General features: G+C 36.2%; 4 protein-coding genes, 1 long non-coding RNA gene and 1 pseudogene across 8 annotated transcripts; 3 read left to right on the top strand and 3 right to left on the bottom strand.

Annotated features, from left to right (window-relative positions):
• Positions 1-26,630: 26,630 nt before the first annotated feature.
• LOC115417704 (uncharacterized) lies at positions 26,631-28,436 on the top strand. The gene is made up of 3 exons (XR_003935190.1): positions 26,631-26,757; positions 26,795-26,799; positions 28,424-28,436. It is a non-coding gene; the product is annotated as an uncharacterized LOC115417704 (long non-coding RNA).
• Positions 28,437-125,306: 96,870 nt separating this feature from the next.
• On the top strand, positions 125,307-188,695 carry atp11b (ATPase phospholipid transporting 11B). Of its 2 annotated transcripts, XR_003935201.1 has the most exons (32): positions 125,307-125,601; positions 137,547-137,663; positions 138,612-138,701; positions 139,764-139,844; positions 140,136-140,243; positions 142,057-142,185; positions 144,662-144,765; positions 145,513-145,560; positions 145,995-146,059; positions 146,433-146,514; positions 146,997-147,147; positions 149,350-149,547; positions 149,763-149,921; positions 150,934-151,121; positions 152,730-152,798; positions 152,895-152,968; positions 153,138-153,241; positions 154,240-154,421; positions 156,019-156,222; positions 157,486-157,639; positions 157,949-158,051; positions 158,935-159,080; positions 159,375-159,434; positions 159,706-159,833; positions 159,993-160,131; positions 160,639-160,662; positions 162,712-162,777; positions 163,291-163,394; positions 166,315-166,480; positions 167,804-167,889; positions 177,789-177,952; positions 186,548-188,695. XR_003935201.1 is itself a non-coding variant. In XM_030131803.1 (31 exons), the coding sequence occupies exons 1-31, from the start codon at positions 125,575-125,577 to the stop codon at positions 186,624-186,626; spliced, it is 3,513 nt and encodes a 1,170-aa protein (XP_029987663.1). In that variant the 5' UTR covers positions 125,307-125,574; the 3' UTR covers positions 186,627-188,695. The 2 variants fall into 2 exon arrangements, 1 of the variants encoding a protein (XP_029987663.1); XM_030131803.1 differs by lacking the exon at positions 167,804-167,889.
• On the bottom strand, positions 186,558-224,624 carry mccc1 (methylcrotonyl-CoA carboxylase subunit). Of its 3 annotated transcripts, XR_003935202.1 has the most exons (20): positions 224,340-224,624; positions 223,801-223,844; positions 222,236-222,375; positions 222,023-222,118; positions 221,565-221,686; positions 221,008-221,155; positions 220,809-220,930; positions 220,595-220,706; positions 219,481-219,562; positions 218,785-218,912; positions 218,498-218,681; positions 217,008-217,117; positions 216,024-216,240; positions 215,827-215,913; positions 215,108-215,157; positions 214,405-214,542; positions 211,619-211,726; positions 208,904-208,975; positions 203,926-204,542; positions 186,558-186,568 (listed from the first exon to the last, which is right to left on the bottom strand). XR_003935202.1 is itself a non-coding variant. In XM_030131804.1 (19 exons), exons 1-19 carry the CDS (start codon positions 224,393-224,395, stop codon positions 204,426-204,428), a joined length of 2,133 nt encoding a protein of 710 aa, XP_029987664.1. In that variant the 5' UTR covers positions 224,396-224,624; the 3' UTR covers positions 203,663-204,425. The 3 variants fall into 3 exon arrangements, 1 of the variants encoding a protein (XP_029987664.1); XM_030131804.1 differs by lacking the exon at positions 186,558-186,568 and having other exon boundaries at positions 203,663-204,542; XR_003935203.1 differs by lacking the exons at positions 186,558-186,568; positions 203,926-204,542; positions 208,904-208,975 and having other exon boundaries at positions 215,823-215,913.
• A 1,628-nt stretch (positions 224,625-226,252) lies between these two features.
• Positions 226,253-238,247, bottom strand: lamp3 (lysosomal associated membrane protein 3). Its single transcript, XM_030132678.1, has 7 exons — positions 238,123-238,247; positions 235,621-235,725; positions 233,429-233,511; positions 231,147-231,269; positions 229,472-229,544; positions 229,195-229,365; positions 226,253-227,605 (listed from the first exon to the last, which is right to left on the bottom strand). The coding sequence occupies exons 1-7, from the start codon at positions 238,181-238,183 to the stop codon at positions 227,466-227,468; spliced, it is 756 nt and encodes a 251-aa protein (XP_029988538.1). The 5' UTR covers positions 238,184-238,247; the 3' UTR covers positions 226,253-227,465.
• Positions 238,248-241,589: 3,342 nt separating this feature from the next.
• Positions 241,590-257,336, top strand: LOC115418054 (kininogen-1-like). Its single transcript, XM_030132363.1, has 8 exons — positions 241,590-241,673; positions 243,902-244,048; positions 245,875-245,988; positions 247,351-247,426; positions 248,218-248,387; positions 249,650-249,760; positions 249,854-249,949; positions 256,659-257,336. Exons 1-8 carry the CDS (start codon positions 241,608-241,610, stop codon positions 256,998-257,000), a joined length of 1,122 nt encoding a protein of 373 aa, XP_029988223.1. The 5' UTR covers positions 241,590-241,607; the 3' UTR covers positions 257,001-257,336.
• Positions 257,337-257,718: 382 nt separating this feature from the next.
• LOC115418055 (phosphatidylinositol 4,5-bisphosphate 3-kinase catalytic subunit alpha isoform-like) lies at positions 257,719-285,933 on the bottom strand (annotated as a pseudogene).
• Positions 285,934-288,358: the final 2,425 nt, after the last annotated feature.

Genomic DNA, 288,358 nt, shown 5'->3' with positions numbered 1-288,358 from the left:
TTATTCGAAAAGCACTTTAAAATAACAGCAAGGTTGGCTAATAAATAATAAATAAATATACATATTACTAAGAAACCGAACAATGATATTAAAAAACATAATAATAATACAATAAAAACCGAGGATAAGACAACAATACAATCCACATCTCATATTTGGTTAAAAAATGGGTTTTTAATCTGAATTTGAACACATTTAGGGATTCGTCCTGTTTTTTATAATGAACCTACACCTGAAAATTCAAATATAGGTGGTATAGATGTATTGATTAGGGTATAGATTGGACTGGACATGTATCAATGTTATGGTAAAGTCAACATCATACACTGTTACCCATAAAACTTATTTTAAAATTTATTCTTGATTGGTAAAGTATAACTGGGACTCTGTGTGATCATTGCACCAGGTCAAAGGTGATTACTGATGTGTATAAATCGTAATAAAAAGAGGAGTGTGTCTGAAAACTGAATGAATCCACTGAAACTGATCCATGAACATCAGTGATCACAGGTAACCAGGTAACATGTACAGTCAGAAAGAGTGTTGAGCAGCACCTCATCACAAAAACAGCAGAATATTGATGCAAATTCACAAGGGGTTAACCTCATGTCATCACCTGCACATCATAATATGAGGAGTTATTGTCGAACAACAGGGTCCAGATTAGGGATGTAATGATTACCGGTATTATGATAAACCGTGGTAAAATTACAGACGGTTAGTATTACCGTTTAAATCCGAATTATCATGATAACCGTGTTTGATTACCATACGTTTAGGGGAAAAAAACCCTATGTAACGATCTGCTTTTATATCAAATATTTGAGTATAGTTTTAATTTATTACAATTTTAATTTTATATACCGAATTTTTGGAACTAATATTCACTTTTAAAGTATTTGAAAAGGTTTGTTAAGCATCTGTGTGTTATTTATGCAATAAATTACATACATTTTTCAAATAGGATTTTTTTGTGTGTGTGTGTTTTCTGGTCTTTTATGCTTTTATAGTAGGTTAAAGTGAAAAAAAATAATAGACAGATGATACAGATGAAGTTGTGCTGAAAAAAAAGATACCAAACATGGGTATAGTAAACATTTGTTTATATAGTATATAAAGGCAAAATCAAAAGTACTGAAAAACGGACAAAATAGGCTCAGACCACTAAGGGTTAATATTTGAATGTTTCTGCAACAGAAGGTACATTGTGCCATCTATCTATCTATCTATCTATCTATCTATCTATCTATCTATCTATCTATCTATCTATCTATCTATCTATCTATCTATCTATCTATCTATCTATCTATCTATCTATCTATCTATCTATCTATCTATCAAAATACAACTTGGTTAAATTATTTCAGTGTGTGTATAAGTACTTTTTGAACATTTTGAGCACAATTTCAACAATACCGTGATAATAATGATAACCGTGATAATTTTGGTCACAATAACCGTGATATGAAATGTTCATATTGTTACATCCCTAGTCCAGTTATACAGTGTTTGGTGGAACTCAGCTGATCTGTGTTTTCAACAGGAGGACAGCTGCAATTTGGAACCAACTGTGAATGATAAATTAAACTGGAAATAATGGTTTACACCTTGACGCTAAGACGAAACAGAATAATCAAACTGTGGAAGCATAGTGTCGCCGCCACCTCCTCCTCCTCCTCCTCCTCCTCCTCTTCCTCCTCCTCCTCCGCCTCCTCCTCCAGTTGTAGTTGCAGTTTCTTCCTGTGACAGGAGAAACTTGTGTTTGTTAGAGATGGAGGGATGAAGGAAGGAGAGTAGGAGGGAGAGTTCTTGGCTCCTTTGTTTCCAGGCCTTGATGTGTGACCAGTGGTTCTCCTTCCTTTGCTTTTCCTCCTTTCTCCCCTTCATGCAACATACGCTGTGACAGGCCAGCTCCTCTCCTCTCCTCTCCTCTCCTCTCCTCTCCTCTCCTCTCCTCTCCTCTCCTTTCCTTTTTTTTTCTTTTTCCAACTCCTTCTCTTCATTCACTCTTTTATTCGTCCCGCCTTCCTTAACCTAGTGCTTCCTCTCCTCTCCTCTCCTCTCCTCTCCTCTCCTCTCCTCTCCTCTCCTCTCCTCTCCTCTCCTCTCCTCTCCTCTCCTCTCCTCTCCTCTCCTCTCCTCTCCTCTCCTCTCCTCTCCTCACCTCACCTCCTCCTCCTCTCTGCCCACCCATACTGTCACCACAGGGAGCTGCTTCACACTGAGAATGAATCAAAAGGCAAAGGAGTGAAATATCCTTTCAACATTGGAGCGCACACACACTAACACACATGGACCGGAGGACTGTGTGGGAATGAACCAAGGGGCCTCGCTCAAATCCCTGTCTCTAGGCAACCGGCGAGGATATGCTGGGGGAACAGCATTAAAGTTGGAGGAAAACTAAGAAACACACACTGCACACACACACTCATGCACACTCCCAGGCTTTTTCTCTGTGTGTATTTGTAAAACCTATCAGAAACGTTAAGCGATTAAAAAGGAAAGGTGAGCGAGCGATGCGTGTTGTGATAGTGTGTGTGTGTGTGTGTGTGTGTGTGTGTGTGTGTGTAGAGTGGTGATTAAGTGTCACGCATTGCAATGACCCTCTGAGGTTTGACTCAAAACCAACAGTGATGCAGAGGTGAGCAAGAATGTGTGTGAATCGCAACAAATAGTCACTTGTGCTTGTTTTGGACTTGTGTGTGTGTGTGTGTGTGTGTGTGTGTGTGTGCGCATGTGGATGGACATGTGTGCACAAATGTGTGAACGGTGTGTGTGTGTGTGTGTGTGTATCTGCCACCTCTGCAGCTGGCCCTCCATCAGCAGATTAATAAGCTTTGTTGCCACGCCGACCGGAACCTAGTGACAACCATCCAGACCCGAGGCATTGTGGGTAACGGACTGACTGGCCGCAAGCTGGCCCTGTTTTTACAGCTCTGTTTTGTCCCACACCGTGCTCTCACCGTGTGTGTGTGTGTGTGTGTGTGTGTGTGTGTGTGTGTGTGTGTGTGTGTGTGATGGTTAATTGCTCCTCTCTTGCCACCCTTCTCAATGACATCACTGCGGTCACAGATGTTTTTTTCCCACTTCTTAGACCCCTGGACACACACACATTAACAGAAGCTCAGGAAACACTTCCAGGCTTTTGACTCGCTCTCTCACTCCTTCTCTGTTCCCCTTTGTGTCTCTTTCTCCGTTCCTTCCTCTTCAAAGTTCTACTTTTTTCTCCTTGTTTGCTCTATAGCTTTCTGGAAGAAGAAGAAAAAGACCTGTTCGCTCTGAGTGTATTGTTGTTGTGTTGCAGGATGGTTTATTCAGGTTATCTATGAGGCCAAGAAAAACTACTCTCTCCATAATTATTTACAAAGTTTTCATAATTAAAGAAAAAGAAAGTTGAAGACAGGTGTTCTGAAAGGTGCGCTACACATATTTCAGATTTCTGTTCAGTGTGAGTAAATATTTCGCCTTAGTTTTACTTTTATAACACCATCAACTCAAGGCATTTAACTCTTACAGACCTACAGTGATGGAAAAAAATATTAGACCATCCCTTGTTTTCTTCAGTTTCTTGTTCATTTGAATGCCTGGTACAACTAAAGGTACATTTGTTTGGACAAATATTATGATAACAACAAAAATAGCTCATAAGAGTTTAATTTCAGAGCTGATATCTACCAATTTTCCATGGTTTTCTTGATAATAACCAAAATCACTTCAGTTCTTATATCAGTATCTATGGCATTGTACCGACAAAAACAGTGCTTTTAGGCATTCCATGTTTTCTTTTCTGTCTGTTTTAGTCACATGATACACACAGGAGTTAGTACTTGGTTACGTAACCATTGTTTTTAATGACTTTTGATGGTCTAATATTTTTTTCCGCAACTGTGTAAGTATTTTTGTGGAGATTTCCAAATGAATTTTTCTCTATATGCAACTTTTTGGATGTGATTTATCATAATTTATTGTTTTATCATCTTTATTTTTCAGTGTAAATCAGGTATTTTCTTATTGTCAGTTTACTTACTACAAAGATGGACATGACATTTCAGAGTGAATTCAGAGGTTATTATATGAAAATTGAGAAAACTGTTGAAAAAAGTGGCTTTTTCAGCAAAACAAATCATCAACTGAACTGAAAATAAGCATCTACAACCATTATCATTTGTTAAACTACATGGGTTTTATTGTTGAATCAATGTCGTAGAAGATGATGGTGTTTTCACGTTCACTACAGAACCTATGAACGTCCAAATGGGTCCTATCTGATACCAATGAAAAGGTAAGAAAGTGTATTTTACCTGAATTTCTTCTATGTATTGACAGGATTAATGGTTCAAAAATTCTTAAACTTCTTAGATCAGTAGATGCCTTGGGTCATCGTTGGATTTTTAGGTTTTTGAGGGTTAATCTACACTAAATGGACAGAAACGTCTTGTATCTTGTAGAATTTCCCATTCATGTTGATTTGAAAGACTATCACAATAAAATGTAATGTAATAATAAAAAGTTGTCAATTATTATTATGATAAATGTCAAATCATTTGCACATAAAGATGGTTATTTGTGGTTTAAAGTGATTATTTATGGTCAGAATGTGATAGATGTTTCAGAAATCTAGAAGTAGACCGTTTAAAACAATTATAATAATAATGAACAAGTAAGAGTAAACAAGTAATTTGGAAGTGTTTTAGATGGTAAGGTAAGCAAATTTAACCCTAAAGATAAAGATGAAATGAAGATGTTCATTTCAATAATATTTATCCTAATACACAATTACCCAGCCCCTGTTAGCAATGAAACACCTAAATTCAACACGTTGCAATGTCCATATAGTGTGTTATTGTCGAGACCTAAAAACCCAAGAAATCCTTCATGAGCCAGAAGGTGATAAATGCATATACTCGGTTAAAAATTTCCTTTAGCCCGGGCCGAAAAAATTATATTAATATTCATCTACTATAAAAATATAATAAATCAGGACAATGGATGTTTTTTTCAACTTTTGCTCAAAGTTTAGACCCTAATGTTAATAAAAGTACATCAAAAGTGTATTTTAGTGCAAATTTTAATGTTCAAACGTGATTTTTAATCTTTATGGGGTGAAATATATGCTATTAAAAATCTCCGACACAAACAATTATTTTATGCATATCGTCAATCCAGCCGAAAAAAAAACAGGCGAGGATAAAAAATTCTAATTTCTCTTTTAGTTTGTTACAGTTTACTCAGGCGTAGTAATGGGAATAGATTCTGTGGTGTCTCTAAATGTCCATAGACACCAAGAACATCCATATGAACCTTATTATTATAAGTATTGTAAGTAATTCTTCATTTACTTTGGGTATGTCTTTTTAGGCGTTTTTCCCCTGAAAATATGGTCAGGGTTAAACAGGTTAAATGTGTCTTTTTCAGCGTTATTCAACATTACAAACTTAAACCCCTTTTTCATATTTCGTCTCACATGAGGGTCAGTCTCAGCAGACGGTGGATTCTTTTCATTAGATTCCAACGTAGGCTTTTAGTCCAGATCTTTCAGACCAGGAAGTTATGTGATGACTCCTGTCTGTCTGTCTGTCTGTCTGTCAGCAGGATTACGCAAAAACGACTATGTGCATTTTCATCTGACCTCCAAGGTATGCAGACACTAAACCACGGGTGTCAAACTCATTTTAGTTTGGCCAGACCAGCAAAATAATAACTGAATAACCTATAAATAATGTCAACTTCAAACTTTCTGTGATGTTTTAGAGTGAAAAAAGTCAAATCACTGTATGAAAATGTTTACATGTACAAACTATCCTTTGAAAAATGCAACTAATATGAACATCCATAAACGACCTGAAATTTTTTATGAAAAATAAGCGCAATTTTAGTAATATTATGCCTCAGCTTATTACACTGGGTTACAAAAAAATGTTTTTTGCAAGTTGTCTAGGTTTTTTCAACTGAATTAGGACCATTTTGCACCGCTAAATCCAAAAATGACATCTGTTTTTCTCAATCAGGTCAGGTTTTTTTGCTCATTTGATTTTGAAAAATTTGATCTTCTCACAAAATATAATAATTAATACCAAAATAACATTGGTAAGCACACTTTATGAAACTTGTGACTTGATTCCTTTTAGGTACAATGGTGTATTCACCGCAGATGTAGCAGAATACGTCAGGCTTATTTTTGCAAGATCTTCTAGTCGAAGCCATTTCATTCACCTGTAATATTAAAAAAACCATTAATCATAAATTGGCAAAAGTAAAATCTTCAGAACTCGTTTATTGCAAGAAATATGAAAGAATTCTGTATCATATGATGTGAAAATGCCCATAAATGTAAGCAAAAATGTTAAAAAAGCCAATATGTAGCATAGTTCAGAAAGTTGACCTGATTGAGCAAAATTAATGTGATTTTTGGATTTTTTTCAGCACACCAAAATTATCCTAAATCAGCCCAAAAAACTTAAACAATAAATTTGTTGTTGACCAGTGTTATTTACATGTGTGCATTACAACTTACAGATCACAGTGGATGTACAAAGGCACACAACATTTCATAACAGGCCTGATATTCAGTGTAATTTTTGCATTTTACAACTTCATAGGACCATCTGGTGGGCCATATATTTGACACCCTGGTACTAATATATAAAATTTGGTGTGGAATGGTGTTTTTGTGTGTGTAATTCTGCTGAAATTAACCCATAAAGACCCAAACCTCCACCGTCGACCAAAATAATCTCCTGATCTAAACTGTTTAATACCTGTTGATCTATTTCTATCAATACATGTAAATAATTGGTGTAAAATACAGTTTCATAGTCATCAGATATGATCCATTTGGACATTCAGAGGCTCACCGTCATCTTCTACAACATTGATTCACCAGTAAAACCCATGGAGTTGGATCAATGACAGTACATGGACAGACTTGTTTTTGTGTTCAGTTATTGATATCTTTACTGAAAAAGTCACTTTTTCTGGAGTTTTTTCTGTTTCTAATATAATAACCTTCAACTTTAATTTGAGCTTTTATGAACATCTACATGATCAGTGAATTAAATATGGGAAAATGCCTGATTTCGACTGAAAAACCACAACATTTTATTAAGAATTCATTAGTATTTTTTATCCTTTTCAATTTTTTTCTTGCATATTTTATATTGTTTTTTTATTCTACCCTATTTACAGTTTTTTATATTCTATTTTAGATTTTATTCTTTATCTTCTTCTGCTAAACTACATTTTGTTCTATCATGTAGCCTACAAGTGATCGAATGACAATAAAACTGAGTCTGATAATACAGAGGATAATATAACAAATGAGGATAAAACACTTAAGAAAAGGTTCAATATAGAGAAAAAAAATATTTTGGAAGTGCCACAAAAGTAGCACTGGGTCTTTTTGGGTTAAGCAACAAAACATTGCAGGACTGTGAGGTGGATTTCAATCTGGATTAAACTGAATTTCATGTATAAATAAACGTAGTATTCCTTTAATATGAGACTCACCCGATTTTAGTGTGAACATCAAACAAAATTTTTCAAATCTAAAAAAATTCCCTCCCCTCCTAAACTTTAGAAACATCTGCATTTCCTCTTCCGTCCTTTCTTCCATCTAACCCTCACCATTATTACCCTTCAAACTTTTTAGTCATACATTCTTGTCCCTAAAGAAAAGCGTTGACAGCTTTTGTCTGGGACTGTGCAGCTCTGACCTTTGACCTCCCGCGGTGTTAGTTGTAACGTTGCTATTCTAGCTTCTGGTCTTTGTGCCGTTTCATTTGTCACTCGTGCTTTCTCCTGTAAGAGCTTGAACAGGTTTAGGTGAAAGTCACGTTTTGGAGTCGAGGGGTCAAGTCTGAGTCAAGACCGGGACACTCTGGATCCCCTTTGTGACTAAAGAATGTGTTTTGTATTGTTTAGGAAGTAACATGTAAGGTTTTTTTTTTCTTCTCTCTGACAGATCTGTTTGGGGCAGAAGCGCTTCCTCTACTTGAAACGAGTTCATTTGAGGTTCTCCAGTTGGTACATGTGGATAAATAATACCACAGCGCTCTCTTTAAATGACCTTTATTATTATGGGAAAGTCATTTTACACCTAATAGACAAACACTGACTCTGACAAAGGCTTCAAGCTGAAACACAACGGCCGCGAACATATGATAATTAAGGCGATTAGTCATTGGCGTTATCTGTTATCCACTCTTTTTAACCCTTTGTAGGACACTCATAGAAATACTCAGTAATTCAACATTTCAACCTTGGTGTGTTATTGTAGGACATCACAAGACTTTATTACTTTTGTGAAATTTTTGTCTGTTTGTTTGTCTGTTAGCAAGATAACTCAAAAAGTTATAGACGGATTTTGATGGAATTTTTCAGGAAATGTTGATACTGGCACAAGGAACAAATGATTAAATTTTGGTGGTGATTGAGGGGGGTGAGAGAGAGACTAATCTGCCTTGGTGGAGGTCTGCGCTTTCCGAGTGCTTTTCTGGTTCAACATTTTTTTATTGTTATGTAGAAAATCATGGTCAGTGAAGTTACCATATTTAGTTCCTTACTTGTAAGTGGCAAAAGAACATAAAAATCAAAGAAGTATGTATAAAAAAATACAAGAAAAACACATGTAAGGTGAAAAGAACATCACTTTTAGACAACATTAATGCTGATCCAGACACCTATCAACATGTTGAACATCATTCCTTACATTAGTACCGTTATTTCATGGTACCTAACAAAGCAGGTACACTCGCTGTTCATGCAGAGGTGGACCTTACAGACCCTGTAGACCACATTGGACCTCAGATTGTAGACTCGCTGTCCTCACTGGAGCTGTTGCTGTCACTTTTAATGTATGCTGAAAATAAAAAAAAACAGTCACTTGCCCGATAAAGGGTTAATATATAAGAATCAGCAAAGATGTGATTAAAAAAAATATCGCAATGACCTAAATAATATATAAATCTTTTCCTAATCTTAACTAAATCAGAAGTCTCCTCTGCACTGACTATCCAAGTAATTAAACGTAATACTTTGCAAATTAGTCTTTTGAGAGTCAAATGCTCATCTCAGTAAATGTGTTTTTAAAAACAAAAACCGTCAGAACATGTCCAGGTTTTTCTACTCCTTCAGTATCCTCCAATTCTCGAGTCAGATAGATTTGTTTGCCAATAAATTAAAAATTTAACCTGAGTTTGTTGCCTCACTTTCCTCACTGTAACTGTTGCTGTCTCTTGTAATGTATGCAGAAGTGACCAAAAATAGTCACTTGCTCGACAAAGTCTTAAGCACAAACACAAGTCAATAAATATATATATACATTTAACAGCAGAATGATGTTAAGTGGATCAGATGTGAAGCCGAATAGAGCTGAAACAAAGAACAACAGACAAGTTTTCCTCAGTTTTCCCAGGAGAGAAGTGTCGTCTTTGTCCTTAAATCCCCTGAACTAACTCCATCTCTCACTCGTTTTATCGCTGTCTGTCTTCATTTGTATCACTCTATCCATCTTTTCCATCTGCCACTTCTTCTCGCCGTTTTCTGCCACACTTTTCCTCTTTGTCACAAACTCTCACTACACTCCTAGTCTGCACAGGTCCTTCCTCTTTTGCTCTGGTGTAGGGCCATGAAGTTGCAGTGCCCCCTGGTGGCAGAGAGCTGTCACAGCAGTCGGTTTTTGGGTGAACCAGCCCTGGAGCATTAGCACCATCCCAATTTTTCTTCCTTTATTTTCTTAGTGGCTGAATAGGCAGTTGACAGATCTGTTATTGGATAAGGGAGCAACATAAACAGCTGCTTGAGTGGCAATCAAATATATAGAAAACAAGGATCAGAGTTGAGAAAGAAAGTTTGATAAATCTCAACAGGAAACGTTTCATAAATATTTGAATATAAAGTGTTTAACCCGTAAAGACCCAAACATCCACCGCCAACCAAAAGCATCTACTGATGCTACTGAAACTGTTTAATACCTGTTGATCCATTAATCCTTTTAATACATGTAAATAATTGATGTAAAATGCAGTTTCTCAGCTTTAAATCATCATCAGATATGACCCATTTGGATATTCAGAGGCTCCGTAGTGAACATGGAAACACCGTCATCTTCTACAATATTAATTCACCAATAAAAACCCATGGACTTTAATAAATGACAGTGGATGGAGACGCTTGGATTTACATTCAGTTATTGATGTCTTTGCTGGAAAAAGTCACTTTTTCTTCAGTTTTCTCTGTTTCTGATATCATAACCTTCAACTTCAGTCTGAGCTTTTATGAACATCTACATGATCAGTGAATTAAATATGATAAAATACCTTATTTTCACTGACAAAATGCAAAATACAGAAGATAATGTTATAATAAATGGTTAAATATCACATTCATTTGGGAATTGTCATAAAAGTAGAGCTGGGTCTTCATGGGTTAAGGAAGAACAGTGACAAAAGTCAAAGAATAGGGTAAATTTCCTTAGAAAGTTACAGTTTAATTAGGAGAGAAATGACACAATAGAAAGAAATAGACAGGAGGATTTTGACATTTTTTAGGAAACTTCACTTTCAGGAAAGAATGTCAGAAAATGTAACGTAATAATAATATTAATGATACTAATAGCAAAAAAGAATAACACTATGGAGCCTATGGAAATGTTCCCGCTTGGAGAAAAAAAAAAGTGGGAAATTTCATCCAGCGATTATGAAATTCACAGTTTAAGACGAGCCCTTTCATCTCTGCTCTGCTTGTGAAACCACATTAAAGCAACCGCACCAACAGAAAATACCAACTTCTGTCTTGTCACGAGGAGTACTCCCTGTCAGATCATTTCCCTCACTTTTAATTTCTGACGCTTTACGAGAAAACTCTGAAGTGAACGCAGACTCTCGTCCTCAGGCGTAGTGGAGGCATTTGAAACCACTTGCAGAGCGGTTTTTGGCTCAGGTGTGATTTCCACAAACAGGCGTGATGATTGACATTGGCTGCGAGACAAGGGAACATTTCTCAGTCAGCAGATTTGTATTATGACTGCACAATAGAATAGAATAGAATAGAATAGAATAGAATAGAACAGGTATTAGAGAAGGAAGAAGGACAAGAATCAAAGTAAAAGTTGAAAATCACTTGACATTTGGTCTGTGTTAAATTATCCATGACTGAATGCCGCAGACTGTGGGCCCCAGTGAAAGCTACTTTGTCTGACTGAGCTCTGTCTGTCTTAATGAAGCTAAAAGAGTCTTAAACAGCTTAACACAGTGTTCAGGTTTCTACCTGTGTAAGGCAATACAGTGAGTGTAATGATGCACAGAGCAACGCAGTGTGTGTGCGCGTATGCACGCAACAGAAACAAAATGAGAGTGTAGGTACTGTACTGTATTGTGTGTGTGTGTGTGTGTGTGTGTGTGTGCAGGACAGTGTAAAGGAAAGACGAGACAACATCAGAGTTCATATTAAAGGATAATTACAACTAAACAACAGGAGTCTGTTCCCATGAAGAATCCTGGGGGATTATCACTGCTTATTGCTCCTTTACATTGTACAGCTTTAATGCCGTCATGTTGTGTGTCTGTGTGTGTGTGTGTTTGTGTGTGTGTCCTAGCCTTAGTTGTCCTTTAACTGTTCAGCTAACAATAGGGATAGAATTAACAAATTACAATTACTCTTGTTACTTATACCCAGCTTTCTCAACTGGTGGATCGTGACCCTAAAGTGAGTCGCAGACACATTCTGAGTCAATCGTGAAATAAACGATTAAAAAAAAAAAAAAGTCAACTTCTTTAAGTGCTTAGCTATTTGATATCTGACTTTTATTTTGACAGACGTGCACCAATGACGTGCGGTAGCCTCGTTGTTGCCACGGTGATGCGCATGTTTGATTAAAAGATGACAGGCTAAGTTTCCGTTGTTGTTCACAGGCAGCATGTAGCGCAAATATGATCTATACGTTAAATACGGATTAAAAAAAATAAACAGACAAGAAAAAGGGGGGGTGTGAGGTACGTCACAGTTGTAACGTCATTTAAAACCAAATGTTTCATTAACCCTTTCATGTATACTGGTCACTACAGTGGACAGCTAGTCTACACCTGTTCTCTTGTATATTCAGGGATTTTTTTGTTTATTTTTTTTTTTTACACATATCTTTATTAAAGTTTTAAGACACTACATATCTTTTCTGACACGAATTGGTAACATTGAGTAGATCTCCCCTGAACTACCAGCCCCCCCCCCCCCCCCCCGAGTTTTCACACAATTTATCAGTAAATACATATTTTTTTTGCTTCAAAAATCAAACGCATGGCATCCAAGTAGACATTTTTGCAACTTCATGAAAAAAAGTTCATAAGAACATTTTCTTTTTTATTCTTCTTCTTCTTCTTCTTCTTATTATTATTATTATTATGTTTTATTATTTTTTCAACTTTATTATTTTTTTATATATATTATTTTTTATTTATTTATTTTATTTATTAATCTTTTTTTCATTTGAAAATTTTCAATCGCCTTGTTTTTTTCATGCCTAAAGAGGAATAAAAACACTTAGGGAAAAAAATCTTGATTAAGGTTCTCATAATTCGTGCATGAAAGGGTTAAATGTGTTTATTATCCGTATATTTAAAACAATATTCATGTTTTCAGATTATGTAGAAGTGGGTTGTGACTTAATGACCTGGGAACTTTTGACTTTTTTAATTTTTTTACTTACATATTTTGAGATATTTTACTTGAGTATAATTTGAAGCTGTCTTCAAAAACTACATGCCAGGAAATAATGTAATCTATGCCACAAAATTCACGCCCCATTTTAATTCTATAGTTGAGGTGAAATACCTCATTAGTGAACAAGAGTAAAAGACATACAGTCACGGAAAAAAAATATTAGACCATCAAAAGTCATCAGAAACAATGGTTATACAATCAAGTACTAACTCCTGTGTGTATCATTAGATTAGATTAGATTAGATTAGACTTTATTGATTATTTATTATTATTTATCATGTGACTAAAACAGACAGAAAAGAAAATATGGAATGCCTAAAAGCACTGTTTTTGGTAGTATAATGCCATAGTGAAACACTGTCATCTTCTACAACAGTGATTCAAAAATAAAAACCCATAATAAATAAAACACACAATAAAACCCATGTAGTTTAACAAATGACAGTGGTTGTAGATGCTTATTTTCAGTTCAGTTAAGGATTTGTTTTGCTGAAAAAGCCACTTTTTTCCACAGTTTTCTCTGTTTTTATATAATAACCTCTGAATTTACTCTGAAATGTTATATCCATCTTTGTAGTAAGTAAATTGACTACAAGAGAATACCTGATTTACACTGAAAAATAAAAAGGATAAAATAATAAATTGTGATAAATTACGTCGGAAAAGTTGCATATAGAGAAAAATTTATTTAGAAATCTCCACAGAAATACTTTAAAAAGTCGCAGAAAAAATCCTTTGACCTTCAAAAGTCATCAGAAACAATGGTTATGCAATCCAGTACTAACTCCTGTGTGTATCATGTGACTAAAACAGATAGAAAAGAAAACATGGAATGCCTAAAAGCACTGTTTTTGGCAGTACAATGCCATAGATATTGATGTTGAAGAAAACAAGGGTGGTCTAATAATTTTTTCCGAGACTGTATCATACAAGCAGTACACTACCTACAGTCAACTCAGACCTAAATGCATCTGAATATTGATCACAATCAACAACTAAAGGGAAACATTCTGTTTGAAATCCATAAATGTGGAGCTCTGAAACTCTGCATTCAACCTGTGCAAGTGAATATCACATGAATAAGATACAGAATACCATTATGAAATCATTATTTATAGGTGTAACAAACATATGCTCTTCTAACCATGGTCTTTTACAGTAATATGTTTGCTCTTACTTTTTATCTTGTTACAGTCTGCTTATACTATAATACAAATTCAATACAATTTAGTCAGTCAAAGCAACTTTTTAGAGTGTATTTATCAGAGCTGTCATATAAAACCAAACGTGATTAATGATGTTAAATAAATCAGGGAGTTTAGGGCATGATAGGGATGATTGTTATGACAAGATTAGATGACCTAAATAAGATTTTTCTCCAGAATTGTGTCTCAGTAAATCACATAGTTCCATGCATTCTGAACTATACATCAACATCCTAGTTGTACCAGGATTACACTGATTTGACCACTTTTTGGGAAATTCTACCAGACAAATGTGTGTCTGGATTTATAATATCAGGTGGATGTTTTGACAGGTTTAAAGTTTTTTATGGCTAGCTTTAGGCACTGGCAGTTTTGGTTTAGTGTTAGGGAAAGATGCCAGAAAAAATTCTACAGAGATGTGACAGAGCAAATACACGCAATGTTTTTATTAACTTGGCCTTCTCCTAACCCCACCAAACTGCTTTTATTGCTTAAACTTCCAAGACCAAGGAAAACTCAGCAAAGTACCAGCTTTTTTTGTTTTTTATTGAATAAGTGCCTATATTGGAAACATCATGATGCAACAGTTTTTTCAGATGCAGTTTTTACATTTTTTATGGAATGTCCTTTGTGGTGGACAGTATTCTTTTTTTTTTTTTTTTTTTGTATAAAGTTGTGAAACTCTTGTCCGCAAATGTAGACAGAAAACCCATAGCTGGGTCTTAGGAGGTTAAACCAGGGGTGCCTGTGGGTAAAACCGACCTGCCAAAGGGTCTAATCTGGCCTACAAGATGAATTTACCAAAGATATTAACAGTCAAAGATGTCAAAATCATTTTAGTTCAGGGGCCACATACAGTCCAATTTGATTTCAAGTGGGTCAAATCAGTAAAAGACGATCATAATAACCTATAAATAATGACAACTCCATTTTTTTGTCTTTGTTTTAGTGTAAAAAAATAAACTTAAAAGAAAATATTTACATTTACATACTATTTTTACCCACAAAATAAGAGTAACCTGAATAAATATGAACAACCTGAAATGTCTTCAGAAAGCAAATGCAATTTTAACAATGTTCTGTCTGTTACTAAATGTTTTGTATATTTGTAGTTCCTCAGTGATGTGTAGATGATAAGATGGAGCATAATATTGTTAAAATTGCACTTATTTTTCTTTAAAAAAATTCAGGTGGTTTGTGTTATTTATTTATTTTTTAAAGGATAGTTTGTAGATGTAAATATTTTATCATTTTCAACATGTAATTTCACTTTTTCATGGCAAAAACTTCAATAAAAGTTTGGCGTTGACATTATAGGTTATTATGTTATTATTTTACTGGAGATAAACTTATGTAGCCCCTGAACTGAAATACAGTCACAGAAAAAAATATTAGACCACCCCTTGTTTTCTTCAATTTCTTGTTCATTTTAATGCCTGGTACAACTAAAGGTAGATTTGTTTGGACAAATATAACGATAGCAACAAAAATTGCTCATAACAGTTTAATTTCAGAGCTGATATCTATCCAGTTTCCATGTTTTCTTGATGATAACCAAAATCATTTAAGTTCTTACATCAATAGCTATGGCATTGTGCTGACAAAAACAGTGCTTTAGGAATTCCATGTTTTCTTTTCTGTCTGTTTTAGTCACATGATACACACAGGAGTTAGTACTTAATTGCATAATCATTGTTTCTGATGACTTTTGATGGTCTAATAATTTTTTTTGCGACTGTAAGTTTAAACCTACAGAAGTCTGGATGTGAACTTGAACTTGATTTTGTTCTGGATATCCAACGTCCTTGTCTTTTATTTTTATTTATTTTTCATTGTTTCTTTTTTTTTAATTTTTATCCAACATCCTCTTCAACCACATCTTACATTTCATGAAAGTACAACATGTAGTGGATCCCTCGATAAGCACTTGTAGTAAAATACTGAAACTCGAATTTGTAGATATTAATATTTTTTTTCTCATTTTAACAATGCAACAGTCACAAAATCAGACCAACAGCTGGTTCACAGCGATCTTAAAAAAAGAAAAAAAAAAAGTTAATCTATCCCTCAATATCACAGCTCAGTGCCGGAGCCCTCCCTGTGAGACAAAGTCCGAGTCCCAGTAGAAAATTAGCGCATTTAGCTGTCATCGCTCAGCTCGCTTTACAATCCCAACCAGCATTCACACAGAGGGCCCTGGCCTCTTTTCTCTGCCTCCATCCGTCCACCCCGTCCACCCCCAATCCTCGCTTGCTTGCTTGCTTTCTTTCTTTGAGTTGGAAAGGTGATCCCCTGTATAGCCCAGAGATCAAGACATGAAGGTGTAAACTGCAGATAAATGTGATCAAGTGTCTCTGCTATCACAAGCCCTCACATCGGACTGGCTGGCTGGCTCTTACCCCCCCCCCCACCACCACCCACCTACCCACCCCCCTCTACACCAACATGGATTAAGCTGCCCCTTCTTTGTGCCTCACAGTGGATGCAGACAGGTAGAGGAGATGTTCAATCATTTCTGGACCTGCAGACCTTTCAGACCTGCTCTCACTTCTAAAATAACACTGATGAGCTGTCGTTAACTCAAAGGTCATCTTATGGCCCGACGGACAATTTAGGAAACAAACTGGGAACAACTTATTGAGATGAATACGACTAGATAACATTATATTCATAGGCAAAAGAAACTTAACCCATAAAGACCCAGTGCTACATTTGTGTCACTTCCCAAATTAGTTTTTCTCTCTATTTAACCTCTCTTACATAATTTATCACCATTTATCTATAATATCATCCTCTGTATTTTGCTTTTTTTTCCAGTGTAAATCATGACTTTTCTAATATTTAATTCACTCGCCATGTAGATGTTCATTAAAGCTCAAACCAAAGTTGAGAGTTGTTATATCAGAAACAGCAAAAACAGAAGAAAAAGTGACTGTTTCAGCAAATATATCAATAAGTGAACATATACATCAAGTATGTCTATCCACTATCATTGATCCAAGTCTGTTGGTTTTACTGGTGAATCAATGTTGTAGAAGATGACTGTGTTTCTACGTTCACTACGGAGCCTCTGAACGTTTAAAAGGGTCATATCTGATGACCATGAAAGGATGACAAACTGTATTTTACACTAATTATTTTCATGTTTTTATAGGATTACTGGTTTAACAGTTATTAAACATTATAGATGAGTAGATGCTTTTGGTCGCCAGCAGTTGTTTGGGTCTTTATGGGTTGATGCAACACTGAAGGAAAACACTAAACTTTACAGAACTGCGTCCTATTAAGATGAAAACAAATGCTTTTATTCCTACATAATGATTTGCTTTAAAGGGCCATATATCACATGTTATAAAATATGTAGATAAAATTAGATAAAACTCAGTGCACGAGTAATACAAGCACAATGAAATGAATGAAAAGTTGCAATAATAACATATTGGGCAGTTTTACATTGATTAGAAAAAACAAGGAAACACACCTGTAAAATTGAAACACTGTAGAAAATAAGAACAATGGAGCTTTCAGACTTTTAAACATTATCACAGAAACCTGTTTGACATTAACAAAGACAACTGATGTAACTTTAAAAAAATGGGGAAAAAAACCCATTACATTGGTTGAGAAACATATGGTATGTAACAATTTCCAATTAAATGATCTGCTTCATGATAGATGATGACCCCACCATGATCTAAACACAGGGTGCAAAGTTCAGTCAAAGCCTCTGAAAATAAGGTTTTCACCTTGTAAAACTTATCAATGCTTTAGAAAAACTCTAAAGCACTTCATTCATTCATTCATTCATCAGCTAAAGACATCTGTTTTTGTCCCCTTTTGAGGTACCAACACCAACTCAGTTCAGGTTCATTTATATAATGCCTTTCATACAAACCCACAATGCGTCTAGCAAGATTAACCACACACAAAATAAAAACTGGAGGGAAAAATAATTAGATGATTAAAAACTGTCAAAAGTGGATTGGTAAAATTCAATAAAGTACTGAAAACAAACCCCAGGGGTTAAAACAAATTCCATATCAATGATTGAAATATCAGAACTCTACATTAAAAGGTTAAAATGTTAGTTTAATTTATAATTAATTAATTAAAGCTATTGAATTATTTTTTTTAATATATTTTTTTTTAATATCAAAACGTAGTGTTTTCCACAGTATATGGTCTAAAAAATAAGTCAGAAAAAAAGAAAAAAACATGTAAAGAAAACAAGAGTGTACAATATATGGTTGAAACATGATGGTGACAGAAAATGACAAAGTCTCAAAGCTCAAGGTTTTATTTGAGTCTAAGGATGGAGTATTATATTAGTAGCTATAGTTGTCTCATAAACTTACATACTTACATAAATGTATTTTAGGTAATACAGTAAAAGGAAATGTTATTAAGTGTGGTCAATGCATCAGTTATGTATTTTATGATTTTAAGATGGTTTTACTTTGTGCATAGAAATCATGTTATAATGGCCTTGTTAGTGTAATATTAAAATGAATAATATTAGCAGTGCGAGCAGTTATTTGGTGGCACAGAAAGTCATCCTTCTGTATAGCATCAGATATTTACAAGGGGGAGCAAAATTAATGAAAACAATAATGGGCTGAGGACGCTTCCTTGAGGGATGCCATTTTTGGTTCAGCGAGTGTCTGCTGCATACATATTTAATTATCAGTAAGGGTGTGATAATAGTTTTAAACATCCGGTTGAGTCTCACGTTGAAGTGACTCACTGTTGGTACTACTGATGTTTTGCTCTGAAGTTCTTTTGTCCTATTTGATCAAATTCTTCTAAAGGTATACATGGAAAAGTCTGTTTAAACTGGCCCTTGAAAATGAAACTGTTTGGGTGTTTTAAGGTGATATACCACTGTTGGTCACTGGATTCTGGTTGATGTGAACTTCCCTTGAAATAAGTATGTATTTTTTTATTTTCCAGAAGTTATTCTGTTCTCATTTGTTTTATTCGGTCTGTCTAATATGTGTTCTAGTCTTCCAGCTTTACACTATCACACTCACCTGCCAAACCAGTTTTTTTTTTTTTTGGAGAAATTCTATTGTGATTTATGACCATCAAATCTTTGTCATTTGTGATATGTTTAAGTGTGTTGTTTTATCAGAAAACTACCCCGCTGCCTTTCGATCTTCTGTGGGTAACATTGTGGTGGTTCCATCTACTTTGTAAACACAGTCTATGCAGTTTAACATTATCTAATGCACAGGTGTCAAACATAAGGCCCGTGGGTCAAAACCAGCCCGCTGAACGGTCCAATCTAACCCGTGGGATGAATTTTTAGAATGCAAAATTTACACTGAAGATATGAACAGTCAGTGGTGTTAAAATCTTTTTAGGTCAGGTTCCACATACAGACCAATATGTTCTAAAGTGGATCAGACCAATAAAATACTATCATAATAACCAATAAATAATGACAACTCCAAATTTTTCTCTTTGTTTTAGTGTAAAAAGTTAAATTCCAACTTAATGTTGACATTTACAAACTATTTTTTCACACAAAATGTGAATAACCTGAACAAAAATGAACAACCTGAAATATCTTAGACAAGTATGTGTCATTTTAACAATATTGTGCCTGTTTCGTAAAGTTTTGTTTATTTGTGGATCCACTGTGATCTGTACGTTGTAATATACATGATAAACTAAGGCATAATATTGTTCAAATTGCACTTTTTTTTTTTTTTTAGGAAATGTCAGGTTAGTCGTGTTATTCACATCGTTAAGGAGGCTTTGTAGATGTAAATACTGTTATAATGTTATTTAATTTTTTTCACTGTTACGTTACTGGTCCGGCCCACTTCAGATCTGTATGTGGCCCCTGAACAAAAATGAGTTTGACACCCCTGGTCTAATGTATTTGGAGAATATGGCAAAGCAAGGCAGATTTATTTATATAGCACAGTGCGTTACAAAAATGGAAAAGAGACAGGTTAAAAACACAGAATTACAATTAAAACATAATCAGTAAAACATAAATAATAATCAGTTAAAACAAAGTAAAAGAGGAGAGTGCAGATAGAACCCTTTCAGTTGTTATATGCACAGTTGAACAGAGCTGTTTTCATATGCAAAGTCAGAATTTCACTCAGTTGGCCAAGAAAAAATCTAGAACAGTCACAACACAGTGTTAATATGAATATACACAGTAAAGCAGAAGTGAATTCATGCAACAAGTGAGTGTTTCAGGTTTTGTTTTATTATCTGTCATTATCATAGAGCCATGAAATAACAGATAACGTACAGATTTTTTTCTCCATAACTGTTTTATTCCTTCAGAGTTTTGGAAATTCATGTGAGGAGAAACTGCTCTGTTGACACCTCCTTCTTCTTCCTCTTTTCCACCATCTCTCTCTCCTCCTCCTTCTTGACAGTTCACATGTCTGATAAACCATTTATCCCTCCAAGGACGTCTTTCCCATCTGAGCGTCCATCCACTGAAATTACACACTCAACACATAATGAAGTCTATTCCTATCGTCTCAGCACAGAGAGACCCAGAACCCACATCTGCTCCCGAATCCCCCAGACAATAAACAATTCACTCCTCATGTTCAAATCTCATTTTTCGGACAAAGTCTCAACAATAAAAAGAAATAAATTACGCCGCAGCTAAAGGGGCCTCAGCCATTCCGGAGACATAGGGAAAAGTTTTTCTCAGAGTTTTTTCGTGGCAAGCAGATTCCTCTGAGCTAGCCATTATCTCAGGCAGGAAGTTAATTAAAGTGGCCCAGTCTGAATCAATGGGGGAATTTGCTGCCGCGCGACAGACAGACCGACGGACTGACGGGAAGAGCGGAGTGATGGCCATGACACCACTTCAGAAGAGAAGATTAGCCCAGAGACAAAACTCTCAGCTCTGATCAGCCCTACAGTGTGGCTCTCCTCCTGGATTACCCCTCTCCCACCCCTCCCTTCTACTCTTTTCTTTTTCTATCTCCCCCTTTCTATCCATCCATCCACGCCAACCTCATCCTCCATCCCCAAAAGAACCAGGAGGAGGGGGGGAGGGGGGGGACGTTTGTCTTCAAAGCTTGTCCCCTCCTTCCATCCCTGTAATTCCTCACATCATTACCAAGTTTCCAAAACTTAATTTTAGCAATTACACATGCAATTAATTAATAAATGTGCTGTCATTACAGCCCCTTGTGTGATCTGAGCCCCATGAATGGGAGGTTGGAATAAAGTGGTCAAATGAACTGGGAGGGCTTCAGAGAGAAACAGAGGGAGGGAGCGAGTGTTAGAGGGAATGAGATTGTTATTAAGGGATTGCAGAGTTAATCGGTTGAGGGGCTGCTGCTCTATCAGAGGCAGAAGTCTGCAGGGAGCCCCAACCAGAGACAGACTGAGAAGAAGATAGGGGACAGGCAGAGAGCAAGAGACGGAGAGTTAATGTACAGAGGACTGAAAAGAAGACGGCAACCAGGCTGCTGAGGACACCGCAAGACGGCGCAGAAATAGGTCGACAAAGGGAAAACATATGAGGAAAAGATACATAAGACAATACACAGAAAGGAATGAGAATGGGAGTGGAGGGCTCTTATGAAAGACGGATTATTAATGAGATCACGGAGTTCTCAGGTCACCAAAGCACGAGCAGGAATATGTAGTTAAATGATACTCACAAAACAGGATCCTGATGGTTTATAGATATTGGTCAAATCCAGTGTTGTGCAAGTTACTTCCAAACTGTAACAGATTACTTGTTACTGTTATTTCAAAGTAATTCCTAACCTTACAATGTTACTGTCTCAGAATTGTAATGCGCTACATGACTCCGGCATATAACACCTCGAGATGCATAAATTTGTGCCCAGAGGTACATGTGGACATATAGCTCAGTAAGTAGCGCTACGGTCTACGATGTTCGAATCCCAGCAGGAACACTTGCATTTTTTTCAACATTTTACATGTTCAAACAAAGTCGCTACACAATACTGCCACTTTATTCCACTGATGCTACATGCACCATCACTTTAAGTGTACTGCTGCTGCATACTATGTAATTTTGTACAAATTAAGAATCTACTTTATTCATCTTTTGTTTATTTATTTGTGTATTTTTACGGTAGTTTTATTCTTCCCTACTTCATATATTTTATTTTATATTTTATTCTTTTATCTTTCTTTCCTGTACTACAAAACTAGTGATGTACAGGGGTTGGACAAAATAATGGAAACACCTTAAAAAATCAACAAAATATAATTTAATATGGTGTAGGTCCGCCTTTTGCGGCAATTACAGCCTCAATTCTCCGAGGTATTGATTCATACAACTTGTGAATTGTTTCCAAAGGAATTTTAAGCCATTCTTCAGTTAGAATACCCTCCAACTCTTTTAGAGACGATGGCGGTGGAAATCGACGTCTTACTTGAATCTCTAAAACTGACCATAAATGCTCAATAATGTTGAGGTCTGGGGACTGTGCCGGCCATACGAGATGCTCAACTTCATTAGAATGTTCCTCATGCCATTCTTTAACAATTCTAGCTGTATGGATTGGGGCATTATCATCTTGAGGTGAAGGTGTTTCCATTATTTTGTCCAACCCCTGTAGTTCTTGACACCAGTCTTGGTCTCGAGACCAGTTTTTTGTTGTCTCGGACTCAACTCATTTGGTCTTGGTCTTGTCTAGGTGTCGACTCTCTTTGGTCTTGTCTTGGTCTCGGACATAGGGGTCTTGAAGGGATTTGCACAAAAAATGCATCATCATAGAATAATATCATTATTTATTATGCGCCCTCTTCAAGACATAAGGACAATATAATAGAAAACATAATATAAATTTGATTGAACTAGTCATGACACTTTACAGCAGTGCCTTTTGTTCTACAAATGATATGAGTAATCATGTCATGCCGATTCTAACTGTAGTCTGTTTTCGGTCTTGGTCTTGGACTTGGTCTCGACAAGGCTTGGTCTTGGTCTTGCCTTAGTGTGTCATGGTCCTGGTCTTGTCTTGGTCTCAATACCCTCTGGTCTCTGCAGTGTCTTGGTCTTGGTCTAGCGGGTCTTGACTCCAACACTATACAAATCCAAGACCTGGGTAATGATTTCGTTCTGATGGTCCATTGATTAAATGACACTAAAGCTGAGTCTGATATGTGACTTCTGCCACTAGGATTGTCTTAGTCAAAACTATGATAAAATGTGGAGTAATGTCAGATCATGGGTGTTGTTTTCACATGACTCAAGCAGAAAACAGGTTTGGAACAGATCTTTATTGTCACAGTGAAATCAGTTCAGCTGCTCTGTTCTGTTTAGCAGCAGATTTTTAAAGTACAAAGAGAACGATTATGTAGAAAGGATCACACAAAATTGCAAAATACTGAAAATATACAAAAAAGAAAAATACTGAAACTATAGAAAAGGCCAAATCTATACCACTATGTAGAAGAAATATATACAGAAATATACAAGGTGGGGAAGCAAAATTTACAATATTTTGAGGCAGGGATTGAAAGACAGTGTATAACCAATTAGTTTATTGAAAGTCATGAGAATTTATTTGCCACAAGAAAATTTACATAATAGAAAATGTTTTTATTCTATGTGTCCTCCTTCTTTCTCAATAACTGCCTTCACACGCTTCCTGAAACTTGCGCAAGTGTTCCTCAAATATTGGGGTGACGACTTCTCCCATTCTTCTTTAATAGTATCTTCCAGACTTTCTCGTAATAGTTTTGCTCATAGTCATTCTCTTCTTTCCATTATAAACAGTCTTTATGGACACTCCAACTATTTTTGAAATCTCCTTTGGTGTGACGAGTGCATTCAGCAAATCACACACTCTTTGACGTTTGCTTTCCTGATTACTCATATGGGCAAAAGTTTCTGAAAAGGTATGGATAATAGTGTTAGGTATGATTATGACATCAATATATGTTTGGTTTCAAAACAATTGACGTAGTGCCTGCTGAGAAAAAACAACTAAATGTTCATTGTAAATTTTACTTCCCCACCCTGTATATTCATGGTACATAATTTCATTCTTAAGAAATAGCCACAAGCAACATTAATAACAATGTGACTCCAATGGAAATGGACTTTTTGAGCTCATTGTACATGTAAAAAAAATAATTAAATAAAAAAAAAAAAAAAAAAAAAAAAAAAAAAAAATATATATATATATATATATATATATATATATATATGTATAAATAAAGTTGTTCTAGATAATTTAATTCAGAGATGTTAACATATTTTTCAGGACAAGAAGATATGACAAGTAAACTTAGACTTACACAAACTTTATTGATCCTCGAGGGAAATTACTTGGTCACAATAGCTCAGTTGCATGCAAAAACACTCTTACAAAAACACTAGAAAAAAAAGAAAAGTGTGAAGAGATAAAAGCAATAAGTAACATAAATAGAATACACTAATAAAGCAGAAAAAAAATATAAGATTTGCATATGTGCAAACAGGAAAATGGAAGTAAATATACACTATATACATACAGGTGTAAAAGTGACTAAGGTGCAGTAATGTGAAAAATATTGATAAGATTGTAACAAAGCTCCACTAGGTTGATATAAAATGCACATTTCAGTAAAATATATAACAAAGTCTCAGTCATTCTTGGATGTTTCAAAGGTGGAAATGTATTAGAAGTGTAGTTTCAGGACAAGATGACAAAGTAGGAGGTGCAGTGGTGAAAACTTTCATTTTTTGCAGTAAAATGATAAATAACATGGACAGATGCATGATGGTACTAATTTCTGTTCCACCGAAGCACAGCAGGAAATAGATAATAACTCTGATGTGTGTTAAAACTCAAATACACCACAGCTTTATTGACATTACATGGACATTTCACAATCATAATCAGTTGTGAGAAGAGTTTACTCTGCTACTGTATCTGATCTGAACGTACAATATGGAAACTCGGGCAGAGGAAAGGAGCACCGCTGACTCATTTATCACTTCAGTGTGTTGACGGGAATCTCACCTGATATGGAACAGGATCACATTTCAGACCTGTGTTTGTGTGCGTGTGTTTGTTTTAGTTGGATATCAGATGTAAGGTATGAGAGCAAAGTCCATTAACTATATTCTGGCTTCATTAGACTCTGGAAAAGCCAAAGCAGTGATGGGATTCTTTCATGGACCAGTGTTCCCTTTAACCTCAGACCGAGGATCATGACAGTCCTCGGTTCTCCACGGTCTGAGGAGGACCAGTTTTTGTAAAGGTAATCAATATGGACCGTAGAAATGTTATACAACATCATGGCATATTAATTTCACTACATTCTGTTTTAATGCAGCAGCACATTACATTTAATTAGAAATGACCCATCTGTGTGTTCAGTGTTGGATAATATTAGAATAATTTCTGTGAATTGCAGGTCATTGCAAAGAAGATGGCTTTAAATAAATATAACATTTCCTATATTTCTTTGAGGTTAGAGGTTATTGTTAACCCTTTATAGGGCACTCATAGAAATACTCTGAAATTGAAACTTTCAACCTTATAGTGTGTTATTGGAGGACATAACAAGACTTAATTTTGTGAAATTTTTCAAAATTTTTCCTTGTTATATAGAAAATCAAGGTCAATGAAGTTACCATATGTGGTTCCTTACCCATAAGTGGTAAAAAAAAATAAAAAATAAATGAAACAAATAGTAGAGAAAAACATGTTAAGGTGAAAGGAACATGTATTTTCGAACATTAGAACATAAGTGCTGATCCAGACACCTGTCCACATCCACATTATCCCTTTGAATGTGTGGGGATAAGTGAGGTTAATTACTTACAAAAGATCTAAGGGACTTGATTTTTCATATATTATGCTGAAAGCAAGCTAAAGGATATGTTATTGCTGCGTGGAGAGGGGAAAGTTATACTTCCTCCCATTCCTTTTCAAATGTGCAAATGAAGTCATGTATATGTATAGGTTTTGTTTTTTTTTTGTCCAAGACTTCTTACAACTTGTTTTATTTCTAAAGACTAAGTAAGATTACTTTGGCTTGTTGCATATTCAAAATAAACTAAAATACAAGATAAACACATGTAAGGTGAAAAGAACAGTACTTTTAGACCAACACCAGTGCTGATCCAGACACCTGTCCACATCCACATTATCCCTTTGAACATCATTCCTTACATTAGTACCATTACTTCATGGTACCTAACAAAGCAGGTACACTCACTTTTCATGCAGAGGTGGACCTTACAGACCCTGTAGACCACATTGGACCTGAGATTGTTGCCTCACAGTCCTCACTGTAACTGTTGCTGTCATTGTCTTGTAATGTGTGCGGAAATTACCGAAAATAGGGAAAATTAACTAAATTAAAACGTGGACATAAACCTAACTTGGCTTAGTTTTGAGATGTAATCAGCAGTCACTTTACCTCTGATATTTTTTTTTATTTTTTTTTGTACCATAGCAATAGTACTCCCAATATTTCCTGAAAACCTTTGCCTTTTGTCAAAATCCAATTTTCTTACACACAACCTGTGTCCATTCAGTCACCTCAAAATAATTTGATCTGTTTTCATAGTTAATGTTTTCAGATCATTCAAAGCTTTTCTGAAACACAAATGCATTAGTGTAGAAAATGCATTTTAATAAATAAAAATGTGCTTTGAGTCACTGATCATTAAACATAGAGCTGAGAGAAATGCAGAGCCTGGACTCTTTTAAAACTAGACTGAAAACGTACCTATTTAAAATGGCTTATAATTGTTGATGTTTATGGGGTTTTTTTTGGGGGGGGGGATCTGTCCTTTTCTACTGTAGCATTCTGAGATTCACTGAATGAAATGTGCATTATAAATAAAATGTATTATTATTAATATTATGTTGAGGCCTGGGGTTTAATGTGGTTCAGTTTGAGAGTATTGGTTCTGATTAATCTGAATGAAAAAGTCAACATCAACAACATCATTTTTTTTTTCTATTTTTTTTTTTTTATTCCAAAGGTGAAATTTGTCTTGGAAACAGATGGAATATAAGACACACACAAACCTGAACATTATAAATATATAATAAAATAATTCAGGTAAATATCAGGACAGTTCAATCCATCAATGACTGGAGTAAATCCAAGCATCATCACTAAGTTCATTTCAGCTCAAACACCGTCACTGCAGCAAACCGCTCCGTCTTAAATGCATCATCAGGTGACTCATTATGACCTTTTAGTTTCCCGGCATGAGTGATTAAAGACTCTTTTCATCCTGTTGGATTCGGTCATTGTTTTTCCATTTAGAGGAGAGAAGCCCAGAACGCTCTCAGCTGATTTAACCCCGTAAAATAACTTCCACACCATCTATCTAAACAGTGTTTTTTTAGTATAGTTTACCAAAAATGATGGATAAAAAGCAACGTAAAATGTGAAAAAACAGAGAGGAAAAGTATCCAGAGCTTTAGTGTAACCTCTCATGTTGAATGACGACAGAGGAAAAACAAGATTATAAACAGAAGAGAAACCAAATGACTCTACGTGTCTCCTCTCAGCTTCTCTAATCTGCTCTGAGTGCAGGCTGCTTGGTCGGGATGAATTAAAGATGAGGGTTAAAACAACACAGCGTTCAGGGTTAAGAGGAGGAGGAGGAGGAGGACTGTAAGCTGAAATTTTTGTATTAGTCCATTCCTTTTCTTTTTTGCCACTGATGGAATGTAAAAGTACTTTTATGCACTTTGTAATCATATAGATTCAGATCACACACATGGTTTGGAAATGCACAAATATTCATCGCTTCTGGGAAAAGGTTCACTCAGCTCTCTGTGATGTGTTGGGATATGTGATCCCAAATTCTTGTCTTGTTCTTCACCTCGGATATTTGAAAGAAATGGTGCATGAAGGAGACAGAGGCTGTTTCTCAATACCAAGAACGCAGAGTACTGTCTTGCGAACTTGTCAAGTACGATCTTGGTAAGAACGATCCCAGAGAACGGACTTCCTAAGAACATAAGTCTATCTGTAATTGAACGGCTGCAAAACTAAACCCCGTCCATTTCATAGCTGTATTACGCATATAGATCGACTTCACTTCAAAAATAAGTAGGCAAAAGAAATTCCAGCTCCAAAAGGACGTTCCAATATATAGAAATAAATCAACCAAAAAAGAAAACAAATATCACACAAATGTACAACAATTTCAATTACATTTATTTTGTCTTTTCCAAGGGATTTATCCCCATTTATTAGGATATTGCCCTCTGTATTTAGCATTTTTCAGTTAAAAATCAGGTATTTTTCTTCCTACTTTTCATAGCTTAGTAGAACAAATTATTAAAAAATAACAAAAAACTTTTTCAACACAATCTGTTATGAACTGAACATAAAAACAGGTGACTCCAAGCACTGTCATTTATCAAACTCCATGCACTGTAAGCCCGGAATTTGTATTTACTAGAATGCTTTAATTACAATGCACTTAAATGATTTAAGTTTTATGATGTTACTATAAAATGTTAAGTATTTTCTACTAATTTGTAGACATAGCTGAAAGTACGAAAAAGTTTAAGTTGAATGGATTTAAATCACTAAGTTTTAGTCATGACCACACCTTTTATCTTCGCATTGCATTGTGGGTATTGGGCATGTTGTTGAAAATGTGTTATTTTTCTGTGCAGGGGTTCAGCAGGGTTGTGGTGTTAGGATTAATTTGGATTTAATGTGTGTATGGCAGTGTTTATTGGCCTTTTTGTGTTCGTTTTTGTATTTTTGTAGAGCTGCACCATGAGTCAGAGCCATAGGAAGAACAATGGCTTTACTGTTCATCTACGACTGTTATTGTACAATGGAAATCTTACTGTCTTGTCAAGTTGAAAGCACTTCCTGTACTGATAAATGACATGGAGCTAATTTCCATTCATGCTACAATATAGTAAATTGAATAATTTCATAACTATTCTGCTCAGGAAGAGGATGTTTACTTTGATTATCTTAAAAAAAGTTGTTTAATTAATGATAAATTAATCTGGCTGCAGTTGAGAAAATTAGTCAGTGTAACATAAAAAGGTGAGTTGAATGGTTGGATAGTGGGGTTGATTTTACAACAGATAAAGTGGAAATAACTTGTCTTTTAGTGTTTTCTACTTAATAGTTTAAGTTCAATACTTTTAGCATTAAAGTTGAACCTACTTAAACCAATTGATTAGTCGATCATTACTCAAATCATTTAAGTGCAATCACTTGCCTCAAATTTTTTGAGTAAACTCTACTTATCTGGGCTTACAGTGTGGGTTTTTACTGATGAATCATTGTTGTAGAAGATGACGGTGTTTCCATGGTCACTATGAAGTCTGTAAACATCCAAATGGATCATATTTGATAACAACCATAAAGACTCTGCTACTTTTCTGGCTGTTCTAAAATGAGTTTTTGTCGCTATTTAACTTTTCCTAAGGTATTTATCACCATTCATTATAATATTAACTTCTGTAATTTGCGTTTTTCACTATAAATCATGTATTTCCCTATATTTAATTTAGATGTTCATGAAAACTCACAGTAAATTTCAAGGTTATTATATCAAAACACAGAAAAGTGCAGAAGAAGTGACTTTTTCAGTAAAATCTATCATTAACTGAACATAAACCCGGTGTGTCCATCCACTGTCACTGATCCAACTCCATCGGTTTTACTGGTGAATCAAAGTTGTAGAAGATGATGGTGTTTCCACAGTAACTACGGAGCCTCTGAACGTCCAAATGGGTCATATCTGATGACCATGAAAAGATGACAAACTGTATTTTACACCAATTATTTCCATGTATTGATAGGATTAGTGGATCAACAGGTATTAAACAGTTTAGATCAGTAGACGTTTGGGTCTTTATGGGTTAAACCAAAAACGTCAAATATACGTTTTTGCTTCTAGTGGAGAGTTTCCACAGTGTGTCACTAGTTCTTTTGTTGGTGTAAAGTACATCATCTTCATCTCCTTGTTTTGAATCGATCATAAATTAGGCCTCGGACTGCTACGCATCCACTCCGTGTTTACCAGTTGAAGATATTCATGTTAACTCACTGTAACACAGAACATCTTTTTGTTTTGCTCAAACAAAGTGTGTTTACCTCTGTCAAAACTGCTCTGTCAAAAAACTATGTGTGGGTATGGTCCTCGCTCTGCCAATTCCATCCCAACGTACCCGCCTGTCAAAACAACAACTCTCCCTCGTTTTTAAAGAGAAAAAAGGGTAATTCCATGAATTAAAATGCTTAAATGACAGTCAATCAGGCTTGTAATTCCGTCTGGTATAATTAGAGGCTGGGAAAACTAATTACAGCGGAGAAACCTAACTCTCCTCTCGCTCCCGCTTCTCCCGCTACTACAGCAACCCTCATCACCGAGATCAGGTGACAGCTATCAAACTCGTTAGGCCGCCATGCACCGCCACACACACCAACACACACACACACACACACACATATACACACACATACACACACACACGGCGTGGTTGAGCGAGCAGCTAGGGCAAAAAAGAGATGGAGATTAGGAGGAGGAAGATGAAGGGATGAAAAAAATAGCATCAGGTAATCAAGAAAGAGTGGCGACAACAACAGGTTGTGTTCTTAATCAGCAGCACAGAGAGAGAGGGAAAAAGAGAGCGAGAGAGAGAGAGGCTTTAGAGACGAACACCTGTACATGGATGAAGTACAACAAGTGAAAAACAGGAGAGAAGAAGGAGAAAAGAGGAGGGAGGGAGGGAGGGAGGGGATGAGACAGAGAGACACAGAGCATATAGACCCAAATGTAAACTACTTTAAATGCATCAGGTTGCTCTCGGCTTGATTACCGCTGGAAAAAAAAAAAAAAAAAAAAAGCTGTTTGCAATAAAAAATTGTTTCTGATTATGCCCACGACTGCTTACAGTTTTTACCCATCAAAATGACACAGCCAGCTTCTAATTAGTTAGATCTATAATTAACTGCTTAAACTTCACAAGAACTTCATTTTACCTAAAAATACTCGAGGACGAAGTCTCAAAGCACTAAGCAGAGGAGTACACAGCACTTTATCAGCCGCTGTGGAGGGATGTATGAGCACAAAAACGATAAAGTGGGGTTGAAACTGGCAACGTGGTTACATTATATTAAACTAAATACACTCACCTTTAAGTAGTTGATCATTAGTGCTCATATTATTAACATGTTGAGTCTTTAGTAGTCATTATAAAGCACGACTAGACCAGCGGATGATAACTTTTACAACCTTAACCCTTCATCAGGCAAGTGACTATTTTTGGTCATTTCCACAAACATCAAAAGTGAGGTCAAAAAGCTTGTTGGTTTTTATAACATTAATATAGCGATTCAGAGAGATTTTATAGACATTTTGAAGTTGTAAATAGTGAATATGGGTGATTTTTGTCTGTTTATGTCCTTATAATAGTGGTTTTATTGCATGTATTTACTTTTAAGCAAGTGCTGCTCAGATGTTTTATTTCAAGAAGAGGGAGATGACGATGTCCAATAACATACAAACGTTAACATTTTGAATTTCAGTGCCCTATAAATAGTTAACGGACATTTTTGACCCAAAAGAGGAGCCTTATATTTAACTTAACCACTGGTGTTTTACCATAAGACACTGCTGTAGTTTTTTAGGATTATTTCCCATAATGTAATGTGTGGTATAGTGATGAATTTATAACATAAAAATAGAGAAAACTGTGGAGATGTGTACAGGGTGGGGAAGCAAAATTTACAATGAACATTTAGTGTTTTTTTCTCAGCAGGCACTACGTCAATTGTTTTGAAACCAAACATATATTGATGTCATAATCATACCTAACACTATTATCCATACCTTTTCAGAAACTTTTGCCCATATGAGTAATCAGGAAAGCAAACGTCAAAGAGTGTGTGATTTGCTGAATGCACTCGTCACACCAAAGGAGATTTCAAAAATAGTTGGAGTGTCCATAAAGACTGTTTATAATGTAAAGAAGAGAATGACTATGAGCAAAACTATTACGGGAAAGTCTGGAAGATACTATTAAAGAAGAATGGGAGAAGTTGTCACCCCAATATTTGAGGAACACTTGCACAAGTTTCAGGAAGCGTGTGAAGGCAGTTATTGAGAAAGAAGGAGGACACATAGAATAAAAACATTTTCTATTATGTACATTTTCTTGTGGCAAATAAGTTCTCATGACTTTCAATAAACTAATTGGTCATACACTGTCTTTCAATCCCTGCCTCAAAATATTGTAAATTTTGCTTCCCCACCCTGTAGGTGTACTTTTGTTGATGAAATGATAAAAAGATGCTTTTATTCTTTGTATTGGCTACACAGTTTTACAAATGGTACAACAAAATATTGGTCAAAGATAATCATTCATTTCTGTACTTATTTATATTTATTGTTTAATTTGATGGGGATAGTGTTCATTAATCAACTCAATCATATGAAATTGTTAATGAATTGCCAAATAATTTGAAATATTATTAAAACAGTGGGAAAAAATACATAACAATTTTACTGCTAAATAATGAATGAATACTAATGAATATATTCTGTATATTTTTTTAAAAGGTTCACAACTACAGACCCTCGAACTAGACACTTCCTTTAATAACCTCCTGCTTTTTGGTCATCATTTAACCATTAAAAACCAAAAAATATTTTTGCGGCGACTGTCAAAAGAACTTTTTTTTCTCTATTGTGGTTTTTTTCAGTGAAAATCTGGTAATTTCTTATATGTAATTTACTAATCATATATATGTCTATAAAAGCTTGAAGGTTAATATATATTAAAACAAAAAAAAAGTAATTCTTTGAGCAAAAATATCATTGTCTGAACAAGTTTCTACAACCACTGCTATTGGGTAAACTCCATGGGTTTCACTAGTGAAGATAACAGTGTTTTTACGTTCACTGTGGAGCTTCTGAACGTCCAAATGACCAGATCTGAAGCTGCAGAAAAGCTGAGGAACTGCATTTTACCTTCATTATTTCAATGTATTGATAGAATGAGTGGTTGAAAAGGTGTTAAACATTTTAAATCAGTAGCTGCTCTTGATCACCAGTGACTGTTGAGGTTTTTGAGGGTTTAAACCTCATGATAAAGTCCACAGTGAACAAAAATCCTGATTCATTTACGACAACTTCCTTCCTTACTATACATGATCATTCATTTCATTTATTTGTTTATTTCGAGCATTTACAGAATACATGTAAGTTCAGAAATTTCAGAATCATTTATTTACACTTGAAAAGGAGTGGGAAGAAGAAAAACTTATTTAATCCCACCCCCATTCTCATCATCAAATAACTTAACATAATAACGTTTCTCACTCCTGTCCTTAGACTTAAAGCCAGAACAATGAACAAAATAGGCCTATACCAAATTAGAATAAACACATTCAACAGTATTTACATTATGTAACCAAAATGTGTGTGAAAATAGAAACAAAGTAATCAGGGACTGGTAGAGTTTAAGGAAAAACTGTTCATATTTATCATGATCTATTTGTAGATTATGGTCATGAGGAACATTAGACAATAGCATTAATGAGCTCTTTATAATGATAAATAAAGGGTTAATATCCTTCTAATATGTAGATGCTAAAAGGCAAGTAATACACAGCAAGATGTGAACAAGTATTGACGATCAAGATATAAGAAAATCACTCAATTAATAGAAAAGCCAATGATGCTTCTGATTATAGACATAAAACATTATCTTAAATTTACAGAATCTTCATTTAAAACACAGATTTTAACTCACGTTTTGTATTGACAATTATATTATAACCAGATTTGCATCAATTTAAGCATAGATATACCCTGTAAAATATATTTTTTCCAAACTAAAAGTCATAAATTCCATGTATTGATAGAAAGTCTGTCTCTATTCAGCAGAAGTGACCTCTTTCTCAACCAGATACTTTACACTTACTTTAGAAAATCATCTTTATAAATGGATGCAGTATTTACAGTAAACTGCTTTGTTTACTAAAAAGCATATTGACTCCACTTCCAGGGATGCTGAGACGCCTTGAAGCTCCCAGCTGCAGTAAACTGATACCTGCTGCTGCTGCTGGTCAGTTAGCAGAGGGTCAACACGTGGTAACATTTAACCCCTTTTACCTTCTTACCATAACACGGTAATGAGGTGAACTCTTTACACCCAAACCAATTGTCTAAAATCAGGTTTCTGAAACTGCAAGTCAGGACTTAAAATGGGCCCGGGGCCTTGTGCTGGTCTGGGTTATGTGTGATGAAGGTAACTGAATTATTAGATCAGCTTACAGCTGTCAGTCATCCTCAGCCTTTAAAAAAAACAAACAAACAGATAAATAATCATCATTGACCTAAAAGGTGTGAGGCGATACTTTGGCTTATTAATGTGTATGATCAAATATCACAAATAAAAAGTCATTTAGAATAGAATAGAATAGAATAGAATAGAATAGAATAGAATAGAATAGAATTGAATTGAATTGAATTTATTTGCCATTTGCACAGATACATTGCAGTACACATACATCTTAACATCTAAGGGTTAATTATCTATTTTTTTTATTTTGTATGCTGCATATCTTTTTTTTTTTATTTTACTATTTACTACTGTATTGGCTGCAACAAAAATACATTTCACAGTGCATTGTACTATGTATAACTATGAAGTCCAAACATCAGCTAATTTAAAAACAGCTTTAAAGAGATGGTTTATACATGGTATAAAACTGTAGAAGGTGTTTGAGTATTACCAGATGGTTGGTTTTTTGTTTGTTATGTTTTGTTTGATTGCTGTTGTTGTTGAATTTATTGTTTACTTTATTGTGTATTCATTTTGTGTTGCCTTCAAGGATGTATGTATGTACATATTTATTTCCCTGCCCCCCAAAGGGGAGGCAAGGGGTATTGTTTTTGGTTTGGTTTGTTCGTTTCTTTGTTTGTTAACACTTTAGTAGCATACCAAATTAGGTTTATAGATTGCCAGTGACCCAGAAGAGATCTCGTTACATTTTGGGAAAGGTAGGTCAAAGACAAAATTTTTTATGATTTAAAAAAAAAAAAAATCTTTCCATTTACTTATAATGGGCAAAATATGTGCGAGGGGCGGGGTTTGTTGTACCTGGTACCGCTTGTTTATTTCTTTTTCTGGTATGCCAATATAGTTGTGTATGTGTATGTGAAGATAAGTGAGGTTAACTATTTATAAAAAGATCCAAGAGAATTGATTTTTCATGTATTAAGCTGATAGGAAACTACAAGATAGACAATAGATAAATGAGTTATACTTGTGCAAATGAAGTCATGTTTTGTTTTCATGTATATGTATACGTTTTTCTTGTTTTCTTGCAATTTGTTTTTTCCCAAGGAGTAAAGTGGGATTACTTTTGGTTTGTTGCATATTCAAAATAAACAAAACTGAAGTGAACAAACTGCATGTGACAAATAAACCTATTTTATCATATCTCATCTTATTATGATAAGATAAGATAAGATAAGATAAGATATATTTTATTGATCCCCCAAGGCAGAAATTCTAACGTGTACAGCAGCACAAGATAGTATGCATCAATGCAATAAAGAGATAAAAATCTAAACAAGTTTGTTAAAGTGGCAAAGGTGATAAAAAAAATAGCAATAATAATAATAATGATAAAGTAGCATTATCTTTAGCATTATTATTGAATTTTTTTTTTTTTTAATTCAATACCCTCCATTTGATGACTTTTTCTTTCCAACTTTGATTAAATCATGCACTTCGCATTATTTTGCCAGCATTAACTGAATTTTACTGTAATATTCCTGGCGTTTGTGGCCTGGATGTTCACCCACAGCCTCATTCATCATATCTCACCTGTGGACTATTGTTTACCCAGTGGTTACCTGTTAACCCTTTATGTGGTATTCTCTCTGTGGTGAGAAAAAGGCTAAATGTCACTGTACTCTCCCTCCAAACCACGTAATGGAGGTGGGTGGGGAACTTGTTTCCAAGGCGACCGGGGTCTCATTTTTCGCCAGCGGCCCATTCCCAACCTGTTACCAAATGAGCTGGAGCAGCACCGGCGAAGCTTCAAAGGGCAGCAGCCTCGGAGCCGCCACGGGGGCCGCAAATGTCAGGAAACCCAATACTCGAGCTGGAGCTGTAAGATTTCAACTAAAGCTATAGACAGACAGACAGACATGTTGTTTAGAGCCTGATTTACTACGAGGAAATATACCTGAGCTTATTTTGTCTTTTTTAAAAAATATGTTCTATCTTCTATCTGACCAGTTTCTTCTCATCAACTTCGACTTCAGCTGATGAAAGCGCGGCTAATTCACATTTTACTTTCTGGGACTTTTCAGAAGTTTGCGTAAAATTTACTTGATAGTTGGATGGAAACATTCAGTAACAAGTCTGTGCCTCTTTCTCACTTCCTCTTCATCCACCTCCACTTCTTGCTGTCTTTTCCTCTTTCTGTCATTTTCCTTCGTGCCTCGAGGTTGCAAAGCTTCAAAGTTTATTTCCCCCATGTTAAGTTCAGGATGGACGCTTGAAATGAAAAGAGGAGAGAGAGGAGAGGAGAAAAGAGGAGAGGAGAAACGAGGAGAGGAGAGAAAAAAGAGGAGAGGAGAAAAGAGAAGAGGAGAGAAGAGGAGGAGAGAAACAAATGGAGATGAGAAAGGAGGAGAGGAGAAGAGGAGGGGAGAAGCAAGAAAAGGAAAGGAAAAAGGGGAGGAGAAAGGAGGAGAGGAGAGAAAAGAGGAGAGGAGTAACGACGAGAGGAGAAGCAAGGAGAGGAGTGAAAAGAGAGAGTAGAGGAGAAAGGAGAAGAGGAGGGGAGAAGCAAGAAAAGGAAAGGAAAAAGGAGAGGAGAAAGAAGGAGTGGAGAGGAGAAATGACGAGAGGAGAAGCAAGGAGAGGAGTGAAAAGAGAGTAGAGGAGAAGAGGAGGGGAGAAGCAAGAAAAAGAAAGGAAAAAGGAGAGGAGAAAGGAGGAGAGGAGAGAAAAGAGAGAGGAGAAGAGGAGGAGAGGTGAGAAGAGAAAGGAGGAGAGGAGAGGAAAAAGGAGAAGAGGAGAGAAAAGAGAGAGAAGAGGAGGAGAGGAGAGAAGAGAAAGGAGGAGAGAAGAGGAGAGGAAAAAGGAGAAGAGAAGGAGGAGAGGAGAAAGGAGGAGAGGAGAAGAGGAAGAGAGAAACAAATGGAGGGGAGAAAGGAGGAGAGGAGAAGAGGAGGGGAGAAGCAAGAAAAGGAAAGGAAAAAGCAGAGGAGAAAGGAGGAGAGGAGAGAAAAGGAGGAGAAGAGAAGAGGTGGGGAGAAACAAGAAAATGAAGGGAAAAGGAGAGGAGAAAGGAGGAGAAGCAATGAAAGGAGAGGAGAAACGAATGGAGATGAGAAAGAAAGAAAGAAGAAAGGAGAAGAGGAGAGGAGAAGCAAGTAAAGGAAAGGAGAAAGGAGGAGAGGAGAAAAGAGGAAAGGAGAGGAGAAACAAGGAGAGGAGAAAGGAGGAGAGGAAAGGAATGGAGAAATGAGTAAAGGAGAGGAGAGGAGTGAGAGTTCACCTCCCCCAGATGAGACAGTGTTCATCTAAATCTCACGTTTAAAGATAAAAAAAAAAAATACAATGTGCTCGTAACAGTTTATTTGACACATTCTATATATTTTTTGTCTATGTTGCCGTGGTGACAGAATGCCTGCAGACAGATCCATTCTTCTTCTTCACTCAACCACAGGTACTTGTGTAAAATGACTCTGGTAAAAGTAAAGTATTGGACTCAACTTCTGTAGTCACTCAGAAGTGAAAAGTACAGGTTCTGTATTCAACTCACAGTCTAAGAGTAAAAACCAGGCCTTTGAAGGAGCTGTTTCACATCATATTATTAAAGCTCGATTAAACTGTTCTGATGAAATCTGCTCCATCAGCAGAGTCATGGGATTCATTTCCACCTCCACTCTTCTGTAAATCAGTTAGTAGATGTCAGTCTACCCTTCCTGCCTGTTTCATCTTCTTATGTCTTTCTTGTTACGTTTGTTGTATGTGCAACAAATTATTCAGTCTTTTCTATGTATTATCATCCTGTCCATTTAGGTTGAAATCTTCCTCAAGTTGCAGAGACAGTAGTTGCTTTTCCATTGGACATCTGCGCAAAACTTTACCGATATTAACTAAATGTTGAAAAAACAGAAGTGCGTAATGTTGGGTTTTCCATTAAATCACAAATGCGATGATTTGTTTATTTATTATCGCGAGATGACACGAGAAGTCATTCCATAAACATAGCTACGAACGTAAATATGGTGTTGATTTACAGATATATTCATTATTATTATATATTACCCCTCTATGTCGTACTAAATTAAAAAATAATTGGGTTTCCTGGTGTGTCCACATGTACCTTCTTTTGCTTGTTGTAACATCCGTCAACATCCGTTTTTTTTTAATTCACCTGATTCTAGTTGCGAAAAAGGTCTTTCCATTGCAGTTTTGCGTGATATACCATTTGTGCTACGCATGAAAAACCACCTCTTGCCAGCACAAAAACTTTTAATCAAAAAATGAGTCTTTTGGCGAAATTGTTTTTCCATAAGGTAAATTTTTATGTGCAAGTCATATTTGCGCAACTGGAGGGTCAGTTTTTCTTCAGTTTTCTCTATTTTGATATAATATCCTTTGAATTTACTGTGAATTTTCATGAATATCTAAATTTAATATAGGGACATACATGATTTACAGTGAAAAATGCAAAATACAGAGGATAATATTATAATAAATGGTGATAAATAACTTAGGAACAGTTAAATCAGTGGTTCCCAACCTTTTTTGGCTCCTGACCCCATTTTAACATCACAAATTTCTGGCGACCCCAGACATTCAACACAGAGACATTTTTTTTGCTAAAATAAATTTGTTTTTGATCATGTAATAGTTCACTATACTATGTTGTAAATAAACATTTATTTTAGATGACATTTAGTCTATATAATGTACGTATATTATTATGGATGGAGGCAGAAAAGCCAGGTGTAGATTACTGCACAAAATGAGAATTTTATTTTCCTTGGTCAGGATATGTACAGTCAGTCCAGCTTATATTTACAAGGCTGACAATTAATACTGAACAAACAATAACTCAAACTATGAATTATGAAAGAGTTGCAGCATCTGAAACTGACCACAATGAACATTTGACAGATAAACAGTACCACAGTGCTTCAGTTTCAGCTTCAGAGTTTGTCATGTCTTTTATGTATTGGGATTGTCTCTCTCAACTCACCATACATTTTTTTTAGTAATTTTTTTTTTTTTTTATCAATTACTAGAAATTTCAGGCGACCCCATTTGAATTCCAGGCGACCCCACGTGGGGTCCCGACCCCAAGGTTGAAAAACACTGAGTTAAATAGAGACAAAAACTCATTTGGGAATGGCCAGAAAAGTAGTCTTTATGGGTTAAAAATATATTCACTCATAATGGTATGTATCTGCATTTTAATATTGCTTTAGTTATTGATGATGTTACATAGACAACTGTACTCATCCCTAGTTGACTCAGGTGTTTATTCTGCAGGATTTTAATGCAAGTCAATGTTATGACCCTCAAACGTATGGAAAAACACATACTGTACATACTATCTGTGTGTGTGTGTGTGTGTGTGTGTGTGTGTGTGTACAGTATACAGTATGTGTGTGCTATTGTATTATGATCACTGTTAAAACCAGTGTGAAATTTTAGCCATTAAACAGAAGACCTCCAGATGGAGTTTCAACAGGACAGAGCATATAGATGGATAGGAATTAGGTTAAAGTTAGGGTTAGGGGCTAGAGAAGGCATTATGTCAACCACTGTCCTCACAATGCTATACAGAGCAAACCAGCAAGTGTGTGTATCACTCAAATCTAGGACAGAAGATGATATTACAGCGTGTTCACATAACACTGACCGCATTCCCTCAGTCAAACACATGTAGCATGGATTAAATACTGTCGCGCTGGGAGAAGTTTACAAATCCTTTACACGAAGAAAAGACCTGATACGAGACTGTGGAAATATACCCTGTTATGAGTAGACATTCTCCATTCACAATGTCACTGAAGTAACAGTAAAAGCAAAATATACGCAAAGAATGAAAAGTACATGTAGTCATTGTGTAGTAAAATGGTCCCTGTCCCTGTTTCTTGATTCTTACACTGTGTTTTTAATATGTGTGCTGCCTTTTATTACTGTAAATGTTGAGATTTAGCTCATTTTAACTATTTTATATAGTGTTGTGTTGTTTTATTATAAAACGATCATATGTTTGTAGTGTCACTGTACTGTGAAAACCACCTGAGCTCAGACAAACAAGTATATTTATTTGTCACTATGCATTTTTCACATAATCCAAGAAGTTTCAAGAAGGTAATCCAAGTGTTGCGGGGTTCTTTTCCAAACTGCCCAAAAAGTAATAATACCACAGACATAGTCGAAGGTGCAAAAAAAGGGTGGTAGTTTATTTGCTTTACAAGACAGAAAAAACAAAAAACACATCAGAGCAGAGTTCTACACTAACTCGTTTAGCAGAAGTTGACTCAGTTTAACCCTGTGAAGCCTGAGCTCTTAAAACATTGACAGAAAATTCCAGTTCTTTGAAACTAGAGCCTTTATTGGTCCTTCTGAACAACCCCCAAAACTTTTTTCAAATATCAGTTTCCATGTATGAGTTTCAATTTTGTATCATATTTAATACATCAGGTCTCAATGCTCAAATATTATTTTTGAACAAACAAAAACACAATATAACACAAACATGTTAAACAAATTGATAATTCCATTTCAAAACTGGCACAGTTCGGCCTCCTTCCTCATTAATGACCATCTTGTAGTGTCACTGGAAAGGCCTCTGGTGAATGAATTCCTCCCACCTGGTGGATTATCTGTGTATTGCATGTATCTAATTGTGTACATCAGGTTTTTCGAGAAAAAAAATCACACTGATCTTGTAGTTTACAGCCTTCTATATTACTTTATCCATTCACTCTTTTTATCGTACAATATTTATTTTCTCATGTCATTTGCACTATTTCCAATACCATTTGCACTACTGTCATACTATTTGTACGACTAAATTATATATATATATATATATATATATATATATATATATATATATATTTACACACACACACACACACACACACACACACAGGGTGGGGAAGCAAAATTTACAATATTTTGAGGCAGGGATTGAAAGACAGTGTATGACCAATTAGTTTATTGAAAGTCATGAGAATTTATTTGCCACAAGAAAATGTACATAATAGAAAATGTTTTTATTCTATGTGTCCTCCTTCTTTCTCAATAACTGCCTTCACACGCTTCCTGAAACTTGCGCAAGTGTTCCTCAAATATTCAGGTGACAACTTCTCCCATTCTTCTTTAATAGTATCTTTAAGAAAGTCGACATTGCTGTGTGATGTTCTGTTGGTAGCATGTTCTAAAACGCCCCAAATAGCAGAATCCAGAGGGTTTAGATCTGGGCTAGAAGGCGGCCATAAACATGATTCCCAAAAATTGCTAAAGTTGGATTTGTTGCTGTTGTCAACAAGTGTTGTGGTGTTCTTGTGTAAGATTTGAACTTCAAATCATATTTTACTGCATTTCTAACGGTCTTGTTGTCTACCTCAAGTTCAATTGCCATTTTTCTCATGGACTTGGTTGGATCCTTTAGGATTTGGGATTTGAGAGCTTTAATAAAAGCTTTGGTACGTTTTTTGTTGCTTCCTCCACTTCCAGACTTTCTCGTAATAGTTTTGCTCATAGTCATTCTCTTCTTTCCATTATAAACAGTCTTTATGGACACTCCAACTATTTTTGAAATCTCCTTTGGTGTGACGAGTGCATTCAGCAAATCACACACTCTTTGACGTTTGCTTTCCTGATTACTCATATGGGCAAAAGTTTCTGAAAAGGTATGGATAATAGTGTTAGGTATGATTATGACATCAATATATGTTTGGTTTCAAAACAATTGACGTAGTGCCTGCTGAGAAAAAACAACTAAATGTTCATTGTAAATTTTCCTTCCCCACCCTGTGTGTGTGTATATATATATATATATATATATATATATATATATATATATATATATATATATATATATATATATATATATATATACATATGTGTGTATATATATATATGTGTGTGTGTGTGTATATATATATATATATAAATATATATATATATATATATATATATATATATATATATATATATATACATATGTGTGTATATATATATGTGTGTGTGTGTGTATATATATATATATATATATATATTTTTTTTTTTTTTACAAACATTCCTAGTTGTACTTCTTTTATTTTTTCTAATGCAAATAAGTGTGCCTTCTTAAGGTCTTTTGTTGTGCCTTGTAATTTATTTGACTAAACTGGAGAGCTCTATCTCATTTTCGTTGTACTTGATTCTGATTCTGATTCTGATTCTGATAGAGGGCTTCAAAATTCACATATCAAATACGATACATTTGTCGTTATAGGGTTAAGGGGGAGAATTAGAAGGTAACTAGTGCACTGACCCATGGAGATCCATGGGTTCTAGATGTGGTAGTTTTTATGCTGTTGTGTATTTGTGCATGCTGTACCACATTTGTCCAGCAGTCACTGCCAAAGTATTCTGGGTATAGCAACGTGATTGTAAGGATATCGTACTCCAAAATTACTAATATCTCTCAAAATATTGGTCCTATCAACTTGCAGTTTTTGCTAGTCTGTTCCTTGACCAAAAATACATAAGTATAACAAACTGCAGTAGTCAGCTCTCTCCAGATTTTGTGTGAGTACCCAGACACACATACACTCACACGGAGGCCACTTGGCTTTTATAATATAGATAATTAATTAAAGCTTTCACACAAATGTGGAGTAAAAAGTGCAAGATTCACTGTTGAGATGTAGTGAAGTAAAAGTGTAAAGCTATACAAAATAGAAGTATTCAAAAAATGTACAAATGTCTTAAATTTTACTTGTTCAGTGCGTAATATTTTGTATTATCTAGTGGTGAAATTACAGTTTGCGACCAAATGAATACTTTTCTCTCCCTCCACTAAAAACACAAAAGGCCACTGTTTAGTTTGTCCATTCTATGTTTTTTACTGAAAGGTATAACCTTCTGATTCATACTCAAACATTGTAGTAATGCACCTTACACTGGATTCCACCTCCTATAAAGATGAGGGGAAAAACAAAACAGAAACACAATGATGCTCATTTTCAGGTGTTTCTACACTAATGAATGGTAAATTCCACTTCAGCAAATACTCAGCAAATACTCTAGATCCCCCAAATCTTACACCTCTTACTTTATCCAAACACTGACTTCTATATGAATAAGGAATGTAAAAGGCCAGTTTGTAAGTGTGTGTTTGTTTTTATGGGCTCAGATGTGTGTTGTGATCACTGCTTCTCCATCTCCCATATGTGCTGTTCTGGAGAAGTTTACAGTAGGCTTGTTTTTCCATGGAATTGGTCCGTGATGTGTGTGCGTATGTGTGTGTGTGTGTGTGTGTCATAGAAACAACAGCTGGTAAGTAGAAGCGGCTCCTGTTCCACTCTGTCTCCTTCCCACAGCTCTGTTTCATAACTGATTTCAGGGTTTTTGGTCAAAAACCAGATAGCAGCATCAGGTTCAAACCAGCTCAGAAAAACTGCAAAATAAACTTTCCACCTCCCCAGCGAAATGACACACTTCCAGCCTCTATTCATGTGCACTTGTCTCTGCGGGCTTCTTCTTGTTACCTCAGCCTGGCCTGGTTCTATCCGTTCATCTGCTCCCCAAGTATCCACCTCTGTTTGTCTGTCCGTCTGTCGATCCATCTATCTGTCTGTCCGTCTCGGCCTGTGTTCTCTCACCAGGGTTTGATTTCAGGCTGAATCGACGCCTGTAAGATGAGTCGAAGCCAGCGGCTCTGTGGAGGCTCCAGGGAGGGGAGAGGGGGTGCGCGGCCAGGTTTCATCCCAGGGAGGGTGCAGTGTTCTGGGGTTAGGAGTGGCCCGGGGGGCCCCTAGGCACGATCGAGGGACGGATGGGTGGATCCACTGACTGATGATTGTGTTTCCCCTGAGGCAGAGCGACATAGATCACAGTACAGAAGGAGGGAAACAGATAGCTGAGGAGAGTTAACTATTTCATGTTTAACAAAGTTTTCAGATGGACTCTGACCTGAAATCTACTGCCATACTCTACGTTTAGTCTTCGTCCAGTTCAGGGAATTCTTATTGCTACAGCGTATAATGATACAAAAATATTTTTTCTCTATATTTAACTTTTCTTAAATGATTTATCACCATTTATTATAATATTTTCCTCTGTGTTTTGTGTTTTTACTATAAAATTCTGGTATTTTCCTATATTTAATTCAGTGATCATGTAGATGTTCATAACAGCTAAGATTATAGTTGAGGGTTATTATATCAAAAATAGAGAAAACTGAAGAAAAAGTGACTTTTTCAGCAAATTATATCACTTAACATAAAACAAGTGTCTCCATCCACGTTCACTGATCAAACTCCATGGGTTTTTCTGGTGAATTAAAGTTGTCGAAGATGACAGTGAGCTTAATTCACTACGCCACTTCACAAGCACAGATGCTAGCAGGTCTAACCCATAATATCTCTTTCCTGTCCGTCTATGAATAATGTAATGAGAAAATTACAAAAATTAATAAAGACTTTCCACTAGTATATCAACGTGGTACTACTTGGTCAAGTTAATTGTATTTAGTATGCTTTTGACTTTTTATCTATCTATCTATCTATCTGTCTGTCTGTCTGTCTGTCTGTCTGTCTGCTTTCTTTGTGTTCTGTCGTAGGGGTATCTAGTCTCATTCAGCGCTTCAGTAGACTCAACGATTCATGAAGCGAGTCATATATTTGTGAACAATTCAGTGATTTGTGAACGATTCAGAATTGATTCAGCGACTCGGCTCTACTTGGCCGCTCTCGGCCAGCGGTTCACTACCTCGGCTCGGTGCGTCCGTCGCCGTCAACTAGTCTAGTGATACAAACAGAGATGTTGCTGTGGAGACTACCTGCTGCTGCACGGTGCGTCACACAGCACTTCAGCTTCTGACTTAATGAGTGATTGTGACTAGTTTATGTGATGCTGAACAAAAGATTAGCAAAGTGCTGCTGAATTGATTCAGTTGGTTCACGAATCGATTCAACTTGTTCACTTAAATGAATCCATTCTTTGCAATGAGTTGTCCGTGAATTGCCTATCACTATATGAAATGCTGAGTTTTATACACTACTAGGTTTTTTTTTTTTTATCTCAATTTCATAAATAACCAATTCCACCTAAATGTCAGCAGTCAGATGCTTTGTGTCCTTATGCTTTTGGATAGTGTATATGAGTGATTTTATAGAGTAATCCTTTTCAGGTTCCTATAGGACTGTGTTGCTATGGATACCAGGGATCAATTAGGCTCGCCATGTCTTTTAATCCAGGCTAAATCATAACAGCCGCTTTAGCTCCAGTTGGATTAACTCAATTACAACTAACTATTATTAAAGGAAACTGTAACCACTTATTCTCTGTCTCTCTCTCCTCCCTTCTGACAGTCGCTCATTCTATATAATAACATACCGCTCACACCCCTTTACACACCAAATATAGAATCAGTTTCCTCTTTGAGAAGGCTGTTTCATTAAGATGAGCAGTGGGACGTACACTTCAGTATAATCCTACTTGTCAAATTAACATCAAAGAACTGGCAGGGACAGGCCGACAGGAAGAACAACTCAGACCCACAGAAATATTTCCTGTAACTGACAGACCATCGAACAAAGGAGCAATAAATCATGTTCAACTATGACTTCCCTACTGTTTTTGATGTTGTTTTTATTAGTGTCTACCGCACTTCCGTGAGAGAATTTGTCTATCAGACACTTAGTTCAGGGTTATGACCTTCTGTCTCTGAGTTTCTGTTGATGGTGCTACAGTATCTCTGCTTGTACTTCTACATTAACCAGCATAATTTTCTCTTCAATGTAAAGAAAGAAGAAATTACATGATTTCATTTAGGCTGAGGATATTTTCCAAAGATCTAAAGAATTTTTACCCTGCCCCCCACAGTGGAGGCAAGGGATGTTATTTTTGGTTTGGTTTGTTTCACTGATTGTTTGTTAACATTTTAGCAGCAAAACTATTGGTTGAATTCATACCAAATTGGGTTTATAGATTGCCAGTGACCCAGAATAGCTGTGATTATATTTTGGGAAAAGTGGCTCAAAGTTCAAATTTTTTATGAATTTTTAAAATCCTTTTTTTTCCCATTTACTTATAATGGCTGAAATTTGTCTATACTGTTTATGTCTATGCTGACATCAGCACAAGCATAGACATGATGACATCAGCTGGATCCATGCCAAAATAAGCTACAATATGTGTGAGGGGCGGGGTTTGCTGTTCCTGGCACCACTTGTAAAAAACATTTAAATGTTTCATAGGTGATCATAATATTTGTGTATTTGGTTTTTCACTGCAAATAAGAGAGTTAAGATTTGCACAAGGGTTTGGACATTTAAAATAGTAAAAAATGAAGTAGAATAACACAAGCAAATCAACAATATCATTCATATCTACATTATTTACATAAAATATGGACAAATTAAGTAAATGATAATATTAGAGATAAACAGTAAATGAAACTGGGGCATAATTATTTGCTGTATGATTGATATGAAATAATATAAGATAAGATATGCCTTTATTCGTCCCGCAAGGGGAAATTCCAGATAATGAAAAATAAAAAGGTAATCCTACTTGATAGTAAATATACAGTCACATGCTTCTTTGTGTTTATGTACATATACTTATACACACATTCATGTATAGATACCCATGTATATTTAGCAGTTTATTATTTAGAGCTTTAACCTTCAAAGACAAAGACCAACATCTGTGGCTAAAATGGCTATTTTTAACAAATATTCAGTTACTTTTGAAGCAGTAATCCTACTCATATGTTTTAAAGCTCTCAACAGTAGGAGGGAGTCATGTATGAGAACACACTGAAGACTAATAAAACCACCAATGAGCCAATGCTATGTATCCACAGACTGTATCACACACTGAATAAAGTGTAAAGCTCATTGTTTATGCACATCTGTATTATGGTATGGGCAGGTTTTTTTCTTTGAACAAAAACTGATTATTTTAACAGTCAGTCAGATTAACACTGTTTTCTAATCTCCACATGCTGCATCAGTGGATAGTTTACATTATAGCTCTGTTAGCTTAGCTCTGTTTTTAGACTGAAAACAGCCACAGTTAAACCACAACTTTCCAGTTATCGTCCCATCTGGTCACTTTCTGATGCTTTGGTCAAAGGTCCCTGTAGTGTTAGTTTTCCTCTCCTTGTTAGACCAGCAGAGTGACTCACTACTCCCTCTAGTGGTCACATAAACCTACCAGACTGTTGGTGTTAATAAATTCAACTCATATCGACAGTCTGATACACTAATGTCTTTGGCAGAGGTAGAAATAATATGTATAGCCCCTTTAAAAAGCCACTTAAGTCGGAGTTTCTCTTCTTTTTTTGCTGCTACAATTCTAACTCGGACATTTAGAAGCTCCATTGTGAATATTTTTAGGCCCTATAACATTATGCAGCTGTGATTTCTCATAATTTCTTAATTTACATCAACAAATGGCAGTAACTTGCTTAGGAACGATTAGATGTTAACTATAATTAATTTATAGTTGACTTTTTTTTTCATTGTTTTTAATTGTACAGCTTTTTGATGTCTTTTAATCTATTTTTGTTGTATTTATTCTTTTATTTTGGTTTTATTTATTCTCCTGTACACACTTTGGTCCACTGTGGTTGTTTTAAAGTGCTATATAAATGGAGTTGGATTGGATAATTCATCTGGGAGTCTAAAGCACATATATTCAACTATCTAAATAAGTATAAATAAGCTTTCTATAGTTTGTACATTACATATTTATATAGTTTTGCAATATTTTTTCTTGGAAGTTCCGTCATTCACAAAAGGAATGTAAAATAGTAACTGTAAATGAATGAGATGAAATTGATGAAAAAACTAAATAAATCAGTACAGGTCAGGTACCACTGAAACCATTGTAAGTGTCTCATAGTTAAGGTTAAAAGCATAAACTTTCCTCTTTAATAGTACAATTTAGTTGGTGAAAACTTTTACCCATGTTTCTTCTTCTTCTCTCTCTCTTTCTCTCTTTTTTTTTTAATTTCTCTGACACTGAGTGACAATAGCACTTTGTCACCGAGCGAACAACGGCACAAGCCTGAGGCCATTGTACGTTGGGATATATATGTGTATATGTGAGTGCAGGTAGAGAGGAGGTGGAGGGGGGGGTGAGCTTTACCTCAGCTTTGAAGCAGTCTCAGGTATCTGTGTGCCAGGCAGGTAGACAGGCAGCCCACAGCTTATAGCCCATGGTACCCTGGCTCTGTATATGTGTGTGTGTGTGCAGTCCCAGGTCTCAAGGGAGGTCTCTGGTGGTCACAGAGCTCTGTCTCATACATGAAGGATGGTCTCTCTCCATTTTCTTTGCCCTTCTCTACTTTCTTTCGCTCCATTTTCTGTCTTTCTGGTTCTTTAGTCTCGCTCCACCCTTCTCTTCTCCTCTCCTTGCACTCTTTGCATCTATAGTCTTTACTTCGTCGACACCAGATACCAGATCAGTAGAAAAATAAACAAACAGTAACTATTTAGCGTCCGCAGAGGGTGAACGTTTGCAGTGAAGAAAAAACACAGGAGGGTCTTTGAAGATGTATATGTTTACAATATGACATAAGAAATCAGGAAAAACTTAATACATTTTAACCCTCTATAAGGCACTCATAGAAATAATCTGAAATTCAAAATTTCAACCATAGTGTGTTATTGGAGGACAACAAAACCTTTTTACTAATGTGAAATTTTTGAGGTTTTGTAGAAAATCAAGGTCATTGAAGTTACTTTATTTGTTTCCTTACCCATAAGTGGCAAAAAATGAATAAATCCATGAAGTAAATATAAAAAAAATACATGAAAAACATGTGTAAGGTGAAAGGAACATGTATTTTAGAACATTAGAACATCACTTTTAGAATGTTAGAACAACTCAAGTGCTGATCCAGACCCCTGTCCACATCCACATTATCCCTTTGAACATCATTCCTTACATTAGTACCATTACTTCATGGTACCTAACAAAGCAGGTACATTCACTGTTCATGCAGAGGTGGACCTTACAGACCCTGGAGACCACATTGGGCCTGAGATTGTTGCCTCCCGGTCCTCACTGTAACTGTTGCTGTGTGATGAAAGAAACACACAAATGCACTTATTTTCTGTGTAGATAACTTTATCATTTGATAATCCATTTAATGCTGTTTCAATGTGTCATAGACCACACTTATGCGGTTTACGGTTGATAGCTGCAAAAAGATGCCCAAAGCCCATGCAACAGAGACGGTTACAGCTGCTGACAGCAAACAAAGTTGTCGCATCTGTTTATAGCGGCATCAGTGACTGCTGATGACATAACAGGTTTCAAAGGGTTGTTTCAACCCCTACCTCTTGCAACTCTGTTTCAAGAGGCAGTGCCAAGTGCAAGGGCCAAGGAGTAGGGGAAGGGGTAGGGGTGAAAATGAGAATCAGGACTGGGCCTTGGTGTCTTCAGTTCCTGAATGTCTGTTTAGAGTTTTGAAACAAAATAGCAACATTGCAAAGTGATGAATGCTTTGCTAACTTTGCTAACTTTTTTGGAATTTGTTGGAGTCTGTATGTCAGAAATACACATAATACAAATAAAAGTAAAGTGAACACAAAACATAAAGTATATGCTCATACATTCTACAAAAATGGTGAAAAGTAAATTTCAATATTACTTGTCTTTTGTGATTTAGATTAGATTTAGATACCACTCAGTCTTCGTTTGTTTCTGCAAAACATCAACATCAACATGAAGCTGCGAAAGTGAAAACCAGTGAAGGATGAAATCAACACCAACCAAGTTCAACTATCAGTTCCACAGTAGAACATTTTGTTTTTGGAAGCACATTTTGTTGCAAACAATTGTGTTGAAATAATAGTAATAACAGCAGAAAACTTGTTTGTAACCTTCTGTGTTTCCATACAGCATGCACTGGTTAACAACAATGTAAATTTAATGTCCATCTTAAAATATGACTCGATGGTCCACCTCAACTTCCTGTCATGTCATGTGTGGACTGGTGTGATGTACTCAAGCAGGAGTCTATGAGAAACTAATGATGCCTTCTATATTTCAGAGCCAATTAAGTAGAATTTAAATAATGTATTATGAGAATACACTAACTGTTCACTTTTTCTCCTATTTATTTGTGACTAATTGCAGAAACACCTATTTTTTTATTCTGAATATGTTTTCCATGACTTACCGACACCAGTCATGTGTTCATGATCCCAGAGTGGTGGTATATTTCACATAATTATAGTAAACTAATGCCAGGACAGCTGACTGTTGATGTTCCTGGTGGCAGCACAGACCGTTACAGCTAAATTATGCAGAAGGCAGTTTTCTGGTTCTGGCCTAACAACTGTCCTAATTAGTTAGAACTGGCCTAACAGCTGTCTGTCTGTCTATCTGTCTGTGCGTTCATCTGTCTGTCTGCACCTTCATTACCTCTGATCATACAGATAAACATAGTCATGCATGACAGTAAACAGGAGCCATCTTCCAATAGAACTATGAGTTCACAATAAGGTATAAATAGCATCATATCATCTCATATTAAAGTGTTAAAATCAACCATAGACTTTGAACTCAAATAATACAGGCAAACAAGAAGTTTACATATAGATTTACATTTTTAATCAATAAATAGATCAAAATCAGAGGGAAAAGTGCTTCCTTTTGTCCTCAAGCTATATCACACTCTCAAGCTGTGAGCAGGTAAATGAGACAGGTAACAAGTCGTCCACACCCACTCACGTACACAGTGGCAGACGCCCAGAGGCATGATGGTGAGCGGTGGAGGAAAGCTGTGGGGGTGGAGGGTTGTCATTACTGCGCCAGATGGAGAATGATGGTTTGAAGCTGGAGTTAGACTTATCTCCAAATCTTTTCATCTCTGCTGCTGTTCCTGTTTTTCATTTTTTTGGGGGGGGGGTTTTTGGATGTCATCGCTTTTTGGCCAGTGGTTGTGACTTTAGATCAATTCTTAAAATACTTTGCATTTATTTGTGTGTTGTGTGTCTGAAATAAGTGTTACAAAAAAGTTAATATTATCAGAATTAAGAATATCACATTTTAGAGGTTCCAAATTGAACAGATGAGACCAGAATGAAAAAAAAATATTGACAGTATTCTTTGAAATACAGTGTATGTCAATGGGAAACAGGGGGATTTATAATCAGCATTGAACAGTCAGACATCAGCACTATAACAGCTTTAAAGGAATGATATTTAGCTTTTTTTAAAAATGGAATTATGCATTTTAAAATATTTCCCTGAGGTCTACATAAACTGTAAATGCTATGCTTGGGTCTGAATTCTTCATTAATTCAACTCCACAGGTCCATCTTCAACCCTATTTCTGAGTAATGACACCAGAAAGGTCGTTTTGAGCACTGGCCCTTTAAATGCAAATGAGCCACTTCATGCCCCCCCCCCCCCCCCAGGTTGTTGGCTGTGCTGCTCTGTCCCATTCAACCAACAACTGAACATTTTAGATAATCAGCTTGAAGTCTGGACATATTTTCAGTTTTTACTACAACCGCTGCTGCTGATAAACAATTATGTCGTACTCGGAGAAATGTTCATTGGAAGTCTTGACCTTATATGTTCAAATTTCGCGACGTAACTAGTTATAGATGTAACAAATTAAGCAGGTTGTAGAATTCCACCTGATTTTTGCTGAAATGAAGATAATGATAGCTTTGCAGCACCTGGAGGGTTCAAATTCAAACTTTTTGAACTATTAGGGTCCAAATACACAAATAAATGAACCTAAGACTAATGAAAGTGGGTTTAGCCAAATATGACCCTTTAAGACACATCTGCATTGACTTTCTTTTGCCTGTTGATTCGAGCCAACAATATTACGAACTATAGTGAGTCACTAAAGTACAATGTGTGATATTTAGCAACATCTTGCCGTGAATTTGCACATTGAATTTGAATTGAAATGCAATAAATTTGTGAAATGCAAAAGTTACACTGAATTTTATGTACTGTTTTGTGCTTTTGTAGATCTATTGTGATCAGTAAGTTGTAATGCACGTGTAAATAATAAACTGAGGCATAATATGCCTAAAATTGCACTTATTTTTCATGAGAATTTTCAGTTTGTTAATGTTAGTCACATTTTTTAAAGGGTAGTTTGTAGATGTTAACATTTTCATAATGCAATTTTGTTTCATTCACTCTAAAACAAAGAGAAAAGTTTGGGGTTGTCATTATTTATAGGCTATTACGTTATTATCTGGGGAACATATTCAGCAAGATTACACACAGAAAAAAAAACCCTCCACATCAAAACGAGTCCTCCAGATGATCCAATGAGTTTGTGAAATGCAAAAATTACACTGAATATCATGTTTATTATAAAATGTTTTGTGCTTTTGTAGATCTATTGTGATCAGTAAGTTGTAATGCACATGTGTAAATAATAAACTGAGGCATAATATGCCTAAAATTGCACTTATTTTTCATGAGAATTTTCAGTTTGTTAATGTTAGTCACATTTTTTAAAGGGTAGTTTGTAGATGTAAACATTTTCATTATGTAATTTGACTTCATTCACTCTAAAACAAAGAGAAAAGTTTGGAGATGACATTATTTATATGTTATTACACTATTATTTGGGGAACATATTCAGCAGGATTACACAAAAAAACCCAAAAAACTTCCACATCAAAATGAGTCCTCCAGATGATCCAATGAGTTTGTGAAATGCAAATATTACACTGAATATCATGTTTATCATCAAATGTTTTGTGCAGTTGTAAATCCACTGTGATCAATAAGTTGTAATGCACGTGTGTAAATGATAAACTGAGGCATAATATTATTAAAATTGCACTTTTTTTTCATAAGAATTTTCAGGTTTTTCATGTTAGTCACATTTTTTAAAGGGTACTTTGCAGATGTAAACATTTCCATCATGTAATTTTACTTCATTCACTCTAAAACAAAGAGAAAAGTTTGGAGTTGACATTATTTATAGATTATTATGTTATTATTTGGGGAACATATTCAGCAGGATAACACAAAAAAAAAACTTCCACATCAAAACGAGTCCTCCAGATGATCCAATGAGTTTGTGAATTGCAAAAATTACACTGAATATCGGCCTGTTATTAAATGTTTCATGCAGTTGTAAATCCACTGTGATCAGTAAGTTGTAATGCAGGGGTGTCCAAACTTTTTTTAAAGAGGGCCAGATCTGATAATGTGGAGATTGACAGGGGCCAGTGGTCCCTTCGGACGTTTTTTAAACAGTAAAAATTACATATAAAAGCGATAATTTTAAAAACAACTTTATTTTCATTGTCAATATATCATTTTTTTTAAATGGCAATGTAACCAAATCTAAGCCACTCAGGTGTGAACAAATTAAAAAAAAAACATTTCTGCCTTCCTTTCACATCTGGAGTCAGATAACATAGAACAAACCGTGTGGAGTATCTTAAACGTCCAAGAAGTTGATAAAAATCTTAACCCCACATTCATTTTAAACATGACTTAAATCAGTAATCATTACTCATATATTACTCAGTAATGTAAAGTCTGTAAACGTTTAAGATGAAAACATATGACTTTTACTCTTGTCTTTCACAAAATCATTCAGAAAGTAATATTTGTGTCACATCTACAAGTACATAACACCAGCAATTATAGGCAACTAACCTGGCAACTTGGTAGCCTGCCTTGGTGGTGAATTCACTGAACTCACAGGTTCACATGAAGAGTCACTGTTGTGAGTTTAAAGCAGCTTGAATTTGCTTCACTTTTTCAGAACGCTCACTCCCTGCTAGCTTGTCGTATGCGTTAGCATGTTTTGTCTGCTAGTGTGTCTTTACATTGAATTCCTTAAACAAGACAACAGTCTCTTGACAAATTAGGCAAACACAATCACCTCGATTTTCAGTGAAAAAAGTTTGTAATTCCCATCTCTCCTGGAAGCGGCGGCCCTCACTGTCAACTTCCGTTTTTTTTTTTTATTTACAGGCGCCATGGTTAGAAATCAGCGAAAATGGTTCACGGCAAAGTCACAGAGCCAGATAGAGTTAGAGTGGTGCTGCCACCATGAGGTGAAAGGAGAAACTGCATTTTGAACCTTTTATGATTCATGTACTCAGATCAACAGTCCAAGCGGGCCATAAATAATACATTATAAAACCGAAGCTGTGGGCCGTATAAAATCTGACCGCGGGCCGTGATTGGCCCCCGGGCCGGACTTTGGACATGCCTGTTGTAATGCATATGTATAAATGATAAGCCGAGGCATAATATTACTAAAATTGCACTTATTATCCATAAGAATTTTCAGTTTTTTCATGTTAATCACATTTTTTAAATGGTAGTTTGTAGATTATCATGTAATTTTACTTCATTCACTCTAAAACAAAGAGAAAAGTTTGGAGGTGACATTATTTATAGATTATTACGTTATTATTTGGGGAACATATTCAGCAGGATTACACAAAAAAACCAAAAAACTTTCACATCAAAACAAGTCCTCCAGATGATCCGATGAGTTTGTGAAATGCAAAAATTACACTGAATGTCATGCCTGTAATTAAATGTTTCGTGCAGTTGTAAATCCACTGTGATCTGTAAGTTGTAATGCACATGTGTAAATGATAAACTGAGACATAATATTATTAAAATTGCACTTATTTTTCATGGTGGTTCATGCTAGTCACATTTTTTAAAGGGTAGTTTGTAAATTTACACATTTTCATCATGAAATTTTACTTCATTCACTCGGAGTTGACATTATTTGTAGGTTATTGCATTGTTATTTTGGGATCATATTAGGCTGTAAAATGAGTTTAACCCCCCTGCTTTTAGTCAATGCTAATATACTAAAACATATCCATAAAATAATAAGGTGTGTAATCCTTTTAATGACCGATTTTACAGCATATTGACATTCCATTCGGAGGCGTTACTCTCTGGGTATCGTTTTCTTCAGGCCGTCTTCATCCTCTTCCTCTTTAGAAGACGATAGCCGACAGTGTGTCACGTCTCCTCCCTTCTCCTTCTCCTTCTCCTCCTCCTCGATGTCACGTCGGTCTGTAATAAACCTCCTCTGTGCATCTCCATCTCACTCCTGCCGCTCTGTCGGTGTGTTTGTTAGCATGAATGGGATTTAGTGTCACACATAGAGAGCCAAGGCGTCTTAAAGCATGTTCTCACACACCCCTGTCCCTCCCTATAGAAGCTGTGTGTGTGTGTGTGTGTGTGTGTGTGTCAGGTAGGTTAATGCAGCCCTGTCATCAAACGCCTTATCGCTGTTGGACAGGATTCAGAGCTCCACCTCAGTGTCAACTCAACACACAAGCACCCGCACAAACGCTGTTAAAATACCAGGACTTATTTCTTGGCACCTCATTAACGTTTCCCTGGAAGTTAAAAGTCCTGACAAACACCAACAAACTTTATTTGGTTATGTGTCAGACATGTCTGTGTGGGTCTATGTGTAGGATTGTAGATGATATTGGTATAAGCTTTGGAAAATTAATGCCCCAGAATACTTCCTGAACCATGACTGAGGTATGATCTGTCTTCCTCTATAGCTGAGTTTATTTTTAACACAATAATAAATAACGTTTGGGATCGCACTTCTGTGAAACAAGAGGGAAAACTGAGAAATTACTAGTAATATTTATTTTATCCCTTTATAGGGCACTCATACAAATACCCTGAAATTCAAAATGTCAACCTTAGTGTGTTATTAGAGGACATAACAAGACTTTATTACTTTTGCATATTTTTTACCCAAATTTTTATTATGTTGAAAATTAAGGTAAATGAAGTTACCATGTTTGGTTCCTTACCCATTAGTGGCACAAAAAAAGAAACAAGTGGTGGCAGGCACAACAGACACTGCCCCTCGCACGTTTTTGCCCATTATAAGTAAATGGCAAGATTTTTTTTTTTTAAATCATAAAAAATGTGTTACTTTGACCTACCTTTCCCAAAATGCAATGACATCTGTTCCGGGTCACTGGCAATCTATAAACCCAATTTAGTATGAATTCAACCAATAGTTTTGCTGCTAAAGTGTTAACAAACAAACAACAAACCAAAAACTAGAAAAGCACTGGGAGAGCACAGACCTCCGCCAAGGCAGATCAGCCCACCCCCCCACCCCCCCGATCACCACCAAAATTTAATCATTTGTTCCTTGTGCTAGTATCAACATTTCCTGAAATTTTCATCCAAATCCGTCCATAACTTTTTGAGTTATCTTGCACACGGACAGACAAACAGACAAACAGACAAACCAACGCCAGCAAAAACATAACCTCCTTGGTGGAGGTAAAAAACACATATAAGGTGAAAGGAACATGTATTTTAGAACATTAGACCAACATAAGTGCCGATCCAGACACTCGTCCACATCCACATTATCCTTTTGAACGTCATTCCTTACTTTAGTACCATCACTTCATGGTACCTAACAAAGCAGGTACACTCATTGTTGACTCACTGTCCTCACTGGAACTGTTGCTGTCACTGTCTTGTAATGTATATGCAAATCACCAAAAATAGTCACTTGTCCAATAAAGGGTTCAAATGAAAACTGCTTCATGACCTTAATTACCTAATTATGTATAAAGTCTAAAATAATACAAAAATGGATAGTATATAGTAAAATAACATAAAAAGCCTTCCATAAACCCTCTATAGCTGTGGCCTGATAAAACTGGCTGTGGAAACAACAGATCAACATTAATAACTCATCCAACACATCTATACTTACTAATACATACTTATATATGTATAATAAAAATATATACGTAGTATACTTTTCGAGCGCAGAAAAGTGTATTTATTTATTTTTGGGACCATGTTGTATGATTCTTTGTTATCTGATGATTCTATGTGCTCAAAATAAAAAATAAAACTTAACTAAACTAAACTAATGCCTTAAAGCAGGTGTGTCAAACTCATATTAGTTCAGAGGCCAAATTAAGCCAAATTTGATCTGAAGTGGGCCACACCAGTGAAATAATAACATAATAATATGTAAATAATGTCAACTCCAAACTTTCTTCTATGTTTGAGCAAAAAAAATCAAATTATGCAATGAAAATGTTTCCATCTACCAACGATCCTTTAAAACAATGTGAATAACATGAAAAAACAGAAATTTCTTAAGAAAACTAAGTTCAATTTTAACAATATTCTGTCTCAGTTTAGCATTTACACATGTAAATTACAATTTACAGATCAAAGTGGATCAACAAATACACAAAACATTTAATAGCAGGCAGAATATTGGTAAACTTGCACTTCAGACATTTCAAAATGTTCATATTTGTTTGGGATATTTGTGTTTTTTTGTGAAATAATAGTTTGTTTTAGAGTAAATACAGTAAAATGACATGAAAATGCTTACATTTACAAAGACAAAATGTGGAGTTGTGAGTACAGGTTATTATTAGGGATGGGAATCGAGAACTGGTTCTTTTTGAGAACCGGTTCCCAGTAGCTCGATTCCTATGAATCGTTTGCCTACCTGCTTAATGATTCTGCTTATCGATTCCGCCTTCGGTGTGCATGCGCGATGACGTCAGATGTACGCTACATTGTTTTGGTCAGAGCATAGCTAGCATGGCACTGATGCAGAAACGGTCTAAAAAGACGACACCAGGTCCACTTACTTGGAACACTTGCAAAGCTTCCTTGTCTTCTAAAGGGTGGAATCCCTCCAGTATCCTCAAACATTTGTCCACAGCATGTGAATCATTTACAGGAATGTCACGTATTTGACACGCTACCTAGCGGCGCTTGTGAATGTAGCGGCAGAGTGAACGCTGGGCCGGTTCCGGTGTGGGCAACAAACGTCGTAACTCCTCAAATATAAGTTTCTGAAGGTAACAAGGGAAAGGAAATGAGGTGCACAACGGGAGACAAGCCAAGCCGAGCTGAGCCGAACCGGTTCCACATAGTAGAAATGCGGCAATGGAGGAATTAGTAAAGCGTCTTTAGTTTCACTTTCACTGTAGGCCCCCCACCCCCACCCCCAGACCGGGCCCGGCGTCATCTGTTCTTATTATTTGTACATACTGTATATGTTATATTTTCTGTGCAGAAATGGAAATATAAAAGACAGTTAATGCAAACACACCCGTTTGTACTCTTATATTCCCTCACCCAATGAGAATCGATAAGGAATCGGATCGATAAGCAATATCGATAATGGAATGGGAATCGTTAAATTCTTAACGATTCCCATTCCTAGTTATTATGATAGTATTTTACTGATCCGACTCACTTAAGATTAAATTGGTCTGTATGTGGAACCTGAACTAAAATGTTTAATATCTTCAGTGTAATTTTTGCGTTTCACAAATCCATCCCATTGGCCGTATTGGACCCTTTGGCGGACTAGTTTTGGCCCATGGGTTTGACATCCATGCCTTAAAGGATCCTTGCATTGATTTTTATTGTTACTGTCATTACTTTCAGTCACATTTTTCCCTCTGCAATGACAGACCCATGCGTCTTCAACACAGCACCTATCTGTTAACCACTATCTGGAACATGAGGATTATTGTAGGCATTTATTTGATGAACAGGAAGCTCTATCTGTTTTACTTTGCGCTTACAGGGGCACCCACTTAACAATATCCAAGCTTAATGATAATATTAATGTGTACCAAGACGAGTCAAGCAGAACAATTAGAGTCAAACAGCCACATAGTGTTTGGCGTCTTATCTTAGCGCCGTTACAGTCAAAGACAATTGGTATTATCTACAAAACAACTTATTATACAGACTATCGACTTAAAGAGGAGGGAAGGCGGCACATAGACGTACTGTACACAAACACACACACACACACACACACACAGGTTTATCTGTGAGGTCAAACCTATTATTAACCTCTTGGGTCTGGGTATTAAACTCTTCCTCCTGACGGACAAAAGATCCTCCTGACGCGAATAACAATCACACAACGACTGAAGAGGGAGCCTGATAGCTTCTTAAAAAAGAAAAAAGCCACATGAAAAGATGAATATGCCATGATTGCCTCCGCCTCCTCCTCCCTCTTCTTTCTCCCTCCTCCCACTCCCTGCGTACACACCCTGAGGCTCATGGGTAAAGCCTCGGTATCAGGTGTAGCCTGATTCGGAGTTAGCACCATTCCTATTGTCAGCATCCTTTTATGTGTCATATTAGTTACACTGAGACAAAGCCAAGATCGAAGCAGCGGAAACCAGGTACAGCGAGAAAGATGGAGGGAAGGATAGACTGCGAGAAGGAGAGCAAGGGACAGAAATCGGAAGCAACCATGTTAATATCAAGTTATTTTCCCATTGAGGTCAGTGGGACAGGAACCCCTTGTGGCATGCTCACACCTACAACGACAAAACGAAAAGAACGAGATACACCGACACAAAGCATTAACTGATACTTTAGGAGCATTCTGGGTTATAACAGTTTAGGGATAATCGGTTTATTTTTTGGGCCATTGTTTCAAGCTGACATGTTATTTGTGAACCACAGCAAAATGTTTCTGCTTGTGCAAATCACATGTGTATATTGTCTTAACCCATAAAGACCCAGTGTTACTTCTGTGTCAGTTCCCAAATCAATTTTTCTCTCTATTTAACCTCTCTTATGTGATTTATGACCATTTATTATATTATCCTCTGTATTTTGCATTTTTTTTTTCGGTCAAAATCAGGTATTTTCCATAATTTCATTCACTGATCATGTAAATATTCATAAAAGCTCAGATTAAACTTGATGTTTATATCAAAAACAGAGAAAACTGAGAAAAGGTGACTTTTTCAACTAAGATATCAGTAACTGAACATAAAAACAAGCATTTCCATCCACTGTCATTGATCCAACTCCATGGGTTTTACTGGTGAAACAATGTTGTAGAAGATGACAGTGTTTCCACGTTCAGTACGGAGCCTCTGAACGTCCAAATGGCACGCACTGTTTACAGAAGGAAATATATTTTTCCCACCGCTCCTCCTCCTGGGACGCAGAATTGTGATGTTTGTCGCATTTCAGTGATGTAAAGGTCTGATAACTGCAACATGGCTGTTCAGTTTTGCACTCAAATATGCATTAACTTCTGTCAAAGATTAATAAAATTAGACCAGGGAGCTTCAGATGCATGAGAGAATTGACTCTGGCTACGTTCAGACAGCACGTCTTAATGCACAATTCAGATTTTTTTGTGAAATCAGATTTTTTTGTGTGCTCATTCATATTCCACATTAAATGTGACTTCTATTAGTTTTGAGTATGAACTGAATGTGATCCTGAAGTGACCTGCATGCGCAAAAACGGTCCCGATATAATACGTGACCACACAGGTACACACTGTGTTTACAGAAGTTAATATGTTTTTCCCACTTCTTCTCCTCCTGGGACGCAGAATTGTGAGATTTGTCACATTTCAATGACATAAAGGTCGGATAAATGCTCTCCTATTGCGTTGCTTCTGTTTTAGTGTTTTTACTTACATCTTGTATCCTGCTGTTGTGCCCTTTACTTGTCTGTCAAAGGCACTTTGTAAACTTTGTTTTTAAAAGGTGCTATATAAATAAAGCTATTAATTTTAAATGTGACCTGGCCGGTCAGACTGAAGTTGCATTGTAAAATATCAGATACATATCAGATTTTGGACCACATATGAAAGTGGCCGGGGTTGAATTTGAAAAAATTGGATTCGTGCTGTTCAAACTGTCTTAAACAGATCAGATACAGGTCACATATGGGCAAAAAAATCGGATTTGGGCCACATTGGCCTGCAGTCTGAATGTAGCCTTAGTTCTGATGTCAGGCTGCAGTCGTGCTGTTCCGCTGTCTGCACACTTTACCTTGTTCTCTGTCCTCCGTCTGCAACCACAGACATGACGTCTACAGCCCAAGGTTCATAGACATATTTTACCTTAGCTATCTTCTTCCTTCTTCTTTAGTCATTTGAGTGTTCCTCGGTCTTCAGTGTCTTTCTACACCAGCTCACACAAAAAAATCCACAAACAATCCAATTTCTGAGGTCCTGGTTCAACTGAAAGTATTTCTGCTTTTTTCTTATTTTAACTCCTTCACAATATTCCCCTGATCTTAACCAACTTGATTTTGTCCTTAAACCAGACCAAACCTACATCCTAAATGCCACAATTAATGATATTAGTAATATTGGTTAACATTGTCTTTTGCATTTTGCACCTACAAATTTCATGCATTTATGTCGTTTTATGTCATTATAATTGACATTTTCTGTAGTAAAGCTATAAAGATCATTCAAGTATCTCATATTAACATTATTTTGGAGGTTTGAATGGAACTACATAGTGGTTTTGAAGTCTAGGTTTAGGATCTGTAGGATGTAGAGTAGTGTCTAGGGTTTATTTACTGCAGATTTATGATTTTAAAAAATAACAATAATAAATAACTCAGAATGTTAAAGCAAATTTTTTTCATCATGCTAACCAAAGCATATTCACTGTGTAAATCTAAAAATAGGATGTGAACTTTTGTCTCATTTGGCAAATTCCAGTCAACTACCATTGTAACTTCCTGTACATAAGGGAAAAGGCCAGACTTTCAATAATAAATGACATTATGATACTGCATTCAGACATTCAGGAATATAATGAAAAGCCATTTTACTTCCTGTTGAATTTCTAGTGGAGGTGAGCTGAGGAGTACAGCTCCTCCACCCATCCCCAGGGGAGTGAAATGGGAACAGGGCTGACCAGTGGAAGGACACGGCATTAAACAATAACAGATCATTCTCCTCCTGCACTTCCTCTCTGCCAGGTGAATTAAATAATGTTAATAAAAGCTCTGTAGATATCAGTAATAGTCTGGTCTGGTTCCTGTCCCACTTTAGGACCCTAATGGGACCAAACCAGAGTGGAAATGGTGCATCCGTGGGTGTGTATTTTTTGCCCTTCTTCAATAGACATGACGTGGTTTGGGTAGACGCCAGATACACAAAACCCAGAGAGTGGACTTCACATGTCTATTACCGTAAGGCAGTGGTTCCCAACCTTTTGTGGCACATGACCCCATTTTAAAATCACAAATTTATGGTGACATGGAGACATTTTTTTTACTAAAATTAATTTGTTTTTGATCATGTAATGGTTTGATATACTATGTTGCAAATAATCGTTAATTTTAGATGACATTTAGTCTGTACAATGTATATTATTATTATGGACAGAGACAGAAAAGCCAGGTGTAGATTACTGCACAAAGCGAGAATTTTATTTTCCTTGGTCAGGATATGTACAGTTAGTCCAGCTTGGATTTATAAGGCTGACAATTAATACTGAACAAACAAGAACTCAAACTATGAATTATGAAAGAGCTGCAGCATCTGAAACTGACCACAATGAACATTTGAAAGATAAACAGTACCACAGTGCTTCAGTTTCAGCTTCACAGTTTGTCATGTCTTTTATGTATTCTGATTGTCTCTGTCAACTCACCGGACATTTTTTATTAGTATGTTTTTTTTTTAATCATTCATTCATTCATTCATTATCTGAACCCGCTTTATCCTCACTAGGGTCACGGGGGTCGCTTGGAGCCTGTCCCAGCTACATAGGGGCGAAGGCGGGGTACACCCTGGACATTTCGCCAGTTCATCACAGGGCTGAACATATGGAGACAAACAATCACTCTCACATTCACACCTATGGACAATTTAGATTAATTGATTAACCTATCAGTACATGTCTTTGGATGGTGGGAGGAAGCCGGAGTACCCGGAGAGAACCCACGCAGACACGGGGAGAACATGCAAACTCCACACAGAAAGGTCCCACCCCCCGTCGACTGGTGTTGGAATCGAACCCAGGACCTTCTTGCTGTGAGGCACGAGTGCTAACCACTGCACCACCGTGTTGCCGTTTTTTTTATCAATTGCTAGAAATTTCAGGCGACCTCATTTGAATTCCAGGCAACCCATTGTGGGGTCCCGACCCCAAGGTTGAAAAACACTGCCATAAGGGTTTTGGTATAGACATACGAAAAACACTCTTTCATAGAGTGATGCAAAGATCTACCTTTACTACATATGTGAGTATTTTACCCTCGCCCCCCAAAAGAAGAGGCAAGGGGTTTTGTTTTTGGTTCTGTTTGTTTGTTAACACTCTAGCAGTACCCACATTGGGTTTATAGATTTGCCAATGACTCAGAATAGATCTGATTAAATATTTGGGCCTCTCATCCATATGTAAACAGCATTTTAAGTTTGTATGTATACATGCAGACAGGGAAAATGGAGGTTTTCTGTCTGTTATTGCTTTGTGTAATGAATCTGCACCTGAAACCTCAAATCCAAGTGTATGAATCAGTGTATGACCTGCAATAGATGGAGGTCAGGACAGATACCTTTGGACCAGTGTTATTGGACAAATCCACATCACGTAAAGAAGACACTTCAACAACTACAACCAACACTAAAGGTACCTAAAGTTTGTCGTTGCTTCTCAACCTCATGACAGATTAAAGCAGGAGTGTCAAACTCATTTTAGTTCAGGTTCAACATCCTGAAGTGGGCTGGACCAGTAAAATAATTACATAATAACCTATAAATAATGACAACTCCAAAATTTTCTCTATGTTTTAGAGTGAAAAAATAAAAATTACATAATGAAATTGTGTATGTCTACAAACTACTCTTTAAAAAATGCGAAATACCTCAATAACCATGAACAACCTGGAATTTGTTAAGAAAAATACATGTAATTTTAACAATATTATACCTCAACTGATCATTTATATATGTGTACTACAACTTACAGATCACAGTGGGTCTACAAATGCACAAAACATTTAGTAACTGGCAGAATATTGCAACAATAAATTTCACTTATTTTTCTCAACACATTTCAGATGTTCATGTTTGCTCAGGAACACCCATGAATGTTAATCTTCAGTGTAATTTTTACATATCATGGACAGATTGGACCCTTTGGCGGAAGGTTTTATCCCACGGGCTGGATGTTTGATGACCCTAAATGACCCACAGTGTCCACAGCTTCAAGTCCAACAGACACAATAGTTTGTCTGAGTGTTTGTACCAGTTTATAGATATTTTTGCATGATCGTGTGGGCAGAAAAAAAAATGGAGGAAGAAAATATCTGTTACAGGAAGAAAATATCTGTGTTACAGGTGTGAACAGAGCATGAATCTGATCAGTGATCAGTAATTACAGCTGCTAAAGGAGATTTTCAGACATGAGAGAACTGGGTTTAATTTTTTTCTTCTCTCTCTCTCCAACCACTTGAATTACAATTATCTGGACAGTAAGTACAGCATTTTCAACACTACAAATTTAAATATAAATGTAATTCTGAGAGATGTGGTTGAGAAGCATGATGAGTGGTTAAAACACAATGAAGATGATCAGAATCAGAAATACTTTATTTATGCACGAGGGGAAATTTGTGCCTTACAGTTGCTCCAGCATAGTTAAAGTACAGAAAGAAAGCAACTCATAAGCAAGGAAAAATGAAAATAAATAAGTAAACACTAAACAATGCTATGCAGTTATGTACAAGAAATATACAGAAATATACAAGAGAATTACAAGGGAGTTACAATATTCCTGTTATTGAAATTACAAATGTACAAAATTACACTTGTTATAGATATTTATAGATCTGAAAAGTATAGTCCAGAGTGAAAAATATAATCCTGCATGGAAAAATATAATCCCATACGACTGTTATAATTGCAAAAATATCTCCAATATGTCAATAGGTTGTCTGACTTTCAGAGGGAGGAGTCATAGAGTTTAATGACCACAGGCAGGAATGACCTCCTTTGGCGTTCTGCGGTGGATCTGGGTGGAATGAGTACGATATATTAAAAGTGTGATATTTTGCTTTTTTAAATGGAATTATGCATTTTAAAACATTTCCCTGTGGTCTACATAAACTATAAATACTATGCTTGGGTCTGAATTCTTCATTAATTCAACTCCACAGGTCCATCTTCAACCCTATTTCTGGGTTATGACACCGGAAAGGTCGTTTTGAGCGCTGGCCCTTTAAATACAAATGAGCCACTTCATGCCCCACCCCCTCCAGGTTGTTGACTGTGCTGCTCGGTCCCGTTCAACCAACAACTGAACATTTTAGGTAATTGGCTCGAAGTTTGGACATATTTTCAGTTTTTACTACAACCGCTGCCGCTGATAAACAATTATGTCGTACTCAGAGAACTGTTTGTTGGAAGTCTTGACTTTATATGTGCAAATGTTGTGACGTAACAAGTTATAGACGTAACAAATTAAGCAGGTTGTAGAATTCCACCCGATTTTTGCTGAAATGAATATAAAGGTATCTTGCAGCACCTGGAGGGTTCAAATTCAAACTTTTTGAACTATTAGGGTCCAAATACACAAATAAATGAACCAAAGACTAATAAAAGTGAGTTTAGCAAAATATGACCCTTTAAGACACTTCTGCACAGACTTTCTTTTGCTCGTTGACTCTAGCCAACAACATTATAAACTACAGTGAGTCACTAAGGTTTAGTATGTAACATTTAGCGACATCTAGCAGTGAATTTGCACATTGAATTTGAACTGAAATGCAATGAATTTGTGGCATGCAAAAATTACACTGAATATTAAATGTTTTGTGCTTTTATGGATCCACTGTGATCAGTAAGTTGTAATGCACATGTGTAAATAATAAACTGAGGCATAATATTACTAAAATTGCACTTATTTTTCAGAAGAATTTTCAGTTTGTTAATGTTAGTCACATTTTTTAAAGGGTACTTTGTACTGTAGATGTAAACATTTTCATAATGTAATTTTGCTTCATTCACTCGACTGTGCTGCTCTGTCCCGTTCAACCAACAAATGAAAATTTGAGGTAAATGGCTTGAAGTCTGGACATATTTTCAGTTTTTACTACAACCGCTGCTGTTGATAAACAGTTATGGCGTATTCGGAGAAATGTTCGTCGGAAGTCTTGACCTTATATGTGCAAATGTCATGACGTAGTTAGTTATAATACTTAAAAAATTAAGCAGGAATTAAAACGGACTGTAGAAATTTACTTGATTTTTGCCGGAATGAATACAAAGGTAGCTTTGCAGCACCTGGAGGTGAACTATTAGGGTCCCCAAATACACAAATAAATGTACCAAAGACTAATAAAAGTGGGTTTAGCAAAATATGACCCATTTAAAGGGAATTGTATGCACAAAAATGTAGACTGATTTGCAGTTTGCAGAAATATATAATGGCAATATTTCATTGTGTTGAATAGGTTGTATGTAAAATAAGGCAGGCAAGGTTAGAGTATGGTTTAGTTATATAATAATGACAAGAGTCCAGAATTAATAAAGTAATACAATATCCGAACAATTGACTAGAATCTGTGCATGCTTGTACAAACCTTTATTACTGAAGTATTTTGGTTCTCTGTCAGCTTTAATTAAAATTGCAGGGACACTTCCTAACAAGAATCTGAGTGGCGTACATGCAGACAAGGACAGATTTGACAGCTCTAACAGCGGACCTTGGGCCCCCAGTACTCAGGCGATGCAGATCTTCCATCTCGCTCTGCACTTTCAGTGAGCATCAAGGTGACACAAACATTCAGTGCCATCCAACCGCTGCGACAAACACGGGGGGTTGATGACCTTGATCGCCTGGCGTGTCGCTCTATCTCAGGGACTGAAGCTAACACAGAGGTTGTGTGTGTAGCCAATTTAGTCAAGTGTTCTGACTTATAAGCAAAAGGAAAATTACTACCATTGTGCATCTGTTTGTCCTCAGCTTTTCTTGGCTCATGACCATGATGCAGCTGAAGCGATGCTGGAGGTAGAGGCGAACGCAAACACACATCTGTCACTTTGGCAAAACAGACTCTCTGTCCTGATTGGTCAGTTTCAGGGTATTGTAATGTAGCAGCAGTTGTGTGTTTTCAGAGGATCGATGGATAATACTGTCGCCCCATGATTCAAGGCTGAATGTCTGAAACCTTCATTCTTCACCAATTTGTATGGAGTTTGGATTCTGCCTGTTTTTGTTTGTTTGTTTTTTTACTTTTTGATACAAAGCCATGCGAAGTATCAGTGTTTATATGGGAAATATTGTGCCAATCTACTAATTACAAGTACAAACACTGCAACATGATGAAAATATGTTGATATGAAGTCATCATCATGAATTTCATATAAAGGGCTGAAATGTGCTATTGATATTCTAAACCAGGGGTGTCAAACTCATTTTGGTTCAGGGGCCATATTTAGCCTAATTTGATCTCAAGTGGGCCAGAACAGTAAAATAATGACTTAATAACCTATAAATAATGACAAATCCAAGTTTTTCTTTTTGTTTTAGTACAAAAAAACCCCAATTAAATTATGAAAATATTTACATTTTCCAAAAAAGATGTGAGTAATGTGTAAAAACAGAAATTTCTTTTGAAAAATTAGTGCAATTTTTAATAATATTATGCATCGACTTATTATTTATACATGTACATTTACACACAATGTTACATAAACATTTGGTAACAGGAATATTGTTAAAATTTTGGAGTTTGGAACTAAAATTTGAACAGTTTCTACAATATTACATCTCTTATTATTAACACAACTTCAGATCACAGTGGATCCATAAATGCACAAAACATTTAGTAACAGGCAGAATATTGTTAAAATTGCACATTTCGGGTTGTTCATCTTTGTTTTTATTTATGTATTTATTTGCATTTTATTGTGAAAGAATAGTTTTGTAAATGTAAATATTTTCACAGTGTAATGTTATTTTTTTCCACTTACATTTTTTCCACATTATTTTTCACAAAGAATATTTATAGTTGCCATTCTTTATGAGTTATTGTGTTGTTATTTTTGCTGTAGATCACATTAGTCTATATGTGGAACCTTTTTGACAAACTTGACTGTTCAGGTTAATTTTTGCACTTTCATCCCGTGGGCCGGAATGGAACCTTTGGCGGGCCAGATTTGGCCCCCGGGCCGCATGTTTGACACCTGTGTTCTAAACTCTCAAAAAGAGGGAAAGTCATGCACCAGAACACACTTCGGACTAACAAAACCACCAATAAATCAACACTATGTATCCACAGACTGTATCACTCACTGAAAAAAGCATAAAGCTCATTGTTTACACACATCTGTATTATGGTATTGTCAAGTTTTATTCTACAAACTAAAACTCACCATCAAAATACATCTTTTATTTTTGCTTTTGAGACCCCTGTTGGCAGAAAGTATCTACGTCAAGAAAAACATCAATGTTAAGGTATAAATATGTAAGAGTGTGTGGCATCACTTGTTTTTAATGCACTGCATGTTTTATTGTCATCTCTTCTATAATGACCGTGAACAGTGTAAATCTGTCTAAAACTCCAAACCCTTACCAGTAACATTTACCCTGTTACATTCACACTGCCTACTCTGATACACATATGTTACATTGTTTACACTTTTGTAATTGCACTGTTTACAACACTTACATTGATACATGTCTGCTTACATGCTACATTGTTATATTTGCACTGTTTAAATTGTAACACTGTTACAAAATGTTTACATAGTTTACACTACTACTACTACATTTACGCATTTGAATCTTACACAGTAAAAATTGTTGTGTCAATATTTCAGAGTCAAGCTATTTTAACCTAGATAGAGTATTTATAGCTCTATGGAGAGTAAACCAGCTCTAACAGTAGAGTTAAAAGTCAGTTCTGCACAGATGCAGTGTAAAATTCAACTCTACAGAATCATAATTAGTGCCAGTCTGCTGCACTGCATTGTGGGTACTAGACATTTTACTCATTGTGTTCTATTTTATGTGCTGGGGTTGGGGGGGGTCATGTTTATTTAGGTTAATGTGTCTGTTTTACAACATTTATTGACCTTTTTATGTTTATTTTTTATTAATGTAACACCATTAGTCAAACCTGAAGGAAGAACAATGCCAAACCTGATAGTTGGTGTGAAACTATAATTGTATTGCAAGTGGGGGGGACTTAACTCTTTCAAAGGAAAAGCTTGTCCTAGGGTGATTGAACCCATAGAGCAAACTTTCGCTCTTCATGACCCCCACCTTGAGGATCCCTGAAATTCTACATTGTTTCAAACTGATGAAGAAAATAACACTGCAGAGAAATGAATATAAAAACATTATAGGGTCATTTTTAAACTAAATTTGGAGTAAAAATATCTTTATAAAGTGTATCATATGACTCTAACAATGTGAAAACACTACAATGATAAATATTTTTACACATTTCATAGTTAATTTTGACACTGAATTGTGTAGGATTAACTCTTAAAATTTGACACTCGCCATAGAGTAAATTTTACTCTAATTTTGAGTGGGACCAAATATTATCTGAAACATTGACTTAAATTCATCTCTCTAAGAGTTAAATTGACACTGTTTTTTACTGTGTAGCCTTTCATACAGTATATCTCCATTTCGTACGTATTTTTTGATTGTACACTTTTATATTTTATACTTTCTCTTCTTTTTTTTTTAAAGATGAATGTCTGTATGTTATGTTGCTACTTAGATGTAAGTGCACTGTCACCGGAAGAGACCACATGCAATTTTTTCGCCTAACTGGTGTGATAACAATAAAGCTTATTCTATTCTATTCTATTCTATTCTATTCTATTCTATTCTATTCTATTCTATTCTTCTAATAAGGTAAAAAGCATAATAATAATAATAATAATAATAATAATAATAATAATAATAATGAATTAGATTCTTAACGATTAATGTTTTTGTTTACATTTGGACTTTGATCATCCACGTTTTATTTAACAGAAAAATACATCTCAGCCATGAAATGCATGAATTTTAGTGCCTGTTATCCCGTTATTTGTGTTGTTGCCGCCGCATTTCCAATCAGATACCAAAGAAAAGACAAGTTGAAGATTACTTGGATTTGAATCGTTTGATGCCGGTGCTCTTCCTGTCTCCCAGGGTGCTCTCTGGTTTCAGGACAGGTCAGGGTGGCATGAGAATGACCTGGCAGGTAGGGTCAGAGGTCACAGGGTCAGGGCTAGGCTCAGGTACAGGGGTCACGTTACACATTAGGAGACAGGAGAGGGGTCTTGTCACTCACTGTCAACAGATCACAGCACTGAACCATAAACTTCACCTGTCCGACAAATCTCTCAGCACGGCAGCCTGCAGACCGCGAAACGTGTACGTCTATATTAAGTTACTAAGACAGACCTAGGAGACATATTAAAAAGGACTGTCAAATGATGTTGGATTAGCTGATTTTGGTATTAATTTAGCAGTATTTTTGTTTTACAAATAAATAATAAAAGTAAAATAAATAAATAAATAAAAGGAATATTAAGTCAGAACAGAGTCATTTATATATACAGTGAGACATTATAAGTATCTACAAACCACTGACACTTACAAACTCATGTTTTCTCAATGAAAACTACAGTTCATCATTTCTAGATATGAATATATCAGCATTGTAGCATTCAAGGCCTTTTTGATATTTGGAAGAGATAGAATGAGGCTAAAATAACAACTGTGGTTCTCATATTACTTTTCACCAGTAGCACTAGTTGTGGGAATAATTTTAGGGAATGATGCCAGGGCTTAGTTTAACCCAGTGGTTCCCAACCTTTTTTGGCTCGTGACCCCATTTTAACATCACAAAGTTCTGGCAACCCCAGACATTCAAAATGGAGACTTTTTTTTGTTTTTGATCATGTAATAGTTTGCCATACCATGTTGAAACTAATGTTAATTTTAGATGACATTTAGTCTATATAATGTATATTATTATGGATGGAGGCAGAAAAGCCAGGTGTAGATTACTGCACAAAGTGAGAATTTTATTTTCCTTGGTCAGGATATGTACAGTCAGGCCAGCTTAGATTTACAAGGCTGACAATTAATACTGAACAAAGAATAACTCAAACTATGAATTATGAAAGAGCTGCAGCATCTGAAACCGACCACAATGAACATTTGAAAGATAAACAGAACCACGGTGCTTCAGTTTCAGCTTCACAGTTTGTCATGTCTTTTATGTATGTGATTGTCTCTCTCAACTCATCATATATTTTTTATTAGTAAGTGTTTTTTCTCAATTACTAGAAATTTCAGGCGACCCCATTTGAATTGGAAATTGAAATTGAAGGTTGAAAAAACACCCTTTATTGGGCAAGTTACTATTTTTGGTAATTTCCGCATACATTACAACACAGTAGCATCAACAGTTCTAGTGAGGACAGTGAGTCTACAATCTCAGGTCCAATGTGGTCTGCAGGGTCTGTAAGGTCCACGAACAGTGAGTGTACCTGCTTTGTTAGGTACCATGAAGTAATGGTACTAATGTAAGGAATGATGTTCAAAGGGATAATGTGGATGTGGACAGGGGTCTGGATTAGCAGACACTGGTAATCAGCAGTCATCAGCAGTCACTGATGCCGCTATAAACAGATGCGACAACTTTGTTTGCTGTCAGCAGCTGTAACCGTCTCTGTTGCATGGGCTTTGAGCATCTTTTTGCAGCTACCAACCGTAAACCGCATAAGTGTGGTCTATGACACATTGAAACAGCATTAAATGGATTATCAAATGATTAAGTTATTTACAAAGAAAATAAGTGCATTTGTGTGTTTCTTTCATCACACAGCAACAGGTACAGTGAGGACCGGGAGGCAACAATCTCAGGCCCAATGTGGTCTACAGGGTCTGTAAGGTCCACCTCTGCATGAACAGTGAGTGTACCTGCTTTGTTAGGTACCATGAAGTAATGGTACTAATGTAAGGAATGATGTTCAAAGGGATCATGTGGATGTGGACAGGGGTCTGGATCAGCACTTCTGTTGGTCTAATGTTCTAAAACTGATATTCTAATGTTCTAAAATACATGTTCCTTTCACTTTACAAGTGTTTTTCTTGTATTTTTTTTTATGTACTTCTTGGATTTTTTTTTCTGCCACATATGGGCAAGGAACCAAATATGGTAACTTCGTTGACATTGATTTTTTTCCATAACATTAAAAAAAAAATCTTGAAAATTCACAAAAGTACTAAAGTCTTGTTATGTCCTCCAATAACACACTAAGGTTAATATTTTGAATATCAGAGTCTTTCTATGAGTACCCTGTAAAGGGTTAACACAGTGAAAGTTCACAAAGATGTGATAATAATGACAGATGTTATATTCATTAATATTTAAACCAATCATGAGCTTTTACTAACCCTAACCATAGCACTTTTGTCACTTATAACTTACAATTTTGTCACAAACGTGGATTTTGTATATTAACTAGCTTTATTTTATATTGAGAAAAAGCCAGGGAGACGTTATATTGAGTTGGAGAAACATAAAGTGACATTTTCTTCCATCGACGTGGCTGTATGCAGGTTTAATCAAAGATCTTTCATAACTAATCATATCCCATCATGCAGCTGCTTACATTATGGTACACCATGTCATGTAATTTTCCATCACATTATCTCTTATGTAGTCTGTCATTATGTGATATTATGGTACAGCACATCTTGTCACATTACTTTAATGTATGAATTTAGTACATTTTGAAAAATATATCGTCATGTTCAGCCATATTTGTCACATCACCCTCAAAGACCTAACTAACTGCTGCACAAGTATCTACTGATCTAAAATGTTAAATGACTTTTTATCCATTAATCCTGTCAATACAGTAAATAATGAATGTCAAATGTACTTTAGCAGCTTTTCAGTGGTGTCACATTTGACCCATTTGGACGTTCAGAACCTTCATAGTGAACGCAGAAACACCATCATCTTCTGTAAACTAGATTCACAATGAAGTTTGATAAATGGCAATGGTTATAGATGCTTGTTTTTATATTCACTAATGGTATTTTCCTGAAAAAAGTGACTTTTGTTTCAGTTTTCTCATTTTTTTTATAAAAGCCTTTGAATTTACTCTGAGCTTTTATGAAATGCTACATGATCAGTAAGTTAAATATTATGAAAACTACTGATTTTTTCTGAAAAATGCAAAACACAGATAAGTATATTATACTAAATGGTGATAAATCACTTAGGAAAGTTTAGTTGGAGAGGAAACTCATTTTGGTCTGCTGAAAAACAGTTGTAGGTCTTTAGTGGTTATCAGAATTCAAGTGGTCGCTTTCCATTTTTATGTCCACACTCTCTAAACCATCATATAATATCAAGTGAATGTGTGCAGATTGTTCAGAAGGTTTAAAGTATCTTTAGTCCTAATCCCATTCTCTGTCTCCCTCTAGTGCTAACTGGCCTTTGACAGTAAAAACCATCAACGTTCTCATATCAGCTTGACAAAATAACCACACTTTTAATGGCCACTTTTACATTTTGACAGACATTGCTGTATTTTTTAACTTGTAGTGGATTCATCTGCACAATTAATAAGCTGTTAATCCATATAGTAGTTAATACAGCAGTGAAAGCAATAGAAAGCACATTAAATACTGATCTAGAGGCCAACAGGGTTAGGAACTAAATGTACAAACTGACAGATGAGGTGCATTTTAAGATACTAGTGGCCAAGAAACCTTATTATGTTACGCTGTTTGAAGATTTTATTCACACACTTTTATAAAGACTTTCCTAAGATGACACTTTTACGCATCGTCATGTTTACACCTCATGAATCATTTCATTTCATTTGTTGTGAATATTATTGAACGAACAATACAAAATTGCTGTAAATACAGTTGCGGAAAAAATTATTAGACCACCCTTGTTTTCTTCAATTTCTTGTTCATTTTAATGCCTGGTACAACTAAAGGTGCATTTGTTTGGACAAATGTAATGTTAACAACAAAAACAGCTCATGTGAGTTTTATTTCAGAGCTGATATCTAGTCATTTTCCATGGTTTTCTTGATAATAACCAAAATCACTTCAGTTCTTACATCAATGGCTATGGCATTGTACTGACAAAAACAGTGCTTTTAGGCATTCCATGTTTTCTTTTCTGTTTTAGTCATATGATACACACAGGAGTTAGTACTTGATTGCATAACTATTGTTTTTGATGACTTTTGATGGTCTAATAATTTTTTCCGCGACTGTACACCAGATTTAGCACCATTGCTAATTTCCATCTGTTGTTCCCGGACATAAAAGCACAGATAAAACAAGCACTGTAAATGTAAAAACAATGCATCACATACCGTACCAACAGTTAAAATAAGATACAGCGCTAACAAGGCCATTCTACTCCAAAATGCTAAAAATTTAAAGTGCTAATCAGGCAATGCCGTTCATAAAGTTGATTGTTTTAGTTAAAGTGCATAATTATAACAATATTTCTTGTGCATACAGTTCAGATTCATGCTTTAAGTTTTGTTTGTTTGTTTGTTTTTTTAATAAACTTTCTCTAATAGCCATACACAAGGGATTCCATGTTGTGCAGGCACTAATAGATAATATATTCTGTTGAAAAGTAAAAAAAAAAAAAAAAAAAAAAAAATGTTTTTCAGATATTTTCATTACAGTCCCCACTTGAGACTGACCTAGTATTAAAAACAGATGATTTAAATCCCACAATGCCTAAGGAAATGTTATATTTAAATCATTATGATTCTAATAGAAGTGTACAATTACAATGTCTGACATGTACAGGAGGCAAAATTACCCCAGACAAACATATATAAAATCAAACATGAGTTGTTCAGGAAAAACGGTACAAACTCCCGTTGCTGTTCCTACATGTCAAAGTGTTTAACCTGAGAACAGCAAACACACACACACGCACACACACGCACACACACACACACACACACACACACACAAACACAAACACACACAGATTCATCAGGCTTTGGGATCCAACAGCTTAGCATGAAAGCAAAGGTGAAACTGAATCTGTAAATTGCAGAGCAGGGAAAAGGAAAGAGAGGGCGAGAGGGATAGACAGAGAGCTGTTATCAGAGCAGGGTTATGCGTAACCTCATCCCCCTGCTTGAGTTTCCTGATCGGGTCACCTGACCGCAGCCTCGGGGTGTGATTGGCTGATTGGCTCTTCCAGCCAGGTAATGATGTAAGGTGAGTGTGTGGGAACGGGAGAGGGTGATAAACCTGTGTGTGCCTCAGTGTGTGTGTGTGTGTGTGTGTGTGTGTGTGTGTGTGTGTGTGTGTGGGAACAGTGTAGGTTGATAACAGCTTTTCCCACTGCTGCCATATCACCCTCTCACCTGCCTACCTAACACTAGTTGTCACTAAATCCTACACAGCAGGAGGTCTGTGTGTATATGTAGGTGTGTGGCTGTCTGCAAATGTGTGTACTCAGTGTGTGTGTTGTATGTGTGTGTGCCCATTGGTACATCTTAATATTTGAGTAACCTAAGTGAACAGATAAGACGGCTAGTTTTGCAACTAAGATAAGTCGTAGAAAAATATGAAATCAAGCAAATATGCAGTGATACAGACCTGACACTATGTTTAACCATTACAGCACAAGTATTTTAGCTGCTGTACCATGTCCTACGTCTGTCTAATATTATAGATTCATATACAATGTCTAATGAGTCAAGAAAAATGTATGTTTATTTTTGCTGTCTTTGTGATTGCAAACATTCACAATTTTTGTGTATAGTTTATATCCATCATGAAAAGTACTTTCATGAGTTTTTTTTTCTCTTTTTTTCTACTTTTATACTCCTATTCCAGTACATCTGAGAGGCAAATATGGTACTTTATAGTCCACCACATTTGTCCACATTTGACGTTTGTCGCATTTGTCTTTAGTGATTTTTCAGAATTACCCTTTTTTTTTATCCTATTCCTGTCAAGTCAAAACTAAATAACTTCAAATGTGTTGATTTGGAGTGATTGGAGTAAACTGAAGCATTAAATATCCATTCACAGGTTGAAAGATGACTCATTATTCTTTAAAAAAAAAACTCTTGGATAAGCTAGAATATCCATATATATGTAGTTTATGTAGCTTATATAGAACATGATGCATTACTGTGGATTAAACTACCAAAAATATATAATGTACTTCATCTAAAACAGTAAAATGGAACACAGATACTAATGGAGTAGTAATAATAGAATATAAAAACATTATATGTAATAATTTACATTGAGCATTGCTACTTTTTACCCACATACTGTTTTACTTCTGTTAGAGCTTTGCATTTTCACAGAAATCTACAACTGGTCTTCATGAGCCCTGCATATGTTTAATTGTAAAAACTGTTTATTTTCTTGCTGAATTAAAGAAAACTAGCGCGTTGTCCCATGGGAATCTCACAGGTTCTAGATGTGGTAGTTTTTATGCTGTCGTGTATTCGTGCATGCTGTACTGCATTTGTCCAGCAGTCACCGCTAAAGCGTTCTGGCCATAGCAACGTGATTGTAAGGCTATTGTATTCCAGAATTACTAATATCTCCCAAAATATTAGTCCTATCAACTTGCTGTTTTCAGTGGTCTCGTCCTTGACCAAAAATACATAAGTATGCCAAACAGCAGCAGTCAGCTCTTTGTGGATTTTGTGTGAATCCCCAGACACACACGCACACTAAGGCCACTTGGCTTTTTAATATAGATGTCTCCACACAAATTGATATTCTCATTGGTTGCATTGTAAACACAGTTTCAAAGCTAAAACTCTGGGATGTGAAAATTTCTTTCTAAAACTCAAGAAAAATCAGCAGTGACACGATGGTCTCTTCTCAGACTTTTACGACCATATTTTTTAGTTTTGAGATCAATGTAATTCCATGCAAGACTTGAAGGACAAGATATCGAGATAGTTTTTAATACTTATATCTAAATTTTTTTTTTGTCACGTTCCTGATCCATATTTCAGGTTTTTCTGTTTTTTAGCTTGCTGGCTGATGGGCTATGAGCTGTTGTGAAGACGCCGTGTTCGATGTTGTCTTCCTCATCTTCATTAGCAGTTTCTCCAAACATCTTCACTGATGAAACTACTGGTTGTATTTATTTCAAATTTTTTGTATAGCTTCCTTGGGACAATGTCTACAAACTTCGTTCACTATTTTCAGAATTTTTTTTTGAAAGATTTTGAAATATAAAAAATTTGCCTTTACATATAATGGGACAAATTTTTATCGTTTGTCACATGGAAATGTTTAGGGATATCAATATAGTTAGTACCGAGCACTGATAGGAAGTCATATATAGACTTTCATTTGGGTCCATGACCTTTGACCTTGAGTGACCTTGAAGGGTCAAACTCAAGGTGACCAATGTCTAGATTTCAACAGTCTTCTTCTCCAAAACTACTGGTCGGATTCATTTCTAAACTTTTTATGTAGCTTTTTTGGGATAGTGTCTACAAATTTTGGTCACAGTTTGAAGAATTTTTGATTTTTGACAAATTTTTGAGGTATTAGAAATTTGGTTTTACTTATAATGAGCCATATTTCGATGGTTTATAACATGTAAATAGTTACAGATATCAATATAGTTCCTATTGAGCACTGATTGGATGTCATATATGGACTTTGACTGAATTACTTGAGTTCTCCTCCAGTGAAAGTACCGCCCACCTTCCTGCATCAACACCCCAGGACTCTAACATAGAACAGAACCTGACAACCTCACACATTCAAGTTGTTATTTATTCTTGAGAGAACATCCCGGTGAGATCCAGGGGCACTGGAACTATTTTATTTCTAAGCTTTGAGTTCACAGTTTCACTTTTGTTGAAATAGTAAATACTCTGTTTTCCCACCACCTCTTTCTTCCTTGTATGGTTTTCCAATTTGTTTTTTTTTTTCACCCCAACACCCTCACATATGCATCCCCAACACCAACAACACAACAGCTTCCAGTCACTGCACCCCCCCACCCCACCATCACCACCACCGTCCAACACTGTTCCCATCCTAGTTGCCCAAAACCTTAATTGATCTTGGCCTTTGGTTCTGCATGAGTGTGTGTGTGTGTGTGTGTGTTTCTGGACGGAGTGAGAGTGAGACAGAGAGAGAGAGGGAGTGACAGTCAGTGGGAATAGATTTTCTGGGAACCGGGAGCCCCCACGAACACCACATTTAACCCACACACACACACACACACACACACACACACACACACACACACACACACGATGATATACACTCCCCCCTCGTCTGCTCACACTGGAAGAAGTTGGCTGGTTCTCAGACACCTGGTCATTACCATTGCTAATTAGGTACCATTAATCAGGCCTGTGTGTGTGTGTGTGTGTGTGTGTGTGTGTGTGTGTGTGTGTGTGTGTGTGTGTGTGTGTGTGTTTACGCATGTGGGCATGTGTGTGAACTACAGAAAAGAAAAAAGAGAGTATTTAAAAGACAAAAAGTAAATTCTTCAATAAGGACAGAACATCCTTTTCCTCTTTGTTTGCTGTATATTTGTCGACATAGTTTGCTATTTCTCCAAGTTTCTGCATCTATTCTTGCAAAACAGAGTCATGAAAGCACGTTTTTTTGTTGTTTTCTTCACTTTTTGCACCTACAGATGTTATCCCTGATTGACTGAATAACTTTGTTGACTGTCAGATAATAGAATCTTCACTTACATATTTAAGTACATTATGTGAAAAGAAATACTGCGACATATCACACCTACAGCTGGTAGGATTTCCCATGTATATAATATTATTATGATATGTGAAAAAAAATAATCACAATTATTTTAGCAATAATTGAAATCACGATTATTAAAAACAATTATTTGTTAACCTTAAAGTTGTTTATTTTTTTCTTGCAAAACAATGTAAAATATACTCTTTAAACATAAATAAAGCTTTTAACCACTAAAACAAAGTATGTTCACTTTTGTACGAAACAAAAAAATCTTTGAATGCAAATAAGCGTACTGTAAATTCAAGTATGTTTCCTTTTGTAAACAAATAGTGCACTGTAATTAAACTGCTATAGACTTGCCATAGAACTGTAGCAATAAAAAAAAAAAAACTCACGTAAAGTGCAAATTATAAATTCAAGTATGTTCAATGTAGTATGAAACAGTAAATTCAGTGGCGTGCCGTGAGGTTTCAGTTAAGGCCTTCTGTATACATCAGCCATCTAGAATACGTATGTTAGGGTTATACAGGTTAGGGTTAGGTTAATACGGGAGTTGCAGCGTAAAGAGATTCGGAGACTGAAGATTGCATTGCGGACGAAGTAGTAGACAGAGTTGTTTTTATGTGTTTTAGTTTTTCATAAGATTATGATAAAGGTGGCGGTGGTTAAACTTTAGATGGTTACAAAGGTTTGTTGTGTTACCGGTCGGTGCGGACACAACTACGAAACACTTTTTGCACGTGATGTGTTTTTGCTCTTCGTCTTCTTCATCAAACCCAAAGTGATTCCATACAATTGAATTTGACTTGCCTTTTTTGTTTACCAAGCACTTCTGCTGTGATTCTCCTGCCATTTTTCCAGACCGCTAGGTACAACTGTCCTCTTGGGGTGGACCTGCCGGCTAGCTGGCAGCTGTAGCTTAGAGGGGGGCGGGGCAGAGCAGCTCATGGTAGCTTGCGTGCGTGTGAATTAAAACAACTCAAAATTAATAATCGTTTTTTCTCGATTACATAATTTTTGTAATCGTTGCATGTAATAATCGAAATCGTAATTGAATTTCGATTAATTGCACAGCCCTACCCTCAGGTGCTTTTACACCTTTATCACTAACTTAATACATGAATCAAACAATACATTTTTCCTAATTTTAGCATTCAACCACAACAAATACATAATGCAGTAATTGAATTATACACCAGACATTCTAACCATTCTGCAACAATAAGAGTTAAAACTGCCAGACAGATTAACACACTGCAGTTGTACATGTTTGTGTATATGTGGAAGTGTATCCATGATTATAATGAGTGAAATGCAGTGACCTGTTTCCTCCGTGGGTTTTTTGAGGAGGGGGATCACCTCCTACTGTAACCAGCACATTCCTCCAGTGTCAGCGAAGGGAGTCGACCCCCAGCGACAACAAAAAGCTTCCCATGTTCTGGATCAGCTCACAGGAATAGGAGAAATAATTACTGGAGTCACCCGTTTCTTTACACACACAGAACAAACCAGCTTTGTTTGTTGGTTATAATAACAATATAGATCCAGAATTATTACTTTCAGAATGAAATATAGTTTGTTGTCTGATTTGTCGAATGTTGCGAGCATCTTCATCCTTAGCATCATCATCATCATCATCATCTTATCAAATGATGTTTTCAGCAGCAAGTAGGTGATTCTAAACAAAGAAACTCCATCTAGTTTCACATTCTCATCTATGGCCTTGAAATAAAAATAAAAAAAAACATACGTTGGTGCAAACAAACACAAACAGACATAGAGGTAATTGGGTTTGTCTCCTTAAGAAAAGGAGGCGTAGCAGCAACAACAACAATGCACTAATTGAGACTAATTCCAATGAACCATCATGTGTCCTTGGAACAAATGGCACAAACATTTAGTCCCATTTTCATTTTCAGTTTTATCCGGCTCTTTAATAACCTTTACTGTTTTTTCTGTTTGTTTGTTTGTTTGTTTTTCCAGTTTTGATAAAGTAGAAATACAGGCAGCAGAAGAGCAGGTGTGGTTCTGAGCTGCTATGAATCAAATGTTCTTTAAAGAGACAGGAATCCTCCAACAGTACCACCACTTGCACTCACTACACTGCAAAAATCTAAATCTTACCAAGTGTATTTTTCCTCATTTCTAGTCAAAATATCTCATCACACTTAAAATAAGACATAATCACCTGAAGAGTAACTTTTCAGTGAGATATAAGAACTTATTTTGAAACAATAGATCTTGAAAATCTTATTTCAAGAAATCTTAACGCGATAATTTTCACTTGCTCCATTGACAGATTTTGTTTTGGTTTTTTTTTGCTTAATTCAAGATTTTTTTTTGTTGTTTTTTTTTTTTTTTGCTTTATTGAAGTAAAAAAAATCTGGTAATGGGACAAGTGAAAATTATCTTGGTAAGATTTCTTGAAATAAGATTGTTAAATCTAGAAATAAATATGTCTACAGATGTATGAACAGTTAAAATAAGAAATTAACTCTTAACACTTTATCAGGCAAGTGACTGTTTTTGTCATTTCCACATACATTACAAGACAGTAACAGCAACAGTTCCAGTGAGGACAGTGAGTCAACAATCTCAGGTCCAATGTGGTCTACAGGGTCTGTAAGGTCCACCTCTGCATAAACAGTGAGTGTACCTGCTTTGTTAGATACCATGAAGTAATGGTACTAATGTAAGGAATGATGTTCAAAGGGAGAATGTGGGTGTGGACAGGTGTCTGGTTCAGCACTTATGTTGGTCTAATGTTCTAAAAGTGATGTTCTTTTCACCTTACACATGTTTTTCTTGTATTTTTTTAAATATATTCTTCTTTGATTTTTTTTTTTTGTACCACATACAGGTAAGGAATCAAATATGGTAACTTCATTAACCTTGGTTTTCTACATAATACATTTCAGCAGCATTTATGTTGTTGTGATGTTCTAAAAATGATCTTCTTATCCTACTGTAATGCACGTTCTGTGTCAAAATCTGTGTCCCATCGATGTTGCAGCACGGGAGGGCATTTGCACACAATGCTGCTGTTGCACCACAGGAGGGCATTCTAGCCATGGGTACACTGCTGCTAGTGTTCTAAAATGAACATGAGTTTTTCTTGTATTTTTTTCTAAATACTTCTTGTTTTTTTTGTTTGTTTGTTTGTTTTGCCACTTACATAACAATAAATGTTTTGGAAAAATTTCACAGAAGTAATAAGGTCTTGTTATCTCCTCAAATAACATACTAAGATTGAAATGTTGAGTTTAACCCTTTATAGGGCACTCATACAAATACTCTGAAATTCAGAATTTCAACCTTGGTGTGTTATTGGAAGACATAACAAGAATGTATTACTTTCGTGAAATTAAAAAAAATTAATAAAATTCAAAAATCAAGGTCAGTTAAGTTACCATATTTGGTTCCTTACCTGTAAGTGGCACAAAAAAAAATCCAAGAAGAATATATATATATATATATATATATATATATATATATATATATATATATATATATATATAAATACAAGAAAAACACATGTAAGGTGAAAAGAACATCACTTTTAAAACATTAGACCAACATAAGTGCTGATCCAGACACCTGTCAACACCCACTTTATCCCTTTGAACATCATTCCTTACATTAGAACTGATAGAAAATTCTGTGATACACACTGAGACAAAAGATGGAGTCACTAGATTCTGGAATCAGAAGATTTTACTTGCAAGGAGTCAAGTACATACAGCGAGATGCAGCAGTTGACTGACTAACACCAGGAAGTTTAAGATTTTATAAAAGAACATGAATATTACAACCATTGGTCCAAATGTACAAACATAATGACGTTAATCAAGTTCACCATTGGCTTAGGTAGTCAAAACACAGTGATGCATGGGTTCAGATACTGCGTTTGTATTCTTCTCCCACCGACACCATGGCCGGATCTCCTCAAGGGCAGCAGGCTGCTCTGGTCCTAAACTGGATGGAAAACAAGCAGATAGCAAAGAAATGGTAGACATATCCTGAGTGGATATGTCTGGGCATTCTTATAGAATATGTCATCATAACCCATCCATGACTCATGCTCTGGACACCTGGGGCCTCATGTATAAAGACTTGCGTGGATTTCATACTGAAACCTGGCGTACACCCAAATCCAGAAAAGTCCGAACGCACAAAAAAATCCAGATGTATAAAACTGTGCGTACGCCCGAATCCAAGTACACTTCCTTTATACATCCCAATCAGCGAGGAATTGAGCACATATGTTGGAGTACCTGACTCCTCCCTCTCCACGCCCACATTTAAATATGTAAATTAGTATAAACAGGGTCCGCAGGTGGGATTCTCTCTGGGATTCCCCTGTCTGCGTGATCAGACGATGACGTCAAGGTGGACGAGAAGCGGAGGCCAAAACAGGCGGAAGAAGAAAAGAGACGAACTCAGACCGTTTGAGGAAAGAGTCGCCGATATTGTGACACTTTTCTTACACGGCTGACGCGGATCACCCCCAAGATAAATATATATTTAGTATTTGTGTAACCCACACATTAGTTCATTCTACGGGTCATACACAGTCTGATCACAGCCAAACAGGATAAAGGTTCATGCGTAGTCATGTCAGGATATCAAAGAGGACATCAATGACTTTGACTCATGTTTAATTACTCAAATTATTATTTTCCAACAATGAGACAGAAGACGCAGTATCATCCTCCTGTCACAAAGGCTTCTGTTGACTCCTCGGTGTTAGCCGGTCCTCCGGTCCGCCACAGCCCACTGCTGATGCCTGTCCGACCAGCATGGGTCCGTGCTGACCCGAGTCACAAGAGGACATCATGAGGACAATCGGCGGAGTCAATGAGCGACTGGACCGACGAATAAATGTTCTCACAGACATTAACACTATATTCATCAACCAATGAATTCTGTGTCCTTAGTACCATTACTTCATGGTACCTAACAAAGCAGGTACACTCACTGTTCATGCAGAGGTGGACCTTACAGACCCTGGAGACCACATTGGACCTGAGATTGTTGACTCACTGTCCTCACTGGAACTGTTGCTGTCACTGTCTTACTGTGTAATGCATGCAGAAATTACCAAAAATAGTCATTTACCCAATAAAGGGTTTAGAGTATTTCAATGAGTACCCTATAAAGGGTTAAAACAAGATAAATTATCTAACATTTCTAAATCTAACTTTTTATCTCAGTAAGAACCAAATAATTTGCAGTGTACATTACTATGACCTGCATTTTGTCGAAATAAATATGGAAATAGATTTACATCCACACACAACCAGGGTGTGATGACCCCTGACCAACCCTCTGTTGTTAAGGACAGGAAATTCCCGACGGGTGTAAACGGTTGTTTCTAAGACAGACACACACACTAAAATTAACAAAAAGTACGCATAAACAACACTGAGACACAAACACTGACACTCTACAGGAGGTTTTACAGGAGGCTCTGCACAGTGTGTGTGTGTGTTTACTGTCACCTTGTTAACAGCATCAGTTATTACTTCACACCTCGACTCTGCTCAGCTAATGTAGCTCCACACTTTAACACAATTTGACATGGTGTGAGTGTGTGTGTGTGTGTCTGTGTAGGTGTGTGTGTGTGTGTGTGTGTGTGTGTGTGTGTGTGTGTGTGTGTGTGTGTGTGTAATTTTTCTCAGTATTTCTCTAAGCTTTAAAATTCACAATGTTTTTTTTTTTGTTTTTTTTTTATCTATGCATTCTGTAACATTATTTTATTAGTATTATTAAATAACTAGCATGTTCTCAGTTTGTAATCATTGGTATATAATCAGCCTTGGTCAGAGGTGATTACTGATGTGTATAAATAGGAATAAAAAGAAGAATGTGTCTAAAAACAACATTATTCCAACTTTATGGGCAGCAGTGTATATTTAAATTTAGTCTTAGTTTATCATAAATGAGATACTTTAGCCTACTTACATAAACCATTCAAACACATCAACACGTCTAACAATTTGCTAAAAGAAAGCTTGTTTTATTTTTAGATTTTTATGTGCACAAAATAAACCACAAAAAATAAACCAACTCTATATGTTTCTCACAGAGCAGATCTTTGTTGAAAATAGAGCAGCAAAAGCCTTCAGTCACACTTAACAAGTCATTAATTTTAATTCAATGAGTGGTTGTATAAAGTCAAACCAAGTGATGGTATGAGATTATCTGTGTTTTCCAGGAAATGAGGAGATTTGCCTAATTTTCTAATTTATGCACGTTTATATTTTAACCCATAAAGACCCAAATAATCACGGGTGACCAAAATACCTGTTGATCCACTAATCCTATCAATACATGTAAATAATTGGTATAAAATGCAGTTTGTTATCTTTTCATGGTCATCAGATATGACCCATTTGGATGTTTAGAAGCTCCGTAGTTACCGTGGAAACACCATCATCCTCTACAACATTGATTCACCAGTAAAACCCATGGAGTTGGGTCAGTGACAGTGGATGGAGACACTTGTTTTATGTTCAATTAATGATATATTTTGTGGAAAAAGTCACTTTTTCTTTAGTTTTCTCTGTTTCTGATATGATAAAACACAACTTTAATCTAAGTTTGTATGGACATCTGCATGATCAGGAAAATGATTAAAAATATAAAAAAAAAATAAGTAAGTAAGCAAATAAGTAAGTCCATTTTATTTATAGAGCGCTTTTCACAGACAGGGAGTAACAAAGTGTTTCACAGTACAGAATATGATTAAAATACAATACAATACAATTTGAAATACAATAGAATTTAGAATACAATACAATAAATACATTAAATGCAATCAGTTGTAGCGGCCCTGAGTCGGTTTGGATTTAAAATGCCTGCTTGAATAGGAATGTCTTAAGATGTTTTTTTAAAAGACTCAACAGAGTCCAAATACATCATTTACACTGATAAAATACAAAATATAGAGGATAATATTATAATAAATGGTGATAGATCCCTTAAGAATGTTTAAATCGATAGAAAAATCATTTGGGAACTGCCACAGAAGAAGCACTGGGTCTTTATGGGTTAATGATGTTGTTATTGTTTGGGTAATTAAACATTTACTTAATCAACAGTTTTTAAACAAGAGTCAATGGTCCAGTGTTGACGGGAGAAACAGATGTCACTTAAGTCTAATTAAGGTTTTGTTTCAAACTTTTGTCATTCTTTTTAAAAATTTTGTCCAAAGGATGTTAATTTTTATCATTGCAATAATGACCAAAACAACAAAGTATCCTAAAGAAAACCTACATTTCTGTTATACACCATCAGAAAGGCAATGACTTATACTGACTATATTAGGTGTAAATGAATCATTTCACATCCAAATGTCTAATCACACATAATAGAGCTGTCGTAAACCACTAAGAGGAGAATTAAGACAGATGTTTGAAGCCAGTGGGGAAAGAGGTTTATGAACAGAACAACAGTGAGAGGAACAGATCAGAGCTAAACAAAGACACAAACCACCTCAGACAAAAGATTACATTTACACTAGGGAATGAGACACAGGGTTATTCATTTGTTCTGGTTTATTAATAGTATGTTTCAATGGTAGCTTCACAAATGGAAATATTCATTATGACTAACAGTGTTTGAATGAACGGGATATATGAGAGATTTTGTGTGAGGCTGAAGAAAAGGTCAGGTGGAGCTCACAGAAAGTGCAGCCCATTAAGTCATTTATGTGAAACTGTAACCTTGTTAGCAATGCATATGTTGGTGACAAGAAAAAAGGTTATTCATTTTTCTCATTCAAAAGCCGGTCACTTCATTTGGGATAAAAGAAATCACAGGTAATGAAATCTGCATATTCTTCCATCCTATTACTCTCTCTCTTCCATTTCTGATGCAAAATAAGTCACAAGGACATAAAGTGAACAAAATACAACCCGGCTGCAGCAGTGAAATACACCATTTGCACTCTAAAATAACATTTTAATAATATATTCTAACTTTAATATCCTATAATGCTCCTCTCATTCCGTATGGTGCACTTAAAGAAAAACAGAAATGCTGCAGAAACAATCCCTATTTCCAATACTTGCACATAAACTCAATTCTACACTTTTTTTTTTTTCCTTCTAACTGGCTTCAGCTCAGTGTTTGAACGCTATTACAGCAGATAAAAACCCATTCGGCAGATCCGAGGCATGTGGGAGCCAGATTACCAAATGTTCCACACCACATTAGTCCCATATTACATTAAAAAAATCACAGCACTTTGGGTTTCATTTCAAAATATAGCCAGAAATTAAAGCATTAATTACTGTAATGATGGTAATCTGGAGGAATGTGACACCACGTTAGAGCATGACAGATTTAGAGTATTTCTGAACGGGGCTAATTTAAAAATGGTTTAATTCTTGCAGAGGTTTGATGCTGCTAGGAACCCTGGGGGATTGTTTGACACTCTGCCATGTTGACTTAATGATGCACCGCCGACTGCTTTAACTTAGTTCCAGTCAGGTTCAGGCTTGTAAAAAGTTTATTTCAGTCAATTTCAGGTGATACAAAGTGATATTTCTCTCTGCATTAAGTCTGCAAGAGCGGAAATACAGATGTTTGTTACGTGACACAGTAAAACACTGTAACTTGGATATACAAGGGTATGGAAATATACCGATTAAAGCTTCAAAGATTTTTTGTTTTTTATTGTCAATTCACTAGATGCACAGGACATATAGAGAAATACGATGTTATTAACCCGTAAAGACCCAGTGTTACTTTTATGTCAGTTCCCAAATGAATAATGTATATCTAACCTTTTTTAAGTGATTTATCATGATTTATTTATAATATTATCCTCTGTATTTTGTGTTTTATCAGTATAAATCAGGTATTTTCCTATATTTAATTCACTGATAATGAAGATGTTCATAAAAACTCAGATTAAAGATGAGGGTTATCATACCAAAAGTAGAGAAAACTGAGGAAAAAATGACTTTTTCTGTCAAATATATCATTAACTGAACACAAATCAAGCATTTTCATCCACTGTCATTGATCCAGCTCCATGGGTTTTACTGGTGAATTAATGTTGTAGAAGACGACGGTGTTTCCATGGTAACTACAGAGCCTCTGAATGTCCAAATGACTATGAAAAGATGACAAACTGCATTTTACACTAATTATTTACATGTATTGATAGGATTAGTGGATCAACAGATATTAAACAGTTTAGATCAATAGATGGTTTTGGTCGGTGATGGATGTTTGGGTCTTTATGGGTTAACCTTTCCTACATGATTTATCACCATTTGTTGTAATATTATCCTCTGCATTTTGCATTTTTTTCCACTGAAAATCATCTATTTTTCTACATTTAATTCCCTGATCATGTAAAGGTTCATCAAAGCTCAGAGTAAATTCAAAGCTTATTTATATCATAACAGAAAAAAACTGAAGAAAAAATTACTTGTTCAGTAAAATATATCATCAATTGAACGTAAAAACAAGTGTCTCCAACCATTGTTATTCATCCAACTCCATGGGTTTTACTGGTGAATTAATGTTGTAGAAGACGACGGTGTTTCCATGGTAACTACGGAGCCTCTGAACGTCCAAATGGGTCATATCTGATGACCATGAAAAGATGACAAACTGAATTTTACACCAATTATTTACATGGATTGATAGGATTAGTGGATGAACAGTTATTAAACAATTTATATCAGTAGATGCTTTTGGTCGACAGTGGATGACATTGGGTCTTTATGGGTTAAATAAAGAGGTATAAATAAAACAAGAATAAATATAAAGCATAAAATATGATAGAGTATAAAGTGTGTATATCAATCTATTTACAATGGCAGTAGTAGTGTAATACAGTGATGGTTATGAAGTGAATATGGAGCAGATAAAACAGTAACAGCAGCAGAATGAAGTTAGAATTAAGTGCAGGTTTTGTTTCTGAATAATGCGAAAGGTGACTAAGCTGCAAAGTCGACGTTTGTGCTTTCTCTGCTGTCACTTAAAAACCAGTAAGAGAAGACTGAATAAAAGAATGACTGAAAGTATGAGGTCAACAACAAGCAGCTACTGAAGAGAATGATATCAAACCAAAAAAAGACAGTGTCGCCACAGTAATAAGAGATAGTCAACATGGAAGTAGCAGCATGACAAAGTAAAGCACAATGACACTGATATTGCACATATACAGCATGCAATTACAGGGTTTCTGCGGGTCATTACAAGTCATTAAATAGATTTTGTGAAAATGAAGGCCTTAAATGGCATTAAAAAGCATTACATTTGATGTCCAGAGGCAGTAAAAAAATAAATAAACTTGATGGAAAAAAAAGCATTGTTATTCACGATTTATTTTGATTATATAAACATTTAATAATTTTGATTGGAAGTATAGTGTGATGATTGACAGGTTGAACCCTTTAATTGGCTGTTGTTTATGGCCAATGCACAAAGTCACAACACTGGATGCTTGGAATGAAATGTGCTGTGAGCGTGCTCATGCTGTGGCGAAAGAGCAGAGGGAATATTATATTCTAATAAATGTTGTGAAAATGGGAAAATGCAAGTTTCAGCAGAAGTGATTGGAGGAGGAACTATTCAGAACCTGGTTAAAGCCTGTTGATGGTAAACTGTCATAAAACTATATATAAAACTGTATCTGCAGTTGGACATGGGCATTAACAAGGGCATTAAAAAACATTAAATTAGATTTGCTGATACCTGCAGAAACCCTGAATTTTAAAGGTTTTAAAGGTTCAAAATGCAAGATTCCCATGTATGTTTGTAGTTAAATGGACTTTTTAGTTGCATCTCTATTGTACAGGGAGCTTTTCATTTATTGACATTAACCCTTTCATGCATAATGGTGACTACAGTGGACAGTTATTCTACAGCTGTTCTCTTGTATATTCATGGATTTTGTTGTTTTAGTTTAATATCAGCTGACACAATACACTGCAATTGATAATATTACTGTAACTTTGTTGTTCTTGATAAACCAAATCAACATGTTTGAGTGTAAATCAATTCCTTGTTATTGTTATTAACAACAAAAGTTGTTGTTTTTTTTTTTTTTTGGCATATTATCTCCATGAAGTGACTAGTATTAGAGTTCACAACAAACAAAAAGTTAAGGATATGTGTTGGGGTTTTTTTTGTCTTTTTTTTTTTTTTTTTTTCATTTTTGCCATTTGTAAACAAAACTATGTCTGATCGTTAAAAAATGTGTTTCAATTCAATTCACACACAAAAAAGTGAAAAGCGTGCAAAAATCCCAACTGAAAAAAAATAGCCCCCCAAATTTTAAATACCCATAACTTTTTGTTTGTAGTGTATATTAGAATGTGAGAAAACATCAAATAAAAAGCATTTAATGTCTTTATTTCATAGTTTTCACACAGTAAATACACATTTCGTTGCTTTAAAAATTAAACGCACATTTTTGCAACTCCATGAAAAATAGCTTCATTAAAAAAAAAAAAAAATCCTTTTGTTTTTTAAATGCCTAAAAAGGAATAAAGAAAAAAATCTTGATAAACATTCTCATAATTCATGCATGAAAGGGTTAAGCAGCATGTGACTCATCACAATTTTTTTTTCAAGTTTGTAAAACCCCAGTGATATCCTAATTATCACTAATCCATCAGTCTTTCCGTGCTTACTCACCTTAATCACTTCCCTCACGTTGAACAACTTCGAAATTGACTCCATCATAAACACTGTCCACTTGTTTACATAACAAACCAAAACATCACTCTTGCCTTTTCGGAAATTTTGTCGCAAAGTGCATTGTGGGAATGGAAAATTCCATGCAGCAGTAATTTCGCTGTCTCTTGGTGAGTGCTGAACCCAAATATCACCTTTACCTCCATCCACCGACTAGACTCATTCTTTTAAACAACCCTGCTGGACTCTATAATTTTACGTTGTAACGTTCTGGCTCATTTTTTTGCCGAATCTGTGAGAAACCAATTTCGCTTGGTCACATTCCCACATTGCACTTTGTGACAAAATTTCCGAAAAGACCCGAGTGACTTTTTGGTTTATTATGTAAACAAGTGGACTGTGTTTATGATGGAGTCATCTTTGAAGTTGTTCACCGTGAAGGAAGTGATTCAGGTACATAAGCATGGAAATAATAATGCATGAGTGATAGTTAGGATATCACTGGGGTTTTACAAATCTGAAAAAAACTGTGATGAAAGTCATACGCTGCTTTAAATGACTCAACTCATATGTACTGTAACAGGCCGGACACTGTATTTGGGTTAATGTACTGTTTTTAGCTCTGTTTTCTTTTTATTCACATCCAAGCACCAAGAATCAGTGAGAAACCCTCTTTGCTGTTTTTATTCTTGTGACGTGATCCCATCATTTCTCTCTTTTTTTTTCTGCTGATATTGTCTTTGGTTTTATTTATTTTAGTGTTTTTTTTTCCTGTTTCTAGTTGATATCTAATTTAATTATTGCTGCTGTTATTTTACATGTTGCTTGCTATCACTCCTCTTTTGTCAGCTTTTCTTTATTTCTATCGAAGCCTTTTATTTATCATTTTCTTTAATGGTGGCACATTTCTGAATATTAAATTATCTCTAAGCTGCCTGTTCTGTTTTGTGTATCAGAGTACATAGTAAACTGCTGTTTCTAAAAATGCTGTATAAATAAATTTCTTATGCTATTTTACTTTTCTGTAACATCAACAAATGACCCGTTCTCGGCACAACAGACTCATGCATGATGTATATATGCATGTATCTTGTTTATTGAACATGAATCATGTTTTGTTGTGAGCTCAATAAGACAGAGAAAAATAAATTAAATTGGTGAATTTGGCCATATTCCACCATAGCTGATATGAATGGAAAAAAAGCAACTATTTCCTCTCTTTATTAAATCAGCAACCGACACACTTTAACAAGAAATAACACTCTAAAAATACTTGCATCCTTACAAAAAAGAGGACAAATCCACTGTTTTTCAACATTTCTGTTTTTATATACAACTACTCATTAGTAAAGTGGGTTCAATGCTAAAGAAAACCAGAGCTGGAGCTGCCAGCCCTCACAACTGATCCAGTGTGGATGATCAGGAAAGGTCCTGGAGGCTATGAAGGGACTTGACTTGGCCTGGACCCGGGTAGTTTGAAGGCCACGTCCATGCGAGCCAGGGATCACACATGTTGGCTAAAAGGATTAATTGGAAAAGGTTCTTCATTTCATTGAGGCCATGTGAACAGTAACAGACTGTAAAGCAGCGGAGTCAAGTCTTGGCTCACTTGTGTGTGTCTGCGTGGGTGTGTAAAGCGTCCGAGTGTGTGTGCATGTGTGTGTAGTTCAGAACCAGAAGTAGCACCAATTCACTAAGTAGTCCAGTTGGAGTGACAGAATGACAAAATGGTCCAAAACGGACAAACAAAGATCCATATGCCCATGCTGTGCACATGCCAGCCTTCTCTCCCTGTATCTCTCTCTCTCTCTCTCTCTCTCTCTCTCTCTCTCTCTCTCTCTCTCTCTCTCTCTCTCTCCCTCTCTCTCTCTCAGCAGGCCAAGTCAAATCTCGTTGCTAGGTTTTACATACTGGCAAAGCTCCAAGCCACTCATGCACTGGAGTGGACTGTTGGACTCTGTCAGACACACACTCACATATACACACATACATACACACACACACACACACACACACACACACAAAACCATCATATTTATCATGCAAAGCAAAGTGAAAGCTCCTATTGATAGTAGAGCCAGAGCAAGAAGGAGGTGAGACAGGCACACAGAAAGAGAGAGAGAGACAGGGAGAGAGAGAAGGAGGGAGACACTTCTCTCTCCATAACGACCATCATCTTTAATCAGTACTTCTAATTTCTTCTCCTGCTGGCTGTCAAACGCTCCAGCTCCAACTCCTCATCCCCATTATTAGCATTTTGGAAAGTGTAAAAATAAAGTTTTGAGGAAGTAGGGCTGATAATGGAAAAGGGCTTTACAGGAAACGGTTCTGTGTCCAGTCGTTCAGTCAGTCCACATCAGCTGAGTTACATTAACCCATAAAGACCCAAAGCATCTACTGATCTAAACTGTTTAAGACCTGTTGATCCACTAATCCTATCGAAACATGTGAATAATTGTTGTAAAACACAGCTTTTCATCTTTTCATGGTCATCAGATATGACCCATTTTAACGTTCAGAGGCTCTGTAGTGAATGTGGAAACACTGTCATCTTCTACAACATTGATTCACCAGTAAAACCCATGGAGTTGGATCTATGGCAGTGGATGGAGACACTTTGTTTATGTTCAGTTAATGATATATTTGTTGAAAAAGTCACTTTTTATTCAGTTTTGATAGAATAACCTTTGAATTTACAGTGAGTTTTCATGAACATCTAAATCAAATATGGGAAAATACATGATTTACAGTGAAAAATGCCAAATACAGAGGATAGTATTAAAATAAATGGTAATAAATCACTTAAAGATTAAATATAGAAAACTACAACAAAAGTAGCACTGGGTCTTTATGGGTTGAAGCTGCTCTAATCAATGTTTGTATATTTCCAATAAATTTGTACAAAAAATAATGAATGAATGACTTATTCAGTCAGTTATGATCTGACTTATACAGCTTTACAGACTATTCATTTACTTTTTAAAAATGTTTTGGTTCATTCTAACACTCTTATACCATTCGATGATGTCTCAGATTTCCAAATATGTACATTTCACTCATTTATGTGTCTGACATCATGATAGAAAGGTGTTGCAATATAGAGTCTTTACGTATAAGTATAGGAGGTAAAAGCACTGATAAAATATGGAATGGGAATCTGTCAGTACAATATTAAACCAAACCGGCTCATGGTTCAAATTGCAAAGACCACATTAAAAATAATAAGGAACCAAGAACATCAACCCCCTCGAATTATCAATGAGAAGTCGGTCAGAGAATTGTAGATGAGCCATCCCATGTGTTTCACTCACTGACATGAAGACTTGTAAACCGAGACAGATTAGTACTAGTTTAACCCATAAAGACCCAAATTTGCATCTATAATCAAAATTATCTACTGATGTTAACTGTTTAATACCTGCTGATCCATTAATCCTATCAATACATGTCAATAATTGGTGTAAAATACAGTTTGTCATCTTTTCATGGTCATCAGATATGATCCATTTGGACGTTCAGAGGCGCCGTGGTGAACGTGGAAACACTGTCATCTTCTAAAACATTGATTCATCAGTAAAATCCATGGAGTTGGATCAATGACATTGGATGGAGACACTTAATTTATGTTCAATTAATGATAGATTTGCTGAAAAAGTTTTTTTTTTTCTCCGTTTGCTCTGTTTTTGATATAATAATCCTCAACTTTAATCTGAGCTTTTGTGAACATCTACATGATCAGCAAATTATATTTAGTTTAGTTTATTAGTTTATTATATCATGGACAATCCCAATTAATTAACTGTATCAATAACAGTAAAAAGGGGCAGCTTTAGCCATCATGGTTAGTATCCTGCTGTCGTCCCTGACCTGATGATGATAGGCACCCTAAAAGAAAATATGTTACAGCACATTAATTAAAAAGAGGGTCAAGACAGCTAAGAGACACGATAAATCAATAAAGATAAAAAAGAATCATACAGAGACAGCACATATAATCCAAACATACAAAAGCAGCACATACAATATCACACACACAATACATCAGCACATAATCACAAACAGAGATGGAAACAGACATCCCATATGGACAGACAGCCATATAGGGAAATACATGATTTACACTGCAAAAAAACAGAATACAGAAGATAATATTACAGTAAATGGTGATAAATCATTTAAAGAAGGTTAAATATAGAGAAAAATTCATTTTGGAACTGCCACAAAAGTAGTACGGGTTAAAGAACTCATTTGTGCTACTTTTCAGGTTTCTTAATATGATTATAGTGATTAAATCCTGTCCAATATCATCAGAATACATGATATACAGTATGTGCATTAAGAATCTGAATTAGTCCTATTTATTCATGAATTGTTTTTATTTTTATCTAGTCATTGTTAGTTTCCATGTATTGATTGTTTCTTTTAGTTAATACTGTTCATGGTAGTGAATGCATGTACTGATTATAAAGTGCATCGTATTGAATCATATCGTATCATACAAAGGGCAGAGTTACAGTAATACACAGCTGTATGGGAACCATTCACTTCTCTGTTCTCTGCTAAATATATACATTTGTTGTTTTGTTTGTTTTCATTGTTGAAGCAGAAGGGGAGTGATTACTGGATTTATCACATAGCCACAACACCAGGGCTGTAAATGGGCAACTGTTGACTCACACATTAGCTACATAAACATTATATGGTCATAAAGGTTTGAGTTAATAATATACATTTATACGCGTGGTGAAAAACAGGTCATATTTTACGTGGACTGCTGTGTTTCAGCTGTGGGTTAGCTTCCCTGGTGTGAATACAAACAAATTAATCTGAACAATTTTGCAGCCTTGTAGCACCCCATTATGTAATTATTACCCCAATGTGTAAGAATGTAATATTTTTTACCTCATTTTCTAATAACATGCCGTGTTTTGTGATAAAATACTTGAACGCATTTTGTAATAAACTTTGCTGCATTTTGTGATAACCTATTATGTATGGCAACAGTTATTGCAAAATGCAGGTGTAGCACTTTTTTTTTTTTTTAAGAAATGTAATTATTTGATGCATCATGTAATAAACCATCAAAAAAACCACTGAAATTGATGCCTTAATTGGAAAACCATCATACCATCAGAACAACATTAAGCATTCCAGCCTAATTAGAATGAATTTTAAAAAACTAGTAGGATGTTTCATTAGTCAAACCTAAATCAAATGTAACTATTCATTATAATGGAGAATGTGTCTGCAAAGCTGCACTAATCACGTATTATTACCAAAATGCGTTCAAGAATTTTATTATAAAATGCGGCGTTATAACATAATGAGGTAAAAAATTATTACATTATTAGATATCGTATCATTATTATTACATAATGTGGCACTACAAGCCTTACGTGTGCTTTAAGTTCACATCGGAAAATTGAATATAAATATTGTCTCTATTTGAAGAGGCATCAGGTTTTATCAAGAAAAATTAGTCAAAGGAAGGTTCTAATTCTGCTGTGTTTAATTTCATTTATTGCAAAAGAAAATGAAATAGTTTAACTGTAGCACTTTATTAGTAACTTCAGGTAAAGACAATGTAAAGTTCAACTACATAATCGAAGTCAAAGGTCAGGCTATTTTAGATGATTTAGTTTTAAAACTGTTTACAGAGATAGGTTTTCCACATCCTCCCAGTGCTAATAAAAGAAAGTGATGAGACAAATAGTTGTCATTGAAATCCAACTACCGTATTGTCAGTCTTTTAATGTCTATAAACTCAGCTGACTGTGAAGGAATACTTTATGTGGATGTTTTTTTAATGTCTCCCAATCAAAAACAGCCCAAGCTTCTACTTCCACCGACACAAAATTCTCTTAATTCCTTTAAACTTTAAGCAAATCGAACAAAGAAACACAAATAGACACACCTATCTGCCTGGATTGTAGGAAGAGTGTAAAACTAAAGCCATGCATTCATGTAAATGTCTAAAACAGGACACTGAGCAGACTTTTACCAGTTCCCGCTCTCTTTTTCCTCTCTTTTTTTGTGTGTGTGTCTCTGAAGCTGAGTAAACCTGTTTTCTGTTCAAGTGGTTTTAAGCAACAATAGATGAAACAAAAATGCACCCAACATCTTTGAAGCACACATAAGCTAATATTGACTCAATATGAAAAGGCGAGGCAGGAAGGTCTCATACACTCAGGTGCTGTGTGTGTGCATATGTGTGTGTGTGTGTGTGTGTTTCCAGTTTGGGTTTGGATTAACGTCATTACAAAGAGACAGCAGCTGCTTTAGACAAACAGCAGGTAAACATGGACGGAGAATTTCCAGTGTGTTTGCGTGTGTGTGTTTATGTCTGGCTAATGTAAAGAGAGCGCTGACCTACAGGTGTACAGTAACAAATGGCAGATTGAGGACTGATGTAACTTCTTGGGAAACACACACTTATAAAAAAAAACAACATCCATGTGGGGCTGTGAACCGAAACATGAAGCCTTAGGTGCTATTATGAGGACGAACTATAAGAAAATGTGAGTCTCAGGAAGCAGCTTTTGTCATTTTTATCTTTTTCTGTATCGGTAAGATGTTCCTTAAAAGCCTAGTTTCCAACATGCAATTATTTTTGATAAAGTTCAATACTCCACTGTTACAATCCATTAATGTTGACCTTTGGTTTAGGATCAGTGATGGTTAGTAAACACTAATTTGGCTCTGGTCATTAATCCAGCTTGATCAGTGCTTATTGCTGAGTATATATCACCATCTAGTGGTTATAAGGAGAACTACAATGCCTGAAGAGTCAAACTTATCATTCGACCAGTAGTTCCCAACCTTTTTTGGCTTGTGACCTCATTTTAACATCTCAAATTTTTGGCAACCCCAGACATTCAAAACGGAGACATTTTTCTCTTGGAGATGTTGTAGCGAGGCCAGGAGGGTGAAAAAAATCTTTCCATTCTGTGTTCAGTCTGGTTTTCTGACTGCAGCTGTGTCCGGGCAGGTTGAAGCGTAGTAACACATGCAGTCACATGATCAGGTCAATCAAGATATACCCTCTCAGATATTATTTCGTGCATTTTATTTCAACTTAATTTTTGTTAGGAAAAGTAGTGAAATATTTATTGAATCATTACCAATTTTTTTTTTTTGTATCAATTACTAGAAATTCCAGGCAACCCCATTTGAATTCCAGGTGACCCCATGTGGTGTCACAACCCCAAGGTTGGAAAACACTACATTAGACAAAGAGTAAGTGAATACAGAAGGTCTATTTTACTTAAGCAGAAGATTCAGATAAATTAACCCTTTCATGCATGAGTTATGAGAACCTTAATCAAGATTTTTTTCCTGAGTGTTTTAATTCCTCTTTAGGCATGAAAAAAAACAATGCCATTGAATTTTTTTTTTTTTTTTCTGAACCTTTTTTTCATGGAGTTGCAAAAATATCCACTCAGCCAGACACTATGCGTTTGATTTTTGAATCAAAGAAACATGTATTTACTGACATACTGTGTGAAAACTATGGAATTATGTATTTATTTATTTATTTTTAACCTGTCTTGTCCAGCACCCTAACAGCAGAATGGTAATCTGGCTACCTTTTTGTGCTGAACAAATTTGCTTTGCCAAGGGAAACTTCAATGAGGCTCTCCTTGATATTCTACTGTCTTTATTATGAGTTTTGTTGAATTACATTTTGATGTCGGACCTGACAACGAAACATGTATTTACTGACAGAAAGTACAGATATTTTGCGTTAAAATATTTTTCAGGGAAAAAATAGATACCAGTTAAGAAACAAACTACAGTATGAGAAAACTCTTATTAAGTATTTCTACTTTCCACCACTGAATGAATTTAAATCCTGCATGAATGTTCTTGTAAGAGTAACAGTAAAATAAACCACTTGTCTTTGTGCTCAAACATGGAAACAGTGTCATCTTCTATAACATTGATTCACCAGTAAAACCCAAGGAGTTTCATCAATGACAGTGGATGGAGACACTTGTTTTATGTTCAGTTGATGATATATTTCAATGAAAAAGTCACTTTTTCTTGAGATTTTCTGTTTTGATTTAATAACCTTTGACTTTACTCTGAGCTGTAATGAACATCTACATGATCAGTCAATTAAACATTGGAAAATAGATGATTTTCACTGGAAAAAATGCAAAATTCAGAGGATAATATTATAATAAATGTTGATAAATCACTTAAGAAAGGTTAAATAGAGAGAAAAGTGTATTTGGGAACTGACACAAAAGTCACGCTGGGTCCTTATTGGCTGAAGATGATGGTATAACTCTTAGTGAGTCTAAATCTTAAGATAAAAAGAAAAAAAAAAGGTGTGGAAAAAAAGCTCCAAATGACAGTATTTTGATTAAGAAAAACAAAAAACGTGATGATTAAATAAGTTAAAATCAAAAAAGCCTCAAGAACGATTTAACACCAACTCTAAATGTTTGTCTTTGACTTTTTCTAATAATTACCAACACATCCTCATGACTGCTCACAAACTGGACACTAAAACCCACCAGTGTAAGACCAGGGCCTCTACAAGACCCACGTGCATGTCCAGGTACTTGTCACCCTCCTCCACCTCCACCCCCCATTCTTCTGGTTTTCCTGCTTTGTCTTTGATAGCTGAGGGTGTTGCTGCCGCTCGAGAAGAAAAGATATGGGGGTAAAAAGAGGTGCAGAGAGGAGAAGAGAGAAAGAAGGAAACGCAGGTAAAGCAAATGTTTGGTCTGGGCTCGATAGTGGCTTCAGATAAACATGCAGGTCTGTCTGCGTCCAAACACACACCTGACTCCGCATGTATCCAAGAGAAAAGAGCGGACAGACGACAACCCTCCACCCCCATGAACGACAAAACGAATCAACAGCTGTATCAGAAATTCACTCATGTACGTGGACACATTTATATATAAAGACGAAACAAGTCACTTTAAAAGAGTTCTGTATTTTGTTAGTCATGAAAGTACATTTGTTTATTTATTTGTGTATTTCCTGTTCCTCCAAATGACTATATACCCTGTACTGAACCTGGTGAAATCCTCATAAGACAAAACCACTTCCATACATTATAAATAAATGAATTCAACATCTGATTATACACAATAAAAGAAAATCCAACATTAATAAGGAAAAGGTCAACAAAGGTTTCAGTGCAAACTTAGAAACAATCATAATCACTAACCACATTGTTTTGCCAGTCCTTTAATCCTTTAAACTCTAAGCCTAAAATTGTCCTACAATTGACTTTTTTTCTTATTTTGTCTGACTAAAAGGTTAGAAAATTTGCTTTGAGTGAGTCCATTTGCCCATTTTTCCAGAGAAGTTTTTTTTTTTCCCAAAATCTTTCAAAACCTTTTGCAATTTGCTGCATGTTATAATACGGCTAAAACATCTTATTCTTCAGCTTCTAGTACAGGCGTGAGTGAAATTACCATAATGACCCATTCATACCTATAAAGTGCTACATCTCAGGTTTCAGAAACCATTGGAATTTTTCCAGTGGCACAAACAGTGAAGGAGTTACAGCCATCCAAACTGCATATGCACAGGGTGTGTCAGCGGTGACACATCAGGTTTTAAAGAGCTAAAACAGACTTAAATTCCCCTGAATTTGTTGATTTTGCGATAAAATGAAGACTCTGTACTGAATACTGAATAGTACTGAATAGATTTATTGTCATTGTACAATGGCTATACAATGAAACTGGTTAGATCTTGCCCTCTTTAGTGCCACAAAATAAAAGGATGAATAGCAATACATAGGACATCTGATAAAATCAAAAACATCCAATAAGATCAAAACATCCAATAAAATTAAAACACCCATGGCAGTTCTCAGATATATTTTTCTCTATATAATCCTTTATATTCCTACATATATTGTAATATAATCCTCTGTATTTTGCATTTTTCAGTGTAAATCATGTACTTTCCCTATATTTAATTCACTCGTCATGTAAATGTTCATTAAAGCTTAGAGTACATTCAAACAATATTATATCAGAAAGAGAGAAAACTGAAGAAATAGTGACTTTTTCAGTAAAATATATAATTAACTGAACATAAAACTACTGCCTCCATCTACTGTCATTGATCCAACTCCATGGGTTTTACTGGTGAATCAATGTTGTAGAAGATGACGGTGTTTCCGCGTTCACTACGGAGCCTCTGAACGTCCAAATGGGTCATATCTGATGAACATGAAAAGATGACAAACTGTATTTTGCACCAATTATTTCAACATGTTGATAGATTTAGTGGTTCAGAAGTTATTAAACATTTTAGATCAGTAGATGGTTTGGTTACCAGTGGCTGTTTTGGGTCTTTATGGGTTAAACTAGTACTAATCTGTCTGTTTTAGCTCTGTATTACCATATAAGTCATATATATTTTCTCTCTAGATGTATACACTCACTGATACTTACCCATTTTGTGCATGCTCGTACACACACACACACACACACACACACACCTACACACCTACACACACACACACACACACACACACACACACACACACAGTAGCAGTAGTAGTCGTATCAGGCATTACTTCAGTCAGTGCAGATAAGAAAAGTTGTGAAACGAACTGTGCAAATCTTTCCACTTCAACTCAAACTCAGTCTCATATCAAAGCTGTGGAGTGATAACGGCTGTCTCTGTCACACACACAGTTTTAGATAGACTCTGAGACTCTGTTGGTGGTCTCTCCCCCTCCGTCTGCATCTCTCGTAGATTAGCCTACTGACTGACTGGTATGTACGTCTCAATTCTCAGACACAGGACTCAGACTTTAATAAAAGTTAAAAAATAAAGGCACGTTTTATACTCTTTGAATAATAATCACTCTCACTTTTTATGCCTCAGAATCGTTTCTTGGACGTTTAGTGTTTTTATGTATTTTCTGAGATAAAGATTTCATTATGGCACATGATAAAGAAATACACTGTTGCTCATGAAGTTGGAGTAACGTCATTTTTACACACATTCTTCTTTTTATTCCTATTTATACACATCATTATAATCACCTTTGACCAGGAACAATGACTACATACATACTTATCATCCTGGAAAACACAACTCCCATCACGTTTTTCCTTAAATTTGTCATCTTTCTGTGTATTATATGAAATACTTAGAACATGATTTTCACAAGGTACAGGGTTGGGGTGTTTACAAGGGCTACTGTCATTTATTTGCTGGTTTATTAAATATTATGTATGTGAATTATGTGAAGTATCTTTGTATTTGTATGTAAGTAAGTATACACTGTTGCTTCTAAAATAGGAATAATGTTTAAAAATGTTTTCAGACCCATTCCTCTTTTTCTTCCTATATAAATACCTCAGTAATCACCTTTAACCAGGTTTAATAATTACATATTGAGTCGCAATTACACTTTATTTATCAAAAATAAATCACATTGTCACAGTTATTTCATGAGAATATGTAAAAATATTTTTCTCCAACTTTATGCACCCTCCAAATTATTTGGTTCTTACCGAGAAAAAAAAAATTAACTTAGATTTAGAAGTGTGCAATAATTCATCTTGTTTTTAAGAGTTAATTTCTTATTTTAAGTGTTCATACATCTGCTTTTTTCTAGATTCAATCTTAATTCAAGAATCTTGTCAAGTGAAATTATGTTGCTGCACGGACAGATAATTTCACTTGTTTAGAGTACCTTTTTCCTCACATTTAGTGTATTTATCTTGTTTTCAGACACCCTTTTTTTGCGGTGCAATAGTGTATACACTGCAAAAACCCAGATCTTACCAAGTGTATTTTTGTCATTTCTAGTCAAAATATCTCATCACACTTAAAATAAGACATAATCACCTAAAGAGTAACTTTTCAGTGAGATATAAGAACTTATTTTTAGACAAAAGATCTTGAAAATCTTTTTTCAAGAAATCTTACCAAGATAATTTTCACTTGTTCCATTGGCAGATTTTTTTTTTTTTTTTTTTTGCTTAATTCAAGATTTTTTTTTTTTTTTTTTTTTTTTTGCTTAATTCAAGCAAAAAATTCTACCAATGGAACAAATGAAAATTTTCTTGGTAAGATTTTCAAGATTTATTGTCTAAAAAAAAGTCCTTATATCTCACTGAAAAGTTACTGTTTAGTTGATTATGTCTTATTTTAAGTGTGATGAGATACTATGACTAGAAATGAGAAAAATTCACTTGGTAAGATTTAGATTTTTGCAGTGTAATGAAAACCTATGGTAATATTAGTTTACAGATGTAGCATTACATAAAATCTGTGACATAATAAGATCATACGACTTAATTTTAGAGAAAAAAGTGTGTATATTTGATGTTTTTACAGTTGTTCTTTCAAGATTATAATACCTGGTTGCTATGAAAAGCAGGTCATTTGGAAAGAATAAATGAACATGTACTTTTTCACCATGTAAAAGCCCATGTGTGTGAGTGTGTGTGTGTTTTAGTGTTTGGTTAGTGTGTGTGGCTGCAGGTGTGCCTTATGTGTGCGTGTAGTACATTCTCTTCTGGTGCTGGAGGAGAACAAACATGGATTAGAGCCACACCACCATGCAGGTACCAACAACTCCTTGTTCAAGCACACACATACACACACTCTCGAAAACATCCAGCTGCTACGGCTTACATGATGTCAGGGCCATTAAAGTCATGTAGCAGGAGAGGGCAGACAGACAGATGAAAGGCCTGTCATTTAAACAGAGTGAACTATTAAAAGGCTTATAGTCACTGATGGACAGGTTTACCGCCGCGGGCTTGGACGCTGTAAAGACCTGTAATGTAGACATGGTATGGCGATGCAGGGATACACTATAGCGCAGGGTTTACGCTGTATTGTGATCGATCAAAGGAAGAACAGCCAGGTTAAAGATGTAAGCAGAAAAAGCCGTGCTCTCAAGGTATGGATCTGGGGACGAACGTTACACTTCAAATCGCTGCAGTCCACTGAGGGTTCACCCAGAGGTTTACCTGATAACATTCACACACGTCCTGTACATCAGGTTGAACATACATGACTGTTACCTGCCTGGTTATTGCACCATGTACACACAGAGGTATGGTACAGGGATCACAGTGTTCTTCACATGATCACAGAGAGATGAGGAGATGTGGGATACAGTTAAAAAGAAAAGAGGTGAACGGAAAAAGTCCTTCTGTCACAGTCTGGATGCCCTTCTATGTGGGTTCACTACAGTTAAACAAACTTTTACCCAACGATGGTCACAGTATATGGATCTGAGTGATGAGAATATACACTGTTGGAATAATATGGTTCTCACACATTCCTCTTTTATTATTATTATTTCTTTGTTTGTTTCTTTGTTTGTCAACACTTTAGCAGCAAAACTCTTGGTTGAATTTATACTAAATTGGGTTTATAGATTGCCAGTGACCCAGAATAGATCTCATTACAATTTGGGAACAGTAGGTCAAAGTTCACATTTTTTATGAATTTTTAAAATCTTTTTTTTTCCTCATTTACTTATAATGGGCGAAATTTCAGATGTCTGTAACAGCAAAACTGGTGGTTGATTTCATACCAAATTTGGTTTATAGATTGCCAGTGACCCAAAATAGATGTCATTACATTTTGGGAAAAATAGGTCAAAGTTTAAATCTTTTATGAATTTTTTTTTTTATCTTTTTTTATTCCCATTTTCTTATAATGGGAGAAATTTCAGTTGTCTATAAAAACATCAATTTTTTTTTCAATTTACTTCAAACATGGCACATATATAGAGGCAACTGATATACAAGCATAGACATGATGACATCAGCTGGATCAATGCCAAAATAAGCTACAATAGGTGCGAGGGGTGGGGTTTGTTGTGCCTGGCACCACTTGTTCATATAAATACATGTATATACGTGATGCATATATTATTACACACATATTTGACATAAACCCACTCATATACATATGTATGTATATATATATATATATATATATATATATATATATATATATATATATATATATGTATATACACACACACACACACACTGTTGCTCGTAAAGTTGGAATAATTTTGCTTTCAGACACATTCTTTTTTTATTCCTATTTATACATATCAGTAATCACCTTTAACCACATGCAATGATTACATTTAGTTAAAGGTAGTCACAGTTACACTTTATCTATCAAAAATAATTACAGTTTCACAATCACTTCTTTGAGAAGAGTGTATTAAACAGGAAACGCATTACTGTACCATTATTCCACATTCATCTGACACCTGTCATAACCATTTACTTGGAAAATACTTTATTCAATACGTTTAGATATACCTTACAAATTACATAATTTATAAATGCAACTAATATTGAGTTTCAAATACGATTTGTCACATTTCTTTGTTTGGTCTTGGCTTGTTACTGTCTATTTTCTGGAGTGTTTTGATGAAATCTGTGTTTTTTCTTTCCATTCATTTACCTTTTATGATTTGGTTCTTTCTTGTGTTCAAAATGAAGTTTATCATTACAGTTGATAGTCAAGCAATTAACCTTCACCTTGTTCACTACTATAGTGTTTTATTTTTTATTTAATATTAGAATAATGCATGGAGGCAATCCCTATTTGAGTTCACCTTGCTGATTTTGCATTTATATTTCTAGAGTAAATTCCTGAAACTCAGAATAACCCTCACTTGTAGAGAAGTGCATCTACACGGAGGCATTCCTTCTTCGATAAGTGATCCAAAGACTTCTTCCATTACTGACTCAGTAGAAGCAATTTAGTGTTAAGCTGGCCATTTGCTAAAACAAACCAGATGCAAGTCCAAACGCATAGAGACAGCCACACCAGTCCAAAGCAGCTGTCGTTCACTCAGCCAACAGCCGAGAGAGAGGATAGGGGCCCAAAAGGCCAAGGTCAAATGAGGCCAGCGTTTCCATGACGACGTCAAACCCACACGCACATGCATTCACATGGGCAGATGCATGTTGTGAGTAAGAGTTACCACAGTAACTCCACTCAAAACACACACCTCATCTAGACAGGCTGGATGTGTGGTTGACTGACGGAGGATTTATCACAGTGATTAATATACAGCATATGTGCATGTTCTACGAAAAGACTATGTTTGACTAGAAAGGAAGAATTTGGGTTTTTCCTCACAAAGAAAGCAATGTGGCATTATGAGTTCATTACATGGTGGAAGAAATAAAGTAGTAAGAGTAGTATTATTCAATCAGAAACAAAGTTATTATGGTTAAAAGAAAATGAAGGTTCACAAATTTTGTAAGAAATGCCTTAATGTTGTCAATGTTGTTATGAAAAAATTATAAAGTTGTTTGAAAAAAAAGGTCAAAAGGTTGAAATTATAGTGAAAACTAATGATAATTGTGGTAACCGAAGTAAAAACCTAGTTTTTCAAAGTAAGTCAAATAATAAGTACAATAAACAATATAAAATGACTTAAAATGAAATAGAACAGTAGGTAAAATCAAGAGCCTTTAATTAAAAATACAAAAAAATAAAACTATGATAACTGGTCATCCTTAGTGGTTCTCAATAGAAAAGGGTAATGACTTCAAAATAACTGCATTGAAATTTTATTAACAAGTAAAAGCATTAAGGTAAAGGATTGTAACCCTATTTGTTTCTTAAATTAAATGTCATGTTGTGAGATTTTTAACATCATCCAGAAACATGACGATAATTTCAATTCTTTCATCTTCTCAAATGCCACTTCTGCTCAGATTGACAGGTTTGTGTTATCGCTGCCTTATCTCAGTCCTCAACATGAAGTCAGAGACAGGGTTTCGTCCATACCCTCCTTAACCAAACCTCCCTGACACCGTGTGTGTTTGTGTGTGTCAGGATGATGGAGGGCCGAGGGTTTGCGTTTTCAAGCAGCTGCTTGTCCCAGTAGAAATGAAGCAAATCGAAAAGCAGAGCGGCTCAGACAGCTCCTTCCTACACACACCTCCAGGAGGATCCAGGTGACCTTAGCAACACACAGACCGCTCTAGGTTCTCTGTGGGTGGCGGTTCCTCTGCAGCGATTTCACAGCACGGTATGTGAAGTCTGCAACTGTGATGAGTCACCACTGAGATTCACTATTATAGTATTACAGCAATTAGACCTCAGGTAAATGTGGCCCAAATCTGACACTTATGGTCATGTGTGGGTTTAGTTTAGTTTAGTTTAGTTTAGTTTAGTTTAGTTTAGTTTAGTTTAGTTTAGTTTAGTTTAGTTTAGTTTAGTTTAGTTTAGTTTAGTGAAACCCTTACATCACCCCAGATACTTTAGTTTAGTTTAGTTTAGTTTAGTTTAGTTTAATCAGTGAAACCCTTACATTAACCCAGATCATTATTTAATTTAATTTAATTTTATTTTATTCTATTTTATTTTATTTTATTTTAGTTTAGTTTAGTTTAGTTTAGTTTAGTTTAGTTTAGTTTAGTGAAACCCTTACATCACCCCAGATACTTTAGTTTAGTTTAGTTTAGTTTAGTTTAGTTTAGTTTAGTTTAGTTTAATCAGTGAAACCCTTACATTAACCCAGATCATTATTTTATTTTATTTTATTCTATTTTATTTTAGTTTAGTTTAGTTTAGTGAAACCCTTACATCACCCCAGATACTTTAGTTTAGTTTAGTTTAGTTTAGTTTAGTTTAGTTTAGTTTAGTTTAGTTTAATCAGTGAAACCCTTACATTAACCCAGATCATTATTTTATTTTATTATATTTTATTCTATTTTATTTTATTTTAGTTTAGTTTAGTTTAGTTTAGTTTAATTTAGTGAAACCCTTACATCACCCCAGATACTTATTTGTCTTAGTTTAGTTTAGTTTAGTTTAGTTTAGTTTAGTTTAGTTTAGTTTAGTTTAGTTTAGTGAAACCCTTACATCACCCCAGATACTTTAGTTTAGTTTAGTTTAGTTTAGTTTAGTTTAGTTTAGTTTACTTTAATCAGTGAAACCCTTACATTAACCCAGATCATTATTTTATTTTATTTTATTTTATTTTAGTTTAGTTTAGTTTAGTTTAGTTTAGTTTAGTGAAACCCTTACATTACCCCAGGCACTTATTTGTCTTAGTTTAATTTAGTTTAGTTTAGTTTAGTTTTGTCAGTGAAACTCTTACATCACCCCAGATACATATTTGTCTCTAGTTTATTTTATTTTATTTTAGTTTAGTTTAGTTTAGTTTAGTGAAACCCTTACATCACCCCAAATACTTATTTGTCTCAGTTTAGTTTAGTTTAGTTTAGTTTAGTTTAGTTTAGTGAAACTCTTACATCACCCCAAATACATATTTGTCTCTAGTCTAGTTTAGTTTAGTTTAGTTTAGTGAAACTCTTACATCACCCCAGATCATTATTTGTCTCTTTAGCTTACTTTAGTTTCTCCAAATCATTATTTATTTAATTTAATTTTAGTTTAGTTTAGTTACATTATGCCTATGACCAACAACTGCTACATGTGACTGCGGTGTCTTTGTTATTAGTGATATTGTTCATCTGTACATGTGAGTCAGTTTAGGATTGTGACCACGCTGACACCTGATATTGGTCCCATTTTAAAAATAATATGAACGACCAAACAAAAAAAGACCTCAATGTGAACACAGTCTTAGATGTAAGTAACTGTCCCACTGAGAACCGTGGGATAAACGTGAGTGTTAGAGCTGAGACTGAAGACAATATACCATTCTACACTCTGTCCCAGATAACGTCACTTAAACCCTTTGTTTCGAACCGGAGTCTCTGAGAACAGAAATGGAACCTAGACATTTGACTGAAGGTCTGATAAATAGATATGAGGTACAACCAGAGAAAGCCATTTGCAATGATGATGAAAACAGCAATAATTGTATGAATTAATGACCAGATGTGATATCACCTTCATTCAAAAGCCCAGAACAGACAAAACACCACTGGTTCTAACATGACATGGGCCTTTTTTGCTTTTCTGCAGCCTCCATAGGGGAAACTGAGGGGGTGTTTAGTTGGTTTTAATCTGTAACTTCACCCCCAGATCCCCTTGAAATTGCACACACTGACAGTGGTGGCTTTTACTTTAAAAATAAATAAATAAATAAATAAATAAGATAAGGGGTGCCAGGCACAACAAACCCCACCCCCCACATGTATTGTAGCTTATTTTGGCAATGATCCGGCTGATGTCATCATGTGTGGTGATGTCAGCATATCAATTGCCTCTATATATGTGACAAGTTTGAAGTACATTGAAACAAAATTGATGTTTTTATAGACATTTGAAATTTGCCCCATTATAGGTAAATGGGAGAAAAAAAAGATTTTAAAAATTCATAAAAAATTTTAAGTTTGACTTACTTTTCCCAAACAAGTAATGACATCTATTCTGGGTTACTGGCAATTTTTAAACCCAATTTGGTATGAATTCAACCAATTCTTAAACTGTTAGTGTTAACAAACAAACAAACCGAACCAAAAACAATACAAGGTAAGAAAATCTAAATCATATGGAGAAGAGGAACTATTTAAACACATTAGCTTTATTAAAATGGATGGCTCTAAAGTACAAATATGTTTAATTTATTATGATATCATACTGGTCCTGTGTCTTGCAGTTTATGTTACATTTATTAAAGCTCTTTTAAACCGTATTTGGTAAATATGATCACTTCCTAGTCCTGGGGCGCAGGTGAAATAACTTTCTTTTGCCTTTTCTTTTCAAGAGTCACCCTGGATGGCTAATTTTTGGCCCCTGTGGCCAATTAGAACTGTTTTATTTTCTTGTTTTAACGTGAGATACAAATTCAGGACTCCAGAATGAACATAAAGTGGATGATTAACCTGCTCCCAGTGGCACAAGTAATCAAGTTTAGTTATGTTCAGCCTGTTACTCACTTCAGTTTAACAGAGTATGAGGCAAAATAGCATTTGACTCTTCGGCTACACTACCAGTCAAAAGTTTGGACTCACTTTCTCATTTAAATGGCATGAGATGGACTGCAGATGGCCAACAAGTGCTCAGCGTCACTGGGAACTCCTTCAAGACTTTTGGAAAACATGTCAGGTGACTACCTCATGTAGCCTATTGAGAGAATGCCAAGAATGTGCAAAGCAAAAAAAAAAGAAGGAAATTGTGGCTATTTTGAAGAATCTAAAATATAAAACATGCTTTGAGTTATGTTACACTTTTTTAACTACATAATTCCATATGTGTTCATTCATAGTGTCGATACCTTCAGTGAGAATCTACAATGTAAATAGTCATGAAAATAAAGAAGAACCAGGTGAGTCCAAACTTATGACTGTTAGTGTACATGGAAAAGTAGGGTTTATATAAGGTGATTTGGGGTCCGTTTATGGGGACACACATTAATTAATTAATTAATTTAAAATACTAAACTGCAGGGGGACGTCAGTCAAACATAACAAATAAAAGCCTACGATGAGAATTATCAGCTGACTGAAACACTGCACAGAATTTGTGCACAAATATATTCATTTCTCTTTCACCACTGCCCACCGAACCTTTGATTTTTTTTTTTTTTTTGTCCCGCATCAAAAACAGAAGGAACATAACAAACATTGCAGGAGAAGCTATATTTTATACCACCTCATGGAGAGACTGTTCCCAAGTTTATCTGTAGTACATCACAGTGAAAGGAAAAACCCTCTGCACTTCATATGGATTATTCATAAAGACCAGGGTTCATTCAGTGGTGATCTATTGAAACACACACACCAGAACACACACATTTCATCATCCATGACCAGGTCCAGTGAAGTGGAGGAAGAGTTGCCTTCCTTCTGCTTCTCTGGGTCACAAACTAAGGAGGTCAGGGTGTTAGGTGAAGAATTAGTAGCTCCTGAGGTAACCCAATATCACCCACCTGGCCACACACACACACACACATGCACACACACTTACCTAGACAGCGCAAATAAGAAAGCTGCGGTGATTCACAGTTGTTGAAATCTGCAGTAGTTTCATACACAGATACACTCATACACACAGTACAACAACATATCCATCCAATCCAATCCATTTTTATGTATAAAGCACAAATTTTAAGTAAGTTTTATTTACAGAGCACTTTTCACAGACAGGGGGTCACAAAGTGCTTTACAGTGCAAGATACAGTTAAAAGCAATTAAAAATACAGAATAAAATACAGTTTTAACATGCAATTAAAATACAATTAAAATGCAATAAATACATAATGTGCAGTCAGTTTGTAGCTGCCCTGAGTCAGTTGGATTTAAAATGCCTGCATGAACAATAGTGTCTTTAGGTGTTTTTTAAAGTCTCAACAGAGTCCATGGACCATAGGCGTAAGGGGAGATCATTCCAGAGACACGGCACCGTTTTAAAAGATTTGTCACCCCATGTGCTAAAACAAGAGCGGGGGACCATCAGCAGGTGCTGCCCTGAGGACCTCAGGCTGCGAAACAAACACAAAGGTTTCCAAAGTGCTGTACAGTAAAATAAATGCAATAAAAACAGAATAAAAAGATAAAATACTAAGATAAAAACTCAATGAAACATAATAAATAAATAGACTGTCCACCCCAGATAAAATATCCGTGCACATAAAATCTAAATCCTACACGGTGTGAGAAGCCAAAGAGAAGAAGTGGGTTTTAAGAAGAATTTTAAAATTAGACAGTGAGGAGACCTGTCTAATGTGCAGTGCATATATATCAGTAAAGCAGTGGTTCCCAATCTTTTTTGGCTCATGTCCCCATTTTAACATCACAAATATCTGCTGACCCCAGACATTCGAAATGGAGAAATTTTTTTTTGCTAAAATTAATTTGCTTTTGATCATGTAATAGTGTGCTATACTATGTTGCAAATAAATGTTTTTTTTTTTTTAGATGACATTTATTCTATATAATGTATATTATTATGGATGGAGGCAGAAAAGCCAGGTGTAGATTACTGCGCAAAGTGAGAATTTTATTTTCCTTGGTCAGGATATGTACAGTCAGTCCAGCTTGGATTTACAAGGCTGACAATTAATACTGAACAAACAATAACTCAAACTAAGAATTATGAAAGAGCTGCAGCATCTGAAACTGACCACAATGAACATTTGACAGATAAACAGTACCACGGTGCTTCAGTTTCAGCTTCACAGTTTGTCATGTCTTTTATATATTATGATTGTCTCTCTCAACTCACCATATATTTATTATTATTATTATTATTATTTTATTTTTTATTTATTTTTTTTTATTAATTGCTAGAACTGTCAGGCGACCCCATTTGAATTCCAGGCTACCCCATGTGGGGTCCCAACCCCAAGGCTGAAAAACACTGCACTAAAGAATAACAAATATAGTAGAAGGATTTTGATGTTTTTTGTGTTGCGCTGTGGTAATTGCAGCTTCTAGTTGTAACACCATGGTTTGTCCACAAGAGGGGGACTCTCACCCCACAGATCAACAACACAGCTTTTAATTGGATTTTTTTTAACAATGAAAAATGGTTGCTTTCAGCTGCTGAAGGCCCATTCTAGCCATTTTCAGTGACTCTATATATGTATGCAACTACAAATACATTGCACCTTTCACTTCCACATACCTTTTATGCTTGTCTCTTTTTTATTTATTTTTCCTCTGAGGCTAATAGTCAATTGGTATTGATTCAGCCATCCAGTTTAAGAGCCAATCCATTTACTTTCTATTTCCAAATGAGTGCATCCATTTCAGTTTGCTCCGCCGAGTGCTGGACTTTGCAGAGAGACAGATATTCATGCTAATGGAACAAGACAGATACTAATATACACACATGCAGCGTGGGAGCCGGAGCCTGAGCAGGCAACCATTATGCGGAGAGGGGCTTTGAGAAGTTGTCCTAAGCCTATTAATACTATTAGGGATACTTGGTGGTAATGATTGAAAGCCACTTAGCACTGGTGTATTTACCAAGAGGATCAGCCACAGCATGGTTAAACAGGCCTGATGGATTAACTCAGTCCATTACTGAGCCATACACACTGACCAGAAAACCAAGAGAGGAATATAATGCTTTAGATTTTACTTCCTAAAAAACTTAATTGCATGCCAGTTTTTTTTTTTATCAAGGAAGCACATTATTGGGCATCACTTGGTTGAGAAGTTACATTTGCCTCGTATTTAGCATTTGATAGCTTTATTATTATAAGAGCTGAAAAAAACTGACAGCAAGTTCTTGTAATTTTTTGCTTTTTTAAAACTTTTGGTTAATTTGGAAAGTAAATAGGAATAATTTCAGGGCTGCCTAGAGGTCAATATAGCTGATGCAGAACAATTAGTGCATTAGTGCTCGGAAACATTAAGATGAAGACATTTTAAGAGGAGCCTGATTTATATTTCGCTGCTCTACAATTTCATAGAAAATCTGCTTCAGACAGTAAATGTGTTCAGTCTTATATACTTCAATAAGATGAATCAGAAAACAAATGACAAAAATGCTGGTTAGCTCATGTTTTGTATACAGGGTGGGGAAGCAAAATTTACAATGAACATTTAGTTGTTTTTTCTCAGCAGGCACTACGTCAATTGTTTTGAAACCAAACATATATTGATGTCATAATCATACCTAACACAATTATCCATACCTTTTCAGAAACTTTTGCCCATATGAGTAATCAGGAAAGCAAACGTCAAAGAGTGTGTGATTTGCTGAATGCACTCGTCACACCAAAGGAGATTTCAAAAATAGTTGGAGTGTCCATAAAGACTGTTTATAATGTAAAGAAGAGAATGACTATGAGCAAAACTATTACGAGAAAGTCTGGAAAATGCTGTTAAAGAAGAATGGGAGAAGTTGTCACCCGAATATTTGAGGAACACTTGCGCAAGTTTCAGGAAGCGTGTGAAGGCAGTTATTGAGAAAGAAGGAGGACACATAGAATAAAAACATTTTCTATTATGTAAATTTTCTTGTGGCAAATAAATTCTCATGACTTTCAATAAACTAATTGGTCATACACTGTCTTTCAATCCCTGCCTCAAAATATTGTAAATTTTGCTTCCCCACCCTGTACATATATGATGGTGTGTTATTGCACATATATGTTAGTTTATGTGCATCTATACAATGGATTTATTTGGAAAGAACCTGAAAAGTGAATGTATTGTAATGTGCAGACACTGTTTTGAGGTAGATCTGGAGGCTCTGAGACAAACAGTCCTTTTAAATAAAACCCATCCTTTCATTAATTCTCAGAATTTCACATTTTGGCCTGAGACTGTATCTTAGAAACTACAACCAACTAGCACGTTTGACTTAATTTTTCTTTGTTAGTGACTCAAATTTGGTAAAGTTTTACTACTTTTATTCTGGAAGCATTTTACTTATAGACCAGTGTTTTCTGGTCCTAAATGTTGCTTTGCTGTTATTAACACATATTTGTGGTCCTATTGACATTGACAGTGAGGGGTACTTTTAAAATGTATTGTACTGCAAATTGTGCTCTCTACTGTATAACATGTTTCTTTACTCACAGTAAATATCATATATTTATACCTCCACCTAAAGTAGATTGAATTCAAGAGTCAGTGTACTTGGGCTCTATAAACACAAATGGAGTGTAATCTTGAGGTGGAAAAATGATAAAGATGTAGTTTGTCCATGACCTTTTTTTTCTCACACATTCAAGTTAAAGTAGTAAATAAATAAATAAATAAAGTTAAAAAAAAAAAAAAAAAACTATGTAAATTCACAGTTCCATAGTAGTAAACTTTGTGTGATTGCATTTTGCTGTAACTATTCAAATAAAATTGCAAAAAATTATGCAACTTTCGTGTGTGTGTGTGTGTGTGTGTGTGTGTGTGTATACAGGTAGCCTATATTATATACATTGCCTATAACACTTTCTTTAAAATAGGAGGCTTAATGGAAGTTAGTGATTAATGCAGACATGAAAATTAACCTCTTCAAGTAATCCACTGATTTGTATCTGTATGCCAATGAGTAATTAAGGAAATTGTAACTGTAGTTAAATATCGTTCCACTATTCCTAAACACTGTTGGGTTTCATTCACCTCACAATGTCATACCACTGTTTATTATAGTGTTAAATAATGTTAAAAATTAATAGATAAATCATTGTCAATACAAAATGCTTTTGCTGGTTTGATACATGAGAACTGCCCAGTAAAATTACAATCCCAATTAGGTAGATAGATCCTTTATTTGTCCCTGTGGAGAGATTAGTATGACACAGAATCACACTGCATGTCATTCCAACACCATCAACAAGACAGACATCATTTACACCTCGCAATGACAAAGCGATAGCACATGCATTAATCATTTCAGAACTTAATGGCCCGAGGTACAGATGAAAACATTAATCTTTCCTTGTAAATCAACAGTTACCTTTTGCACAGTCATACAGCGTACTACCTTAAAGGCAGCACATGTACCTAATTGAAATCTACTCTTAAACATGGTGGAGCACAGTGACTAATATCACACTGGTTCCCTACAATGCTTAACATAACAAGCACTTGTAAGATTGCTCTATAGCTGGAGATAAATTCAATACAAAGCCGGGAAGCGAGCCAGGCATTATCTATCTCTGTCATCTGTGTTCATGGCAGACACACAGAGGGCAGTATGGATCACTGGCCAGCTTCTCCTGAGGCATAGACAAATGCGCATGCAACACACAGCGTTTGAGCTGTCTGCGTGACCATAGCGTTGTTATGCTTCATAAAACCTTTAGAGGCTTCAGCTATAGTATGTGAAGATCGGAAGAGTGCAAACAGTAATCAACAAAAGACGGTTAGAGCGCATTAAAGTCAACTACTCTGACTCTGCAACATATAGAAAAGCAGTTCATGCAAAGTAATCACTTGTTTTTGCAAACGCTGAGGTTTTTGCTGCATGTTCACCAAGTTGGGCCTGAATTTGAGAAAACTGCTTCTAAATGTAGTTCACCTGTTTTGTGGAACAACATACAGTTACGGAAAAAATTATTAGACCACCCTTGTTTTCTTCCATTTCTTGTTCATTTTAATGCCTGGTACAACTAAAGGTACATTTGTATGGACAAATATAATGATAACAACAAAAATAGCTCATAAGAGTTTAATTTCAGAGTTGATATCTATTAATTTTCCATGGTTTTCTTGATAATAACCAAAATCACTTCAGTTTTTACATCAATAGCTATGGCATTGTACTGACAAAAACAGTGCTTTTAGGCATTCCATCTTTTCTTTTCTGTCTGTTTTAGTCACATGATACACACAGGAGTTAGAACTTGATTGCATAACCATGGTTTTTAATGACTTTTGATGCTCTAATAATTCTTCCCGTGACTGTACATAGCTTTTAGCCATTTAAGAAATTTGATTGCAAACCTCACAGCTTCTACTTGCAATCAGTTTCTATAACTTTACATTTTGAGTATCTTAACCCAGAAAGACCCAAAGCTCCACTGGCAACCTAAACCATCTACTGATCTAAAATTTTTAATACCTGTTGGTCCACAAATCCTATCAATACATTTAAATAATTGGTGTAAAATGCAGTTTTTCATCTTTTCTTGGTCATCAGATATGACCCATTTGGACGTTTAGAGGCGCCGTAGTTACCGTGGAAACACCGTCATCTTCTACAACATTGATTCACCAGTAAAACCCATGGAGTTGGATCAATGACAGTGGATGGACACACTTGGTTTATGTTCAGTTAATGATATATTTGCTGAAAAAGTCACTTTTTCTTCAGTTTTCTCTGTTTTGGTCTAATAACCATTGACTTTACTCTGAGCTTTTATGAACAGCTACATGATCAGTGAATTAAACATTGAAAACAGATTATTTTTTATTTTGTTTTGATATAATGACATATGAATTTAGTCTAAGTTTTCCTAAACATCTAAATTAAATATGGGAATTTAAATATAGGAAAATAAGATAAGATAAGATAAGATAAGATATGCCTTTATTAGTCCCACAAGGGGAAATTCAATGTTTACAGCAGCAAAGTACAAAAGTACACAAGAGCAAAAGAAGTGCAAAATCAAAATAAAGACAAATCAAAAATCAAAAAAGCTTTATACAGTTTACAGTTGGTATATGTTGACCATGCCACAGGTTACAGTGAAAAATGCAAAATATAGAAGATAATATTATAATAAATGGTGATATATTGCTTAAGAAAGGTTCAGTAGAGACAAAAAATCATTTGGGAACAGACACAAAAGTAGCACTGGGTCTTTATGGGTTAATTTCTCCTCAATCAAAACATTTTAATGATATTTCAATCGTCAGCTAATAGTGGCTGTGTTTATTTACTATACACATACTCTTGGTATATCTCTATTTCTGTTTTCGATCTTGCCTTGACATAAATGGTCAGCCCTTGATGATCTCTTGAGTATAAATATAACTTAATTGTTGAGTTAAAACAAGTAAAGATGGAAGATTAGTTTTTTAGTTTGCAGGATCATTAGAATCCCTGAAAGTGTCTAAAATCTAACTGAGATTTTTTTAACATCACTGACAAGCCTTTCCTGGCAAACCTTTGAAATGAAAGGCTAACACCGTTTATTCTACCCAGCTGTGAGGTGGGAGCTCCCAGATGTTTGTGCAAGAGAAAGATTATGTAAGTCAGGCAGTGTGGAGATTATCATGACAGTCACATGGGTGAAACCGCTGGCCTCATGGCTCATATACAAACACAGACAGATAGCAGATTACCCACAGGATTTGCAGGCTAAAGCTGTATTTTTACAATGACCCTGTGACATTTCTGCTTTTACAGGATGTACAGTCGAGAAAAAAAACAGACGGGGGCACGTGGCTATCGCTATTGTTGTGTGATAGATGAGTGGAATATGAACTCAAGATGTGGTACAGTTGGTGCCTTACTTTGCTGACTCACAGAGAGGCCTAAAGCTGTCTTAATCCCGGTGATAAATGCATGTTGGTGGCATTTGGCTTAGCTGCACTGTTTTTCCTGGTTTTCAAAAAGGCTTTCAAGCTGAAGAGGCCAGTAGGAAGAGGTTGATGCAGCAGGGCTGAGTCACAGAAGGACCTTAAGGACTGAGCATGAGGGAATGATGCAAAAACATGCAAATACATTTGTACGATTTTTCAGTTTTTCATTCAGGAAGCCGCAAGGAAAGAAAATACTACATTATAACAGTGCAGCTGCAGCTATTTTGCTCCAAATATAGCAAATGAGAGTCATTGATTACACAGAATCATTATTGTTCATCATGTGCGAGAAGTTTTCCATCATGCACATTATGTTGAATCAATTTAAATAAAGCCAACTATAAATTAGATGCTAATTCAAATTCTCAAAAGCCTCACAATTTATCAGTTTTCCTGTATATTTTATAGTCCATACAGTATTGACTGATTGAGATCCACTGCAGCCAAGGCTCGAAGGAGGGAGGGAGCAGGGATGGATTCATCGTTGGAAGAAAGCCACTAATACAAGGATGACCTCACTTTATGTGAGATGCCTTACAACAGAAATCCTGGAGCAGCACTGGGGCGAGACAACATCAGTGAGACAATTAGAAATCAGGGATGAAATCCAAAAGGAGCTGTATCTACCAAATGTTCTGCTTTGGATGAAGACCATGCAATGTATTATAGTGTGAGATTATTTTAATGCTTTGCTCTATAAATAAGACACACAACATAAGGACTGGAATAATCAATGAGCCATGAATGTGAAAAGGTTGTTCCAACACTTGTGCAGTTAGAACACACCCTAAGAAAACAACATTTTTAACACATTAAAACCCAGTGTTACTTTTGTGGCAGTTCCAAAATATTTCTTCTATATTTAACTTTTTTTAAGTGATTGATCACCATTTACTATAATATTATCCTTTGTATTTTGTGTTTTTTTCCAGTCAAAATCATCTGTTTTTCTATATTTAATTCACTGATCATGTAGATGGTCGTAAAAGCTTGGACAAAAGCTGAGGGTTATTATGTCAAAAATAAAAAAAATTAAAGAAATAGCGACTTTGTCTTCGAACAAATCAATAACTGAACAAAAAAAATCAAGTGTCTCCATTCAGTGTTTTACTGGTGAATCCATGTTGTAGAAGATGATGGTGTTTCCATGTTCACTACGGAGCCTCTGAACGTCCAAATGGGTCATATCTGATGACCATGAAAAGATGACAAACTGCATTTTTACACTAATTATTTACATGTATTGATAGGTTTAGTGGTTCAGAAGTTATTAAACATTCTAGATCAGTAGATGCTTTTGGTTGCCAGTGGCCATTTGGGTTTATATGGGTTAATCTCTCTTAAGTGATTTATCACCATTTATTATCATATTATCCTCTATATTTTGCATTTTTCACTGTAAATCCTGTATTTTCCTGTATTTAATTTCCAATATATAATTTAGATGTTCATGAAAACTGACAGTAAATTCAAAGGTTATTGTATCAAAACAAAGAAAACTGAAGAAAAAATTGACTTTTTCAGCAAAGATGTCAATAACTAAACATAAAACAAGTGTCTCCGTCCACTATCATTTGTCCAACTTTATGGGTTTTACGGGTGAATCAATGTTGTAGAACATGACAGTTCAAGTCAGGGCCTCTGAACGTCCAAATGGGTCGTATCTGATGACCATGAAAAGATGACAAACTGCATTTTACACCAATTATTCCCATGTATTGATAGGATTAGTGGATCAAAAGGTATTAAACATTTTAGATCATTGGATGCTTTTGGCTGACAGCGGTGGTTTGGGTCTTTATGGGTTAAGGCTTAAGATGTCTCAATCACTCCATCGGCGAAGAAAGCAAATTGGCTCTATGTCAAACAGAATTCACCAGTGGTAAAATGCTTCGTAAGCAGTTTTGACAGGAGTCAGATGTTTGCAAGGTAGCTCTCTGCAGTTTAAGAATGCTAACTCAATATACACCGAGATTATGGAGTGAAATAGCCACAAACAGCACTGTATAAAGAAAATAAACTTTACTGATACACCATATCATATAAAAGCACTTTTTAGGGCCCTTAGTTTGTAGTTTGTTTCTATCTATAGTCAAGATACAAAGTAAAAATCAATACAAACTAATTACTAAGATGAAAGGATTTGCAGGTAGAACTACTTCACTGCTCCTTTTCTTGATTCTTCAAAACTGTGGACTTGACTGGCAGTATGATATCACTCTGAAATACAACCCCTGATTTTATGTTTTGCTGATGGAATGCTGTCTAAAATTTAGGACCAAAATCTCTTGTATTCAGTGCATTCATCGATCTCTCTCTAACCTCGTTATTGGGGGAATTCTCATCCTGAAAAACTTCCATCAGGGTTTTCCTTTAATTTGTCACCTTTCTCTGTATTATATGAATTACTTAGAATACTTACCCCCTTTTTTCCTGATAAAAGTCAGTCTAACTGTGTGCCCCCTTTTTCCCCCTTTTTTTTTTTTTTTCTATCTGAGCCTTGGGGTGGGTGGGGTTTGATGTTTGTATGTTGTTCTGCCATAGACTAGTTCATATGTCCTCTGCTGATGTTGATGCTTATTTGAAAATTGAAAAATAAATTCTTAAAAAAAAAAAAGAAAAAATATTATTATCAAAAGGTACAGGGATGAAATAGGAGTTTGACATCATAGGTGTTTACAAGGGCTACTGTAATGTACTAAAATTAGTAGATGGTGGGTGTACAATATACAAGTACTTAAAGGCATATAGGTATGTATGGATATATGTATGTATGTACTTGTATATTAGTCGCCTATATATACACTGTTGCTTTTGACCAGTTGCAATGATAAATACTGAGTCCCAGTTACACTTAATCTGTCAACAATAAAGGCAAGGCAAATTTATTTGTATAGCACAATTCATGCACAGGGTAAATGGTAAATGGACTGAACTTATTTAGTGCATTTTCTACACCTTCATGGTGCCCAAAGCGCTTTACAGTTCCTCACATTCACCCATTCACACACACATTAATACACCAGTGGGGGGCTGCGGCCATGCAAGGCGCTGCCTGGCCCTACTGGGAGCAATTTAGGGTTCAGTGTCTTGCCCTAGGACACTTAGACATGTGGACAGTCGGAGCCAGGATAATTCACAGTGCTTTATAAAATGGAACAGAGGCAAGTTAAAAACACACAATTACAATTAAAACATTATCAATTAAACCTAAATAATAACCAGTTAAAATAAAGTAAAAGAGAAGAGTGCGGATAGAACCCTTTCAGGTGTTCTATGCACAGATGAACAGAGGCGTTTTCAGCCTGGACTTAAACATTGTAAGAGTAGAGGTCTGTCTCATGTCATCAGATAGACTGCTCCAGAGTTTAGCTGCATGGAACTGAAACACAGCTTCACCATGTTTAGTCTTGAGTCTGGGCACCAGCAAAAGACCTGTCCCTGAGGTTCTCAGGGGCTGAGATGGTTCATATGGGACCAACATGTCACAAATGTACTTTGGTGCTAGACCATGGAGACACATTGGACATCACATTGTCACAATCATTTTATGAGAGGAGGTAACAGTATTGTCTTCCTTTATGGATATATGAGTATGTGTGGGTGTATAGGTATACATAGTACATATATATATATATATATATATATATATATATATATATATATATATATATATATATATATATATATATATGTATATATATATATATAGTATTATAGCCGTGGGCTGGAGAGTTGGCTTGTGACTGAAAGGTCATCGGTTCGATTCCACAAACTAGAAAAGTTGTTGGCTGATGTGCCCTTGAGCAAGGCACTTAACCCCCCATTTGCTACCCAGATGCCTGATATGGCAAGCCGGCTGCTCCTAGTCTGCAGTGTGGGGTGTGTTTCTGCATGTTCTAATGATGGGTTAGAGGCAGAAATTAAATTTCAGTGTATGGTGCATGTACTGTACACTGACAATAAAGGATCTTAATCTAAAAAAAAATACATATTTATTTTGTGTATTATGTATGGTAAATATACATATATTTGAGGAATTCATGTCTTATTTTGCTGGTGGAGGAATATATATTTTTATACTGAGAATAATCTCAGCAATTTATATTATTTTGAACAGTGAACAGTTAAAAGGAATAATTATGGTATCTAAGGACACCATGGAAAAGTCATTTGAGTAAAATGTAAGTTTAAGCCAGATGAATTGTAATGACTTTTATTGTGCAGAGAAGGAGTGGGAGTGACCTTCCTCCCACTTGTCAAAATATCTCATCACACTTAAAATAAGACATAATCACCTAAAGAGTATCTTATCTTTTCAGTGAGATATAGGAACTTATTTGTAGACAATAGATCTTGAAAATCTGATTTCAAGAAATCTTAGCCAGAAAATTTTCACTTGTTCCATTGGTAGACTGTTTTTTTTTTTTTTTTGCTTAATTCGAGATTTTTTTTTTTTTTTTTTTTTTTTTTTTTTTGCTTAATTCAAACAAAAAAAAAATCTGCCAATGTAAAAAGTGAAAATTATCTTGGTAAGATTTCTGGAAATAAGATTTTCAAGATCTATGGTCTAAAAATAAGCTCTTATATCTCACTGAAAAGTTACTTTTTAGATGATTATGTCTTTTTTTTTTTTTTTTTAAGTGTGATGAGATATTTTGACTACAAATGAGAAAAACACTTGGTAAGATTTTGATTTTTGCAGTGTGCAGTTAATACACACCACTTACTGAAGCAGCCATTTTCAAAGTTTATTTGGTTTCCTTATTTCCTTATTTAGGTTCTGATTTCAATGTTCATAGTACCAATTTCAGGTATCATGAAGTGAGCCTTAATTTCCATAAGTTGAAGAAGGATGACATGAAATATGATTTACATTGTTTATTGCAGGGACGACACGGTGGTGCAGTGGTTAGCACTTGTGCCTCACAGCAAGAAGGTCCTGGGTTCGATTCCAACACCAGTCGACAGGGAGTGGGACCTTTCTGTGTGGAGTTTGCATGTTCTCTCCGTGTACTCCACCATCCAAAGACACGAACTAATTGGTTAATCTAAATAGCCCATAGGTGTGAGAGTGAAACAAAAAAAATCTGCCAGTGGAACAAGTGAAAATTATCTTGGGAAGATTTCTGGAAATAAGATTTTCAAGATCTATTGTCTAAAAATAAGCTCTTATATCTCACTGAAAAGTTACTCTTTAGGTGATTATCTCTTTTTTTTTAAGTGTGATGAGATATTTTGACTAGAAATGAGAAAAAACACACTTGGTAAGATTTTGATTTTTGCAGTGTGCCATTATTACACACCACTTACTGAAGAAGACATTTTCAAAGTTTATTTGGTTTTCTTATTTAGGTTTTGATTTCACTGTTCATAGTACCAATTTCAGGTATCATGAAGTGAGCCTTAATTAACATAAGTTGAAGAAGGATGACATGAAATATGATTTACATTGTTTATTGCAGGGACATGTGGTTGGAGTGTTAAGTTAAAGCCTGGTCCTGGTTGTGTTCTGCAGATTGTGTATGTGGGTGTGTGTCTGCCTTTTTTTTTTTTTTTTTTTTTTTTTTTTTTTTGCTTAATTCAAACAAAAAAAAACCTGGCAATGGACTAAGTGAAAATTATCTTGGTAAGATTTCTGGAAATCAGATTTTCAAGATCTATTGTCTAAAAATAAGCTCTTATATCTCACTGAAAAGTTACTCTTGAGGTGATTATGTCTTTTTTTTTTTTTTTGAAGTGTGATGAGATATTTTGCCTAGAAATGAGAAAAACACACTTGGTAAGATTTAGATTTTTGCAGTGTGCAGTTATTTAGGTTTTGATTTCACTGTTCATAGTACCAATTTCAGGTATCATGAAGTGAGCCTTAATTTCCATAAGTTGAAGAAGGATGACATGAAATATGATTTACATTGTTTATTGCAGGGACGACACGGTGGTGCAGTGGTTAGCACTCGTGCCTCACAGCAAGAAGGTCCTGGGTTCGATTCCAACACCAGTCGACAGGGAGTGGGACCTTTCTGTGTGGAGTTTGCATGTTCTCCCCGTGTCTGTGTGGGTTCTCTCCGTGTACTCCAGCTTCCTCCCACCATCCAAAGACACGAACTAATTGGTTAATCTAAATTGCCCATAGGTGTGAGAGTGAAACAAAAAAAATCTGCCAGTGGAACAAGTGAAAATTATCTTGGGAAGATTTCTGGAAATAAGATTTTCAAGATCTATTGTCTAAAAATAAGCTCTTATATCTCACTGAAAAGTTACTCTTTAGGTGATTATGTCTTTTTTTTTTAAGTGTGATGAGATATTTTGACTAGAAATGAGAAAAAACACACTTGGTAAGATTTTGATTTTTGCAGTGTGCCATTATTACACACCACTTACTGAAGAAGACATTTTCAAAGTTTATTTGGTTTTCTTATTTAGGTTTTGATTTCAGTGTTCATAGTACCAATTTCAGGTATCATGAAGTGAGCCTTAATTTACATAAGTTGAAGAAGGATGACATGAAATATGATTTACATTGTTTATTGCAGGGACATGTGGTTGGAGTGTTAAGTTAAAGCCTGGTCCTGGTTGTGTTCTGCAGATCTCTGTGTGTGTGTCTGCCTTTTTTTTTTTTTTTTTTTTTTTTTTGCTTAATTCAAACAAAAAAAAACTGCCAATGGAACAAGTGAAAATTATCTTGGTAAGATTTCTGGAAATCAGATTTTCAAGATCTATTGTCTAAAAATAAGCTCTTATATCTCACTGAAAAGTTACTCTTGAGGTGATTATGTCTTTTTATTTTTTTTTTAAAGTGTGATGAGATATTTTGCCTAGAAATGAGGAAAAAACACACTTGGTAAGATTTAGATTTTTGCAGTGTGCAGTTATTTAGGTTTTGATTTCAGTGTTCATAGTACCAATTTCAGGTATCATGAAGTGAGCCTTAATTTACATAAGTTGAAGAAGGATGACATAAAATATGATTTACATTGTTTATTGCAGGGACATATGGTTGGAGTGTTAAGTTAAAGCCTGGTCCTGGTTGTGTTCTGCAGATCTCTGTGTGTGTGTCTGCCTTTTTTTTTTTTTTTTTTTTTTTTGCTTAATTCAAACAAAAAAAAAACTGCCAATGGAACAAGTGAAAATTATCTTGGTAAGATTTCTGGAAATCAGATTTTCAAGATCTATTGTCTAAAAATAAGCTCTTATATCTCACTGAAAAGTTACTCTTGAGGTGATTATGTCTTTTTTTTTTTTTTTTTTTTTAAGTGTGATGAGATATTTTGCCTAGAAATCAGAAAAAACACACTTGGTAAGATTTAGATTTTTGCAGTGTGCAGTTATTTAGGTTTTGATTTCACTGTTCATAGTACCAATTTCAGGTATCATGAAGTGAGCCTTAATTTACATAAGTTGAAGAAGGATGACATGAAATATGATTTACATTGTTTATTGCAGGGACATGTGGTTGGAGTGTTAAGTTAAAGCCTGGTCCTGGTTGTGTTCTGCAGATCTCTGTGTGTGTGTCTGCCTTTTTTTTTTTTTTTTTTGCTTAATTGAAAACAAAAAAAAACTGCCAATGGAACAAGTGAAAATGATCTTGGTAAGATTTCTGGAAATCAGATTTTCAAGATCTATTGTCTAAAAATAAGCTCTTATATCTCACTGAAAAGTTACTCTTGAGGTGATTATGTCTTTTTTTTTTTTTTTTTTAAGTGTGATGAGATATTTTGCCTAGAAATGAGGAAAAAACACACTTGGTAAGATTTAGATTTTTGCAGTGTGCAGTTATTTAGGTTTTGATTTCAGTGTTCATAGTACCAATTTCAGGTATCATGAAGTGAGCCTTAATTTACGTAAGTTGAAGAAGGATGACATGAAATATGATTTACATTGTTTATTGCAGGGACATGTGGTTGGAGTGTTAAGTTAAAGCCTGGTCCTGGTTGTGTTCTGCAGATTTGTGTATGTATGTGTGTATGTGTGTGTCTCGGTGGAGGCAGACAGGTAGGGGGCGTTAAGGGGCCGCTGGAGAGCCGTGTGTGTGTGTGTGTGTGTGTGTGCTCGGAGCTGTGTGCTGGCAGGGGAAACAGATCGTGGCAGAGCAGAGATGTAGCGTAGCTCGCTGGGACTCTGTGGTGTCCGCCGTCTGTCACTTTTCCCGGAGATCATTTATCAGACACTACCGCGGAATGGAAAAGGCCGGATTTTATTTTTCTACAGCCGCACAGTGTAAAAGCGCCGCGTAATGCGACCAGAAGAGTTGCCTTTAGGGGGAAATATTTATGGTTTGGGACGGTTTTGTTGGAGTAGCTAGTTGCTAGCGCTGAGCTAGCGACTGCGCTGGCTACTTCGAACGTATTTTGCAAGGATGCTACGGTGGATACGACAGCAGCTGGTAAAACTGCTTTACTAACTACCTGTGTCATTTCTAGCTCACAACACAACCCATTTAATGTAACACTTAGTCCGCAGAAAGCTACACGAACTTTATCGGGGTGTAATTTGTCAAGCTAACGTTGCAAATTAGCTGTTACCGATGTGTCCAAACAGTGTTGTCGGTCTTGCAGTGATGACAGCCAGGTGTAGGTTAACATGTTAGCCACCTTCCTGGTTAGCTACAGTTGTTTAGGTAGAAATGGGTCAACTATTACCTGGCGAAGACTTAAACATAAATAGACCCTAGTTATAGATGAAAATTAAGTTGTTGCAGCATAAGTTTTCCAGTGTTTTATCCACACCTTCATTGTTTATATTGTTTAATAAAACTACATGTAACTAATGCTAGCTAGCTGGCTAACAATGTACTATTTGGCAAAGTTTAACGCCACGTCCAACTCCCCTCAAACTTACTTATGTTAAATTTTACCCATTTTTGCCTTTACCTAAGTTATTTATTGTGAGTTGTTTGTCTTTTTTCATGCCGATTCATTGATTCGTGAACAGAAACAGAGGGTACCAGCAGGTCTGATAGTGTGATATTGAACCCAATTTATTCTATAACTTTCACAGTGCTTTTTGTTTTGGGTTTTTTTTCTGTTTTATTCATACTTTTTTGCTGCAAATCTGGACTCTGTTGTCCACATATGGATAAAAAAGTGTCCTCTAGTCACTTGTTGTTTGTCAACAGACATGACTTTGTGCTGATATTTATACAGTCGCGGAAAAAAAATATTAGACCATCCTTGTTTTCTTCAATTTATAGTTCATTTTAATGCCTGGTACAACTAAAGGTACATTTGTTTGGACAAATATAATAATAATAACAAAAAGAGCTCATTAGAGTTTAATTTAAATGCTGATATCTAGACATTTTCCATGGTTTTCTTAATAATAACCAAAATCACTTCAGTTCTTAGCCTACATCAATAGCTATGGCATTGTACTGCCAAAAACAGTGCTTTTAGGTATTCCATGTTTTCTTTTCTGTCTGTTTTAGTCACATGACAAACACAGGAGTTAGTACTTGATTGCATTTGCATTGTTATTGATGACTTTTGATGGTCTAATAATTTTTTCCACAACTGTATATACTGTTAAGAGCAGCTAAACTTGTACAGTTACACTTAAATGACCTGAGGTATTTGGATGTCAACTAAATTAAGCCTGTTTTACTTTTATTTTCTCCAGGCAGATATTTTCAGTGAAGAGCCCGAGTCATGAAACATAGTAGATTTAGAATCAGAGTTTCAAGACAGAATGATTTCGAGTTGTGATGTCTCCACATAGCTAATGTCTTTGTCATATATTTTTGTTAGTTGACGCATTTTTGTTGCTTGTTGTGGGGGAGGAAGTATTCATATCCTTTGTTTAAGTAGTAATGGCCACTACCCTCAAAAAATACTCCACTACAAGAAACGGGACTGCATTCAATCCTGTTCAAAGTATAGGAATATTATCAACAAAATGTATTTAAAGTAGGAAGAACAAAACTGTGGTAACATGGTCCTTGTCATATGGTGTGATGAATATTTCTGCTGCATCAATTTATGTGGTATTTCAGTGCTGCACATGTTAAGTTTTATTCACTGTTTCATGTTCATTTCACCTACAGCTATGATTCATATTTTATAAATTCATCATGCATTTATAGCATCACTGTTTTGTGACATCCAGCCCTACTCGAAGCTTTGCTATAGTGCATTTTTCATACAACAAACACGGTTTTAAAGAGTTTGTTTAGCTGAATAAGCGAGAGAATTCTCTGTAACCATTCAGTTACACTCGATAATTTAGCAAGAACGAAAAAGTGCTTATGCCTCAAATGTGTACTTAACCCTTAAACATCCAGATTCATTTCTATTAGAAAGTTATGCTTTGATATTTTAAATTTCCAAATTTTTTTAATCAACATTTATCCTTTTGATAAGTGATTTATTACCATTCATCATAACACTGTCCTCTTCATTTTTCAATGAAAATCAGGTATTTTTCTTTATAGAATTTACTGATCATGTAGATGCTCATAAAAGCTGAAAGTAAATGCAAAGATTATTATATCAAAACAGAAAAATGAAGAAAAAGTGACACTTTCAATGTATCGTCACTGAATGTAAAAACAAGCATCTACAATCACTATTATTTGTCAAACTACACTGTTTTTTTTTTTTTTTTTTGGTAAATCAATATTGCTGATGATGGTGTTTCCATGTTCATTATGGAGCATCTAAGTGTCCAAATGGGTCATATTTGATGACGCTGAGAAACTGCATTTAACATGAATTATTGATGTTATAGATCAGTAGAAAGTCTTGGTTGCCGGCAGCTGTTTAAGGTCTTTGAGTGTTAGCTAAGTATTAGAAGTGTAAGCGATTAGTCAGTTAGTTAAAACTGTAACTAATTTTATTTAGGGTGAGAGTGAGGTTGGGAGGGCATTTGTTTTACATTTGTTTTGCATTTGTTTTACTTCAGTGAGATGGGCAACTAATGTTTGTGGCACTTTTCTGCCAAAGTTGTGCCCATCTTAGATAAAGTATGAAAAAGTATTTAAAAACATTAAGTGGAATACTTGTGGTTCACCAACTTTTGCTTGGTCACTTTTTTATCATTATTATTTTGGTTTGGGTGGAGTACACGTGTACGTTAAAGGTGACGTCATTAATAAACTTACTGACTTAAGTTGATTTTATTATTCGACTTCAAAAAGTAACAAGTGGCATCAGGCACAACAAACCCGGCCCCTCACATGTTTTGTAGCTTATTACCCCGCCCCCCGAAGGGGAGGCAAGGGGTATTGGTTTTTTTTGTTTGTTTGTTTGTTTTTTTTGTTTAACACTCTAGCCACAAAATTATTGTTTGAATTCATACCAAATAGACTTTATAGATTGCCATTGTCCCAGAATAGATGTCATTACATTTTGGGAAAAGTAGGTTGAAGTTCAAATGTTTTATGAATTTTTAAAATCTTCCCATTTACTTATAATGGGCGAAATATGTGCAAGGGGCAGGGTTTGTTGTGCCTGGCACCACTTGTTTTGGTATCGATCCAGCTGATGTCATCATGTCTATGTGTGAGCAGATGTCAGCATATCAATTGCCTCTATATGTGCCAAGTTTGAAATAAATTGAAACAAATTGATGTGTTTATAGACATTTGAAATGGTGCCTATTATAAGTAAATGAAAAAAAAAAAAAGATTAAAAAAATTAATAAAAATTTGGAACTTTTATCTACTTTTCCCCAAATTTAATCAGATTTATTCTGGGTTACTGGCAATCTATAAACCCAATTTCATATGAATTCAACTAGGGATGTAAACAATTAATCAGCTAACGATTAATTGTCGGTAAGAATTTGCCTGATTAAATTATTAGTTGTCGGTTAATTGCCCTTTTCCGCCCATCTACACCTGTCTGAAGGCTGCCGGTTTGTTCACGCTGCGACGCCATGGCTGGGATAGCCGGTCATTGAACCAGATCACGGCGTTGATGAGTTAGAATGTCTTTATGGACATGGTGGAGCCAAACGCAGACCAGCCCGTCTTTTTGTGGGAGCAGTGCACCTCCAACTAAATACACGCACAAATGCGGGGTCGGTATCGGAACGTTTTCCCTGGAGGTTGGTCTGGTCCACGGTCAGTGAGACAGAACTTAAAACATCCTCCAGGCTCCTGATTTGGGCCACAGGTATGTCGAGCATTTGCAAAGCTTCAGGAGGTGGGGAAAAGATAAATGAGCGAAAAGATTCACTTTCACTTCGGCGGGGACACAGACTGCACCGTACCCCCATAGTATTAGAAGTAGGATGAAAAGTGACGCACGCACACATACACATCCCCCGGCTGTACTACGCACATGCGAGTACCCCCCCCCCCCAACGAACGCATGTGCGTGCACCCTATCACCCACTGGCGAAACGCACTCGCATGCACCTCCCATTACACACTGCCACATCAACAGATGAATTCCACAGGAAACACTGACTGTATCCAATGGTTCAATAAATCAATCATTAAGGAATATGACACACTTTTTTTATGAAGTGTATAAACAATATTTAGCTTTTATTCTTATAGACCATATTGAAAAAGAAATTCAGGATCTCAGGAAAATCGCCGCTTATCAATTAATCGTTAATCGATCAATGAGGGCAACCAACTAACAATTAATGAATTAATTGATCATTTGCATCCCTAAATTCAACCAATAGTTTTGCTGCTAGAGTGTTAATAAACAAAGAAACAAACCAAACCTAAAACAATACTCCTTGCCTCCCCTTCGGGGGGCGGGGTAATTAACACACCCATCCCCATGAAACACTGTAGTTGAATATAAGTACTTCCAGCCTGTCACTGTTTGGTGGTTATATGTAGTGTTTATCAACCCGGTCAAAGTGACATTGGTGTGACTTAAGTAAAAAGTTGAGCATGTGACCAACAAACACTGGTGATTGAATGTGTGTAAGTAGATTAGTAACAGACTGGTGAGTGTCACACCAGCCAGTGAGTTTAATCAATGGTAAGGTGAATGAATGCTCCCTGTAGTCTGAGCAGGGTTAGAGCCAGACTAATTAAAGTCTTTCCGTTCTTCATTGGGCTTGTTAGTTTTCATAAAAAAAAGTTTTCTTTTCACTTTGACAGATAAGTTTTGCCCTCAGTTTTTAAAAGACCATCACAGTCAGTTTGCCTGTAAAGTGGTTAAGTCATAATTTCAGATAAGTCACCTCAGTTGACACTTTAATGTATCTGACTGGCCTAGTTAATTAAACTGTAATTAAAATGCAAGTTAAAGCAACTGGACTAATGAAAAAGTTTGCTGGAGACCACTTGTGTGACCTTGATATCAACAAGAAGATAATGCAGCGCTACTTATTTGCTCACACTTTTCTTATCAGTTTGTTTCTGGTGACATTGGTCTAAAGCAAGAAAGAGGAAGGGTGAGGCCTGAGGAGTACAGACGCACAGATGCAGCATGACGGGCTCTTAATGTCAGTCTTCCTCCACCAACAGTGTTGACATCATGGGAGTTATACTTTGTTTGCATGGGCCAAGACTTCCTATAATTATGGTATGGTCTGCAATAGCTGTTTTGTCCCGTCTGAGATTTCCTTTTTAGGATTCTCAAATTGCAGTGCATGCATGGGGATTTTTCAAAGTATGCAAGTTGCACACTTTTTTTTTTACCTTCCACATTGCAACTGGTCCAGGCTGTTGAGCTGAGTGTTACTATTAAAGTTGTGAAATGTTCAAGACTTTAGTTGAGTTTATTTAAAGAAATTTTTAATGATGTTGGAAAAAAGTTATTGGTTTGATTTTGCCTTGCTTTTCTAAGGATCTCATACCATCCTTGCCACGCATGATCAGATGTTTTCTCCTTGGTGAAAATAACCACTTGCTATTCATCTGCAAACATTCCAACTGGGATAGAGATATTTGCAAACAGCAATTTTAAACAACAAAAAGTGAAATGTTAAATGCTGATTCTCAGACGCCATGTGCATTTATAAGTGATGAAAGAAGTAAAACATTGATCACAGTTATATACTGATGGATATGAATTATTATTTTTTAACATTTTAAATCTGCACCACTGATTGTTTAACAGATGTCCTTCACGTTTACAGTCTTACTAAGGTTTCATTCTCAAACATGACTGTTGTAACTGTAATAACTGTCGAGAATAAAGCAGTAAAACATCTCTATTTCATGCCAGCTTTAATAAAACCTTCGTATTCATTATCATCTGTCATTCTGCTTAAGGGTAATCATTTCATGCCACATGTTGTTAAATATCTGCGTTGCCCGAGGTCATGTTAGAATTGGTGTTGTCATCCGTCATATCGTCAAAAACAACTTCTCAGGACAGACTGTATTGCTCTGTCTGTCTTCCTCTTTATGGTTCAGTGTTGCCTTTATGCGAATCCCTCTCTCCATTCTCCCTCTTTTCCATCTGTGATTAGCTCATCCCATTTCATTTGATTAAATGCCTCTTAGTCTGTAATGCAACTCAGTGCGTTGCCTGGTTCGTGATGCATTAAACTGTTGCGTAGCTGCTGCTCAGACCAATGATTCCTCCAAGGCACAGTGGGATTTGGAGGCATTATGTTGGGGGTAATTACCTGTCGGCCTTCAAATTGTTTGTGATCAGGGGTAGAAACAGGATACTAAGTAAAAATTATATAATGTCTGACTTCAACTATGCAGATTGTTCACAAGAAACCATTCTGAGTGCCACTTTACTGTAGGTAAAATAGTTCTGTTACAGTGCTGTTGCATAAAACAAGTGTCAAACATGTTTTTTCTTTAAGATTATCCCGGTTCAGATGCTGTAAACTTTTAACATAAGTGAGAAAATGATTGTAGGTTCCTTGTGTTGTAAGGCTGGAAATCTCAGGGTACCTTACGACACGGCACGCAATATATGGCTAATATCTCAATATGGTGATACTGTGAGTATTGATATATTTCTCTAAATAACCTGCGGTATATCTGTGTTCATAGGGGTGAAACAAAAACAAATTAAAAATTCATTTCATAGTTTATGTTTTGCGGCATAATTTAACGAGAGTACACAAGGCAATAGCGCAAGAACAATGACACTGTTTTAGTGAAACAGAACTGTAAACAGGATTTTTTTTAGGTGTCTGACAAACAGTGACACTATTTTAAATATGACATCATGAATCGCGTAAATATACACGCCTCTTTTAATTAGCGTGTTATCTGTGCGCATTATAAGCTTTCTGCATCTATGTTCACGCCGTTATTAGCCCCTTGTCCAACCTGCATAGATGTGTCAAATACCGTGCACTGAGGGTTAGAGGTACAGTTATGTGAACTGGAGATCTTGGCATACATTGACACATCATCAAATGGTGTTGAATAACGTGCGAAAGGTTGAAAATGTGTATGTATAGCACGCCAAATGCCATAAGAATGGGCTCAATATACAACGCCGTTTCATGAAATCAGTCTAATTTTAAACGCAATCAGAAAACATGACATCTCATGTCTCTCAAGTGTTCATGTTTGTCCTGCTGCCCGTGTATCGTATTTTTGTGAGACAGTTCTTACTTCTTACTTACTGCTAAGTCCTTATCCAGTTTTGTCCAGTCCACACTGTAAAAGCCAAAGTGAGTCCACACTTTTAATTTAAATGATGCTGGTGCATCTTTCAGTTTTACTTCACTGCTCGAATCTGCCATATTAGCACCATTGTTGGTTTTTTCTTATTCTGTGACTTCGCCCAATTTTAAGCCACTTGCATGAGGAGCGCCCCCTGGATGACATGTAAAACAGTGACTCGACTCACTAAGGTGAAAGTGAAAGAAGTTTATAGTGACTATATTTCAATAATTAAAAAAAAAAACAATTTGCAGCGAGAGCGCATCGATAATCCATTGTAAGATGAAATGTCGCGATAGTTTCTCCATATCGATATTTTGTGATATTCCTGTTGTGTTGTGCATACTGACTTTCTTTTAAGCTATCATGGCATCATAAATGTTTAAAATAACACTACTTACATTTTTAAAGTTCAAAATGCTATGAAAACATTATGTTGGATTAGCTGTGGAGACATTAATAACTTGATGTTTGCGGCTGTTGATTCTTATTGTGCAGCTGAAATGTAATGAGAGCTCTGAGTGGTAATAGTGTATCAGTCTTACATAGAGTTTTGTAGTAATTTATTAAATGGACAAATGTACTTTGAAGCAGCAGTCAGCTTTATCTGTTGCCTAATGTGTTTTTTCATTATCTGTTTAATGGATATGACTTACTTGGGGTGATTTAATCTTTTTTCCTCATCAAGCTTTCAGTGCATCGACTTTTAAGCATAGTGTTTACACATTCAGTGTGAATGGAAGTGTGTAATTATCATGCAATATGAAGGCATTTTATGCAGGATGAAAGCATCTTTATCATTCTATGTTAAACTGAAGTTTCACATTTTTATGCCAATCAGATCTGTCACAAATTTTAACTAGATTGTCAGAAAATCAGCGCAGGAAAATGCAAATGTGTGCGTGTTTTCATCCATTTAAATATGTCATTATCATGGTTAAAAATGGGCCTGTTGGATGTAGTATTTAATACTAATACTATAAAATGCTGCCTGAGCTGTTGATTGAGGAGCTGAAGGGCACAAAAGATATTTAGACAAAATACCTGAACCTGGCTTTAGTTTTTTAACTACAGAAGTGCTGATCTGGATTAAGGCTGTCCCAACATAGAAATTTAAATGGGTGATTAATTGACAGTAATCGTTATATTATTGTCTATTCTGTTAACTCTAATTCACCTTTGTAGAAGTGTAAAAATACTTTAATATGCACTTGCAAGTTATGAAGAAAAATAACCATTTGTATAGAACAAAGTTTTTGCCTTATTTGAATAAAAATGGAACATAGTATATAAAGTCCATCAGAGATATTCAGTTAAGGTGTAATATCAAAATTAACCACTTTCATGTCAGGTTTTCAATGAATTCAGAGCAGAAGTAGAAAGACATGGAACAGAATGATGCTAGTAATTAAGCACCAGTCAAATGGTGGAAATTATGATAAAACATGCTATTTCTGTTAGTTTCACCCTGCTGTTCTTAGACAAATGAACGGAGAGGATGTGTAAAATGATCACAATCCTTTAAAATCATTTCAATATAGTGGTTGTATGTAATAACTGACAGGGTAACAGAAAATCTGGATCATACATTTGCCAAACTCTTGTCTATTGTTTGTTTCTTCAGCTCTTTGGTACACAGTGAGTTGTTTATTTATTTATTTATTCATTTTTGTTGTGAACATTGCAGTCTCCTCTTTGACTCCACACATGCAGGCACACATAATTACTCACTAAATAAGTTTCCAGTGCAGTTATTCATGCATACCAAATATATTTATAAATATACTCAGATTGTCTATGTCAAAATTAAGAATGTGGATCAAATCAACTGGATGGAAGCGCAGGTTTTGTTAGCACTTAAAGGGGTCATATTTTGCTAAACCCACTTTTATTAGTCTTTGGTACTTTTTTTTTTTGTATTTGGACCCCAACAGTTCAAAAAGTTTGAATTTGAACCCTCCAGGTGCTGCAAAGCTATCTTTATATTTGGCAAAAATCAAGTGGATTTCTACAACCCGTTTTAAATCCTGCTTAATTTGTTTTGTCTATAACTAGTTACATCACGACATTTGCACATATAAGGTCCAGACTTCTGACAAACATTTCTCCAAGTACGACGTTTGTTTTTTCAGCAGCGGTTGTAGTCCATACTGAAAATATGTCCAAACTTAGAGCTGATTACCTAAAATGTTCAGTTATTGGTTGGATTAACAAACACAGGTGGCTGAACGGGACAGAGAAGCACGGTGAACAACCTGGAGGGGGTGAGGCTTGAAGTGGCTCATTTGTATTTAAAGGGCCAGCGCTCAAAACAACCTTTCTGGTGTCATTACTCAGAAAAAGGGTTGAAGATGGACCTGTGGAGTTGAATTAATGAAGAATTCAGACCAAGCATAACATTTACAGTTTATGTAGACCACAGGAAAATGTTTTAAAATGCATAATTCCATTTAAAAAAGCAAAATATCACTCCTTTTAAGTCACCTGTAGAGTTGAGAGCTGAGAGTGAGATTTCAGTTTACCTAGTAGAACGTATCCAGGTGGGGAAGTGTGTTTAACAGCTCAAAACAGGAAGTCACAGCTTGACATTTACCTTAATCTGATTCTGTTTATGCAGCGCTCTAACACCAATCTTAATAACCCAAATTATGTGTATAATAATTAACATGCAGACTCGTTGCGTTGTATTTACATTAGTCATTAGCCTTTAACTCGGGTGCGTTTTCCTCCCAATCATGATGATTGAGACTATTTATTAAACAGTAGAGTGATGTTATCCCAATAGCCAGTCATAATCATGTTCTCAAGCTGTATAAACTCTGAGTGACCCTGAATGATATCAGATTTCTTTTATTGCTAGTTCATTCAGTAGTTGATCAAGATGAATCACAAGGTCTCTTAACAGCTTGATGTTTGAGACCGAGAGTGTAATCATCCAAACTCCAAAGTGTCGATTAAACTGCAACAGACACTGGGATAAGGCTGCCACTACAGAAATTACAGCTAAGGTGCTTCCATCAGTTGCACAAGGCCGTATTTTTATTACAGTTAAACAGCCGCCAGTTAAGCTAACTTAAGCTACCGTGTGCAAAGATATTAATGATTAAGCAACTTGACTGATAGTTGGCTTTGAAAAGTTGAGTCCAGAATCCCTAAATCCTCAGATAGTCTGAAAGGCTGGGTGGAGAAAAGGAGTCAAAAGAGAAATTTCCTTCTTCAACAACTAAGGTCCCCCACTGTAGTAATATTTAAGTAAGCTGTTACAGTCCTGAAGACCAAAATTACCACAGTCTGTCTGCACTTATGTAATAGCTTGTTGGTCAATGGTAGTGACTCAATAAAATTGATTTCCTGTGCCGTTACTATTAACAACAGCTGATTCATATGAGTTTGTTTTAATTCCTAAACAATTTACTATAAAAATAAATATTTCTACCTGAAAGAAAGAGTCAGGAAGTCAATTTGACAGAGAAGTTGATTCTTTGGTTGAACTACTGATCCTGAAAACCAGCAAAAAACTAACACGTTACTATATTTTTACAAGAATTAATGTACGTGAAAAGACTTTACTTTAAAATATGATCATAGCAATGTTCAGAAATGTGTTGACAACCTGCAAGAAGGAAGAGTAAATAGCCATGGCTGATGAAACTTTGCAGTGCTTTACAGAAAACAGACGGTTTTCAGTGCTTTAGGGTAGTGTTTTCCCAAACCCTTATCTCAACACCCTTTTGATGAGTGAACAGTTTACTTTAAAAGCATGTGAAATTCCTCTGATGATTGTGTTTTTCTTTTCAGAGCATTTTTCTTTCACAGTATGATAAGATTTGCTTCTGTTGACCAGGACTATGCAGTGACACAGTTTGATATAGCTGCAATGTTTATACAGTTTACGCTTTTACCCCAAGTCTCTGTGTGTTAGGGAACCATACTATTTTAGTGGTTCAACGCGGCAGATATTTGGTGTTAAATTTGATTCAGTTCTCACTTGTTTGCCTCCCAAATGATTAACCCAGCAGTATTCAGCGAGACGATCAGGGTTAATATATGTGCAGTGACTGTTCAGTAAATGTTTGGTGTCCGTGTCTAAAATATAAATTGTAAGGAGAGCATAAGACAGTGACCCAGAAAGGCTAGTAATGTTTTACATCATGTGTTGAATATCTGTGTGGAAGTGAGTGACGTGCATTTGCAAATACAGTTGTATGCTACATTAACCTTCTCCTCTCTAGTATAGACACACAGCTCTGTATCTAAAAGTGTGTGTGAACTCAAGAAGAACTCATGACTTTGTGGTTGTAACCACACCTAAAGCTTACTGGCTTCATACGTCACATCTTTTTGGCTAACTGGAAGGGTAATATGACACCTTTGACTGATAAGTATTGTGTCCTCCTTATCTGAACTTTGAAGTGTGTTTTACTGACATCCTTATGACCCACATGTATACTCTTAAGTGTGTCCTATTCCAGTAATTATGCTCAATTAGTTTTCTTTGTTGACCAATTGCATATTTTGATAAACTAAATTTTTAATTTGATTGTTTGTCATTTTTGACACCTTTGAAAATCTAAAGACAAGACTTCCCTAAAGGAAAGCCAACATTCATCCAAACTTTAACTCCTACTCGATGTATTTGATTATAAGAATGGCATGAGTGAGCTAAGAAGCTGAAAAATGAAGGGAAAATTGTAAAGTAACATGTCTCCTTCTGCCCTTTTCCCCTCTTCTTTTCTTTTGTCCCTTTCTATGTCGTCTCCTCTTCGTTTTTCTTATTCCAGGGCTTTGATCCCCCCCATCAAAGTGAAACCAGGACGGTTTATGTAGCAAACCGTTTCCCCCAGCATGGCCACTACATACCACAGCGCTTTGCTGACAACAGAATCATCTCATCCAAGGTACCGGACATTTCTGAAGTCCTTACTAGAGGTTCAGCTGTCCATGTCCTTGCATGATGACATAACTGCAAACCACTTCACTCAGTCTAAGAAGCGTCTATGTGTAATGTCTGTTCTAGGAGAATATTGTACTTTAATTTGTATTTCACTGAAAGTGGTGTGACTGTTTCTCCTGAAGTGCAAAACAGTTCTGTGATTTAAGTGATATTTATGTATTCACTGATTAGGCAGCTTGAGGTACTTCAGAACTTATGAACCATGACATTTTGCATGAGGCTGAACGACTACAGCAGCCAGTGTCCAAAAAGAATATGTCACTCATAGAAACTATAAACTGATTACTGGAGTCAGTGTGTGAGAGAGATAAGAGGGCGATTTGGATTTGTGATGTGTTACTTAAAGGATCAACTCAGCCAACATACATTCATGGTGGTGAGTTGATAAAAACATGCTGACTAGACAACAGGAAAATATGGCTGCAAATGTTAAAGAACCTGTTTTGCCTCTAGCAATAAAGAGTGTGATTGATTAGAAAATGAATAATACTGTAGATTGCAGTATTCTAATTCTGTTCTAATAAACACCTTTTTAATAGTGAGTATCATCACAGTAAACCCTTTTTTGTTCTGTAGAAAACTTCATAGATGTTTAGTCCTGTCACGATCATTTTAAACATCAATTCAGGTTAGTGAAGCTGTTAAAAAAACAACAGTAAAGGTTAAAAAATCAGTATGTGCAGTAACACCAATTTCAATGCAATATGTGGTACTGGAATTGATGAATCAAAATATAAGAATGAAACCGCAATGAACGTCAATGAGTGAGCTGACATGGTAGAAAAGGCTTTCAGGTCTGATTCAGCTTTGAAGTTTTAAGGTTATATTAGTCATGATATTCCAGTTGCACTGACTAGGCCCACTGTAAATAATAACTGTTTTTCTCTTTCAGTACACAATTTGGAATTTTGTCCCCAAGAATCTATTTGAGCAATTCAGAAGGATAGCCAACTTCTATTTTCTCATTATCTTCCTTGTACAGGTAAAACCATTCACCAATGCACACACACACACACACACACACACACACACACACACACACACAAATATACACATTATTGGGTGCTGCAGGTTCACCTCAGTCAGATGACGATAAGTCAAGTGTGACCTCAGTCATTCCTGCCCTAGATAGAAGTGTGTGTGTTTGTGTGCCTGTTTGTGTGTGACTGAGGGAGTGACTCATCGACTTCTAGGGCCAGTACAGAGACAGGTCTTCCTCTGTATTAAAACGTTACACCCACACATTAAGGGATACGCGTGTCTTCGCAGCCAGCCGAAGGCGTTAGGCCTTCTGAATGCATCAGTCAGCCACTGCTGGTATAAGATTTGGCATTCAAATTTTCAGGCCTCTCCTGATTTATTTGGGCCTGTGAAGTGAAGCCAAAGCAATTGGCTTGACTCTGTCCAAAAATGCTATCTTTTCACCCACACAGCTCGTCAGTGAAACTGAAGTTAGCTTAATCTGAAAGCTTCTTTTCGTCTAGAGATTATGAACATGACATTTTCGTGGGTGGCAAGTTAAATCATCCTTCAAGGGGCTCTCAGTTTCCTTATTTAAGGAAAGACAGATATTGTTTTATGTACAAACGGAAAGTAAAGGATGCTTCAGTATTCTGTTAGTTAAAGCAAATTATTATGTTTGTACTAAGCCACATCCTGTCACTCCTATAAGTGTATAAACACCATGTCCTCTCTAGATGTTGTTAGAATAGCGTCATGCTGCTAAAGATAGATAGTATATTAAATGGAGTAATTTAACAATTTGTTAAATTGGTTGCCATTAGCACTTGGCTAACTTAACTAACTTACCCATCTTGGTTTGTTTGTGTTTTTGTGGTGAATTTTTTGTAACTGATTTCACCTTAGAGGAAGTTATAGGGGTTTCCTGTTTGACACATCAGCCACTACTTCTCTCTGTAGTCACTTTAGTTTTCTTTTTGTAAAGGACACACCTTTGTAGTCTCTCTGCTGCTTTTTTCCTCAATGCACTACATGCAATTTGTTGTAATCACTGCAATCCCTTCCCCTGTGTTTGTCTTTCAAGTTAATGATAGACACCCCAACTTCCCCAGTCACCAGCGGTCTGCCTCTCTTCTTTGTGATCACAGTAACTGCCATAAAACAGGTGAGAGCACAAATTCTAACTTCCTGTTTTTTGGCTAAATGGAGAAGTAATCTATATGCTTTGTAATGACACGAAGGCTAACAGTAGTTGTGCAGTCATCAAAGGTGGAGATGAGCAAAAAAAAGTATATTAAATTCAACATATACAGTCATAATGATTTACTATGAGATTCTGTTAATAATGTGTGTTTGATAGAACTTGAACAGTTGTCATTTTCCTCATAAATCAATGCCAATGTTATGTCAGTTGCACGTAGCATTAGATGATCAGTAATTGTTAACTGTCTTACAGGGCTATGAGGATTGGCTGAGACACAAGGCAGACAATGAAGTTAACGGGGCTCCAGTGTTTGTGGTTCGCAGTGGAAGTCTGGTCCAGACAAGGTCCAAGAACATCAGGGTAAGATGGCAGTAACTATGTTGAAAAGACATAACAGAACTGCCCCCTCAAAAGGAAGGAAGACAAAGTAAGTTTAGAAAATGTTCTTCATAAAATCTAAACATAGCTTTTCACAGCTTATACCCAACAGCCAGGAGGACTTGGCTGTTAAATTCCTTCTGCTGGTGATGTTTGTGTAGAATGAGATTCTATAGAAGGGCACACTTACAGTGTAAGGCTGTGTTAGAAATGTAAGAAACTGAGGGAGCTGCATGGTTCAGCACAAATGTAACTGGAATGTTCTGTGAATAAGGCATTTGTTGCAGCAACACATGCATTTTCAAAGTGTCTGCAAAAGTCTGTGAAAAACTTTATGTTCTTAGACTAAATGTCTTCAACTGCTATTTCAAGCGAACTAGACAAAGGGTGTTTGAATAAGAAATTTGTGCATTTATATCAGGAGTTGTTAAAGTAAGTTTTTACTCTATGTGGATCCTAGTATCAGTATTTTATATTGATTGCCATGGGATTAACAAGAAACCATTATACTATTTAACACTCTTCCATAGTTGCCTGTTTATGGTGTGTGTGGATTTTGCAGAATTATAGTATTATGATGCCATACAATAACAATACGAAATTTAAGAATAAGAATATTTATCACTGGCACCCGATAATTTTCCATTTTTATTTTTGAGATTCTCCTGTACTACCAGGCTCACCTATCCTTTAACATGTAGAAGTCATCCCGTTCTCTCCTCCGATGGGGCGTCTCTCTGGTTGGAAATGAGTACAACTCCAAACACTCAAATGCATGCAAATTATGAGAAGCGAGAGTTTAGTGAGACAATGAAACTGTCTGGAACTAATTTGGTGTTCCCGTGATGACGTGCATTCTCTTAGACATTTAGTCAGACGGTAAGTGAACCTCTCAAACCTGCCCAACATGTTTGTTATTGTTTACTCAGTCACAGCCCTGAGACGTGAGGTATTTGATTCAAAAACTCAAAGGTGCACCACATTCCTGAGTGTGTGTGGAAGTTGGTAAGGTAAATACCAGTGGAGATAAATCACAATGGTGGAATTGAGAGTATGTTATGCCCTTCACTTATAAAGGGCATCAGCAATGACATTGGAGCACTAAATGTTAATCACAGAGGTGCTTTGAATTATCAAAGTGCATTACATTTACAGCCCATGAGGCAGTTTTAACCTGCCTTAACTGCATAGATGTTATTAGAATGATCTTAACTGAAATTAAAACAAGTTTTCTTGAAATCCAAGAGCTCCAATGAACAACACAGCATTCACTAAATGAAATAGAAATGCGGGTAAAACCAGCTTTGTTTTGGTTTCCCCTTTGCTCCACTACAGTGCAACTGTAATGACAATACAGTGGCTTTTCACATTATGGGGATTTTTAATATATAAATGGTTTTGTAACTCATATTGGTTGTCAAGAACTGTCATTTTACCATTTTCCTGTTTATCAATCAAGGTTTTTAGTCCTAATACCTGGAAAAACTAAATTACTCAAATGGTAATTAACATGAGTACTTTCACAAAACCAACTACTACTAAACTAAAAGGCATAATTAAAATACTAAATAAAAACCTAATAACCTAAAACAAAGAGGAAAAGTGTTAAAATTACAATACGGTGACTTAGGGCACGAAATTGTAATATATCTATAACTTTGACCTGGGTCTTACAGCCGTCTGATACATAATGACAAACTCTATTTGCACTTTAGATTTGTTGAAAATGAGATCTACTTGAAAAACTGCAGAAATTCTCAAAGTTGATCCAACAAGCTGCTGCCTGTCGTACCAGGTGGGAGACATTGTTCGTGTGGCTAAAGACGAGACGTTCCCAGCTGACCTGGTGTTGCTGTCATCGGATCGTGCAGATGGAACCTGTCATATCACCACAGCCAGCCTGGATGGAGAGACCAACCTGAAGGTCTGTGACTTTGTGGGGTTATGTGAGAATATCTCTTGTACTGTGAAAACTTTAATTTGATCGGCTGTACAGTTGTGTTGGATCTGTGAGACTGTTATTAGCCTGCAGATTCAGGTGTGAGTTTGTAAATGTACTACAAGTTAAAATACCTTAAGAGTTTTACAGTGGAGCTAGTGTGGCTCTAGTGGATTATTCACAGGTTGATTGTTAGAGGTAACTATTAATGTTAATATAATTTTGCAGAGGAAGTAAGCAACTTCCAGGTGGTGCTTTTCATCTACAAGAAGCCCACTTATTTTTTTCAAAGTGGCTGCTGACACAGTACTGTGGCACAAAATATCAGTTTGTCTATTACCACAGAGCCAATCAGCGCCCTCGTTATATCATGTCTAGACTGGTAACTTGTTACATCCCGAAAAGCAACTGGGTCAGAGTTAAAGACAGCCAACATTTCACTGAGTCAGTAACACTTCGGACTGCAATGCAGAAGACTTGGTTCGATTCCTGATCAAAGTAGCTCCCCCCCCCCACATATTTAAAAATAGGAGCAGTGGCCCTCTAGCTTACCGGCCAAATTAAAAAGCTTTGGGAAATGTATCCAGATGGCATGTATTATCACCCAGTTATGTGTATTTATTATATTACAGAAATAGCCCATGTTTTGGTCATATTCCAATCAGATCTGTAAAAAATTCATATTCCAACTTGATATCATTGATACTTACTGATTTATTGTATCAATCCACTTCCTATCTCTTATAATGGGAAAATTTTTCAAAGTCGCACCACATCCAGAATCAGATCCAGATCCAAATAATTTCACTAACTTTAGTTGACATCATCATAAAGAAGCTGTATACCAAGTTTGAAGTCAATCGGAATTGTAGTTTCGGAGAAGAAGATGATTGAAATTTTTGTGACAGACGACGACGACAGACGACGACAGACAACGATGACAGACGACGCCAACGGACACTGTATGATGACAATAGCTTATGGCCTGTCAGCCGGTAAGCTAAAAACTGAGGGGGGGGGGGGGGCGGCATGGTGCCAAAGGTGCTGGTAAGTAAAATTCGACATTGATATAAATCTGAGAAGTCACACGGCACACTGCTGCATCTAACATGTAGCTCCGCCCACCTTCTTCAGCCTCAATCTCACTGACTGCACAGAGCAAAGAACACCATAAAACAACATAGAGCATTTACAACATCAATCCCTATTGTATTCTACATACTATGGCTAATTTGTCGTTTCTTCCATCAGTTGCCACAGTACTGTGGTAGCAAAATGCACAAAAGAATGCATTGAAGTATGCACCATATTTCACCACAGTACTGTGGCAACAAGAGGCTAATGAGTTCATGTAACAGTATCTATGATTGGCTCTAGTGCAACTGCAAACATTTGATTGGCTCTGAGGTAGTAGACAAACAGATAATTTGTGCCACAGAACTGTGGCAGTAGCCATTGCCTATTTTTTTTACTGTGACTTTTCACACAATAGATGGAACAGATAAACTCGCTAGTCATAAAAGTTGTAAGGAATGAGGTTTGGTTACTGGTAGACCCACTGCTTCTTCCAGACAATAAGGCAAATGGCATCAAGTCATGCAATTAAAACCTCATCCAGACTCATTTGTACTTCTTTAGAGGAAATAGATTGCATACTGTATTGGGAATTACTTTATAATTGGTCAGAAAATACAGACCTCTTATTCACATTACTACACCAGCTTTTTACTCTCATTGGCTTTGCTAGTCTTGCCAGAGGCCCTGCTGCTTAATTGTTTCTCTAATGACATGCTGTTGTTTCTGTTGGTTTATGTATAATATCACCAAGAATATGTTGTACATTCGACATCTTAGGATATGTTTAGAAATTGCTAACTGTATATAGTTTATCACTAAGATATTAATGCACTTTGAGTCACTATGGTTTACAGCCCAAATGTATTTGAAAAAAGAAGTCAGCTGTTTTGTGTGTCATACGTTCAGTGAGTCAGTGCAAATTTAGATAAAACATGTTTGATCTATCTCATCACTACACTGTGAAGCTTATCTTGTTGTAGGAATGCAGACTGTTTACTGTAGTGCATGGTTTACCCGTAACTTCACAGCATGTTAAGTACTTTCCATACACTGTTTAGTTTTGGTGTGCTTGGACAAACATATCAAATATGTATCCCTCAGTTGAAATATGAGGGAAATAAAAGCCCTTTCCCCCTCATCCTACCTACCTCGACCTTATCTTCCTCCAATTCTGTGGGCAGGTTACGAGGAGAGGAGCAGCCTCCTCCCTACAGAGCTGTCAAACCAGTCGAAGTACAAATACAGAGCTCCTTGTCTCACCGTAGATCTATTTGTTCTCTTGTTCTTCGTGTCTTTTGTGTGATATATCCATTTAGCTTTATGGACAATATTCTCTTCCAGCAGCAATTTACTATGGTTTTGTGTTGTGTATGTCTGCTTTCAGACCCACTACTCTGTGGCAGAAACATCAGTGTGCCAGTCAGTTTCCCAACTGGAGGCTCTGCAGGCCGTGGTGGAGTGTCAGCAACCTGAAGCTGATCTTTACAGGTAACCTGCACGTGCCTGCAGTGTGAAGCCATGGCAAGTCCAGTGACAAATCACAGAACAAACACAGGGTAATCCTAGCAGAAACTTGACATATTTGGACAGCAGTGGTATTTTATTTGTCTCAGTCAAAGGTGTAATAATAACTTCATCATCTCAGTCATTTTGGCAGATCCCCCTTAACCCCTTAACAATGTCCACCTCACCGTAAAGCTGCATCATAGCAATAAACTGAAATATGTTATTAAAAAGGTGATGGTTTAGATTGGTTTATGACCTCATCACCTTTTCAGCATTTCCTCTTCCTCTGGTCTGTCTCCGCTGGCTGCTGAGGATCGATCAGTGTATTTTTAGAGCAGGCAGTTTGTTTCAATGGCAGCAACCCCCCTCGCTCCACCCTCAGTTGCTTTAACTGTCTTGACACGCAGCGCTATTACATGCACTTTTCTAACCCAGATTGTGTCAGCTCTCTGCAGCCAAGAGATTTTTCAACACCATGTAAACTGGAGAGCTGGTTTAATTAAATAGCTAAAGCAATTCAGATAGGTGAGTGTCTGCTGGAAAACATCTATTGCATCCTACTATTGTGACCAGGTTTCTAATGAGAAAGAGAGGGCTAATACTGTGCATTATTTGATTACTGACCATGTGCGTGGCCTTATCAGTTTCACAGGTCTATGGTAATATTAGTAGCGTTTTTTTCTCCCATGTCTCTGTCCCTACAACTGAAGTGCCTTTGGTGTTTTCCAGGTTTGTTGGTCGGATTACAGTGACTCAGCACGGGGAGGAGATAGTCAGGTGAGACTGATTTACCCAGCTGCAGAGACTAGTCATTAAATTATTAAATTACTACTGTAGATACACTGAAACTGTGAGACAGGCAAAAACAGCCTGCGACATTTCCAGTGATAAAGATGTTGGATGCAGGTGGCACCAACCAACAAAAATTTGATTTATTTATTTATTTTTTGAAGTACCTGAATAATATTCCAAAATCATTAAGCATTACTTTAAAAAAGATGAAGCTCTTATCTGTTTAATAAATTTTGAGTTACAAAGGCACCCAAAAGACTACAAAATATGACTTTATTGCATGCACAGAAGATTAATGAGTCTCATTAACCCTTGATGGGTATTTGCAGTTTATATAAAGGTCCACGTGTATCTTGTTTGTCCCAAAATGCTACAGGCACTTTCTTTGTATTTATGGTGTGTGTCTGCTTTTATGTCAGGCCACTGGGTCCAGAGAATTTGCTGCTGCGAGGAGCCAGGTTGAAAAATACCAAAGAAATTTTTGGTGAGTCAATACTATGCGAATTAGAAGAAATGGTCCTGTAACAACAAAGCTGGAAGTGAGGGGAAAAGCTGGTCTGGGAAAACATATGCCTTAGAAGGAGAAATATAATATCTGTAAAAGTGTCAGTGCCTTTAAAATGCTTCCAGTTAACAATGACTTATGGCAGAGATGCTAAGCAGCCACATCGCAACCGTGACAAAAACAAGACAGGTACTAAAGGCATTATGGGCAGGACATCACACCTCATTAATGTATGGCTGAGGTCGGAATATTGTCGATGGCTTTTGTTGAGCTGAGATTTTTTTTTATCACAGGTTTCATAGCAAGTTGTCTGACACCCAGAATATTGTGATTAATGGTCTAATCTTTGCAGGTGTGGCAGTTTACACAGGGATGGAGTCCAAGATGGCCCTGAACTACAAATGCAAGTCCCAGAAGCGTTCGGCAGTGGAAAAGTGAGCGCTTTGTGTTGTTGTGTAGATTGATCGGACCATACAGCTTTGGAAGTAATTACAAGACCACCTATGATTTTCTATTGAAATTCAATACAAGAGCCCTTCCACATGACCTTTTTATTTTCTGTTCATATGAGTATTAATTAGTTTTCCACATCAGATGTTGTAATTTATGTTGCTTAGTGCCTTCATTAATTTAATTACATCTCAACAGTCTGGTTTTGACCAGCGCTAAAATGTAAAGTGTCATGAGATAACTTTTGTTGTGATTTGGCATTATGTAAAAAAAAAAATCATTTGATTGATTTCTTTATTAGATTGGATATAACGTTTCTTTTCCCAGATTTTTTTGCCTCCGCATTTGAACTCAAGAAGTCCCTAATAGGTTTAGGCTGCTTTGTTAGTAGCACAGTAGTAGTACTTAGTCAGATTTAGAAATCACTAAATTAAAAAAAATTCATCATATTTTTCTCTTGTATCAGGTCAATGAATACTTTCCTCATCATCTACCTGGGCATCTTGCTGTTCGAGGCTGTCCTGAGTACCATCCTAAAGTATGCCTGGCAGGCTGAGGAAAAATGGGACGAACCTTTCTACAACCAGAAGACTGAACAAGAAAGAAACAGCAGTCCGGTTAGTCTTGCTTCACCTTAAGTCTCTGAATCCTATTGATTTGCTTTTGTAAGTCGTAAGCAGGCTATCAGTCGCAGAGATAAGATGAGGGAGATTTTAATCCGCATTTGTCGTCTGTCTCTTCCTCTTTGTAACCAGTACTTTCTTACAGTTTCATCTCCTCACACAATTACACCTTTTCCACACAGACATAAATTACCGGAGAGAGTTGGGTGAGATGTAAAGATGAGTCCCTGATGAGTCCTTACCCGCATACATAGTCTCAGAGGACTGCTGGTGAGGTGGTTTTAGTGTCTCTAGATTTTGTGACAAGGCATAATAGAGGAGGTGTCTTTCACTGGGCTAATCTGCCGGCCTATCAGCCTGCCTGCCAACACTAATCAGTCAGACTGAACAGTAGGCTCTATGTATAGACAGAGAGGGAAATTCACAGTTTTATACTCACAGCCATTCTTCCTGAAGACTGTGGGAGGAATACCTGCAACAACTGTCCTCTTAGATTTACAATATTAGATGTTTGTTCTTGTATTCAAGTAAACATCATGGTTTTTTATGTCACCACAGCTAGCATGATCAGTGTTTCCTGGTAATAATATACACTGTGGCAGCACCATAGTCTTAAAATTAACTGAAATATTGTATCAAGCAGAGCCTATCTTAACCATGTAGCTGATGACTTAAATTGATTGTGGTACTTGGAGTGTGCTCTTAAAGTGCAGTACAAAATGAACAGTGATGAAAATGAAATTAACTACACAAATTACATTTTACAAAATGCTCACATGTGCAAGGATGCCTATGCACGAGATGCATAATTGAACCAGACCCTGAGCCAGCAGCTTCTGAAACCACCAGGGCAGCAGCTACACTGAAAAATAAACCCAATTCCATGAAATAAGATAGTAAGTGTTAACATCAATATTACTGGTGACTGTTGTGTATTTAAATAATTACTGTTCATCAGTATTTGACATTTAGTTTTACAATGAAATGAGAGGCTCTTTAACAGCTATCAAAAAACCCAGGAGAATTAATAAAGCTTGTCTTTTGTAAAATGTAAATGTTATTTCCACAAACAAATCTGACATCAGACAATCCATAAAGAAGTTATCAAGTTAACCGGTGCCCTGTGCTGCTCTGTGTGTTTATTACAGTGACAGACACTGGTCTGTGCTTATTTCAGTCCCACTCAGAATATCTTTGTCAGCTCTTACACCAACAGTCTGTTTTCTCAAGGAGTGAAAAATACCTCAGGACTATTAAATTGGCAGATATGAAGCAGTGCACACAGGCAAGAGTCAGAGTAAATTATCATATAAATGTGGACACTCAGTAGCTGTCTGTCAGCAAAATATAATGAATATAGTGAATGCCTAAATATACTTCAACAGTGAAATGTAATATTTTAATAATCTAACATTTTTGGTTAATATCATACAAACAATAAACAGGGTGCAAACATGTTATAGTCTCTCATCTATTTAGTTAATTTTATTTCAACAAAAAACTAATAGGTAGGATTTCAGCATACATATAATAACTGACAAAGAAATGAAATTACACCAAATTATTTCATTGTGGGGTCCAAAATAAAACTACTTTCCAGAGAAATCACATTTGTACAATTTAATCACAGGTATTGCACTTTTTTCAGTGGATTAAGATATCAGTAAAAGCTTATATTATTTGTTTGGTTACTTAATGTTCGCTTAAGCAGGTACCGGTTTGAAATGTAATGCTGATTCAGATGTTTTGCTTGTCAGTGTATAATTCTCTCACTTTTCTTTACTGTAACAGAGGGTAATTAACTTCTTAATGACAAACCATTACTTTGTCTGCATCAATTTATTATTGTTTGCACTGAATCATGATAGTTTGGTATGTGGCTTCTATTTGTATTGTGGAAATTTATTGGCAGGCATGTTTAATGTTTCCCAACACTTCTCATTTTTTCTTAACCGATCAGTTGTTTTTGAAAAGCAGAACGAAAATGGCAGAATTTGATGAAATATTCTTCATAGTTATTGATTCACAAAAATGGAAATTCAATAAAATATAAAATTACAACCATTTTTAAATGTAATATTGCAGTATAATTAAACTATTTATTACACAGAAGTTTACCTTACTGTTTTTTCTGTCCTCGTTTGCCCTCTTTTCCTTCCTCATTGTAATAAATTTGCTCTCATCTGCATCCTTCAGATCTTAAAGTTCATCTCAGATTTCTTGGCGTTTCTGGTCCTCTACAATTTCATCATCCCCATCTCGCTCTATGTTACTGTGGAGATGCAAAAGTTCTTGGGCTCCTTTTTCATTGGCTGGGATTTGGACCTTTACCACGAAGAGAGTGACCAGAAAGCTCAGGTCAACACCTCTGACCTCAATGAGGAGCTGGGGCAGGTATGGAATAATGATGGAGGTCCATACACTACACACACGCAAACCATATAGCATTGTCTGTAGGCTTTACTGAGTTTCATATATAGAAATAATTCCACTACTGTGTTCACCTCTCTGCTTGTCTGTAGCACTATTTATATTAATAATACTGTTACACTAACTTATTTTGGACTCTGTAGTGATACTGTGTGTATTTGGATGTTTCTGTTTCTCAGGTGGAATATGTGTTTACTGATAAGACGGGTACCTTAACGGAAAATGAAATGCAGTTTCGTGAGTGTTCCATTAATGGAACCAAATACCGGGAGGTTAACGGCAAATTGGTACCAGAGGGAGTGACTGATGATTCACCCGACGGTTCAACACCTCACTTGGTATGAATATAAATATTACAATAATTTTAATATAGAAGACATATGCATGTGGGTTGTACACATTATGTACAAGACACAGTTGGTCATGTGTACTTTTATACACAGCATGGCCAAAAGAAAAAAAAAGTTCCCATCTTTATTTAACAAACCAAATAGTTCAGATCCTTCCATTTAATAATTGCTCCAGTGATGGATATATTTCAGGTGCAACAGGATCTTCAGCTACAACTGATACAGTTAGTAGTTTCTAATTTCTTAAACACCCATTAGTTTTACAAGGCAGCATAAAGATTGGACAATGCCAGTATTCATCAGGCTCAATGGGCTTGTGAAAGAGTGGAGCGGGAGCATGAGACATCATTTTTGCAGATGGTTTAGCCACCACAGTCTAGACTTGAACCTCCATTAAGAATAAAGATTGCTTTTGTTTTTTGTCAGATTTTTTAAAAAAGTCAGTTTTTTACCTTTAGATGTTTCTGGGGAAGGCTACAGGTGTAGCTGAAACATGTAATGGTAGAAAATCTACTTTTTAAAATCTGTCTGACAAAAAAGAAAAGGAATCTTTATATTTTCAGTAAACAGTATGAACCTGATCAGACCCTACTAAGAATGTTAGATATTGTGGGAGAAGACTTTATGCAATGGTCTGACTATAATCAATACAAGATCTTGGCAGAAAATGAATGCCACTCAGGACAGAAATATGTAATATATGTAATAATATTTATTGTGACATTGCAAATGCATTGCTTGGCATTGTTTATGCTACTGTGAATGTGTCCTCTTATCAAAGCTAATGGTGGTTCAAGGAAGTTGTATGTGTGGGCTTTTTTTTTTTTTTTTTTTGGCCTGGCTGCGTATATGAGCATTTTTGTGAGCTACTTTTTATCTAATTAAAATTCCAGGACAAATGTCAGGATTATTGACATATTTATTGATTAGTTGCCAAAATGACATATTTCACTGTATGAAAAGTGTAGTGATAGATTTCTGTCATCTTTCCTCCATCCAGATCGGTGAGGAATTGTTATTTCTCAAGGCGGTGTCATTGTGCCACACGGTTCAGATAAGCTACGACCAGCCAGACTGCCTGGTTGGGGGAGGGGACCCATTTTCCCATGTAAACGGTTTCTCCACCAGTCACATGGAATACTACGCCTCTTCACCTGACGAGAAAGCTTTGGTAGAGGCTGCAAAGAGGTAAGGGTAGTTTCTTGTGCACAGGTTGAAGAATCACCTAAGGCTTTGAACAATTAAAATGTAAAATGTCACAGAGCAGTTGTGCGTTATCTCTGTGCTGTGCTCCTCTGTATGCCTCCATGCAAGTTTCACAGTCACATGGTTGTAATTATTAGAACTCAGGAAATGTGTTCATCCCAGTCATGTTATGTGTTGAAACCACAGTGATGAAAGAAAACTTAACTTGCAACAGCCGTCAGTTAACTATGTGATTTCCAGTTTTGCTAGTGTCTGTTAAATCCACTTTTTAGAAGAGCTTGAGCTTAATCTGTAAGTGCTGGGTACAGTTTCAACACCGTGTTTTGACCATTGCACAAAATGAATTCTGGCCTTGACACGTTGTTAAATTCTACCTGCTGTTCTTCCTCCTCTGTGTCACTTGCTCTGGGACCATAAAATACGTTAGGTTAGACCGCAGGCCAAATCAAAAGTGGCACTTTTTTTCTCACTTGCTGGTACTGTTTATTTCTTGTAACAGAAATATTGCACAGGCAACAATTTGATATTAAGGAGGCGGCAGAAAACCTCCAGCCGAGCCTCCTGTGGAAAATTGCCTCCGAAGCTGGTCTCACATCTAATGACTGTCAGGCCAATTATGAGTGTGTTTTGGACATGACAGCAACTGATCGGTCTTAATATCTAGCCGTTTCCCATCATTTGCAAACTGCCCTCAGTAATCAATGACATCGCTGCCACTGATAGACAGTAAACAAGCACAAAATGAGGAATGGCATGCAAAAATGTTTGCATTGTAAACTGAAATGGTAGAATAAATGACTGAACTGCAGCAGGAGGGTGACAACAATGCAATATTGCATTGAGTACATGCCGCACTGACTCATCACCATCATGTTTCACCATAAAAAGGTTGATATTTATTACAGCTTTTCCCTCTTTTGCATGCGTTTCCTTTCAGTACAAATTGCATATTAACTTTCAGTGGAAGTTCATATTCAATTTAATTAGACACAAAAACTTGAGAGATTTGGTCATCCACATGTGATGTGTAGTGGACTGGAACCGTTGTTAGGTTTGTGCTCCTCTCTGACTGTCTGAGACTAAATCTGCTCCATTTGGTGGAAACGGTCTGTATGTGTGTTGTGTCCAGCTCAGCTAGTCTGCAGATGTGTTATTGTTGTGTGGTATCTAAAGAAGGTGAAGCTTTACCTCTATTTTCTTGATTTTAATGAGCAATTTGTCACTTCACAAGAAGGAAGTCCTGGGTTTGACTTAATATTCCCATATGGAGCTTTATGAATTTGTATTTTTATGCCCAGGTTTCTTCAGTAGGTCCCATTGGTTTCTTGCTGTATAGCTACCAGTAAATGTCAGTAGTTTTTTGATCCTGAAGAAGATTAATAACTATATGACAGATTGCAGGAAAGACTGAATGGCTTAAGGCAAATAACCCAAATTGCTGAAATTGTTACCTTTCAAACTTGGAAAAACTCTGAATCGAATTTGTATCTAGTGGGTAAAGGTCAGCATCAAGCAATTGTGTGTGTGTGTGTGTGTGTGTGTGTATATATATATTTTTTTTAAATTTTTATTTATTTATTTTTTTCACAGGATTGGAGTAACCTTCACCAGCTGCAGTGGAGATACTATGGAAATAAAAACATTTGGGAAGTCCGAAAAGTACGTTTCAGCCTGTATAACTTTTTTTCAGCTATCTTGGTTACTTACGATACTTTGTCAAAACGTTTTTCATGAATGTTCTTTTTGTGTTTTTAGATATAAACTGCTCCATGTATTAGAATTTGATGCTAACCGCAGGAGGATGAGTGTCATACTACAGACTCCCTCAGGTAAAACTTTATTCGGCAAATTATCATTGATGACAAAATATTGAGCATAGTAACTAATAATGCAAGCTTGACTAAGGAGACATGATCAGATTGCTGGTACATTGAAATTCTCTGTAAATAATGTATAAAGTCTTTATATTGACTTCATCTTGCTATCTTCACCTTCAAGGAGGTCAGGTAATGTTCACTAAGGGAGCAGAGTCAGCCATCTTGCCTTTCACCACCAGTGGAGAGATAGAGAAGACGAGATTGCATGTAGATGAGTTTGCCTTGGTAAGAAATGAATCCCTGTTTATAAAAACACTTCTTTTGTTCACACAAATTGAATTTTCACTGAAGATTTTCCAACAGCCTATACTGTCACTACTGTATTACACAGCTGTTGAGGGTGTGGTGGTCAGCAGAATTTCAGATTCTGATGTCTCATCAGGTTCTAAGATTGAACAGCATCATGATGTGCATACCAAACTGTAGTCTGCAACTGCTCTGAGTTTTATTCTGTGCATTTTTTGTGAGCTTCTCAGACATGTTCTCTGTATTACATAACTGTACAAACCTTATTATTTGATCATAAACATTTATGCAGTCTTATCTTATTAACATCCACAAACTTACAGTTGTTGCATTGAATTTACAATGATACCCTCAGAGTTTTTACTTAATTTTCATGTCATGCACAATTACCCATTTGTCATGTTTTTAAAGGACACCAGCAATCCACTTGGAGCAAAATATCTATATCTGTATATATGTATTTTTTTTACATTAAATTCTAACATCTGAGTCTCAAAAACCTCTTGATCCATATATTCACCACTATGTCTCCCTTTTCCAGTCATTGTAGTCATTACTTTTGGTCCTGCTGTTTGGATTTGACTGTAAATACTTCATCACAACAGCCACATTCAGGCATATAAATATGCATATATTCACTCTCCACATCCCAAGAGGTTTAAGTACTGAGGACTTTGTTCCCTGAACTGGTTTGATTTGTGGCGATCTCCCCCTCCAGCCGCCTCTGTGATTTAAAGCCCAGCCTTCTGTTTGTGTCCCTTTTCTGCCTAATTTTCTCTCTCCCCACATCGGTTATCGTCCAATCATCTTTTCAACATGCATATTTCTCCCCTTTTTATTCACACAAATATGCCTTTTCTTTTTTCAATCATAACTTCATGTCCTCCTTTCTTTATCACATTGTCTTCATTGTATTTTATTCTCACGTGTTGCCCCTATTTTCCCTCCCCACACACACCCTCCCCGTCTCATTGCAGAAAGGTTTGCGGACCCTGGTTGTAGCATGTCGCCACTTTAGCCCAGAGGAGTACATTGATGTGGACAGGCGTCTGAATTCTGCCCGTACTGCGCTGCAGCAGAGAGAGGAGAGGCTGCAGGAAGCCTTCAGCTACATTGAGAGAGACCTGCAGCTCCTGGGAGCAACTGGGGTGGAGGACAAGTATGCACTCATTTCAATAAAATTAGATATATTGTGATAATTGCACTCTTTATTGTATGAGTGTATTGTGTATATTTCTTTGATACCAGTTCCTAAACAATGCGGTTTTCTATGCAATTTATCCATTTCAACAACAAGAAAATTCCATTACACCTTACACTTCAGATGTTTACATTTATTTTCCATCTGCTTTTTTATGAAGAAGTTTCATAACAAAAAATAACCCTACTTAGTATAACTTGATGTTTGGTTTGGTGCCTTCAGTAGTCTTCATAGCATAGTAATTTGTTATTCAATTAGGAGTTGCTGGCGTTTAAAAATGCAAATGTTGCTGACAAAACTGTCTCTTGCTTTAGAATTTAAACCACTGACAACTATCATCTAAAGCTACTTCCTTTGCCAACTCCAAATGGTTTTCAACATACTGTTCATTAAGATGTAAAATTATGCAATGTGTTTTTATCATGTTTTGCCACAAGCAGAGAGTACATAACACATAGTTCTTTGCATAGAACATATGGTTTACTTCCATCTGGTACACTTCTCCATCTATTTGTGTAGTATATACTAGACTGACTTTGTTGTTTAATTCTTGTACTAACTGTGCTTCTGCATATTTGGAAGTTGTGCTGTTTGTTGCTATTTTTGACCCTGCACACACTAAACAGAAGACTACAACTGCTTGGAGCTCTGGAACTTTTCATATCAAATAAGTGTTAAAACTACCTATATGAAAAATAATCTGATACAGAATTATTTTGGGTGTCATGAAACACATGGCCACATCAGCGACATACAAACCGCATATAGTTGGCAGGGACATGGAAACGTCACCTCAGACAGCCTCTCTGGAAATTAATGTTGATATGCGTTTGCATCTGCTCACCATCTGCTCGTCGCATAAGACTCTGGCTTCTCCCTCTCCCTTTATCTCTCCCTGCTTTCTTCCTCTTTTCTCCCTAGCATTCTGTTCCTCTATCTGCACTGAATTCCTCCTCAGGCACTCGTGGTCACAATCAGAAGATCTCCTCCATTATGAAAGAGGAGAGCGAATTTCCTTCTCTCACTCCCCTCTTTTTCAGACTAATATGAATAATGTAAAGCTGATACCCATGATAATATATGATTATATTCAGTTCTATTAACCTTTTTTATAGATATTAACTGCGGTCAGACAAAATGGGATAAAACCTGATTTTACAGAAAATTTGTCTTGCTTGATTTCACAGGAAGTTTCCACTTTTCTCATCAGACAGGATTAGGATAGTTAAACTGAAAGACCATGTCGGATACCTACATGAAATTATCACCATTTACGAGGTTTTTAGATGACCCATAAAATGAAAAATGAACTGGTAGTCATTTATGCATTTCTTTAACCTTAAAATACTTCAAGAAAATCAAGAAAATGCTCCTTGTTGAGGAAATTGAGTATGTGTATTTCTGGTAATGTACTGTATTATGGACACATAACTTTACTAACAACATAACATTAGAACTAAGAGGAAAACTGCCAACTAAAATAGTCTTTTACTGCAGTACCTAATACAGTCTAATATAATAAACTATGAATTTATGTCTTTTTTTTTTGTTTTAGACTCCAGGACAAAGTCCAGGAAACCATTGAGGCTCTCCGGCTAGCAGGGATCAAAGTATGGGTCCTGACAGGGGACAAACATGAGACAGCAGTAAGCGTCAGCCTGTCCTGTGGCCACTTTCACCGAACCATGAACATCCTGGAGCTCCTGCAGCAGCGCTCTGACAATGAGTGTGCAGAGCAACTCCGCAGACTAGCTAGAAGGTGTGTGTGTGTGAAATATTTTGACTCACAGGACGTGTTGTGTTGGAATACCTGCCATACCCTACTATTTTAGTCCGCATTGTCCTCCCCCTCTGCTATTTCTGTGTTAACTGTTTTCTACATGAAACAGCAACAGCCCGAGTCGAAAGTACAAACTGAAAAGGCTTCTTGCTTCTTTGTGGTATTTTCGACATTTAACCAGGGCTCATTTTATGTTGTGCAAATGTCCCATAAAAACAACTTCCTTCCTGACACGCCAGAGAATTTCTTTTCTGTCTGATTCCATGTTGATAGTAGTTCTTGTCAGGCTCTCTAGTGCTGGCACAGCAGTAAAAAGAAGTGTGAAAGTTTGGCAATGAAAGATTAGTCCAAAGTGATTCTGTGTTTAATGAGGGCACAACCTGATTTCTAAAACTGTATCTTACAGGGTTTGTACGGGTGTTTGAAATCCTTAAAAATGCTTGAATTTCAATGTTGTGTTTTCAAGGTCTGAAAAGTGCTTGAATTTTAGTTTAAGTGCTTGAAAGTGCTTGTAATTGTGTCTCTGTGATGTGATTTTATTTATTTATTTTTAATTTTAACTCTGTCAGGTTAGATGCCAAGCCAAAGCTACTTTCAGAGAGTTGATACATTTTGAAAAACAAAACTTTATGTCCAAAAAGAAAATTAGCGGATGCTCTCAGGTAGATTCCAGGTAAATTTTCATCTTAATCTTTGTCTCGGTGCGAGTGTGCCCGAAGAATGCCAGGTGGCTTCCCTTTCTTTTGGGATAAAACTTTGTGTTCTTTAATTTTTAAACTTTTTGCTGTTATGAAACATCATTTTAGATGTTTATAGCATAATATAATGTACATCATTGTGATTAAAAAGTGCAAAGAATAATCATGAGTGTAAGTATTCCTGTAGATATGTATTTAACCGCAGCGATAAGGTGCTGTGCTGCAAAAAAATTTAAACTAACCCTTAAAAGTCCTTGGAAAGTGTTTGAATTTGACCTTAAGAAATGTGTAAGAACCCTGATCTTAAATGAATTTAGAGACCATTTTTTTTTATGCTACAGTGCTCTTTTGGAATATTATATTATTGTCATACATTGTCATTTGACTGATGTTTTGCTATTTTTACATATATAACAAAGCACTTCTCATTGTAAAAGGCAAGATTGTATTATTTCTGCCAGAATTTCCTGTCTTAATCTTTCTTTACTCCTTTTTTTTTTTATTTTTTTTTTTTTTATTATATTATTTTTGCATCTGTCCCTAGGATAAAGGAGGACCATGTCATACAGCATGGCCTGGTCGTGGATGGGGCCAGTCTGTCGTTAGCACTGAGGGAACACGAGAAGCTCTTTATGGAAGTGTGTAAAAACTGTTCCGCTGTGTTGTGCTGCCGCATGGCCCCTCTGCAAAAAGCCAAGGTACTGACATTATACCCTGTTTGTTACACACCCCAAATGTTTCAGGGACATTTTGGACAATCCCAATATCACTATTTGGACAGTCCTACTAAAGTCTTTCATCTTTGCCTCTTGATTACATTAAAAGTTTGTTAGTGTTTACTGTCGTTTTTTTCCCCCTCCAAATTTAAACTATGTCATTGTCTTATTAACACAACCCTTACGTTCATGCTGTGTTGAATTATGTTCAATTAAAATTATCAAGCGTTTGCAGACTTGATTAGCACTTTAAACTCTGCTGAGATGTCAGAACTGCTGTTTTATCTCCAGGTGGTGCGTCTTTTAAAAACATCTCCAGAGAAACCCATTACCTTAGCAATTGGGGATGGAGCCAATGATGTCAGCATGATACAAGAGGCCCACGTTGGCATAGGTAAGTGCTTGCATATATTTTTCCATATTGTCGCTATCAGGCGGAAACCTCTTATGTCCAAAATAGTTATTTTTCAGGAAACTGGAAAAATGATGTATATTCTTAATAAATGAATGGAGTTAAGAGATGTACAGTCACAAGCTGTTTTCAACACTTTTCATTGGTTAAATATTTCTAAAACCGTCAGGCTTATGTGAAGACTGACCAATAGAATCGTTTTATGACATAAAAGACCAAAAATGGACTTACAAGGTTTCCGCCCAACGACGATATGTATTCTGCAGTGTATCTTCCACTTAGTACAGTATCAAGGGTTCCCACGAGGTCTTAAAAAGTCTTAAAAGTCTTGAATTTACAAATCTGCATTTAATTCTTAAAAAAAGTTTTTAAAAGGTATTAAATTCGATATGGTAGGTCTTAAGTTATGTTTCCATTAACTTATTCACTGTATTGTGCTTAAATGTGTCTGGGAAATGTCCAAACTGCAAAGAAAGTCATGTCAGTCTACTCAGTTCCACTAGTTCCAACCTGACAATTTATGTTGAAATTAGGAACCAGTTATCGCTAACTTTGCAGCCCTCAGTGTGAAATGACCACAGAAGTGAAAAGTAAGCACGGGGAAGTGCAAATTTAGTAATGCCTGGTTGGTGAAAAGATCATTCTCGATTTGGTTGACACAAGGGGAGGGGAACGTGTTTGAAGCTTTCTGCACCTTGTACAAGGAGTAAATAAATACATTTTCCTAAATTCTAGGAGTCACAAATTTTTGCCAGTATGGCTGTGAAATGGGCATTAAATTCTGTCCTAAGTAATATCAAAAAGTCTTAAATTTAACTTGTAGAAAACCTGTAGGAGCCCTGAGTATATATGTGTGTGTCTCCAGGTATCATGGGGAAAGAAGGTCGTCAGGCCGTGAGAAACAGTGACTATGCAATTGCCAGGTTCAAGTTCCTGGCTAAACTCCTACTGGTCCACGGTCACTTCTACTACATTCGGATAGCGACGCTTGTACAGTACTTTTTCTACAAGGTAAGACAATCAAATGTCTGCCTTTGTAATGCACAAACCTTTACTGTGACAGCTATAACCATTTTATTTTTCGGACACTGGACTTTGTATGTTCACATTTAAACATATTCCTGTAATATTCTTGGTTTACAGCCTCTCCTCCACACTAATCTCTTGATCATAAATTAAGAGACATCATCTGATGTAGAAACTGGCTGCTCTGCTTGCTGTTAGCAGTGTTCAGATATCTTTGCCACCTCTTAATTTTCCACTAGTGCCTTGTTTTTAAAGTCTCTTGCTTTGTGTCTCTTGTAGAATGTGTGTTTTATCACGCCCCAGTTTTTATACCAGTTCTTCTGTCTGTTTTCACAACAAGTAAGTGTCTTTTTCTGTGTCACTTCCACTATGTCACGTGTCATTGTATATTTTTTGTGGATTTGTCTGATTAATGAAAAATGTACAGGTATGCATTTGGATGAAATTGTACACTTTATGTAAAATGTATTGTGATTTAAAAGTTTTACATAATTTGAGTGTATTAATTAAAGGACTTTATTGAAATTCAGTGATGTTTGAAGTTAGATAGGTTGGGGAAATGTCATTAATTGGCTTGTGTTGAGTGAGCTGCTCTGTCTGTTTAATGTAGACTCTGTACGACAGTGTTTATCTGACACTGTACAACATCTGCTTCACCTCGCTGCCCATCCTGGTGTACAGTCTGTTTGAACAGCTGGTCCATCCACACATATTACAAAGTAAACCTGCCCTGTACAGGTAAGTTGACATGGAATCAGTTTTCACACAATAATTGCAGTGATTGCAATTGCAGTAATTTGCAAATAAGTAAATAAAATTACATTATTCATTTAGTTTATTTTGTATTGGTGTCAAATTTCCTTTGTGAATTTCTTAAAAGGTGTTTCTGTCTTACAGGGACATCAGCAAAAACTCCTTGCTATCCTTCCGAACTTTTCTGTACTGGACCTTGTTGGGCTTCTGTCATGCCTTCGTCTTCTTCTTCGGATCGTACATATTGATGGGAGAGGACACCACCCTCATGGGCAACGGACAGGTGTGTGTTTGAGTTTTTGTATTTTCGTCTTAAGTAGACTTCCCCAGAAAATACAATTTTTCAACCACTATTAGAAATACTTTTCTATAGCATGAATTATAGTCAAGAAGCAAATGCAGGACACCTACAAATGTATGTGTAATAATTTAATAAATTGGGGTGTGTTTGTTGCCTGCTTGTCTGCAGTCACTTCCTTCAATCTCTGTCTTTCCACGTTGTGATTTTTGTTCAGTACTGTTGCATATATAAGCTGTTTGCCTTAATTTTTCTACCAGCATGTATTACATTCACTGGGTTTCTCATTAATATTGAGTAAATTTACCTTTTTTTCTTCTTCTCCATGTCTCTGGTTCTTCACAGTCTTTTTTTTTTTCTTTCTTTGCCTGATGAATATGTTGGATTTCTCTCTCAGACTTAAGTTTTGTATTTCATTAAGTACTCTCTTTTTCTTCAGTCTTTTGTTGATTACTCTCTTTCCTTGTGCCTTCACGCTGTGCATGTCTTCAGATCTTGCGAGCTAACAGGCAGCTGGTAAGCGTTTGGTCTACAGTTGAATGCATGTCTCTGGGGGGTTAATGAAAGGATTATCAGTGTGATCGTGAACACGTTTTTATGCTCACAATAATGCTGTAGAATAAGCTAAGCCAGTTCCTAATGTGCTGGAGTATGTTTTCATGTTACATAATTGTATGTATTGTCTTGCATGATGTAGAAATGTACAGATTCTGTTTTCTTCTTCACAGAAATGATTTTCAGTTATTTGTTTGTTCAGTCTTCACTTATCTTTTGCTTCAATGCAGTATTTTTCAGATTGTGTTAAGATATCTAGACCACAAAACACTGTGGTCTTACTATATGTAAATATGTGTCACCCAAACTTTTCTTTTCTTTCCAAATACGATATGTATGTATATATATATATAATGTACAAAAGAGAATTTATTTTGCACATTGTTGTAATGTTGACTAGGGGTGTAACAGTGCTCTCGTTTGTACAGAACCATTTCGGTTCAAGGCCTTCGATACAATATGGAGATGTATGAACCAATACATGTAGCCTATGTGAAGAATGCAAACACTTGGGAAGCAGGGCGGACGCAAGCAGAACCCATGTGCAGGGTTTCCTCTATATACATTCAGCAGCGGCGAATTCTCAGCGCCACTGCAAAAAAAAAACAACACATGACAACTGAGAGTATAACAGAGGCACTGAAGCCAGGTTGGATGTTCTAAGCGTGTTAAGTTTCACTTTAGGTATGTTGCAGTTTTGTGGCACAAGAGTCTGCCGGTTCCTTGAGAGCAAAAAGGTTTTTATTTTTTAAGTCAAGTTGGCAAAATCAAGTGAACCTGCTCCTCTTCTCTTTCACCATGCCTCTGCTGTGGTGTTTCTGTGAGGGCATGTTCACAGCACCTCAGGGAATACTGCGAGGCGTTCAAAAACACTCAGTAAATTACAGCGTTTTCCATAAGCGAACATTGAACATTCAAAAATACACAATATGTGGGGTGCCTGTTAATGCACAAATGACTGAACAATATTTTGAAGAAATGTCCTGTGTCCCACAGGTAGTTACGGAGCACCCCCCCTCGCTGGTGTCCTTCACTGTACTGAAAATGTATTGAACCGAAATTTTTCTGTCCCGTTACACCCCTAATGTTGACTATACATTCAAATGTTAAAAGCCACATGAAATAGCTGGATATGCAAATGCACCTACTGGTGTAAGTGAACACCAGAGTTTTCCCCTCCATAACAAAGCCAAATACATCAATGCACAGAACCTTAACAAACTAAATGATTTGTTTTTGCAGTTGGGCTCCAGTAAATGAATTTTGAAGCTTTTTGGACGTTTTTGATGCCCTTCCAAAGTTTTATACATAGACATATTAATAAAAATGAGCTTTTCTGCACAAGGGAAAACCCTGAGTTGTATTCCTGTCAGGCAGCAAAAACTTTTATCTGTCTGGATCCATCTTAGTGGTATCACCATTTTGTTTTCTGTGATCAGCATCCAGCAGAGCACTGAATTGGTTGGCAACAAAACAATCCCCCCTGCAGTTCTTAATCTATAGGAGCAATTCTCATAGAAGGCAGGGAGCTACCAAAAGTAGACGTGGTTAGAGGGCTAGGCTTCATTACAGGCACCGTAATGCCATACCATTCATAAACTCTGGCTGGTGTTCACATCTGGACACTGCTCACCTCATTCCAACTTTCCTGACTCAACGTTTATCCCGACTTGTGTTTGGATTGGAGAGCTCAGTATTTTGCTGTCTTTGCTGCAGGATTACAGAATTATCTGTGATTTTTTCCAGCCTGGCTGTTGATCAGTCGTAGAAAAAAATCGCAGTTTCCTCATTCAGAAAACACTCTGCACCTTTTTAAACTCACACAGTGAATTAGTAACACTGTTCTTCCAACTACTTTGTCAAATATTAATAACCACAGGGCTGACCGCACCATTATCATATTGAATATACAGTCCCTTACTTGGTCGCATTTGTGAATAAAACCATTGTTTCTTTGTTGTCTTCTAATGATATATTACGCTGCTGACTGTAATTACTTTTATTTTGTAGATGTTTGGGAACTGGACCTTTGGAACGCTGGTTTTTACAGTTATGGTCATCACTGTCACATTAAAGGTAAATAATAACATATTTTATGCTTTTAACAACAAACCTTAGGAACCTGTTTAATTTTTCTGCAATCTTCATGTCCCACAGAATATGTAGTATTTGGCTGAAAACCAAAGTCAAGCATGTACCAAGCCAAAAACCAGACCTTTTTATGTGTTCTTATTTATTCCTCTCATGGGAAAAAAAAAAAAAGCTTCATGCTGATTTAAGATGATGGGTACTAAATGTTTCAGACTGATGATGGGAAACATGTTTCACTCTTCAGAGACACACTCACAATCCCAATTTGAAATACAGTATGCTGTGAAATGTTAGGATGATGTCAGTGGTTGTTAACTAGAGAATATAATTTGTCACAGACTGGGGTCAAGGTCCCTTTTACAGCTCTTGGGTAGATTGCTGCAGTTTATTGATGCCCTGCCTGTCCCCCTCGCAGTGTTTTACACCTAATTTTCTTTACCCTTGCCTCCTGTGTGTGTGTGTGTGTGTGTGTGCGTGTGTGTGTTTACGTGGTAACAGCTTGCATTGGAGACTCATTTCTGGACGTGGATGAACCATTTTGTGACATGGGGCTCAATTGCCTTTTACTTCATCTTCTCTCTCTTCTATGGTGGTATCATCTGGTAAGGCCAATATCTTAATTCACAGTCAGTGATTGTGTGTAAATGCTGCTTTCAGACTTAAAGGGGTCATATTTGGCTAAACTCACTTTTATTAGTCTTTGGTACATTTATTTGTGTATTTGGACCCTAATAGTTCATAAAGTTTGAATTTGAACCCTCCAGGTGCTGCAAAGCTATTTTTATATTCATTTAGGCAAAAATCGAATGGATTTCTACAACCTGTTTTAATTCCTTCTTAATTTGTTACGTCTATAGCTAGTTACATCACGACATTTGCACATATAAGGTCAAGACTTCCGACCAACATTTCTCCAAGTACGACATTTGTTTTGTCAGCAGCGGTTGTAGTAAAAACTGAAAATATGTCCAAACCTTGAGCCAATTACCTAAAATGTTCAGTTGTTTGTTGTAATAATGAACACAAGTGGCTGAACAAGACAGAGCTCACAGTCAGCAGCCTGGAGGGGGTGGGGCGTGAAGTGGCTCATTTGCATTTAAAGGGCCAGCGCTCAAAATGACCTTTCTGGTGTCATTACTCAAAAATAGGGTTGAAGATGGACCTGTGGAGTTTAGTTAATGAAGAATTCAGACCCAAGCATAACATTTACAGTTTATGTAGACCACAGGGAAATGTTTGAAAGTGCATAATTCCATTTAAAATAAGCAAAATATCACTCCTTTAAAGAAAATGTTCTGCGTTAGTGGAACATCATCCCACAGCTTAATTTCTGGACATATACAGGCAGCAGAATTACCAGTATTAAGGGGAAACTACAATAACACTGATCATCCTTTGAGTCATAAATGTAGGAGCCAAATGTAATTTCCTGAGACATATGTGTGCTTGCCAGTAATATTATTAATTAATTGACTCATTGATGGGCTTGATATATTTTTCTCATGGGTGTACACAACCGATTGCTGTGGTCATTTCCAACATTTCATTTCATTTTATTACAAGCTTTCAGTTTTTTCACAACTTGTAAATTATCTTCTCTTCTCTCCCAGACTTGGCAAATAAAATCTGCTGCTAAAAAGGTCCCGATTCTGAAACACAATCCAAGTCTTTTATAACTGTCTGCATAGTAATCAAAAGAGAAAATGAAATCAGTTAAATAATAAATTATTAATTCTGTCTGCTTCTGACTTATTGTCCGTTTATTATCTGAATTATATTATTTAACAAAACATGGCTTGGAGCAATAACAAAGTGACTTGTGGTTGAAATAAGTATGAAATATTTTGATAATCGATAATTCTGAGTATTTTTTTTAAATCAGCTTCTTAAATGTTTATTATTTTCAGTTTTATTCCAATCTCTGTGACATTAAACAAATATTTTCCAATTAAAAACAGCATATGCTAGCATGTCTTGCTGTGCTTTGGGAAGCTCCTTTCACCTTTTTCTGACATTTTATAGCTCATATATATGATTGACCGGAACAACTAATAGTGACATAAACCATTTTCTGACCTAAAATGTTTAATACATTTTCAATCATTAATCATATAAATATATTAAATAATTCAGGTAAACTACACTCTCTCAGCTTTTCACTGGCATCATGTATGACCCATATGGATGTTCAAAGGCTCCATAGTAAATGTGGAAACACCGTCATGTTCATCACCAGTAAAACCTATGTAGTCTGACGAATAACAGTGGTTGGTCACACTTGTTTTTATGTTCAATTAATGGTATATTTTGCTGAAAAAGATAAGATAAGATATTCCTTTATTGATCCCACAATGGGGAAATTCACAGTGTTGTCAGCAGCATAAAAACATACATAGACATACACATACACATAAAAACAGTCATATAAATTTGAATAAAAAGTGTTTAAAAGGAGAGTGCAAATATTGTTCGATATGATGTAGTGCAAATGGTTATAAATATAAAAAAATATATATATTAATACGGATTGAATATATACAACGTAAGTGGAATGGAGGGAGGGTTGTTATTACACATTGTGATTGAAAAAGTCCCCTTTTTCTCAGTTTCCTCTGTTTTGATTCAATAACCTCAATAATACATTACAATAAATGATGATAAATCACTTAGAAAAGGTTAAATGTAGATAAAAATTAATTTGGAAGACACCACTAAAGTGCTAGATCTTTAAGGGTTAATTGAGGAAATATTAACAGTTTGATCAATGATGGCAGTAATCATTTGTCACAGCCTTAATATTAATGTCTTGTGAAATCAGTAGAATAAGATAAGGAAGTTGATTTAAATAACTTGCTTCAAACATTCTCCAATTGAAATAAGGTTAACATCTCTTCTCATAAACATGAATATGCATATTGTCTAAAACTGCCTCTCTTCAATAACAGATGATGTGTCTGTTCTTTGATTTCAGCCTGTTGATAAGGCCCAAATACAGAGGATTAAAAGACTGAGATGAACCAAATTTAACAGCTGTCAGTTGACAGAGCAGGATTTCGCTTTAGGCTTTGTAGGAATCAGCTGTCAGCAGTGAGCATCATTGATTTAATCAGTCTCAGAACATTATCCAGTGTAGTCAAGTCACAGACTGGTAGGAGCCACCGTAACGACACTGGACCATGTTTTAAACAGGATTTGTAGTGTGACATCTAAAAGGCCTTTTAGTCTTTCAGTGTCTGGGAATAATGAAATCACCCCAAGGTTCAAGGTCCTTCATTGCCAGTAAGGTCTGTATTTAGAGTGGAAAGGGCAAAGCTGAGCTGAGACAGTTTGACTGCATTGACATTTGTCTTTTAGGTTTAAGATGTGTTCTTTTACTTTCAGTGCTATTAGTATGAGCTAAATGGAACCTAGTCATACTTCTACTTACAAGCACAGATACGTTTCATTGTTAATAAAAAGGCACACAAATCTTTCCCTTTTTGCTTGTTTATGTAACCAGTATCTCCCCCATCTTCCTCTCAGGCCATTCCTCCACACCCAGGACATGTATTTCGTCTTCGTGCAGCTGCTGTCCAGTGGCTCTGCCTGGTTTGCCATCATCATCATTGTCATAACTTGCCTGTTTCCTGATGTGGTGAAGAAGGTCTTCTATCGACATCTGCAGCCCACCAGCACCCAGAAGAGTCAGGTACAGTTGAGAGGAGGAACAGGAGGTTTAAGAACAGGCAGAAAGTGGCAGTATGTGGGCAGAAAACAAACTTTTAGTCAAGGCAATGTAGGGGTCCGTAAAAAGCCCACTTCAGCTCACTGTCAGAAGTGGGTACGGATTAGACTTTGGACAGTAAATAGTCCAGGATTCCCATCCACACAGGCTGAGATTTAAAGAGACTCTCTCAGTATCTGTCCTCTTTCCAGAAGCTTCCTACAATCTACTTTCCATGTACAAGCTGCTGTTTGGTCACTTTTAGTTACGTCCATTGACTCTCAAAATACTATTTTTGCAAACACTCTGGTGCTTAGCCACACATATCTAATATTGTCTTCGCTCCTGTCTGCTCTTGACATGTTTTGCAATCTCTTGTGATTTTGTAGCATCTAATATGGAGATTTTAACTTGAAACTGTTTGTTGTAACCTCACACTGCAAAAACACTTAAGGATTCATCCAAATAAGGCAGCATAATCACACCATTTTGTCTGTAATAGCAAATATTGGGCACTACCACAGGTTTTTCATTGAAATTAGAAGGAAGAATTAGCCACCACATTAATTATGTCTAATATTTGGTGAGAAATGTTAAAATATCATTACGTTTTCCCAGATGCACAAGCATAGACAGTAAAATCAAAGTAATGTATCAACATAGGGAAGGACCGAGCACACTTCAGTAGTTAAACTGTCTTCTCTGTGCAATTTCAGATTTAGAACTTATTCCCTACACACGTCTGAAAAAATGTTAAAATTACATTTCCCATAATAGGAAATGAGTCTTAAGGGGAGCAAATTAAATTGAAATGTCAAGGTAAATCAAACGCTGGACAGAGAAGAAAAATGTTCTGTGTTGTTTAAATAGTTTATTTTCACAGCCTCTGTGATCATTAATACACGACCTTTTTACAGGAACAGCATGGTGTTCAGTTGCACACACACCGCATGACTTCCCTCTGATTGCACACACACATTTATACACACTAAGACAAAACACAGTGTGCATGGTCACCTTGTAACAGACCCATGCTGTTACTGTATTGATTTGTCCAGCTGGAGACAGTTTATGTTGTAGCTTATACCGCTCTCCTTTCACAGCTCTTCTACTGCCTTTTCCAAACCTGTGTGTTGTTTCTGCTCTAACCTTTGTCTCGTTTTGCCTGCTGTGTGTGTGTGAGTCTGAGTTTATTCGCAGAGATTCAATGAAGCGTGTCTGTGTGAGTGCAAATGTGTGTGCGAGATTGTTTTCTAACCTCTGTGTGTGCTCTTCCTACTATCCTTTGTCTGTATTTTCCCGGTGTAGATGTATTCCAACCGCGTGGCGATAGGTGATGACTTCATCGCTCTGCAGCCTCTGTCCAGAGCCAAGAGCCAGCTGGGCAAAATTAGGTAGAGGAGATGAGACTGATTCAGCCCTGAGCTTAAAATATACCTGGAAATCAATTGAAACAACACAACTTTCAGGAGTGCTGTATTGAAAAGCAATATTTCAATATTAGATGGGATTTTGGAATGAATATGTAGTTTCTGTAGTCAGCATTGTTTTGCTTTTCTGCAGTGATGCTACACTCTCGTAGCACTGAAACAGAATAGAATAGCTTGACTCAGTAAAAGCAGGATGTCTGCAGGTTCTTAAAAAATCTTAAATTGTAATTGCCACAAATGTTTTATCCATAATTTAATTTATATTTGTCATGGTGAGTCACTGTCCTTCGTTAAAGTCCACATTTCTGATGTTACAAAGCTTCGAAACCTACTATTGAACCTTATAGTATCTACTTTATTTGGGTTACCTGAACAAAAGTTCACTAACATACTCTGATAACCAAATTCTTACATAACCTGTATTTGTACACAACCACATATACGCTACTTAATATTGAATTGCAGTGCTTAAAGAAGAAAAACAATTTGTCCAAAACTTAGGTTAAATTCATCTTAATAGGTTAAAAAGCATTAAATGTAAGTGTTTGTTACCTGTTGACACCCAAACAAAATGTACTTTATGGATTATGGATACCCTCTGAAATTAGAAACATTGCTTTCCACAACAAGCACTTCTGTTAAACATACAACATTGAGATGTTTATTTGTTTACTAGCTTTGGACTTGATTTAGTCGTACCGTGGCCCATTTCTAACACTGGCAGTATGCCGACTGCTGAGTTGTGTGCTGCTAATGTTGGAGCGGGGTTTTTGTATCCTTGACCGCATGCCCTGTAAAAGCCAGTCAGCATTCTCTGTGAATGGGATAAGAGGCCAATAAATGTATTTTTGGCCTATTGAGATAGGAGATAATGCAAAAGAATGTAACATTAAGCATTTCATCCATGCCTTGCACTTAAGACAGAGAATGTGTTGTGAGACCTCACCTCTCCTGCCAGTTTCAGCATGGTACACTCATTACCTCCCCAATGCATGAACATGAATGAATGAATGAGCGAATGAATGTTAAATCACTCGTGAAGCCTCATTTGAGTTTTAGTCTTGCTACTCGGAACTCATTCTGATAAGAAAGCAGTGTTTACTGCAAAATGTACTGTTCTGACTGTGACATCCTGCATCTGCATCGGTACTGAATCAGAGCAGCTGGTCAGATCCGCTTCCTGACCATCCACTAGTGGATTTATCATACATCTACATGCCACACCCACGTTAAAAGGACACATGGTACAGCCGCATGGTGCAGCCCATCAAACAACCCCTGTTATCACTCGCATGGTCGGTTCTCTTAAAGGACGCCCACCTCCAGCTGGGCACGTTTCACCCTCGACTGTTCTACCTGCATGGTTTCAACAGACTGGTTACCCACTACAGTGCATGACTTGGACTGGTCCAGGCTGTCGGGTACAGCAGCATGGTGCTGTCCTGATACAGGCATGACAGACAGCCCTGTTATCATGACTATTTCAGGCTTATGGTTACAAGATCATATGCTGTTTTAAAAAGGATCACTATAATCAGCCTTTAAGGGTAATGCTAATCAACCTGTTAGCTCTCCAAACGACCGCTATAGTGTTCCGTGATCTTGGACAGCTCCATCTTAACTTAACATCTTAAGTTGTTTCTATATGGGTACTTCTGTTAAACTGGGTTCATTTTGGTACCTGGCACTTTTCCAGCTTTTTAGAGCCAATATTAAAAGAGAAATATAGACATATTTCCCCCCAGGACGTACCTAATGATGACCTCAGAGAAATGCAAAAAAAATTATTTTCTTGCTCTGAGCCATCCCAAAATTAATGAATTTTTTATCAAATATTGAGGCCAAAAATAGGACCAAAATTGGGACAAGAAAAGCTACCAGTGCATTTTATCTGGAAAACATAGCTTGAAATGGTCTTATATACTGTCATAAATAAAGACACTATGTTAAATTTGACGATCCTAGTGGTTTTTCTAATCCAAACGTGGGTTTTTCATGAATTGGCAGTCTCATTCCAGGTTTCGTGTGTAACCCATCGTGTCCACTGGTGTTAAACGCAGAACCAGCCCATTTAAATACAAATAAATCGCGAGTGATTTTGCAACAGCGGTCATTTTTGTGAAACACTCTGCCTTGCATAATTAGTTCGATTCCCAAAATGTACCTGTGAGAGAATATAAAGATATTCGAAATAATAGTTGCATGTAATTTTCGTGTCCTTTTTACTGTGCTGATTTTTGTATAAAAATAATATAAAAATGTGTTATATCTGAAAAAATAGTTTCTCTTTTTATCTCAGTAAATATTTATTTTTAAAATAGACCCAAAGTGCCTCCAAACTTGCTTCATAACATTAGTCTACATCTGGTTTGAATTTTTAGCCCCCATTTCCTGTTTTTAGGGACCAGTTTCATAGAAGCACCGATATATGAATGTAGCTGTCCAAAATCATGTCAGTAAACAGCGTGAAATATAGAAGGTTCATATTTTATGGGTATTTTGTGATAGGTGAATGGGTTTCTGCATGTCTATCGTTAAGGCAATGAACGCTTGATATTCCAATGGTTCTGCATTGCTTGCTCACTTGCCAGTTTTCAAGGTACACCTAGCATAAAATACTTTATAAATTGATTACGATTTCAGTTTTTTGTTGTTTTGGTTTAGTCTTACAGTCATTTTGGTAGCTGTCGTTTGTGATGATAAAGTAGGAGTTGGTTCTGTCCTTAAAATATTTGATATAAATACAGTGAATTTTAGACACAACGCAATTTAACAGAACACAGAGCATTTTAACAACAAAAAACTGAAGTTTGAAGAATAACCATGAAATTAAAGCAACACCTCTCTTACACTAACCAATCAGAACATTATAACCTTCCTGAAACATGTTTTATTGCAGGGCTCTTGTTTTAGAGAGCTAAAAGTATCTAATGAACTGGTAGGTGATTTTTCATTCTAAGTCGACAACAATTTGAACAGTACAGGCCCCATCTCACAAACTCAATGAGCAGAAACAAACTGTAGACCTCAAACTGATATTTTAGATCAGAATTTATCAGATAGGGTCAGAGTGATTTGTATAATTGTACAACAAGATGTGTCAGTGTTAAAAATACAGACATCTATTCATTGTAAAGTGGTGCATAACTCAATTTATTTATGCCTGTTCTAAGAAATTCAAGTATTTTTCAGTTCTTCTTTTCCTAATTAGATTAGAGGAAGGTAATCACCAAAGAACCCAGAGGGCTCTCCTGGGAACGCTGCTGTTTGCCTACTCTGTAGCCCTGAGAGATTCAGCAGCAGGTTAATTGGCTCGGATGCTAATAGATTTGCTCTTATCTGTGCTAGAAGGATCCTTTTCCCGAAACATCTTTCTAATGCCTGCAGGTTCTTTCTGCTCTTTATTTCCCAGTTTTACCGCCGTTTCCGAGTTTTTCAGCCTTCCTCTTGCCAATGTGTTCAGTCGTTTTTGCTCATGTGAAAAATTAAAGCCTTCCTCCAGTGACCTCATCACCCCACTCAGATGCTCTGACAGACTCTTCAAATTCAGTGACATAATTATTACACACTCCCAATTAGTGGGAGAATAAGGATGCACATTGGTGTCTTGTTGCAAACAGCTCTTATTTTGACTCATGAGTTAAATATTTGCTCTCATCTCTGTTGAATTAAATCCCTTGTATCTCTGTATTATGTTTTTGACGAGGTCACTTGTGAAGGACTTTAAAGGGGGACCTGCACTGATTTGGTCTCCATAGCGTACAGTTCAACTGGATCATAGCACACTGTAGACAGAGGGTCAGAAATGACATTTTAACTGCCCCCCTACAGTGCAGCCTGGACTGACTCACTGACTGACCGACCACTTGCTTACTAACTGACTAATTAATTTGCTGGTTGGTAAATAAGCAGCACTGGGAAACATATCCAACATTACTGTAGTCATTTGGTCTTGACTCCAAAAACACTAGATGAAAGTAAAAGACGTTCTCAAAGTTAGGAGCTTCGTGCACTAGTTGTACACCTGAATTCTGATTAGATTTTATTATGAAGAACACATTGTGTATATAGACTTTGACTCATGTCCTGTATGACAGTCAGAGAAACAATGATCACACAACCAGAAAAGAAAATTAACAATGATGGCAGGACTTGTTTACAGGATAAATAACACAAGGGCATTAAGACAAGTCATCTTTTATCAAACGGCCTAGACATCTGTTCTGTCTGAGTGTGAGCTGATTGAGAGGCTTCGTTTTGGCAGACGAAGCCTGTTTAAGCTAATTGAAGAGCTCTCTCCTCAACCACAGTCTGTATCAGACTGAAATGGGGTGCTGTCTCCTGCCCTGCAGGTCCTGATTGGACATAGATTTTATGCAAATTGAGCCTTTCAGAATGCTATATGGATATGATAAATGTAAACTACATCTGACAACAGCATGCTGAGTTATTAGAGGAGTGGCTCTCAATGCTGCCTTAGGGAATTATCCATTTACCCTCCCACAAAGATTCACCTCTGCATACGAGTCTTTAAAATGTATATTTTATTTTCATTTGGTTCGCTCCATCCATGTTTTACCATAGCTTTTTAAAAGAGAAAGTTACTGTGCACTCCGGGTAAAATCAGAGCTGCAGCAGTGTAAAACTAAAATTAATTGCCAGTTCTTTTGGTAATTGATTAATTACTTTGGTTGTAGCCCTAGATTGAAGTGTGTTGCTTGGCAACAGCGATTGCTTTGCGTTCACACGAACATGGATAACAGGCACTGAGACCCTGGATTTCAGGCTTATCGCACTTAGTATAATTCCACCTCAGAGGTCTAAATCCCAACCAGGTTGTGCACTCAAGCTCCTGATGGACATTCTTAGATGGTTGCTTGATGTAACATGATTTAAATCTTGAATCTGAGACTAAATGACTAAGGTGGATATATTTTGCAGTGTGGTTGGTTAGTTAAGAGACTGGCTTTATGTGCTATGTTGCCGTCAGGACGTCTTCCCTACAGTCTACCTCGCTGACTGATGAGCTGTTTGACTGGCCAGCAGGGCTCACTGTAAGCATCTTGTGTCCTTCAGATGGAAGAGGGTGAGGGTTCAGTCGGCCCAGAATATGACCCTGTTAAAGCCCAGCGGAGCCCAGGGGAGGACAATTGGCACCTGCTAGCTGCTTATCCTCCCCCTGCTGCCCCCGGCCCAGACCCCTGCTCCCCTAGGTAGTACCATTCTTCACTCCCATTGTCCCCCTCCCACTGTACTGTCCCTGCCCCAGCATTATGGCTTCACCTGAAGATCAAACAACCCTATGTACCCCCTAGTGCCTGCAGTTGACTGCACATGCCCTGAAATTTGACAAATTTCATTGGCACACAACTGTCCCTCCACAACCCTTGTATTTCATGTAAACTTAGTCTCTATGTCTTCTGTTTGCTTCAGCTCCTTTATGAATGACCACATCCTTTCCCACCCAGTCATTATCATCACCATCCATCCCAAACCTATCATGAACAACCTTGTCCTTCCCTGTTGACCCTGTCCATACTGAACTGGTCTCAAATCACCCCTCAATGTAATCAGTCAGATCTGGCTTCAGAAACTAGTAAGAGAGAGAATGCTGTTGGCATGCTGTCTTCTTTGTTGTCACCATATCTTCATTCAGTCATCTTCTCCCAGTGTGAATTATTCAGTTATCTGCTTATAACATCTGTTGTTTTATTTTTGTTTTCTGTAAATGAACTTATCTTTTTAACTTTTTTGTTTTTTGTTTTGCTTTTCAAGTCCTGTATATCTTCCTATAAACTCCGACAAACATCTAGCAGATGATATGCTGTTAGTTGTGTAAATTAGTTTTCAGACATTTGTGCTAAATGTAACAATAACAACAAACTGGAGCTGATCTATTTTAGTCGGACAGGGGATCAGGATCATATGGTATCACTGTCAGTCAATGATAAAACCTTCTGTTCAGGCATCTGGTGCTGAGAAAACCTCTATTTAGAGGTTCAGAATTGAATATAGAATTCATAATTATGTTTTAATTAGTTTATAATCATGCAGAAATTAGTATTAGAGTGTTTCTGTTGCCATAGCAATGGTAGCCATGAACTAACTTTCTCTTCCTTTTCATACCAGGTGTCATCGAGCATTAACGTTTGTTACTGTCAGCTACTATGTCTGAGTTAATGGTCCCTTTACGAAAATTCCCAGAACAGACAAAATAACAATATAATCTGTGACTGTAATAAAGACTTGCATTTTTGCGGCCGCTGTAGAATAGGGAGAGGGGGGATTCAGTTGGTAATACTGACATCACCACTAGAGGGCAATAAATATCACTCAACAAACCTTTAAAAACAGAAATATTAATTAGAGGGTTGACCAGGTTTTATTTTAGGTGTCATGCTAACCCTTGTGGGTCCCTCTGATGTACTGCCCTCTGAGGACCCTCAAGCCAAGAATGTACAGGTTCAAAACATTAGAAAATTATATATATGAATATTTTGATATATGATGGTTTGGGTTTTTTTTTCATAAATCTCTTAAACCAAAACTTCTGTCATTTTCAGAAAAGCACATATTTGAAATGGCATTTAAAGGGTTAAACGCCTGAAATTTATTGAACATTTTGTAGTTTTGAGCAAAGCTGAAGTAGTTTAAGAGATTTATGCAGAAAAAATCATGAAGAAAAACTTTGATATATTATGGTTTTATTGCAGTGTTTGGCTCGAGGGTCCAGAACATGTCAGTAGTGTATAAAAGACCTATAAGAGTAACCGAGATTAGATCAACATCAAATATTCTCGCAGAAATTCATGCCATGAGCTGCAACAGCCATAATGATCACCATATCAAAGAAGAAAAATGACAAAAACGTGCAAAAATTGCCTGCGGTGTCCCTAACGGTTAATTTTCTACAACAAAAATAGCACTGATGGTAGTTTCTTATTAACACTGCTCTGGAGATATGTCTGTTGTAGTTAAAATGTAATTATTTTTTCCATGAACAGGCTTAAAGAACTTTAATTCCTCTTGGCATAATTATTTCTCATGCCCATTGAGTAGCAAGTACATATACAAACCCAAAAGGAATATGTTCTGATAGCTTCAAGTTGTTTATTTATGATCTATAAACACCTAACAGCTAAATTAATTCATATCCAGTGTTGTTCTTGCCAGCCAAAAAGAAGATTGGTTTCATGCCAATGTAGTCTCTAATTACTGCTGCATAGAGATGTAACAGAAGTAGCAGAAGAAACCCCAGCTTTATAGCAGCTAGTTGGAATCTACACATTTGTTAAAAAATATAGGACAATTTATGGCTAAGGACATAAAGTGCTAGCGTTATTTATCAAAGTGCATGAGCAAACTGCAGTAAACAAAAGAGCATTAATGTTAGCACTTTCCAAATGCCAACAATGCAAACATTGTACAGTTTTAAAAATTTTCCTCTATTGCTTCATTTACTCATTAAGACACTATCAATAAATAACACCTACACATATGGTCTTTATGTTAAGTTAAAATCATAAATGAGATAATTAATTGAGTATATGTATGCAAAATGTTAAATATTGGAGGTTAAATTGCTGCAGTCTTTTGCTTTATTTGTTACCCTGGGCATATTTTTTTCTATACTGTTAAAGAGAACAACAGCTCACAATACAAACTACCTAAGTGTAATCTGACACCCTGTTGTCTGGCTGTCTCTCTGCTTTGCACTTCCTCCTTCGCCTCACACACCGTCTCCCTCAGGTGCTGACTCAGAACAGCAGAGCCACCTGATCCCTCGGGTTTCTAGGCAGCTACTTCATTCAGCTTTTTCTACTAAGGCCATCACTGAAAATTCAGATTCGCCGTTAGCCTTACTGTTCACAAAGACACAGTATCTTTAAGCTGCATATCAAGTTTGACATTAATAAATCAAATTTATTTATACAGTCACGGAAAAATTATTAGACCACTCCTTGTTTTCTTCAATTTCTTGTTCATTTTAATGCCTGGTACAACTAAAGGTACATTTGTTTGGACAAATATAATGATAACAACAAAACTAGCACATAAGAGTTTAATTTAGGAGCTGATATCTAGCCATTTTCTATGATTTTCTTGATAGTAACCAAAATCACTGAAGTTCTTGCATCAATAGCTATGGCATTGTACTGCCAAAAACAGTGCTTTTTGGCATTCCATGTTTTCTTTTCTATCTGTTTTAGTCACATGATACAGACAGGAGTTAGTACTCGATTGCATAACCATTGTTTTGATGACTTGTGATGGTCTAATAATTTTTTCCGTGACTGTAGCAGTGTCACATCATAACAAAAGTTATCTCATGACACTTTACATTTAAAGCTGGACTAAACCAGACCCTTCAGCTGGTTTACAGAAACCCAACTGAATCCCCCAGGAGCAAACACTTGGTGACAGTGAAAAGAAAAAACTTCCTTTTAACAGGCAGAAACCTGGACCAGACCCCGACTCCTGGAGGATGGTTGTTTGCCATGAGCAGTTGGGGTTGAATAGAGAAAGAGACAGAGATTGGAGAAGGGGGGGGATAGGGGAAGACACAGGGATGGAGTGTACTATAACGGTTAAAAACTAAAACAACTGGTGCTAGTATATTTACCAATAGTTTGAACAAATGTCCATAATTGTTAATGTTACTACTAACAAAGATAAATATTAGCAGTGGATATACTACTATTACAGCTGTTAGTACAAACAACAGAAACCACTATCATCAGTGTAACTATATTATAAACATTATCACAACTATATGAATAAACAAGCGATGACAATAGAGCCATAGTATTTGCATTCAGTATATCGGAGTATTGTTTGTACCAGAGCACATTCAGCTGCTACGGTAAAACAGGAGTCCGATTTCATATGTAGTGTACCCCTAAGATGTAAAGTACTGAGAACAGGAGTTTATCTTATACGGTAAACCTGCCTGTGAACCTGATCGGTTGGTCTTGGTTTATGGTTACTTCATGCTGTGGGCTGTGGATTGGATCCTGTGTGATCCATCACAGTTATGACAATCTGACAGAAAAACCCGAGCTGCAGCGCAACGCACAGTGTGGGCTCATCTTGCTTTGAATGACCACTCGGGAATCTCATAATACTAAGTGGTTTCACCATGACACACTGCAGTAAAAAGAAAAACACTCAATTCAGTGGTTTGTAGCATTAGATAAGTGGAGAGGAGGAAATCTATTCCTGTCAGCGTCACCGTGACCCAGTGCTGTCTTGTGCTTTGGAGCCTGAGGAGAAAAATACTCGGACGAGGAAAACAGTGTAGTATCGTCATTGTAACTGTTACACACAGAAGTTGACAAAAGGGATATCTATTTATAAAACCCTTAAATAAATGCACTGTAGAAAATTGAAAAGGATGTGATTATTGATATGATTGTAGGTTAAATTTTAAGGTCCTTGTAAATATTCTGCTGTAGTTCTCTAGGCCAATTTATTTCAAAACTTCATTTTTATTTGTTTAAAAAGCATATTAAACATTACGTTAACATGTTAAGCTTTTCTGTCTGTTTTAAGTTAGATTTTGTTTTATTTGCAACATTTCAGTCCTTGATGTAGCATGTTCTCCCTGTACATTGTTTATGTGAAAGCATGTAATATTTCATCCACCAGTCACATTATTCATTCCACAAAATGATGCTGTGACCCTTCAATGTATTGGTAATAATCTCTGCTTTTTTGTCTCTTTCTCCACTCACCTCTTTTTCATCCTTTTGCTTTTTGTCCTCCTTCTTTGTTCCGCTCATCTTTCTAACTACCTCTATTTTACTCTCTAACTTTGCGAATCACCCTCTCCTTCACCTTCACATTCTGCTGTCTCTGTTCAGTCTCTATCAGCCACCCAGGCGCAGACCCTCAGCTGTGTGGAGTCCCTGTGCTGCTACCAACATGGGCAGAGCGGCTGTTCCCGCCTGGCCCGCCTCCTGGAGCAAATGACCGGCCAGTGCCAGGCCAGCGCCAGCCACTGTCACTCGTCCAGCCGCAACAACAGGTGGGAATGATGCAACGACAACAAACAGGGGCTATGAATCCTGGCGAACCCTCACTTCCTCTCGGTTTCACAAACTTCGGCTGCGGTGTCAACTGTTTTGTTTTCCAGTGTCAGATTTTTTCACTAGCTTTTCTTTCTCTGATCTGACGCCAGTTGAGAGTATAAGTGCAAGGGACGGGGGTGTCACATGGTTGCAAAGACTGGTTTTGAGTGCATCTTAGAAAATCTTCATGACAACAGCCAAAGGAGGAGTTAGAAGCCGTGAGAAGATCTGTGGATGAAACCATCTCGGACAGTCTGGACATTCAGATTTAGCCAGACAGAAAAGCTTCTATTCACACTAGTGAGCAACAAGCAGATATATATCAGTAAACCTTATAACCAAAATCATAGAGACCAATGACTCCCTAGATTGTGATGGCCTTCTACATAGCATGCAGGGAGTGATTGGATTATTATGTAATGGTTAGTCTGGGTTTTTTGAAGTGAGATTGTATGAGGTACTTTAACATGGACTTTGTGTTACAATGAGTAAATGGAGCTAAGAAATATTCTACTGTGGACAGGGGCAGAGGCTAAACTTTAGCCCCCAAAACGGTCCCAAAAGTGTTCACTATATTTAGAACATTTTCACTAGTTTAACCTTCACGTCAGTCTGTTCTGACAAGCCACTTAAGTGCTTTTCAACACCACCTGACTCCTTTTGACAGAAACAACTGTAGCTGTTGTTGGTCTGCTGCTGCCTGAATGCTTATGCTTTTTTTATTGTGTGACTTTGGTGATTACTTTCCAACTGATTGAGATGAGTTGAGGTTTTGAAGAGCGCAACATATAGTCGCGGAAAAAATAATTCGACCACCCTTGTTTTCTTCAATTGTGTGTTTGTTTTAATGCCTGGTACAACTAAAGGTACATTTGTTTGGACAAATATAATGATAACAACAAAAATAGCGCATAAGAGTTTAATTTCAGAGCTGATATCTAGCCATTTTCCATGATTTTCTTGATAATAACAAAATTCACTTAAATTTTTACATCAATTGCTATGGCATTGTACTGCCAAAAACAGTGCTTTTAGGCATTCCATGTTTTCTGTCTGTTTTAGTCACATGATACACACAGGAGTTAGTACTTGATTGCATGACCATTGTTTTTGATGACTTTTGATGGTCTAATAATTTTTCCGCGACTCTAGCAGCGTCACTTGATGCCAAGGTGGAGTTAAATACACCACATATAACATACACTTTAACTGACACTGACTTTTGTTTGATGTGATTTTTATAAGTGGTTAAAGCACTTTTTTGCAGCCTCTCCTGTCCATAGCTGTACATTGCTTAGCTCCAGTGTCTGCCTCTCCAAACACTATGTAGTGAAGGTAATACAGTCTGTAGCAGTACCTCATGCGACCCCAATTCATGAACTCCAAACTAACCCTTTAAGGCCTGTTACTGGAGGTCAGTTGAGTTAACAAAGCCTCACCAGGTCTCACTTGAATGCTCAATAACCTTGTGTAACTCCTACATTGGGGGCAGATTTGTCTGATATCCTGTATGTCTGTGTCCTCGTCATCTATGCTATGATCTGTTGTTATGTCTGCCTTGTCTGTCCTCTTTCCTGTTCCCTTGAGAGTTTGTTTCCAAAGGGAAGCTGATCTGACAGTTCTGAAGAAAAACTGTCCGATCTGTACATGCACTTTAACAGATAAATCCAGTGTCTGTGTCAAACATTAAGTTGCTGTTTGCATATTGTCCTCTATTGTTTCTTGGAGGGCTTCTCTATAAATGAGGCCAGACAGTTGTAATAGACAAATGATCCACACGTCAGATGTTCATCTGGGTGTTTAAGAGCTGTGAAGGGAGGTTGCTGTAAATCATCTTTCAAGCTGCACTTTGCTTATTGATGCCCTCAAAGTGAGACGCATCTGAGACCCAGAAACAGTAAAAATCTGATGTCAATGCAGTGTCAAGTTTGTGCACTAAGAGCTTCCGTCCTTGCGACAGCTTCACTTTGTTTTCATGTTTAGTAAAAACAGGATTTTCATGCAATATTTTGCTTAGTGCAGCTTCAAAGGTGAGTTAGCTGAGTTCACAGTTTGCCCGTCTGCCCAGTCTGCGGTTTTACTGTTTTTGTGTCTTTTACCTGAATCCCAGTAACTCAAAAAGGTCATTGATTAATTGACCTGAACAATCCTTTCTGCTGAGCCTTCAATACTCCTCAAAACAGCTTGGGACGCTCAGTATTGATCGGATCAGTAATGAAGATGTAGCAGCATTCTTGCATCTTGTGTGTGCGTGTCTTTTGCAGTGGATTCAGGTAGTGTGGGCACGCATGTTTGTTTTGTTCATGACTGTGTGTGTGTGTGTTTGTAAAGGTAATGACTGCATGCAGGTCAAATAAGGGATGCACTGTTCCCTTACACCCCCCCGCCCTCCCTTCAGCCCCTCTGGACAGCGAATGGCAGGCTCTCTGTGGTTGAGTAGAGTCACAGTGTCATCACAGCCACTCAGGCCTGGGGGGATACAGCAGCCTTATCATGTAGCAGAGATGTGCCAGGTACAAAACTGTGACCTGCTGTAATGACATCTCAAGACTTGTAGTCTGTGCTAGGCCTCAATCTGGAGCATCATCTGTTCATTTTATTCACCTGGTCAGGACTGTGGAGTAGATCTCACCTTGAATATTTCTAGTCTTTATTAAGCCCCAGTTATTGCAGCGCGGTGCATGCACCTTGGAAAGAATTTATTTCAGTTGGTGCCATGGCCTTTTCAGCAGAGGAAGGGAGACAATTCCCTCTGCTGTGGAGTTCAATTGCCATTAAATGCATGATTCAATTTAAATGAACGTCTTCCTGTGGGAACGATTGATTGGTTTCCTGACCTTGGCACAAAACACACAATCTGATTCTTTCCTCTGAGTAAACAGCAGCAGCTTTATGCTTCCAGATGATAAACAGAAACAATGAGCCTTACTACAATGTAAAGACTGCAGTCAACAAAATTAGGACTGAATCTGCAAGTTGAATTTTTACCCCTCCTCATCCTTCTCCAACTCCTTGTTGCTCTTCCTCGTCTCCCCTTGCTTTCTCTTCTACGTGGGAGAGCACACGGCAGAAAAGCAGAGCATATGAAAATGCGTGTAAGCCCACGTTTGGCCTTAATGCTAGGATACTGCCATAGAGGGAAGAAATGCATCTGCCCAGTACTACAGTATATGACATGCTCATTCACTGGAAGGTGCATATAGCAAACTTATTTATGATATATATAACACATATAATAATACTCAAGTATCAAGTATCTATCTGTTATATATTGGAAGCCAAACTGTAGCTGGCTGCTTTACTGGCCTGTTGTTGCAGCAGACAATACCGGCCACAGCTGAATTAAAGTTAGGGACTACAAAGCAAGAAGGATGACACTGATGTCAGGAGTTTTGTTCATAATCTTCGACTCCTGTATATAGTTGTCACGTCTCAGCAGCTGTGTCTCCATCCAAACAGCAAAACGGCGTGTCTTTAAAATATGAAAAAGATGCAACTTCTTTTCCACTGACATTTCCATCAAACATGAAAATGATCAACAATGTTTTAAAGCCAACTGTGAAGTGTTTGAATGCATCTGTTAGCATGTATGTAGTCCTCACACATTGGGAGATTGAGCTTTTTTGCCTCCTAAAGCAACTATTAATCAATAATTCAATGCAGCTAATTGAACAAACCAATGTTCCTGTGTTTGGAACTATATATCGAGGGCAAGAAGTGGGAAACACTGGTATGAAAGTAAAATGCCTACAGTTTACATTGGTTGTGTTACAACCAATCAGATGAATCAGAGATACTCCTAAGATTTTTTTTTTCTTGTAAGGGTAAAAAAAACACAGCTAAAAATGACAGTGAAATATATTTCTTGTAAAGCCTTTTAGTTTCGGTTACATTTGGACAGTGCACATGTAAGAATATCTAAAACAATAGCAACAAAGAAACATTGCGAACACTTAAATTGGAGTTAGAAATTACACCAAAGCCTAAAAAATGGGCATAAGCTGCAAACTGTGGTGTTCTGTAAAGGCTTTTCCTTCTAGTTTCATGATGATCCACATCTTCAGTGGCGTTTAACCAGATTAGTGAGAGTGATTCATCAAAAAGCATCGAATAAACTATTGAAACATTGACAGTGAGAGGCGACGTCTTGTTGAAGGTTGTTTCTAGCTTAATCAAAAGAATCAAAACTAAGCAGCAGTCACGCCTCCGTACTGTTGGTGTTTAATCATTTGTTTTCACGACTTGGTTGTTTATATCTGTGGGCTCGATGGCAATTCTTTCAGTTTGTTTCAGTTTGTTTTTTTGATCGTCTTCACAACACAAGGTTCACGTCAAACACATGTAGAGATGTTTTTTCCTTTCTCTCAGTATTGCCTAATCTAACACCTTACAGTCTTTCCTCTGTTTCGTCTGTTGTGCTTTTCACTTCCTGCCCTCCGTCAGAATTTTACATATTTTCAGAATCTGTATTTAAATATTCAGCATCTGTTCGTCTTTCTGAATGCATTAGAATAAAAAGGAAAAAAAAAGACAACTTGGATGGAAACACAGCTGCTATCTGATACCCCTTTTTCCTCCTCTTCTTCTCCCACATCACGGGGACCACACCCTGAACCAGAGAGGCTGCTGGGAAGTGTAGTCTCAGAGTCTTTTTTTGCTACTTCCTGTATCTATTAGTCTTTTTCTACTGGATCCTGAAGCCTTATATGCGCTTCTGAGAAGAGGCCAACTCCGAGGGCATGCTTGTTTTCTAACCTCGTTTTGAAACGACAGTATATCTCTGTGATTCCACCTGTCTTGTTCTCTGTCAGCTACAAAACAAGTATGCCCAGGTTCTGTCTTGTTGCATGGGGGCTGCTGTTGCCTTTGGTATTTTGTATACAATGTAAACCTGTATGTATTTGTGCCCCCTCTCACACTGTCCTATCGCTCCGTGTCCTTGTCTTCCTTCGTCTGAAATCTGCATAATGTTGTCCGACCTTTCAGATTAATTATTCATGTGCTGTTAACGTCCCTTGTGAGCTTCATCCTGTCAGAAATCTGCCACTTCTTTTTTTTTTTTTTCCCTTTAACATTGTGTTTCCCGCTGGCTTATCCTAAAAGTGTTTTAGTGCTAACCCGGGCAGGGGCAGCAGTTTTAGTACTAACACGTTTCAGTTGAGCCCAACCCTGGTACACAACTGATCTAGTGACGTAGCATACGGTCTCGCCTCCAGTCAAACCACCATTTGAGTCATCGGCCTATTTAAAGTCAGCGGGTGGCCCTGTTTTCCTGTTTACCAGGTCTTAAAACGGTTGTCTTAACTGAAGGTCACCAGCGCTGTTCATACTAAAAACAGGTGACATTTAGGAATAAACGGATACATCAAAATATTTGGATGTACAGTCACAGAGAACGAGGTGGGGGGAAATTAAAGTACTCAGAACTACACACAAACGAGTCACACACCAGGCTTTACTCATGCAGTCATGTGAAGATCAGGTCCAGCAGGCAGAATGGTGGTCCTGTTTGAGCTCGGAGGACTCTGAGGAACAGCCTCTCTGCTCCTCCCTGCTGGTGCTTTTGAGGTAGAAGCTCTGATCGTCGACTGGTTTCGCTTTGATGTGACTCAGCTTTGGCAGCGGTCGGTTCCTTGTAATCTCTGACTCAAACAGTGGCAAGCTGTTGGGTACACTACACAGCGCTTTTGCTTGTTTGTGTCCATGCTGCTAAACGGCTGACTAATCAGTGTAAAAGCATGTAAAATAATAGAAAGAGTTCTCCTAGTCAGGGGGTTGCATAATGTATTTCCTCAAATAAAAAGTATTAGTTGGTTAAAGTCCAGGTCTGTGATAATGATAAACAAATAGAGACTGTTCTCCAAATACAGGCCAGGGTGGATATTGTACATTAAAGGTATGATATATGATATTTTTATAATACCTAAAAACAGCAAGGCATGTTGTGTATTTACAGTTTATGAATGGCATTATATTGGATATTGAATGAAATGATAAAATCCAAATCTACGCCACTGAAATGTGACTGAGGGCTGGTTGATATTAAGATTTTTGTGGCATATGATCTACTTTTCAGAGAGCGCTGCCATACATCTAAATACTAATATAAATGATATGATCTATTTTATACATATACAGGAAGCATATATGTTTGATGTTACGGAAGAGATAATGAAACTTATTTTTCTACCAGAGAAATATTTAATATATTCAACCAAACACAGGAATGAATGTTTGACTTGATGCTGAAAGTGGATATATGTGGCAGGATGGTTGTTATCCTGGTTTATTTCTCTGTATGATTATTGTTTTTATTTGTATCCATGGGTTGGGTAGCTCAAGTCTCACCTCAGACCCTCGAAGAATGAACCATAAACAGAGAGGGAATAAACAACCACTCACAGATAGGATGAATGTTATAGTGCAGAGGGCTTTCTTTCATCCTAAACAACAGTGTATGACAATTGCTAGAGACGGAGATTGGGTACATTAGGAGTTTGAGGTTGGAATTGTTGTCGCTGCACAACTCCATAAACATCTCAGCAGTGAAACCATTTGCATTTTTTAAAACTCTAGGGACGTGGAGTGTTCGTGTCTCCTCTGCTCCTTATTTAGCCCGAGCAGAAAAGCAAATAAGACATTAAAGTGGCCATAACTAGACTAAAATATACAGATTTTTTTTTTTTTTTGAATCATGGTTTATAGTCTCTTTATGTTTACTAAGGGTCAACCAATACCAATAAATAATCACCTTTAATCAAGAATACAGACATTACATAACAATATGAGCAACTTTATTAATACCACTTGGGGCAGTTTGTTTGAATCAGCAGCAACAAATGGACTAAAGTAGAGGTGATTGGTTAACCTATAGGCTATAGAATTCTTCAATGGAGAAATAAGCAGTTTCACTTGGCTAAGTAAATCTAACAATCTCTTAAAAACAATTATACGAACCAATAAGAGTTAAAGGAATAGTCAAATTGCTGAGGGAGTTCAGTATTTAGTGGTACTAGTTTTGCAATTAAGTCAAACATAACTTTTCATAGGCATCTGAGAAAATTCACAACTATGCCAATAGTTCAGATCCATTTATTTGATAATAACTGCAGTGATTAGTATATTTCAGCTGCAATGAGTTCTTTAACTGATGCAATGAGTAGCTTTTAGTCTCTGAAACAACTCAGTTTCTATAAAGCATAAAGATGGGGCTGTTTTAGTGGCAAAGGGTCATGTAGTCTAATGAGTCCAGACTGAGTTTGTTCTAGAGGATCAGGCTGAGAAGACAGGCGGATGAAGCGATTACCCATCATGCCTAGTGCCTACAGTACAAGCCTGTTATGATCTTTTTTTTTCCAACGAGGCTGTGCATATTTGCAGTAAAAATGAAAAATCATGTTGTCAATTTTCAGAGCACCATGATTGAGTACAGTTCAAAACAAATATACAAATAAGAAACTCTAATAATATATGTAAATGTTCTTTTCTCATTGTAGTAGTGATAGGCAGCAGCTTCAGAACCAGAGTGGTACATTTGAACGTTAGTTTATCTGATATTCAGGGTGCTTGCACAGGTCTTGAAAGTCTTAAAAAGTCTGGAATTTTGTGTGAATTTCTCTCATAGTTGAATTTCTCTCATAGTATGCTCCAAGGCACATGATCTTGTAAGATAAGAAATACATGAGGAAAGCATATTAAAAAAAAAAACTGATGTGATTTCACTAACCTGTCTAGAATGATTCTAGTGAAACTTGTTAGTGTGATATCCATGCACTTTTGTGGTTTTCATGTTTTGAAAATGTTTCTGTCAGTAAAACATAATTTACTGTGACATATGCAGTCATTCATTCGTACATTTTTTTAAAACAAACTTTTCTACAACACAAAACAGGTGCAATCTCAAACAAAAAAAAAGTAGGCACGCAAGTATAAAAGTACATAAAGTCAAGGTTTTGGGGGAAAAAATGGCGGTTTTGAAAAAGTCTGGAATTTTTATTTGGATAAAGAGCAAACACCCTGGATATTGGATAGAAAAATAATACTTAATCATAAAAAAGCTCAATTTCAGATCCGATTATGACACGACCCATGAACTGAGTTGTGAAAATAAAAACAGAAGAGTTGGTTGAGGATGAGGAGAGACTCGTGATACTCAACTATCATCACTTCATTCATTAACTTTTTTCTTTATTCACTTTTCTTCTCTGCTTCGTCCAGCTGCTTATGTAGATTAAAACTGTTTCAGATGATTATTCCACACAACATTTTTGAGGGAGTGAAAACAGCTGCACTGGTGTTTTTGAAAGTTAAGATGTAGAATCGACTAGCCTGATCCTTACAGCTGTGTTTTGTAATGTTGATTATAGTCGTGGTGATGTTCAACACGGAAAATAAAGTAGTTGTAGTTGCCACTAGTTGGAGTGCAGCTGCTGAGATAGTAAACAAACCTTTGGCTAACTTTGCGTTAGCTTGTGAAACCCCGCCCCCTCATCCACAGATACACTCAAACCCCTTCAGCCTCCTAACCCTCAGTCACTGCTGCCTGTTTTCAGGTCTTGGAGCGACACAGAGAACTACTCCAACGATCGCAGCATCCTGACGCTGTCGCCCATCGAGGCCACCCACTGCTGACTCCCAGAGCCGCTGACTGTAACAAACACACAGTCATATTCGCCACTCGCCCTCTCACACACCGACTACGGTCCAAACGGGACGCACTTTCAGCTGGATGCAAAGCAGACAGAAATGGAAACCATCCTGTCGTCGTAGAAACCAAAGGACTTAACGCTCAGTGCAGCGGGCGCTTGATCCGTAACTCTTCTGGGAGTCACATTCTTGGAAGAAAACGGTCGTGAAGGAACTGTAGCATGAAGCCAACATATGTGGAAGCATCATCTGAGCAGCAGCATTCATCGACGTCCTGCTGTTTACACTTTGTCGCATAATCAGAGATTCAGTAACTTTAAAAAGTGTCTTAAAAAGCCGAAGGAGTTATTTTAAGTGTAAGGCTTTATGAGTCAGCGTCAGCTCTGCACAGTTACATGAACCTTCACACAAATACTTTCTTCTTCACTGTATTACCTTTGCCAAACATTTTTCAATATAGCAGACATCGAAGCACAGGTCAGACCAAAGATTCATAAGAAGTGACTGTTTTTGGACGTTTTAGCAATGTGGAGGGATCTGTCTTAAGTGTTTCCTAAGATTCGAGAAAACCACTAGTGGATCGCTTAACTTTTTTTTTTTTTTTCCCTTTGGGTTTAGGGGCTGTAGCTCAGCTGTCACCGGCCCCGATCATGTGTTTTTCCCCTCACTGATAGAAGTCTTGCCCCTTCTGGTGTGCCTCATGGAGCCTAATTTTGGTAAAAAATCGATGAATGGCAACAGACAAGCAACTTTCTGATCCTGTTTGGTTTGTGCCACCATTTACATATATGATGTGGAATTCAAAATATACTTTTATGAGTCAAGAAAGTTGCAGTTGGTGATGAAGAAACCTCGGTGCACATGATGAATGTCAGAAACACCAAAAAAGTGATTTTTTTCTCACTATATTTCACCTCATTCTTGTGGAAAGTGAACATTACAATGACATTACTTCCTCAACCTTGGGGTGTGTAGTCTATAGGTATTTTCACAATATGAGACTTATAATTTTACAACAAGCTGTGACTTTCTCCATTTGTAAAATTATCTTTTGAACCATCAAATATTATGTGTAAATGATGGTATAAATCAAACAGAATCAAAAAGTACTGGTCTCTCACCTTTGACTACAGTACTTTTTTTTCCCAAAATGAGGTCAGATGAGACACAATAGGAAGGTACAATATTGGACTTTATTTTTTTTTTCTACTAGTATATTTTTTTATTTTCAAAGAAAATAATCCCTCTACAACAAATAATTAATAATAAATAATACGGTAAATAATAATACAAACAATAATACAGGTGTGAAACAGGCTGCAGTACTTTTTTTTTTTTTTTTTCAAAATGACGTTAGCTGGGCTAACCCAACGCCTCTAAATGACAGAAGTCCTCCAAGGACAGTCAGGAGTTATTCCAGACTCTTTCATATTTTATGCTTGTGTTCTTTCATCAGTACTACAGATGCAACTGGACTCATTCATATTTTAAGACGCTACATATCATATACAGCTATAAAAGGAGCTGTCACTTAGAAGTTGAGTACTGAACATTAGAACGTTGCAGACAAGTGATTCCACATAGATCTGAGCTTCAACTTGTCTCATTGTGAATCTTTGGTCTGATCTGAACTTAGAGGACCAGTGTGTAAGATTTAAGATCACCAGCCCGTGTGTGGTTTGTCCATGAAGGGCTACTGTAGAAAGAACTTCATTAATCTGTAGATCTTAAGGGCTCTTTCAAAGGGATTTCTAGTTATAGATTGTTATACACAAATTACAATATATTATGTTCCATTTCTGCAAATACTCTCCCTAAATCTTACATACTGGTCCTTAAAATGACCATTTGAAGTCATATATATGCATAAGATTAAAATTCATATTAATATACACATATTCAGATTTAACTAGTTCCTTGTTAGCGAAGATATAGACTCTTTATTTATCATCATAAAAAACTTATCAATGCCTTCCTCTGACCATAGTCTACAACTAATAGACCATTAACCTTTTAGTTTAACCTCAGTAAAATGCTGTTTGTTGATGGTAAGTAAAAAAAAAAAAAAAAAGTTGTACATGACTCACGTAGTCCCAAACAGAAATCTATATTAAGATTTTAATTCATGTAATGCATGTACGGGAGCTTCCTTGCCATCAACAAGCAGTCATTTGCAGGTTATTCTAGAATGTAGTCATGCAGATTAAGGCATTAATAAGTGTTTTATAATGATTAATAAACAGTCAGTATGTATGATAATAAGCAACTAGTTACCTGGACACAGATTGAAAACTGTACCATTGGACCTTTTCTACAAATATGAGCTAAAATCACGTCTCAGTCCAGTTCGAAGCCGGTTTGGGCACGCTGACCGTGGGACCACCGGCCCTTCCACGCATCAGGATCAAACATGTAGCACCAGGACGAACCTCAGTACTTTTCACATCAGAGGTGTTGGCTTGCAGACCAACACCCCCATACACACACACTGCTTCCATTACCCACAATGCACCCTTCTACAGAGACCTCAGCGTGCACACATCTCTTTGAACACAAAGGGAAGATGTCGGAGCGGGCGGCTGTAGTGCTGATCCAGGGCTCTGCTCATGTCTTTCAGTTCTCCATCCTCCACATGGAGCTTCATCTCTTCTGCGGTACCAAAGACCAAAGGATTCAGACTGGAGTGAAAGAGATAAAGTGTTTATTTTTGTGCCTGATTGTACAGAAGCTTATATTGTTGTTCAGAAGACTTACTGTTTGCGCTGCTTTCTCGTCTGACGGTCCAGGCCTCCGTCTCCCCGCCATCGCCCTGAAGGAGGGCAGATTGGGTCTGTTTATAAAGCCATATATTTTCAAGATTAGCGGTAGATTTCTGAAGGTACTGCATCTAGAAGCTGTTTGAGCCTGTCGTCGTTACGTTGTGTTCGGATACTAGTTCCCCTTGAATGCCTTTTTTTTCATTCAGCCTGATGACCGAAGGCGTCTCAGCGTTAGACATCACAACGCACGGGGAATATTTTCAGGTCAAATCAGGTTTAACCCATAAAGACCCAAACATCTACTGGTAACCAAAAGTATTTACTGATTTAAACTGTTTAATACCTGTTGATCCACTAATCCTATCAATGCATGTAAATAATTGGTGTAAAATGCAGTTTGTCGTCTTTTCGTGGTCATCAGATATGACCCATTTGGACATTCAGAGGCTCCATAGTTACCATGGAAACATTGCTATCTTCTACAACATTGATTCACCAGTAAAACCCATGGAGCTGGATCAATAACAGTTTTATGCTCAGTTAAGGATAAATTTACTAAAAAAAAGTAACTTTTTCTTCATTTTTCTCTGTTTTGATATAATAACCTTTGAATTTACTGAGTTTTCATGAACATCTAAATTAAATATACGAAATTAAATATAAGAAAATACATAATTTGCGGTGAAAAATGCAAAATACAGAGGATAATATTATAGCAAGTGGTGCCAGGCACAACAAACCCCACTCTTCACACGTATTTTGCCCATTATAAGTAAATGGGAAGATTTTAAGAATTCATAAAAAATTTGAACTTTAACCTACTTGTCCCAAAATGTCATGACATCTATTCTGGGTCACTGGCAATCTATAAACTAAATTTGGTGTGAATTGAACCAACAGTTTTGCTGCTAAAGTGTTAACAAACAAAAAAACTGAACCAAAAACAGTAGCCCTTGCCTCCCCTTCGGGGGGCGGGGTAATAAATGGTGAGAAATCATTGAGGAAAAGTTAAATAAAGAGAAAAATTCATTTAGGAATGGCCAGAAAAGTAGCACTGGGTCTTTAGGGGTTAATAACATCTTAGTGTGAACAAAACCGGAAGTAGAACCCAGATCTGAAAAATATTTCCCAAGCATCAGATCAGAAATGTATAATTTTTTATAAAAAGTAACTTTAACGCTGAGACGCTTTTCAGAACCAGAGCTGATGCATGTCAACCCAGACAGCAGAATGTCTCCATCTTTAGATACATACATAAATATATATATATATACATAAATATATATTAGATATGATTCAGCTTCAACAGAGATGAAAAGAAAAGCAGAGCATTTGCACAAAACACATATCAAAATCCTATTCTATCGTTTTTCTTGTGTTCCTTCGATCATATCATGAAATCATCTGAGTCATGTTTGTTTCTATCATTCGTTCATGAAGTGTGTGAGTGCTTCTATATTTGTTTGAAGGCGGTACAGTACATAGCTAGCTTTATCGTAAGCAATCGCAGTGGCCACATGCTGTCCCTGATACAGAGGTCAAAGGTCAAACGGATCAGAGGTAAAAACAGGTGAACAGAAGGAAAATGACGGTTTTGACTGAAGAGCGACAGGAGCATCAAATAGAGACAAAAAAATAAACCCAAGACAACCGTTTTAAACTTCAACTCACACAGGGAAGGTGCAGTCAAAGGATGGTTCTGTTGCTATGGTTACTATGTAAACATGTTTGTGAAAAGTCAGAGTTGTTTTTTTTTTTTTTTGCTGCACTTCAGGTCCTGTTAGTTGACATCCTCTGTTCACATGTGCAACTGACAATGACGGTGACTATTTATATTTGCGGTACATTTTCTTTTTGTGTTATTTTATACTGTACCTCCTGTACGACTAGCCCAACTGAAATGAATTTGCAGGATTTTTTGTTTTGTTTTGTTTGTTTTTTGTTTTTTTATAACGTATCCATCACGAGGTTAAACCAGGGTGAACAGAGATGCAAACCTGAAACAAACAGGAAGTGAAATAAGTTACAGAATATATTAAAGAGCATTTCACTATCAGTCGTTAAATATCTGTGATCATTTAGTCAAAAGTCAGTTTCCATTAAGCACCAAAGGACAATTTATACATGTTTTTCTGTTTGTTTTGAAAGACTTGACCTCATATCTGTTCTGCTGGATACACTTATGTCATTGGTTGATTGGAAAATGCGTTTTATTTTCCATTTGCACGCAGGTTACTTTGTCATGAGAAATTCTATTCTGCAAAACCCTTCGGAACGCTCACATCCTTCATTATTAGCTCTAGACGAGTGAAGGATTGAGGGTTTGCACATATGAAGGACCTCAGATCAGATAAAATACTGTTTTCACTGCCTCAGTTGTGCTGTTTATGTCAAGTAAAAGAAGAACTGATACTTTATTGATGCTGGGAAATATTTCTGATGCCAATATTGTAATAATCTGTTGTTATTGACACGTATCAGATGATAAATTACAAACTGAGCGGTTGATTTTGTTGTTGTTAACATAAACTAACCAGCATTTGAACGGTACACTCCAACTAATGAAGTCAGAAATACCTCTGTACGCACATGAAGGAAACCCAAAGAGTCCAAAAGCAGCAGTAAGGAAATGTCTTTAAATGGACAGCTCTGGAAAAAAAACAAAAAAAACAGTAAGAGACTATTGTCCATTTTGAACCTCAGAACATCTGCAACAAAAAGGAGAAAAAAGTAACATGAGAACAGGCAACAACAGTGAAAATCACTTGTGGCCAAAAGTTTTGTTTTTTGCACAATTTGCTACTTAATTTAAATATTTCCATGTGTTTCTGAGCTACACTGAAAAACAATTAGAATCAGTATAAAGGTTTCAAAGAAATTTAATGACAAATTAATCACATTTAACACATAAAGACCCAAATATCCACCAACAACCAAAAGCATCTGCTGATCTAAACTGTTGATCCATTAATCAATCAAAAAAAAGACTTCAAAACTTTTTTCACTTCAAAGAAAATAAGTGTTAAAATGCAGAAAAAAAGTTGAAACCCCCCAAAATTCATTTGAACACTTTTCTTTGATTGAAAATGGTTTTTTTGTTTTGTGTTTTTTAATTGAAGTGATTTTTTTTTTTTTTTTGATTGAATAATGAAGGCACAAATGTCCTGTCCATAATATGGCCCAAATACAAAAATGATGACTTCAATCAAAAGAGTTGTTTTCTATCAAAAAATAACTCCACAAAAAAAGAAAATTCAATCACAGAAAAAAAAGGGTTCAAATGCAGTTTTTTGGGTGTCAAATATGTCTTTGCGTTTAAACACAAACACCTATCAATACATGTAAATAATTTGTGTAAAATGCAGTTTATCATCTTTTCATGGTCATCAGATATGACCCATTTGGACGTTCAGAGGCTCCGTAGTTACCGTGGAAACACTGTCATCTTCTAAAACACTTGATTCACCAGTAAAACCCATGGAGTTGGATCAGTGACAGTGGATGGAGACACTGGGTTTATGTTCAGTTAATGATAGATTTTGTTTAAAAAGTCACTTTTTCTTCATTTTTCTCTGTTTCTGATATAATTTGCCTCATCTTTAATCTGAGGTTTTATTAACATCTTCATGATCAGTAAATTAAATGCAGGAATATATCTAATTTTCAGTAAAAAAAAAAAAAAAAGCAAAATACAGAGAATAATATATTAGATTGTAATAAATCTCTTAAGAAAGGTTAGTGAGAAAAATTCCACTGGGTCTTTATGGTTTAAGCAAAGAATCTATTCGTCATTTCCAAAACTTTTGGCTGCAAATGTACCAAATGCTGATTTCTGGACACGTCATAAATTAAAACCTCACTTTTCTGCTCTTAAAAAAAGAAAGAGCATTAAAAATAATTTTCTGTAAAAAAAAAAAAAAAAGCAACATAGCTCCTACAATTAACAAAAATGTTAATCCTACTCAAACACAAACGTAAAAATAGTCACTGGCTTTTTTTTTTTTTTTTTTCCAGAGCTGTATCAGTGTGTCTGGTTACAGAGATATGAATATGTGTTTGTGGCAAAATAAAATGTAATTCTGTCAAAAGATAAAGTATATCAAGGGAAACATTCACAGCAGTTTCTATTTCAATGTGTCCTTTCTCCAAAGTCGGCTGGAAATAAAAGATACTGGTTGGTTTTTGCTTGAGGGACGTAAAAGAACCAGGATGACATACTGGATTATTTTGAGACTTTATGCTGGAAAAAAAGATTCCATGTTATTTATTGATTTTTATTTTTTTCTGTCATGTTTTTTCCTGGTCCAGCTGGACATGTAAAGATCAGGTGTTCTTCAGTGAGATCCATGTCAGGCTTCAGATACGAGGCCTCAGGGGTATTTCTGGAAGCAGGAGATGACGACTCAGCCATTAAATTCAGAAATGACTAAATATTTGATCCTCCTGCACCGCATCAGATCATCAGGTCATCCATCATGCAGAGGCCTGACGTTTAACCGGAAACTTAATTACAGACATTAAAGCAGAGGTGTCAAACTCATTTAAGTTCAGGGGCCTCGTGCAGCTCAATTTAAGTCAAATAATAGCATCATAATGTATAATTGATGACAACTCCGCATTTTTTGTCTTTGTTTTAGTGCAAAAAAAAGTATAAAAATGTTTACATTTTCAAACAAAAATGTGAAAAACCTGAACATCTATGATGATGAGCAACCAGAAATTTTTAAGAAAAATAAGCCCAATTTTAACAGTATTATGCCTCATCGTATCATTTACACATGTGCATTACAACTTACAGATCACAGTGGATCTACAAATGCACAAAACATTTAATGACAGGCATCTGGAACTGAAAAATACAGAATTTAACTGAAGATCAAAACCTGTCAAGACAGTAGTTGCTTTTTTATTGATCCTCAAATTGCACGAATATAACTTATACAACTTGCGCATAAAAATTTACCTAATGGAAAATCAACAATTTCGCTAAAACTCATTTTCTGATTAAAAGTTTTTGCTCTGGTTAGAGGTGGTTTTTCAGTCGTAGCGCAAATGGTATATCACGCAAAACTCCAATGGAACGACCTTTTTCCACAACTAGAGTCACATGAATTAAAAAAAAAAAAAAAAAAAGGATGTTGATGGGTGTTACAACAAGCAAAGAAGAAAAGTTTTAAAAGAAACATGGCGCAGTGTGTGGGGACACACTAGGAAACCGAATCATTTTTGAATTTAGTACGAGATAGAGGGGTAATATATGATAATAATGAATATATCTATAAATCAACATGATATTTATGTTCGTCGACATGTTTATGGAATGGTTTCTGGTGTCATCTCACAATAATAAACAAATTGCATTTGTGATTTGATGGAATAACGGACATTACACACTTCTCTTTTTTCAACAGTTAGTAAAAATCGGTAATGTTTTGCGCAGATGTCCAATGGAAAAGCCACTAGTGACACATTTTACTGTTAACATCCTAATTTTTGGACTTTGCAAATTCATTCCATGGGCCGAATTATGTTAAAAATTTATTTTACACTTAACTAATTACACCTGATGCCATTTTTTTTTGTTCAGTTATTTTGTTTCGGTCACTATTGAAATTTTGTCCAAAATTAATAAACACTGTAATCAATAACAAGACAGTATTTACTGAAAAGGTGAAAGCTCAGTCTGTAGTGTATGTATTACAGTGATTTTAGCAATGTTCATTTACACGTGTATTACAGCTTACAGATCATAGTGGAACTACAACTGCACAAAACATTAAATAACAGCCATCTGGAACTGAGAAATGTAACATTTAATGTAAGATTGACATTTGTCAACAGTCAATCGTAGCTTTTCCATTGGACGTCTGCGTAAAACTTTACCGATATTTACTAAATGTCGAAAATACACGAGTGCGTAATGTCGTTTTTTCCATTAAATCACAAATGCGCCTGATTTGTTTATTTATCATTGTGATTCTTTTTTATTTTATTTTATATATTTATGTATTTATTAGGGACAGTGCATATTAATGAACATCTACAACAATTGCAGCTGTAAATATGCCAGATTGCAGCAGCAGTGCTAATTTCCATCTGTAGTCCCTAGGCAGGTGACAAGAAAGACAGTTGACGAAAAGGCAAAACATAAAAACAGAACAACACAGTGAGGACAGATATATTCATTATTCTTATATATTACCCCTTTATCCTGTACTAAATTAAAAAATGATTTGTTTTCCTGGTGGGTCCACACGTACCATGTTTCTTTTAAAACTCTTCTTTTTCGCTCGTAACATCCGTCAACATCAGTTTTTTTTTTTTTTTAATTCACGTGACTACTTGTGTACAAAGGTCTTTCCATTGCAGTTTTGCGTGATATACCAGTTTTGCTACACCTGAAAAACCACCTGTTGCCAGCGCGAAAACCTTTCATTGAAAAATTAGAGTTTTGGTGAAATTGTTGTTTATCCGTTAGGGAAATTTTGTTATATTTGCGCAATTTTAGGGTCAATGGAAAAGTGACTAGTGACACTCTTTACTGGTAACGTACGAATTTTTGGACTTTGCAAATTCATCCCGTGGGCCAGATTGGACCTTTTGGACGGCCACTTTTGGTCCACGGGCCATATGTTTGATACCCCTGCATTAAAATCAACCTCCAGCTAGATTTGTGCTTCCAGAAATACAGTCTGTATGTTCAGAGTATGAGGTAAATTCAGAAACAGTGAAAAGCTGTCATCAAATGCTGAAAACAATGTGTTTTTTTTTTTTTTTTAATAAAACAAATGCAGAACATTTCGATGCAAAATGACGCCAGCGCTGAGATGCTCTCTGAAAGCCCAACCCCCGATTTTGCAGTTTAATAAAATCAAGGCTGTGTTGATTAAATTAGTCTGAAAGACAAGAGTCTAAATGAAAATGTCAAGCGAATGGGTTTCATGCAGCAGAAAGTCCTGTGACTCAGCATCGGCCTGTGAGACTGGAGGCTGCAGGATTGTTTCAGTTTCAGCCCTGATCGGTTTGTTGAAGTCATTTCTCCTCCCCCTCCTCCTCCTCCTCCGCTCTCGTCAGTAAATCGTGCAGCACCAGACGATTCTTTAACACCATCATCACTCTTCTGTTGACTGATATGTGTTGCAGTGTCTCCTTCTGTCTGTAAATCTGTCTTCTAGCTGATGTTTATGAAAATGCAGTTCTATTTACGAAATAAATACATTTTTAAGAAACTAATCTTTTTTTGTTTCACTTCTTTGACTTTATTACAGACATTAACCCATAAAGAAACAGAGCTACTTTTATATGTCAGTTCCCAAATGATTTTTTTTCCCTCTATATTTCATTTTTATTAAGTGATTTATCAACATTTATTCTAATATGCTCTGTATTTTACATTTATAAGTGAAAATCCAGTATTTTCCGATATTTAATTTATGGATCATGTAGATGTTCAGAAAAGCTCAAATTAAAGTTGAAGGTTTTTATATCAGAAACAGAGAAAAGGGAAGAAAAGCAACTTTTTCAGTCAAATCTATCATTAACCAAGCAAAAAATAAGTGTCCATCCACTGTCATTGATCCAACTCCATGGGTTTTACTGGTGAATCAATATTGTAGAAGATGACGGTGTTTCCACGGTAACTATGGAGCCTTTGAACGTCCAAATGGGTTATATCTGATGACCATAAAAAGATGACAAACTGCATTTTACACCAATTATTGACATGTCTTGATAGGATTAGTGGTTCAACACTTATTTAACTTTTTATATCAGTAAATGATTTTGGTTACCAGTGGATGTTTGGGTGTTGATGGGTTAAAACAATGGTGTCAACCTATTTAATTTCAGGGGCCACATGCAGCTCAATTTGAGTAAAATAATAGCATAATATTCTATAAATAATGACAACACATTTTTTTCTTTGTTTTAGTGCAAAAAAGAAATGCTGAATTACAGTATAAAATGTTTACATTTGCAGACAAACGTGAAAAACCTGAACATCCATGAACCACCAGAAATTTTTTAAGAAAAATAAGTGCAATTTTAACAATATTATGCCTCATCATTTACACATGTGCATTACAAGTTACAGATCACAGTGGATCTACAAAGGCACAAAACATTTAATGACAGGCATGTAGAACTGAAAAATAGAATTTTTTGGACTTTCCAGATTCATTCGGTGGGTCGTGTTGGACCTTTTACAGCTTTTACAGCTGTAATTTTTTGTTGTAGCATTATGGTCTGTATGTTCACTTCTGATGTGGAGTTCTGGGGACATGGACTAACCAGAGCCAGGAAATGCTAATGGAGAAAAGGCAAACAAGCCACAAAACAACTCAGCTGAAATGTGTTTGTTCTAAATGCGGAAGGAAAGTCGATTAAGACTCAATCCCAGGCAGATAATAGTGATTGATACAGACTGGCTCCGTTTGCCTCAGTCTAAGAAGACCATCTGAAGAAACTGGAAAGAGTTTATTACCCTGCCCCCAGAAGGGGAGGCAAGGGGTACTGTTTTTGGCTTGGTTTGTTTGTTTACACTTTAGCAGCAAAACTATTGGTTGAATTCATACCAAATTGGGTTTATAGATTGCCAGTGACCCAGAATAGATGTGATTACATTTTTTGAAAAGTAGGTCAAAGTTCAAATTTTTATGAATTTTTAAACATTTTTTTCTTCTCCCATTTTCCCATTTACTTATAATGGCCAAAATTTCACATCTTTAAAAATATCAATTTTGTTTAAATTTACTTCAACCTTCGCATAAAAACAGGAAAAAAATTAAGTGGGGAAAAAACCCAGGAAAAGAATTTAGGGGGGGGGGGGGACCAGAAAAAAATTAGTGGGGGAAAAAAACCCAGGAAAAACATTTAGTTGGAAAATAAAAACCCAGGAAAAAATTAGTGGGGGGAAAAAAACAGGAAAAAAATTTGTAAAAAAAAACAAACAAACAAACAAAAAATTTTGTGGGAAAATAATAAAAAAAAAAAAGGGAAAAATTTTTTTTTATGAAAATAAAAACTCTGGAAAAAAAATTTAGTGGGGAAAAAAAAAAAAAAAAAACAGGAAAAAGACTTAGTTGGTTTTAAACCGTCCTAAATACCTCACATATCACTAATTGATGCCTTTGGGATTATTGTGAACTGTCTTCTTCCCTGGAGTCTCTGTGCTTTATTGCCTCACAGGTTTTCCCAGGATCATCTCTGGACCTGCTGCTGTGGTCCTGCCTCTCCCCTGCATTCATCATCATCATCACTCACTTATCCATCTGGGGGGGTTTCGATAAGTGCCATAACTGGCGTGAAACTGAAAGTGAAACTTAACTTTTGAAGTCCAACTCCTGGTGTCTATGCCTCTCTTTTACTCCAGAGCTTACACAAAATTTTCACAACTTCTCACCTGGGCCCCCTGGGAATGCTGGGCCCCATGAATTTGCCATGTTTAACCCCCCTTTACAGCGCCCCAGCCTTTAGGGATCCAGTGGCCCTGCACCCCACACTGTGAACACTGACTACATCTAATAAGGAAAACAAGTGCTTTAGCTGAAAACAAATAACATACACAGCACATGTAACAGATGTGTTAATATGAGTTTTATATTCCACCAAAAATCCACTTCATGTTTTCGTTTCTGTTCTACAACTGGTTTTCAAGTATATTTTCACGGTATATGATTTTCTGGGTGGAGTTTATTTATTTATTTATTTATTTTTTAATTGTTCTTACGTTGTGTGACCTTTGACATTTTAGCCACGTCACTTCCGGGATATTCGCGCTAAAACAGGTAAGCTAAGACAAATGCTCCTGTGAATAATACGTTGTAGCATGGTAAAAGAGGGAAAAAACTAGTCAGAGACGTGACTTTTTATTTTATAAGGGTCACAGAGCTTGTTTATGTCATTACGTTTGATTCGGTGCGTGTTTATTTCTTTATGTACAGCATTTATGAGTAGCATGCTGAGCTAGGGCTAAGCTAGCGGATCATGTCGGCGGTTTTTCATGCGGCCTGTTTTCTTTTTCTTTCTTAGAGGTGTGCATGAAGCCTGATTGTACGAAGCTGCTGTACTGATTAAGTTTACGTGTTTCACTCAGAAAAGAATTCCTGAAAGTAAACGACCCCGTCCGGCAAAAGCAGTAGTGGGCTTCGGTTCTTCCTTCCTTCCACAATGCAGAGTTGGTGACAGGCTAGGCCGGTTACACACACAAATCCATAAAAACGTCTGAGTGTGTGTGTGGGGGGGGTTGCGCAGACATATGCCCACAAGACAAATGCCCACAACCTTAATGAAAAAAGAGACAAATGCCCACAACTTTATTTTATAATATTTCATTAGCAACAAAATTATATACATTGTTAGGGTTGGGGTTAGGTTAGGTTAGGGGTTAGTATTTGCATGCTTCATATACTTCCCCCATTGGAATGATGACATACTACAAATTGTGGGCATTTGTCTCTTTTTTCATTAAGGTTGTGGGCATTTGTCATGGAATCGTGTGTGGGGTGAGGACTAGGAAAGCAGTTTAGTGAAAGAAAAAAAAAAAACAGGAAAAAAAATGTAGTGGGGAAAAGTAAAAAACCAGGAAAAAGACTTAGTCGGCTTTAAACAGTCCTAAGTATCTCACATATCATTAATTGATGCCTTTGGGATTATTTCAAACTGTCTTCTTCCCTGGAGTCTCTGTGCTTTATCGCCTCACAGGTTTTCCCTGGATCATCTCTGGACCTGCTGCTGTGAAATTCATATTTTGCCAAGGGTGCCAAAATGACTAGAACCAGCCCTGAGTACTATAGTAAGTATTTAAAACACTTTATGAACATATGTGAAATCATATATAAAATGACCATTTTTGAAGTAGATAGTACAGCCTTACTATTACACAAATAGAAGTAAAAAAAAGAACACCTGTAAAAACCTGATTTAACACGAGGAACAGCATGAAACCCATCAGAGATCACTTATTAATACTATAACAAGTATTTTAAACACTTTATGAACAAATGTGAAAACGTGTTCAAAATGACAATTTTTGAAGTACATATAGCCTTACTATAATCTGAAAAAAGTTAGAAACACCTCAGGGAGCATTTATTAATGCCTTAGGATTTAATTAAAACACTTTATGAACATATATGAAAACGTGTAAAATGACACTTTGTGCAAATGCTAAGTTTTGTTCATTGTTTCATTTATTTTAAAAGGATAACTTAATTAATATGCAGCGAGATAAAAAAAATAGTAATACGAGGTAATATGCTATAGCTTGAGCTTTCACCTTTTCAGTAACTATTGTCTTATTGATTATGATGTGCATTAATTTTGCCAAAAAAATTCAATAGTGACCGAGACAAAATAACTGAACAAAGAAAAAAAAAAAGTCATCATGCGTAATTTATTAAATGTAAAAGGAAGGTTTTAATGTAAAAGAGGAAAAAAAAGGTTAAAACATGAACAAACCCTCTTTTAACCTTCTAGACCCAGCCATAAGAGTTTCACAGCTTTATTCTGAGAAAAAAAAAAACTGTCCACAGTAAAGTACATTCCGTAAAAGTTTTTAAAAATGCATCTGAAAAAACTGTTATATCATGATGTTTCCAATATAGGCACTTATTTAATTACAAAAAGCCAAAGCTTGTACTTTCCTGACATTTGCTGGGTCTAATGTTGATCAATAAAGACACGACACTTTTAGGATTTCTCACAAACATTTATTTCATTTTCTGTCCTTTCCAGTATCATCCTTTTACAAAAATCATACATCTACAAAAAAAAAAAAAACAAACAGAGGTGTTAATCAGTCTTCGTCTACAAGGCCTCGAATCACAGCAGTTAGTACGAAAAGGGTGAATGCGTTTAATGTAGACTGTGTCATTTAGACCGAGGGTGGATTAGCACAGAACCGAACCATCTGTCTACGTAAAACCCTCTGTGACCGACATTTCACCACCCAAGGGAAAACAGAGCAAAGGATGCCAAACACACACATCGATATTTGTACCAGAATGATCTGAAGTCACATTAGCTGGAGTGTTTAAGCCCCAAATATGTTCAGAGGAGCTTTTGGGGGCGGGGGGTGGTCAAGGAGGGTCAGTCTGGGAGGAAACCCCAACACCAAATATTTTCTTACATCACAAATAAAAGACATTTCACACAGATACAAGGCAGAAACAAACTCCTAACAGGCTTTATTTTTTGCGTATTTTTATCAAATATATACAAGAGTGTGTTACCAAACCCATAAATAATAGATTCATCTGGAAAATAAACAGAAAAATGCAGATACATAGAGCGTAATTTAAGTCGATAATATGAGGCATTAATCAGTAACTTCACATGATCAATCATCTATGATCCTGTGCTGCAGGGTGTATTTCACATCCATTCCAGACAAATCACAAATAAACAAGTGCATAGAGTGTGTTAGAGAGGAAACGATTAAACCCATCAGTGCTTATTTAAGTCAAAATGTGCATCAATGCTGTCATTGTTGTAAAATAAACCCAGACAATGCAACGTCAGGTTCATTTCACCACAATGACTCACTGTATGTTATTACACTTATTCTTACATGAGTGTGAATATGTTTTAAAATGATTCCATGTGAAATTGTTTTAGATTTTATTTTTTGATCTGCATAAAGCACAGCAATGGTGTGTTTGACTGAAATAGAAAACTGAAGTCCCGCCCATTTCAGTTGTGTCCAATGGACCTAATTTTTAAAAAAAAAATCAAATTACGAATGATGAGAGGTTGAATAACACTGGTCTACAAGTAAAACACCCTCAGAATAAAAGTAGTGAAATGTCACCAAGATTGAGTCACAAATAGAGTGAAATGAAGTCTAAAATGCTGGCTGTCTGCAGTGAAATACTGTGAATTAATGATAGAATGAGTTTTACTCCAAAGGAATGTTTGTCTGAACTTCAAAACACTGTCTGTACATTATAATACATTCATTTTACAGGTTCTTAATAATGGAAGATATATAAATCTACTGTATAAATGTACATAAACCAATATATATGTAATAACCGTTTATCATATACATGAAAACATCAGATAACCAGCACTTTATCATTTGTTTTCTGATTCATCTCATTAAAGTATGTATGATTTAGAACATTTAATCTCTAAAATATTGTAGACCAGTGTTACACAATATCACCCCGCCCCCTGAAGGGGAGGCAAGGGGTATTGTTTTTGGTTCAGTTTGTTTGGTTCTTTGATTGTTAACACTCTAGCAGCAAAACTATTGGTTGAATTCATACCAAATTGGGTTTATAGATTGCCAGTGACCCAGAACAGATGTGATTACATTTTGGGAAAAGTATGTCAAAGTTCAATTTTTTATGAATTTTTAAAACTTTTTTTCCCTCCCATTTACTCATAATGGGTGAAATTTCACATCTTTAAAACCATCAACTTTGTTTCCATTTACTTCAACCTTATCACAAAAACAGAAAAAAAAAAGTGAGGAAATAAAAACCCAGACAAAAAAAAATAGTGGGGGGAGGGGGAAAAAAAAGGATTTTTTTTTTTTGTGGGAAAACAAAAACCCAGGAAAAAAATTATTAGGGGGAAAAAAACCCAGGGAAAAACTTCAAATTTTTTACAAATTTTGAAAATCTTTTTTTTTTCTCTTCCATTTACTTATAATGGCCAAAATTTCTCATCTTTAAAACCATCAATTTTGTTTCAATTTACTTCAACCTTGGCACAAAAACAGGAAAAAAAAAGATTGTGGGAAAATAAAAACCCCGGGAAAAAAATTTGTGGGGAAAAAAAACACAGGAAAAAAATTCCTATTTACATATAATGGGTGTAGCAGCAAAACTATTGGTTGAATTCCTACCAATCTGGGTTTATAGATTGCCAGTGACCCCGAACAGATGTGGTTACATTTTGGGAAAAGTAGGTCAAAGTTCAAATTTTTATGAATTTTTAAAATCTTTTTTCTTCTCCCATTTACTTACAAAGGGCGAAATTTGTCTATGCTGTCTATATCTACGCTGACATCACCACATGCAAACATGATGACATCAGCTGGATCGATGCCAAAGTAAGTTACACTACATGCAAGGGGCACCACTTGTTTATACAAATGTTTGTCAATTTAAAAGATAAGTCAAGAAAGTTGGAGTTTGTTGTGAAAATATGTAAATATAAAGGCTAACCACCAGAGTTACGTAGTTAATGAAGACATGTCTGCAGCTTTAACATGACCCAACTGTAGTGATTTTCACCTAATTTTACTACGTTTTCACCTCACTCTTGAATTTTGTGGTAAAATGTGTCATAGTAGTATCCGTTTTTGTGTTGACATGTATCTCATGTGACCCAACATACAGTTCATTCACATGTTTAACACTAAATTAGTTGTTTCTTTACCAAAAAGTGAAAAGACACGACTTTTTTTACTTCTGAAATGATCTTTTAAATTGACTGACCTCATATGTGTAAACGATGACACGAATCAGACAGGATCAAAAACTTGTCTCTAGTCGTTGACAGATGTCCTGAGACACAGGGGGTGGGACTTCAGCTCTCTATTGGTTTTCACTGCCCAATCAGAGTAGAGTATTCACCAAAGCAATAGAGCACTAAAAGGATGAACTAAAACTACAGCAATAACGGAAACCAACAGAATATAGACCAGAAAAAACAGTCAGAAAACACACAGAAACAGACAACAGTTTTCTTATTTTAGGTGAAACTGTGTGAAAAGGCCGCCTTGTTGTGCAGATGTTTGTTGGAAACAGTGGTTGCTCTGTTTTCAGTCGTGCTCAGTAACATTTCGGGTGACTGTAACTGTTCTGAACCTCATCAGATGCATTTGAGGATAAAAATACCCCCGTCTTCCTCGCCCCAGACTGAGCCGAACTCACCCCCTGCAGATGATTCGCAGTGTGACTCACATTATAAGAAACATGACTAAACAGACTCACTTTCCCTCCGGTCGTCACAGTCACTAGTCCCGGCTCATCCTTACTGGTCTTTGTGTATTGGTGGTTGTGCGTTTACGTGTTTACTGCTGCTCCTCCTCTTCCTCCAGTTCCACCAGGGCAGCGTGGCGATTGGCCTGAGAGCCTTCGCTAAAGAAAACCTTCTTAATCACACCTGACTTTGGCGCCCGGATTGTGTGCTGCAGAAATAAAACAAGAGAAAGAAAGAGTTTATTAGAAATTCAGGAAACGGTATCTGTGTATGTACGAGAATCCAGAAACAAATATCATCAAAAAGAGGCTTCACTGCGTTTATTTAATGTATTAATTTAACCTCCTGCATCCCAGCAATGCATTAATGTCCACTGTGGGGAACAAGAGTGTCACAACTTGTAAAAGCGCTGTCCACTGTAAAAGATATTCCAAAAATTTTTTTTTTTAAAGTATCTGAAAAAACTGTTGCATTATGTCATTTCCAATCAACACAAAATGTAAAAAAAAAAAAAAAAAAAAAAAAAAAGCCAAAATAAATAGTGTAAATACATGTCTACAGTGAGCTACAGTTCAGTAAACAGTTCAATTTATTTCATGTGCAGTTTGTTTTCACTGGATATTTTCCTTCATTTGTCTGTAAATACCTGTATCTGGTCTGGTAATATCTGTATATATATGTAGACTTGTTTATTACTATTAAATATTTCTATTATTTTTCAGTAGTTTTTTTTTTTTCTTTCACACTTGAATTTCCCCACTATGGGATAAATAAAGTTATCTTTATCTGAAATAATGCACCTCAATATACTGTTTGTACCAGTTTGGTCAAATAAGTGAAGATCAGTGAAAAATATACCTGCAAGAGGAAGCAACAAAGGAAAAAGACCCAATAACAGCTGCTGAAATCTGCAGTCTGCTAATTTTGCATCAGTCCTGTGGGAAGATTTGCACGAGCTGGAGGTTTTTTGATGTTATCTAATGATTTTCTGCATCCATGAAAACAGCCAAAAAACAGAGATCTCAGCAAAAATCCTTCTGCATGTTTAGGCGTTTTTCATCACCAATTCTGTTCATATGGAGCAGCAAAACTACCTGCTGTCAGCATAAACAAACATAAACCGCAACGCAAACTTTATACAAGTACACAAGCATATGCAAATCTTCCATATATAGAACTGTGTAAAAATCTTAGTGAGTCTTTGGCTTGGTTTTGTTTTGTACCCTATATGTTTATGTAACTCTTTATAACTCTCTATTAAGTAACAGGAAAATACAGGAAATATGAACATGAACTACAGCACACACACACCATCTGAACTAAATGGCGTCCACAGTGGCAACACAGTATGACACATTTGACGTGTGTTGAATCAAACCTGACGTAAAATCACTAAACGTTAGGTCAGTAAATCTCATCATGTCTGTAAAAAAAAAAACACTTTAAGACATGTTAAATGTAACAGGAGGTCATACTGAAGACTAGACATTTTGGTTACAATCAAATTTTAGTTATACATTATACATACAGTCATATCTTATTACTCCGCCCCCCAAAGTGGACGCAAGGGGTACTGTTTTTGGTTTGTTTGTTAACACTTTAGCAGCAAAACTATTGGTTGAACTCATACTAAATTGGGTTTACAGATTGCCAGCGACCCAGAATAGATGTGGTTAGATTTTGGGAAAAATAGGTCAAAGTTGAAATTATTTATGAATTTTTAAATATTTTTTTTCTCCCATTTACTTATAATGGGCAAAATTTCAAATGTCTATAAAAACATCAATTTTGTTTCAATTTACTTCAAACTTGGCACTTATATAGAAGCAATTGATATGATGACATCAGCACACGCATAAGCAAGATGACATCAGCTGGATCGATACCAAATAAGCTATAATATGTGCGAGGGGCGGGGTTTGTTGTGCCTAGGGATGTAATGATATGAAAATTTCATATAACAGTTATCATTATTATCGCAGTATTGTTGAAATTGTGCTAAAAATGTTCAAAAAGTACTTATACACAGACTGAAATAATTTAACCAAGTTGTATTTAATAATAAATAAATAAATAAATAAATACAAAAAAAAAATAATAATAGGCACAATGTACCTTCTCTTGGCAGAAACATTCAAATATTAACCCTTAGTGGTCTGAGCTTATTTTGGCTGTTTTTCAGTACTTTTGATTTTGCCTTTATATACTATATAAACAAATGTTTACTATACCCATGTTTGGTATCTTTTTTTTTTTCAGCTCAACTTCATCTATATCATCTGCCTATTATTTTTTCACTTTAACCTACTATAATCAACATAAAAGGACAAAACACAGACACAAAAAAAAAATCTGATTTGAAAAATGTATATATTGCATAAATAACACAAAGATACTTAAACCTTTTCAGAGACTTTAAATGTGAATATTGGTTCCAAATATTTGGTATATAAAATGAAAATTGTAGTAAATTAAAACTATACTCAAATATTTAACATAAAAGCAGATCTTTACATGGGGTTTTTTCCCCTAAACGTGTGGTAATCAAACACGGTTATCATGATAATTAGAATTTTAACGGTAATACTAACCGTCTGCAATTTTACTGCAGTTTACGCTATACCGGTAATTGTTACATCCCTAGTTGTACCTGGCACCACTTGTTTATTTGTTATTTCGAACATTATTTACACACATCATAACAAAAGTTTTCTCATGACACTTTACATCTAGAGCTGGTTTAGTCCAGAACCTCATCAAGACAATATTTCTTTAGACACAGTTTTTTTCTGAATATTTTTTCCTCAACATTTATTTCCCTTCATAGACCAACAAACCTAATGGTTAATATGGTTTTGCACAAAACTGTATAACCTTTAACAGCCTTTTTTTTTTATATATTTCCTTGTGACATTACCTCATATATGTTTGCTTGTTTTATGAAGGATAATTAAAGGGAAACAAAATGAGTGGTTGGTGTTTTTCTGTTGGTATGTATTAATATTTCTGCTCTGTGGTCTGTGTGGATTCAACCAAACCTCCATCTGCTGAGGGTTTAATCAGCTGATAAACACGGTGTTAAAAGAGGAAGAAGGAGACACATGAGCGGATGGAGTTCAGGGAGAATACAAGGAACCAGATACAGTTGATATAAAAGACAAATAAATTCAATATGTGGGGATGTTTTGCTTCACAGGACAAACAGGATGTCACTCTGCCTTCCTTTTTCTTGCTACAGTTGTTTTGTTTCCTGTCGTTCTTTTTTATTGTTTGCGCATCATAAAACCCAGTTGCATGTATTGAAAAAAATGTGTCAAACAAACCTGGATACCCCCACGCCCTGAATTTATTCCAGTTCTTGGTTGGGGATCAAGTTAGAATTATCCTCTATTTTAGTGCATTTTAAAGAAAAAACATTTCTGTACATACTGTTACTGTTTACATGTCCCCAGGCAATTTCATCATATGTGTCAAGTCTGTTCCTGTTACATACAGAGCTAATTCGTCCCAGATCTGACGGACATTATGTTGTTGATGTTTCATTTTATAGGTGATTTTCTCTACAGGGACAGTTGTTGATAACTCACAAACCATCTGCTTACTCATGGTCTTCTGATGTTTGTTGTTTTACTGTTTCTTGCCAATAATGTGCTTAAATCTGCAAATATTTTCTGATTTTTTTTAACCTTCAAATTATAATTTTTTTTTCTTTATTTAAAGACAGTTCTTCCTTAAGGAGCAGTGTTCCCACATTTTAGTTTTGGGGTCTTAAGGGGATTCTAAGGGTTCCTCGTGGACTTTTCTCAGCTGCTTTTTTAGGTGAAAGTTGGAAAGGATATTCAGAGTACTGGTGCACAGACTTGGTGTATTCATATCTGTTTTTTTCTTCTAATATTATATAAACTTCCAATACTTGTTAATTTAAGGAACACATTCATAGCATAAAAACATCTGATTTATGAAGAGTCTGATCTTGACTCTAAGTGTCATGAGATAACTTTTCTTATGATTTGGCACAATATAAATAAAATTTGATTGATTGATTTCTTTTTGGTAATAATCTTACTTAAATATATGTTACATCCTTTTATTGATATACATTATTAGTCTAGCAAAGTCCTGGATGATTCAGACCCTGTGAGTTTATTAATGAGGCTGAACTGTAAATTTAGATTCACTCAGTCATAATGTGTGAAGATTGTTGGTAAAATTGGTGGCTTATTTTTCTCATTAACAAGCATCAACACAAATTTCAGCGTTCAGGATAATCACAATACTGTCTAGTATTTGACGTAAGGTGAACAGCCATGTTTGCATGTAAACTGTTAATTATCACAAAATATAAAGTCACAAAACTCCAGGGTATTGTTACTTTATCACTTTGGGTCAAAGCATGTTGGATTTTTAAACGACTTACCCAAATAAAGGATTTTTATATATTTCACTTATTGTGTTTAAGATACTTTTCTTTAATTCATCTGGGTTTTTAAAGCTTTGTGCCATAGTTGGTGTTATGGAGTAGTTACCCATGAGAATGTGTGTGAGACAGAGGCAGTTGGAGCTTCTTACCTCCATCTTCATGGCGATCATGACCATCAACGGGTCTCCAGCAGCAACTTTATCTCCTGCCTTCACCATCACCTGAACATAGAGAAAACAGATCTGTTTAGAAAACACTCCTCGTTCGCATCAGGGAAAAAAAAAAAACAAAGAGATCAGATATATGAAGAAGATGTGACTGTTTAAAGTATCTCTGGATTCCTACAGTAAGTCTCCCTTTTAATTAGCAGCTCAGTCATCTTTCATTTCTCTTGTGCTTGTTCAAAACTTGGCATCCAGTCGGCTCGTATCACTTCTGTTTTAGGCTCATTACACCGGCTGTCGGCGCAGATTAAATAAACAATCATTTACTCTGAGGTGTTCTCATAAAGGAAGATAATAAACCAGGTGGAAGCAAACAGAGCACTGCAAACGGAGACTTTCAGGACGAGCTTTCACTGAAAAGTTCAGTGTTGGCAGTGAAGTCCTGCTGAAATAAGACCATGTGTGTTTTATTTTTCAACACAGCCCAATTTGAGGACCATAAACTTCTTCCATTGATGCTGCAGAGCCTGAATCCCCTCTATAGACAAAGGTGTTTGCTCTTTATCTAAATAAAAATTTCATACTTTTTCAAAACTGCTATTTTTTCCCCCCAAGACTTTGTCTTTATGTACTTTAATACTTGCGTGCCTACTTTTTTTGGTTGAGACTGTACCTGTTGTGTGTTGTAGAAATGTTCATTTTAATAAATGTATAATGAATGAATACATAATTCAGAGTAAATTATGTTTCAAAACATGAAAATCACAAAATATGTTTCACTAGAATCATTCCAGTACTGACCGGTTAGTGAAATCATGTCAAGTTTATATGCTTTCCTCATGTATTTCTTCTCTTACAAGACTATGTGCCTTTGAGCATACTCTAACATTCATCTATAGTGACTTTTCCATTGGACATCTGTGGAAAACTTTACTGATATTTACTAAATGTCGAAAAAAAAAACAAGTACATAATGTCGGTTTTTCCATTAAATCACAAATGCGATGATTTGTTTATTTATTATCGTGAGATGACAGGAGAAGTCATTCCATAAACATGGCAAGGAACATAAATATGGTGTTGATTTACAGATATATTCATTATTATTATATATTACCTTTCTATCCTGTACTAAATTTAAAAATTATTCAGTTTCCTGGTGTGTCCACACATAATGCACCATGTTTCTTTAAAACTCTTCTTAGCTTGTAACGTCCGTCAATATCTGTTTTTTTGTTGTTGTTTTTTTATTCACATGACTAGTTGCGGAAAAAGGTCCTTTGTTACACTTATAATATTAATAAATCAAAGTCTTAATACTGTGACATCACCATATATTACTTATTTTGTGATGAGGTGCTTTTTTTCTGTCGTTTACAGTATGTATGTATTTTCCTGTGAATCGGCCTGATGGGTCAGATGTATGACACCTCCATCAGACGTGGGTCAATCAGCTGATGGGCAACATGGAGACATGGGTGTAAAAAGTAGCATATTGGATTACAATATGCTGAAAGTTAACTAAGGGATTTCTGCTAGTGACAGAAAAAGTATCACACACTGAAGCTTTAAACTTGCATAAAAATGCTAAAACTAAATAAATAAACTTTCACTTTGCATGTGACACATTTAGAGGCAAGACTGCAGGCGGACTAGCTAACTACAAAGCAAACGGAGGCTAATCTCCTTCTGGTCAAACACACTCCGCATTACACACTGCACATCCAAGAGGAAAAAAGACGACATTCCCGAACACACTGACACAGAGAGGCTTCATTATAAACCATATGGAGTCATTTAACTCTAATCTGCTGGTAAATATCATTCTATTTATTCCCACTCTTTAAGAGTTGTGCTTGTGTCTGCAAAAGCTACTACTTTACAGAGTCCTTAATGTTAATGTACGATTGAAGAGGATGCACATAAATATTTTCCCTACATCAGGGTGTTTGATCTTTATCCAAATAAGAATTCCAGGCTTTTTCAAAACTGCTATTTTTTCCCCAAGACCTTGGCTTTATGTACTTTTATACTTGCGTGCCTACTTTTTTGGTTGAGACTGTCCCTGTTGTGTGTAGTAGAAAAGTTCATTTTAATAAATGCATGAATGAATGAATAATTCCCAGTAAATTATGTTTTACTGACAGACACATTTCAAAACATGACAACCACAAAAGTGCATGCATATCGCACAAACAAGTTTCACTAGAATCATTCCAGTACCGTCCAGTTAGTGAAATCATATCAAGTTTTTTATGTTTCCTCATGTATTTCTTCTCTTACCAGATTATGTGCCTTTGAGCATACTCTAAAATTCGTCTATAGTGGTTTTTCCATTGGACATCTGTGGAAAACTTTACTGATATTTATTAAATGATGGAAAAACAGAAAGGAGTAATGTCAGTTTTTCCATTAAATCATAAATCACATAAGTTTTTTTTTATGTTTCCTCATGCATTTCTTATTTTACGAGATTATGTGCCTTTGAGCATGCTCTAAAATTTGACTATGAGAGAAACATTTTTTCATACATTAGTAAGACGTACACACAAAATTCCAAACTTTTCACAGTCTGGAAAACAAGTGTTTCAAAACTCCATACTTTTTAAGACTTTCAAGACCTGCGCCACCACCCTGTTACATATTTGTAATAGTGGTTTGTGTTCAGAACGGTGTGATGGAAGTTCCATCTGAACTGACCTTCTCTATGGTTCCCGTCATGGGGGCCACAGCTCCTCCCTGAGCCCCAGATCCGCTCACACCAGCCAGATACTTGGGCACAGGAACAGACACCTGGGAGCTTCCCTCCTGCAGAACACAAGTGTAGATGTCAAACGCAGAGGTGACAGCGAACAGACAGCTGAGGTGAGAGGATCTCAGCAGGCTTTAATTTCCCCTGATGTCGGATGTCGAGTCTGTCTCCAGTCACCGGTTTTAAAAGATAACGGACGCTGAGGGGCAGGAAATAGAGAGTTTCTGCACTGACAGCTGAGACATAGCTCTCTTTAAGTCAGGGAGCAGAAAGCAAAGATTTGCAGCATTTACATAAACTCTTCAAGGGGAAAATGAACATGCAATCAATCAATCCATCAAACAGGATTCCTACAAGTTAAAGTTAAGACTTTAAAGACCTTTTTAAGACTACTTAAAACAAAATTTAATGCCCATTTCACAGCCCTTCCCTTCCACTTGTGTCAACCAGGTCGAGAATAATCTTTTCTCCAACCAAGCGTTATTATATTTGCACTTCCCCACGCTTACTTTTCGGTTGCCAGCCGCCCCTTAAACTTCCCAAAGTCAGCTTTCTCAGGCAACGTGTGTGACTAACAGCTGCACGTGTTGGGATGAATGTTCTGTGATCATTTCTCACCGGGGGCTGCAAAGTTAGCGATAATTGGTTCTTAATTTCAATGCAAATTGTCAGGCTGGAACAGGTGGAACTGAGTAAATCAATGTTACTTTCTTTGCAGCTTTCACATTTAACAAACATTTAAACACAATACAGTGAATTTTATGGCAACAGAACTGAAGACCTAACATATCAAATTTAATACCTTTTTAAAGACTTTAAGATATTAAATGCAGATTTGTAAATTCAAGACTTTTTAAGACCCCGTGGGAACCCTGATTTAAAAAAACAAAAAAAACAAAAAAAAAAAAAAAAACAGGAAAAGACGAGGAGAAATGTTTTGTAACTGAATTAGGCTGTTTATGCATATACCAACTACTGTGCACCAGTCAGCCATAACATTATGACCACTGATGGGCAAAGTGGTATTAATTGGGATTATCTCATTACAGTGGGATCTGTCAGTGAGTTTATTACATATTAGGCAGCAGGAGAACATGAAGATCTCAAAGTTGATGCATTAGTAACAGCAAAATGGTCAAATTAGTGGGTCAGAGCATCTCTACATCTTGTTTATTCCCAGTGTAAAGTGTTTAGTAGCTACTAAAAGTATCTACAGAACAACATCTGGATCTCAACCAATCCAGCATCTATGTGATCATAACATTATTACCACCTGTCTAATATGGTGTAGGTTCCACCTTTTTTCACAAAACCAGCTCTGACCTGAAGCCTAGACTACACCAGACCTCTGAAGGTGTGCTGTGATATGTGGACCAAGACGTTAGCAGCAGATCCCTGAAGTCCTGGAAGTAGAGAGGTGGGATTTCTATGGATTTGATTTATTTGTCCAACACCTCCCACTGAAGTTCAATTGTCCTGAGATTGGGATGTCCGTCCCTAGTCCATTTTTTGGTCAGTGCTAACCACTACAGACCAGGAACACCTAACAAGACCTGCAGTAGTGGAGATGCTCTGACCCAGTCATCACCATTTTCAATATGGACCTTGTAAAAGTCGCTCAGTTCCTTATGTTGCTCATTTTGCTGCTTCCAACAAAGCTTTGAGGACTAAATGTTCACTTTCTGCCTAATATATCTAACCCAGTGAAAGGTACCATTGTAATGAAGTAATCAATATTATTACCACTTCTTCTGTTAGTGGTCAAAATGTTATGGATGATCAGTGTATGACGCACTGTAAAAATGAAGGTTGGCTTTATCCGATTTAGAGACAAGCACCTTTTCGCACTTGAGTGAACACACCCCAATAAAACCAGAATATAGTTCCAGAAAATTAAACAATCATGAGACAAAACAAACCTACATCAAGTATCAGAAGCATTAATGTCAAAAAGAATCAACAAATTGAAGGCACAAAATGCACTAAAGCACCATAAATAACTCATCTTGTTTCGTCTTGTGACTGAGTTACATATAATAACATTAAATCTCTCTGTGGAGCCAAGATGACAGATGTCAACTGCTTCACTGAATTAGGATCACCTAAAATCCAGAGGTCGACTCAAAGTGGAATTTTAAAGGCTGTTAGTTTCTGAGCAGAGTCTGAAGCCAACATATCCCAAGACCAATGGTTGGTAAAATGTTTGTAAAAGGTAAAAAAAATCAATTTCATACTTCTGTCAGCAGAATATAATGTATTCCATTACAGTCTGCCTTGTTCAGACTGCCGACCCAAATCTGTAGACTTTTTGTGAATGTACACCTGATTGATTTTAGAGGGTTTGTACAGATCTTATCCAAAGCACATTTAGAGGTGGTTTTAACTGTGATTCCAATCAGATTTCTCTAGATGTATCCCTGTCTGGCCACTTAAAACAGATTTCAAAGTGTTTTTTTGTGTCATTTGCAAAGAGACAACAACAATGTCAAACCCAAGGAAAAGAAGTGCTGAGCAGAATCCATTCTGCTATGGAAAGAAATGCTGAAATAAATTGTTTGGTGGCAGTTTAAAGGGAGGCTTCTGTATGGAGTGAACCATAAGAAGTCAACTGTTAAGCTGCGTCTTCAGTGTAGCTATGTAGTCAGCGATGCTTGGTTTGTTACCATAGCAACCGATATAGATGGGATGGTGATGTCTGGACATTAAAAAAAAAAAAGCAGTAGTAGGGCAGTACCGTGGAGAACAGGTGCACGGTGTTGTCCAGGATCACCAGTTTGGGATGAGACTTCACCCCATTAACAGAACAGTGAAGGAACGAAGCTCCGCCCTCCACCTCCACTTCCCCTGTCACATGGTACAGCTCTCCACCAATCTGAAAGAAGAGAAACGAATCAATGATCAACAAGTCTGGATCAACCTAGACACAGACATCAACACTGTGTGCTTGCTTTCCCAATAAAAATTCCAGATTTTTTCAAAACTGCTATTTTTTTTCCCCCAAGATCATGACTTTATGTACTTTTATACTTGTGTGCTTACTGTTTTGGTTGAGACTGTACCTATTATGTGTAGTAGAAAAGTTTATTTTAATAAATGTATGAATAAATGAATGCATACTTCTAAGTAAATTATGTTATAGTGACAGAAACATTTTCAAAACATATGAAAATCACAAAAGTACATGGATATCACACAAACAACTTTCATTGGAATTATTACAGTACCAACCAGTTAAAGAAATAATATCAAGTTTTTTAAATATATTTTCCTCATTTATTTCTTATCTTACAAGATTATGGCATACTCTAAAATTCAACTATGAGAAACTTTTTTCCATATTTTATTAAGACTTTCAAGACCTGCACGAGCACCCTGTCAACAGAAGCACAAACAACACAAATGATGCCGGTTATAACAGAAAGTGGATTCTTACTCACCTCCATTGTGTAGCTTCCATCTTTGTTGTACGTGACGACTATATCCACTTCTAAAGACACACAAAGAAGAAACATTCTCATTCATTTTCAGATTGAAAATGTCCAAACAAAGATGAGAAAAAGCAGCAAAAGTAAAGAGAAACAAGCAAAGAACTGAAGACCATGATACAGTGAGACAGCAGCAGACATAGAACTTATTTTTGGCCTTGTAATGGCATTTTGAACAGGAACACTAAATAATGAATATAAGGTCATTAAGAAACTGCCAAAAAGCAGCAGCACTTCACTTAATTATTCAAACACTCATTAAATTAAACGAATCCTCAGCTCTGCATCTACACCTCTTAGTAAAACCACATCTCCCAATGATCTCAGGATTTTCCCAAACAAGGCACGGCACAGAAGAGGAAAAAAGATGTTCTAAAATAAGAATCATCCTTATTTGTGACACTGAATATGTGTTAACCGCATTAATGAGAAGATTTGATTTCTGTGAGCTATTTTGTAATTATTGCACTAATATACTGTAATAATTTATCATTTTTTTGATAACAGTATACCTCTTAGTCCTACATCAAAACTCATCACAGCACTAAATGTCCTTTACAAGCCTAAGGAAAACTCTGACTAATCTTTTACTTTTTAAATAAACAAAATTAAATCTCTCCATCTTTTGTCGAGAACACTTCTCCATCTTCTCTAACGACACTGCCACTTACTTTTGTCTCCCAGCTGTAGTGTCATGTTTCTGGTAAACTGTATGTTGAGCCTAAATCCACTGCTGGAGCCAAATGGTGAGAATGGATCTGGAAACCACACACACACACACACACACACACACATTAACACTTTTTCCAATTAAGACTCTTAATTTGTTCTCATAGACCAGATGCACGATAAGATGCTCTCGTCTCACCATTAGAGGTGTGTGTGAACTCCTGTGTGTGTTTCCTCTCCTGGAGCACCAGACCCAGGGCCGCCTGGCAGATCGTGTCCCCAGACGGAGCCCTCGGAGCGGGGAAGAGCTCGGCGTAATGCTGTGGAATGAAGCTGGTGCTTACATTTCCAGCCTCAAACTCCGGGTGGCCAGAGAGACTCAGCAAGAAATCAATGTTAGTGTTTAGACCCACGATCTGAGGAGATCAAAGAGAAGAAGATGAAGTCTGGAAATTATTGCACAGCTGTTTAATATTCATTTTTTTCACCATTTCACCACAGAGTAACATGCTAGAGAGTTAAAACAGAGTTAACAAAAAAGTGAAAAAGCTAAAATTCCATAAAACACTTTTTAAACAAAGTTACATTTAAAGAAAATAGGATTTGCTAAAATCATTAACCACCTGAAATTGTAACATGCTTACAAAACTAAAGAAAATTACTTTCTACTTTAGATATTTTTTCTTTCAGAACCCTTGTATTTTGGGTTTAACAGATAAATTTAGCTGTGCCAGTTTTACACCAGCAGAGGGCAGTGTCGAGAGTCGGTGTTGTCAAACCAGGCAAAAGTTGGGGAAAAAAATCCCATTTGGGGATTTTTTTGCATCTTGCATGCATCTTGGATCAGAGAAAGTTGCATAAGTGCAATTAGCATTCCTTGACAAACACAACAGCTGACATAAATCTTTAACAGTTGTTTTTTAACTGCCTGAAGTGAACATATTTTTACACCAATATGATGTTTTGCTCAGTTTTACTCAACTATATTTTTTTTTCTATCTTTTGGAATTTGACTGAAAACTCACAAACAAAAATACTAAGATTAACACTGAAACTAAAGCTAAAGAATTTCAAAAACTTAAAGAAACAAATTAAAAATGCACTGAGATGGAAAATAAAAACTAATGAAACTACTCTATTAAATATTATTCTATCGTTGGTACAGGGGCATCATTTGACTTACATTGTACTGTCGTAAACAGTATCGTAGTCTCTTTAAGGCGGCTGATCGGTCTTCTCCCCACACCACAAGCTTGGCAATCATTGGATCATAATGAGCCGACACCTCGTCCCCTGAAATCAGACCAATGTGTAGAATAAAGCAGATATATATTTAAACACACTTATGGACTCGAGACTTCCATAAAATGGACTGTTTATTTAGGCTCTCATGTCTTCCGTTTGCTTCTGCGCATTCAATAGATGCTTTTATTGCAGGTGTTTCAGCAAAATTTTTACTGTGCAAATTAAAATAAAAAAGTGAAAAAGTAAGAAGAGCTTACTAATACCCCCGCCCGGTGCACAACCCACCGCCCCTCCTGCTCACCGATAGCCCGCCAACCAAGGGATTAATTTAGAACTTGAAATTAGAGATAATTGTGAACTAGATTCAACTAAAGTCAAACCAGTCAAACCAAGACAAGTAACATTCTGTCCAAGTCTTAACTTTCAATCTTAAAAAAAAAAAAAAAAAAAAAAAAAAAAAAAATCAAAAAACTTTAATCAATCTGAAAATTTAAATTCAACCATCAGACTGTGTACTGCAGCTCTCCTAGAGGTAAAGAACGTGTCAAATTTGGACAGAATTGGGTGAACAGTCTTCAAGAAATGAGTTAAACAAAAATCTCGAATGGACGGACAGATGGATGGAATTCCTCTTATATTTATATACCAGTATATTATAATTACAACCAAATATTTTAGGTCGAAGAGAGAGGTGCTATCTAACACATGCAAACTTAAAGTCACAAAATATGTTTCTTGTGTGTTTTTATGGATGTTAAATCCAAATCACAACTTTAAGAAAATAATTGCAACATGACTTTTTCCATCGAATTGTGCAGCCCCGCCTTCTATTACATGCAAACAAAACACAAAAACTCCCTTAAAATTCGAGAAACATTCTGTCAGATATGAACAGTATGGCTGAGCCATGTGGTCAAAACATGTAAGGTTTCTGTCTACGTGAACTGAAGGCAAAACCTGATCCAAAGGTTGATCTCTTCTATAAAACTGTACATTTTATGTGTATTATCAGCAAAAAACATAAAGCAGCATCAATGTGCATTATTTGTTAAAAATAATAAGTGAATTAAAAAGCACTACTAGTAACGAATGTCAACCTGGTTACTAACCCACTGTTTTGTTTTGTTCTGTCTGTTTTTTGTCTTCTTGTGCTGTATGCAAAGCTGCTGAATACTTGAATTTCCCTCAGGATTAATATCTATCTATCTATCTATCTATCTATCTACTTACTGAGGGCGGGTGGGGCTATAACAAGCAAATAAGATGTCAGAGAAACTTACAAAGGAATGGTTACAGTGTTGTATTAATCAGGCTCTGATGATGTTGTTTTACTTGAAGTCTGTTTTTTGTCTTTTATTTCTCTGGGCTGCTGTTAAAGTTTCCCATAACTATGAAACACCATCCATCGGGTAAATCTCCACATCTCACCTTCCCTGACTCCGGTCTCTATACGAGTGTCCAAGTCTGCAGGGGGGGTAGAGAGATGCAGCAGAGGCCCCGCCCCTGGAAGAAAGTCGTTGTTTGGATCTTCAGCATAGATTCTAGCCTCGAATGAGTGTCCTCTTAAGATGATGTCATCCTGGAGGAGAGGTAGGCGCTCTCCTGCTGCCACCTAGAGGACAGAAACCAGGATCAGAGAGACGCTAAAAACAAGATCCTTTTTCACTCCGTTTTCAAAGTGCAAAATGACAAATCACTGCACTGGCTCTGCTCACCCTGAGCTGCCACTCCACCAGGTCGGTTCCTGTGATCATCTCAGAGACCGGATGCTCCACCTGCAGCCTGGTGTTCATCTCCATGAAGTAGAAGTTATGCTGAGCGTCCATTATAAACTCCACTGTACCTGAAAAACAGACAAGTACAGTCAGTGTGTGACTGAAACATTAAACCCTGCCTCCATAATACACAGAAGAATAGACCAAAGAGAATAAAAGAGCCTCATAAAAACAGCTCAATCCACAGAAACTGACTTAATCTGACTTTATGGGGACGGATTTTCATTGATTAATAAAACATCTGACTGTTTCTCTCTAGTTGGAATAAGCTGTATGATTATATTTCATTTTTTTATTAGTAGGTAGGAGTAATATTTACTGACATGATGAGTTTGAATGGACAGAAACATGGCAGAGGCTAAACAAAACTCAGCTAGAGCTTTTATTTAAGTAGATTTAAATATTATTGAGCATTTCAGTGCCCAAATCAGTTATATTTCTGTAAGATTAGATGCTCTACAGTGGGTGGAACCATTTGCACATGTCAAAAAAATTACCCTCTGAAATGCTTCAGGGCATGTCGAAGCATATTAGACCTATTTCTTAAGCATCTATGTAAATGTTGTGATCTTTAATGAAAATGATATGTGAATAAAGTAGGAGTATGTTTGTGTGTTTTGCGTATATGAATGTCACCTGCGCCCACATAATTGACTGCTTTGGCTGCTCTAACCGCTGCTTCTCCGAGTTTCCTCCGAACCTCAGGACTGATGCCAGGCTACGTTTGGAGACACAGCGCGATTAGTTAAAAAACAGATGTAAACACAGGACTGAAATCTGCATTCAACTGGGAAAAGCTGCATTTTTACAACACGTTACACTGATAGCGAAGATGGCAGTCTGATGCTTCGTCTTGTTCTGGTATGTGTTTAAACCACTTCTCATTTCCATTATGTTACCTATTTCAAGGTTAAAATGGTTCTAATTCAAAGACATAATTTCCAAGTCATAAATAAGGAACTGAAAGCTAATGTGTTTGTTTTGCAAAATCCTCAAACCCCTCATTAGTGTTTGTACTCTAAGCCTCATCAACTGCTTATTTCTCACTGGATGATGTTGAAAATTATACTGAACATCCAAAACAGGGTACTTTAAAAACATGTATTCTTGTCATTTTGATTCTGTGTAATAATTATAGTCCACATCACCATGTTAAGACAGTTAGTGCCACAGATTTTGCTAATAACAGCTTTGGAATTGAAACACACAGTTTTAAGATATTGTAACTGTGTATTTTGCCAAGAATTATTGGAACTGCCTTGAAACTTTAACTTTACATTGCAGAAATACAAATAACTCCATTATTCAATAATTATATGAAAATAGCTAATTTACATACTTTTCTCTGGTTGCAATAGAACACGCTCTAATTTTATTTCCTGTTTTGCCTATTGAACCTTTCAGATATGACAGAACAGTGACAGATGCTTCCAAGAACACATGATGTAAATTATCCTAAGGGTTTCTTACACGCTCATCACGAATTTCAAAAAATAAACTACTATTGAAGCTTAGAATATTATACAGAAGACTTTTCATTTAATTCAATAATGATTACGGAAAAAATGGATTTGGAGTATTGCTTTACGATTTCACGAGCTACAATCTTCTTAAAAAAAGGTTTTTAAATTTATTTTCCAAGAAAATTCATTATATGAACAAGGAAAAGTCATGGTGAGAAGGTAACATGTCTACCACAGTTTATAGACATTTGTAGCTGATCAGGATGTTTTCTGCTCATGTATCTCACCCCTGGTGCTTCCTCTATGATCTTCTGGTGTCTCCTTTGGACGCTACAGTCCCTCTCAAACAGATAGACTGCATTACCGTGCATGTCACCAAACACCTGAACCTCCACATGTCTGCAGAAGACAGATACCAAAGTAGAAATGTTACAACTAATTAACTATTTAGGTAAAAAAAACTAAATTAACTTGTTGGTGGAACAGACTGATTGCCAGTACCTGGGATCTTCAACAAACTTCTCAACCAACATGACGTCATCGTTGAAGGATTTCCTGGCCTCTCGTCTCGCAGACTCCAGCTGCTCTAAGAAATCTGCATCTGAACGAGCAATACGCATCCCCTAAAAACACAAACACAAAACGTTACTCTGACACTTTGATACAGTTACCTACTGTAGGTTTATCTGAACCATCTCACCTTCCCTCCTCCTCCTCGAACTGCTTTGATCATGACAGGATAACCAATCTGGGCAGCCTCCGCTTGCAGCCTCTCATTTGATTGGTCCTCTCCATGGTAACCTCCAATGATTGGTACTCCAGCAGCGGACATGATGTGTTTGGATGTGCTGGAAAAGACATAGTAATAAGAATCATTGATTAAATACTGATATAATGTTTGTTCTATGTTAATGTTTTAAGACTTCACAGATATCAATGCTGCACTCAATCATGATTTGAGCTGATTGAGGGTGATTTATAAGTTTCATTTTCACCAAAAAATAAAAAATAAAAATTATGCGATTATTATTACTGTCCAAATCAAATAAGCATGTTGCCCTAAATCTGGGGTGTATCATTTGTAAATCAGGGCATCTCTGTACAATACTTCACTGATAATTGTAGGTATGTTGTGGCACATTTTATTTTGATCTTAATATTGGAGGTCAAGTTGCATACAGTGAAATCCCTAATATTTAGATTAACTGTTGAGTCCTGTTACAGTTCTATAGTTTTTGTATTTCTGTGTGTAGTTACCTCTTAATGCCCATGTCTCTGATGGCAGATGAAGGCGGCCCAATGAAGATAATGCCTTCCTGTTTACAAGCCTCAGCAAACTCTGTGTTTTCTGAAAGAAAGCCATAGCCCGGGTGGACCGCCTACACAAAAAAGAAAACACACACAGGTATTCAGGTGTAAAAAAAAAAACCCTACAGTTGGTTGATACACAGTTTGGCAACAAGATGAAGGGATTAAAGGAAAGTCAAGTCATGTTCATTTGTGCAACACAATTAAAAAAACAACATTGCACAAACATTAGAAAAAAATAAAACAGTAAGGATGGGGAACCGCAGACACTTAGAACCAATTACAAACAAATTAAATTTTGAATGTAAAGAAATTTAATCATCATAGTTTACACATAACTTTAACAAATTCTCTATTTAGCAGCATTATAACCAAATAATTGTTCTAAGACTGAGATAATTACTCACATGTGACCCAGACTTTTTTGCCACCTCCAGAACTTTCTCCATTGAAAGATAACTCTGCTGAGATGCAGCAGGGCCGATATGATAGGCTTCATCTGCCTGCAAACAAATCAAAGAAAAAAGTAGCTCAATACACTAGTGACAACTACAAATAACATGAAGGTGGTGAACAAAGAAAATATTAACAAAAAAAACAAAAACTATGCATTATCTCACCATGGCCACATGCATGGAGTGTCGGTCTGCCTCACTGTAAACAGCCACAGATCGAACTCCCATCTTTTTGGCTGTTCGCATCACACGACATGCAATCTCTCCTCGATTGGCTATAAGCACCTTCTCTATCCTCGCCACCCCTGGACAGGATGGTAACAATATGAACATTGATATAATCTCAGAATGTAGCTCCATATCATCAATTATTTATGAAATCAAATGGGTAGCAACACACATAATTGTTTAATGAGAACAAAACATTACTATCCCACTTCAGCTGAACACTAACAGAACATACCAGTGTCTGAAACCAGGAATGATTCAATCATATCAACTCATGCAGCACCTCCCAGTTAATCATGGATGTTATTTTGAAAATCCTGTGAAAATCTCTAATAATTTCACAGGACTTCGCAAATCCTAAAGTTAAAGCTCTAACTTTGGCTCTCAGAGCTGTATTTTATCATTATTATTATAGTCTAAACATCACCACCTGCTTATTTTTTACTGGACTGGATTAAAATGTAAAAATGATACACGTTTCCTGATTATTTCAGTTATTGCTAAAATCAAATTAATAAAATAATTTGATTTCCAAAAAAATCCATTCAGTTTAGTTCAGCTTTACTTTTTGAAAATTTTCAATGATTATTAATGTTTTGCAACCAAACACTGACTCTTGGGGTATTACTATTTTCTATTCCATCATAGAACTTAGCTACTTCCATGGTTTTGGGGTTGAAAACCCCGCTTTTTGACTAAAATTTTTAAAGGACAACTTCAAATATTCTTGAAACTTTTAAGGGAAAATGGTTCATTTTCATGGCTGACATACATATAAAGCTGAAATATGTTATTTTAAAAAAGTCTCCCAGCACTTAATATTTTTTTTAATGAAGGACCTGGGGGCAGCTGTGGCCTAGAGGGTTGGAGAAGTGGTTTGTGCTCGCTGCGTCACCAGTTTGGTTGCCTGGACCAGCAGAGAAATTGTTGGCTGATGTGCCCTTGAGTAAGGCACCTCATCTCCCTATTTGCCCCTTGGGTGCCTGACATGTCAGCCCACTGCTCCTAGGCTGCAGTGTGTGGTGTGTTCCTGCATGTTCAGCTAGTGATGGGTTAAAAGCAGAAGGTCAATTTCGGTGTGTTTTGCATATCCGCTTATAAAATATATAAAGACAAATAAAGATTCTTCTCAATTCCTTGTATTTAGAGTGGACAAAACCAGAAAAACAGGAAATATTAGATATTATACAACATTATACATGTTGCGAAATATCCTTAGGGTTTCTTGGATATTTGGTATAAATTCCAACCTAATGCTGCACAAAAATAAGCAATTATTCAGGCTTACGGAACACAAGCTGATGATGAAATCCAGCTTAAGAGGGGAAAAAAGAAAATAATCAGAAGTAAAACTGTAGCCTATTTAGAGTAGAGCTTAAGGATTTTGAAAAGTTCCATAAAGTTAACATGCCTGACATAAACTGGGAGATCCTAAATGAGTTGATATGAAATGACCCTAAGTCTATAACAAAGTGCAACTATTGAACATTACATTCACTCACCTCCTGAAACGAGCCTCACCCCTCTTTTGGTCCATGACAGTTTTCTGAAGAGGAGAGTAAACAAGTTGTATATCAGGCATGTTTCTCTGGTTGTGAAGGGCACAGTTAACCTTGCATTCACCAAGTGTTACACGAGGATTCATTTCAGTAATTATAATCACAAACCTGACCTACCATGATGCTTTTGACAGAAGTCTTAAACTAAATCAGTATGTTGTAGCAGCTAGCTGTGTGCCTGCTACCTTTATTTAACCTTGCACAGATGTTATCTGACCCAGACGGTCGCAGGATGGGAAAGATTTAGATATTGAGAGAGCGAAATAGCCTACATTCCTCACGTTAGCTAACTATGTGCACCAGCAGATAATTTATGAGTCCAGTCATTGATACACTTCTGTTTTGTTAGCACAGTCGTATCATTCAATGGTCGGTAAATTTGATAGCTGTAAACCAACGTGAAGAAGGTTATAAAGGCTGGTTGATAAGGTTATGTGAGGAGAGTTTTAAGACAGAACACACCAGAGTTTTAGTCTACTCACTGTGTAAATATCCTCAGACCCTGGAGAGTAGGGAAACTCAGGATAACTGCAGCCATAGCTACCAGCTGCTGTGGCTAGCTAAAGCTAAACTAGCCGCTAGCAACAGAACTAACAAGCTGGGGAGAAAAAACGCGAAGTTGTAACTTAATAAATGTCATAAACAGGAGAGTCTGAGTAAAATTAAGAAATTACTCGCGTTAAATAAAAGATAGGTGTGTAGCAGATAAATTTTATGTCGCTGTAGTTGACGTAAAACCAATATAATTATTATGTGTGTGTATGTTATCTATTTTGACCTTTCTGAGGACCCGTAATGTCGACAGCCAATGAGAAAGGTTAATATGGAGGTGGGGAGGAAGCTGCAGTCATAAAAAGTGACCACAAGATGGCGGCGTTTCTTCGTCAATCAAGTATTTTATTTTATTTTATTTTATTTTATTTTATTTTATTTTATTTTTATTTATTTTATTTCGAACATGCAAAGAAAAATAAGACAAAACAAAGCAATTAAGATATAAATAAAATAACATTTAAATGGACAGAATCTATCTTCAAGCACATACAAGTCTGAATATTGCATGGTCTAAAAGGAGTAGGAAGAAGTATAAACTTATTTAATCCTACCCCTCAGTGTTTTTACACCTTTATCATTAACTTAATACAACAATCAACCTATACTATCTCCCTAATTTTAGCACTGAACCACAACAATCCATAATGGAGTAACTGAATTATCCACAACAGTATGTTCACGTCAGTACAGTCATACAAACAGACTCAACAAATCAAGCAATGAATTACAATTAAATTTTTAAAAAAATCATCCACAGCACTTGTCTTTTTACAAGTCATGTTTGCAATCCAAAAATTGGCTGTATTGTTAATAGACTGAGGACAGACAGACTTACACAGGGGTTTTATATACAGTGTCTAATCACAACACGTGACCTGTAATATATGTCATTTTACAGAAACAGAAAAAATTCTTTTAAAACTTTTCAAACATGTGATCAGTTATAAATGATCAAAAGTCAAATGTTTCAAATGTCCACAAATACAGTTACACAGGTGTTTTATATGCAGTGTCTGACCACAATAGCACTTGACCTGCAAATACGTCATCTTAGAAGAGCAGAAAATAACTTATTTAACCTTATCATACATACAATCAGTCATAAATCTTCAAACGTCCACAAATACAAATAATTTTTAGTGATCCGACTGCTTTGCACTCATACATTTCTCATGGAAGTGGCACTCATGGAAGTCACATATTGCTTATGTTAAAAAAAAGTGTCTATTTCTGTATTGAGTAAACCAAAATATGTGTTGGATTATAAAGCAATGAGAATTTTATATTGTTCACTTATTGTGCCGTATTTGAGTTATTGTATTGAAGTATGGGGCAACACATATATGAGTAACACAAAACCATTGTTTTTATTACAGAAAAGAGCAATAAGAATCATGTATAATGTTAATTTCAGGGAACATACAAATGAGTTGTTTATTAAATCAGGATTGTTTAAGTTTAAAGAAGTGGTTGAATTAAGGACATTGCTGATTGTGTTTAGAGCGAGAAACGGACTTTTGCCTGCAAACTTGCAGAGATGATTTGTTTTAGTATCACAGGATGAAGAACATAGAAGGAGGTTTAATTTTAAACAGCAAAGGATGCGGACTAATTTGAAGAAAATTGGTATTTCTGTTGTGGGTGTCAGGATGTGGAATTCTTTGGCAGTGGAAGAGAAGAGCTGTACAAATATTTTTCAGTTTAAGAGGTTGTATAAGGAAAAAATAGAGAAGCTTTATAAAAGCATGTGATGATATAATTCAACTTATGGATGTTGGATTTATTTTATTTGCACTGACTATCAGGTAAACTGTTTACTGTAATAACTGTAATGGCAACTTATCTGATGTGAGCAGATGTTTCAAGAAAGGGGCAGGTGTTATAAGTTTTCTTCATCCTGGTCCTTTCTAATCACTTAGATTGGAATGATTGAATAAATTAAAATGAAAATGAATTTTATAAACAGGTATTAGTCAAATTTCTTTGCATTTATACAGGTCCATGTAATTATACTGTCCATTTGAATGTGGTGACAAACACCACATTCAGCATGTGTGCACAGTTCTTATTCACTAATTTACAAAAACAGATTTACAAAAATAGATTTACAAAAGCAAAAAGACTATTTTGGGCGTATCTCAATGTGGTCAAAAATAGTCTTTTGTATTTGTATTTGTGGACGTTTGAAACATTTGACTTTTAATCATTTATAATTGATCATACGTGGTCAGACACTGCATATAAAACACCTGTGTAACTGTATTTGTGGACATTTGAAACATTTGACTTTTGATCATTTATAACTGATCACATGTTTGAAAAGTTTTAAAATAATTTTTTCTGTTTCTCTGAAATGACATATATTACAGGTTACGTGTTGTGATTAGACACTGTATATAAAACTCCTGTGTAAGTCTGTCTGTCCTCAGTCTGATGAAGGGCCTCGGCCCAAAACGTCACGTTGCTGAATAAATGTTTTGGGAGCTCACAGGTTTTGTGGACCTTCCTTTATTTTTTCATGGTTAATTTTGGGATCCTGCACACCTCCTATTTTTTGTGGATGTTTACCTCTTTTCATGTATTGTTAATAGACCATTCATTAATTTAATTCTACTCAATATGTTCTACAGTCTATGCTCAACACTTCAAATATAGCAGTTCCTCATTGCAGATTATAAAATAACTTGCTTTATATTGCTTCATTTTTTAACATTTGAATTTTCTTCTGTTGATTTTTTATTTATTTATTTTGCAATTTGTTTTTCCAAGAATAAATAGATTAAATGGAGAAAAAAAACTTGCTTACAATTCTGCATATTATTCAATTTACCAACCCATGACTTAATCCAATAAGCAAAAACATCAGGCTGTTGAAAGAAGCAGCACAGAGAACATGTAAAGCAGTTACATAATGATAACAAAGACAAAAGACCATAGAAAATAACAAAATAATCATATTCTATCCTAAATAAATCCAACATAAATTTAATAAAGCTGTTGTATTTGTTGTTTTGACGTCAGAAATCAGCCGTCTCCTCTTTTGTTATTGCCTCTCACAGACTTTCATATCCTTGTCTGCGTCGGTCTTTGATGAACAGGAAGGTTAACACAGCGATCAGGATGAGACCGACCACCGTGGCCCCGATGACGATGGGAATGACCCGCCTGTTGAAGTCAGCCCAGCACTCCACCTCTGATAAACATAAGATAAACAACAACAAAGATGAGGACAAGGTGTTCTGTCATTAATTCACTAGGAATTTAAAAAACAATAACTGTAAGTGGAAATCCTCATCTCCACCAACCTTCTCAAAATGGATCAAGGAAGTACTTTATTTTCTCAAATTGGAAAAAATTTGTTTGACATTAGCTGGAGCCTCGAACACTTTTGAAAAGACATGGACTCCTTTTCTGATCTATGTGAATAGTGCAATCTGTTATGTTTCTCTTGACTGAGCATTTTGATATACAGTTTTTTTGCTTTTGTTTTTTTTCCCGTAATATTTAAAGTGGAAATTTTGTACTTCTATTTTGTATTTTATTTACTGTTTATTTATTTGTTTATTTTTATCTTTCCTGTGATTTGAGGGGATGTGTGCCAGGGGAGGGGGGGATTTGTTCTGCTTGTTGTTTTTCTGTGATGGACTTTTGTATTATGTCGGAACTATGTTCTTTTTTTTTTTTTTTTTTTTTTTTTTTATATATGAAAAAAATAACAAAAACCAATAAACAGAAGGTTAAAAAAAAAACCAAAACAATAACTGTGAAAATCTGCACCAAAATGTTTGTTTTCACATTCCATGAAACTCTCGTCTACTCTTCTAAAGTACAAAATTACAGATCTTTGCATTTTTCTTGAATGTTTCCATTTAAGGCAGCTTTATACTTCTTTTCCATTATTTTAAAGATGTATATGTTGCACTTCTTCCTCTTCTATATCCACCTCATACTTTTCAGATTACAGTTTCCAATCCCCCTCGTGATAAAAATCAGTGTGTTTATTTTTAATATTTGTGATACACTGAAGGATTAAGCTTTCCTTTATGGGTTAGGTATAAAATTCTCCACTATTTTAGGCAGAATAAACACTTTTAATGCCCTCTTTGATTGTCACAAATCTTATTCAACCCTCTAAGACCTAAATAGTCACTATCAGAATCTACTGATATAAATATTTAATAACTTTTGAACCAATAATTCTATTATTACATTAAAATAATCCAAGTAAGATGCAGTTTCTCAGCTTTTCAGTGACATCATATATGGAATATTTGGACGTACAGAAGGCTATGACTCTTCTGAAAACTATATTTTTACATTTGTAGGTCTTTTTAGTGTGCGCACTTATTCTTTAGGAAAACGTATTTCCTTCAGTTAGAGGATTCTGAAATCCTCTAACTGAAGGAAATATGTTTTTGTGTTTTCTATGTTTTAATTAATCTATTTATATATTGATTCTTTACTCTGAAATCCTGTATGCCAAGACAATAATGAGCTGCTGTAAATATTTTTGTTTTTTACACCCACTCGGAATGTATATAGTTTACTGGTAAAATTTTTCAGTGTTTGTAAAAACCTAATTTCTTTCAATAAAAACAGAATTTAAAAAAAAAAGTGCTTAGCTTGAACATCTAATAGGATGAATCCTGGTAGTAAAACACTGACAGGGACCATTTCACTGCACATTGACTACTCTTACATTTCATACTTGAGTATATTTTCACATGCTATTAGTCATTTTAAGGATGTGTGTAGTTCTTGCACTGCTGGACCCTCAGTCACCTTTTCCATACTGTCCTTTGGGGACAGTGAAGGCCTGTATCTGCAGAGGGACGAGTTTGACGTTGAACACAGACGACATCAGGAGCAGGTTCTCAGATTTACACTTGAAGCTCCGCCCATCTGTGGTCTTGAACAGCTTCTCATGGTCGACCAAACCTGAGTAAGTCTTATCTAGAATGGAGACGGTACAAAACACACAAATTTGGATTGTTTGGATATTATCAAAGTGCAGTGGTAAATATAACTGTCCTGTTGTTATGTGTTTTACGAGTCTTACTGGCACATTTCTGACAGACCGGCAGAGGAGACACATGAGCGGTGATCTTGGTGACGTAGAAGACATCCTTTTCCTACAAACAGAAGTACAAAATCTAAAACAGATTCACAGGTAAACACACATTTCATGTAGATATGCATGTGGATAAATATGGATATAATATTGAACAGACATTATAGCGGAAAAGTAGAGTAAGAAAAATGATTCATTTCACTCATTTAGTCAGAGTCTGTTATTCTGAATATGCATGGACATTCCTCTTCAGCTGGTTTGACCCAAAGTTATTTCCATAAATCTAACAAAATTTTACCCAGAGATTTATTAAAGTAACCATATACTTGATCTAAATTGATTATTGGTAAATATTTTGCAACTCTAACTTAAACTAACCATTTTGATTAACCTAAAATATATATATATATATCTTAACTGATTTTGAACTTAAAACCTCCTTTTCCATTAGAAGAGTAACCAGTGATCATGGATTTTTATGGTGTAAATGCATCAGACACACATACGCAGATCTGGACAGTTTGTGTATTTCTGTGCACCTTTGCAACACAATTTTAGTTTTAACCCTATAAATCCATTTGTATCATATTTGCTACACCAGGTTACACCAGGTTCTGAGACCGATACCTGCCTTAAAAAAACTGTTGTAAGTGACCCTATACGTGTTTTCTGCCCCCTGGTGGATTCTCATCCCACTGAAACCAGTGGAAGGCTTTTTTTTTTTTTTCCCTTCTTCAATATGGCCGCTATTGTTAAATCATTCACACACTTTTTGCAGGAAAGTCTACAGCAGTTTTCAAAGTTATGTTAAGAAGCACATTTATGTTGTTTTTAAAAAAAAAAAAAAAAAAAAAAAATTATACATAAGTACTGACACATTGCATAGTTACTTGAAAATTGATTGCTGAATTTTGTCAAAAACGTGTGGATCATATTTGACAGTACAGGTAAATAAGGTGCTTTAGAAAACAAAAACAAAAACAATGTATCAAATGTGATACAAAAATATATCATAAACAAAATGATATGGCAAAAGGTTTTGTTTGGATATTGTTAAAAGGTCTAATGAACACCTCAATTCCAAAAAATTTAATTTTGTGGCTGGTTTTTGATGGGTCAGGTTTTACAGGGCTTAGATGTTGCACAGCAGTGGGACCAAAAAACAGATGTGGTACATTGTTTTTCAGTATCAGTCATATGTAATGGCTGCAGGTCAGTACATGAGCACAACTACTGGTGTATTTTTGACATTTACTCATGTATTCTTATTTTTACGGTCATGAACCCAGTCAACTTTATTTCTAAAGCACTTTAAAAACAACACTATTGGCCAAAGTGCTGTACACAGACAACATGAATGTCATAAACACTATGGTTTATTACATTCATACCTTGTTGACTTGTCATCTAGTACTGATTCATTTTCCTCTCCTCTATAACTCAAATATAGATGCACCATATATATAAACATTATTCCTGTCAGTATTTTGTGTCCATTTTTCATTTTCTCTTCAGTTTGTTTTCATTTTCATGATCATTTTATATGCTACAGGAACATGCAGATGCTAAATATCACTGAAAGGTCACAAAGTACCAGCTGTTAGGATCATGAAATGTCCACAGAGAAGGTCAAATGTGTTGTGTGTTTCTGAATGTTCTGCACCTTTCTGAATGTGAACTGCAGACTGGCAGCGTTGTCTGGCAGCGTTAGAGACATTAGAGCAGCTTGTTTCTCACAGTAACCAGTGGTTTGGACTCTGGACGGGTCCAGGTTGAAGTACCAGGTCTGTAGGAAACACAAAGGAAACAAATAATACATGATAACACCTTGATTTTAAGGTCCTTTTAATAGTCTTTAAATGTCTTAATGGTCTTGCGCCTTCTTATCTTTTAGACTTGCTTTTACCCTATGAACCCTCGCGGACCCTGAGGTCCTCTGGCACTGGCCTTTTAACAGTTCCAAAAGCCAATACAAAAACCCATGGAGAGGCAGCTTTTCAGCATTATGCTCCTCGCCTCTGGAACAGCCTGCCAGGGAACCTCAGGGCCGCAGAGAATGTAGAAATTTTTAAAACCAGGCTCAAGACCCACCTTTTTAATTTGGCTTTTAACTGATGCTTCTGTTTTATCTACGCAAAGGTTTTATAGTTATATTTAATATATATATCTTAAGATTCTTTTAACCAGTGCTTCTGTTTTATCATTTTAATGTTTAATATTTTTATTATTTTCATATATGTCTTAAATTTAGCTTCTTTTAATCAGTTCTTTTATATCTTTTTAATGTTTCTTATTCTCCGGTGTTTCATCAGAGGGAGCCCTCCATGCCGGGGGGCGGCTGTGGACTCCGGGGGCTGTGGCACCTTCTCTCACTGGGGTCCGCTCCTTTCTGGTGGGTGGGGGTCCCAGTTGGCCCTCTCCCACTAGTTGGGATGCGGGGCTGGGTTGCTGGTGCCTGGTCGCCGGGGTCGGCGGCTGCCTCCTGGTGCGGATGGCTCCCTGAGACAGTGCCTCCTAAATTGATCTTTTACCTTTACTTGTACATTTTTGTTCTGGTCTACCCGTGCTTAGTCAGTCTTCTTAAGTATGTGTGAGCTTGTGGGTTTGCATGTATATGTGTGTGTGTGTGTGTGTGTGTGTGTGCGGGTGAGTGGGTGGGTGTGGGTGGGGGGCGGTACTGATTTTTAAACTGATATGTAAAGCACTTTGTGCTACAGTTTTTAATGTATGAAAAGTGCTATATAAATAAAGATTATTATTATTATAACACAAGACAGAGTCACAAGTCAGTACTTCTCATTTATGTCACAAAAACATGTGCAAGTATACATCATGTTGTTGTGAATATGTTTATAGTCTGTACAGTTTTTATTAACCTTTTCATGCATGAATTATGAGAACCTTAATCAAAAATTTTTTCCTGAGTGTTTTTATTCCTCTTTAGGCATGAAAAAAACAATGTGATAGAAAATTTTCTTCTGAAAAAAAAAAAAAATAAATAAATAAAATAAAAATAATTTTTTAAAAAAAATTTAAAAATACATTAAGAAAAATAATAATGACAAAAAAAATTCTTATGAATCTATTTTTCATGAAGTTGCAAAAATTTCCATTCAGCTGGACACCACACGTTTAATTTTTGACACACAGAAACATGTATTTACTGATAAATTGTGTGAAAACTGTGGGGAAGGCTTGTGATTCTGGGGGTTTATCCTCAGGAGAGATCTACATAATGTTACCAGTTCATGTCAGAAAAAACATGTAGTGTCTTAAAACTTTAATAAAGATATGTGTAAAGAAAAAACAAAAACAAAAGAACAACGAAAAGAACAACAAAATCCATGAATATATAAGAGAACAGCTGTAGAATAGCTGTCCACTGTAGTGACCACTATGCACGAAAGGGTTAATATTAGTTTTTAATTTTTATTGCACTATTTAGTTTTTTTGCATTATATTTATGTACTGTATGTACACTTTCTTTCTTGCACTTTACTCTGTTGCTGCATTGACCATTGAACTTCCTTGTTTTGGAATCAATAAAGTCTAATGTAATGTAATGTAATCTAAATGAATCTAATGTAATCTAACCTTATTTTATCTTATCTTATCTTATCTTATCTTATCTTATCTTATCTTATCTTATCATACAGTTTCATAATGTACATCAGCTCTAGCATCTCAGTTTGTGTTTCACTTATTGAAAGACTTTTTTTTTCTTTTAACGGTGAAACCAACTTGTAACACCTCAAAAACAGAGATGCTGACACAAACACAGACTTGCTGCAATAACTGCTGAAACACTAGATAATAACACAGATACACACTGTGAATAGCAGCCCTAACAGTACACACACACACACACCACACACACACACACACACACACACCACACACACACACACACACACGCACACTGCTGATCCAGTCACAGCCTCAAACCTTCTTTTCGATGACAATGAACTCTGCTCCCATCGAGGCTTTGATGCAGGGTTTCCCAGCGCGGGTTCTCAGCGTGTACATCCCTGCACATAAAACACAACACAATACACACACACACACACACACACACACACAATGGAAAGTTACTTTTATCTTCAGTGAAATAAACAACATTTGTTTTCATGCCGCTGCAGGTTGGTTGTGTATTCCAGAAACTCATGCTCCTGACTGTACATTAATAAAACATGAGTGTATTCGTTCTGATTTATTTATTTCCTTTTCTTCCATTCTTTCTATTTCTGTCTTTTTCTTTGCTTGTTCTGTTTTGTTTATATGTGGGTGATGATGGGGCTGGAAGCATGGGAGGCTAAACAAAGTGTATTTGTTGTTTATTTTTTATTTCTGCATTGATCACTGTGTAATTGCAATGCTGGGCACAAATGATAAATATTTGATGACAAACAAAGGATCAGAAACATGAATATGGTCTCATGTTGGCTCTAAAGTATCTCTTCAAATTTAAGATTTATGTACAACTTCCTGTACACAAAGTTGGAATATTTTTGGGGTTTTTTTGTTTTTTTTTTTTACCTTCTCTCATGAAATGATTTTGACAATGTGATTTAATCTTGATTAAGTGTAACTGGGACTCATTATGTAATCATTGCACCAGGTCACAGTTGATTACTGATGTGTATTGAATAAGAATAAAAAGATGAATGTGTCTGAAAACAACATTATTCTAAATTTAGGGTCAACAGTGTATCTTAATTTCATATAAGATGTCCATTTGGATTATGCAATTTTAACATAAACTAGTGAATTTAATGACATGCACATTTGCAAAATGAAAGCTATGCCTTTTACAGTGCATGAAAAGAAAATAGCATAAATATAAAAATACTAAAAAAAAAAACATTGAAAATAAATAAATAAAATCTGAGGAAAAACAAGTAATAAAAAAAGGCAATCACAGTCAGAACCTGAATAAATACAATAAATTAATAAATTCACGTATATTATATTAACATTTCATTGAGATTTAAGCCATTGAAATATTTTTATGATTATTAATGTCAGTTTTTTGTTTCTAAAATTTGATTTAAACTGATTTAGATCTGAATCTAAAAACAGATTAAAAATTTAATATAAAAACAATAAAATAGTGAAGAATAATTTTAATGCTATAATTTTTGCAATGAAATTGAAATGACTTCTAAGAACTAAGACAGGGGTGTCAAACATGCCGTCCATGGACCAAAACCAACCCACCAAAGGTTCCAATCTGGGCTGTGGATGAATTTACAAAGTGCAAAAATTACACTGAAAATATAAACATTCATGGATGTTGAACTCGTTTTAGTTCAGGTTCCACATTCAGACCAATATTATGTCAAGTAGAACAACAGCAGAAAAACCTATAAATCAGGACAACTCCAAATTTTCTCTTTCTTTTAATGCAAAAATAACATTCCTTAACTATCCTTTAACAAAAAAAAAGGGAATAACCTGAACAAATATGAACAACCTGAAATGTTTAAAGAAAATTAAGTGCAATTTTGACAATACTTGGCCTGTTACTAAATGTTTTACGCCTTTGTAGATCCGATTCGTAAAGCATATATATAGAAATGGTAGGTTAAGGAAAAATATTGTTAAAATTGCACAAGAAATTTCAGTTCTTTCATGTTGAGTTATTTTATTATTTTACTGGTCCGGCCAACTTCAGATCAAATTGGGCTGAATGAAGCCCCTGAAAGAAAATGACTTTGACACCCCTGGTCTGAGATAACTATACATTTACCGTAGATCTGTCTGTTTTCGAACCACAATCCACAATTCACCATTCTAAGTGTTAAATCAACCAGTTCATTGTTGCCAGTAAAGTCAACCACAGAGAAGAGCATCGTTAATAAATGTCTGTGAGTGTTTTTTTTGTTTGTTTTGTGGGTCACATCCTGAACAAAAGAGACTATAAATGTAGCCACAACGGTGATAAACAGATAAATGAATGAATCCAGTGAATAAATCCACTGTGTGCGCTTTAATACACGACAAAAGCTTCTTATTTAACAAATGCATCGTATTAAAGTAAGTCTATTAGTTTGTGTTAATTGACACTTTAAATGCAAATAAAACAGGTCAGTGTTAACTACTCGGCCTTTATGTGTTGGTGTTTGTTCATTCTGTACCTATGGGTGGGATGGACTCAGACGGCTGCAGGACCGGTTGGTAGATCTGAGCCTTAGAGTTTGATCCGGTTTGGATGGAGCTGTCATTTCTCTGGTGGTGGAAACCTGGTCAATGCACACAAACACACATTTTTTATTTGGAGTAAGTGTGATATAACACTACAGCTCTCAATGTTCTGTTCAATTCTGTCACATAATAATGAAAAAAGAAAAGAAAGACAAAAAAATAATCAAAAGTACATTCATGAAACAAGTAAACACCAAACAAATACATGCACAAGTAAAAATACTGAAGATAAAGAGGTTTAAGGTGAAAAGATGGAAACAAAAGGAAGCTAAATAGTGGAAAACAAACCAAAAGTAAATGTAAATTTGTAACGTACATGTAACTATAAACTTAAACACGTATGATTTAACAGAGAAGGAGAACGAAACAACACTAGAGTAGTTCAACCCTCAAAGACTTAAAGAACTGCTGATGACCAAGAGCATCAACAGTTCTAGAAGGTTTAATAACTTCTCAACAAATAATCATATCAATATTTTTCAGTAATTCTGATAAAATCTAGTTCTTCATTTTTTCATGGTCTTCCAGTGTGACCTATTTGGACATTCAGAGGCTGTGTAGTGAACATGGAAACATGTCATCTTCTGCAACATGGATTCACCAATAAAACTCTAATGCCAGCAGTTGTAGATGCTTGTTTTTATGTTTATTTTGCTGATAAAGTCACTCTTTCTTTATTTTTTACTACTTTGATGAAATAACATTGAATTTACTCTGAGCTTTTATAACATTTACATGATGTAAATTGAGGAAAATATCTGATTTTCAGTGAAAAAATGCAAAATGTGGAGGGTAATATTTCAATGAATGGCCATAAACTACTTAAGGAAGGTTAAATATAGAGGCAACTTAATTTAAAACTGCATGAGTTTAATTTGTTAGTTTACTTAAGGATAAGATGAAATAAGATAAGATTAAATGAGATGAGATGAGATGAGATAAGATAAGCTAAGCAAAGCTAAGCTAAGCTAAGATAAGATAAGCTAAGATAAGATAAGATAAGATAAGATAAGATAAGATAAGATAAGATAAGATAAGATAAGATAAGATAAGATAAGATAAGATAAGATAAGATAAGATAAGGTAAGATAAGATAAGGTCAGGTCAGGTTAGGTCAGGTGAGATGAGATGAGATAAGGTAAGGTAAGGTAAGATAATTTGAGATAAGATAAGATAAGATAGAGATGACATGACATGACATAACATAACATGACATAACATGATATAACATAACATAACGTATCATAACATGACTTAACATGTCATAACATGAGATAACATACTATAACATAACATGACATGACACAACATGATATAACAAGACATGACATGACATAACATGACATGACATAACAGGACATAACATGATATAACATAACATGACATAACATGACATAACATGGCATAACATAACATAACATAACATAACATAACATAACATAACATAATATGACATAACATAACATAACATAACATGACATAACATAACATAACATAACATAACATAACAGGACATAACATGATATAACATAACATGACATAACATGACATAACATGGCATAACATAACATAACATAACATAATATGACATAACATAACATAACATAACATAACATGACATAACATAACATAACATAATATAACATAACATGACATGACATGACATGACATGACATAATATACAATAAGATTTTACTTATCCCATCTTGGGGAAATCTCACAGTTAACGGCAAAAACATACAACTGATAAGTCTGATATTAATGGAGGTGCATATTCAGGCAAAGGTTTCCGGCAGTTGTCAGACTATTCTCGTTCTGGGCTTAGAATAAACGTTGGTTTCTTCATAACAAAAATACCATGAACCACATTATTTTCAATTCTCAACCAAAAGGCCTTCAGATGTGATCCATCTCCTCATTACTGCTTTCATGATGAATATTTTGAACATGTATTTATTTTCCAAACCTTTAACAGTAAATATCTGTTATTCTCAGTTGAACTACCTTTATTTCCATCACATTTCAAATTAAATTAAGTTATATAAATGGTTCTGTACTACGATACAACAAAATAGTGTAGTTGTATTACTTTTTTTAAGCCACAGATAGATAAAGTGAGAACCATGAAAGGTGTGAGTGAACCAGTGATATGCGTGTGGGAGGAAAACCACAAAACAACCAGCACAGACTCACACACACGCATTCATTTAAGGGAAGAATTACCCCTTAAAGATAAATTAGAAGCATTATAAACAGTATATATCAGTATCAAGCACAACTCATATGTACACTATGCATATCTGAGGATCTGTGACACTAAAGTGACGCTGCTCTTTTTATCTGAGTTTGTTTCAAAGTTTGTTTGAAGAAGTACAAGAAAAAATACAAAACTTGTTTTAATGTGGATTGGTGATAAGATATGTTCACAGACTCACCTGGAATAAGAACAGCCATGAACAAAAGGCCCCATCCACCACCGGCAGCGTTTGTCATCATAGCTGGAGAGAAAAGGACAGAACAGAACAGAACAGAATGATGCTGCAAGTTTAGAAATGCTGTGAAGCTGTGGTTTTACTTGTAAATGTGAGACAGTTAAACAGTTGAGTTGAGGAAGTGACGAGTGTCAGGAGGTGGAACACAGACCACCGAGGATTTTAGTCAGTCCAACAAAGGCTGCAAAGTGTGAACAGCATCAAATATGTAACCCAGTGTTTTTCAGCCTGGGGGTTGGGACTCCACATGGGGTCGCCTGGAATTGAAATGGGGTTGTCTGAAATTTCTAGTAATTGATAAAAAAAAAAAAAAAAAACTTACTGATAAAAAATATATGGTGAGTTGACAGAGACAATCCCAATACATAAAAGACATGACAAACTGAAGCTGAAACTGAAGCACTGTGGTACTGTTTTTCTGTCAATTGTTCATTGTTTTAATTTAATTTAATTTAATTTAATTGCACAAAATAAAAACAGCAATAGAAAAAACAACATTCAAACAAGTAACAAAATTGTGCAGGAGAGGTTAGAAGCCAAAAAGAAGGCTTATATGAATACCTCCCCCGAAATGAACAATACACAAAAACAAAAACAAAAAAAACTAAAAAAAAGAATTAAAAAAAAAAAAAAACAATATAACTGAAATAATAAACTAAAGTAAGAACAATAAAAAATGTAATCCACATTACAAATCATCAAATACAAATCAAGTGATACACAGCCTTACATTTTTTTCATGAATTAAAGTCCTTTTCAGATGCTTTTTAAACAATGATAAAGTAGATGTTGATTGAAGTTCAGGTCTTAGATTATTCCACAGATTTGGTCCACGATATTTCAGAGATTTTTCAGATGCTGCAGCTCTTTCATAATTCATAGTTTGAGTTCTTGTTTGTTCAGTATTAATTGTCAGCCTTGTAAATACAGGCTGGACTGACTGTACATATCCTGACTAAGGAAAATAAAATTCTCCCTTTGTGAAGTAATCTACACATGAATTTCTGCCTCCGTCCATAATATTCATTATATAGACTAAATGTCGTCTAAAATTAACGTATATTTGCAACATAATATAGCAAACTATTACAAGATCAAAAACAAATAAATTTTAGCAAAACAAAAAATGTCTCTGTTTTAAATGTCTGGGGTCACCGGAAATTTGTGATGTTAAAATGGGGTCACGAGCCGAAAAAGGTTGGAAACCATTGCTGTAACTGGCATTACCTTTTACTGTTGGGTCCGATCTAGTGGTAACACATGGACATATTTCATGTTCAACAGTCTCTATCGTGTAACAGAGTAACTTATATGCATGTAGTATATTTGAGTAGGTATCTATGAGTTCTTTAACATTATGTATAACAGCAGCTCCTATACTATGGAATGATCTGCTTCTCCATATCACACAGGCCGCCTCTGTCTGTTTTTAAACCCCTTCTTAAAACCCATCTTTTCTCCGTGGCTTTTGAAACCACATGAGATGTTTGAATGTATTATTTTTATTCAATTGTTTTATTTGGTATTGGTTTCGTGTTCTTATTTGTTGTTGTTTTTCATTGCACAGCTTTTTATGTTCTTGTATTTTATTCTTTTATTCAGGTTTTATCTATTCTCCTGTATTTTTATTTATTTGTTTATTTGTTATTAATCTATTCTTGTATTTTACTCTGTTATTTTGGTTTTTATTTATTTTTCTATACAGCACTTAGGTCCACTGTGGTTGTTTTAAAGTGCTTTACGAATAGAGCTGTATTGGATTGGATAACAAAATTTAGGGGGATAAAATTTTTAGGTGAAAAATGTCAAATTACTGCTCGGTAACACGTGGACTTGAAACAGACATCAATTTATGCAAACATTCAAACATGCGGTTCTTGACAGAAATTGGTAGGACAAAACCTTTTAGATATTATGTTCAACTATGCTGAAAATAAATTTTGGAGTAAAATATTGAAAAGTCTCGGTTTTACTGACATGACAATTATTGGCATGACAAATGTCAAATTAACATTTCTTTAAAGGTTAAAGACTGTTTTTTCTTCTTAAGTGAGAGTTAAAGGAACCAGGCCGGTGGCTACTTGTGGTTAAAATAATTATTTCTGGTTAGAACATTACAAATATTTCAAAAACATAGAGGTGGAAAAAATCAAAACTAAAATTTAATTTTAAAAAATCAGTAAAATTAAGTGCAAAACCTCTGACAATATCAACAAAATGAACCCTAACGACAAAATATAGATGTTTATTGCAATAACAACTGCGCTAGTGGTTATTGTTTTATGTCCCAGCCTCCTGTTGACAATGAAACACCTGAATGCAATTGTCACAATACTTTTTTTCCATGTAGTGTAGTTTATTCTGGTAATCCTCGTTGTACAGTATATACCATATGTTTATTATAGGATGAGGGTTAAAGGTGCATGCAATTATTTGTTTCCACAAGGGGGCAGAATTACATTTTTCTGACTATATTTTTGTTCAGATTTTCACTCATGCATGATATAACATGCAAATTTCCAATTGAGTCTCAACAAAATGTGTGCTTTAACTTAAATGATTATTTTAGACGCACGATCATTGATGAGTTTTGATTCGTTGGATACACAATCTGTCATCAGTCAGCGCTGAACTGACCCCGTCGTACCTGATGAACCTGCTTTAATCCTATATTTATCACTAGACAAACACAATGTCTATGTGTGTATGATACATCCTTATGAACTGTAACATCTGAGCACATTTTACCTCATTTCACAGGCGCGGCAGTGGTGAAATCAGATCAGGGTATAGGGCAAAGGTCGCCGGGGACAAAGTACTTCTTAAAACACACAAAACTAACACCAAACACACACTAAATAGTCTACTAAAAACAGTATGGGACTTACATGTTACTAAATAAAAAAAAGAAAGAATACATGTATTTAAAATGTGAGTCTATATTGAGGTGTAAGTTAAATCTGTCATAAATTAGATTTGTTTTTATGTGTTTTACATGCTCTGATCATGACTGCTGTATTGATTCGACAGGTAGGAGGACAAACAAAAGAGCAAACATTTACTCTCCTTTAACCGACTGATGGTTTCCAGTGTGATTGTGTGTGTCCTCTGTGCCCTCCTGTCCTCTGTGTTTGAGTCTGTCTGTGTGTCATCAGTTTTGTCAGGATTCCCACCTCCGCTTTCAGGGAAACAGCGTTCAGTCGTTCATCCCCGTCCAGAGAGGATTCACTGACCCCTAAAGCTTCTACTTTACAAAACCGTAAGAATCACTTCAGCTTAATTTGGGACATTTTTGCTTTAATTCAGCTGATTACTGGTTCCACTTGGATGTTATTTGCTGTTACAGATCAGTTGTTGTTGTACATCTAGTGGTGTGTGTGTTTGCTTCGTTGTACAGTACACAGCTGAACATCCAGAGGGATCCGACGATGTGGAGTGGAGTGGGGCTGAGTGTACTGGGCCTGCTGTGCCTCCACAGCTTAGTCCACGGACAGGTAAGACACGAAGACCCACACAAGCCACATTTAAAACTGTTAGAGTGTCTGAGATTACATGTTTGTTTAAAAATCTGCACTAAAACAGTTTACCACTGGGCTGTTCAGGGATTATTGATTAGATTCGTTACAGTGGAATTCAGAGCAAACATATTTAAGAAACTGTGTTGAACATATTTCAATTCTTTTTCATCCTATCAACCAGATTTTGACATTTTTATCTTTTAACCATTTAAAATGAGGCAACATCCTCTCCTCATCATCAAGTATTTTCAAACTTTTAACCAACCCCCCCCAAAAAATTTTTGTAAGAAGCTGCTGAGAGATAGTTATTATTGTTATTATTATTATTATTATTATTATGACTAGTGCACTGACCTGTGGGGATCAGCGGGTTCTCGATATGGTAGTTTTTCTGCTGTTGTGTATTTATGCACGCTGTACCGCATTTGTCCAGCAGTCACCGCCAAAGCGTAATAGCAACGTGACTGTTAAGCTATTGTATTCTAAAATTACTAATGTCTCACAAAATATTGGTCCCATCTACTAGCCGATTTTGCTACTGTCTTCCTTTACCAAAAATATATAAATATGCCAAACTGCAGCTGTCAGCTTTTTCCAGATTTTGTGTAAATCTCCAGAAACACACACACACACACACACACACAGGCCACTTGGCTTTTTAGATTATTATTATTATCTTTACTATCATTACTATTCATATTGTTATTATTAGGATGAAAAAATGGGTTTTGAGCAAAAATAACAACAAGGATTAAGGAACAGGTGGAAAAAAATGAGACGAAAAAGGAAAAGAAGTCTGAACAATAGAATAGAATAGAATAGAATAGAATAGAATAGAATAGAATAGAATAGAATAGAACGCCTTTATATAGTCATTGAACAAATGTACAATAAAATATAGAGCATGCACATTTTAGGAACAGGTATAGGAGCACTTTTCAATTTGATTTTGATATTTTAACCCTTTAAAATGAAACAGAAAGAGATTTTTTTAACCCAAAACTCAGCATTTTCATACATTTGCGTGTCAGCACTTTATAGATGGAATTACTTACATACTGTCTCACTTTTTATTAGTTTAATCTCTAATAACACATGCTTCTTTAAAACAAATCAAAATGTTGGAGTCTGACAGAGACAGTTTCATTGAGAGTTGCTGTGGTGTGAAGAGAGTTTCAGGGATTTTAGTTTGCCCTGAGGGAAATGTTTGTCTAAAGCACAAGTGTCAAACATGCGGCCCGGGGGCCAAATCTGGCCCGCCAAAGGGTCCAGTCCGGCCCTTTGGATGAATTTGTGAAATGTAAAAATTACACTAAGACATGAACAATCCTTTTAGTTCAGTTTCCACATTCAGACCAGTTCAATCTAAAGTGGGCAGGACCAGTAAAATACTATCATAAAAACATATGAATAATGACAACTCCAAATTTTTCTCTTTGTAAATGTAAATATTTTCATGCATTTACACTAAAACAAAATTTCACAGAAAATGTGAATAACCCGAACAAATATGAACAACATGAAATGTCTAAAGAGAAGTAACTACAATTTTAACACCATTCTGTCTGTTATTAAATGTTTTGTGTATTTGTTGATCCGCTGTGATCTGTAAGTTATAATGTACATGTGTAAATGATAAACTGAGGCATAATATTGTTAAAATTACACTTATTTTTTTCAGTTTGTTCATGTTATTCACATCTTTTGAAAGAACAGTTTGTAGATGTAAACCTTTTCATAATGTAAATTGACTTTTTTCACTCTAAAACATAGAAAAGATTGGAGTTGACATTATTTATATATTATTATGTTATTATTTTACTGGTTTAGCCCACTTCAGATCAAATTTAGCTGAATGTGGCCCCTGAACTAAAATGAGTTTGACACCCCTGGTCTAAAGGGTGAAATGTGAAAAAGAAGATAAAAAAAAAAAAAGGGGGAGAGGAAAAAAAAAGACAAAAAAAAGAGGAAAGAAAAGGGGGAAAAAGGAATAAAAAGAGGGAAAAAAAAGGGAAAAAAGGACTAAAAAGAAGAAAAAAGAAAAAAAAAAAGATGATATTGAAGGCTTAAATTGGTCAGTTTTCTACAACAACATTTCACTTGGAGTCTGCTTGTCCAGATGTTTTCATGTTTGTACGTTTCATAGGAGTCAGATTTAGCAGATAAATGTGTCTTTTTGTTGTTGTTGTGTGTTTGTTCTTCAGGATGCAGTGGAAGTGCAGCCAGGTGTCCTCATATTCTGTGACGATCCTACTGTAGAAACGGCGGTCAGCAGTGCCATGAACAAGTTCAATGAAGGCATCAGCACCGGACACAAGCTGGCACTGTTTCAGATCCTCTCAGCCACCAAGGTAAGGACTGACAGAACTGGGCTGACCTGTTTTCTTCACGTGTCACAGTAAACAATAGCCAGGCTTTTCATACGGGGACATCCTCCTCTACTTCCACTGTGCAATTTTAGCACAATGAAGAAAAAGGACCTGCATTCAGGCAGCAAGGCACTTCCATTTTTTTATGACAAAGATGGATAATCATTGCACCGAACTGTTTTTCACAGTTGTAGCCGTTACTCACAGTTTCAACAGTCAAATGATTAACAAAGAAATGATTGATGTAGAAAATAAAAATGACAATTTGTCTCTTCTTTCAAGTCTATCCTCTTGAGACCCAGGACAGTAAAGGTTTTGGATTTTTATACAACATTTTTTCCAGATTATTTATTTATTTATTTATTTAACAGAATGGCCTTTGCAGTGAGCAATGGTTTTTTGTTTTGTTTTGTTTTTTTTTAAGAAAAGCTGTGAAACTCTTGTCCCCTACAAAGGAAAAATAAATGCACTGCAGGGTCTGAAGAGGATATAAAGCATTAAAAAAAAAAATTAAAAATCAAAGTTCTTTTGGACCAAATCAGCATCATCTTACACAGACGTAAACATTTATTTATTTATCTATTTATTTATTTATTTTTAAACAATATATTTATCAACACATTTTTTATATGTACACACATATACTTGTAAATATACACACAACTACAGTAATCATGTAGACCTCACCAACAGAGGAACCTGCAACATTACTAGTGTTACAAGCAAAAACAAAACAAAACAAAACAAAACAAAAAAACCACAAAAAAAAAAATACAAATAAACAATACACATACATATCACAAATGTCTCAGCCATAAACATTTGTATATAATTGGATGCCCTGTTACAATTATGGGTATTTGAACTCATTAACCCTATTGTAAGGTTTACACAACTGAATATTTATTCCTCCTCACTGTCATTTGCTAAATCAACACTTTTTAACAAACATCTTAAAAGGTTCCCATATCTTTTCAAACATATCCTGTCTTCCTTTTCGTATGTACGTCAGTCTCTCCAAAGGAAAACTTGTCAACATTTGCTTCAGCCAGTACTTAATACTCGGCCTGCTGGTCTTTTTCCAAAATATTTATTTATTTTACTTCATTTTTACTAACTGTTGAATTTCTAATCATTGGAAGTGTTTGAAGTTTTTCCACCTCTCTATTTCTGAAATATTTGGAATTTTCTGATCTATTTTAATCACAAGTAGGTGCCTGCCTTGTTTCTGAAACTGTCACTCAGGAAGAAACATTTGCCTTTAACCTCAAATAAACAAATAAATAAATAAATAAAATTCATTTGACATTTATCATAATTTTTGACAACTAGCATGAACATTTTTTTTTATCATGATTGTACGCTGTTGCCCACATTCCTGTTTTAATTCCCATTTATCAGACATCAGACCTGGTGCAATGATTACATACTGAGTCACAGTTACATTTAGGCTGAAAGTCAGAATTTCAACAGTCAAATGATTAACAAAGAAATGCTTGAGGTACAAAAAACCCCCCAAAACTATTCATGTTCTCTATTCTTTCAAGCATATAGAGCAGAAAAAATACTAAAAATCAAAGCTTTCTTAGATGGAATCACCATAATTACTAACATATGAGATGTAAATAGTACATTTTAAAACTGAAATATTTAAGCATCAGGATGTGAATTGCTTGTAACAGTATCTACTCCTTTTATAAAATTCATGTGTAGTAGCTGTTATTGCTGCCAAATGAACAAAACTGAGATGAAATTCCAGGAAAAACAAAAGTGAATGCACTTTGACCCCTGCCTGTGTCTGTGTTTAGTCAGAGAATGGCTCCGACACCCTGTACTCGCTGCAGTTCACCACCAGGAGGAGTGATTGTCCAGCCGGAGACCCCAAACCCTGGACAGACTGCGACTACCTGCCTATTGACAGGGTAAAACCACTGAAATGGGACATGATTATAAAACTATACTTAACCTGTGGATGTTTTAACAAAGCTGCAGACTAAGAAGTCAGTCGTGGATTATTAGCACGTGAAATCGTGAAAACATATTGTGAATGAGTGAGTGAATGGGGTTATTTATGGGTTATTAGACAAAACAGACATGTAAAGTATATTTCCAACATGGTCCCCAGATGTTAAATATGATACATTTATAATATCCTCATCCAAAATACATTACCATGAAATAAAAAGAGAAACCAGTGACACAAGTAAAAACAAAACAAAATATAGTGAAAATCTTTCGACATAGCTTACTCCAAAAAAAAAAAAAAAAGAGTTGTAACCCAATTTCTAACACCTCCTTTTGTGTTTAACCGCTTAATATCCAATGGAAGGTCATTCCACAAGATGACACCAGTAAATTAAAAAGAACTTCTGGCTACATTATTTGATCCAGAAGTATTTTTGTGTTGACTTCTAAATTATTATTATTATTATTATTATTATTATTATTATTATTATTATTATTATTATTATTATTTTATTGTTTGTTTGTTGTTTGTTTGTTTGTTTTACATATAACCTTTCCAATGTGATTTATCACCATTCATTAAAACAATATCCTCCACATTTTGTGTTTTTCAGTACAAATCAGGTATTTCCCTATATTTAATTTACTGATTATGCTTAAGTTCAAAAGAAAAAGTGGCTTTTCCAGCAAAATATATCAATAAACTAGAAAAGCACTTGGAGAGCACAGACCTCCGCCAAGGCAGATCATTCCCAGTTGCCCCCCCCACACCCCCCACCCCAATCACCACCAAAATTGAATTATTTGTTCCTTGTGCCAGTATCAACATTTCCTGAAAATTTCATCCAAATCCTTCCATAACTTTTCGAGTTATCTTGCTAACAGACAGACAGACAAACCCTGATGAAAACCTAACTTCCTTGGCAGAGGTACTGAACATAAAAACAAGCATCTACAACTACTGGTACTTGGATTTTATTGAAGAATCAATGTTCATCAATGTATCAATCAATGTAGAAAATGACAGTGTTTCCACGTTCACATACAAATAAAACACATCTAATGTTGCTGAAAAGCTGAGAAAGCGCATTTTACCTTAATTATTGAACAACATATTGATAGGGTTAGTGGTTTAAAAGGAGTTAAATATTTTTTCTTTTGGTTATCAGCGTCTGTTTAAGTCTTTAACCGTTTTTTGGTGTTGTATTTATCCTGAGTATGGATCATTTATATCTGAGAGCAGAAGGAGCGAGGAGCAAACCTACTGATAATATTGTACATCAATAATATCCTTACATTGTGTGCTTTCATTCTTCCAGAAACCAATTCCTTGCAATGCTGTGGTGTCCATGACAGAGACAGAAACAGAAACTAAAGAGGTGCACTGCCACATCGGTGAGTGATCCACAGCATGGATGAAATTTACAGTCATAACAGACGTGAAAGCAGCACAGTCATCGACATAATCATTTATACAGAATGCAAAAGGTTCCATAAATTCACATTGTCACATGTGCTCTTCCTAATTTGAGCCAATTAATGGACAAGTAATTCTACTTTGCAAGGAACGTCAGTAAAATCTAAAACAATTGCTTCGGGAACTAATTTAAGCCATTAACCATTGTCAGAGAGCCTCATTATTACTTATTAATTTTCTTGTCATGTGGTGTCCCGAGCTGGAGGACTGACCCATTTGAAACCCCACATAGATAATGAGAAAACTTCACAGAGACAAGCGATATAAAGAAGATTTTTTTTTATCCATACAGAGGGTTTGCTTACAGAAGGAGTCAGTGTAGTTCACAATGACCTTGTTTATCGGAAAAGGGAATATTTCTCATTAAGAAAACAGTGAGTCATCGAGGAAAGCGTCAACGGGTCGGCACAGAGGATGCAGAGTGGGTCTGATTGTGTAATATAACAACAGAGAAAGCACAATATTAACTTATCCCACCATAAAAGGCAATGACTTAGTCTAGACTTTAATCTGTTTGTCCAACCAGCCCACTCTCAGCCCACAGTAAATACCTCTTGTTTTCTCTTCCTTGCATCTGAAATGTTTTGCAACTGGAAAAATCCCCCTTCTAAATAAAAGTATTATTAAGGGACTGTTGAAACCTGAAGGCTCTTTCCTTATTACCTCATCTCTGCTTCACTGTCTTCATTGTTTGTTTTTGTTTTTGTAGAGGATCATGTCAAGGAGGGGAGGGCTCAGTGTATGGGCTGCCCTGAGGAGATAGAGGAGAACTCCGAGGACCTGAAGGTTCCTGTTTCTGTTTCCATCTCCAAATACAACTCCATGTCTGACTCCACGCACCTGTTCCGTCTGAATGATATCATGCACGCCACCAGACAGGTAAGAGGAAGAGCATAAACATCCTTTATGTAAGAAGTACCAGCATAGAATAGAATAGAATAGAATAGACAGATAGATAGATAGATAGATAGATAGATAGATAGATAGATAGATAGATAGATAGATAGATAGATAGATAGATAGATAGATAGATAGATAGATAGATAGATAGATAGATAGATAGATAGATAGATAGATAGATAGATAGATAGATAGATAGATAGATAGATAGATAGATAAGCTTTATTTCAGACTCATGGTCCATGTTAAAAAGCAAACAGATAAATACAAACACACACAAAAAAGAATAGAATAGAATAGAATAGAATAGAATAGAATAGAATAGAATAGAATAGAAATACAAACACACACAAAATAGAATAGAATAGAATAGAACAGAATAGAAATACAAACACACACAAAAAAGGATAGAATAGAATAGAATAGAATAGAACAGATAAATACAAACACACATAAAAAAAGAATAGAATAGAATAGAATAGAATAGAATAGAATAGAATAGATAAATACAAACACACACACACACACACACAAAAGGATATAATAGAATAGAACAGATAAATACAAACACACACACAAAAAAGAATAGAATAGAATAGAATAGAATTGAATAGAATAGAATAGAATAGATTTTTATTGTCACTGTCACAGGAACAATGATTGAACAATGCAGCTCTGTTCTGTTTAGCAGCAAAGACACTTAAAAAAATAAATAAATAAATAAAAAGACCGTATAAAAACATGTCACAAAATATCACACAAATATTGAAAAACGTAGGCATGTGCAAAAAACTACAGGATAAAATATTAAATATATATACTACTAAAGTACTACTAAAACTACTGAAAACAATGGTTATGTAATCAAGTACTAACTCCTGTGTGTATCATGTGACTAAAACAGACAGAAAAGAAAACATGGAATGCCTAAAAGCACTGTTTTTACAGTACAATGCCATAGATATTGATGTAAGAACTGAAGTGATTTTGATTATTATCAAGAAATCATGGAAAATGGGTAGATATCAGCTCTGAAATTAAACTCTTATGAGCTGTTTTTGTTGTTATCATTATATTTGTCCAAACAAATGTACCATTAGTTGTACCAGGCATAAAAACGAACAAGAAATTGAAGAAAACAAGGGGCGGTCTAATAATTTTTTCCACCACATGGGTAAAACTACTCACACCTACAAATATGTCTGTTGATATTTTTCTGTATCCTGTGTCTCTGTGTTCAGGTGGTCGCAGGTTTGAGGTACAAGTTTTCCTTTGATATGAGGAGGACCAACTGTGCCAAGGCCGAACACAAAGACCTTCATGACTGCTGCGCTCCTGATGAAGAGACTGTGGTAAACATAAAACACATCAGCACTGATGCAGCATGATCCCCTCAAGGCCCGTTTGACCTCATTTGTCTGTCGATTTATGTGTGTTTTCTGCAGGAATATGCAAGATGTAACACTACAGTGGATGTTGCTCCGTGGAGACTGGAGCCTCCACAGGCCCAGCTCGAGTGTGAACCTGGTCGACTGCCTATGGTAGGACCCAAATAACAAATACCAGCAACAAATGTTATTTCAGACAAACTTTGGGCAATAATTTTTTCGTTTATTTTATTTATTTTTCAATTTTTTTTCAGCTCAATTCAAACAATAAATCTCTCAAATTTATTATTTTAGAACACTGGTCTACAATTATTATTATTATTATTATTATTATTATTATTATTTTTTTTAGAAATTACCTGCCTCAGGGATTAAATATGCTAAATTCCATATACTTGAATAAGATTAACCCTGTAATGCACAGTGGTCACTTCAGTGGACAGCTATTCTCCAGCTGTTCTCTTGTATATTCATGGGTTTTGTTGTTTTATTTCCACATCAACCAACACAGTGGACACTTATGCATCATCACAAACACTGCAATTTGTACCTTTACTGTAACTTTGCTGTTTTTGATAAACCTGATCGGCACTAACATGTTTTAGTGTGAATCAGTTGCTAATTGCTATTAGACTGTAATTAACAGGGGTTTTTTTTGCACAAAAAGGTTTTGGTTTTTACATATTATCTCCATGAATTGAGTAAGAACTAGTATTAGAGTATGTTAAAATGTGAGAAAACAGCATTAGCACCATTTAAAAATGTTTTTATTTCATAGTTTTTACACGGTATATCACTTCTGATGATGGGTTTTAAATACATTTTTCTTTGCTTCAAAAATTAAACACATGGTATCCAGCTGAGTGGACATTTTTGTAACTTCATGAAAAATAGGGTCATAAAAAATTTCAATTGCATTGTTTTTTTCAAGCCTAAAGAGCAAAAAAAAAAAAAATCACTCAAGAAAAAAATATTGACTAAGGTTCTCCGAATTAATGCATGAAAGGGTTCAATTGAAAGCAAATTGTTAGCCTCATGGCATAATTTTTTAAGTCATACACTACATGGACAAAAGTATTGGGACACGTTGAATTCAGGTGTTTTTTTTTCCGACAGTGGTCTGGGATACAAAACAATAATGACAAATTTCATTATATGGTTTTATTTTAGGATAAATATCATTCCACTGAATTGGTTAGCTTTGTTTAACCTATAAAGACCCAGTGCTACTTTTGCCACAATTCCAAAATAGTTTTTTGTAAATAATTAACTTTTCTTTTGTGATTTACCACCATTTACTCTAATATTATGCTCTGTCTTTTGCATTTTTTAAGTGAAAATCAGGTATTTTAGTGTATTTAATTTAGTGATCATGTAGATGTTTATTGAAGTTCAAATCAAAGTTGAGGGGTTTTATATAAAAAAAAACAGAGAAAACAGAAGAAAAAGTGACATTTTCGGTAAAATCTATCATTAACTGAACATAAACCCAGTGTGTCCATCCACTGTCATTGATCCAACTCCATGGGTTTTACTGGTGAATCAATGATATAGAAGATGACGGTGTTTCCATGAAAATATAGCCAACCAGCATTTTTGACTTAATTTTTCTTTATTAGTAACTCAAACTTGGTAGAGGTTCATTACTTTTATTCTAGTGGCATTTTCGTTGCAGACCAGTGTCATCTGGTTTTTACAGGAACAACTTACACTCTAAAACGTTTGTTGAATAGTAGTGAAAGTTTTCATTCACTGCAGAGGAATATTTTCACCAACTACTGACCAGAGGGTTGGCTCAAAATAACACTTCCCATGTTTATCACAAGAAAATAGTGTGACCTGGTGATTATTTAACCCATTAAAATCCCTTTAGCCCGCAGGCTTAAAAAAATTATATTAATATTCATCTACTATAAAAATATTATAAATCAGGACAATGGATGTTTTTGTTCAACTTTTGCTCAAAGTTTAGACCCTAATGTTAATAAAAGTACATCAAAAGTGTATTTTAGTACAAACTTTAATGTTCAAACATGATTTTTAATCTTTGTGGGGTGAAACATATGCTATTAAAAATCTCCGACACTAACAATTAATTTGTGCATATCATCGTCAGTCCAGCCGAAAAAAAAAAAAACAGGCGAGGATAAAAAATTCTAATTTCTCTTTTAGTTTGTTACCGTTTACTCTGGCACAGTAATAGATACAATATTTTAGACAATGGGAATAGATTCTGTGAGGTCTCTAAATGTCCATAGACACCAAGAACATCCATATGAACCTTATTATTGTGAAGTAATTCTTCATTTACTTTGGGTATGTCTTTTTAGGCGTTTTTCCCCTGAAAATATGGTCAGGGTTAAACAGGTTAAGCTGTAAGCAATCAAGTTCCACCTGAAACAAACAAACAAAAGCTTAAATCGGAAGTCTCTTCACATCTGTTAGGCCAAAGGAAAGGCACTGCACTCAATGGATAAAGGACGATCAAGGCAGAATAATATCAAACCTAAAGGTGGCATTCTACTATATATATATATATATATATATATATATATATATATATATATATATATATATATATATATATATACTTTAAATAAATATACAATATGTGGTGAATAGGAACAGCATCTGACCCTCAGCACTAGTTCAAAGTTAACACTGTGATGGTTGTCCTAACAGTTTTCATGTCTTTAATATTATATTGAAATCCATCCATCCATCCATCCATCCATCCGTCCATCCATCCACAGAACAAACACAGTAAGAATTCAAGAATAGGAGGAAATGATAATTACATTTACTTGATCAAATATTACATTTACAGCCACTGGTGACACAAACCATCGACAGAAATAAACTGTGTAATACCTGTTGATCCACATGTAAATAATTGGGGTAAAATGCAGTTTGTCATCTTTAAACCATCATCATATATGACCCATTTGGACGTTCAGAGACTCCGTAGTTACCATGGAAACATTGATTCACCAGTAAAACCCATGGAGTTTGATCAATGACAGTGGATGGAGGCACTTGGTTTTTGTTCAGTTACTGATACAGGGTGGAGAAGCAAAATTTACAATGAACATTTAGTTGTTTTTTCTCAGCAGGCACTACGTCAATTGTTTTGAAACCAAACATATATTGATGTCATAATCATACCTAACACTATTATCCATACCTTTTCAGAAACTTTTGCCCATATGAGTAATCAGGAAAGCAAACGTCAAAGAGTGTGTGATTTGCTGAATGCACTCGTCACACCAAAGGAGATTTCAAAAATAGTTGGAGTGTCCATAAAGACTGTTTATAATGGAAAGAAGAGAATGACTATGAGCAAAACTATTACGAGAAAGTCTGGAAGATACTATTAAAGAAGAATGGGAGAAGTTGTCACCCGAATATTTGAGGAACACTTGAAGTTTCAGGAAGCGTGTGAAGGCAGTTATTGAGAAAGAAGGAGGACACATAGAATAAAAACATTTTCTATTATGTCAGTTTTCTTGTGGCAAATAAATTCTCATGACTTTCAATAAACTAATTGGTCATACACTGTCTTTCAATCCCTGCCTCAAAATATTGTAAATGTTGCTTCCCCATCCTGTATATTTGTTGAAAAGGTCACTTTTACTTCAGTTTTCTCTGTTTTTGATGTAATAACCCTCAACTTTAATCTGAGGTTTTATGAACATCTACATGACCAGCAAATTATATATAGGAAAATACTTGATTATCACGAAAAACTGCAAAATATAGAGGAAAATAGAATAATAAATGGTGATAAATCACTTAGGAAAGGTTAAATAGAGAGAAAAATTAATTTGGGAACTGCCACAAAAGTAACACTGGCTCTTTATGGGTTTAAAAAAAAAAGAGAAACACACATCTGACAGATACTTGAATAAAATAAAATAAAAGGATCTCAAACACTGATCTAAAACGGACATCTTTAGATAGGATGTGTGTTCTCCTTGTGGTTCTGGTCAGTCCGTGCGCTGTTGTCAGTGATCTGTAGCTTGTTTATATCTTCCTTTGGTAGAACAGAGAAGAAAGCATTAGAGTTATGAAGCCTGCTGGCGATAAAAGCAGATGCATAAGCCTTTCAGTGTCTGTCTGGGAAAGTACTGCACTTTAGCAATATTTATAAGTGGTAAAAAGCATTAGTGACATTAAAAGGATTTAATAACAACAAATGAAGCGTAGCAGTGTGCATCAATCTGAGTCAGAACAGCACAAAGACGCCTCTTTAGTGCATTTTTTCTAAGCCATTAAGAGATTTTGGACAAAAGATTTTAGGGATAATCTATTAGTTTTCAGCCTTTATATCATCATATCTTATACCTATTAGACTAACAATATTTGGAATCAATATACAGGACATCTGCAGTACAAATAAAAATTATATCTTAAATTATATATATCTCCAACACCAAAGTTTTCTGGCTGTGTCAGAAAACTTTACAGATAAATGAAATTAAAATAATAGAAGAATAGCATTGTTTCAAAAATATTTATTGTCAGTTTTAATACTGAGGGGTTATGACTAAATATACACTGTTTTGATTCCTGATGTGGCAGAGGCACATACTTAAAGTTCATTTATTTCATCTATTATCAGATGTTTGAGAAAATACATTGATGATAGTAATAATAACAGTAATCTTAAAAATGTGAATACCTGCTGTGCTAATTGGTTTATCCCTGAACTTTTACTACAACCAAAATGTTACATGTTATTTGTTAAATAATTTTTTAGCATTTTTCCCCAGTGAGACCACTTATTGATTTGCTCCAGGTGGATTTGTTGTTGTTGTGTTGTTTTTTTTTCCAGTTTACTCTTATAAGGATTGAAATACCCATGTATTGTGATTGGTACTATACAGTGATGGAAAAAAGTATTTGGATACCCTCAAAACTTCACATAATCTCAAATATTGTCATGAAATATTTCTGTAAAAGTCTGATTTTGTGTTTCAAAAGGTGTGGCTGCATCAGACAGACACAAATAAATACTTTTTGTGTTTGTTTTTTTGTTAACAAGAAAAAATAAACTATATTCTTGACTGTTTCAACATGTCATACCTTGGATGTTTTTCATTATTTTACTGAAACATCCAGTTTTGACCTCGATGGAACAGAGAATGGAACAATACTTGGAAGAGTTCAGCGACTTAAGGGTGATTCTCAATGCAATATAACGTCACCTTTCTAAAATAATTGCCTTCATTTTTACAGAATTTTTGGGAAATACAAAAAACTTAAGCAGAAATTGAGCATTTGAAGGTGGTTTAGGAAGGTGATGATATCACAATTGTATTGGGTGTCCAAAAACATTATTCCACTACTGTACAAGTAAAACTGAATACTTAACCCATAAAGACCCAAACATCCACTGTCGACCAAAAGCATCTACTGATCTAAACTGTTCATCCACTAATCTTATCAATACATATAAATAACACTGGTCTACAATTTTTTAGAAATGATTTGCTTCAGATATTAAATGTGCTAAATGTTACGTATTTTAATAAGATTAATTGGAAAATAAATGACAAAAGTGCCGGTTTGCTGATGTTTTCAAGGTATATGATTAAGTGTTATTACACATATATATTGGTTTATGTACATTTATATAATAGTTTTATAAATCTTCCACTAAATAGAACCTGTAAAGTGAATGTATTCTAATGTGCAGACAGTGTTTAGAAGTAGATCTTGTAGCTCTGAGACAAATATTCCTTTTGAGTCAAACCCATTCTCTCGTTAATTCCTGAGTTTCACATTTTGACCCAAGGCTGTATCTTGGAAAGTTCAGCCAACCAGCATTTTTTACTTGATTTTTCTTTATCAGTGACTCTCATGTGGTAAAATTTCATTACTTTTATTCTGGAAGCATTTTCCTTGTAGACCAGTGTAATTGGTGTAAAATACAGTTTGTCATCTTTTCGTGGTCATCAGATATGACCCATTTGGACGTTCAGAGGCTCCGTAATGAAGGTAGAAACACCGTCATCTTCTACAACATTGATTCACCAGTAAAACCCACGGAGTCGGATCAATGACAGTAGATAGACACACTGGGTTTATGTTGTCTGGGGTGGCCATGGCTCAGGAGGTAGAGCGAGTTGTCTAATAACCGAAAGGTCGGTGATTCAAACCCCACTCTGTCCTAGGCCGTTGTGTCCTTGGGCAAGACATTTAACCCACCTTGCCTTCAGTGTCTCTCACACTGGTGTATCAGTGTTTGGTGGTGGACGGAGGGGCTGTTTGGAGCGAATTGGCAGCAAAGCTTCTGTCAGTCTGCCCCAGGGCAGCTGTGGCTACAAATATAGTTTAGCACCATGTGAGAGTGAATGAATAATGGATCAATAATGGAAAGTATTACTATGTTTAGTTAATGCTATATTTTGCTGAAAAAGTCACCTTTTCTTCAGTTTTTTCTGTTTTGATACAATAACCTTTGACTTTGTTCTGAGATTTATCAACATCTTCATAATCAGTCAATGAAAAATAGGAAAATAGATTTCACTGTAAAACAAAAAAAAAAGAAAAAAAGGGCAAAATTCAAAGGATAATATAATAAATGGAGATAAATCACTCAGGAAAAGTTAAATAGTGAGATTTATCAACATCTTCATAATCCGTCGATGAAAAATAGGAAAATAGATGATTTCACTGCAAAAAAAACAAACAAAAAAAACAAACAAAAAGGCAAAATTCAAAGGATAATATAATAAATGGAAATAAATCACTTAGGAAAAGTTAAATAGAGAGAAACATTCATTTGTGAACTGCCACAAAAGTCCCACTGGGTTCTTACGGGTTAATTTAATTGATCTCTCTATCCTCCTGCTTTCAGATGTTCACTAGACGCCGTCCTCCTGGCTGGTCTCCACTCAGAAACCTTCTGTTTAAGTGCATCCCGTCCACTTCGCCTTCACCCTCATCCTCACCCTCACCCTCACCCTCACCCCCACCTTCACCAAACCCCTCCCAGGGTACAGTGAAGGAGGAGTCATCTGAGGAGGACACAGGAACCCCCAAGCCCACCGCCTCCTCAGACTCCCCCTTCCACTGCCCGTCCAAACCCTGGAAACCCTTCAACCCGGTGCACTCTGAGCCCAAAGCCCCTACTAAAGCACCAGAGGAGTCCACCGCCCAGCCTGATGGGGTTTTCACCGATACGGACCTGCTGGGTTAAACCACATTTTATCAGCTCTAACCTGACAGATTGTTTAGCTTGTCATCGTACTGGGTCACATTGAAAGCTTTGAGTTAAAGTCATACAAGCAGGGTTTAGTTAATGACATAATCGGGTTTGAAGGGGATGAAAGTGAAAACGGCCCATTTTTGAGGGCATGTACGTCCTCCGAAAGCACTGAAAAAGGGACTGTGATGCCAGCGCTAAAATTTATTGCTTGTTAAGCAGAGTCAGTTTCATTTAGGAAAGAGCTCTCAGTGTAAATCTGAGATCTTAGTTAAAGAATCAGACACTACAGTAAAATAAAGTTCTTGCTGTACATCCTGGTTTTACGCCTGAAAATAAATTAAGCTGACAAATGATGACTCAAGTGTTTTCTTTCAGCAAAGAATATCCAACTGTAATCAGAAGACAGATGAGGATTTCCCATGACAGTATCCTATGACTTCTGGTGAATACTTTTGTAACCGCAGCTACTTTTTCAAGCCTATTAATTTGGTCTTGAACAAAATAAATCATATTCCCTTAACAGATGACCTGAAAACTATTACTTGACACACAAAGTCCAGGAAAAGAAAGAAATCCCCCTCTCAGGAATCCACAGAGTCAAATTTAGATCGGATTTAGAGAGATGTTGATAAAAAGTCTGCAAAAACAATAAAACCCAGGCCTGCTGTATTGTCAGTGCAACTGCTGTTGGTGCAAGAGCAAACAAAGGTGAATGTTTAACAAATTTATTTGTACATCTTCACAGAACACTCGAGGACCAGTCAGTCAGTCAGGCTACAACTTTTACTCTGTCACCAAAAGGAGCCGGAATGAAACACAATATACATTTTATAAATAAAAACATAGGTTATGATGACAAATTTATCTGAGAAAGTGTTCCTACAGGGAGCAAACTTAAGGCATTAATTTATAAACATCTGTATGGCTGCTTAGCAGACTAAGTAAAAAAAAAAACAACACAAAAACAAGGTAGCAAGAAGAATAATATTCATCTTTACCCAATCTCATGCAGGTAGGCTGTGAAAAACAATACATTGGCCCGTTGTACATTCATATAGTTTAAAACTGAAACAGCATGTTGAGGAAATATGGAAGAGAGATGATGTAGTGCATATAGAAAAGAAGATGAAAGCACAGACTGGTCAGCCTGATACTGTCTCTGATCACTGAAGGATCAATAATTAGTTTGATTTGTGAATTTTTCCTCAACATTCAGTCTATTTAAAGCCCCTGTAAAGGCTAAGAAAACAAATTGGCTGTTGGTTTGACAACATTTCTAAATGCTTCCAGGGAGAAAGAAAGAATTATCACACATGAGCCGGACGCAAGAAACACCTGAATGAACGGAGCCAGTGAACAAACAAACAGTGACAAATACATGAATATTACACACTTTACAAAGGTAGTATTTTCTGCATGGATATTGCATTGGGTGTTTTGTTATTGTGTCCACTGTCTCTAAAAGAATTATAATAATAATTAAAAAAAAGATGATAGCTCATGTTATGATTGTATTAGAAAAACTTGTTCTTTCTCATTCTGGAAATCAATCAGTATTTCTTTCTTTTCACAGATATGGGATTAAGTTGAGGCTCATTCATTGCATACAGCCAGACCAGCTTGTTTAAGAAATGGTTAACATATCCTCTGATGAGCAGGTTTTTTTTAAGCAGTTTCTATCATGAAAGCAATGGGTACCAACGGAGGACCCAGAGAAAGAAAAACATCGTCTACTGCAGCGTTTCTGCACCAGCACCAATGATGTGGGCCAGAAAAGCTGTGAAGAAATGTGTGAGAACTGACGCTTAGTTGCTGGCTGTATTGGTACGATTCTGCTAAATCACAAAACATTCATCATTCAAGAGTTTAGATTGTGATACTCCAGCTCTCACGGCAGCTGATTCTAAGAGATTTGGCCACAAGCACAACTTCAGTCCTTCACTACTTTTAAGAAGTATTTGTCTTCACTCTGAAATGTAGGACTGTGGCATCATGAAAATTTACCGCTCGATTCAAACAATTCAACACACAAACTCACACACACACATACACATATAACCTCAGTATTAAATCGACACTGCACTCAGTTTTTAAACCACCAAAATACACCTGTGGTTCCAATTTAGGACATTTCAAGTAAAACATTTACAACTGATGTATGAAAAAAGGTTTTCCATTTTCCTCTCATTTAGGTCGTCTTACAAATGTTGCAAAAACTTCAGCATATTTTTTTCTTCTCTGGCACAGATTGGCCAGTTGAAAAAAAAACCAAAAAACAAAAAAAGGCTTACAAAACATTTAGAGACACCATCACTGCAACAGTTGGAGTGTCATCACACACAGACACATGAACATACATAATGTGGCTTTTCATTGGGGCCTGCCAATGAATGTCTGCAACCTGTACAGAAAGACAAGAAATGCATATGGTCACCCACAGACACGCACATCATCAGCTCAAGGAGGAGGATACATGAGAAAGGATATTAAAGATAAAGCTAACAACACTACAGGTTTGTCACACATGAAGCCTACCATAGAAAAAGAGGTTAAAGACTGTAACTGTACATACATACTGCTTAATGCTGCTTCCAACTGTACATTTGTACTGGTTATGCTGCTTGAGAAACATGCACACTAGGCTAACTTTCTTCTTACAGCGTCCTTCGGGACAAAAAGGCATTGAGAACTAGATTCTTTTTTTTTTTTTTTTTGAAGTGCATACACCGACCCCTTTGTTTATTTCTTTCTTTTTTTTTTTTTTTAACTCTGTAGCTGATTGGTTTTACTGCATGATGCAAATCCAGCGTTAGCTTTTTGACTTGGCACGTTTAGAAAAAAAAAAAGAAAAGAGCCTACGTTTTATCGCACTGCATCTGACATTCGAAAGAACGCAAAACTGATGCAAACAAAAAAAGGTGAGTGCACGTAAGGTCCACGTTAGCAATGACATACATTCTAGTCATTAATGCTGCGATATTAGGACAAACACATCAGAACAGACCACAACTTTGGCTTTTCAATACAATCAACTGAACGGGGAAAGTGCCGACTCTTTTCTGTTGACAGATGGAGTTTTATACTGTTGTTAATGCAGGTAAGAACAGATCGAAATACTATATCAGACTCTGAGTGACGCTGCTCTGAGGCACCTTTTCTTCTAAGTATTACATTCTCTCTTCAACAGAGCACAAGTTCAAGTGGTGTTTAACAGTGAAATCCATTACTAAATGCATTCACGGGGCTGCAGGGTAATAATTACAGCTTTAAGTTGAATTTTGAGAATCCAGACAGCTATAATCATGCTTTCAGCTGTTAAAAAGTGTTTCTGTTGGGTAAAAATCCTAGACATCCAGGCCTCGAAGGAGATGGTGCAGAAAATGGCTGTGTTTGTGCCTGGCAGCTACAACAATAGCTCAAGTCGGCCGGGGTTAAGCACTGAAAGCAGTGAAAGGTGTTTTGGATAAAAATACTCATGAAATGGTTCATAAACACTTCTGTGTCGACATTTTACAACTAAAAAATGCCATAAATCATCAACTTAACACTGTCAGAAATATACATGATAAACAATGAAGTTCAAATTGAGTTTTTTTTTTTTTTTAAATGCATCAACAGTTCTGTCATGGTTCTCATAGAAATGTGCAGTATTGTGGAGTCTTGTGCTGTGATGCCAAGGCATTTTCTCAACAGGAAAATGCGACATTCCCCTGGGCCTCTGCTTGCTGGCAAAACAGACAAACAAACAGAGGCTTGAAATAGGTCCCATTAGTCATAATGTGTGAGACTGGCACTTTCACTCTTACAATTTGACATCCCAAAACAAATTAAACTTCCAGGTAGGTCTGCAAACTCGTCACTAAAAAACATACACAGCTACTGTTATCGTCAAATGAGATGTTTGACTTAAAAGTGAGTTTAAAAAAAAGGCATCAGCAGTTCTAAATTGACGAATGTGAGCAAAAATCGAGAAGAAATGTCGGGAGGTGGTTGCACTTATTGTAGTCAGAAGAAGTTGCAAACAGGTAAACACAAATAAAAAAAATCATTTCAAATATATTTACATAAACAATGGACAGTTTCTGGAGGGATGAATTAAGGGTTTAGCTACTGTAGAACCTGAAAGAAACTAGATACATAAATAAATTTAAAAAGTCATAATAAATCTGTATATTATTCTAAGTGCTGTTTTTCGATGGAGAGGCATCATCACCCTGAAGTTTTTTCAAGAGTCTAAAGCTGCATCACCAACAAGTGTTCCCAAAGGTGGAGTGCTGTTTTATTGAGGCTGAAGGAGACTTTATGGCTGTGTGAGAAAGAACCCAAATGCATACTTTTGGAGTCTTGAAATTGCCGTGCGACAGGTTAAAAAATGGGAGGAGACGTGGGAAAGCCGGCACCAAGCAGCTCGGATGGGTCAACTTCACCACAAAGATTGTGGAAGACTGTGCAGTGGAAGTCCAGCGTATTTTCTGTACAACGAGCTCAAGTTTGCGAGATAATTTGGACGGCTCCTCTCGTGCCCTTCGTCCTTCCAGCAGAAAACGATGAAATACATTTCCAGATGTCTCCTCTCCTTAAGAGCCACATTGCAGCACTAATAAAGCAGCATATCTTTTTACTGTTTTGTCCAATTAGTTTTTTCCGTAGTGAGCAGCAGCTGGGTAAGGGTGAGATTTCCTTGGCTGAACAGTTTTATTTCCTGTTAGAATTTAGAAAAAAAAAAAACAAACAAGGGAAGCATTGTAGTCAGCCAAGAAGGGCACATCATCAGGACGTGAGCATTTTGAATAAGCAGATGGAGAAGAAAATGCAAAAATATCACTGGGCAGTTCTTGGTGTTTGCTGAGAACTGAAGATGTAATGGTCTTAATGCTGCTTGGTTGATACTTGAACAGAGTAACAAAGACTCCAGGGTGCGACGGGTGGTGTATTTGTTCATGTGCAGTAGATCAGTTTAGTGCATGCTGTCTAATTGTGTGGAATATCCAGTCCATCTTGGTGGTCCATCCTCCATGATGAGCATCGTTCATCTGCTTCATAAAGTAGTCCAACGCCTCCTGCAAATGGAGTACAATGACACCAACAGAAATATTACAAGATGGAAGGAAAAGATCCAAAAATTCACATCAATCAAATTTTATTTATATAGTGCCAAATCGTAACAAAAGTTATCTCATGACACTTTACATATAGAGCTGGTTGAAACCACACTCCCAAGTCAATTTACAGAACCCCAACAGAATCCTCCAGGAGCAAACACTTTGTGACAGCGGTGAGGAAAAACTTCCTTTTAACAGGCAGAAACCTCGAGCAGACCCTGACTCCTGGAGGATGGCCGTCTGCCTTGACCAGTTGGGGTTAAAGAGAGAGGGTAAGGGAAAAGAAAAAGAGTAAGGGACTGGGGGAGAAGGGGGGAGTAGTAGGGGGAGACAGATGGATGCAACTGATGCACAGTAAACTGAACTTGTACTGTCAAAAAGTAGAGGACATTTAATAATAACGTAACAAAACATAATATATTCTCACTCTTTTGTGTAATGACTCTTGTATTTTACAACAATAAACAGCCTGAATGTAATGTGTAATGAATTTTCTAATATTTTTAAAATATATCATTATATATTTTGGTTCTTGTGCGGTTGGCAGTTCTAACAGCCGCACTTGAAATAAAATGAAGCTTTTTGTTGAACTTTTTACACAGTTTTGACACAGGACCACTGCTGTATTGAATCCTGTTAGATACAAAAGCACGGATAGACTTTTAACATGATCTCCCAGACGCTAGTTGTACTTGTCAGATAAATATGATGCAAAGCTCATCTTGTTATTGTTTCTATGTGGCTATTCAGTCAACTATCACAACTAACAGTCAACTATTATACTAGTCTATCTTACTGCTTGAGGAGTACAATTTAACTGAATTATTAAAAGTATTACAAATACTAAAGAATACATCCTTTTCTGCTGGTTGTTGCATGATGCGCTGCTTTAGATTAGCTTTTCATCATGAAGTTCAACTCCCTGTTTTGTAATAACGATTGGTAAATGTATCTATACAATCCAGGGAAGTCGACAGTGTTCAAACATAAGAGCATTAGAAAATACGCTCCCTGGACAAAAAAATTTCACTCCTGGATTTAATTAAACTTATAAGTAAGATCCTTCCATTAGATAATTATTGCAGTGATTAAGATGTTTTAGCTGGAAACATGTTCTTTAAGCTAAACTGATGCATTGAGTAGCCTCTCATTTCTTAAAAAAAAACATCAGTTTGATAGAGAGCATAAAGATTGGACTGTGTTTAATGTAAAAAAGGTCATGTAGTCAGATGAGTCTAGAATAGCCCTGTCCCGGAGTGATGGTGCATGAGGGTGAAAAGAGAGGTGGATGAAGTGATTACCCATCATGCCTAGTGCCTTTAGTCCATGCATGTGGGGGCAGTTTTATAATCTGAGGTTGCATGCTGTAACAAAACTTAAAACGTAGTCAAAATATTAGAGTGGTGTTATTTTGACTATTGTTTGTATGTGTTATTATATGACATAATATTTTAACATAATGCAGTGTTACAAAACCAAATATGAGCCACTGTAGTGCACCCTTATCAACATTCATAGACCATCTGTGACAGATTAAAAGAGCAGAGAAGAAAACTAAAAAGTTAGGCTCTGCCAATTACAACAAAAGGCTGGAACATGGAATTGGCATCACAACTGACATGTGAACAGACTGCCTCAATCTGTGTGTAAACTGAGGATAAAGCAGCCGGTCTGTGGCCCATTCTGGTTGATGGGAGTTGAATGTGGATGGCATATTCTGTTGAGCTCAGTTGGGATGGATGCAGGCATTAAAACGCCCTGACACATTATGTCACTAATACAAAACAACAAAATTACAACATAGAAAAGGTGAGGATAAGAGGACCTGCTCAGTTTTCTCCAGGGCCAGTGTCTTCCTAATGTAGGCAATGTCATCAAATGACTGCAGCTCAGGCATGCCAGAGCCCAGCATCATGGAGAACAGGTTGATGAACAGGTTAGCATGTTGTCGTATCGCTAGATACGCTTTGTAGCACATTTCCTGGAACCTGGAATGAGAAGGAAAATAAAAACTAAGAAAGAAAACAGACGCTGTTGACCAATTGCACTTGCTTCTGGACCATCTGTTGTGCATATGGGATGGCTTTCATTGCTGCTTGGATGGATGCTAATGAGACATAAAGACAGAAAATGAAAATATTGTAAGATGCTACAGAACCTCTCAAACTCTTTGGTCTTTGCACACTCCTGGGAACCCTTGCTGATAACGATGAGGAAGTCTTGTGTCAGTACAAAGGGCACTCGCTCTCTCTTATAGCCAAATTTCTTCTTCTTATGATCCAGGAAATGACCAAAATCTATATGAAACAGCTAGAAAAGAGCAAAAAAAATTTAGCATCTTGCTTCTTTTACACACATACCTGTATGACTTATTTCTTAACAGCATATTTTATTGTTTTGAATCCAAATTATGCACAAAAGTCCCTCCAGAAAACAGAAGAAATCCCTGTTACGTGCCCATGTCATATTAACCCTTTAAGCACCAAAGTTGCAATATTGTGACAAGCAACATAATTGTATAAAACAGACAGCTTTGTGAAATCTTGATATCAAAATTGAATATGTCAAAAAAAAAAAAAAACTAAATTCTGGTGCCTAAAGGGTTAAAAAGTTGCCCAGACAATAACATCAACTGCTCTGTATTTGTTTCCATAGTCACCTGTCCATCATCTTTGACCATAATGTTGCTATTGTGCCTGTCTCCAATGCCAAGGATAAACGTAGCTACACAGTAGCCAGCACAGGACCTTGTAAAGAGATCCACAGCCATGTCATACCTGCAAACATACAGACACACAAGCAATTAGGGCATTGATTTTTTTTTTTATATATTGAAAAAGATTTTTCACTGTCTGACTACTAGACATGTTTCAGGCCTCACAGATGCAGTTCTCTAATGGGCTGTATTTTTACTCCATCTAATGATGCAGAGATGCTATGAAACTAATGTCTGCTCACATTTCGCCCTTGTTCTTGTCCTTGAGCCACTGATGCAGAGTGTTTGAATTAAACTGCAGGGCTCCCTTCAAGCCTCCTTTACACTGAATTTGCATGATTGTGTGGGAGCTGCGAACCACCTCAATGAGTCCCACACAATCTCCTAATGACAGACAGCCGTAGGGCAGCATCCTGGAAACACACACACAAAAAAACAAGATTTCTCAGCCCCACACACTGAACTAGAGAAGACAAAAAGAAGAGGAACTGAACAACGACACAGAAATACAAGAGGTAATTAAAGACAATGAAAAGGCTGTACCGTAAATCCAGCCCCTGATTCTGCCAAATGTTCTCCATGATTTTAATAATCTGCAGAGTCAGCATGTCCTGGCGCAAGTCTGCAACACAGACACACAACAGACGGTTACAGCAAATGACACAGCACAGCGCTGACAGTCCACGAATATGCAAAACACATGGAAGAATAAGATTACCATTAACAGAGGACACCATTACCCAGTCTGTCCAAATTTTACAGATTAACTGGAAATGTTTGTACAATCTGAGAGCACAAATCAGAGGGAGTGAAGTTCTTCTCCCAAGTAAACAGTTTAAAACTCTTACAGTCACATATGGCAGTAGGAGTGAGAGACAAAACAATCCAATATGTTAATCCTATCTAGCAAAGCCAATACTTCACAACACAGAGCAACACAATTTATGAGCAGCGTGGACTAAGTAAATCAAAGAATTCCCATGTCTTCACCACCTGGTCCTCAGGGGGTTAGATTACTCATTTTAATTGTCTCTATGTTTTCTGAAGTCATAACTGATCCATTTTAGCATCCAGGTTTTTGTTCTGTTAAGACAATGGGGGAACACAAATAAATGAACAGAGACTAATTCACAATTTTTTAATCTTGCACTGCACCTTATTTTGATTTATTATTTGAGGGTTTGCCACAGATTCTTTAAATGCATACAGAAGTCTCTTTGCATGTTTCTTGTTTCTGCAGAAATCTTAATTAAAAAAAAAACAAACAAAAAAACAATATGAGAGTCAAAGCTCTTATGCATGTGTGTGTCTGTTTTTGTGTTACCATCTCCATTTTTGAAGATGATCTCGTTGTTCTGAAAGAGCAGCTCAGACATTATGTCAGGGTTCTCCCAGTTCAACCACAGAGGCCTCTTTGCTGATGACATGATTCTGCATTCATCTAACCTGCAGAGAAATAATTCCAAAGTATTAATTAATTAATAATATCCATCCCTTTCTTGCATCCACCTACACTACTGCATACATAAAGATATGCATCTGAAGTTGTTCCTAACCTTAGGTTTCCCAGTTGGTGTGCAGGGTTTAGAGGAGAGGTGAAGTTCTGCAGGGCATCCATGTAATCTGGTCTCTTCATCTGGTCTACGAGAAACCGCATCTGGACCTCCACAACAGACACACACAACCACATAAGCACACATGCACAAACTAGTCTCTATACAACTACCTGACTTTCTATAGCCCCTTTTTCACCGCAGGAACTTTACCAGGAACTTGAACCTTACCCAGGATTTTGAAAAACCTGGTTGCACTTCCACCAAAATTAACCTGTAAAAAAACTTTCCCCTCAACCCCAAACTTTGCCTGAAAAAGTTCCTAGCGGGGGGGTGGGACTTCTCACATTCCCAAAATTCTTGAGGGGTGGGGCTGTGTGCTGAAGAATGCCGATTGGTGGAACAAACTAGCAGAATTTCACACTTATGTTCACCTACAATGTTCAAACCAGTGTGCGGCTGCAAACTTGCTTATTCCATTTGCAAAAGAAGAGGAGCTACCAGACATGAATGGATGATGAGGTCTATTTATTGCTCCTACATTGCAATAATCCATCCAAATACACTAAAGAGCATACTCAACTAATACGCTTCAAAGAGCCTGAGCCTTGGCGAACATATTACGCTAAAAAAAATTGAACAGGCCTTTGAGTTGCAAACATAAAACAACCAAGTCTGATTAAATTTCCTGGAACATTGGGGTGCAGTGGAAATACAAACCACACAGATTACCAGGTATTCTTTCACCTAGGTAAATAAATGGTGATAAAAATTCCCAGGAATGTTGGTGGAAAAGGGGCTTATGATTTTACTACAATGAGAGCAAGTCTGCTGGATTTGAATGAGGAGGTAAGTGAGTAATAATCATACCTTCTGTGTCTCATCCTTCTTCTCCTGTTTGAGGATGTCAGTGAGGTTAATGAGCTTCTCCATGGCCTCCACTTGCCTGCTCAGATGTTTGAGGTACATACCACAAGCCCTGCAGTAAGCCTCTAGCAGCAGACCAAACCTCTGGCTCACTGTTTTATTGTGCATTTCTGACCTATGAGGAGAACACATAAGTTTTGTTTTGTTTTTTTTTTTAACCAAAAATAGAGGCACATAAATAGAAAAGACACCCTGTACCATATGGTGACTTACTTCAGATGCCAGAAAAAGAAATGACCGATCCGTTGATTGGTCAGCGCTTTTTTGAGGAGGAAACGGGCCAGGGGATTGTCAAGGTACTGCTCATATTTTAAAACCTAGAACCAGAGAAGACAAACCTAAATCTACAAGACAGTAGATTCAGACTGGATCATCTCTCTAACCATAAAACCTCACAGATTTTTTACACTCTCAGTTAGCAGAAAATCCAACACAACCTAAGGCGCTGCAGAATAACAAGCCTTTCACCACAGAAACACACTGGACAAAGACTCTTTTAGATCAGAAATACCACTGACAAGGGTGTTCACACTCAAAAGTGGTTCTCCACATTCCACACCATTTTCAGCACTGGCAGTTATTGATTTCTACCCCTTTATCCCTGTCTGTTTTCCCTCAGTTAGACATACCTGTACGAGCTGGATGAGGTACTGGGAGAGTTTGTCATCTGTCAAGTATTTGTCAAGACAGCGAACCGCAAAGTGTCTGACCATGGGGTCTGGATAATTACAGTCCAGCAGCTCCATGGCCTGCTCAGGACGGATGGATGGCCATTCCTTTAACAAGCAGTACATCTAGGAGACAAAACAAAATATGATCTGAAACATTATATATTAACAACAGAATTATTCCTGAAGAGACACAAATTTATTAAAAAAAAAAAAATAATAATAATAATAATGCAAATACCACTTTTTGTCTCTTGTGATTCTCTCCTTAACTCTGTGGCTTCTTTTTTGATAACTGACATGTGTTGTAATACAATAAGTAGATGTAAAGTGGCATGGCACTACCTGTGCTACTTCATCTCTGGAGTTCCACTTGACAGCAAGAAGGATCTTGGGAAGAATCTCTGGGATGTTCATGCAGTAGTGCCTGGTAGAACATAGTGAGAAGTCAATGCTGGTCTACAAATTTTGATAAAGTTAAGATGAAGTACAGTAGAACAATGAAAATGGTACCACATGGGCATTTACAAATTTATCTTCGCTTTGATTATTACGTAACTGTAATTTCTTGTTCTTTTATTGCAAAATACATGTGTCTTGGCAAGATCTACGCATTATACAATTACATCTGGTGGCTTGTGAAAGTGTCATTGCCTAACATTTCCGAGGAACAGTCAAGTGATATTTCCCCCCAGAACTCAAGATTTACAAACAAGGCAGATAACTTCTGCTACATTTGTGGCAAGGTGACATTTGCATCTCAAAAGAGCAGGATGATGGGAAAATACACTTTATATAGTCTGAGTCAATACATGCCATATAGTTCAGAGTACATAGGGCGTCTGTAAAAATGACAAAACCTGGAGGTCAAATGACATCAGCAGTGAGTCTTATGTTACGGGATGTATTACTGTATATATAGTAGTGCTTCAAATGCTGTGTTATAAAATACACTTGTAATTACCTGTGTCTCCAGAGGAAGTCTTTCTCCTGCTCAGTAATTTCTGACAGAGGGTCTCTGTTGCTCAGCTGTCTAAGCTGTTCAGTGTCGCTGTCTGTCAGGGCATGATCTCTAGCCACACGATTACTCTGCAGAACCACAGAAAGAAACTTATTAAAACTGTACATTACTGTATTACTAATAGTATCATGACTGCTGGCACACCAAAACATTACAAATCATACTGTATCTAGTCCTTGCACACAGATTCATTCAGGAAAAAAATTAGAGAATATATTGCATGATCTTGTCTGTCAATATATTATTAAAAATCACTGTTTTCATTCATGTCAGTTATGACAGCTTATATTTATTCCTTTTGTAGATGAGTTGTTTCATATTGAAATTAACATACAATAAGAGGAGGAGCCTGAACTAAACTAAAGTCATGTGATTCACAGTAAACTCTTTTAAGGTATCTTATTCTCTCAGTACGTGTGGCTGTTGGCTGTGGATTTCAGCCTGTGAAGTGGTTTAATGTAACTATATAAATTACTCAAGACAAGATCAAACACATTTCTGGTCATGAACAAGTCAGATGACATTATCACAACACAAGATGAGTTGGGCACTCCTCGCATTTGTAACACACATCATGAATAACTTAACACATCATCTCACACTGTTCACATCCTCTCATTTGCTGCTGAAACTCTAACCACATGTCATATTATCATATCAGAGTCCATGGTTCTCATGCCATGCATCATCTAGAAATCTGATAAGACAGGGCATCACTGACACCCCTATAAATAATAGAACACAGTGACTTAGATTGGCACTACTGAGGCTTATAAATCATTGGAATCAAATTAGTTGTGAAACATTGTCAGTGATGATGAATGGTGTAAATTAATCACAGTAACTATAGTATTTAACTAACGAAAGATAACGCACACCACAAATTTTATGAAACGACTGACCGGAAATAAACATAATATGCGCGACATCAGAGAAGTACAGTAGGTGGAACCAACTAATTAGAGCTCATTGTGGGGCTGGGTAGAAATGGGATCTATTGACCTAAAAAGACAACCAAGGGGTGTATGCTCAAGCAAAAATAAATGCTGTTTTAAAATGCATAAATAATGGCTTTGATGCATTGGTGAGTGCCTGGGTAACATGGTTATCACCTGTCCAGAGAGGTTGTAGTTGAACCCCAGTTCCCTTGAGATGGTCCAATTTGCATGATCCTCCACAGCATTCATGTCTGGGTATTTGACTGGGCTACTGAAATGGTCAAACTCCAGCTCCAAACATGGGGTTTCCTGTGCAACAAAAATACATAGAATACAATCACACTGTATGAATCCGTTTCACCCACACAAACAACAAACAGTGTTACAATAACTAGAAAGGATAAAAACCTTATTGGGGTTAGATCCAGTGACTCCTATGGGATTGAGGAGATCTTCAAGGCCATGAGGGACAGGCCAAAGGTTCAGTGCCATCTGTTGGCCACCAGAGTGGAGTGTAGTCAAACAAATTGATATTACCCCATGCTAGTGGACAGTGCTCCTGTTCAGAGTCAGAAACAAAAAGAATCCCACTTGATTTAGTTTCAACGTAGGATGTCATGGAAATTAAGACACACACAACACATGATTTTTAGAGTTTCTGAAAGTTTCAACACTCACAATTCAAAATCCAGGTGCATGTTTTATGACTCTCATCAAACATGAGTACAATTGAATATTATGTTTTTTCCTTTTCTTTAAGGCACATGGTATGGCATATCTCAATTTATCAGTGTGAACTATTCAGATCTTTCCCAAAAAGATACTTGAAAGTGTCATCAAAGTTAATGTAACTGTGTAAAAGTTCAATCAGTTTTTAATATTACTGTGCAATTTTTTAACTGCATTACTCATAACAGTGCAACCCTGTGAGTCTCCCAAAAGCCTAGGGAAATGGTTGAGATAACATCTTGATATTCAGGATGAGTTTTCACTAAAGAGTAGCAATGAAACCAGGTGTGAAAGGGCAACATGGTGACATAGATAGAGTTACATGCAGACAGCTAGTCAAAATGCACCTATTTATAGTAAGCACTGGAACAAAAGGCTGGTGCAGAGAGGTGTTTATCTTTAATTCAGGTGGGCATGAAAGAGCATCCGCTAAACCTGACCTCAACCTCGCAAGGCACAGCAGGGGACGGGACTCACCCCAGGTGTCTGTTACAATATCCATGTCTGGCATTCATTGATACACTTCACCCACACACATATCTTTCTCTTACAGCTTTTCCACCACAGAGATAGAAGAAAAATCAATCAGTGTGGGTGTTTGTTACAAGTATCAGACCTCAAACACAGACACCGTCCGACAGTTTTACACATCACAGTCACTAAAGACTTACTTAAAGGCATGGAGACATCTTTTTTAGCAACTCTGTGATCATCAGCATGTTACTGTTTGATTAAATGCCCCTTTGTATTTCAAACAGCAATAGTATCTTTACTGTCTGAACTTCTGTTGAAAATGTTCATTAATTACGCTGTCAAAAAAAACCCTTTACACAATAGGTCATTGTATTATTTTGTTGTGGATCATGAATGGAAAGTCCCTACTGCTGATAGTGTTTCTGTTGATGTTTTCTGCCACCACTGTGCCCGTATCTGATTAGTAATTAAACAGAACCAAAGATGATACCACAGCTCCCATTTCACCTTGGACACATATACCCAGACAAACTGACACACTTGAGTAGTGTCAGTAGTTCAATACTGGCAATAGCAAACACACGTGCAAGCACGGCACACTGAATTGGTTTGGCATGACCGCGTTAAAATAAGGATATAGATATGCAGATGTCATGTAATGTAGCCAACTGAAACTTCCCACATAGTGGCAGGCATGAACAGCCACTCTGTATAAGCACATTATAGAAAGAAGTTGAGTTGGATAATCAGACAGTGATCAGAGCTCCTTCACATTTCAAAACATCATTTTTCCCCACACAAATTTTCTGACTTCTTGGTCGATTCATTTATTCATATTTGACCCTGGAGTAAAATAGCTATCGCATATATAATGAACGGTAATAAATGAATGTTACATTATGAATATGTATGCTATTGTAATAATTCCAGGAAAACTGTCGTTATGTACTGTAGCTCAAACTAATTAACAGGAAACAGTGGATGACATTTCAGGCATAGAGGCAGCTCTGTGTAGGAGTGCCATTTCAGTCACATGTCATATTCTTGCCATGTTTTTGACATCATCAGTTTCAATATGGCCAGAGCTCTCGCCAAGAGTAATAACTGCTCAGGCTACGTTGGCTCCAAATGTCAGAAAAACAATCTGCTTGCATGATCCATTTATTTTTACTCACTCTGAATTTTATGTTTTCGATAGCTTGCTTGCCATACTTTTACATTTTTCCATAGTTAATCAAATTGGGGAAATTATGAAAATCTAGTACAATACTGTGTAGGGAGAGTGATATTAAAGAGTGAACATGTATTCAATTTCTCTTTTTTTCTTCAAAATAACAAATATACCATATTTAGAATTCATCCATAAATGATAACTGGCTCTCAGCAGTTCTTTTGTCGTACCTCCTTGGCTCCCTTCCTACCCTTGACAGAGCAGATAGACAGACAGAGTCTGGCAGCGCGAGGGATGTCTGGGATGTACATGTCATAGGTGAGCCACTCATTCCACCTGTAGTGGAAGGAAGAAAGAAAAAAACATTTATGAACCAGAACAAGTGCATGAAAAACAACATTGAGAAGTGAAGTTACCGTCACCAAAAGTGAAATCCAACAGACTAGAGTAACTTAATTCTCTGACACCTGACAAACTGTTCTCAATTCCTAGGAAACCGAATCCCCAAAAACTTTACACAGTTATTACACACAGTTAAGGCTATACTTTTAAACACAATTTATTCCAGACAATTAAAATGAGCTAAAGTAAAAATGTTTTAGAGGAACACTTATTTCAATATGATGGACTTAACCAGGTTTTATCAAAACTCTACACCTTTTGCCTATCCTGATGTACAAGACAGCACGAGGGGTAAGGTTTAACAGTAATGCAATATAGCAGTTTAGTGTTACTAGCCAGTGCTAAACTGTTAACTTACCCTCCTGTCTTGGCCTGCTTTAAGTAAATTAGCAGTGTATACTGTCTGAAGAACTATTTTAGCTAAATAGAGTGAAAGTGAATGAAGAAGTAGTAGGAAAATAAATTAAGAGGTAATTAAAGAACCAAAGTGAACCAAAGGCTACTGTACCTGGATTAGAAACAGGGTACTCTTTGTGTGTTGACATTGTCACACATCTGTTCTCCTCCATGGTAAATGCCAGTCCTCACGTAAATCTATGAGCAAATAAAGCAAATATAACTAGACTATAGAATGAAATGACAGCAATAATGAAAAATTATGATAGATTTTCCCAGCAAATGAAAGACTGGCCTGCAGTGCATGATTTGTCAACCTTTAAAGCCCTGAAGGTAAACAGTCTGTACTCTCAAATTGCATGCAGTGTGGCAGTTCTGTCAAGAGTTGTTGCATTTAAAGAAATTATTCATGACAGCACACCAACATGAGCTTACAAAACCATTTTCCCTGAATAAAGGATTCTGTTCACATGAAACTTGGACAAGGACTGTTTGTTTCCACAGGAAGTGAAAGAGTTGGGTGATGGGACAGTGTGCACAGTTAGGAAAACACAGTCCTCCAAAACAGTTCCAAAGGAATCTTAGAGGCTCTGGAAATTTGGTTAAAACAGTAAAAATGCATATTAAGGTAAGGTTGAGTATCTCATTGAGTATCAAAAGTGTCCACACAACCTGACTGAAAATATGTATTAAAAAAATTAGAAAACTAATTGAAAAATGGTCAGTTCTGCAGTTTAGACCATTCTCAAGAAGTGTGGCAGATGATGTTTTGACTGACATCTCCCTGGCTCTGCCAATGTCAAACAATCTCTCATGAGAAGAGTCTCACACAGCAATAACACAAGGAACAGTTCAGCATTGTTTGGCCCTTAGTCATCCTATTCTGAAAATGGGATGAACCAGAGGCTGTTTCTTAAAAAAATATATCAATTTCAATTTTGCTAGTCATTTTAGGTTTGCTATAGATATATTATTCCTGAGCAGAACACTTTGCTTACACATGAAACTTTAACTGAGATTCCCCTATTAGCTTGTGCCCACTGAATTGGACATGAAAAGATGAAAACTTACAGAAACGATGACTTGTGAAATAGTAAAAGAAACAGAATTTTATAATAAGAATTTTTGTGCATTTTTGCAGCCAATGGAAGCCAATAAGAAAGAACTGTAATCAGCTGAATGCTAACCTGCAATTTCACCACTAGATGCAACAAAATATTCCACACCAAGGTCCAACCTTTAAATGACAATACTTCAATACTTTTCAAATAGTTAGAAAGCTATTATGAACTATATTTTCCAATGTCTTTAACCTACATTTAATATGCCAGATTTATATGAAATCACAGTTTTGTTAATGAATGTGTAAATTACAATAAATAGCACTTTTTTTTTTTAACTCTGACTCTGGACACTGTCCACACATGCAGCTGTAGAACAACGGACCTATTATTAATGGATGAATCAACTCAGACACTGGTATATTTCTATAGGCACCAGGAGCCCCCACCTTGTCTATGTCCCTTATGTTGACATTAACATAGGTGGCACAGAGGATTCGTATTCGCAGAGTCCCGTTGATGGTCCACAGCGACTTGGCAGCTGCCTCTCCATTCATATAGGATGTTGCTGTGGAGATGCGGCGGGAGTATGACGGCATGACAAAGTTATCTGTAGGCAACTGGGTGTACAGGCTGTCCTTAGCCATTAACATCAGGTTAGGCATCCTGCCCAGCATGATGCAACTGCGGATATACTGAAGGTAGAGACACACAAAGAATGACACAGAGGAGGTTGGTTAGAACGAAAGTCTACACAGACCTGCTAGAGTTACACTGTGCGTAAGTGTAACCAATGATCTCAGTTGGTCATTTCCTGCAGCTGCCAAGTGACTTTAGGGAAACAGTGACGTTGTAAGAAACTCCCATTCTAATTTGGCACATGGGGAGTTCTCCAGACTCTCACTATGAACTCAAATGGCATATAAGAGAATGGTTCCTGTGCTTTAGAAGAAGGGTTCAGCATAAACATAATAAATATTTTTAAAAATAGGACCAATGGCCCTGTAGCTTACCGGCCAAATTAAAAGCTTTGAGAAATGTATCCAGATGCCATTTCTTATCATCCAGTTATGTGTATTTATTATATTGCAGAAATAGCCCATGTTTTGGTCATATTCCAAGCAGATCTGTAAAAAATTCAAATTCCAACTTGATATCATTGATACTTACTGATTTATAGTATCAATCCACTTCCTATCTCTTATAATGGGAACATTTTTCAAAGTCGCACCAAATCCAGAATCAGATCCGGATCGAAAAAATTTCAATACCTTGTGTTGGCATGATTATAAAGAAGCTGTATGCCAAGTCTGAAGTCAATCAGAACTGGAGTTTCGGAAAAGAAGACGATTGAAAGTTTTTCCCCATTAGAGCCCATGTTAAATTTCCATAAGTTCCCAAATCCAGAAGAAGATCCTGATCAGCATGTGGCCATTATGTTTGGTCATCTCCCCATCAGGGCTGGACTGTAGAAATTTACACTTGATATCATCTATATTTACTGAGTTATTGCATGGATCCACTACCTATCTCTTATAATGGGGAAATTTTCAAAGTCGCCACCAAATCCAGAATCAGATACGGATCCAAATAATTTCACTAACTTGTGTTGACATCATCATAAAGAAGCTGTATGCCAAGTTTGAAGTCAATCGGAATTGTAGTTTCAGAGAAGACGAAGATTGAAATTTTTGTTATGGACGACAGACGCCACCCCTGGACGCCGCCATGACGACAATAGCTTACGGCCCTGTCAGCCGGTAAGCTAAAAACTATATTACCGTGTCTTCCAAAAATGAGCATGTATGATAAACGCATTGCAAAAGACTCTATGAAATACAATAGATTACAAAAACATTATTTACTTGCATTTACCATTATTATTATTATCATTATTATTATTATTATTTGCATTTATTGTCATTAAAGATCACTTCTAATGAGTAAAATAAGCTAGGCAGCTAAACAATGTCCTCAACTAGCATGACATATCTACAAACTAATGTACAAATGTGCACAAACAAAACACAAAATGACACATATTTCACTTTCAAAATGATACCTCTGAAAACCTCTTTTTTGGACATGAAGGATTTTTTGACTTGTTCCAAAACTGAAAATGCTTTTGGAAATTTCTGTCCAATTTTTCATTTTTGAGCATTCATTACAGAGAATTTCCACCATAAACACACTCATGTCTCTCCTCAGCATTTACAGTGGTTCTGAAACATTCAGAAGTGTGTATTTTTTGGGGATTTCAAGTTTATTTCAGAAGAGTGATTCACTTTGTTGTAACGTAAAGAGTTTCCTCCAGGAAGATTTAATCAATCAGCTTTCACTTTAAGAGTAAAAAGATGACAGGAAAAGCCACTTTTTGTGTCAAAAAGAGGCACCAAACCAAGTCATCCTGGAAAGATGGAACAGGTTTGTCATTTCACTTGTCCACCCACAGATTGGGGAGTGAAGATGATCTACAACTGTACTTGATAAGCGTTAACCACTGTTTTTTTGCATATGCACTTTAATGCTCAATCATGAATCAAGACAGAATCAGTCGAAAAACCTACATATAAAAATGGCATTTCATATCTCTAGAGCCATTTCAGTCTGTAATTTCCACTGCAATTCCTGTTTATACATATTTTCATGTATGTTTCTTACCTTATACTGGCTGATGGGGTACTTTTCCAGCAGGTACTCATCACAGCCACAAACTTTGAGGATGTATTTACCCTGATATTCTTGAACACACATTTTTAGCTGCTCTGGAGACAGCAGCATGCTGCGTGTCTTCTTGCGAATGGCCTCTGCAATCACCTATTGGAAAGAAATGCATTAAGACAGTCTACATTAGAGGTCATAAAGCAGTTCATCCCATTACTAGCTCTGTGTGTGCCTGCATTTAAGTGGACAGTGTTTATTGCAGTGCATAGATCTATAATGATCTACAAATTAACATGATACACAGTAAGGTTTTTAGTCACTGTACATTTTCACCTCACCTGTTCAGGTACACAATCATGGTTGATCTTCAGTGTATATTTCTGTTTATCATTGTTTGGAGAGACAATCACCCATATCACAACAATGATCTGACCTACAAAACCAGACACAGAAGAGCATACAAATAAGGAGGTGGAGAAAAACAATCAATAAATCAAATTCTGCCCAGAAGCATCTCAGAAACAATAACTTTAATTATTGAAAGGTCTGTTCTTATTGAGCACGCTGTTTATTTTCTAGGTATTGTTTCCAGACAAAAGCTTCACACTAGTAGCACATCAATCAATTCATTGATTGCCTGAATCACTGTTGTAGTACCTATCCGTTTTAAAGGCTGGGTGACTAATGTTAATGCAGTATTGACGGCAGCCTCAAATGTTTACAGCCTGCTGGTTGACCTTCTGTTGTCTCTGAGTGCTTTATTTGTGATTTCCCAGTGAATTGACATAAACTGGATTAGACAAACAAATAAACCTAAAAAAGACATTTCTATTACCTACAATATCAAAGCATCTAGTTTTTCTTTTCCAGTGTTTGTACACATTTTTCAAGGTCAAATTTAAGCACTTTTCAAGCACTTCTAAGGGTCGTTTTTAAACTTTTCCAGCACAGCACCTTATCACTGACATAAAACACATATCTACAGAAATACATATAATCATATAAAGGATTCTGTTGGGTTTCTGTAAATTGGCTTAGAGTCTGGTTTCGATCAACTCGATATGAAAAGTGCCATGAGGTAACTTTTGTTACAATTTGGCGCTATATAAATAAAATTTGATTGATTAATTGATTGAATCATGATTATTTTTTTCACTTTTATAACAATGACTTACATTGTATTATGCTACAAACATCTAAAATTATGTTTCATAATAGCAAAAAGTTTAGAAATTAAAGGAGAACACAAAGTTTTATCCAGAAAGAGGGAAGCCACTTGGCGTTCTTCGGGCACACTTGCACCGAGACAAAGATTAAGAGAAAAATTTACCTGGGGAGCACCCGATAATTTTCTTTTTTGACATAAAGTTTTATTTTCCAAAATGTATCACCTCTCTGTAAGTAGCTTTGGCATGACATCTAACCTGGCAGAGTTAATATTAAAAATAAATAAATAAATCACATCACAGAATTATAATTGCAAGCATTTTCAAGTACTTTTCAGACCTTGAAAACACAACATTGAAATTCAAGCACTTTCAAAGATTTCAAGCACACCTACAAACCCTGTTTTCACTGTGTTTTCTCAGACTGTTGCCTACCTTTATCTAGTTTGCTGTAGATGTGTTTGGGTAATTCTTGTGTCGATTCTACATTGGGTGGGTAAACATACAATGCTCTACTGTGGGGACCGCTGGCATCTCTCAACTCCACAGAGTCACAAACATTCAGGATGTTTCTCCTAAAGTCTTGAACCTCGGATCCTTCACCAGGTCAAATTCACACACTGGCATACCAATGGCAAAACCTAAAAAACACAAAAAGAGAGAAGGTTTGGCTCAATCATTCAATTAAGATAGGACTGAAATTAGTCCTGTATGATCCTTGGAAAACATAACCTAGTATGTCTCATAGTTATGTCTACTGAAATGCAAATACTGTCACTAAGTTTTTTCATCAACTCTTAACAAAATTCAGAGAAGTTACAGCCATGATAAAAACACAGCTTGACCACAGAGAACAATGCTATCAAAAAATGGCGAGAGTTTTGTTGTTCATTTTGAATTTATGTACACAGCGCTACAAAATTATTGCATTACAGCAATAATATAAAAAATTGTCAAGAAAACTTAGTACAATTAACCAGCTAGTAAATTATTTATAAACTCACATGCACTACAATTTAGACATTTGGTAAACGTTACACATTAAATAAATTAAAAATTTTAAAAAGTAAAGAAATAAGATGTTTTCGTAAGATGCTGTCCGAGTATATATTAATATTATACTGATATTAATATTATACTTAATATTACTGAGTTTATATCGAATATTTGCAATGCATAATCTTATTGGATCTACTCCAGTAACTGATTTGAAAAAGGCAGTAATAAGTCAGGATTTCACCTTTACAGTCAGTTGTATACATTTTCTTCCTTCTACAGATTTTTCTCAGTCAACAAAATCTGCACCACTAATGTAAATCAAGACATAACCTCTCACCAATTTCTCTGTTGAGGATCTTTTCCTCTCTGTTGCCAACTGGTTCAATGACTTTAAGGAAGGGCTGGAAGAGTCGCAGGTCACACAGCCTCCGGGTCTCATCATAAAACTCCTCTCGCTCTGCTTCCTGCAGGCAGGGAAAAAAACAGTTGCTGACTTTATAATATTCTACTTATTCTTTCGTCTCTCCAGAGGCACTGAATTAATGTTATGGAAAAGTTTGGTGCTTTTTTCAGCCCATAGCAGTAAAATCTCAGATGTGTTCAACCGTGTTCAAAGGCAGCCATGTGGAAATCTTGTACTCACAACAAAGTGCAGTAAAAGATCTCCTGAATTATTTTTGACTCAATGATTTGGACAACCTGCAAACTAGAAATTCAAAGGGACAGTTCGTACCTGTGTAACACTGACAAAGATGTAGGATGTCTCCTCCTGTAGGAGATGATGGAGAGGATATTTCCTGGCTTCCTTGAACAGCTCATGTTTGATGGTGATTAGTGTGGCTTCACGGAGACACTCCAGAGTCAGGATCATGCCATTGGGAAGCCAGTCCACCAGGATCCTGCAAGGACACTCACTCATTACACAACAGTAAAGACAAAACTAACCAAGGAGCAATGGCCTAGAAGGTTGGAGGGATCCTGAGACCTAAGGGTCTGTCTGACATGGCAGCCCACCCTCCTAGTTTGCAGTGTGTGGTGTTCCCGCATGTTCAGCTGGTGATGGGTTAAATGCAGAGGGTCTTTCACTGTGTGTAATGCATTCCCATAGCTAAAAAATACACTGACAAATAAAGATACCTATAAGTAAAACCTTATTATGTAAACTCCATTTAAAGTTAGTTTTTACATACCTAAATTTTTGTAGTTTTACAGTTATTATCGCTTAAATGAAGATATATTACATTTGGTTAATGCTTAGAACTGTAATTTTGTTTAGATGTATCGTATGCAAAAATACTAAATAATACTCAAAGCAGAGATAGAACTTTAATTAATGTAGCTTAACATGTTATACAAAGAGCTTCTGAAACATTTGTCTTTGTCTTTTTAAAGACGTATTCTATGATATGTATGATTAAAAATATGCAAAAAGGTGATGTAACTCATGAAAAATTACATTTAACTACCAAAATTAAGTCAATTTTATTCAAAGAGAATTTACATGTTATACCTGGGGGCATCAGGTGGATGCCCCATAGCTCCCCTGAGGACGGCCTGGGAGGCATCTTCCTTTCTATCTCCCAGCTCACTCACAGATTAGCTGCAGAGCACAACCTGGAAGGTAACAACACTTTCAGTCAAGTTCTGATTATCATAACAAAAAAGCCATGTACGACCTGTTCAAGCTGGTCTATGTCTTTTTAAAGTTGTCCTATCCTACAAGTTCTGTTGGAGTTCTTGACCTGAGATCCTTGTTTTTCCTTCTCTTTGAACAATGGAATTAGATGAAGTTGTGCCACGACATTCTACATTGTTTCTGTTCAAACAATATTAGTGGTAATTTTAACAACATGAGTAGGTTTCTAAATTAAAAAAATAATAATAATCACATAGTGCTTATGATGCTTAACAACGTAGCCTATTATGTGCTGTATGCTGGGTAGTAGCTGCATTGTGTTTTATTTTAATACAATACAGACTAAGATACTGATGAAGCAGGAAACTTCTTTAATGTGCATGCGTAATCATGTATATCGTTGCTGTCGGGCAGAAACCTCTTATGTCCAATATGGTTATTTTTCAGGAAACTGGAAAAAACAATGTATATTCTAATGAAATGAATGGAGTTAAGAGATATAGTCACAAGCCGTTTTCGACACTTAGTTTTCATTGGTTAAGTATTCACAGTCTTCACAGGCCAATGTGAAGACCTACCAAGAGAATCATTTTACAAAAAAAAAAAAAAAAAAGACCAAGAATGGACTTAGGAGGTTTCTGCCCGACTGCAACAATATGAACTATTTGGCAAAAAACAGATCGGCAATAAAACAATAATGACAATGTATGCAACACAGTTTTCCTCAATATCAATAACAAATGCTTGATGTAACTGCAATGTTTCGAAAACACGTGAAAGCCTGGTCCATAACATGGATGTCCAGTGCCATTAGAATGACTCGTCTGATTAAACCACAAAGAGGAAGAAGATATATCGGCTGATTGTTCTATGTCAGTTGTGTGAAATGTTCTGCTGTTAGGCAAATGTCCATGTTCTGATGTTAAGAATAATTCACAGGCACACACACACACACACACACACACACACACACTACACGCACACTCACAAACACACCTGTAAATAGCCCTCTGTTTGCACCCGTCTTTGTTTTGCCTAATGTCCCATGTCTTATGAACTTTTTTTTTTTGTGGTCTGTTTGTCACTAAATAAATAAAAGTTGAAAAAAAGAAGAACAAGAATTCACAGGCACAGTTAACAATCCGATTTCTTCAACTTCCACACACGTGCAAAAACCAGCCCTTCAAGTAAAAGAAATATGGATTTGAAATTATCATGATAATTATCTAGAGCCATATTATCGCGATTGCCCAGACTATAATTGAAATAGAGTTTGTATCAGAGTTTAAATAATTAGTAGCTGGTATCACCAAATTTACTTTAATTACTTAATAGTGTATGTATGTCTTCAGGTAAAAAAAAATCTTTACATGATGCCTGTCCTCAAAAAAGTAAATGCATGTCTGTGCATGTGCAGTTACCAACCTGGCTGAACGGCATTTCTACCTGTACTGTTGAGGGGGGTTCAAAGCAACATGGAGATGGTTTACATTTCACCCATGTACTTACAACTAAAAGGAAAGCAATAACTTTATTAGAATGTGCATAAGTGACGGGGTGCAGAAAGTCTTGTAATGTTTTTAAAGAACCCTAAGATAAAGCTGAAACTGACTCGACAAAACATTCATTACTTTTTCATTTGTATTTTCTACGCCACCCTAACATTTTCATACAGAGATGGTAGGAAAAATACATTTAATCCACTCAGGAAATAATGTCTCCATGGTACCACAATCTTATTTGTCATACTGAACTTATTGGCCCCAATTTCCAGTTGAGGTCAAATCATATCATTTTTCTAGTGCTTGCATCACTGGTGCTGAGCAATCTCCCTACCCTTTGAACATGTAAGAGAAAGAAAGGCTCCATTGCATTGACAGATGAAGGATAAAATGTGTTTAATGGAAGGTCTGTATAAGCTATTTTGACCCCTTTTTAAGCTCATTCCCATCCAAAGCTTTCCCACTCCAAATTAGTCACATGACCCAACACCCTGTGCCCAAACTCCTCCTCTCATTCATCTCTTCAGCCACTTTCACAATGAATGAAATTTTAGTTCTACGATCCATTTGAAATCCAATTAAATTCTTACATGGCTATTTTTAGTCACACCAAACAGCATGTGTATGTCTTTTTTTCCGAAACTTCCACTCATTATAAGAGATATCATTTCTCTTGGGAGTACAATTTCCCACTAAGTAAAAGTAACCAAGGCACAGCGCTCGCTTGCTGCAACACATTCATGATTAGCTCATTCAACCTTCTGTCACTGAGTGCTGGGAAATAGGAGGGTCCTTGGGGACCACAGTGACACAACTATTTTCAACAGACTGCTCAGGTCCAGCAATCAACACAAAAACAACAGTGACTCAACTGCTCATTGTGACACATCATGGTAAATGTGTGTTTTTGTGGCAAAATTACAACACAATGCATCATTTTCAACATAAGCCAGTTTACAACAATAAACAGGTCTTGTAACTAAAAATAAGATTATGAGAAAATAATAATAATAATCATTTTAGTGCTCATCATGAATTCAATATCCATCATTGGTGACTTTTATTGTGCTTTGTAGAACATCATAAAGACATAAATGGTTCAATTGTGGATTCAATTTTGTTTAGATTAGTTCTATTATCTGTCTGAAGGACATAACTGGAATATTATTAATTAGCCTAATATTAAAATAATTTACGATCAAATGTAATATCTTATTGTATGAAACTCGCACTGCACCATATACAAACTCTCAACTGAAATACCAACATTCACAAACTCAATAAAAACCTGGGTTCCAAACAGTACTGTTTGAAGTGTCTCTGATCAGTTAAGGTGGAAAACAATGATGTACCAATCCCTCAATTTATTAACTAGAAGGCCAATAATACTAGGATCGTGATATGTTTAAATCTCATTTCTGGCCTTTAGATAACTTTAGTTGATAACTAATCTCTTCCAGACTATGCAAATATCTTCATTCTTTCCGCATCTATGATAAAAGCACACAGTTATATCTGTTTGCCCAAATGCCAAACAACAAGTGCAAATGTTAAAGCCTTTTAGCTGAGATTAGGAACTGGAAAGTCATCTTTCCTACAACAGGGCCAGGAAAATAACACAACAAAGCTACATGTTTACAGGTTTGACTCAGCCAGCTTAGACACTCCTGAGTACAATCTGTGAAAACTCTGCTGAAACTTACACTAAAACCATATTGCAAGGATTGAATAATTTATTTTTTCCAGGGCTGTTACTGATGTCACTTACTTGCAGCAAAAATGAAAAATTCTGACATAAATTGTTGATATAACATAGGCCTACACCATCACAAAAATTCCCTGAAATGCAATTAAGATGACTGTAAAATCTAATAAATTTCAGTTATCCCACTGAACTGAAGAAATTATGAATAGGTCAAACACAATAATATTCTGTCTTTTTTCTATGTTAGTGTCAGTCATGACGCGCAAACTACCGTGTGTGGACTACAGACAGAGGCAAAGTGGCCGAATATTGGATCTTGTCATCAGCCATGCCTGTTAAGCTTATTACGTTTAGTAAGTGACAATTACTATAGGGCTAGAAGTAGTTAGGTATCCAGCGAGGAGAGGAAGCAGCAGAAGCAGAAGCAGCAGCAGCAGCAGCCAGCAGCAGCAGCAGCCAGCAGCTGAGAAACAGAAAATAACTGTGCACCTTTATCTTCCCTATTGTCCCAGACCAGGAAATGGCAGCATGACGCACAAGGAGTATCAAAAATTTTAAGAGAGCATTGCAACTCATGTGAAATAATGGACAATAATTGGCTGTTTAACCCGGTGATTAAAACATTAGTCTAAGATTTCATTTTCAAAATTTGAGGAACTGCAAAGGTAATGAGGAAGAACAGGGAGCTTTCATTCACAAAGAAAAACAGGTTTGAATTTGTACAAAAACAACCTAAAGTACTAAAAGCCTGAGTTAGAACAAACCACCCATTGAGCACTTCTGCGATCAGTGACCCTGATCAGGATGCAGATACACACTTTAGGACAAAAGAGGAAGCTTCCTCACAACACAGGATGTGGGGAGTGGGGAAACATTGGCTTAGGCACAAGCTCACTTTGAATACTGGAACACAAATGGCTGCAAAGGCCAGCAATGCAGATCCCAAGATCATACATATGCTGGATCTGCACAACACATACACTCATAGTACACAACGCATAATACATATGTGGTTAACAGAAGGTTTTACCAGTTGTACCACATTACACAACAGTGTGGTTGAAATAAAATCCTTTGATCGATTTCAGTTTCATTTTCTCCATTAAACAACCACAGCAATTTCAACTATCTCCAAGAAGAAAGACGATAACAAATGTGGTAACATGTTTGGCTAAACAGTCACAGAGGACGTGTGAATCAGATGGTAGGAGAGGAATTTGTGAAGCATACCTAAGAGAGCAGCCCTCCTATTTTGATGATGGGACAGTTCCACCCTTCATGTTTCAATCCATCTTCACGCTGTCACTGAAATATGTGTTGGGAGGAAAGGAAATTAAAACAACAACAACACACAGTCTGCATCTGTTGCAGTTCGAGTGAATCACACTGGCTAATAACAACAGGCTAGCTAAGTATAGGCGGTTGGGAATGACAGCTCAGAGATGACAGCTATAAAATACTCAATGGCCGCTTTAAAGACACTGAAAAAGAATAATGATACAGCTTAGGCAATTACTCAACAATCATTTATATTCTGTGTCATCACAGACATCTTACACATTTATAAATTGGTTCACGCTAGCTAGCTGTCTTGTACACTAGCTAACGGCTAAGGGTGAGCCTGTCTGTCATCCCCTTATTGATACAGATGAAAATAATATTAACAACATTCAAGACAAGCTATTGGTGTGGGGATGTAAAATAACAGCTAACCTTTCATAGTGTGCGTCGACACAGCCAAATGTTTAAGGGTGATGGTCCTCTCCTCTCCTCCTCGGCTAATCCCAGTTAGCTAGCCTCTCCAGCTAGCCAACCCCTTCGGTTCCCAGCGGCCGGTTGGTGGCTACCGGCGCCGGCCGAAGCAGGATGTTATCTGTCGTCTGTCAGCCTCAGTGCCAGCTATCCGTAACAGAAGCCGTTACTCCACGTCCACAGTAAATCCCTGTTGTGCCGTATGGTTATATACTGTTCCCTTACGCAAAATGAAGACAGAGCCGCATGTCCAGTCGAAGGGGCTCAACCTGAGGATGTTCTGAGCAGCTGAGCTTCATGTCGACTGGACAAGCTGTCTGATGCGACAAAGCAGCCACGCTGTCTGTCTGTCTGTCTGTCTGGGCCCTCCTCCCTTCCTCCGACACAAACACAGACACACTGTAGTAAACCAAACACATATTCAACCAGCACATCAACTACATTTAACCGCAGCTTATTGGCAGATCAGCTACATTTATATTTACGCAGTACTAGTAGTAAAGTGGACAGTGTGAATTCAACTGTAACATTCTGGACCATGGAAAGAAAGGACTTATATTTTTACTTCCCCGTTGCATCTTTACTCTAACTGAACCCCATCATTCATACTGCAACTATAATTTAATATTTTACCAGAAAGCATTTTTTGACATATGACTGATGCTGTTTGTTGCATCATTTAACGCCTACATGGAATGAGATGACATGAGATAAAATGAGATTAATTTCAAGATTAAAGATTCAAGATCTTCTTTGTAATGGTATGGAGGGTGAAATGCAAAAACTGTCCACAATGCCATGCAATAAAATTTGTAACACCTACAAAGACTTACTCTTAAGGATTGAAGTCACATAAATGTTAATATAATATACATATTAAAGTAACAGAAAAATACTATAGGACAGCAAATAATAATAATAATAATAATAATAATAATAATAATAATAATAATAATATAATAATAATAATATTTTTATTCCTTTCAAGACACCCAAGGACACTGTACAACAACATAAAACGACAATGCATAAAATACAAAGAAGTAAACAAATAAAGAATAATTACTATATATAGAAATGAAGCTGTAAAATGGAGAGTAAAACTTATGGTTGGTACTCTGAAAAGGTGAATAAACTCTTATATGTACATATTGCAAGAAACCAGAGCAGAAAGTACATTGTGAAAATATGCAAATGCTGTGCAAAAGTCACACAAATATGTGCATGTATCTTTATGTGTACATACATGTGTGTGACATACATGTTTACGATGCAATGAGGAATTTCATTTGCCCAATTGGTGAAAGTAAAATACATAAGAAGACAGTGATTCATTATTTGTGAAACTGTAGCAGTTAGTCATACTTGTGTCAAGTCATAGTAAGTTTGCAGTTGTCAGAGCAGTTGTCCAACTCAAGTATTCAGTGTCTTTCATCAACAAAGTTGTTGTACAGTCTGATTCATTCCGTCCTGCAGTGCAGTGAGGTGAACCATCCACTGGAGCTGCGTCTATGGTTAGTCAGAATTCAAGGAGCTGACTGAGTAAAATGTTTTGTGTTGACTTGAACTACTTTATCTATGTAGCCTCACTAAGTCACATGAAGCCAAGATGTAATCTAAGTCAAAAATAGGTTTGTGTTTTGAAGCTCTTCCACAAGTGATACTTCAATGTTCTATTGAGTGACTGTGAAGATTATTTATTTATTTATTTAACATTTATTTAACCAGGTAAGCAAGTTGAAAACTGATTTTCATTTACAATAACAACCTGGCCAAGAGGCAGCACACGAACAGAATGAGTAGCAGCACAGGTTGCATGTACAAACGACAGAACAGATTAAAAATGCAACAAACACAAACAAACAAACGAACAAACAAACAGGATGGACAGCAGAACTGATCACAACAACATATAACACATAGAAAGGCTAAAAACTGGTGCAGTGGTCCAGAAGTGTATCTATCAGTGATCTTTTCAATGACGAGAGCGGTATGAATGAGGTAGTTTTAAGGATCATTGCAAAATTCCAGTCATAAGAGGCAGAAAACTGGAATGATGATTGACTGAGAACACCCCCCGCCCCCAAGGGATTCAGAATTTTTAACAAAGACAAGGTAGATCCAGTAATGTATGGCTTTTTAAATCATGTAACAAATGGACCTTGTATGGCTTTGGCTCTGCTCTCCATACTATCAGTTGTTGTTTGTGAATGTATTGTCTTCACGGACTATACTGACTGTGCCCATATTGTTTGTTGTCACTTATGGTGTCTTGTCTAGATTGTCTATAGTTAAATAGTCTAGTGTGAAGTCACATAGTTAAAGCAGCTTCTCCAGTGCTGTGTACAAGTGAGATTTTGTGAATTAGTTGTTAAAACACAAACATGGTGCTTTAATATAACATAACACATAACACTGGATTTAATCTCTGACTATATTAAGTTGTAGATTTCATTTACAATAAAACCAAGAAAACAGGAGAATAGTGATGATAGAAACAGCTCATTCTGGAACAGCATAAAATAACAGTAGAGTATTACTCTAAGACATGGGCAATCTGTACACAATACAAGATTCAATATACAATTACAAACCAATAAAATAATTCAATTAGCTAAAATAAGGGTGGTGACATTCATCAAGAACTGCTTCAGTGCACCTGATAGGATGGTGGTGGAGAGTGGTGTTTAACAAATCAGTCTAAAATCTCTAATAGATGTTCAGTTTTGTTCTGTTCACTTAAAGCCCACAGATAATTAAACCACAC

The sequence above is a fragment of the Sphaeramia orbicularis genome, chromosome 4, assembly GCF_902148855.1.
Source record: "Sphaeramia orbicularis chromosome 4, fSphaOr1.1, whole genome shotgun sequence".
NCBI classification, from domain to species: domain Eukaryota; kingdom Metazoa; phylum Chordata; class Actinopteri; order Kurtiformes; family Apogonidae; genus Sphaeramia; species Sphaeramia orbicularis.
The sequence above is the reverse complement of the archived record's forward strand: the minus strand, read 5'-3'. Positions and strand labels throughout refer to the sequence as shown.

Bases quoted from the DNA above. Each gene is read 5' to 3' on its own strand.
- atp11b (XM_030131803.1), top strand. From the start codon at position 125,575: ATGCTACGGTGGATACGACAGCAGCTG. The intron at 147,148-149,349 runs GTTAGTCTTGCT...TGCATCCTTCAG, and splicing joins AAGAAAGAAACAGCAGTCCG to ATCTTAAAGTTCATCTCAGA. The intron at 159,081-159,374 runs GTAAGACAATCA...TGTCTCTTGTAG, and splicing joins TACAGTACTTTTTCTACAAG to AATGTGTGTTTTATCACGCC.
- mccc1 (XM_030131804.1), bottom strand. From the start codon at position 224,395: ATGGCTGCAGTTATCCTGAGTTTCCCTACTCTCCAGGGTCTGAGGATA. The intron at 215,914-216,023 runs GTGAGACGAGAG...TGTGGTTTCCAG, and splicing joins GTTCACACACACCTCTAATG to ATCCATTCTCACCATTTGGC. The intron at 204,543-208,903 runs GTAAGAAGCTCC...TTATTTCTGCAG, and splicing joins TGATCGCCATGAAGATGGAG to CACACAATCCGGGCGCCAAA.
- lamp3 (XM_030132678.1), bottom strand. From the start codon at position 238,183: ATGATGACAAACGCTGCCGGTGGTGGATGGGGCCTTTTGTTCATGGCT. The intron at 233,512-235,620 runs GTACAGAATGAA...TTTTATGTGCAG, and splicing joins TGAGTCCATCCCACCCATAG to GGATGTACACGCTGAGAACC. The intron at 229,366-229,471 runs GTAAGACTCGTA...TCTCCATTCTAG, and splicing joins GGTCTGTCAGAAATGTGCCA to ATAAGACTTACTCAGGTTTG.
- LOC115418054 (XM_030132363.1), top strand. From the start codon at position 241,608: ATGTGGAGTGGAGTGGGGCTGAGTGTACTGGGCCTGCTGTGCCTCCAC. The intron at 244,049-245,874 runs GTAAGGACTGAC...GTCTGTGTTTAG, and splicing joins AGATCCTCTCAGCCACCAAG to TCAGAGAATGGCTCCGACAC. The intron at 249,950-256,658 runs GTAGGACCCAAA...TCCTGCTTTCAG, and splicing joins AACCTGGTCGACTGCCTATG to ATGTTCACTAGACGCCGTCC.